This window comes from Camellia sinensis, chromosome 4 (assembly GCF_055761805.1).
Source record: "Camellia sinensis isolate YWXY chromosome 4, ASM5576180v1, whole genome shotgun sequence".
NCBI classification, from domain to species: Eukaryota; Viridiplantae; Streptophyta; class Magnoliopsida; order Ericales; family Theaceae; genus Camellia; species Camellia sinensis.
In genome coordinates this window covers 10978564-11266921 of record NC_138964.1, presented here as the reverse complement: position 1 = coordinate 11266921, position 288358 = coordinate 10978564, and the positions used below count along the sequence as shown (strand labels likewise).

The 288358-nt window shown below is 37.7% G+C and overlaps 6 protein-coding genes, 2 long non-coding RNA genes and 2 pseudogenes across 10 annotated transcripts; 5 read left to right on the top strand and 5 right to left on the bottom strand.

Moving 5' to 3' along the window:
* Positions 1 to 263: 263 nt before the first annotated feature.
* On the bottom strand, positions 264 to 998 carry LOC114259042 (uncharacterized). Its single transcript, XM_028199029.2, has one exon. The coding sequence runs from the start codon at positions 996 to 998 to the stop codon at positions 264 to 266; it is 735 nt and encodes a 244-aa protein (XP_028054830.2).
* A 5865-nt stretch (positions 999 to 6863) lies between these two features.
* On the top strand, positions 6864 to 15879 carry LOC114305955 (calcium uptake protein, mitochondrial). Its single transcript, XM_082924234.1, has 7 exons — positions 6864 to 7549; positions 8618 to 8685; positions 9881 to 10104; positions 11287 to 11370; positions 12205 to 12418; positions 13088 to 13384; positions 13475 to 15879. Exons 1-7 carry the CDS (start codon positions 7147 to 7149, stop codon positions 13688 to 13690), a joined length of 1506 nt encoding a protein of 501 aa, XP_082780360.1. The 5' UTR covers positions 6864 to 7146; the 3' UTR covers positions 13691 to 15879.
* Positions 15880 to 52197: 36318 nt separating this feature from the next.
* LOC114263346 (uncharacterized) lies at positions 52198 to 53794 on the bottom strand. Its single transcript, XM_082924236.1, has 2 exons — positions 53386 to 53794; positions 52198 to 53060 (listed from the first exon to the last, which is right to left on the bottom strand). The coding sequence occupies exons 1-2, from the start codon at positions 53530 to 53532 to the stop codon at positions 52446 to 52448; spliced, it is 762 nt and encodes a 253-aa protein (XP_082780362.1). The 5' UTR covers positions 53533 to 53794; the 3' UTR covers positions 52198 to 52445.
* Positions 53795 to 64464: 10670 nt separating this feature from the next.
* Positions 64465 to 224697, bottom strand: LOC114314678 (uncharacterized). 2 transcript variants are annotated; one of them, XM_082924235.1, is made up of 3 exons: positions 224158 to 224697; positions 211419 to 211565; positions 64494 to 65055 (listed from the first exon to the last, which is right to left on the bottom strand). In XM_082924235.1, exons 1-3 carry the CDS (start codon positions 224693 to 224695, stop codon positions 64907 to 64909), a joined length of 834 nt encoding a protein of 277 aa, XP_082780361.1. In that variant the 5' UTR covers positions 224696 to 224697; the 3' UTR covers positions 64494 to 64906. The 2 variants fall into 2 exon arrangements, 1 of the variants encoding a protein (XP_082780361.1); XR_014366017.1 differs by lacking the exons at positions 211419 to 211565; positions 224158 to 224697 and adding an exon at positions 110293 to 110535 and having other exon boundaries at positions 64465 to 65055.
* On the top strand, positions 97548 to 98176 carry LOC145788666 (uncharacterized). Its single transcript, XM_082924237.1, has 3 exons — positions 97548 to 97683; positions 97785 to 97892; positions 97975 to 98176. Exons 1-3 carry the CDS (start codon positions 97672 to 97674, stop codon positions 98155 to 98157), a joined length of 303 nt encoding a protein of 100 aa, XP_082780363.1. The 5' UTR covers positions 97548 to 97671; the 3' UTR covers positions 98158 to 98176.
* Positions 123926 to 125818, bottom strand: LOC145824487 (uncharacterized). The gene is made up of 2 exons (XR_014366019.1): positions 125137 to 125818; positions 123926 to 124315 (listed from the first exon to the last, which is right to left on the bottom strand). It is a non-coding gene; the product is annotated as an uncharacterized LOC145824487 (long non-coding RNA).
* LOC114275078 (calcium uptake protein, mitochondrial-like) lies at positions 149440 to 151731 on the top strand (annotated as a pseudogene). The gene is made up of 3 exons (XR_014366018.1): positions 149440 to 150047; positions 150710 to 151006; positions 151097 to 151731. The product of XR_014366018.1 is annotated as a calcium uptake protein, mitochondrial-like (transcript).
* On the top strand, positions 197615 to 198303 carry LOC145823259 (uncharacterized). The gene is made up of 3 exons (XR_014365529.1): positions 197615 to 197700; positions 197927 to 198066; positions 198256 to 198303. It is a non-coding gene; the product is annotated as an uncharacterized LOC145823259 (long non-coding RNA).
* A 34124-nt stretch (positions 224698 to 258821) lies between the features above and the next one.
* Positions 258822 to 259811, bottom strand: LOC114263361 (ras-related protein RABA5e pseudogene; annotated as a pseudogene).
* A 9195-nt stretch (positions 259812 to 269006) lies between these two features.
* LOC114263360 (putative pentatricopeptide repeat-containing protein At3g11460, mitochondrial) lies at positions 269007 to 281824 on the top strand. Its single transcript, XM_082923061.1, has 4 exons — positions 269007 to 269261; positions 272613 to 272660; positions 280274 to 281027; positions 281799 to 281824. Exons 1-4 carry the CDS (start codon positions 269007 to 269009, stop codon positions 281822 to 281824), a joined length of 1083 nt encoding a protein of 360 aa, XP_082779187.1.
* The last annotated feature ends 6534 nt before the right edge of the window (positions 281825 to 288358 follow it).

Genomic DNA, 288358 nt, shown 5'->3' with positions numbered 1-288358 from the left:
CCTGACTTTTGTAGATCAAAAATAAAATTAAAAAAAAATGAAAACTTATAAATTCAACACACTCAACCCCTTCCTTTAGTGAATTTATTATTGCATAGATAATTTCTACAAAGATGAAAAATCATGCAATATGGACCTAATGTAACTGATTGGATCAACATCTTTAGAGAAGTTTAAAAAAAACCAAAAAAACACAAAAGTGATTGTTTTTTCTTGCAAAAATGATAATCACTCACAATAAAACATTAAAAAACACACATTTTTCAAGTGGGTTTTATATCTTGAAACAAAAGAGACCATAGTGGCTGAACTCCATCATCATCACCAACCATTTTTTCTTTGCCATAGTGATTATTGACCCTTGGGCTCAAATCACCTACTTCCAAAGGCCATGACATATCTGGGCTTTTGTTGACAAAAAACAATCTCTCTTGAACTCTACTGTCCAATGGGCCCGATACGACCGGGCTTCGGTTTATGGATCTCTCTTGCATTTTCCCATCTAGAGGCCCAGAAACACTTAGGCTCCTACTTGTCACCATCATTCTCTCATGGGTCCTCCTATCCAAAGGTCCGGACCTCATTATGCTCCTGTTTGTGACCATAACCTTCTCTTGGCTGAACTCCTTTGAACTATGGTGCTTCCTTAGGGCTCCAGTCCAATGAGCCTGGAAAGGGGTTAACTCAGGCACAGTGGAGCTATCCGAATCCCTAAAAAGAGCCCACTTGCCAATGCTTTTTTTGAAGCTCTTCCTGGCCTTGTTGATGGCTAAAAAGAGCCTCAAAACGCTTCGCGGGCCATCTCCAACCTCCTTTCGGGCAAGTTTGAGAATCTCTAGCCTGTGTTTGGCTACGGAGATCCCCATGCTTTGGAGAAATTCGTGGTTGAAGGATTTCAAATCCTCCTCTTCGAGCTCATTGCGAGTGAATATGAGACCATACTCGTATGTGAGCGAGCGGTGGAGGCCGCTTTTTGACAGCCAGGAGAACCAGTCCATGGCTAATTGGTGATCATGTTTGATGCTTTTGATATATACAAGAAGTTGTTGAGAAGGTGAAGAAGATATGTAAATGAATGGGCTTAAAGGGGAGTCATTTCTTACTTTCCTCTGTATATATGCAATTTAAAACAATGCATCATTAGTGTGATGAAATTGTTAGGTGTTACTCATCATTTTTTTGGCTATGCTACCAGTTTTGTTTTAAATCTCCCAACCAATTCCATAACTTGCTTTCAGAACTCCCAACTGGTGTTCTGTCCAGAAAACTTGTCTCTAGAATTCATTACAAGAAGTTGTTGAGAAGTAGCTATGATTTTAAATATTGGCTGATACGTACAAATCATATCAATCATATATATTTTTGTTTTGACTTTTTGACGTTGATACACCCCAGGATATATGCAATTAGAATGAAAATTGCATGCATATTGGTTGATTTACAACCCGATTCACCGTCAATCAAGTCAATTTGACTGTTAAAATTTCATCTTCTTGTTGATAATTTTAAAAATTGGATAAATTATATTTGTACTCTCTATAGTTTGTCTTTTTACGTTAATTTGACCTTTATAATTTTAATTGCATTAATTTTATTTTTCTATTGCGTTAGTTTGATCTAATTAATAACAATATTTTAGAAATTATACTGAAATCAATACGTAAAATAGTCAATTCATTATTCTCAAAGTGATTGAGGGATTAACGTTCAAATTGAAATAGTATATTCTCCTTTAAATGGCAGGATTAACATCTAATTTGAAAAGATCTAATTCCTTTTTAATGAATAATTTTTCTTTTGATTATTGTCTAATTTACTAATTGAACTAAATTGTCATAATGATAAAAATTTAAAAAGTAAAATTGATATAATTAAAAATCAAATTAACAAAAAAGAAAAATGACAAGGACCACAAATATTAGTTGCTCTTAAAATTTTATGAGTGCCACTCGATTCTTGATAAGTATTAAATAATTTATCTACCTTATGTTTTCTAATTCCCAATTTGTCCCCATTATAAGTTGTAGTTGAAAAATAATAATGTTATTTAAATGGTTACTAATTCCCAACTTGTACTCGTTATAAGAAGTAGATGAGACGGTGAAGATATAAATGAATGGGCTTAAAAGAGGGTCATTTCTCACTTCCCTCCGGTGGTCACACATCAGGTTAGGTCAGGTGATATTTTATCTATTATTTATTCAAAATTTAGTAGATTAAAAAAAATAAATTAGCATTGGCCCACCAATTTGGTGAATGTGGATTGAGTGGATCATACGGGTTGACGGATAGATGCGATCGGTTTGGCGGAATAGACTTCACAAATTTTGGATTTTTTTTGAGTTATAATTCATAACTTTTACAATCTTCAATAACTAGTAATATGAAAAAATCTATATTATTTGTGTATAATTTGTCAGAGCACCACACATGCATATTTTTAAGGTATTATTTTTTATTTTCATAAAAAAAAATTATTATTTCTACTCTGTTGTTACTTGTTAGTAATTGTTTTTTGAACTTTATCTAGGGACAAATCGAGTTTATGCGGGTGTGAGATGGTTGATCCGTCATCCGAATAGTATCCGTGAAATTTGAAATATTTCAATCGCATCCATCTGTCGAAAGACATGCATCAGCTCAATATCAATTGGGTTGGATTGGTTCAATCGGATTGAGCGGATTGGACGGATTCATGATCACCCTCTCTTTATGGAATGGAATTAAACAGTAGTTAAAAGTGAGGGAAATTATGATTTGTTTGATACAATTTATTATAATTTAAAATATAATTGTTTATAATTTATTTAAATTATTTTTACTTAATAAATTGTAAGCAAAGGTTACCTAAGCAATCTATTACAAATTTCAAAAAAAAAAAAAAAAAGCTGCATCAAACGCCCAATGTATTCAAACTTACAAGTCTCACAGTGAATTATTAGTGTCATCAAACTGCTGTATTGTCATTTTAGTTAGACTATCACCATTGTTTTCAAAAGCCTCAACTAATTCCATTACCCAACTCTGCCTTAAAATTAATAAGTAATAGAAAGGGTTTTACTTATATCTTTTATAACATTTGACGTTGTGTTTGTGTCTCGTGGACCTATTTTTAAAACCAGTGGTGCTAGGGACCCCCAGCACCCTCAGTAGGCAAAAATAATATATATATATATATATTTTTTTTCCTTCCAATCACCCAGTGCCACATGGCACTGGGAGGGTCACTGGGGATCGGTTTTATTGGAGGTCTGCCGCATTTTTCCTTTAAAACAATCACATGGAGGGACATTGTATATCAATAATTCCTCCGTCACAATAATGTTCTCGTGATTCAAACCCATGACACTTGGTTCTAATACCATTTGTCGGACCGTGTTTCACATCTTTCCAAAAATCAATTGATAATAGAAAAGACTTTACTTATGTCTTTTATGACATCCGATATTGCATCTCAGGAGCCTATTTTCAGAACAGTTGCAGGGAATGACATTGTGTACCAACATACAAAATTTCACATAAAATTTAAGTTCATAATAATGTGATAGTGACACTTGTGAAAATATAAATCACTTTGATGAGTCTTTTGACCCTTACAATAAAATAAATCATGAGTTTTTTCATTTTGTCAATTTAAATTGTAATTTTTTTTTAAATTTATTTTCAATCTAAACCATATTCCATTTCTGTTAAGTAAAATGGAGATTGACTAATAAGTCCTATATTTTGAACTTGTAATTTATATAGTCTCATATTTTTTCTTGTGATTCATTTAGTCATTTTAGATGTGTAATAATTTATTTGCCTACCGTATTGAAGTGTTATATTCGGATAAAGTACATTAAGAAGTTTTTTAGTGTCACATTATACCTGCTATGTTGGAGTATCACATGTCACGTTTGGGAAAAGTACACTAAAGAGTTTTTAATTTTTTTGTAAAGTGTCACATCATACCCGCTATGTTATTACGTTTGAAAAAAGTACACTAAAAAGTTTTTTTTTTTAATGTTACATTATACCCGCTACGTTATTACATTTGAAAAAGTACACTAAATTTTTTTTTAGTTTTCTTGGAGTAAAAATTTTGGAGTGCAACATCATACCAACTACGTTGTCAGATTTGAAAAGAGTACACTAAGGAATTTTTAATTTTTTGGAGTGTCATATTAATACTTGCCACATTGAAATATCACATCATACTTGTCACGTTAATAAAAGAGTATAGCTGTCTACTAAAATACTACCAAAATAAAAAATAAGACCACACAGAAAGAAACTCTCCACTAATAAGATTTAACAAATCAATAGAAAAAACTTAGGACTGATTTAAGTACTTGTTTGTAACAAATCAATAGAAAAAACTTGGGACTGATTTAAGTACTTGTTTGTGAGACGAGTCTTATTGGTAAATATCCCTAAGTTAAATTGGTGAAAAAAATAGTATTTTAATTATTAAACTCAATGAAAGTATACAAAAAAATGTTTAAAATATCATTTTTTGTTGATTTTAAAATATCATTTTTTTGTTGATTTTTACTTAACGAAAAGGATTGATGATTTAAATTGAAAACAAATAAAAAGATTAAAATTTAAATTGACAAAATTAAAAAAAAAAAACAATGCTAGTGACCTCAAATAAATTACCACATATTTATGAGATCTACACCCATATGAGTATTTAGTAATACATGTGGGATCTCTAATAGAGTTTATTTTGTTGTAAAAGTCAAACTCTCAAGATTTTTTCTATCTAAAAAAAAAAAAAACCTCTCAAGATTTTTTTTAATAATAATTTTCGCAATTTTTTTAGTGTTTGTAGAACACTATTTATTCCATTACTTTCTTTAAGAACTCCCAACTGGTGGTCTAGAAAACTTGTTCCATAAATTTAAAATTTTTTAAAAAAGATTGAGGATATTTTAGGAAAGAAATTCAATCGCATTTAGTCAATTCTTTCTGATATTGTTTAAAAAGATTGATTAAAATGTTGGTGGAAATCGAAAATTTATTGCTCGTTTATGGGGCAAATTGAGGTGGTGCTTCAATTTGGTTGTTATTGATTGAATCAGTAAAACCTATTACATTTTTGCCCTTTTTTGAGAGACAATGTGCCTGTTTGGTAGAAATTATAATCAGCTTATTTCAGCTTTCAACTTAATTTAAGTTATTTTGATGTGTTTGATTTAGCTTATAGCTTATAACTTATAGCTTTTTGGAAGTCAGAAATCAGCTTATTCTTTGAGTGGGGCAAGAGATGCTTTAAGAATAAGTCAGAAATCAGCTTATGTTCATAGTTATAAGATATAAGCTGTTTAGGCATAAATTATAAGCACTTTTCCACAACTCTACCAAACAGGACTAATGAGACACTTGTCCCTTAATAAAATAGTGTGGAACAATACTTCAAAACTAGCCAATAACTTTCGTGAAAATTGCCCCTTCATGTTTGATGTGTGCTTTTTTTTTTTTGGGAACAAATTTGGTGCGTACTTAAAACAGTTGATTTTTAAGTTGTCTTTTGTCAACTTAATTTTTTGATTAAAAAATTATTTAAAAAAAATTAAAATATCACTAAAAATGTAAATCATTTACACCAATCATTATTTTTTTTTCCCATATAACTAAAAAAAAGTCATTTCTAAATGTATTAATTTTTTTTTTAATTTAAAAAAAAATCATTAAAAAAGTCAAACTCTAAATGAGGTCTAATTAAACCCCCTTTTTTTTATTATTATTTTTATTTCAGGTCATTGCCAATCTTAGGAGATGGTGGTAGTTGGTGACAACATTTAGAACTTGTTTGGGGTGTATTAAAATACTACACTTTTTATAATTTAGTTTTGGGTCCTATTAATTTTTTATTTTTTTATATATCTTTTAGTAAAAAATCAAAATGTCCGCTTATTTAATTTATCCTAAATAATCCCGTAAATGTGTTTGTTAGTAGCTGGAGGTGGTGTTGCCTACAAGAGATGATGGTCGGAGGGAATTTCTAGTTGATGAGATTGTCGACAAAAGAGGTGAAAGGAGATTGCCCAGGATGGTAACCGAAGTAAAGAATGGCTAGTGGTGGGTTATTTTGGGAGGTGACTTATAAATTGACTTTTTAACTTATTATATGAAAAAATGTATAAAAAATAGAGGTTTTATATGATCCGAATAAACTAATAAGCCAATAAATTGATCAAGTAAACTCTAGAGAACAATCTCAGGTTCATTGCCCTGTTTGGTAGCTGTTTATAATTTTCGTTATTTTAAAAATGAATAAATTATAAATATATTTTTTGAGATTTATTTAAAATACGAATTGTCTCATTTAATTTAGAAAATTACAAATATCTTATTATTAAAAAAAAAATTTATTTAACAAAATTAACTAAAAAAATAAAATTTCTAACTATTCTCCTATACAATGATAAAATTACCTAAATTATTAATTAAAATAAAATTTTGACATTATTAAAAATTATTAATTGACATGATAATTTATTAATAAAATGGACTATTTATTATGAAATTAAAAACTTTAATAAACGAGATGTAATTTTCAAAACTATATGAGGTAAATATTATTTTACGCAAACTTGGGAAAATAACAATGCAAGGTAGAAAATAAAAAAAGAAAATTTACAAATAACTCTGAGTTGCATCCTTCCAATAATTTCCTTTTGTCTATTTAACATATAAAACAGTAAAATTTTAGCAATATTACCAACCTACATTTAACTATTCAGAAATTATCCTAGAGTCTTATCTTATAATTCAGATTTATTATATTTATAGACTTTATATTACACAAATTTAATTTTTACTACACAAAATCCAAAAAATAGCAGATTTTTTTCTTAAAAATACAAAGTTTAGGGAGACAGTTGGGTCCAAAAGTAACGAATCAGCATCAACTAACTAACTTGTAAGTTACAGGTGAGAGGCCGTTGAGAACAAATCTCCAGTCAACCCAAAAACCTTCCATCCCCACATTTCTCGTTCAAATAAATCCGTTCCACCCCTACCAATCTCTCTCTCTCTCTCTCTCTCTCTCTCTTCTCTAAATTACATTACATATATCTTCTCTACCATGGTGCTGTTTTTCAGTCCATTTGTTGCTGGAGACCCAATCCAAATTTCCAACTCACTACACATACTATGCATTCTTGGGCATTCCTCAGAACATCCTCATTCTCATCCTCATCCTCATCCTCACCCTCCATCCCTCGATTCCTTTCATCTCAACGCAACGCTAGTCGTCCGATCTTCACCCAATCAAACGGCTCATCCTCATCCTCTTGTGGATCCAGCAATAGCAATGGTGGTGGTAGTGGAGGGAACAAGAAGAGGGGTCGCTCGAATTCAGATTTAGAGTCGATTCTGAGATCGATCTCTTCGGGGATCTTCTTCGTGGTTGGGTCGAGCCTAGGGCTTTCTTACTGGTCTTCTCTTTCTGATTCTAATTCTTTTTTGTCTTTCGCTGATTCACGAGGCCAGAATGCGAATGCGAATGCGAATGTGAATGCAGAGCCTAAGCACAAATCCAACTTCTTATTTGGAGGTATAATTAATTAAATTAATTAATGGTTGATATGAATAATGGGGTTAATTACATTTTTGTTCATGAGATTTGTGTCATTTTGGTCAATTTAGTCGGCATTGTATAAAAAATGTTTTAATTTAATCTCTCAATCAAATTTCCTCAAAAAACCGAATGCCATTAAATTAGGAATAAATGTGTAATGTTTTAAGTGAGTATTCACATTAATGATACATATTACATGTTGTAGGGATTAAAAAGTCCAATTTTTTAAGTGAATTTTCATATTTATCCCTAACTTTAACCTGTCTACTGACAGAGTTAGATTGGCTGTGTTCGTGTTTATATAATATTTCACATTCTTAGATGCAATAAATGGTTTTTAGGATATTTATTTGAAATCAGTAAAATCTAATTTGAACTTAAATTTAATTGTTTTGTATGACTCTAAGGTGTCCTTCAACCTGAGGTTCTTGAAGTTATTCACCATAGTTTAGTTTATGCTTGAAGAGTCATATATCAATTGGATTAGGATGAAAAGTTAGTTATTAAACTTTTCGACTTCAAATTTCATAGTAGGTTGAGAGTGGTTAAGTTCGAGGCTGCATTTCACCATCTTTGGTCTTGGCCAAACACAAAACAATATCTGAACATTGATCACTTTTTTTAGTGTTAGGGGTTGGGATAGACTTAAATTGACATTGGCTAGCGTAGTTAATAGAGATATGAATCTACTTAATTTGACTAATAAAATGACATTTGATAGAGCCAAGTATAGAAGAATGATTTATGTAGCCGATCTCATTTGATGGAACCTAAGGCTTGGTTCTATTTGTGCAATTATTTCTATCTAGTTATGTAAGGCCAACCTTCATGGAACAACTGGTCTTGTTTGTACTTTGTAATTCACATATGAAAATGTTTTCTTTATTTGTTTGGAAAAACACATAAGAAAAATGCAAAGTAAAGCACAACATATTTCTGAACATGGTTTCACTTTGTTTAGCTAGTATATGTGTTCAATTGTGATGCTCTCTTTATTTGCACTTGGATATCACTTTCTAGTACTGGTTTTGTTTGTATTTTCAGAGGCATATAGGAGAAAGGTTTTCTTTAAGTATGAAAAACGCATAAGAACACGAAGTCCTCCTGAAAAGGTATGTTTCTTCACTAAAGATATACTCTAACTCCATTGTTATAGCTATGGACCAAAGCAGTATATACGAATATGATTTAGGTCTAAGTGCTTTTGACAGTATAGTACAAATATTTTCATTTACTTCTAAAAATGTCTGATCCTTTAAACTGCCAATGAAAAAACTGAAAGTTTTGATTTATTTATTATTGCTGTTATTCTACAGTCAATAGACTAGATTTACAATGCATATTGGAGCATACAAAAAATTTTATGCATGTCTTAGCCTTCCCATTAATATATTTACACGTATTTGAAGAAGTGCTTTGAGGATATCAAAGAATGTGTCACTTGCGGTGTGTACCATCTTGGTGAGGGGATACTTATTCGTTTGGGAAGTGGGTTGACTTTTTGACTTTTTGGTTATTTTAGCATGGGGCTAAAAAACTTCGTTTGGAAAGGACTTTTTGGCTTTTTTTGATTTTTTGTGAGAGAAAGAATGCAATGATTATGGGTTAGATGTGATATTTTATTTTATTGGGCTAAAAAGCCTATTTTGTCTTTTTGTGACTAAAATAGCCCCAAACGCAACTCAACCCTTCTTCCCAAACGAAACCACCTCACGGCTCTTTTGGATTTATGGATTTGAAATTAGTAGGTTTGACATCAAAAATTTGAGGAGTGTAAACTTTAGTTCAATGTCATATTTTTAGAATTAGATATTTAGAATGGATTTGTGAGCTTTATAATGATAGGTTTCAAATAACTGGTGAAAATACTTATTTGAAATCCTTCCATAAAGATTCTACTTGTACAAGGATCTTAACAAAAAAACATGTCTCATAGCTCCATTCAATCCCCCACTTTGAAGTTTTTAATCTACCTTCAATAATTTTATAAATTCAACCTCAAATTCATTCATCCAAAGGGAGCCTAAATGTGCCTTAATAACGCCAATATAGTCTTCTCTAGTTGCTAGCTGTGGTTGGTAACTACATTCTTTAATTATTCCCAAGTAATTAGATTTAAAAAAAAAAGAAAAAAAAGAAGACTCTTGAGCACTGAAATTGAAACCCATCATCATAAACCTAGAGATTCAAATTATACATGAAGTATGTGTGAGTTCATTGTAGTTACTGGTTAGAAACCACTTTTTTGCTTCTATGACAATTATTAAATTTAATGTTTGCTATATTTTGTGGTTTTTGTTGTTTCAGGTTTTTGAGTACTTTGCCTCAATCCGAACCCCAAGTGGGGAGGTGCTTATGACGCCTGCAGACTTGATGCGTGCAGTTGTCCCTGTATTTCCTCCCTCTGAATCAAATCGTATTAGAGAGGGATATCTCAAAGGGGAATGGATTCCTAGCGAGTTACATTGTGCTCCTTCAATATTTTTTATGCTTTTTGATACCGACAACGATGGACTTATATCATTTGCAGAGTGAGTTACAATTCTGTTATCGATATTGCTTGTAAAATATTTGAAAAATCTAAAAACTTTCGAGATATCAATCCCAATCAAACAATCAATAACAAATTGACACAATGATTTAACATGGAAAAAACCATAATTGGAGCACCTCTAACTGTAATAAAAAATCACGGCCCAAAGTCACAAAACAATCTACTAAGAAGACAAAAAAAAAAGGAATTTCCATACGAGTACTCTTAATTACCTAGCGAATCCATGCCCGAATTGAACCAATCCCAATGTGTTTCTTCCATCACCGTCTTCACTTCGGAATTGTCTTGCCCAACGTTGAACCCACAACGTTGATGTTGAATTCACGACAATAAGCCACTCTAGAACCCACTAAAGTTTCAAGCTCAAGTTTCCTAGAATCCACCGAAGAACACTGCTCTATTTTGTGAATGAAATAATAAGAACAACCCTTGATGTTTGACAATCTGTAATTCATTAATCAATCGATCATCTTCTATAATAAGAACACTGCTCTATTTTGTGAATTAAATAATAAGAACAATCTTTGATGTTTGACAATCTGTAATTCGTTGATCAGTCGATCACCTTCTACACACCAAGGAAACTCATACAAAACACCCTCAAATATAAAATACTTTGTTTTCTCTTCCTCTCTAAGAATCTGGATAGGTTAAATCCTAAAAACAATAAATGGCGCATTTTATAGAAAACAGAATTGCGAAGACCGCTCGAGTACACACTTCACCGCTCGAGTGGTGTGACTAAAAGTCTGTGCAAACATATAGGCCAACTGCTCGAGCACACACTTCACCGCTCATGAGAAGAAAAATATTTTCCAGAAGTTCAGTTTGCAGGAAAAGATACTGGATGGTTCACATCACCGCTTGAGCGCACAAATGACTGCTTGAGCGGTCAAACAACTTTGACTCCATTTGTGCTTGGCAAACAAGGATTGCTCAAGATACAGAATGTTAGTACAAACTCTCTAGACAGGCACAATTCGGGTTGGTTTCACATATAAATATTCACAGCCTTACTGAAACAAAAGTGCGAATAAAATTACAACCGAAAGGAATTTTGTCAAACGGGATTGCCAATTATAAAAACCTAACAATATCTACATAAAGGGTTCATTAAAGTTTTATTTATTTTATTTTAATTTTTTTTTTTCTGTAACAGGTATATTTTTCTTGTTACACTACTCAGCATCCCAGAGTCAAGCTTTTCTGTGGCATTTAAAATGTTTGACCTCGACAATAACGGGTAGGTCTAAACTCTAAATCTAATGTATGTTCATCAACCACTAAGGAATCTAGTGGTTTTTCGAACAATCAATATCACTACTTGGTGTTGTTTTACCTTGAAATATGTTCATTTGTTCTTCTCTTTTTCTACTTTCATCTAATTTCTTTTCTTATCTCTGTGGTTTTGGTATTGATTAAATAATTCAAGCAGTGTAGTTTCCTCATTTTTTTTTTCATGTAAATTTAATCATAAAAAACAAAACTATTCTGAGTAGAGTTCATTTGTAGAGTGTTTGTTATGTTCCTGAGAAGAACAAAATCCAAACTGACCCAAAAGCTTCTGATATGGATTAATTATTTTGAGTATTTGTTTAAGAAATTATAACAGTCTACAAACTACTAAAAGAGAATCACTAGGCTACGAAGTGGTATGACCTTGTATTGATTAAGAACTTGATTTAAATGCTAGCATAACATAATTTGTAATTTTATATAAATATAACAATGTTTTTTTGTTTTGTTAAAATTTTTATTTTTAGTGACATTTGATATTTCTAATTGTGTCATATGCTAGAACCAGAAAAGCATCACAAGTGACTGTCAAATATCTTCTGTATGAGTATTTTGCATTTCCTAACTTTAAGCGTCATAGTGCATCATAAGTCTAAGTTCATTGGTTTATTTATTTTTTATTTATAACGAAGCAAGCAAATGATTGTTCAATTTGTTTATACTTTCTTCTATATCTAGCAAAATAGTTTGTATTTTTTTGTTGAAACTCATAGAATGATATCTTCTGCTAATATTTTTTTATTGATTTTCAAGTTCTCATCTTGTTTACCTGAATAAACAGAGAGATAGACAAGGATGAATTTAAGAAGGTGATGACCTTGATGCGAACACATAACAGACAAGGGGCTCGCCACAGAGATGGACTTCGTATCGGACTAAAAGTTTCAGGTTCTGTAGAAGATGGGGGTCTTCTAGAGTACTTCTTTGGCAAAGATGGCAACCAATGCCTAGAACATGGGAAATTTGTCCAGTTTTTGAGAGACTTGCATGATGAAGTAAGTCAAGCAATTCTCTCTCTCTCTCTCTCTCTCTCTCTCTCTCTCTCTCTCATGTTTTTCGGGGATTCCAGTTAATATGTGTGGTATGGTAAAAATAAGTCATTTACTTCTTTATCTCACTCGGTAGTGTTCATATAACTTTTTTTTGATACTTCATGTTAATAATCTATACTATTATGTAAAGTTTACGCCTAAGTTAGTATAAACTGTTACACTTTTTAGACCTTAATAACTACTCTAAACTGCTTTAATTCTCTTAGATCCATCTGCTTCAATTAATAACATTTATCAAAACCAATACCTTAAGGATTAATAGTGAAAGGATTAATAATCCTATAAATTAGTGTAGGATTAGTTATCTAATTAAATTAGTGAGATAACTATTTACTATGTATTCATTTTATTTTTATTTTTCTTTCATAGTTGAAATTATGATTCCCAATCCCTCTCAATATTAAAAATTCGCCATTTTCGTCAGATTGAATATCCGCCGTACATGTAATCTGGTTAAAAAATTTACAATCAAACATAGGATTGTGAGTCCATGGATTAACAATTCCAATCCTATGCTATAATCCTACTAATCAAACATACCCTTAAATAACTGTTATTTTATATTTCACACACCTCTAGTAATTATAATCTATATCTTTTACACTTTTGTAGATATTGCGGTTGGAGTTTGCCCATTATGACTACAAGTCACAAGGAACCATATCTGCTAAAGATTTTGCGTTGTCAATGGTTGCATCTGCTGACATGCGACACGTAAACAAGTTTCTTAACCGTGTTGAAGAATTAAACGATGAACCAAATCTCAAAGACATACGCATTACATTCGAAGAATTCAAGAATTTGGCAGAGCTTCGTAAAAGGTTACGCCCCTTGTCACTCGCAATCTTCAGTCATGGGAAAGTGAATGGGCTCTTGACAAAGCCTGATTTCCAAAGAGCTGCATATCATGTAATAAACTTACTATGCACTTATTTTTTTCCAGTCAATTGAGCATATTTCATAACTGATATTAACAGAGTTAGTATGTCTGGTTGCAAGGTTTGTGGTATCTCTCTCACGAAGAAGGTGGTGGATATGATATTTTATGTGTTCGACACTAATCATGATGGCAGTTTGAGCTCTGATGAGTTTTTAAGAGTATTACAAAGACGGGAAAGGGACGTCACACTACCGAGGGAGGCGGGATTCATGGGATTGTTTTCTTGCTGGTTGGAGTGTACAAATAATTGCTCTTATTCAAAGATGCTACTTTAAGTTTTTCTTTCTACTGATGAATGATGATATTATGTGAAAATGATAAATAAATAAAAAAAAGGGTTTTATTTTATGTGGCTTTCCACAAAAAAAAAGAAAAAAGAAAAAAAAAAAGACAACTGTACAACAGGACACACAGGTTTTTTTTTTTTAACAGAAATAAACAGGATGTTCTGTGGTGTCATCATGGCATTCGTGGGCTTAGGTTCCAGGATAACTGGTTGCCGGCTTGATTTAACCCAATCCATAGTAAGGAACCTGTTGGGCATACCTCCTTACTGGAGTATGAGACCTAATTAGTTTATCAAAATATTTATTTTGATTTGGTGTTGGTTATAATATATTTTTATATATTATATTTTACTTTTGGAGGCCAATGAGTATTTAAAATTTTATTTGGTGGCAGCTAGGGTTTGGATAAAAAGTTGAAGAGTCAACAATATTGTTTTGGGATGGTCTTTGCTTTTCTGAAAAGGGCGCCGTCGAATTGATTTCCTAAGTGCCGCTTTGTATTTTTGGGTGCTATTGGTACAATGCTTTGTGCTTTGTTTGGTGCTATTTTGCTTCGAAGCATTGTTTGGTTTGTTATTTTGGATCATCTTTAACTTTATTTCGAAAATTTTTGTTCATTTATTTGGCGAGATCTTTCTTCTTGATTATTTGTGATTATTTAGAATTCACCTAAGGGTGGTTTGTGAGACTATTCGTATCTCGTTTGTAATTGTTTAAAAACTATTGGTTGATAGTGAAATCGGATTTTGGTCTCGTGGACGTACTTCATATTGAGAGAACCACGTAAAAATTTATGTATCATTGATTTAATTTTTTCCGCATTAGTTTTTATTTGCATTGATTGATTTACTTGTGGACATCTATTTTCCCTAATAACTGGTATTAGAGCTTAAGGTTTATTTGAGTTTATTTATTTGTATAAATCAATGGATGAGAATGTGGGTCGTATGTTTAGTTTCGATAGAAGCAATTGGGTAACTTGGAAAACTAAAATGGAAGACTTATTATTTTGTAAAGATTTGTATGGGCCTATTAAGGGAGCTAGTGGCGAACCCGGGGGTATGAAAGATGATGAATGGAAGAGACTTAATCGAAAAGTCATTAGTTTTATCCGTCAATAGATTGATGATAGTGTGTTTCATAATGTTGCTACTGAAATTTCGACACATGATTTATGAAAAAATTAAAACGGTCTTTATGATAGAAAATCAGTCACAAATAAAGTTTTTCTGTTTTGAAAGTTAGTTAATTTAAAAAAAAAGACAACCCCATTCCGGAATATTTGAATGAAATAAAGAGTATTATTAACCAACTCTTTTCTATGAAAATTGTTTTTGATGATGAGTTGCAGGCTTTGACGCTACTTAGTTCATTGCCTGAAAGTTGGGAGACTTTGGTTGTGATAGTTAGTAATTCGGCACCCGATGGAGTTGTCACAATGAGCCAAGTCAGTAGTAGCTTGTTGAATGAAGAGATGAAGAAAATTAACGGGTTCTTTTCATTCGGAGGCATTTGTTGTGAGAGGCCGAAACAAAACAAGGGGAGGAGTAAGATTTCTCATGGTCGTGATCAAAGCCGTGACAAATCAAGAGATGGTTCCTTTCAAAGAAAGACATTGAGTGTCATTATTGCTATGAGAAAGGGCATATGAAGCGGGAATGCCGAAAGCTCAAGAACAAGGAGAAAATGTGTGACAAAAGTGTGGATAAGAAGTAAGAAGACACAACGACAGTTACTATCGATGGTGATCTCAACGACAGTTGTTTGTGAAGATGATTGTGTCAATTTTGTGGGCCAAGAGAGTAATTGGGTGATTGATTTCAGTGCTTCTTCTTATGTGACTTCTCGAGTTGATTTCTTTACTTCCTATACCAAAGGAGATTATGGTTGTGTTCGAATGGGTAATGAAGGTTTGTCCAAGATTGTTGGCGTGAGTGATATTTGCTTAGAAACAAATTTGGGCTACAAGTTGTTGCTTAAAAATGTGAGGCATGTTCTCAACATTTGCCACAATTTGATTTCTATCGGAAAACTAGATGATGAAGGCTACAACAACAAATTTGGTGATGGAAAATGGAAACTCACAAAGGGTGTTCTTTGGTGGTGGCTAAGTGTAAGAAGACTCGCACACTTTGTTCAATGAAAGAAAAAATTTGTAAAGGTATTATCAATACACTTGAGGATGATACTTTTACCGAATTGTGGCACAAGCGGTGTAATGACCTAAAATATTTTTTTTAAATAGTTAGTGCATAAATTAATTGAGTAATATTTGAATTTGAGTGTTGTGTAAAGTTATGTGCAAAAATGGTTCAATTTTGTAATAATTTTTTTAAAAAAATATAATTTTTGATCTAAAAAATTATGAAATTTTTATTATGTTGTTCTTACAAGAGTCTAGCATGTTGGATAAAAATTTCAGAATTTAATAATGAACATTTATTTTATGAAAATTCGCAGACTAATCCAGTTAATTTATGGCATAATTTTAAATTGAGTTTTGGGTGCTTGAACCATGATTTGAGATAAATTTGTTGGGTCTATTTTGATATATAATTGGGTGATGTTTGGTTTATGAGTGAGAATTTAATTCAAGATCCATGATTTAGATTTAATTTAATTTGAACTTGTTTATGACTCATGTTTAACTGTTTGGTCCTTTTTAATTATGTGATTGGTAGTAACCACCTTGGGAGTTGTTATTATTTATTATATAGAATTATAATAAATATTTGATAATTGATTTTATGGAGTGTACCATATGGTGAAAAATTATATATTTTTATAGTGAATATAATGTGTGTATATTTTATAGTGAGCAAAAGATTATATTTTATGGGGGTACAAAAATGTTATATTTTGTGGTGAGAAAAATTATATTATTTTATAATTTATATTATAAAATTTTGAGATATTATTACAAAAATTATTTTTCGTTTGAGGAAACCAATTATAGGGAAACGAACCCATGTGGGGTTGTTCCCCCCACGCCCTTCTCCCTTCTTTTCTTCTTCAATTGCTCTTCTTCTTTTCCTTGAGCAAAGAGCTCAGCTCTCTCTCTCTCTCCCCTTGTTCTCCATTATTGCTCAATCTTTGAGCTTGAAATGAGAGTCTTTAGAGTGAGATTTTACAAAAGTTTTGTAAATGAAAGTCGGAGAGCTTGTCGTGATCTTTGCAATGGTAGTCTCGGATTTATGATTGGGCAAAGTTTTTTTTTTCTCCCAATTTGCTCATTTTCATTATTTGAGGTAGAGACTTTCTTCATATTATTACTTTAAAGCTATATTAGGGTTATTTTGAGAAAAATATGTCATTATAGGAGGTATTGCATATATATATATATATATATATATATTTTCAGAATTTTGTTTGGTAATGTTTGGAAGAAAAATTATGTTGAAATGTTAAGAATATTCGTATTTTGAGATTGATTTGGGAAAATCACCTTCTGTTGAATTTTTTTTGCTATAAATCTGAAAATTAAACTTTAATAGTTGTATGGATTGTATTGACATCATATTATGATTGGATGATTTATTTTGAGAAATATAAAATTGAAATATTTTTTTCATCTTTGATTTTGGAATTTATTTTTGAGAAAAATAAATTGGTATTGAGAAATATTGTGTAAATTATTGAGTTGAGATTATAGAGTTATTTTAGGATTAAAAACTCTAAAAGTGTTATATTCATGATATTTTATGAAAGTTGATATGTTGATAATTAAGTTGTGTTTATTTTTGTAAAAAAATGAAAATGTGAAATGTGGACTTTTGAACTCACAACCTTGAAAATGTTACTCTTGGGCATATTTCATATTTTTGATGTAAATATTGTGTTGATTTATTAGTTTTAGAAAAGTTATGAAATTGTTATTTGTAGAGATTTGGAAAAATTGGCTAGGCATGAAATTGTGGGTGTATTTGAGAGATGAGGCATGTGAAGTTATATTTGGTGTTATCAATTTGGAAGATGGTGAATATAATGAACTTACAAATTTGATGAATTAAATCAGTTTGGTTAATATCTTAAATCCTTCTTAATTAAAAATGTGTTATTGGGTTTATTTTTTAACATTTAATATATGAGATTAAAAGTGATGAAGTTGTATGAGATTGGGAGAAATAAGCGAGATTAAGTTGATATGGTATGGTATTTGGTCCCTAGTTTTACTAGTTGAGTTATGTTATCTTAATATTACCTCAAATTCATAAATGAGATATTTAATGATTTTGGCGGTCTTTGACAAGAAAAGAAAATAATGTGATTTTAGCTCGTTTGGAGCAAATGAATGAATTGCATTAAAACAATAATGAATTACCAAAACTTTTAGTTTTGTGAAATTGTTTTAAAAGAGAAATTGTTTTGTGAAACAAGATTTATTGTTTTGTTTTGGGTAATACATTGGTAAGTCCGAATATGGGGTGTAGTTGGTATTGGTTAAGTTGGCCTGAGTGTCCATGGTGAAAGACCAAAAACACACGCGGGGGAGGTGCCACATGCCTTTCGGTGAGAGACTGGTAAAGTGGTGAGGAGGTACCACGTACCTTCCGGTGAGAAACTGGTAAAGTGGCGATTTGGTAGTGCTTGATATGCCTACTTGCAGACACCAGCTTAGGGATTACTTGAGTCGTATTTACCATCTTGAAATTATATTGAAATTGTTGGGTTAACGTGTTTTCAAATTGGCATTGTGCGCAAGATTTTCAAAAGATGAGAAATATATTTTGAGTATGATATGGCCTATGCATTTATCTCATAAGACTGTAATAAATGTATATGATGCTTTGTTAGATGTCCTGATGAATTGTTTAATTAGTTGATTCAATTGAAAATGGAATAATTGAATAAATTGAAAAGGATGTCCTGTTGCTATTGAAGCATGTTTATTTATTTAAGTTAACTTGTTGTGGTTAATTAAATAAATTGGATTTAAGAGATTATATAATAAAATCATATGATTTTTTTTTGACATGATATGATTTCATGTATATGTGTGAGCATCTTTGTACTTGCATATCTTCTGATGTTATAATATGAGATTGTTTGGTGAGTTAGTGGTTGCTCACCCCCTACCTGTACATGTGTATAGGGAATGTTTTCGGATATAAGGATCAAACAACGTGGCATGGTTATAAAGTGGTGATGAGCCGTAGTACTTTTTAATTGTTTCTTTGGTTGAGTTCTATGCTTTGTAAAGGGCAACACTCTCTTATTTATTGTAAGCCTTAGGGCATTTTTTTTATTTGTGTGTAAATGTCATTGTTGTATAACGAGAGGGAACATGTTTATTTAATTATTCATAATTTCATCAAAGGATGAATTGTCATTTGTAAATGGACTTAATTAATGAATATTGGTAATGTTATCCGAGTAATAAAATACGGGGCGTGACAAGCGCCTTGGGCACATGAGTGAAAAAGAGCTGCAAGTTTTGTTTAAGAAAGAGTTTTTACCCGGCTTGAAAGGTACGCATCTTAAAACTTGTGTTCACTGCTTAGTGGGTAAATAACATAGAGTTTCTTTACAATTTTCTAGAAAAGAAAATGTTTTGGAGTTGATTCATTTGAATGTTTGTGGTCCTTTAAAAGTTACAACACATAGTGGTGCATTTTATTTTGTTACTTTCATTGATGATTATTCAAGGAAAGTTGGGCTTTTGCACTAAAAACTAAAGATCAAGTTCTAGATGTGTTTAAGCATTTTCAGGCCATGGTTGAAAGAGAAACATGGTAGAAATTGATATCCAAATAGACAATGGTGGTGAAGACATTGGGCCATTTGGTGAATATTGTCACAGCTAAGGTATTCGACACCAAATGACAGTTAAGAAAATTTCTTAACAAACTAGCATTGCTGAGAGGATGATCCGCACCATCGTGGAAAGAACAAGGTGTCTACTTTCACATGCTAAATTGCCAAGATGCATTTGGGGTGAGGCAATGAGAATAGCGGTTGACATGATCAATTTGTCTCATTCCTATTCTTTGAATAGTGATGTTCTCGAAAGAGTTTGAACCGGCAAAGATGTGTCTTATGAGCACTTAAGAGTGTTTGGTTATCGAGCCTCTGTTCACATTCCAAAAGATAAGAGGTCCAAGTTTGATAGTAAGTTAAGACAATGCATTTTTCTTAGCTATGAGCGTGATGAATTTGGTTATAGATTGTGGGATCTGATTGACAAGAAAGTTATTCGAAACCATGATGTTGTGTTTCTTCAAGACCAAACAATTGAAGACTTTGGCAAAGGTGATCAACCGAAGCCAAAAACTAGTGGTCTTATTGACATGGACCTATCTCCATCATCTTCAGTGAATGATAAAAATGGGGAAGATGTGCAGCCACCTCTTGAAGATGTAGATGACGATGCTACTTCAAATAAAGTTGAGCCTGAATTTGAGGAAGAGCATCTAACTCAAGAATTGTCACCACAACTTGAGTTGAGAAAATCTACAAGGGATCGACAACCTTCGAAAAAGTATCCTCCCAATGAATTTGTGTTGATATCCGATCAAGGGGAAGCTATCAAGAAGTAATTGAGCATGCAAAAAAAGATGATTAGAAAAAGACCATGTAAGAGAAAATGAATTCTTTACTTGAAAATCACACTTATGATTTGGTGAAGTTGCCTAAGGAAAAGAAAATTCAGAAAAAAAAAAATGGGTCTTCAAATTGAAGAATGATGGCAAGAATCTAAGGTACAATGCATGTCTTGTTGTTAAATGCGGTAACACTGCCCGGGGGGTACCCGTGGGCGTTAAACAATTCGGACCCTCAATTTCTTTGATCTAAGTTCATGAGTGCAATGTAAAACATAGATGAGAGTCCAGATCAGACTACTTTTGTAGAAATTTAGTTTATTGCAAAAATCTTTGCCAGAAATGGACTGCATCATCAGATCTCAGTCACCACCTAATATTTTGGAAAAATTAGAAAGCCCGTGACTCGTACCAAGGCCACTGTTCGTCGTAACAGGAGATGTCTTGATTTGGAACCTTAGGTATGAGCGGGGAAGGTCATTAATTAAGCACCCTCACTCACTTGATTAAAAGATTGGCCTCTATTAAATTATGATATGAATTTTATTGAGTTTGTTCATATTAATAATGCTAAAATTTACTATGTGAAAGCAAAGAAGTATAGACTGTGTCATTTATTTTGGAACAACTTGATTTCATGTATTTTGAAAGAGCCAAATTGAACAACACAACCTCCATCCACTGCCATTCATAGAGATATATCACATAAGCAAGTAGCCTCATGGTAGAATGCTAAACATAGTAAGAAAAAGCACACACAAGCAGAATGCTAAAGCATAAAAACTCATATATTTATTGACATTCCGCGAATAGTTACAAAACAAAGTTAGAAAATATGCATGATCTTATATATAAAACCCAAATGCAATACATACACAAGAATGCAACTAAAGATTTGGCTTCTAATACATGGCATGTGAATCATCTCAAGAATATAAGGTAGCGACATAATAACATAATAATTGATTAACCCACAAATGCAAAATTAGCTGAATCTTAATGCTTGAAATATGGATGCAAAGCATGAGTATGATAAAAAAACAAAATATGATACTATTTACAGATAAGGAAAGCAAGTAAAAGAACAGGATAGAGAGAAACAGGGGTGGAAAATTATTACAACAAAATAAAATCTCGCAAATCTCAAATTAAAAGAGAATAAAAGATTCCTTGGGGATCGACCGCCGGAAATGGTTCTGTTCGCTACTAGGAGATTGCTCTGTTTCGCCTGGGAAAACTCATTTTTGTTGGAGCACTATTCATTACCATCAATGCTATTCATCGCGGCAGTTACTATTCACCCTCCTTGGTCATTATTCATTTCACCAGGCATTTTCCATCCAAGGTACTATTCATCGCCAAAGGTACTATTCATCTTCGAGGTTACTATTCATCGTTGAGATTTACTATTCACCACCGACAGTTACTATTCACCGTTGATCACTATTCACTCGGTGGGGTCACATTTCTAACAAATTAGGTGGTTTTGACCAACCATTTAAAGTAGTAAATTATGACATTTTATATAAAGCGGTAAACTACAACAGTTTATGTGGGTGGTGAAACACTGACCATTTAAAGCGGTAAACTACAAACAGTTTATGTAGATGGTGAAACACCGACCATTTAAAGCAATAAATAAAGCGATAAATAAAGTCATAAAAGAATTTAAACAAATTATATTACATTTTCAAATTTAAATGAAAGTTTGCGAAAATTTACCTTTTGGAAAAATGACGAATTTTATGATTTGCAAACTTTCTTTTGATCACCCTTAAGATTGTGGAACGTGTTCTCAATTCTCAGTTTTCTCAATTCCCAGTTTAAAATTCAGAATTTAAGCCTTAATGGTATGTTGATGTATTGGTGAAGAGACAAGGAAGAGAATGGAAAGAAAAATTTGATTCAAAATATTTTATTTTTCCCAAAAATAAAATAGTTAAGACTTTTGTTTTTTTCTCTCTTGAAAATATTTTTCCTCTCTTTCTTCTTTCTAGTCTATTCTCTCTGATCCTTTTCTCTCAATTTTTCCTCCCTGGAAACAAATTTTTTTTCTCTTTAATCCTCTCCCTCCCTCATCTGACACTTCCTTTGCTCCTTTTATAGAAAATAAAAATCACAAACAAACAAAAGAACAAACGATGGAAAACGATAGAATGGGTGAGTTTTTCAAATGGTGCATAGTAAAATTACTGTACACTTTATAATATAATAATAGATAAAAATGTATTATTTGAATAAATATATGTACAAATACCCAAAAAAAAAAATATAAAACATACAAAAACATGTAAAATTATAAAATAATAAAAATAAATAAACTAATAAAATATATTTTAATGGGCCAAATGTGTAACATAATTTGACCGAAACGAGTATAAAACAATTTGGCCAAAACAGGCAAAGGTTGTGATTAAAACTTAAATTTGATCTTTCCATTGAGAATTTTGTGAGATATCATATTCTTATTTTCATCATCTGGTAATCAAAAAAAAGCGCTAGGGCCGGTCAAAATGGGGTGTTCACAAAGGCTTTGGGCAAAAGAAAGGTGTTAACTTTGATGAGATTTTCTCGCCAGTTGTGAAGATGTCTTCAATTCGGGTTATACTTGGCATGGGCGCAAGTATGAACCTTGAAGTTGAGCAACTTGATGTGAAGGCTGCATTTCTTCATAGTGACCTTGAAGAAGAAATTTACATGGAGCAACCAGAAGGTTTTGTGAAAAAAGGAAAAGAGAAATTTGTTTGCAAATTAAAAAAAAGTTTGTATGATCTCAAGTAAGCTCCGTGGCATGTCTTCAATTCGGGTTGTACTTGGCATAGCCACAAGTATGAACCTTGAAGTTGAGTAACTTGATGTGAATACTGCATTTCTTCATGGTGACCTTGAAGAAGAAATTTACACGGAGCAACCGGAAGGTTTTGTGAAAAAAGAAAAAGAGAAATTTGTTTGCAAATTACAGAAAAGTTTTTATGGTCTCAAGCAAGTGTCGTTGAAATGGTACAGAAAAATTTGACTCTTTCATAATGAATAATGATTTTTCTAAAATCACTTCAGATCATTGTGTGTTTGTGAAAAATTTTCCATATGGCAAATTTATTATTCTTTTACTTTATGTTGATGACATGTTAATTGTTAATTGTGGGTCAAGATTCTATTGTGGGTCAAGATTCTATCATGATTAACAAGCTGAAATTAGAGTTGAGCAAGTCTTTTGCTATGAAAGATTTGGGGTCGGCAAAACAAATACTTGGTATGAAAATTGTTCGTGATCACAAAAAAAGGTTGATTTGGTTGTCTTAAGAAAGTTATATTGAAAAAGTTCTTGAGAGGTTCAACATGGATAAAGAAAAGCAGGTTGGTTGTCCACTTGCGGGTCACTTCAAGCATAGTTCAAATCAACATCCTACAAGTGAGAAAGTTAAGAAAGAGATGCTAAAAATTCCTTGTGCTTTAGCGGTTGATTTTTTGATGTACACCATGGTTTGTACAAGGCCTGATATTGCATACGGCGTTGGTGTGGTGAGTCGTTTTCTCTCTAATCTGGGTAAAGAACATTGGGCTGTGGTGAAATGGATTCTATGGTATCTTCGAGGGATTTTGAAAGTGTGTTTAGTCGATGCTTGATGGGTTCATGGATTCCTACATGGCCAGTGATGTTGATTCTAGGAAATCTACTTTGGGGTATTTGATGACTTTTGTAGGGGGAGCTGTAGACACCCCATTTTTGACCGACCTTAAGACTCAGACGTCACCGATTGAGCGCTCGGTGACGTTGCATATCATGCTCGTTCAGAAGTCTCACAGTCGCGACCGTGAGCCCTGCCTCCGGATTTCCGAACCCTCTTCTGTGCCTTGTCTCGGTTTGCGAACCAGACTCGGTTTTCTCTGTTTCTTTTCCTGAGGGGAGGGAGAGGTCCCGTAGACCATCTCTCAGTGACCGTGGGTTACATTTTGTGGTTATAGGCCATTTTGCCCATTTCGGAGCCCGGTTTCTGGTTTTTCGGGACCGTTGGCCGTGTGCCTCGGTTCGGAACCGCTTAACCATCTCCGTTTGCTCTAAATTTTGGCATACATCTTATTTACTCCCTTTCAAGGGACACTGGGGTCTGAGAAACCCACTTCGTGGCCGAACGCCACTTTCGGTGCTTAACAGGCAATTTTCGGGCCCCCGAACTATGTGTTTCGGCCCCCGAGCATTCGTTTTGCATCGGTTTTCGTTCATTTTTGGCAGGTGCCTCTGTTTCATCACCAGGAAGGTCACTGGAGGGTGGGAGGCCAGCAATTATCTTAGCAACCAGTTATATTCTATTTTCGCCCTCCGGCGCCCGTTTTTCTCACTTCCGAGCCAATGTTGAACACCTTGGGGCCACTTTCTTCAACCCCAAACTACATATTTGTGTTGTACACACATGGGAGGACCCTAAAAGTTTATGGCCGGCCAGAAATTCCATTTGACCCTTTTGAACCCCTCTTAAAAATGGCTTGTTCTCTCTCATGTTTTAGAGTTTCCAAATTCGAACCACAGGGTTGTGAAGAGGAGACCTGGGAGGCCACCTTTTTGTGGTGGCCGGCCACTAAAGCAAGTTGACCTTTTTGACCCCTAGCCGGCCGGCTAGGGGAGGTGGCCGGCCGGCCACCTGCAAGTCCAAAAGGTGGCCGGCCATGATCCTCTCAATACACACTTTACAGCTATATAGCTGTATCCCCTAGAAAATATCTCAATCTGGGGGATATTTTTTGGGGGAAAACTTGCCTCCTTTTCCCCCACCTTTTCCCCACCTTTACTCCCTCTCTTTGGTCCTTATAACCAGCTGCAAGCATTGGTATTAGAGGTTAGAAAAATTGGTCTTCAAGCCTTGATACACAAATCTCCCCTCATCTCTCTTATTTCCTTGAAAAACCTCCAAGTCCTCCACCACCATTTCTTCTACACCACCAACCCCCACCCTTCCATCCTCCATTCCAGAAGTTTGAAGGTGTTCTCCAAGGCCTAAGGAGCCACAAACTCAAGTCAAGAGGCAACCAAAGTCAAGCCTTCAAGGGTAAGTAGTATTTTTCCTTTTTTGAGCTTATTTTGGTATCTTTTCTTAGCCATACGTGCTTACTGATTTGAGCTCCGACCAAAACTGAAAAGGTCATTTTTTTGAGCTCATTTTCTTGTTTCATTAAGGGCTCAACCCTGTTTGAGCCCCCCATATTGCACTTGCTTCAAAATCTTCCTTGAATGCTATTTTCTTGCATGCTTTGGCAGCCCATTATGCTTCCATTTTTGGGCGTTTTATAGAACTAAAAACAGGCTTATTTTGAGCCCCTCTTCAACGTTGAAGAAGGGCTCAACACTGTTTGGGACCTCCATGCTATACTTGCCTTTATATTCTCTTTTGGGTCCCATTTTTGCATGTTTTGGAAGCCTATTATGCTTCGGTTTTTGGCCTTTTTATAGTACTAAAAACAGTCTTATTTTGGGCCATTATTCATGTTTCATTAAGGGTCCTTGGCTGTTTGATGAATATTTTGTATACTTTGTGTTATAGCCACTTTTGAGCCTCATTTTGCATTGCATTTCTAGTATGTTTGTATACTGATTTTGGGGCTTCCATAAACTGTAAATGTGCATATTTTTGGTCCCTCTTCAATGTTGTAGAATGGAATTTTTCAGTTTGGGCTGTGCATATACCACTTGCCTCTTTGGCCACTTTTTGGCCCCTTTTCTTGCATAAGAGCTTAGCCATATCTATGTGTGTTTTTAGGGTTTTTACAGTTCTGTAAATGTGCTTATTTTGGGCCCCTCTTCAATGTTGTTGAAGGGCCCTAACCTGTTTGAGGTTAGCAGCTGTGAGTTGCTTCTTTACCTCATGTTTAGGGCCATTCTTGCATGCCATTGTTGCCCTATCTGTGTTTGCTGATTGGCCATGATTTGTACTGGTAAAATGCTAATTTTGGGGCTGCCTTGCTTCTGTATTTTCATTCCATGTACCAATTATGCATGCTTTGTATAGCTGTAGTTCATTCTATGTGCCTAATTTGCATTTCAGGAGAGATTCCATGCATCGGGTGTACTTTCGCCTCATTTCGGGGCTGTTTTCCCCCACATTTTAGTGCTGAAATTCCATTAGCATGTTTGCATATCATTTTCCATGCCATTGCATTGCGTATGCCATTGCCTCGGTTTGCGTGCCCGTGTGCACGCATTTCGAGGCACTTCATTTTCATCCATCGGCATCCTATGTGAGTGTGGCTGAGGCTCTCTCATGTTGGTATAAGGCCATATCATATTTTCACGTCATTTGCATTGCGTATGCCATTGCCTCGGTTTGCGTGCCCGTGTGCACGCATTTCGAGGCACTTCATTTTCATCCATCGGCCTCTTATGTGAGTGTGGCTGAGGCTCCCTCATGTTAGTGTAAGCCCATATCATATTTCCATGTCATTTGCATTGCGTATGTCATTTCCTCGGTTTGCGTGCCCGTGTGCACGCATTTCGAGGCATCTCATTTTCACAGCATAGTGCATACTAGGTTGTATCTTAGATCGCATTTATGCATTTCCTCAGTTTGCGTGCCTGTGTGCACGCATTTCGAGACATCTCATTTTCATAGCATTGTGCATGCTAGGCTGTATCTTAGTTGCATTCATGCATATCATGCATATTGCATCGTGTTCGGGATAGGAGTTAGCCCGGGCACGGGAAACGAGGTGCGTTTCATACTCCGAGTGACGGAACGCATCTCCATCCCCAGTCACCGACACTTCGGATTATCCACGATGGAGTTAGGTTCTTGTTGTGTTTACACGTGCATTCATTCTATATTAAGTTGCACATTTCGACTCCTCTGCCATCATGCATCGATATGCGTGATTGGTGGCACGAGGATCGAGGCATGCATATATCTGTGAAAATACATTGCCATGCCCCTTTCCTGCTCTCTGTTGCAGCAAAATGAAGAATCAGCAACTTTTTGGAGTTTGGCGCGCATTTCAAGAAAAGGTTTAAACAGAGGCTAATTGGAGCATCCCAGTGGATTTCTGCGCAAGGCAGCCTAAACATACATCATCCAACAGAAGCAAGGCAGTCCCTGGCTTACACGCCAGTTTTTTACAGTTTTCTTATTTAATTTGATAATTAATTAGGAATTTGTATATTATTCGGACTGTAATATTTGGACTGTAATATTCTTTTATTCGGGACTGTATATTTATTCGGACCCTCTGCGCGAGGGCAATACTGTAATAAGTGTGCGTGTGTGTGTTGTATGTCTTCCAACCCCACGTCTTTCTCCCTTTTATTTATCCGGTTATGATGGTTAGATTAGGGCATATTTCAATTAGCATACGGTATGATAGCATGTTTGCATTCATTCATCTGTTTTGCATGCACCGGGCTCGGCGCACCATACTAACTGCATCGTACTTTCAATTCCAAATTGAATACATGTTAGTTGTAGCATTTCATATGCCATGTTTAGAATAGCCGAGCATGCTATAGTTTGCATTTTTGCATGTGTTGCATTAGGCATTTTTGTATAATTAGGATCATGCATAGATTTCTAATAAACTTTTTTTTAGCTTGGAGTACTCGGTGAGTTTTATGCTTTAGCATCCTTGCATGCGTGTGAGTGACTGCTATGAATAGCATGCTTACCATGAGGCTAATTGCTTATGTGATATAACTGCCTGAATGCCTGTGGGTGAAGGTTGGGTTACTTGGATTGGAATAAATCATCGATTGTTTGTTTTAAGCCCACTAGATAGTGGCAAAATCATATTTTCTAAGCCCACCTGAGGGTGGCAAATCCACGTCTTAGCCTACTTGCGGGTAGCACCATCAAACCATTTTCAAACAAACAAACATGAAATGTTTTGTTCCAATTTGGGCGATCCAGTCTATACTTGTATGCTGTGCGCATCACATAGTAACCTAGGCTAATAAACCGGAATAAGAACATACAATGTTTTCAAAATTAGATATCATGGTTAGTAGAGGCCGATCTTTGATCGGGCGAGCGGGGGTGCTCACGAAGTGACCTTCCCCAATCGTACCCAAGTTCCCGAGCCGAGGCAACTTTGGTGATGACGGACACGTGGCCTTTGGCACCGAGTCAGGGTTTCCTAAATTTCCCATTAAAAAACATTTAGGTGGCGACTCTGTATCTGGCAAAGCAGTCCATGTTTGGCACTTCTTTCAAAATCTGTTTTCTCAAAACGATTTGCCGAATTTGGACTCTTTGGTTCAGACTTTGAACCGTGACAAATTTGAGAGTCCTGAGCTGTAAATGAACGGAACGGGAGCTCGTTCCTCTCCCGGGGCGTTCGGGGACGTCTATAGTTTCTGGCGACTCTGCTGGGGACTTAGAGAACTTGACTCGAACTCATGATATCTGTTTTTGACTACACTTGTGTGTTTCTTTGCATTGCATTTGCATTGGTGCGCCTAGGACACCGTGTTTGCCATCTGCTATTCCTGAACGGTTTGCCGGAGGCTTGTCTTGTCAAGGCATGACCATAAGGCTGACCGGTTGTGGGCTCTGCCAGTATGGAAACACAAACCCCGGTTTTACCGGGGCACCCTTTTTGACCATTCGACCTAGTGCATATTCGGATCAGTAGTGACCATTCCAAACTAGGACAGGTTGCTTACCCGTTTATAGGTTGCTTGAAACCGCTGTGTGCATAGTGAAACCCTAGCTCCTGACAAAATAGGACAGGGAAACCCTACCCCAACATAGGGGTGTTTTGGCTCTCACTTATCTGTTATGTGCTTTAGAGTGCGTCTCTACAGGAATGCATGTATCAATGTATGAGTTTGGGCATCAGGCCTGCGGGCATTACTATCAATATTTGGGAGTCAGCTTTACCTGTGGGTATCAAACTCGGATTTGGGGCAGATTTTTGAGACAGAATTCAGTAGAGGGCACATTCATTCAACTACGCTCGTATCTGTTCAGATGGAATCAGGCTGAGATGCTGTCTGTTTTCTCTTTTGCTAGGGTAGTCTGGGAACCATAGCTTCAGAAGGCTCCGATATCCCCCGAGGTTCATCGAACTTGTGCTGATAAAATTTGTCAGGTTAGAGATTCAGTTCAAAGGCAATCAGTGTTCCTTCGCCAGAGGCAAGGTAAAAAGGGCTAGTCGGGCACAAATCACCGGTTCAGCAGTTACCGGATCAGCGGCCCTTATCCACCCCACCAGTGAACAGTGAGGCTGAGGTCTCAGTTTTTACTGCAGGGATAGATACCAACCAGTCAGATGGATCAGCAGAACACGTCAGGGATGGAGGCAATGATGCGCCAGATGCAAGAAAGTATGAAGCTCATGCAGCAGGATGCTGCTCGTCAGGAGGAATTTGCCAAACAGCAGGCTGCGATCATGGCTCAGCAGGCTGAGCTCATCACCAAGCTGCAACAGCAAAGCGGGGCGTCCGCTTCACAACAAGTTCCTCCCCCAGCAGGAGCTCCAACGCCTGGGAAGACGCCAAACGTCCAGGATGATACGGACATTCCAGGCGGGCCGGCTCCGCCCCCAATTTTACCTCAACTATCCAAAACACCTACCAATCTACCGGACTTTCCCTTCGAGTTCGAGGTTGACCCCACAGCTCTGAAATTGAGCAAGCTTGAGAAGCTCTTCAAGAAATCCCAGGGGGTCAAGGCTATCCCGGACATTGAGGACGGGTACACCGACGTGGCCGTAACATTGCCCGATAGGTTCAAAATGCCTCAAATTGACCGCTTTGACGGGTCCGGGGACCCCATGGTCCATCTCCGACTGTTCTCAAACATCTTGCGGCCAATGGGCCTAACGCGACCACAGAAGCTTTCATTATTCGGCCGAACCCTGTCGGGTGTGGCCGCCCACTGGTACGCAAAGTTAGAGGATGAAGTGAAGAAGAATTGGGATGAAATGGCTGAGGCCTTTGTCGCGCAATATTCGTACAACACTCAGATCGAGATTACAACTCGTGATCTCGAAACGACAAGGCAAGAGCCCAAGGAAACTTTCTCGGACTTTGTAATCCGATGGAGGGCAAAGGCGTCAATGATGACTTTAAGGCCCACGGATAAGGACCAAATCCGGATGATTGTGCGCAATCTCCACCCAAAGTTGATGCAGAGAATGATTGTAATCCCCTTTCCTACTTTCTTAGATTTACACGAGATGGGAGTGCAGATCGAGGATACTATGAAGTAGGGCCTTTTTGACCAGGAGAAAGAGCAGCCCAGGAGGGCGTTTTCCTGCAGTTCGAATGCGACCACCAGTGGTGATGCAGCTGCAAGATCTTCTGATGTGGGCATGGTTACTACCACCGTATCAAAAACAGCTACCCCATTCACCGGTGCATCCGGAAGTAGCCCACAAGGAACCAAATATCCACCCCGAGTCAAGAGGATTTTCACCCCGCTTTATATGCCTTTGTCAAAAGCTCTAGAGGCCTTAATCAGAAAAGGGCATCTGAAGCCATTGGAACAACGGCCTTTACCTGATCCTATCCCTGCAAAGCATGATCAGACTAAATACTGCGCCTACCATCAACAAACCGGTCATGACACTGACAGTTGCTTTCGTCTGCGCCATGATGTACAAGATCTGTTTGACAACAGGGTTATCCCCGTGCCAGTCCAGCAAAGTCTATCGACACTCGATCAGTGAATTTGTGGGGGGATAATGTGATCTGATCAGAGATTGAATCGGCTGCGGGTGGCACTCGATTTACTCCAGATGGGGGAAGGACAGGCACTGTTTTGAGCATTCGCGAATGCCAGTTTCTGACTTGGGTATTAAGTCAGTCTTGTTGTTTTATTTTGAGTCTGTCTTTTTGCTTTGAGTCGGTCTCTTTTTGTTTTGGGTCTATCTTGTTGTATCGAGTCAGTCCTGTTGTATAGGAGTCGGGTGATTCCGGGGGGTGTTACCTCGGGCATCACCATTTTGTTTTGTGTCTGTCTTTATCGTTTTGTTTTGAGTCTGTTTTTGCCAAGGAGCCGGTAACACCAAAAGATTTGAATGAAACAACAGTAATTTTTGCACTTCTGTGTTCGCTTCTGCCATGTGCCAATTGTGCCAGAAAGTTTGAATGAAATGGCAGTGCATTCCTCCTGCTCTCTTGTGCCCCAGAATCATTGCATCGACCTAAGTTTTCCAAAACTTTTTGAACACTGCAATGAAAACGAAGAGGAAGGAATTCCTCGGGATTTGCAAAACTTTGATCATTTGACAGAAAGAGAGGCGTGCTAAGTCCTTAATGAATGGAATCATGCTTGATAGCGTGAGTACTGAGAAGGACCCTGGCTTGATCCAAACTGGCTTCACACTATTTTCAGCGCGAGCGATTTGTCGCTTTCTTAAAAAGAAAAACAACAAAATGTTTTGCGCGACCTTGCGAAGACCTGTGTGGAATCACTCCTGAGATTGTGCAGCCTAGGATCGCTCTCAGCCTCGAGACTCAACCCCTTCGCTTCCAAGCCTTGAAACTTGAATTCAGAAGGTTCAACGGTCAACTATGATGTGAGGCCTGTGTGGCCGGATTTGGAGCAGCCCTCGAACAAGGGGCCAGGAAAGTCAGGTTAAGAAGATCAGATCTCATCAGAAGAAGCTTACAAAGCAAAACAGCAGCCATTCTCCTAGATTCAGATGACTTCAGGATCTCAAAACCATTTGACATGGACAAAGCTACACTTTTACCCTTGAGAGGCTCGCTGGGCCGAAAACCCAGAAGGGCGACCCAGGCAAAAGTTAGAGCAAGAGAAAAATACAAAAAAAAAGGAGCAAAAAAAAAAAATGCAAAAGAAAAAAAAGAAGAAAAAAAAAAGAAGCAAAAAAGAAAGATGCAAAGAAAAGAACAAAAAAGAAAATCAAAAAAAAAAAGGGGAAAAGAAATGAAAAGAATTGAAAAGAAAAGAAGAACAAAGCTCGTAAGGTCGAAAACCCGCAACGGGGGCCTTGGCAAAAGTTAGAGCCTAAAAAGGAGAGGTTAATACCCGAGTGTACCTTAACCCCGAACTACGTAAGGCTTGATTCCCATCTTTGGGATACGTAGGCAACTTCATTCTGAAGTCCAGCCGTAAAATACTTCAAATTCGATTGTGTCCATGCGATGGTTTTGGTCATCTTTGTCTTCTCTGTATCTGAGAGTTTGGTTGCGTTCGTCATTCTGAAGATTGCCTACAATGCGCTGCGGTGCCATCCAAACAAGGGGCAACTTTCCGTTGCCATTCAATGCGCTGCGGTGCCATCCAAACAAGGGGCAACTTTCCGTTGCCATTCAATGCGCCGCGATGCCGTTCAAACAAGGGGCAACTTTCCGTTGCCATGCAGTTCCCCTCAAGCAAGGGGCAATCTTCCTTCGAATCCGAGGTTGTGCATCTCGAGAGTAGGTTCCGTGCTCGTTGAGCAGTGGTCGTTTGCAAAAATAATTTTTGAGAATTTTTACTGAGGTTGACTAACCTTTTCGAAAAGTATTCCATTTTCAAAACTGGACCATTTCTTGGACCCAAAAGAGGAAAATTTTCAGTGCTCACAGCCTAACTTGCATGATTTTAAATTAGAAAATTGAACAAGCATACTAATCTAACTCTCATTTTGGTCAAATTTTTTTTAGGAGAAAACTAAAACAAAAAATGGTCAAAATGATGAACTAGGGGCACAGTTGAGTCAGGCTTCCTGTCTTTCCCATTGTTAACATACTTGCCAAAAAGGGCATTCTACCTGCCAGAAGAGGGCATAACTGAAGTTAACAACAAAGGGCTGAAAGCTCTCTCATCCTCCAAGCAACGGGGTATCAAGCTAAGTGCGAAGCACGAACTGGAATGGGACAAGACATTCCACTCCCTTATCTGGACAGATCTGGTCATAACCCCTCTGTGGGAGAAACTCACTGTTGTGAACAAGAAGAAGAATCTGGCGGAATGCTAGGGGCACGAGCCCACAATTTGCCATTCATCCATCAACCACCCAGGGGAGGGATGAAAAATGAGAGATTGAAGAATAGAGAGATGTGCGATGAGAGAAAAAGTGAGAAAAGGGCTTTTTCAGAAAAATAGAGCTTGAGGGCCGAGTGATGTGAGGATCACAAATGAGAGAGGGTGGGGAACAATACCCGGTGAAACAGGCTCCCTGTGCACGTCTGAGTGTCATGTCTTTTTGTTTTATCTCGATTCTTGTTTTGAGTCGTTTCGAGTGTTACTCGATGTGTCTAGGTTGCGTGCCTTTTATTTCCTTGTTGAGTTGCCTTGCTGTGTTCAGTCGTAGGCTCGATACCCGGTCAAAAGCTCATTTATTAATTCAAAAATAAAATCGTTTTGCGCTCTGAGTGCCGTGCCGTTCTCCACATCTGTGCAAAACAAGATTCGTTCTTTCATAAAACCGCAGGGTTCAACCCAGGTCATGCGAGAACAGTAGAACTAGGACCTATTTGAAGCTATATGGGTTCCAGACTACAAAGCAAAAGCAAAAGAGGAAATGTCGAGCATCTGAGTTTGTTTCAACTTCAGTAAGTTCCAAGACTACATTCCGTGTGTATCCCTTCAAGTCTTGCCAAAGCTCCGAAGTATAAGTGTGCCTCTACCTCAAGCTCAAGATCAAGTCTGCTTCAAGCCAAAATGGCGATCAAAAGTGCTCTCCCTGAGTACCATTCCCTGCTAGAGGCATCTTGGTTGTGTTCGCAATGAGTTCCTAGGAGACCAACTGCGACGGTGGAAACTAGAGTTCGAATGGCTGATGCCTAGAACGTAAAGGTTCGGGATTTCCGGGACTAAAGTCTGGTTTAAATACCCAGAGGCGTGTCCTCGGCTTGAAATCTGTATGGAAGCCCCATAGGTTGAGATAGCGTGTATGCACCTCAAATCTGGATACTGAACCAACCTAGTCTGTCACCCCGTTGGAGAATAGGGAAAGTTGTGAATATGATCAGGAAGAAAGGCAACGTCCAAAGTGTTCTACATGAAGAACCCTTGTCAGTATTTCAGAGCCTTTGTATTGTAAGTTGGAGGTAAGTGTTCGAAGAGCACAGGGGAAGATCCCTATCGGAGCAGAGCAGTTCACCGCCACTCACCTCATGAGGTGCTTTCTAAAACGCTGTTTTGTCTATTTATTGCTTTTCTTAAGCATCATGTATTGTATTGCATTGTACCTATCAAGTTTCTTTCTCATTCATACACGATATTGTATGTACGGTTCATTCAAAGAAGTTCTGTTTAAGATCATTCATTTAGTGTATCAATCACACTTCACACTTCACTTCATTTCTTTAGTGTATCAATCACACCTTATTCACCCTTAGTGTATCAATCACACTTCATTCGTTCAGTATATCAATCATACTCTGTTCACATAGTGCATCTATCACACTTTGTGTTAATTTTCAGTATATCAATCATACTCTATTCACATAGTGCATCTATCACACTTTGTGTTAATTTTCAGTATATCAATCATACTCTGTTCACATAGTGCATCTATCACACTTTGTGTTAATTTTCAGTATATCAATCATACTTTGCTCACATTGTGCATCTATCACACTTTGTGTTCCCTTTTAGTATATCAATCATACTTTGTTCACATTGTGCATCTATCACACTTCGTGTTCACTTTCAGTATATCAATCATACTTTGTTCACTAAGTGCATCTATCACACTTCGTGTTCACATTTAGTGTATCAATCACACTTCATTCGTTTAGTATATCAATCATACTCTGTTCACCAAGTGCATCTATCACACTTTGTGTTAATTTTCAGTATATCAATCATACTCTGTTCACTAAGTGCATCTATCACACTTCGTGTTCACTTTCAGTATATCAATCATACTTTGTTCACTAAGTGCATCTATCACACTTCGTGTTCACATTCAGTATATCAATCATACTTTGCTCACATTGTGCATCTATCACACTTTGTGTTCACATTTAGTATATCAATCATACTTTGCTCACATAGTGCATCTATCACACTTTGTGTTCCCTTTTAGTATATCAATCATACTTTGTTCACTAAGTGCATCTATCACACTTCGTGTTCACATTTAGTATATCAATCATACTTTGTTCACTAAGTGCATCTGTCACACTTTGTGTTCACCTTTAGTGTATCCATCACACCTTGCTCGCTTCACCCTTTGTATATCAATTACACTTTGCTCAAATAGTGTATCTATCACACACTCGCTTTGCTCACTTAGTGCATCTATCACACTTTGTGCTCACCTTTTTGTGTATCAATCACATGTTCGCTCTGTGTATCTATCACACATGCACACTGTATTTGCAGTGAGAATTCCATAATTTTCTTACATCCTTTCTGCACGAGGTGTAGTTTGGCTCGAGTATACTTGCTTGCCTAGCACTCGCTTAAAATGTTGCATTTATTTCGCATAATTGCTTCATTACAGCTCTCTTTGCATGATCATGAGTGATACCCGGCTTCGCGTAGCGTATAAGTCCAATCTTCAAAATCTCCTTGCATATCATTTTGCATTTTGCCCCCTTTGCCTGCGGGCACGCCTGCGGGCACATCTCTGTTTATCTTGTACGTTTGTCTAAGTCTTCGGCCTTGTCAAAAATGGGTCGTCTCTAGGCTTTGACATTCACTCCCGTCACTTGTGACTTCCGAGTTCTGTCAAAGAGGGGCAACTGTAGACACCCCATTTTTGACCGACCTTAAGACTCAGACATCACCGATTGAGCGCTCGGTGACGTTGCATATCGTGCTCGTTCAGAAGTCTCAGAGTCGCGGCCGTGAGCCCTGCCTCCGGATTTTCGAACCCTCTTCTGTGCCTTGTCTCGGTTTGCGAACCAGACTCGGTTTTCTCTGTTTCTTTTCCTGAGGGGAGGGAGAGGTCCCGTAGACCATCTCTCAGTGGCCGTGGGCTACATTTTGTGGTTATAGGCCATTTTGCCCATTTCGGAGCTCGGTTTCTGGTTTTTCGGGACCGTTGGCCGTGTGCCTCGGTTCGGGACCGCTTAACCATCTCCGTTTGCTCTAAATTTTGGCATACATCTTATTTACTCCCTTTCAAGGGACACTGGGGTCTGAGAAACCCACTTCGTGGCCGAACGCCACTTTCGGTGCTTAACAGGCAATTTTCGGGCCCTCGAATTGCGTGTTTCGGCCCCCGAGCATTCGTTTTGCATTGGTTTTCGTTCATTTTTGGCAGGTGCCTCTGTTTCATCACCAGGAAGGTCACTGGAGGGTGGGAGGCCAGCAATTATCTTAGCAACTAGTTATATTCCATTTTCGCCCTCCGGCGCCCGTTTTTCTCACTTCCGAGCCAATGTTGAACACCTTGGGGCCACTTTCTTCAACCCCAAACTACATATTTGTGTTGTACACACATGGGAGGATCCTAAAAGTTTATGGCCGGCCAGAAATTCCATTTGACCCATTTGAACCCCTCTTAAAAATGGCTTGTTCTCTCTCCTGTTTTAGAGTTTCCAAATTCGAACCACAGGGTTGTGAAGAGGAGACCTGGGAGGCCACCTTTTTGTGGTGGCCGGCCACTAAAGCAAGTTGACCTTTTTGACCCCTAGCCGGCCAGCTAGGGGAGGTGGCCGGCCGGCCACCTGCAAGTCAAAAAGGTGGCCGGCCATGATCCTCTCAATACACACTTTACAGCTGTATAGCTGTATCCCCCAGAAAATATCTCAATCCGGGGGATATTTTTTGGGGGAAAACGTGCCTCCTTTTCCCCCACCTTTTTCCCACCTTTACTCCCTCTCTTTGGTCCTTATAACCAGCTGCAAGCATTGGTATTAGAGGTTAAAAAAATTGGTCTTCAAGCCTTGATACACAAATCTCCTCCCATCTCTCTTATTTCCTTGAAAAACCTCCAAGTCCTACACCACCATTTCTTCTACACCACCAACCCCCACCCTTCCATCCTCCATTCCAGAAGTTTGAAGGTGTTCTCCAAGGCCTAAGGAGCCACAAACTCAAGCCAAGAGGCAGCCAAAGTCAAGCCTTCAAGGGTAAGTAGTATTTTTCCTTTTTTGAGCTTATTTTGGTATCTTTTCTTAGCCATACGTGCTTACTGATTAGAGCTCCGATCAAAACTGAAAAGGTCATTTTTTTGAGCTCATTTTCTTGTTTCATTAAGGGCTCAACCCTGTTTGAGCCCCCCATATTGCACTTGCTTCAAAATCTTCCTTGAATGCTATTTTCTTGCATGCTTTGGCAGCCCATTATGCTTCCATTTTTGGGAGTTTTATAGAACTAAAAACAGGCTTATTTTGAGCCCCTCTTCAACGTTGAAGAAGGGCTCAACACTGTTTGGGACCTCCATGCTATACTTGCCTTTATATTCTCTTTTGGGTCCCATTTTTGCATGTTTTGGCAGCCTATTATGCTTCGGTTTTTGGCCTTTTTACAGTACTAAAAATAGTCTTATTTTGGGCCATTCTTCATGTTTCATTAAGGGTCCTTGGCTGTTTGATGAATATTTTGTATACTTTGTGTTATAGCCACTTTTGAGCCTCATTTTGCATTGCATTTCTAGCATGTTTGTATACTGATTTTGGGGCTTCCATAAACTGTAAATGTGTATATTTTTGGTCCCTCTTCAATGTTGTAGAAGGGAATTTTTCAGTTTGGGCTGTGCATATACCACTTGCCTCTTTGGCCACCTTTTGGCCCCTTTTCTTGCATAAGAGCTTAGACATATCTATGTGTGTTTTTAGGGTTTTTACAGTTCTATAAATGTGCTTATTTTGGGCCCCTCTTCAATGTTGTTGAAGGGCCCTAACCTGTTTGAGGTTAGCAGCTGTGAGTTGCTTCTTTACCTCATGTTTAGGGCCATTCTTGCATGCCATTGTTGCCCTATCTGTGTTTGCTGATTGGCCATGATTTGTACTGGTAAAATGCTAATTTTGGGGCTGCCTTGCTTCTGTATTTTCATTCCATGTACCAATTATGCATGCTTTGTATAGCTGTAGTTCATTCTATGCGCCTAATTTGCATTTCGGGAGAGATTCCATGCATCGGGTGTACTTTCGCCTCATTTCGGGGCTGTTTTCCCCCACATTTTAGTGCTGAAATTACATTAGCATGTTTGCATATCATTTTCCATGCCATTGCATTGCGTATGCCATTGCCTCGGTTTGCGTGCCCGTGTGCACGCATTTCGAGGCACTTCATTTTCATCCATCGGCATCCTATGTGAGTGTGGCTGAGGCTCTCTCATGTTGGTATAAGCCCATATCATATTTTCACGTCATTTGCATTGCGTATGCCATTGCCTCGGTTTGCGTGCCCGTGTGCACGCATTTCGAGGCACTTCATTTTCATCCATCGCCCTCTTATGTGAGTGTGGTTGAGGCTCCCTCATGTTAGTGTAAGCCCATATCATATTTCCATGTCATTTGCATTGCGTATGTCATTTCCTCGGTTTGCGTGCCCGTGTGCACGCATTTCGAGGCATCTCATTTTCACAGCATAGTGCATACTAGGTTGTATCTTAGATCGCATTTATGCATTTCCTCGGTTTGCGTGCCTGTGTGCACGCATTTCGAGACATCTCATTTTCATAGCATTGTGCATGCTAGGCTGTATCTTAGTTGCATTCATGCATATCATGCATATTGCATCGTGTTCGGGATAGGAGTTAGCCCGGGCACGGGAAACGAGGTGCGTTTCGTACTCTGAGTGACGGAACGCGTCTCCATCCCCAGTCACCGACACTCCGGATTATCCATGATGGAGTTAGGTTCTTGTTGTGTTTACACGTGCATTCATTCTATATTAAGTTGCACATTTCGACTCCTCTGCCATCATGCATCGATATGCGTGATTGGTGGCACGAGGATCGAGGCATGCATATATCTGTGAAAATACATTGCCATGCCCCTTTCCTGCTCTCTGTTGCAGCAAAATGAAGAATCAGCAACTTTTTGGAGTTTGGTGCGCATTTCAAGAAAAGGTTTAAACAGAGGCTAATTGGAGCATCCCAGTGGATTTCTGCGCATGGCAGCCCAAACGTACATCATCCATCAGAAGCAAGGCAGTCCCTGGCTTGCATGCCAGTTTTTTACAGTTTTCTTATTTAATTTGATAATTAATTAGGAATTTGTATATTATTCGGACTGTAATATTTGGACTGTAATATTCTTTTATTCGGGACTGTATATTTATTCGGACCCTCTGCGCGAGGGCAATACTGTAATAAGTGTGCGTGTGTGTGTTGTATGTCTTCCAACCCCACGTCTTTCTCCCTTTTATTTATCCGGTTATGATGGTTAGATTAGGGCATATTTCAATTAGCATACGGTATGATAGCATGTTTGCATTCATTCATCTGTTTTGCATGCACCGGGCTCGGCGCACCATACTAACTTCATCGTACTTTCAATTCCAAATTGAATACATGTTAGTTGTAGCATTTCATATGCCATGTTTAGAATAGCCGAGCCTACTATAGTTTGCATTTTTGCATGTGTTGCATTAGGCATTTTTGTATAATTAGGATCATGCATAGATTTCTAATAAACTTTTTTTTAGCTTGGAGTACTCGGTGAGTTTTATGCTTTAGCATCCTTGCATACGTGTGAGTGACTGCCATGAATAGCATGCTACCATGAGGCTAATTGCTTATGTGATATAACTGCCTGAATGCCTGTGGGTGAAGGTTGGGTTACTTGGATTGAAATAAATCATCAATTGTTTGTTTTAAGCCCACTAGATAGTGGCAAAATCATGTTTTCTAAGCCCACCTGAGGGTGGCAAATCCATGTCTTAGCCTACTTGTGGGTAGCACCATCAAACCATTTTCAAACAAACAAACATGAAATGTTTTGTTCCAATTCGGGCGATCCAGTCTATACTTGTATGCTGTGCGCATCACATAGTAACCTAGGCTAATAAACCGGAATAAGAACATACAATGTTTTCAAAAATAGATATCATGGTTAGTAGAGGCAGATCTTTGATCGGGCGAGCGGGGGTGCTCACGAAGTGACCTTCCCCAATCGTACCCAAGTTCTCGAGCCGAGGCAACTTTGGTGATGACGGACACGTGGCCTTTGGCACCGAGTCAGGGTTTCCTAAATTTCCCATTAAAAAACATTTAGGTGGCGACTCTGTATCTGGCAAAGCAGTCCATGTTTGGCACTTCTTTCAAAATCTGTTTTCTCAAAACGATTTGCCGGATTTGGACTCTTTGGTTCAGACTTAGAACCGTGACAAATTTGAGAGTCCTGAGCTGTAGTGACCCCAAAATGAACGGAACGGGAGCTCGTTCCTCTCCCGGGGCGTTCGGGGACGTCTACAGGAGCTGTGACATGGCAATCTAAATTGTAAAAATGTGTTGCTCTCTTAACTACCGAAGCTGAATTTATCGCTATTACGGAAGCTTCCAAGGAAGAGTTATGGTTGAAGAAATGTTTTGCAAGAATTGGGTTTGAAGAAAGAAAGTTATGTGCTTTATTTTGATAATCAAAGTGTTATTCATTTGAGTAAAAATTCCACTTTTCATTTTAGATTGAAACAAATTGATGTGAGATACCATTGGATTCGTGATGTGTTAGATTCAAAATTGTTACAACTCGAAAAGATTCACACCGATAATAATATTTCAGATATGTTGACTAAGACTTTGTTGAGGGACAAACATTTGAAGTGTCGAACTTTGATGAATATGGTTGATGTCTCCACCTAAGTCAGTAGGGGGAGAATTGTTAGGTATACCTCCTTAGTGGAGTAAGTGACCCAATTGGTTTATTAAAATATTTAATTTGGTTTGGTGTTGGTTATAATATATTTTTATATATTATATCTAACTTTTGGAGGCCCAATGAGTATTTAAAAATCTGTTTGGTGGCAGTTAGGGTTTTGATAAAAAGCCCAAGTGTCAACAATATTGTTTTGGGATTGTCTTTGCTTTTTTGAAGAGGGTGCCGTCGAATTGATTTTCGAAGTGCTGCTGTGTATTTTTCAGTGCTATTGGTACAAAGCTTTGTGCTTTGTTTGGTGCTATTTTGCTTCGAAGCATTGTTTGGTTCGTTATTTTGGGTCCTCTTCAACTCTGTTTTGAAGATTTTTGTTCATATATTTGGCGAGGTCTTTTCTCTATATTATTTGTGATTATTTGGAATTCATATATGGGTGGTTTGTGAGACCATTCGTGTCTCGTTTGTATTCATTTGAAAACTATTAGTTGATAGTGGAATCGGATTTTGGTCCTGCTGACGTACCTCACATTGAGAGAACCACGTAAAAATTCTTTTTTTTGTTATTGATTTAATTTTTTCCGCATTAGTTTTTATTTCTATTGATTGATTTACTTGTGGGAAATTATCTATTTTCCTCAACAGGACCCATCACTGAGGCACCAGTGGTGCTCATTAACCATCCCTAACAAGGCTAAGGTTTAATCGGAGTACAACGCGAAATCTCTTAAAAGAACCACTGGAAAATACTGAGGGTTTCGCGCCGCCCCCCTTCCCCCTGGAATTTTCTTGCAATTGAAAGGGCACTTGGAGGACCTTTCTTCAAATCTGACTAATTTGTGATGAAAGTATTGAATTCTTAATAATTTTTGTAATTTTCCAATTATTTGCAGCATTATTTAGCTTTCTTGTTATGATTTGAAACTCAATTGTGTTGGATTTTTTTTTGGGGGGGGGGGTAGATTGGTGGCAGGTGATGATGGTGACACCAACGATCATTTATTTAATGAAATTGTACATGTAAGTATTTTTTTTATTACTAAATTATTTTGTAAAATATTGTTTGAACATTAATTTTTACTTATCTATGTGTCAATTTGTTGGGAAAATCCTTATATTTTTTCCTCTTTGTGTAATTAGAAAATGGGCAACAACCTACAAACAATAGACAATAATATGGCTGAAAAATGAAAGGCAACAAAACAATCACAAAACACTAAATTTATGTGGTTCAACAAAAATGCTCATGTTTACGGGTCCAACTCCGAATCAACTTCTACTATAAAATAATGAGGTTATAAGATATCATCTCTAGTCATAACTAGAGGCATACAATCATTAAGATAATATTCTTAGGTCACTAATCAACAATTATATCATCACCACTAAGATGAGTATCAACAAAATCAACAAGAAATGAAGTTTATGTATTACCAAAGTGGACATCCCAAACTACCAAACCAATAGAGCTTTGACAAGATCCACTCCAATCAAAATGTAGAGCTCGTCTTCATGAACAACCCACTAAAATTTCATCAAGATCGAGTAAGAAATGACCAACCTATCTTGGCTTGAACTATGAAAGAAAACCTAAAGCTTTCTTCACTTCTCTCTCTCTCTCTCTCTCTCTCTCTCTCTCTCTCATAGCTCTTTTCTATTTTGTTGCTATATGTGTTGTTTGAAATTAGAGACCAAAAGTCTCTTTTCCATCCTTTAGTCATTGGAAGTCACAAAGCTTCCAAGAGAGCTTTACATATAATAATAAAATAAAGAATTTGTTGACTCATTTGAGTCTTGTATAGGACCCACTCTAATTAGAAGGGATATCACCCAACAAATCTCCCCCTCTCGATTTAGGTGGGCGGCACCACCAACCTAGCTTTACTTCTATAAAAATCATGTTTCTACTGGGACAAAGATTTAGTCATCATATCCGACCCATTCTCATTGGTGTGAATCTTCTCAAGTTGAAGCAATTTTTCATCCAATAAATCATGTATCCAATGATACCTCATATCAATGTGCTTTGACCTTGAGTGGAATGTTAGATTCTTGCTCAAATGGATATCACTTTGGTTATTACATAAAAGAACATACTTCTCTTGCTTTAACCCCAATTCATGTACAGGTCTTTTGGTCCATAGCATCTCCTTGCATCCTTCGGCCACTGTAATGTACTCGGCCTGCGTGGTAGATAAAGTAACGTATTTTTGCAACTTGGATTGCTAAGAAATAACTCCCCTTGAAAAAGTCATCAAGTACCCTGATGTGGACTTTCTAGAATCAATGTCTCTAGCCATGTCTGTATTTGTGGAGCTTTCTAGCTGAGATTTTCCATCTACAAAGCATATACTCATCTTGGAAGTGTCTCTAAGATATCTGAGAATCCGTTTCACTGCAATCCAAATGATCTTTTCCAGGATTGGAAAAAAATTCACTCGCAACGCCAAATGCATAAGCTATATCCAGTCTAGTGCACACCATAACATATATTAAACTGCCAACGACGGATATATAGGGAACTCTTTTCATTTCGTCATTTTCTTTCTCACTTGCTGGACACTGCTTCAAACTAAGTTTGAAGTGATTTGCAAGTGGAGTACTCACCGATTTCTTCTTATCCATGTGAAATCTTTTAAGCACTTTCTCAATGTACCTCTTATGTGATAGCCAAATCTTGCAATTCTTCATGTTATGAGTAATCTTCATGCCAAGTATTTGCTTCGCAGAACCTAAATCCTTCATAGCAAAGGACTTGCTAAGCTCTTCCTTTAACTTGTCAATTTTGCTTGCATCATGCCCAACCATCAACATATCGTCCACGTAAAGTAGCAAAATGATGGAGTCACAATCTAAGAATCTCTTTACAAACATGCAATGATCTGAAGTGTTCCTCTTGTACTCATGATCCACCATGAAGGAATCAAACTTCTTATACCATTGCCATGGTGCTTGCTTCAACCCATACAAGTTCTTTTTTAGTTTACAAACTAAATTCCCCTTACCTTTCACTTTGAACCCCTCGGGCTGCTCCTTGTAGATCTCTTCTTCCAAGTCACCATAAAGAAAAGCTGTTTTCACATCAAGCTGCTCAACCTCTAAGTTCAAGTTTCCGGCTAAACTACGAACAACTTGTATAAATGACATCTTCATTATGGGAAAGAAGATTTCTTCAAAACCAATTCCCTTTTTCTGGCTAAAACCCTTCACAACCAATCTTGCCTTGTACTTAGGTTGTGAGTTTCCTTCTTTTATCTTCAATTTGTAGACCCATTTGTTCTTGAGTGCCCTTTCCCCTAAGGCAATTTCACCAAGTCATAAGTATGGTTCTCAAGTAAGGATTTCATCTCTTCTTGCATGGCTTTCAACCACACCACTTTAAGCTTGTGAGTTGTAGCTTCTTGATAACACTTTGGTTCTTCTCCATCTGTAAGCATCACATACTTATTAGGAGAGTACCTTATTGAAGTTGGACGATCTCTAGTAAATCTTCTCAATTGTGGTTCTGTTGGTGGTTCAGGAGGTGCTTGCTCCTCGTGCTCTTCTTCTTGCTCTTCTAAATCTATAGCGTCATCACTAACTATATCACCACCATTTTCTTGTACATCTCCCTCATTATCTTTATGCACCATCGGTGGAGGGATTGGATCCAAATTTATTGGATACTCATTTGTGGAAGTTGGCTTCTCAACTCTATCAAAGTCTTCAATGGTTTGATCCTTAGAGAATATTACATCTTTGCTCTGGACTACCTTTTTGTCAACTGGATCCCATAATCTATACCCAAACTCTTCATGGCCATATCCAAGGAAAATGTAGTGCTTTGCCTTTCCATCAAGCTTTGATCTCTCATCTTTAAGAATGTGCACAAATACTTTACACCCAAACATCTTCAAATCCTGAAGAAAATATCCTACCCTGTCCAAACTTTTTCTGGTGTACCACTATTAAGTGAAGTTGAAGAAGAAAGGTTGATTAGATCAACTATAGTCCTCATTGCCTCACTCCAAAAGGATTTAGGTAGTTTTGCATAAGAGAGCATACATTTAAATCTTTCAACAATTGTTTTGTTCATTCTCTTTGTTACACCATTTTGTTGAGGTGTCTTGGGAATAGTTCTTTCATGCTTGATGCCAATCTTCTTGTAGTAATCTTCAAATGAACCCTTGTATTCACCATCATTATCTAACTGGATACATTTAAATGACCTTTATCAAAAGGAAAGTTATGTTGTTTTCCAGCTAAATAATGAATACAAGTTTTGGGTTGTGTACCTTTCATTTTAGGAAGGAGATCTTTCCTAGCTAGAACTTGCATGCCTTTCTCACTCATATGACCAAGCCTTTCGTGCCATAGCTCTATAGAGATCTCTTAGCTTTGCTTACATCATATAGAGAGTGAAACATTTCTTTCCTCTTGCCACTATCAAGGAATCTTTGGTGAGCTTTCATTTTCTATCACCAAACTGATTTTTGTAGCCTTTATCATCAAGCTTCCCGGTGAAAATCAAATTGAGACGAATATCTGGAATATGTTTCACATTTTTAAGAACTAGTTTGCAACCAGTGTTGGTCTTCAAGCATCTGCATCAATCATCCAACTGGAATGATCATGCCAAGTGAGCCCAACAAAGTCATCATCACTAACAATGATAATATCACCATTCTTAGAAGCAACTATAGCTATTTCTTTCTCATCTTTGTTCTCATCACCTCTTTTTTTCTTTTACTATTTTTTAAGCTTTCGACATTCTTTTTTCATATGCCCTTTTATGCTATAGTGATAGTATTCAAGGTCTTTCTTGGATTGGGATTTTTCCTCTAGACTTGTCTCTTGACTTGTCATGGTTGTAGATTTTTTTGTTTCTACTTCTTTCCCTATTATCAGTAACGAGGGCCTGTAACTCTTGAAAGTACCCTGCTTGTTTCTTTTAAGTTATTCATTGAACATGCTATCTTTCACCATATCTATAGTGACCATACCATTTGGAGCCGAATTGCTTATGGTCACAACCAAAGTTTCCCAATTGTCAGGCAAAGAGTTCAACATCAATAATGCTTGCAACTCATTATGTAGCACCATCTTCATCGTTGTCAACTGATTAATCAAGCTTGGATGTCACTCATGTGCTTTGTAACATTGCACCCATTTTTGTATTTCAAGTTTACAAGCCTTCTAATTAAAGATAGTTTTCCTCTTATACATAGCTTCCAATTTCTTCCACAAAGTGTAAGCATTGGTTTCTGGAGCCACATGGTGAAGCACACTTTGATTAACCCAATGGCGAATTTGAACAACGGTTTTTCTATTCATTATCATCCAATCTTCAACATCTACGTTGTCTAGCGTTTAACTTTCACCACTAATCGGTCTATACAAGTCCTCAGTGTAATGGACATTCTCAATTCACGGTTTTCAAATTGCATAATTCGAAGAGGTCAATTTTATCATAGCCCTCGAAGTATCTTCCATTTTAAAACTCACACAAGAATTTTATCAAATACTTGCAAGGCATAAACTGTGTGCTCTAATACCACTTGTTGGGAAAACCCCAATATTTTTCCTTCCATGTGCAATTAGAAAATGGGCAACAAACTACAAATAACAAAAAATAATATGGCTGAAAAATTAAAAGCAACAAAACAATCACAAAACACCAAATTTATGTGATTCACCAAAAATGCCTACGTCCACGGGTCCAACTCCGAATCAACTTCCACTATAAAATAATAAGGTTACAAGATATCATCTTTAATCACAACTAGAGGCATACAATCATCAAGATAATATTCTTGGGTCACGAATCAACAATTATATTATCACCACTAAGGTAAGTGTCACGACCCAAACCCGCCCCTAAGCGTTTAGCATCGTAATCGGCCAGTAATCCATGATTACCAAAGATTTGCTTAACAGTAATAACAATTATACAATAATAGGGGCCGATAGAAGGCTATAAATATTAAGATACAATGTCCAAAGAGCTGTGAGGACTTACATGAACAAACAAAACAACTTATATATAAACCGATGATCACATAAGTTCATGTCCAAACATATATATACATGACATAACTAGGGAATCAAATCCCAATAACATAATAGTCAACATAACAGTCAAAACAAAAGTTTGGATCAAAACTGTTTAACATAAAGGCTAAGCTACAAGAGGGCAAGGTAAAAACACCCAAAAGCCCTGACACGTGTTGGCTTGGAATCTCGCGGTGAGGCACGGTAGTTGGCTTGACAAAACGGGGGTTCAGGTTGATACCGCTAAGTCCGCTCAGGTGCCTGATCACCTACATACATATATATAAACAGTGAGCTAAAGCTCAGTGAATAACAAATGTGTAAAGGGTTTATGAATGATGTCCTTTATCAATTCCAAACAGTTGATTTCAGTAAGCAATCAGTTCAATAAGCAGTATTCATACATTTCAGTGTTGTAGGAAATCATTACAGTCATACGTGATACATCTCATAGAAGAACAGTACAGTAGGTCTTAAAGACCGAACAGTCAGTTGATAGCCATCAAACAGTAAACAGTAGTTTCAAAAATTGGAACTGACAGAGATCTTTGTAACAGTAGCAGTAATAGTTATAGTAGCAGTAGCAGTAGCAGTAATAGTCAGTTGCTATAAATGCCACGAGTACAGTTCATAAAATAGAACAAACATTCATTCAGGAAACACTATCATTTTAGAAAGCAGTACAGTTAAATCATTTAAAAAATAATTGTAACGCCCTCAAAATAGTAACGTTAAACCCATTAAATAAGACATGCATTTATATACAAAAGTTCCACATTCTTTCCTTTCATGAGAGTTTCATTTCATAAGTATTACATGTTAACAACAAAAGCAAAATGCCCTACGGGCTTACAGCTTTCCAAGTTATCGCTTGGTTACAACAAAAAGAGTACTAACTCTTACACCTTAAGCCCTTGGCTTGAATTTACATGTAATACATCAAAAGTAAAAACGACAACAGTGTGTCCGCTTCTAGCCTCCCAAGCTATGTCCTTGGAGGTGGCATGCTCCCTGTACCTGAAAATGATATTCCCATATAGGGTGAGCCACAGCCCAGTAGAAATATACTAAACCAACCTTGAACAATGACTAAAATATTAGCAATTGATAGATGGCCAACACTGATACATTCACATAAATCACACATTTATGTCATACGACTTATGAGTCCAAATTACTTTTCATTTTCCCTGTTTCAACAGATAGGAATATGAGCACTACCCACATTCTCAACAGATATGTATAACAACAATATCCACAGATAAGCATATAAGCTATATCCACATTCTACAAAGATAAGCATATAAGCTCTATCTTCACTTCTCTAGACAAGCATATGAGCTGTATCTACGGAGTTCATCCCCTATCTTCTCCCAACACTATCCGGTTTAGAGGTACATCCCCTATCTTCCCCTAAACCGCGGAGTACATCCCCCATCTCCTCCTCTACACATAACGTATACAAACACATTGGTTCTATATACAATCACTCAATACATATAGTTAATGTATTCTATCAACCGTCAAATTCCATGACACATTCCATTGATTAGTTTCAGTTTGCCTAATCATCATGCATTGTCTACAACAATCACGACTATCCTCCACCGATAGCCCAAAGCAGTTATTTCTAAACAGGAAATAAATGCACAATGGATATTCAATCAACATTACATTACCTCATTCCTCACAATTAATTATCCCAATTAATCAAACATTGTAATTAGGTCAATTCCATAATTACCATTTCAACCCTTAGGTTCCATTTTCATCAATGACTCAACATTTATTCCATTTCTCTATGCTAAACATGCATCTAGGTTTATTATAAATAAAACCCCAACTTTTGTAAAATTACTCAAAAGCCCCTAACTTTCACAAAATTACCAAACCAACCCCAACATCTCAAAATACCAAAATTTAAAGACAAAATCCATAGAAAGGAGTAGGATATCCCTACCTCGAAGTTTGAGCCAAAAAGGAGATGAAGACTCGAAGATCAACGTGCTCCAAATCCAAACTTTTTCAGATTAGAACAAAGCTCTCAACGCCCTCTATCTTTTTAACAAAGGCCCTAGGCTAGATTCACACTCTAGGGAGATCAATTCTTAGAGAGAATATAAGTGTAGAGAGAGAGAGTCTCGGATCTAGGTTTGATCAAGAAAAAGAAGTGAAAAAGTGAAGTTCAAAATCGCTACTGTCCGCTGATATAAAACACGCTCGCTCGAGCGAAGCCTTTGTCGCTCGAGCGACCAGACATAGAAACTCTCGCTCGAGCCAAGGAACTCTCGCTCGAGCCAACAACTCAAAAGTGCGCTCGAGCCAAAGAATGCTCGCTCGAGCCAACAACTCGAATCCTCAGGTCTACAACCAGACGTACGCTCGAGCGACCAACTTCTCGCTCGAGCGAAGAACCAACCAGACCGCTCGAGCCAAGAAAATCTCGTTCGAGCCAAGAAACACAACTCTCAGGTCCAGAACCAGGTGCAAGCGCTCGCTCGAGCGAAGCCTCTCTGGCTCGACCCACCAGACACAAACTCAACTCTCGCTCGAGCGACAAACTCCTGGCTCGAGCGAAGGTCTAGAAATCTGGGCAGCAACACTAAGTTTCCTAACACAACCAACCTGTAACAAACCTGCCCAACACATCCTATAACTCAAATACAAAGTAAAAAGGATGTAAACAAGATAATAAACAACTACCAACATCCATAGACACATGTCCGGATCACTGTTCAACAAGGGTAAACCCGGGATCGCTATAATAATTATAATTGAACATAGCGTTACAACATTGTTACTCACAGTGGGTTTCATGAAACACGTGCTAAAATGCTTTAAGGATACGACGTCCAACCTAAACAAACAAATTCAAGCACAACAATTCAATACACTATTCATTCATTCAATCGGTTTTATTCGTTCTTCACTTATTCGGTTCCTATTCGATGTTCACTTTTTCGGTTTCTACTCGTTGCCTATCCGTTTGGTTAAACTTTGTTCTTTAATTCATTCGTGTTCATAAGATACAAATGCACATGATAAACACTTTAAAACCATGCGGTGGCCACAGTTGCTCGAGTGTGCAGAATGCGTGTTGCAAGGGAGGCTTGGCCGCTCATGTGGCAGCCCAAGTCGCTCGAGTGTGCAGTGTACATGCCACAAAGACGAGCTGGCTGCTCGAGCGGTGGCCCAGGCCGCTTGAGCAGTCTGGGTTGACTCCTGGCCAAAATCTACTATGTTTTTGGGTCCTTTTCTTTCAAAGTCTAACTTCATTTTTTGCACAATTCAAGACCCAAAACCTTTCATAAACATGGTAAATAAACAATCTCTTACATCATTTGAAATCAAAAATTCAATTTAAAACCCAAAGTCCATGCAATGAATTCAAGCTCTTGAATTTACATATCATGTTCACAAAACATACAAGTTGAGCTCTAATCCTCAATTCTTATGGAATTCCCCTTTGTTTTGGAAAAACATGTAAAATAACAACTAAATGATCAGGAATTTTATAAAAACTATGCCATGCATGGTAAGTTTTAAACATTAATTCATCTAATTTCTTATTTCTATGATCATATATTCTCACCTCTAATTTTACTTCAAGAATTGAAATGTATAATCATAAACCTTGCCATATTAAGCTTCAAATTCTCAATTCCCATGGAGTTTTCTCATCTATTAGGAGGTTTATGCAAGAACATGAATGTATTATCATGAATATTTAAGAATCTTTCCATGCATGTATCAATTTCCATCTACATCAACAAATCTTACAAATAAACTTATGAGTTCCTTAAACACTCTTGAATTTCTTAAGTTGTGAGTACATTACTTCAATTTCATAAGATTAAAGAGAGGAGTTCTTACCTAGAGTGAACAATTTGAGTTGTCTTCAATGGTTTCCTTAACCCTCTCTTTAATTTCTTCTTCTTCTTCTTCTTCTTCTTCTTCTTCTTCTTCTTCTTCTTCTTCTTCTATTCTTTGTTGAACTCTCAAATGCTTACTCTCCATTTCTCTCAACGTGTGTGTATGCAAAAGACTCAACCAAACCCACTATCTTCCATTATTCCAATTAAATGGATGAATAGATGAGTAGGATTTTAAGTTTCTATTAGTATTTTAATTACTTCAACTAAGGTTAATAAATCATTTCTAATTAAATTAAATTAATCCTTATCACAATATAATCTCAATTACACTAAATTTCATTATATTAGTGTGAATCAGGCTCTAATTCCTATCCAATTTCTTAATTCTAGCTTGTTAAAATTAACAAATTAGACATGTGTAATTTTCACGCTAACCTATCTGTCCACAATAACACAATTCAAATAATCATATGGCAAATCAATAACACTTCATAACACATAATCACATAATTAACGATAAACATATAATCAATATAATTAATTTGCTTAATTAAGGAGGTGGTTGTCACAGTAAGTTTCAACAAAATCAACTAGAGATAAAGTTTAGATACCAAAGTGGATATCTCAAACTACCAATCCAAGAGAGTTTTGACAAGATCTGCCCCAATCAAAACGTAGAGCTCGTCTTCATGAACAACCCACTGGAATTTCATCAAGATCGGGTAAGAAATGACAAATCTATCTTGACTTGAACTATGGAAGAATACCTAGCTCTTTCTTCACTTTTATTTCTCTCTCGGCTCTTTTCTATTTTGTTGCTGTGTGTGTTGTTTGAAATTAGAGACCAAAAGTCTCTTTTCCATCCTTTAGTCTTTGGAAGCCACAAAGCTTCCAAGAGAAGGTTTACAAACAACAATAAAATAAAAAACTTGTTGACTCATTTGAGTCTTGTATGGACCCAACCCCAACTAGGAGGGATACCACCTAACACAATTTATGTGTTTAGTTTATTAAAAAAGGTTCATCTTGTGATGAAATTATTGTATTCCAATATATTCTTTAGAGCATTTTCAATTGTCGCTCCATGAAGAAAAATCTTTGAATTCTATCTAAATAAATAAATAAATAAATAAATAAATAAATAAACGGCATTGTTATTCTAATATAAAAGTTAGATTTATTTTTCAAACTCATTGATGTGACAATCAATCTAAGGTAACTCTCTCTCTCTATCTCTCTCATAAATTCTCTAATCATTAGTCAATTATCATTTTATACATTACTAGGTAAATGTGAATGAAATACAAGTTTTTTTTTTTTTTTTTTCTATTTTTCTTTTTCTTTTTAAATTTCTATCAAAATTAATGATCCAAACACGACGTAAGGAAATATAGAATTGACAAATAGTTTCGTGGATTCAATTCTAGTAATCTAAAAATTTAGGACATTCTCAAGATAAAAAAAAAAAAGTAACAATGGATATCAAGTCCCACTTATACCTTCCTCCTCCCCCCCTCCCAAGAGTGATTTTTATAGAGTAAACAATATACAGACATAATATCGAATTTTCATACATCTATAAATTTTGATTAACGAAACCAAAAATGATACATGCTTGGAATTCTTCACCTTGTTGCTGATGGTAACTAATAAAAAAGCCGATCACTTTTCTTGCCGAAAATGCCATGGCCATATGTTGAAGAGATGAGATCCACAAGGAGGGGAAACTGCAAGAACACGAAAGAAGTGACTGGTAGACATGCCAATGCAGCCACTGGAAAAAGTGTCCGTTCCTTATTGTTGCCAAACACGAGGTAGAGGGTGGAACTGAAGGCTAGAATCATAGTTGTTATGGACATGAACAAGGTAACAAGACCGATTATCAACCTCTTAGGCAAAACATAAAGAAAATCACCCTCTGCATAGCGCGAAGTGAGGATGGACAAGAACATTAATAGAGACACAGTGGATGTGAACAGAGAGATTGCATCTGAAATGATAAAGACAATAAATGCGTTTGCTTTTGAGAAAACTGGGACGCCATTTGTGCCATTGGTGCCACCTGGAACAGTGATTACAGCTGCAAATGCTATAGTGGCAATGAGTGCTGCCGCTATTGTGCAAGAGTTCGCAGTGTCTTTCATCCATTTTTCTCCTTCTTCTACTAATTTTTTGTGTTCTTTGGTAAATACCATTGAAGGAAATTCATTTTCATTGTTTCGAATCTGTTTGTAACGGGGTATTACAAACTTCACCACTTCCTGTATGATAGCCATAGATTTGAAATAATGAAATATATTTAACTTGTTTCTTAGATAAGGTCAGAAACTAAATTTTGAATTTATATTTGAACCAAATTTTGTACTATGCTTTACCAATGAAAAACATGCACATGCTCACAAATAAATGTAATAGACTTCAATGGCATGATAATAAATTTGGGTATCAAATTTTGAATGACATTTGTTCCATACCAATGCATTGTTGACGTATCAGATATCCAAAATTGATTACCCAAGTTTGATTACCATAACATCATTGTTAATAAATAAGTAATGGAATATTAGAATGGAATATATTTATTACCTTAAACCATTGTAACTCACGTTGCATTTGCAAAGCCGCACCCGGAACAAGATTGAGCTTGTCAAAAGGTGCTACTCGTCCAGCCAAGTGCAACATGTTCCCATTTTTGTCCCCTATGAACATCATAGCTTGTTTATGCCCACTCATTTGATAGATGAGGTTGAAAACATTTTCACAAAGTTATATAACTGCCAGTCCAAATATGTTATAATTATCTTTGTCCACATACCAGATTGCTTGAGGATGTAATACCCAAGTTTTAAATATGATTATTTTATTTGATAGATTAGTAATTAAATTAATTTATATGGGTCATTTATTAATATCAAAGAATTAGTTATGAGATGGCATTATATTTCCTATTACTTAGATGGGTAATTTTGTAACTTTGCGAAATTAGGTTAATAAGCCCACCTATTGTGGCTTTAAGTCTTGGAGAACAAACAAAACAGAGGCTGTGAATTGCTCCATAGGCGGCTAGGGTTTGAGAAGGTAAAAGAAAAAAGAAAAGAAAAAGAGAAGAGAGGCTTGTGCTGCAGAAAGGGTTTGGAAGAGTTGAAGGTGAAGGCAGCAAGCAAGGGTTTGGAAAAGTTTAAAATTAAAGAAAAGAAACCCAAACCAAGGAAGTGGGAGGATTCATAAGAGTGGTGGTTTTGCTTTATTCATCACTTAGGTAAGATTTATTTTATTGTATTCCTATCTATGATTTTAGTGTTAATATATCGATAGATGATTTTATGGGCATATATGATTAAATAGATATATTGATATAGTCTATGTTGGGAGTCTCAATTTTGCTCAATTTTAGAGTGTATTTTGCATCCCATTTGGGTGGTTCATATTTTGAGATTGATATGTGATGGGTTAAGTTTAATGGTGGTGTATTTGTGGGATACACGATTGACTACAAGCAATTACAAATTGTTACGTGTATATAAACAACAATAGAATAATATGGGTTGAGAATTTCCGAAACCGTAATGGCTTTGTTTTGATGCTAAATTGTGGGAGTTCCTAATAGACTATTGGGTTAATTTATTCTATTGTTGTTACAAGAAGAGATGGATGGATGCACATAATAATTGTTTATGCGGTGTAATATTTTATTAGGTTTGTGAGATTGAGGTGGATCTTGGTAAATTGAGATTAGCTTGGAAAATATTATTTTAGTTGTTTGAAGGTAAGTAACCCTCTATCACTGTTGGTTCATTTTTATTCCTATCGAATCGTTTAAAATTATAAATATTTATTTATAGCCTTCTTGTTCTCTTAAAATAAAATATGGGTCAAGTATAAAACAACATCGAATATTATTATGAAAATTATTTGAATATTTGGTGAAACTATTCTGAAAATTGTACTAAACGTTTATTCTAAAAATATCGAATGTTTTATTTAAAAGTTGTGTATTGTTTGAATTTTGAACATCACTCTAGTCTGACTATGATTTGGACCCTAGCCAATGGGGGTTATTTATTGGCACAGAAACTAGTTTCTTTTGGGGCTTTACCACCGGCCTATGTGTGGTTCTGGGCCTTGTCACGGGCTATGTGACCGTAGTCAATAAGACTTGGGTTTTGTGAATCAAATCATCGACCCATCTGAATATCGAACCATCGATTTGAACAACGAATTACTTTGAATTATCTTGTTGGCTTTTCATTTAAAATGTATTGTACATTGTTTATTTTTAGCTATAAAACCACCTTACAAATAATTGTTCATTTATTGAACTGAATAAAAAATTATATTTATTGGTTATCGATTTATTTATTTATTTTTGTATACTTGATCCAGCTAGCAGTGATGGTTGGTTATTTACTGGGCTATCTAGCTTACCCTTATTTTTTTTTCAGATTCTGAAGAGTAGAGCTGCGCGGGATCTTCTTTTTTACATGTGGGAGTGCCGAGAGTAGGACCATGATTTAAGTACTTGGATTATTGTTTTGTTAGTGGATTAAATTAGTGGAATTGGTGGGCATTTTCATATGAGAACTATTTATTTTTATAGATTCTGGCATTATGACAATTAAAGATTTAATTTGAGTATTTTATTTTATGGGTTATGTGATTGGATTCTTAGCCTTGCATGCTCACTTATATGAGTGTGCGGCGTTGTCACAGAGCTTGGGGCGTGACAATTTTATGGTATCAGAGCCAAGTTGTAATTTTAAAAGTTGGTATAAAATAGTGGTGAGATTGGGTAGATGTAGTATTGGGAACGCTTATAATTTGATATAATATTAATTTTATTTACATGTTATAGGGACTTGAGAATAGAATAAGATGAGGTTTTATTATTGATGCATATAAGTTGCAATGAAACATGAGGAGACATTGGCAAATATGGCTAGGAATACACACCAGGGTTAAACGAATCGACGGACTGGTAATAATAATCGGTGAAGGAATGTGACTAATATTGGTAGTGGTTCTCAAGCAGTCGAAGAAAATCAGGGGCAAGAGTTGAAGGAACAATTACAAGAGTTACTAGATAAGGGCTTTATTAGGTCTAGTGTTTCTCCTTGTGGTATGCCCGTTTTATTTGTGAAAAAGAAGGATGGTAGTTTTCACCTTTGCATTGATTATCAAGAGTTAAACAAGGTGACAATTCGAAATAAATATCCTTTGCCTAGGATAAATGACCTATTTGATCAATTGCAAGGAGCACAAGTCTTTTCTAAGATTGACCTTCGTTCTAGATATCATTAGTTGAAGGTTAAGGTGGAAGATATACCTAAGACAGCCTTTCGAACTAGGTATGGGCATTATGAATTTTTAGTGATGTCGTTAGGGTTGACCAATACGCCTGCAACTTTTATGGATTTAATGAACAAAGTATTTAAACCCTTCTTAGATCAGTTTGTGGTAGTTTTTATTGATGACATTCTTGTGTACTCAAAGAGTAAAGAGCAGCACGAAGAACATCTGAGAATAGTGTTGTAGTTATTAAGGGAGAATAAATTATTTGCTAAATTAAGGAAGTGTGAATTTTGGCTGGAGAGTGTATCATTTTTGAGTCATGTGATATCTAAAGACGGGGTGTCTCTTGACCCCAAGAAAGTGAGGCGGTGGTAGAGTGGAATAGGCCTACTAGTGTCACTGAAATTCGTAGTTTCTTGGGTTTAGCAGGATATTATAGAAGGTTTATTGAGGGATTTTCCCGAATTTCTATGCCTTTGACTCGTTTAACACAAAAAAGGGTTAAATTTGAATGGTCTGATGATTATGAGAAGAGTTTTCAGGATCTAAAGAGTCGATTAGTGTGTGCTCTAGTACTTATAGTTCCGTCCAGAGATGAAGGTTTTACCATCTATAGTGATACATCGAAGATGGGCTTGGGTTGTGTCCTGATGCAGAACGATAAGGTAGTGGAATATGTATCTAGGCAGTTGAAGCCATATGAGCAGATTATCCTACGCATGATTCGGAGTTGGCTACAGTGGTGTTTGCATTGAAAATCTGGAGGCACTAACTGTATGGGGCGAAATGTGAGATATTCACTGATCATAAAAGTCTGAAGTATATTTTCACTCAAAAAGAATTGAATATGAGGCAAAGGCGATGGTTGGAGCTATTAAAGGACTATGATTTGACTATCAATTATCACCCAGGAAAAGCCAATGCAGTGGCCAATGCCTTGAGTAGAAAGACGCCAAGTAATTTAGCTACCTTGATCACTAACCAAAAGAATATCTTGGAGGACTTGCGAAGGTTAAATATCGAGATTAAATGGCATAACCATGGAGTGCAGTTGGCAAACCTTTGAGTTCAACCCACATTGATTGATAGAATTAAAGATGCTCAGGGAAAAGATCCTCAGTTGCAAAAACTTAAGGCTGAAATGGAAATAGGGCTACAGATGGAATTTTGTATGCATAAAGATAGAACCTTGAGATTTGGAGAGAGGTTATGTGTGCCTAATGATTTAGAGCTCAAGAGAGAAATCCCGAGAAAAGCTCACAGTTCAGGGTATACTGTACATCCAGGGAGCACTAAAATGTATAAAGACTTGAAGAGGAACTTTTGGTAGAATAATATGAAGAGGGAAATTGCTCAGTATGTTGCTCAATGTTTGGTATGTCAACAAGTGAAAGTTGAACATCAGAGACCTGCAGGTAAGTTACAACCCCTTCCTATTTCCCGAGTAGGAGTGGGAACATATTACCATGGATTTTGTGACAGGGTTGCCTAGGACCCAAGGTGGTAACAATGCTATTTGGGTTATCGTCGATCGATTGACCAAATCCGCTCACTTTCTAGCTTTTAAGGTAGGGTTCTCCTTAGAGAAGTTTGCAAAATTGTATATCAAGGAGATTGTGAAGTTGCATGGTATTCCGGTGACCATAGTGTCTGATAGAAATAGCAGATTTGTATCTATGTTTTGGAGGAGTTTGCATATAGCTTTGGGCACTAGTTTGAATTTTAGCACTGCCTTTCATCCTCAAACTGATGGACAGTTAGAGAGAACTATTCAAACCTTGGAAGACATGTTGAGGGCCTGTATTAATGATCTTGGAGGTTCTTGGGATGAGCATTTGGCCTTAGTGGAATTCTCTTATAATAATAGTTATCATGCGAGCATTCAGATGGCACCATATGAGGCTTTATATGGACGAAAGTGTAGATCACCTATTTATTGGGATGATGTGGGCGAAAGGAAGTTGTTAGGGCCTGAGATTGTGCAACAAATAGTGGACAAGATCAATCTTATTAGAGAGCGACTTCGCATTGCACAGAGTAGACAGAAAAGTTATGCAGATAACAGGAGACGCGATTTGGTGTTTGGGGTTGGAGACCATATGTTCCTTAAGGTGTCTCCTATGAAAAGAGTAATGAGGTTTGGTGTTCGTGGTAAATTGAGTCCTAGATTTATTGGACCACTTGAGGTTTTAGATCAAATGGGAGAGGTAGCTTCCAGACTTGCCCTACCACCTTCACTAGTTAGAGTTCATAATGTCTTCCATGTTTCGATGTTGAGGAAGTATATACCGAATCCCAATCATGTGATTGATTATGCACCGTTGCAGAGGATTTGACCTATGAAGAACACCCTATAAGAATTGTTGATAAGAAGGAGCAGGTTTTGAGGCGTCGAGTCATCCACTACGTTACGGTTTAAATCACTCGGAAAGAGAAGCAACTTGGGAACTTGAGGATGAAATGAGACAAAAGTATCCACAACTTTTTGAGACTACAGGCATGTCAAATTTCGAGGACGAAATTTCTTTTAAGGAGGGAAGGATGTAATACCCAAGTTTTAAATATGATTATTTTATTTGATAGATTAGTAATTAAATTAATTTATATGGGTCATTTATTAATATCAAAGAATTAGTTATGAGATGGCATTATATTTCCTATTACTTAGATGGGTAATTTTGTAACTTTGCGAAATTAGGTTAATAAGCCCACCTATTGTGGCTTTAAGTCTTGGAGAACAAACAAAACAGAGGCTGTGAATTGCTCCATAGGCGGCTAGGGTTTGAGAAGGTAAAAGAAAAAAGAAAAGAAAAAGAGAAGAGAGGCTTGTGCTGCAGAAAGGGTTTGGAAGAGTTGAAGGTGAAGGCAGCAAGCAAGGGTTTGGAAAAGTTTAAAATTAAAGAAAAGAAACCCAAACCAAGGAAGTGGGAGGATTCATAAGAGTGGTGGTTTTGCTTTATTCATCACTTAGGTAAGATTTATTTTATTGTATTCCTATCTATGATTTTAGTGTTAATATATCGATAGATGATTTTATGGGCATATATGATTAAATAGATATATTGATATAGTCTATGTTGGGAGTCTCAATTTTGCTCAATTTTAGAGTGTATTTTGCATCCCATTTGGGTGGTTCATATTTTGAGATTGATATGTGATGGGTTAAGTTTAATGGTGGTGTATTTGTGGGATACACGATTGACTACAAGCAATTACAAATTGTTACGTGTATATAAACAACAATAGAATAATATGGGTTGAGAATTTCCGAAACCGTAATGGCTTTGTTTTGATGCTAAATTGTGGGAGTTCCTAATAGACTATTGGGTTAATTTATTCTATTGTTGTTACAAGAAGAGATGGATGGATGCACATAATAATTGTTTATGCGGTGTAATATTTTATTAGGTTTGTGAGATTGAGGTGGATCTTGGTAAATTGAGATTAGCTTGGAAAATATTATTTTAGTTGTTTGAAGGTAAGTAACCCTCTATCACTGTTGGTTCATTTTTATTCCTATCGAATCGTTTAAAATTATAAATATTTATTTATAGCCTTCGTGTTCTCTTAAAATAAAATATGGGTCAAGTATAAAACAACATCGAATATTATTATGAAAATTATTTGAATATTTGGTGAAACTATTCTGAAAATTGTACTAAACGTTTATTCTAAAAATATCGAATGTTTTATTTAAAAGTTGTGTATTGTTTGAATTTTGAACATCACTCTAGTCTGACTATGATTTGGACCCTAGCCAATGGGGGTTATTTATTGGCACAGAAACTAGTTTCTTTTGGGGCTTTACCACCGGCCTATGTGTGGTTCTGGGCCTTGTCACGGGCTATGTGACCGTAGTCAATAAGACTTGGGTTTTGTGAATCAAATCATCGACCCATCTGAATATCGAACCATCGATTTGAACAACGAATTACTTTGAATTATCTTGTTGGCTTTTCATTTAAAATGTATTGTACATTGTTTATTTTTAGCTATAAAACCACCTTACAAATAATTGTTCATTTATTGAACTGAATAAAAAATTATATTTATTGGTTATCGATTTATTTATTTATTTTTGTATACTTGATCCAGCTAGCAGTGATGGTTGGTTATTTACTGGGCTATCTAGCTTACCCTTATTTTTTTTTTCAGATTCTGAAGAGTAGAGCTGCGCGGGATCTTCTTTTTTACATGTGGGAGTGCCGAGAGTAGGACTGTAACGACCCGACCCTTTACACGTCATCGATATTGTCCGCTTTGGGTCATGCCCGCACGGATTTGTTCTTCCCAGTGGGTTACCCATCCTAAAACTACTCCAGCCTAAGCACGCTTAACTGGGGAGTTCTAATAGGGATTTCACCACTTGGGAAAAGGCCTCGATGCTATATAAGGGTCCAGGTTTTTACTTTTATAGCCCAAGAACTCCCCCTCCATTCCCGATGTGGGACACCGGGGCCTTACAATCCACCCCCCATAAGGCTGCACGTCCCCGTACAGTAGCCTGCCAGCTCGCAAGCCGGCCCACATGCACCGAGAGACGCCAGGGGCCCACACTCGGTACTCCGGAGAGTCGGCTCTGATACCAAGTTGTAACGACCCGACCCTTTACACGTCATCGATATTGTCCGCTTTGGGTCATGCCCGCACGGATTTGTTCTTCCCAGTGGGTTACCCATCCCTATTAGAACTCCCCAGTTAAGCGTGCTTAGGCTGGAGTAGTTTTAGGATGGGTAACCCACTGGGAAGAACAAATCCGTGCGGGCATGACCCAAAGCGGACAATATCGATGACGTGTAAAGGGTCGGGTCGTTACAAGGACCATGATTTAAGTACTTGGATTATTGTTTTGTTAGTGGATTAAATTAGTGGAATTGGTGGGCATTTTCATATGAGAACTATTTATTTTTATAGATTCTGGCATTATGACAATTAAAGATTTAATTTGAGTATTTTATTTTATGGGTTATGTGATTGGATTCTTAGCCTTGCATGCTCACTTATATGAGTGTGCGGCGTTGTCACAGAGCTTGGGGCGTGACAATACCAGTAAAATATGTTAGTTGATTTAAGTGTCAACTAACATTGGGGAATTTTTTATATTGCGATTATTAACCTTTATGAGGGGATGTAATTTCCAAAGCTCTAAAGGTATTATTGTGTTGAAAAATGTTACACATAATTTTATTTTTTTTATCTTCTTTCCTCATTTTTAGACATAAGTCAATGGGCTCATGTGCATTTATGCATGTGAACCCCATTACTTTGTATCTCTTGAAGTGAAAAAATGAGATAAAAAATGAAATTATGTATAATATCACTCTAATATATTAGCTTGAAAATGTAATTAAAAATAAATAAATCTATATGCTAATTGTTTACCTCCCAAATTTTGTCTTGCACCTATGTGCCACTTTATATAACTTTATATTTTTAATGTGTCACGTCTAAAGGTATCAAAATTATTCCACTATTTTAAATTATTTATTATCCAATTAAAATTCTTATTCATATAAAATTCTAATACAGTCTTTCATCAATTAATTTAGCTGTATCTTTCCTAATCCAACCATCTATGAAATTAAATTATTTGTTTTTATTTTGAAAATTTAATATTTTAATTTGAATTTATTAATATATTACTACCCTCAAATCTACAGTTGCAACATAACTTTTATTCAAAATGAATAAAAGTAAATAAAAAATTAAAATCGTTCTTTAATTTTAAGATTGTTATTCTTTCTAATTTAGGGGAAGTACCAATAAATCTCATTTTCATATTTTAGTAACCAATAAGTCCTCCAAATAATCTAATAAACCCAACAGTCTTTTTTGTGTGGAAATGAAAATATAACCCTATAGTTTACACTTGTGGATGCTAGTTAATACCCATAAATGACCGAAATCCTCACGGTTTGAAATTAGACATTTGCCAAAAATTTACTAAGGCGTTTTTGTACTCATTTTGGAATGTTTGAAGAATCTCACATTTTAAGCCATTCCAAATCAAAGCCCTACAATTTGAAATTATACATTTGCCCAAAACTTACTAAAGGGTTTTTGTATTCATTTTTAAATGTTTGAAAAATCCCACCAGTTTGAAATTATACATTTGCTCAAACCTTACTAAGAAGATTTTTTACTCAATTTAGAATGTCTAAAGCATTCCACATTCTTTTGGAATAGTTTGAAAAATCTCACATCTTTTTTAGGAAGTGTTATATTGGAGTGTTACTTTGAAAAAAGTACACTAAGAAGTTTTTTTTTGTGGACTGTTATAGTTTGAAATTATACATTTGCCTAAAACTTACTAAGAAATTTTTGTACTTATTTTGAAATGTTTGAAGAATCCCACATCCTTTTGGAAAGACTACTAGGAAGTTTTCTTAGGCATGTGTACATGTCGATAATAAAGCCACTAGCAACCCTTTTCTTCTCTAGCTTGCATGTCCTCCACTTTTGTTTCGCATCATCGCTAATCTCTGACCACCATTTGCAACCTCAAATCAACAACCCTTGATGATAGTCAATATGAAACTTATTGATCAATAGATCACCCTCAAATCATCGAGAAAACTCATATATAAACACCCTCCAATATAGCACACTTTGTTTTTTACTCCTCTCTGAGAATCTAGACGGGTTAAACCCTAAAAACAACAAACGATGCACTTTATACTAAATAGATCCACGAAGACCATTAGAGTGCACACTTTACTGCTCGAGTGGTGTAAGTAAAGGCGGTGCTCACATATAGGCAAACCACTTGAGCGCAACATCCACCGCTTGAGCAGTAAAACATATTTTTCCAGAAGTTCAGTTTGCAAACGAAGATACTAGTTGAACCACATCACCGCTTGAGCTCGATCCCCGTACATAGTCAACGCAGTGGCAAACAGGGAATGCTCAAGATATGGAATGTCAACACAAACTCCTCTACACAGGCACAACTTGGGTTGGATTCATATCTAAACACTCATAGCCTTACTAAAACAAAAGAGCGAATAAAATTACAGTTGAAAATGAGTTTTGTCAAATGAGATTGCCAATTATAAAAACTTAAAATGTAAATTTATAATTATTTTTAATTTAAAAAAAATCATTGCACTCACCATTAGATAATATAATGGAACCTCTCCATTACAAATATGCAATGGAGAGGATCACAATCCATTTACAATATTATAATCTAGGGTAATGCTATGGTACCATATGCAAGTTATGTCATTTGTGGGTTTGATTATCACAAATGGCATAACTTGGTATTATGGGAGTTATAACTAAAAAAAAAAGAAAAGAAAAGAATTATAACTAAACACTACATAAAGTATAATAAATAACTCTCGCATCATAACCAAAATAACGTCAACTAATATCACAATGAGTTATAACTAACAACACAATATATCATAACCAAAGACACAAAAATCGTAACTAGGGGTGCATTGCATATTTATAAAACAATATGACTAAAAATATTTGTTTGCATTGCATAGTTCACAACATACCTTTTAAAACAATTTTATTTAGGGTAAATTATACTGATCTCACCTGAGGTTTGAAAAAAATTTCAATTAACCCCTACACTTTTAACATAATTACACTAACTTCCTTTTTAATACGACTAAAGCGACCAAAAAATAATATAGACTGTGGATAAATATACACTTTAATAAAAAGAGATAATAACATTTTTTTCTATACAACTAATAAATTATTGATAAAAAATGGTCTAAGTGTTATTTAGTGTAATTATGTTAAAAGTTTAGAGCTAACTGTATTATTTCTAAACCTTACATAGGTGGGTGTAATTTACCCTTTTATTTATGTGTACAAACAAACATAAATAATGAGACTAAAATGATCATATGTATATTTATTTAAAGGGTAAATTACATTGACCTCAGTTGAGGTTTGAATAAAATACAGTTAGTTCCATACTTTTGACTTAATTATACGGGTCTCTCTTGAGATTTTAATTCTAATAACTCTTAGGCTAGTTTTGGTCAATAATTTGTTAGTCGTATGGATCAAAAGATGATATTGTCATCTTTTTTCTACTAAAATATATATTTATTTTTGTTTACTTTAGTGTCTGTCTAATATTTGCATTACTTTGATCATTACTACAAAGGAGATTTGTGTAATTATGTCAAATTTATAAGGTTAACTGTATTTTTCCCAAACTTTAGTTTGCAAGGGAGATCAGTGTAATTTACATTAATTTACCCATATTTAGATGACATTTTATATCACAATAGAGCTAATATTATTAATTTGCATTGCATACATCACAATATTTAAAAAAAAAAATAATTGGTAGATTATACTAATTGCCCTTGAGGTAAACTTTTTATTTTTTATTTTTTAGTAAGGCTAAAACGACCAAACTAATACGGATAGTTGGTAGACACTGAAATAAGCAAATATAATTATACATTTTAGTATAAAAAAATGGTAATATTATTTTTTTCATTTATATGTCTAATGAATTATTGATAAAAAATGGCCTAATTATTATGTGAATTAAAATCTCAAGGGAAATCAATATAATTATGACAAAAGTGTGAGGCAATTTTTTCACAACCTCATGGAAAGTGATTGTAATTTACCCAAAATATTATATATGTACATATAAACATATATATAAATAATTAATTAAATTTTATAAAAAAAATATTATTTTATCCCATACATCAAACAAGTAAACTACTAAGTATGTTTGTATAGCACAAATAATATTGAATTGTTGCGAATTCCTATATTCGCCAAACTTCATCCATAGCATGCCTTTATTCAAGTTGAGTTAATAAGGAATTCATAACAAACCAGAATTGCGGAAGTTTGCCCCCAAAATTCGAGCCCAGCTGTGTTTCTGTGTAATAACTTGAGAGCTGTTAACTGGATTTTCAATGTCACTTTTATTGTGGCCTTGATTAGCATAGTTTTCCAACTTCACAGGAACATCTTCAAAACAAAATATATATATACATATATTAAGGTTATGTGTGATAATGTTTGTATTTTATGTTTTTTTATTGAAAGGAAAACGCATTTGACAACTATTTGGGAAAATTGGTCTAACATCTCTCTCTAACTTTGGGTAATAAGAGAAGTCCATAATATTTTTTACGGCTAAGGTCCTTTACCTGTTTTTCATATAGTAAAATACCTAATTTTCCCTCCCATATAAATACGTTGATTTTGATTTGGTAATTGAAGATTAGATTTTTTTGATGTTTTGGTGGAGATTGGGTTTTGATTTCCTATTTTTAGGTGGAGATTGGATTTTGATCTCCGATTTCTGATTTCGAATTAGGTTTCAAGGTTATTTTGAATTCTTTGTTCGTTGTTGCAATGGAATTTGTTAGGTCCCTTAGTCTTGTCAATCCCACAAAAAAACTTGTTTAATTGAGTTGTAATTTTCCTAGTTATTTTGCCTTGCCCACTCGAGTGAATGAGTCTTGGCTCGAGCGAAGATGTTCTGCTCCCAGAAGTTGCTTTGGTTTGCAAAAGTTCTGGGAAGGAGGATTGTTTGCTCGAGCGATGGAAGCTTGGCTCGAGCGACACCACTTAAGGAAAACACGCGTATTTGGTTCCTCGCTCGAGCGAGCTTCGCAGTCCCTGTTTTCTATAAATACTTGATTAAGTCAATTTTAGGGTTACATTTTTTCAGATCTTCTTTAAGGATTTTAGGGTTTTCTTTTGGGTCTGTTTGCTAGTTTTCCTTGATGTTTTGATTGAGTATTAAACTCATGTTTTGATAAACACACATCAAGGAGTTTGATTGTTCATATTTAAAAGTGTTCATCTTCGGTGGAATCCGAAGAATCAAGCACAGAGGAGTCGAAGGAGTTTGATGCTATGCGCAGTCATTGATTCGACAATGGATGTTGTGGATTCAACATCAATCTAATCAATTCTGAGACGAAGGTTGCGGTGTATTCAGAAGATTTGAAGACAAATTGACAACGTGTGGGTAATTTGTTTGGTATTTTTGTAATCTTTCTTTCTTCAATAGTGGATTGATTTGTGACGTTTCGCCTGTGATTTTTTGATCACAATTGTCGGTGCTCCAATTGTGGTTTTTCCACGTAAAAATCGTTTGTGTCGATTTATTGTTTTTTTAAAAAACAATCTAAATCACGGTCGTACGTGCTTGATGATTTAGATTGTCAGTTTTAATTATTTGGGAACTGGTACAATTAAATCTTGATCTAATCACGAATCCCTTAGGTTTTTCAATTGGTATCAAAGCAGGTCACTCTTTGTTTTTCATCAAAACTATAGGAGTGTGATTTTGTGTGATCGGTGATATGGATTCAATTCGCGAAGGTAACTCGACCCATAGACCTCCGTTACTTGATGGTATAAACTATTCTTATTGGAAAGCTCGTATGAGAGCATTTTTAAAATCTATCGATGAGAAAGTTTGGTACTGTGTAATCTATTGGTGGAGTGAACCTATTGTCACCATTGATGGTGTTGATATTCCCAAACCCCTTGATAAATGGGACGCATTCGATTATCAAAACTCGAGTTGGAACTGCAAGGCTCTCAATTCCCTTTTTTGCTCCGTCACACTTGAAGAGTTTCGTCATATTTGCACGTGTGAGGTAGCAAAAGAGGCTTGGGACATTCTTGAAACAATTCACAAGGGTACTACGTCTGTTAAAAGGTCAAAACTTCAACGTCTCACCTTTGCCTTTGAAACTCTTCTTATGCATGATGATAAGACGTTTGATGATTTTTATGCTAAACTTAGTGACATTGTGAGTTCCTATTTCACACTCAGTGAAAAAATCCCTGAAGCTATGGTTGTTGGAAAAATTTTGAGGTCTTTACCGGAGAGGTTCTAATCAAAAGTGACAGCTATTGAGAAGGCTCAGAATGTTGATACCCTCAAGCTTGATCAATGGATTGGAAACTTACAGACTTATGAAGCCCACCAGATTTCTAAGAAAAAACAAAAAGATAGTGTGGCTTTCACTAGTACTCATGAGACTGCAAAAACTCCTGAGATTGAGTTTGATCTAGAGTCTAAGATGACAGTAATGTTCACTAAACAGTTCAAATTTTTTTTTTTTTAAAAAAAGCCTAGTTTTAATGATCCTATTTCAAAAGATAAGAGTAATGAAAAACCCAAAACTTTTCCACCAAAACTTGCTCCAAAAATTAAAAGGAAGATTGTGAAGGGGCAAGGGGTCAAGTGTTATAAATGTCAAGAGTTTGGACATATTGCTCTTGAATGTCCATCGAAAAAGAATCGGAAGAAAGTTTATACAGTGGCTTGAGATGATGAAAGCAGGTCAGAGTAAGAACCCGAAGAAACCGAAGCCAGTGAAGACGGAGATAGTACTTACATGGCATTTTGGTCCACTCTCATTCAACCTCCTCCAAAGCCAGTGGAATTTGCTTGTGGTCATAATATGCACCGTGCTCCTACCTTTGATAGGAGTAATTACTTGTTCTGGAAGATCATAATGAGGATGTTTCTAAAAGCTAACGACCCTATGGGCTGGCAAGCCATTGAAGAGGATGTTGAGAGCATTGCCAATCCGAGCAATCAAAGAGTTCTGACTACCATTCGTGAAGCAATTTCTGACGAAGAACAACAACGAGTTACTCATTACACAAAGGCCAAAGATGCATGGGACATTCTGAGTCAATTTCATGAAAGAGGCAAGTCATCTTCACCACCATCTATCACCTTTCCTGCCTTAGTTGCTCGACTAGATGAGGTCCAGGAGAAAGAGGAGCAAAAAGAAGATGATGAAACATCAGAAGACAATGAAGAGATTGATGGTGATGATTTACAACAAGCTTATGAAAAGCTTTATGTTGAATCTCTGAATTTGTCCAAAATCAATGACAAACTCACTCTTAAGCTCAAAGCATGTGAAAACGAGAATGTCAAGCTAAAAGGAGAGAAATTGCAACAGCAAAGTAGAATGTCATCAAGATCTCTAATGACAGGCAAGACCTATGTGGGAAACTTTTATCTTGTGAGACCGAAAGGAATGAACTTCTGAAAATATATGCCATATATGAGGAGAAGATTGAAAACCTTGAGATGTCACAAGCTACATTGGAAGAGATGGTTGGTCAAAAAGATGAAGAACTTAGAGATGCTAGAGCCACAATTGCCATGTGGAACAAAGGTTCCAAGACATTAGAAGACATCGTCAGGTCTCAACAAATGGGGTGTGATAAAAGTGGACTAGGCTATGGTAATATGACAGCACACAAGGGACATGCCTTTATATCACATGACCTAAAGACTCAAGCAAAAGGAAAATTGAAGGTGCAACTGGGTGATCTCTCTTTTGTCATCTGCCTAACGGGGGTAAGATCAACAAAAGGGAGGTAAAACCTTTTTTTTTTGTCATCATTGTGGTAGGTATGGCCACATTCGTCCTTATTGCTTTGAGTTGTTTGATAAGGTGTCTCAAAATGGTAGAAATTATAATACTTTTTGGGTTAGGAGACAACCTTACATGTCTAGGCAGAACACCAAGATTCATGAGGGTGTTCACAACGCTAAGACATTTACCCAGACCGCCAGTCTTGATTTTATTAACACCAAAAAGATATGGATGAGAAAGGATAATTTGACTCGTTTTGTTGTTCGCGCTGCTCTAAAAGCACGTGATTCACACATGTGGTACCTTGATAGTGGGTGCTCTCATCATATGTTAGGTGACAAATCCTACTTCACCTCCCTTGAAAAATATGAAGGATGAATTGTTACCTTTGAAGATGGTGGCACTTCTAGAGTCATTGGTAAGGGCTCTATAAGTGTGGCTGGTCTTCCCAAGCTCGAAAATACACTACTTGTTGATAGCCTTAAAGCAAATCTTTTGAGCATCAGTTAAATGTGTGATTCCTACCATGAAGTATTATTTTCAAAAAATAAACGTGAAATTTTAGATAAAAAGGGAAATATTGTCATGCATGGGGTTCGCACATTTGATAACTGCTATGGGATTGTTACCACTAATGATCTCACTTGCCACTCAGCCATCATAAATAATATTGATCTGTGGCACCAAAGATTAGGTCACATGAATTTCAAAGACCTAACTAGGATAGCCAACAAAGAGCTTGTGAGAGGAGTACCTAAACTGGGTAAGAATATGAACCATGTGTGTAGACCATGTCAACTTGGGAAGCAAACCTGTGCCCCTCATAAAAAGGTGAATAGCTTTACAACCAAACGTCCTCTGGAATTGATTCATATGGATCTTGTGGGACCCACTCGCACTGAAAGTACTGGAGGTAAAAGATACATTTTTTTAACCGTTGATGATTTTACTCGTTTTTCATGGGTAAATTTTTTAAAAGAAAAATCTGATACGTTTGATGCTTTCCAAGCCTTAGTGCTTAAAATCCAAAATGAACAGGGTGTTTCTATTGGACATATCATAAGAATCCGAACTGATCATGGTTGTGAGTTTGAAAATAGTTCGTTTTCGGATTTTCGTTATATGCATGGAATTAAGCATGAATTTTCTACATCGATTATTCCACAACAAAATGTAGTTGTTGAGAGGCATAACAGAGTTGTTCAAGAGATGGCTAGGGTCATGCTCCTTAGTAAGAAAGTTCCTTCAAAGTTTTGGGTTGAAGCCCTAAATAGTGTTGTTTATGTCATAAATTGTGTGTATTTAAGGCCCGACACTTTACAAACTCCATATGAATTATGGAAGGGATTGAAACCTAATGTAAAATACTTTAAAACTTTTGAGTGTAAATGTTACATTTTCAAAGATAGAGAGCCTTTGAGCAAATTTGACTCCCAAAGTGATGAAGGTATTTTTCTAGGGTATTTAACCACTAGTAGAGCTTTTCGTGTTTATAACCTGCGAACTTCATCTTTAATGGAATCGATCAATGTGGTTATAGATGACACAAGTTCTCTTCAAATCCTGGATACTGAACCACAAAGTCAAAGAGAAGTTGAGGTCCAAGCATAAGAAGGTGAGACAGCACCAACTTCTCAGGTAAGTTAGAGTCCAAAGAGTGCACAAAGAGACACCATTCCTGATGCCTCTGTCACCACATGTCTAGAGTTCAAACCATCAGCAAGGGTGAAACTGAATCATCCGGCTCAACAGGTGATTGGAAGTGTCTTTGATCGAATGAAAATCCAAAGACAAATTCGGGAGAAGGTATCTCATATGTGTTATGTTTCATTAATTGAACCTAAGAATATAAAGGAGGCCTTACTAGATGATAGTTGGGTGAATGCTATGTATAAAGAGTTAGGTCAATTTGAACGTAACAAAATTTGGACTCTTGTTCCCAAACCTAGAGACTTGAATGTGATAGGTACCAAGTGGATCTTTAAGAATAAATCTGATGAGAATGGTACTGTAGTTAGAAATAAAGCTAGGTTGGTTGCTCAAGGCTATACACAAGTAAAGGGTGTGACTATGATGAGACGTTTTCCCCAGTTGCACGTCTCGAATCTATTCGTATTTTACTTGGTGTTGCATGCTTTTTTGGGTTCAAATTGTTTCAAATGGATGTGAAAAGTGCTTTTCTGAATGGGTACTTGAAAGAAGAGGCTTATGTTGAGCAACCAAAAGGGTTTGAGGACCCTAAATGTCCAAACCATGTCTACAAGTTACACAAGGCCTTGTATGGGTTGAAACAAGCCCCTCGAGCTTGGTATGATAGACTTACTACCTTTCTACTTGATAATGATTTTCAAAGGGTTAGTGTGAACAACACTTTATTTGTGAAACATACTAAGTCTCATATTCTTGTTGCTCAAATTTATGGAATAGACCAGAACATTCTCACTCTTTCTGTGATAACACAAGTGCCATTAACATTTCTAAAAATCCTGTCCAACACTCTCGCACCAAACACATTGACATTCGTCATCATTTTATTCGAGAGTTAGTGGAAGAATGCCTTGTTGTTCTTGAACATGTACCTATTGAGCATCGAAAAGCTGATATTTTTGTAAAACCCCTTGATCTTCTTAGGTTTGAATTCCTTAGAAAGACCTTGGGTGTCGTGCTCAGTCACTAGGGTGTTATTGGTTACTTGAGTGAGTGAGTGTGCTTGGCTTTATGTGTGGTTGGATGCTATAATCTCCTTATCATTGATTCCTTCCATTTCTGCGTTTAGATTTATATAAACACTTCTCATGCTGCTTGCAAGATTTCATTCTTCCTTGTTCATAGCTCATTCTGAATGCCCATGCTCATTGACTTCATGATCTCATTTTGTGCACATCCTTGAGTTAAACTATTGCAGGGGTTTCCGCACAAGTGATCAAAGTTCTTTATGGACCACTAACAGTGTTTCTTATTCATTTTCAGAGAAATTGACCTATACTGGCATATCATGGGTGATGTTGAGTCTCCTAACCATCTACCATCGTTTTTCACTTTCACGATTCCTCCTTCAGTTCATTATAGTCCGGGCATTAGGAAAAGGCTACCTCAGAGGCACCAACCAGGCCATCCTTACTGATTTCATGCTTCTTTGGTTTGGTCTCCATACTCTTGAGCGTGCATGCCACCAGTGAGTGCCCACAAGAAAGAAAAGTAAATATATATATATATATATGTATAATAAAAATTATATAAGGGACTCAATGATTGACGAGGAGCCTCCGCATTTACTCAACAAATACATCTTGATTTCCTAGTGGTTTGACTTTTCTTTGTGATGTTTAGTTACTCTTGCCAGAGGTCCAGCCATCCGATCACTACAAGGATTAACTCTAGCTCTGTGGTCTCTCAAGGATTGCACACACACACATTCATTTTGTGAGCTCTCATGATTGTATTTGAGTTGTGCATTCTTATGTAGCCTATGCTCATTGATCGATTTTTATCTGATGTGCTCATGATATTATGTTTCATAGCGCCAATACTGCAAGTTTACAGGCTTCATGGTTTGTAGATTATCTCATCTTTGTGTCACATTCATGCTATTGTGCTCACTCTTTGTGTTTCAGGTTCCACTTAATAGTGTGAGTATTTTGTTTTTGCTCAGAAAGGTGTTTATTAAGTGTTTTGTTTTTTATTCTTCGCTCGAGCTAGGGAGTTTGTGCTCGAGTGAGCTTTCTCTCAACCTAGTATTTTTGCAGATGGAACAGATTCTGGGAGCTTGTCTTTCTAGCTCGAGCGAAGAGTTCTTGGCTCGAGTGACCTCGTGCGTGTAAGTGACTTTGCTCGAGCAAGAGAGTCTTCGCTCGAGTGACCTGTCATGGTTTAAATACTGATACTGCGTATCTTCAATTCATTTTTTCCCCTTTTTATTCGTTTCTTTTCTCTCTTAGGGCTTTTTGTTCCTCTTTCCTACTGTTCTTCCCTCAATTTTCACTCGGTTTTAGAGGCATCCTTCATCCTTCTTGCATCTTCCTTTGATTGGTAAGTTTCTTTTTATTTCTAGTTTTTTTTTTTTTTTTTTTTTTTTTTTTTTTTTTTTTCCGTCCTTTTTCTCTGTGTGTTTGCTTTGTTGTGTTTGTGGTTTTACTAGGGCTCATTGTGAGGGTTTTATTCTTAGGCTTTACTTTCCATTCTTTGGGATCGGGTTTTTTTTTTTTTTTCCAGTTGTCTTTCTATTGCATTTTGATTTCATAGTTTGTTGAATTTTTGCTAGGGTTTTGCTATCTCACTATTGAATTAGGGCTTTAATTTTTTCTACCTTGGTTATGCCTTATGTTTCAATTACTGCTTTATGCTGGCCTTAGTGAATTGTGTGAATGTTGGTTTCTATAATCTACTGTCTCTATATCTCTCATACTACTGCAATTGGTTGATTTTGGAACTTTACCCTAGCATTGCTCTTACTATCATTGATATAATGCTATGGCTTTGTGCATTTTGATGTTGTTTAACCTTGTTGGACTAATGGTTGTTTACTGTGATCTTATGTTTGTTTTTGGAGCTTCTAATTGGTTTTTGGGTACCTTGTGTTGTGGCTTGGTGGGTGGTTTCTGTGGTTGTCTTGTCTCTTTTTTAGTTAGTCATGGCTGAGCCTTCGAAACGTTGTAAATCCACCGTGTCCCGCCCTAATTTCAACATTGAAAATTTTGAATCCAAGGAAAAATCTAACCTGTTTAGGGATGCCTATACGTCTAGGAAAGTTCACTTAGAATGCAATGCCCATCCTAGTGCTTTTGAGTCGATTCCCATCCGTTCGTTATTTGATTCTTTAGGACGTGATCAAGCATTTCTTTTCTCTAGGCCTCAAAATCTCAGTTTGGCCCGCGAATTTTACTATAATATGCACTTCATTAGCAAGGAACTAGCTCTCTCTTTTCACACTTGGGTAAGGAACAAAGCTTTGGTCATCAATGACGAAGTTTTTCGGCTGTTTCCTGGTCTTCCGGAAGTCCAGAATTGTCATTATCCTTTCATTACCCGCAGTGGTGTTGATTTTGATCGAGTGGTCACTGAACTTTGTGGCACTCCCTGGACTTGAATTGCCGGGGCGCTCATTCAGCAAAATGAGCTTCTTCCTCGTTTCCGTCTTCTTAACATCATTGTTTGTGCCAACATCCATGTTACTACTCATTCTTCTCACATTACCGAAGATCAGGGTTATGTGTTATATTGTATTGATCATCGCCTTCCCATTGACTTGCTCGAGATGATTGTCTCCAAAATGATCACTGTTTTTGAGGGTCATAAATCTGGGTCTTCCTTATGGGTGTTTCCTCACTCGATTCTTTATGTCTCTTGGTGTCCCTATCTTTGAGGATGACGAGTTTGCCTCTCCCATTAAACCCATCACCAAGTTAACCGTGTCTCAGAGTCAAGCTCATGTTCAAGGGGGTCCGTTGGGAGTCAGGTTTCTGATGCAGGTGATGATCCCCTAGCCAAGGAGGCTGAGTTTGATGCAGCCACTGCCGGTGCACCTGAGATGCGTCCTCGTTCATTTCGTGGCCAGCAACAACAGTTCGAGCAGTCTGTCACTCGACGCCTTGATTAGCTCGATGCCAGGCTTGATACTCTTGATGGCGGCCTCGATCAGCAAATTGCAGTGTTGACTCAGATTCTATCTTTGTTACAGATGTCGTCACCGCCTCCACCAGGCTCATAGTTCTGTTTACTCTTGGAAAGTTTTTTTTATTCTGTTTCTTTTGTCTCTCCCGGACAAAAAAGGGGAGTATTGTTTATTGTTTTTTAGGTTGGGGTATATATTTTGTTTGCATGATGGTTGGGGCATATGGGATATATAGTTGTTGACTTTGCAAACTGGACATACTATTTTTGTATGATGATATAGTTTTGATTTGTCATGTCTTGATATGGTTTGTTTTTGATTTTGAATAACTATTCTCTCTATTCCCATGGTGTTGTTTTTCTGGCTTTGCAGATATTCGGTCAAGGTTGTTTACTCAGTTGAGTTGGTTGTCAAGAGTTGGTTGGTTATTTTTTGTTAGTGCGTGTGTTTTCTAGGAAACTGTGTTAGAAAGTTTTGTTCGGGAATTGACAAAAGGGGAGATTGTTAGGTCCCTCAGCCTTGTCAATCCCACGAACAAACTTATTTAATCGAGCTGTAATTTTCGTAGTTATTTTTCCTTGCTCGCTCAAGCGAAGGAATCCTGGCTCGAGTGAAGATGTTCTACTCCCAGAAGTTGCCTTGGTCTGTAAAAGTTCTAGGAAGGAGGATTGTTTGCTCGAGCGAAGGAATCTTGGCTCGAGCGACATCACTTAAGGAAAACACGCGTATTTGGTTCCTCGCTCGAGTGAGCTTCGCAGTCCCTGTTTTCTGTAAATACTTGATTAAGTCTGTTTTAGGGTTACGCTTTTTGAGATCTTTTTTAAGGGTTTTAGGGTTTTCTTTTGGGGCTGTTTGCTACTTTTCCTTGATGTTTTGATTGAGTATTAAACTCATGTTTTGATAAGCACACATCAAGGAGTTTGATTGTTCATATTTAAAAGTGTTCATCTTTGGTGGAATTCGAAGAATCAAGCGCAGAGGAGTCGAAGGAGTTTGATGTTGTGCACAGTCATTGATTCGACAATGGATGTTATGGATTCAACATCAATCTAATCAATTCTGAGATGAATGTTGCGGTGTATACAGAAGACTTGAAGACAAATTGATAGCGTATGGGTAATTTGTTTGGTATCTTTGTAATCTTTCTTTCTTCAATAGCGGACTGATTTGTGGCGTTTCGCCCACGGTTTTTTGATCACAGTTGGAGGTGCTCCAATTGTGGTTTTTCCATGTAAAAATCGTTTGTGTCGATTTGTTTTTTTTTTTTAAACAACAATCTAAATCACGTTCATACGTGCTTGATGATTTAGATTGTCAGTTTTAATTGTTTGGGAACTGGTACAATTAACTCTTGATCTAATCACGAATCACTTAGGTTTTTCAGAATTGATTTCGAGTTGTTTATGTTGTTGCTATTCGTTGTTCTAATCATATTCTTTGTTTGTTATGTTCGTTGATTTCTAGATCATGTTCGTTGTTTGAGTTATTAGTTGATTTCTACAATGGAGTTGACCTAGTATGTTTTTTGATTTCTACAAGTTATTTCGAGTTGTTTGTTGTTCGATTTATAGTGGAGTTCGATCTCAATTTTTTATGCTTTTTTGATTTGCAGAGGAGTTCGAGTTGTTTGTTGTCCAATGCTTTTCTCCATGGCATTCATAAAATTAAAATTATTTTTTAAAAGATTATGAGTTAAGAAAATTATAAAATATTATTATATTGATGCATGACTCAATAATGAATTCTCTCTCTTTTTTTTTTTTGAAATTTTGAAAAGCTAAAATACTTGACTTAACTGCTATATATGTTGTAAACGGTTAAAATATTGGCCCAAATCCATACACAACTAAGCAAAGCGACCCAAAGGAAAAGAGAAAAAGCCCAGAAAACTAAGAGGCCTATCAAAAGGCAACTTAGGAACAATGGAACGTGGCTAAGCATGAGTAAGATCTTCTTTTAGAAGCAGATCAATAGAACACAGGAGGACCCTTGGATTCATCTTCATCCAATGGTAGAAATATCAATCAGCAAGGATAGGAACATAGGCCAAGCCTATTAGACGATATAACTGTCCAATCAGCTTAATCGAACGAACGAAGCATGTGGCAAGTTGACCACTAACACCTGACACGATCTAGGCCTTACGCAGAGAGATGATCCAACAGTGAAAGATAAAGATAACTTGGCCACTAGCTTGACCAAAACTTAGAAGCAGTAGAGCCCTCAGATCAAATGTTAATCCAACAGATGAAACTTAAAGCCAATAACACTACAAAAGGAGAAGCAGGTGAAGCAAAGAGGAGAGACTGGAGGTAAATGGGAAACCCTATTTGAATTGCACAATACATATGGTCGATGAATATTCTAACTTGATTGTCGGACGGTCCTCCTGACCAATCTTGGTCGGGGGGTAATCACTGACGATTTGGTTTCTCTTTGCAGAGTAAAGGAAATGACACGTCATCTCACTTTTCCTGTGGAGAAGAATTCTACCATCCACATATGTATAATGTTTTAAAAGAGTTAAGATAAAATATCAATTATAATACTACCATATTGATCAAATTAACAATGTTTTAAAGTAGGTAAGACAAAATGTCCAATATATTAGCATATTGATTAAATGTCCAATAATTTCATGACATGTGTATTTTTGAATTTTAAAATTGAAAAAAAAAAATTGTATTAACACTTTAAAACTCAAATACTTAACAACATTTTTGCTTATATAATAGTATAGATTTTAAATTAAATGAGGTAGATAAATCAATAATTGAAATTTATAATTAGTATTTTGGATTTTACTTAATTTTTCTTTTTGGATTTTATGAGAGAGAATAAATTTGGGTAAATTAGGAAAGAGATGGTTTTATCTTTCTTTCTAAAAACATAAATTTGGAATCATTACTATTTTTATAATTATTGGTTTAATGGGTTAGTCAATAGTGTTTTTTAAATTATTTTTTAATTAAAAAAAATTCACAAATTTAATTAGAAGTGTTATAGTTTTCACAACTTCGCCGGAGTTGTTAACAACTCCACCGGTCCCAAGCCCGGATTAAAGAGGAGGGTTGTGTGTTAGGTAGCCGACAGCCAACACGTAAAAAAATCCGCTCGGATCCCTTACGACAATGAATCCTACTTTGAATCGTTTAAATGCTAGGTCGTTTCCCTCAAGTTACGTGTTGCGCCTGCCTCCGGGTGTTTTGAAAAGTGAGCAAGGGGCGTTGCATCGACGCTTGGGTGCAGTGAAAAATGGGCAAAGGTTCCCGCGTTTTGTTGGACGAGCGCGGGTAAAGAAGTTAGTCCAAGACTATAGGTTTAGGATAGCCATTTGGAATATAGGAACCTTAACTGGTAAGACGATGGAGTTGGTAGATGTTATGATTAGGAGGAGAGTTAGTATAGCTTGCGTACAAGAAACTAAGTGGACAAGTGAAAAAGCTAGGGAAATTGAGGATACCGGTTTTAAACTGTATTATAGTGGTAAGGATAGACGCAAGAATGGGGTAGGAATCTTAATTGCCAAGGGTCTTGTGGAGAATGTAGTGGCAGTCATTAGAGAAAGGGATAGGATTATGTTAATTAAACTAGTTATTGGAGGGAATATAGTGAACGTTATTAGTGCATACGCCCCTCAAGTAGGATTAGATGATCAGGCTAAGAGGGATTTTTTGGAGCAAATGGATGAGATCTTACAGGAGATACTCGTAGGAGAGAACTTGGTTTTAGGTGGTGATTTTAATGGTCATGCAGGCATAGATAAACTAGGCTTTGAAAGGGTGCATGGTAGATACGGTTTTGGTAACAAAAATGAGGCTGGAGAGAGTATCTTAGATTTTGAGTTAGCTTCTGACCTGGTGGTGGCCAATACTATGTATAAGAAGAGGGAGGAGCATTTGATAACCTTTAAGAGTAGGTCAGTTAAGAGCTAAATTGATTACTTCTTAGTGAGAAAAGTGGATTGCCTAAAATGTAATGATTGTAAAGTGATTCCTGGAGAGAGCCTGACCTCTCAACATAGGATCTTGGTACTAGATTTATGTTTAAAGGGCAACACCAAGCTAGGAAGAATGGTGGGCGTCATAGGATGAGATGGTGGGACCTAAAAGGGGATAAATTAGAAATATTTAAGAATAGAATGAAGAAGGAAGGTACGTGGGACTTGGAAGATGATGCTAACACTATATGGAACTCGATGGCCAATTGTATGAGGAGAATCTCAAGGGAAGTGCTTGGAGAGTCGAAAGGAACGAGATCCAGCTCTAGGGAAACTTGGTGGTGGAGTGAAGAGGTCCAAGCAGTAGTTAAGGCAAAAAAAAAAGTGCTTTAAAAAGTGGCAAAAAGATAGAACTGAGGAAAACCTTAAGAACTATAGATTGGCTAATAAGGAGGTCAAGAAAGTAGTGAGAGAGGCTAAGTTGAAAGCTTATGATGACCTATACACTAGACTAGATAGTAAGGAGGGAGAGAAGGGGGTATACAAACTTGCTAAGATACTGGAGAGAAAAACAAGAGATTTTAATCAAGTCAAGAGCATCAAGAGTGAGGATTCTAAGGTATTGGTGAGGGATGAAGAGATTAAGGAAAGATGAAAGAATTATTTTGAGAAACAATTAAATAAGAAACATGGAGGTACGATAATAGGGGAAGAAATAGCCAGTAATACGATAAACCAAGACTATAGGTTCTATCGCAGGATTAGGAACTTTGAAGTGGAGATTGCACTTAAGAAGATGAAATCAAATAAGGCTTTAGGACCAGATGATATTCCTATTGAAGCTTGGAAGTGTTTGGGTAAAAAGGGGGTTGCTTGGTTGACTAGGTTGTTTAGCAAAATTTTGTTGACTAGGAACATGCCAGATGAGTGGAGGAAGAGTATTTTAGTGCCAATCTATAAGAATAAAGGAGATGTCCGGAATTGCAACAACTATAGAGGAATCAAGCCAATGTGTCATATAATGAAAGTGTGGGAGAGGGTGATAGAACCTCGATTGCGAGATATAACAGAGGTGTCAGAGAATCAATTTGGGTTTATGCCTAGCAAGTCAACAATGGAAGCGATCTATCTTTTGAGGTGAGTAATATAAAAGTATAGAGAAAAGAAAAGAGACATTCATATGGTGTTTATCGACCTTGAGAAAGCTTATGATAGAGTGTCTTGGGATATAATATGGTGGGTGTTGGCGAAGAAAGGGGTGACACAGGTTACATTGATGTGATTAGAGACATGTATAAAGGGGTGGTAACCACTATTAGATCGCCTGTTGGAGAGACAAATGAATTTCTTATCACTGTAGGGTTACACCAAGGATCTACCTTAAGTCCTTATCTTTTTGCTTTAATTATGGATGAGTTAACGAGAAATATCCAGGATGACGTGCCATGGTGTATGCTTTTTGCAGACGATATAGTGCTAGTGGATGAGACTAGAGACGGAGTTAATACAAAGTTGGAGATTTGGAGAAAAGCTCTTGAATCTAAAGGATTTCGGATAAGCAGAACTAAGACAGAGTACATGGAGTTTAAATTTAGTAACAGTAACAATGAAAACAGAGGAGAAGTGAAGATTGAGAACCAAGAACTTCCTAAGAGTAAACATTTTCGTTATTTAGAGTCGATTATCACAACAACAGGGGAGATTGATGTAGATGTGACCCATGGGATTAAAGTGGGATGGTGTAAGTGGAGAATTGTGTCTGGGGTACTGTGCAATAAACGAATACCCACTAGACTTAAAAGTAAGTTCTATAGAACGGCTATTTGACCAGCGATGTTGTATGAGACGAAGTGTTGGGCAACAAAAAAACTACATGTAGATAAGATGAGTGTGACTGAGATGAGAATGCTGAGGTGGATGTGTGGCAAGACTAGACAAGATAGAATTAGGAATGAGTGTATTTGGGAATAGATAGGAGTAACACCGATAGAAGATAAGTTGAGAGAGAATTAATTGAGATGGTTTGATCATATTCAACGGAGACCAACAGAGGCAGTAGTGAAGAGATGTGATGCTATAACGGTAGATGAAAATGTTAGGGGATGGGCTAGGCCTAGATTAACGTTGGTTAACATTGTAAATAGAGATATGCATCTACTTAATTTGACTAATGAAATGACCTTTGATAGGGTCGCGTAGAGAAGAAGGATTCATGTAGCCGACCCCATTTGATGAGACTTAAAACTTGGTTTGGTTTTGGTTTTGGTTTTTTTTTTTTTTGGTTTTGTTGTAGTTTTCACAAGGTTCTTCGCGAAAAGTCTCTTTTTTTTAATATATAGTACAAATATATAGATGGATAGATACATATAGATATAGTTTGGAAGAAAATTTTAAAAATTTACTATACTTGTTGGATAAAGATTAATTTATGAAATTTGGAATATTTGTTAATTTTGTAATAAATATATTTTAGATTTTACGATAAATATATATTTAAGAAATAATAATAATAATAATAATAACAATAATAACTACTCTACTCGATGTGCATAGATTACAGTTTTTTAATAGTAAGATTAGTGTTTGATGTATGAAATATTTATTAATTTTTTAATACATAGATTTTTGATTTTACAACGTAAATGTATTATCTATTTTTTTTTATTTATAACTCTAGATTATGTTTGGAAATTTTAAAATATTTTTGTATTAGTGAAATGACGATATACTAATACTAAAGACATTAAATATGTCATTTACCAAATCTTAAAAAATAGATCTCATTTACGTTTCTTTCATAAATTTGAGCTAATTAAAATCGGTGGTACTACATACACCAATTAATCTATTAATTAGTGTACTAACACTAGTTATGATATTATTATTGACCTTACTCATTACAAATACCAAAAACCTCTGAAATTATGTCACATCATCAATAAGTACACTAGTTAGTATATGTAGACGCGCTCCCGGGAACTCCCCGACATCCGCGCGTGCGCCTGCGAGGGCTGCGCGAATCTCGCTTTGTTCTGAGCTACTACAGTTCGGATTCAAAGTTACCGTTCTGAATCTAATTTTACAATGTGCGATGTAAGACCGATAAATCACCAAAGAGTCCAAATCCGGCAAATCGTTTTGAAAAACTGATTTTTAATAAAGAAGTGCCAAACATGGACTGCTTTGCCAGATACGGAGTTGCTACCTAAATATTTTATTTTGGGAGAATTTAGGAAACACTGACTCGTGCCTAAGGCCACGTGTCCGTCATCATCAAAGTTGCCTCGGCTCGGGAACTTGGGTACGAGAGGGGAAGGTCATGCAATGAGCACCCCCGCTCGCCCGATCAAAGATCGGCCTGTACTAAGCATGATATTTCGTTTTTGAAAACACATGTGCTCTTATTCCGCTTAATTAGATAATCTTACTACGTGATGCACACAGCATACAAGTATAGACTAGATCGCCTAATTTGGAACGAAACATTGCATCTTTGTTTGAAAATGGTTTGAAGTTTGCTACTCGCAAGTACGCTAAATTCAGGATTCAATGAATTGTTCCAATTCAAGTAATCCAACCTTCACCCACAGGCATTCAGGCAGTTATATCCAATAAGCAGTTAGCTTCATGGCAAGCATGCTTTCATGGCAGCATTAACACACATGTAGTATGCTAAAGCGTGAACACTCATAGTGTACTCAGAGCCAAAACAAAGAACTAGTTAGAAATCATGCATGACCCTAGTTCATGTTAAGATGGCTAATGCAACACATGCGAGAATGCGACTAAAATAGGCTCAGCTATTTTAGGATGTCATGTGAAATGCAAATTGATACATGTATTCAAATTGGAATTGAAATACAATGCAATTAGTATGATGTGCCGAGCCCGGTGCATGCAATACAGATGAATGATGCACGCATGCGAAGCATAAGGTATGCTAATCGAAATATGCCCTAAAACTAACCATCGTAAGCGGTTAAGTAAAAGAGAGAAAGAAATGGAGGTTGGAAGACATGCATCACATACACGCACGCTTATTATAATAATGCGCCCTCTCGAAGGAGGGACCGAATAAGAAGCTAACTAGCTAATCTAAGCTAATTAAACTAATTATTACACAACAAATTAATTAACTAATCCTAGTTAACTAATTATTACAAAACAAATTGAAATAGCTAAACGCATTTACTATTAAGTACAAACCAAAACGTAAGCCAGCTATCTAAGTATGGCAGCTAAGGAAAATAGTAAAACAGGAGGTTCTCGGAGGGAGAAGACTGGATGCATGCTTGGTCGCCTTGTTCGGATATCCAATGCGATGCCCCGATTTGCCTCTGTTTTCATTTGTTCTCAGAACTTTGCACCAAGCTCCAGAAAGCTTCTAACACATCTTGAGGACCTGTGGGAGGGTGGTCGACCAGTTGTTGAGGAAGGAGACCACCTGCCGACCACTTTCCGTGCTGAAAAACCAGAAAAGTGGTCGGCCAGCTAGTAATACTGGTCAGCCGACTAGTTTTTGCTGCTAAATTCCAGTTTGCTGCAATAGAGAGCAAGAAAGGGCATGGCAATGTATTTGCAAGGTATGTGTGCACAACCACCCTCCCTATCATGTCATGAGCTCAAAGGAGTGTGGTTCTCGACTCTCGGGCCGCCAATCGCGCATTTCAATGCATGATGGCCGAGAGGCGAAGTTGCACAATTCAATATGAAAATGAATGCACAAGTAAACACATAAGGCTTAAAACTCTATCATGCTTGATCAAAAGCGTCGGCGACAAGGAATTAAGGCACGTTTCATCACTTTAAGTATGAAACGCCCCTTGTTTCCCGCGTTTGGACTAACACCTATTCCAAACACAATGCAACAAAAGTATGGCATACACAATGCGACTCTAGCATGCAAAACATGTAATGCAGCTTAAGTATGCAAACATGCAATATGAACAACCTAACAAGGCTGATGGCATGCACGATGCACAATGCTAAGGCATGCATATTCAATGTAAGACAACAAGGGCAACTTAGCAATGTTAGGGACATGCATGCTCAATGCAAGGCAAAATAAGCATGCAAACAACATGATACAATACAACTAGCATATACAATGCGAATGGACATGGCATACACAAATGCAATGAACCAATATGGCATACTCAATGCAATGACTATCATGGCATATTCAATGCAATATGATCATGACATGCACAATGCAAACAATAACATAACATGCACGATGCGATGTAACATGGCATACACAAGGCTCAATGGACTTAAACCAAGATGGACAGACCTCAACCATCCCAAATTAGTGGCCATTGGTGATAAAATAAAGGCACAAAACATAAATCATGCATGCACAATGCATTGGCCAACCAAGGAGGCCTAAGTGCATAACTCTCAAGAGTGCTCAAAGAGTGACAAACATGTAAGTGTAACAACACCAAGTGCACTGAAATGAGGTAAAGAATGATGCCAAATCATTCAAATAAAGCAAGTAAGGCATGCAAGAGTCCTTAAGGCATGAAGCTAGTAAAGAGGACCATAAAGGAGGCATGCAATACATGGCAAATATGCATGAACCAATCATGGACAGAGCTAAAATAGGTCAAGACAATGACCAAAACATGCTAAGATTAGGGCCCAAATACCTAGGCATGTAAGCATACACTCTAAGCCATAAGCAAGGCAACAATGCACAACACTTAGAAGCATTCAAAGCATGAAAGAAGTGGGAACATAAGCATGTTATAAGCTCTGAAATGAAGTATTAAATGGTGCCAAATCATCTAAATAGCTCAAAGATAGCATGCATGAATCATCAAAACACAAAGCTAGCAAGGCCAATTGCACTACAGCTATACAAAGTATGAAGTATATGGCAAGGGCAACCCAAAATAGTCCTAGAATATGTTAAAATGATACTAAAACATGTATGGAAGGGAGCCAAAATAAACTAACATGAAGGGCATAAGGCATGATGCCTACAAGGCAAATAAGGTGGATTACACTATACCTATTAAGACCAAGCATGGGATGACTTAACTAACAAAAATCAAAGTTATATCATGGCAAAATAACCCCCAAAACACATTGAAATGATGTCTCGCAAGCTAAGGCATGAAGGCATACACAATGACCCATGTTAAAGCATAAAACACAAACTTTTCAAAGCATGGAATAAGTGAAAGATGCAAGTGTATGACCATGAAACATGGACTGAAATAGCATAACAAATGATGCAAAATCATCCAAAAAGTCCAAGTAAAGTATGCTAGTGGACTTGGTGCACAAAGCTAACAAGCTAGATTGAACCATGGCTATACAAAGCAAATCATGCATGGTCAAAACAATACAAATCAGAGCTAAAGCATGTTAAAACATGGACAAAAGCTTCTTGAAGTTAAGCCAAAAGCATGCTAGAATGACATGTTAAAGCATGATGCATGTTAGGCTAATTCATGGAAATGCACTACAAGTGCATGGAGCATGCAAGAGGTGACCAAACCAAACCCTAACAGAGGTATGACATGGTAAAACATCACCAAAAACATGCTGAAATGGACTCAACATAAGCTAGAAAGACATGTTATTTCATGAAGCATACAAGACTAGTTTATAAAATTTACACTACAAGTGTATAAGGCATGAAAGAGCCAACTAAACCAACTCAAAACAGATCTAAGGCATGTTAAAATAACACAAAAAATCTACTGAGATGGCCCCAAAACAAGCTAGAAAGACATGCTCAAACATGAGACACACAAAGCTAGTTTGTAAGATTTACACTACAAGTGTATAAGGCATGCATGGAATAACCAAACCAAGTCAAAACAGATCTGAGGCATGCTGAAATAACCCCAAATACATGCTAAGAACAAGCTAACACAAGCTTAACAAACATGCTCACACATGAGGCATTCAAGGCAAGTATTGAAGACACAAGGAGAGGGGACCCTCTCCTATTTGGGACCTCAAAACACCCTTCCCACCACTGAAAATCCTTTGGAGATTTTCAGTGGTGAGATGGCCAAAACAAGGTGATCCCAAAGCTCACAAAGAAGGCACAAAAGCAAGGCCAAACAAGGCCTAAGAGGGGGTAAACAATCCCAAACACAAAAGTGACCTTAAACAAACTTTTAAAACACACAAAAAAAGAACTTTTACAGTAGGAAGCTAAGCTCAAAATAGCATGCAAAAGGGTCCAAAAGCTTAAGCAAGAATGGGGGATTTAAGGGTTAAAGACTCACCCTTGAAGACCACCTTTACTACTGTAACTCCAGTACACTTTTTGAGCCAAAACTAGTCCAAGAACTTCAGGAACAACCTCAAGAAGCCTCAGCAACACAAGCAAGGTGTTTGAGTGTGTGTTTGTGTACAAAAGTGAGACAAAACTACACTTTTAAGGCACAAAACAAGAGTAAAAGGAAGAAGTATAGATATAGATTATATGTATCACTCCAAGAACTTTTTTCTAAACCTAGAGGAGGGAGGGGGTGGTTCTCTCTTATAGAGAACCAAAAGCAAAGCTTCTCAAGGAAGCTAAGCTTCAAGGCTATCCCTTCATACACCTGTATGGAGGATGGTTCTGCTGACTTCCAGCTGTGCCAGCTGGAAGGAAATATCTTCAGAAAGGTGTTGGAAAGTGGCTGACCAGTTGAAGTGGTCGGCCAGCTACTTTTTCTGGTTTTTAAGGACAAAAAGTGTTCTCTCGGAAAGAAAAGTGGTCGGCCAATGGCTGGAAAGGCCAAAAGTGGTCGACCAGGTGTCCAAATTGAAGCCCCAGAAGTTAGCTTTCCAATGGCACCAGCCTTGTATCAAAATTCCCACTGTGCAAAAAGTTATGACTGTTTTGGTGAAGCCGCGCAGTTTCGATCCAATCGGATTAATGCCGAACTTCTCCCAAACTAGTTTTCTTTTCTCCTTTCCTCTTTTCTTCAACTCTGAACCCCTAAACAAAGTGTTTTGAAAGATTTTTCAAAGATTTCATCTCTCTTTCATTCATTTCCACTTTGTCCTTGCTCGGTTTACTGAAAAGCGTAACATTTCACGAAATGCGAGCGTCGGAACATCGTAGGAATTTTAATTCCAAAACATTTTGAAAGAGAGGGTTTCGAGGTCTAAAATCTTTTGATCAAGATTGTTTTGGTCCAAAAGGGGTATGAAGTTGGGATTTGACTCTCTCATTGCCGAAGAAATTGAACCTTTGCCCTGCACACCTTTCAGCACCAAGTAAACCATCAATAACGCCTACGTCTTAAGGGAGGTCAAAAATGGAGTGTCTACAGTATATTAATTAGTGCATATAGCATTATTTAATTAAAATATATTGTCTTGAAAATCCAACAACCATTAACATTACAACACGTATATTTTTATATTTAAAAACTTTAAATTATGAGAAATAAGAATTGAAGTTTTGAATTTCAAATACTCCCATAGCCTTTTTGTTTCTATTAACTACCCGTGCTATGCACAGGTTAAAATAAATAATTAAAACTTATTTTAAAAATTAAAATATAACAAAAACTTTATTTTTAATATAAAATAAAATTTATTTAACATTAATTAGTTCCCATATAATAATTATATTTACGATAAAATATAAATATATTTCGTCTCGATGAATTTCGTAATTTTAGTTTTTCAATTTACCAATTATCTCATATCTATTACAGTATGTAAAATCAATTACCTTATCAATAAATCAAAATTGAAGAATAAATAATAATAATAATAATAAAATAAAATAAAGTAGCAGTGATCCCAATCTTCAATCCACTCCTCAAATAAGATTTCGATGATTTTGCTCCTGCTAGGCTGCTAGGTATAACCTCTAAAACAGTCTCATTAAATATTAGTTAATTATATTTACTAATATTTTAGAGGTTTGACCAATTGAACATTTTGCAAGCCCTGTAGCCATTTTCTTAATTTGAACTTCATATAGATCATTTTTAATTTTTTATATTTTTTGACTGTTTATATTTAAAAAAAATTAGAACTAATATACTAAACAAATAAATTAAACTAAATATGTATATAAAACAATTTAACTCTAGCGCATAGGCCTAAGTTTTTTTTATTGTGTATTTGATTGAAAATGTGTTAGACCATTTTAATGGCTAGTACCTAAATTTGAATATTTATTAAGTAAGTAACTTCAGCCATAATGACTAATTGGCTTATAGTTAACATGGTTCAAATAAAAGGTAATGCATGTACTATATGTGAATTTATAATTTTTTTTCTCATTTATTAATAAATTTATGCATAATCCACATTTCAAATAAGAATTTTATCAATTTTCAAGAGTTAATCACAAACTTTAAAAAAAAATTAGACATGATACATTATAAATATGTATGAAATAACTTTATTAATAAACCATTTTATTAAAAAAATTCTATACTTAATCAAATAGTTCTTCTAGCATTTGAAAATTTAACATTTATTAATAAATTTAATATTTTCAAATACTCCAAGCATTTTTCACATTTAAAATTTATGAATAAATTTATGTAATTTAAAAATTTTATACTTTAATAAAACTTTTAGCATTGCAAAATCAATAACTAAGTTTTATCAAATATGCTTTAAATTTAATCATCAACCTATTTTTTAAATAAAATTTTCTCATTCAAACACTACAAGAAAATACACAATTGGTGACCATTTTTGCCGACTAAAAATATTTTGGTTGCCAAAAGTTGTGGAATTGGCGACCAAAAATTATGTTAGTCGGTAAAAGTACAATATTTAGCTACTAAATTTTTTTAGTTGGGGTATATTAATTTTTGGTGACTACAAAAAAAATTTGTCGCTAAAAATCTCACAATTGGCGACTAAAAAAATTTTTGTCGCTGTATATATAGTTTTGGCAACTAAAATAATTTAGTCGCTGAAAGAAAAATAAACATTTGCTTTTTATCTTTGGCGACCAAAAGTTTGGTCGGCAAAAATTTAATTTCAGCGACTAAAAAATATTTTAGTCGCGGTATAGATAGTTTTGGCAACTAAAATAATTTAGTCGCTAAAAGAAATTAAAAATTTAGTTTTTATCTTTCGCGACCAACAGTTTGGTCAGCAAAAATTTAATTTCAGTGACTCAAAAATATTTTGGTTGCTATATATATAGTTTTGGCAACTAAAATAATTTATTCGCTGAAAGAAAAATAAAAATTTACTTTTTATCTTACGCGACCAAAAGTTTGGTCGGCAAAAATTGAATTTCAGCGACTAAAAAATATTTTAGTCGCGGTATAAATAGTTTTGGCAACTAAAATAATTTAGTCGCTTTTATCTTGGACGACCAAAAGTTTGGTCGGCAAAAATTGAATTTTCCGCGACTAAAAAATATTTTGGTCGCTGTATATATAATTTTAGCAACTAAAATAATTTAGTCGCTGAAAGAAAAATAAAAATTCACTTTTTATCTTTGGCGACCAAAAGTTTGGTCGGCAAAAATTGAATTTCCGCGACTAAAAAATATTTTGGTTGCTATATATATAGATTTGACAACTAAAATAATTTAGTCGCTGAAAGAAAAATAAAAATTTATTTTTTATCTTTGGCGACAAAAACTGTGGTCGGCAAAAATTGAATTCAGCGACTAAAAAATATTTTAGTCGTTGTATGGATAGTTTTGGCAACTAAAATAAGTTAGTCGCTAAATGGAAAACAAAATTTTACTTTTATTTTTGGCGACAAAAAAATATTTTAGTCACTGTATAAATGGTTTTGGCAACCAAAATAATTTAGTCACTGAATGAAAAATAAAAATTTACTTTTAATCTTTGGCGACCAAAATTTTGGTCGGCAAAACTTTAATTTCAGCGACTAAAATATATTTTAGTCGCTGTATTGATAGTTTTGGCAACTAAAATAATTTAGTCGCTGAATGAAAAATAAAAATTTACTTTTTATCTTTGGCAACCAAAGTTTTGGTCGGAAAACTTTAATTTCAGCGACTAAAAAATATTTTAGTCGCTGTATAGATAGTTTTGACCACTAAAATAATTTAGTCGCTGAATGAAAAATAAAAATTCACTTTTTACCTTTGGCGACCAAAATTTTGGTTGGCAAAACTTTAATTTCAGTGACTAAAATATATTTTAGTCGTTGTATAGATAGTTTTGGAAACTAAAATAATTTAGTCGCTGAATGAAAAAGAAAAATTTACTTTTTATCTTTGGCGACCAAAAGTTTGGTCGGCAAATATTGAATTTCCGTGACTAAAAAATATTTTGGTCGCTGTATATATAGATTTGGCAACTAAAATAATTTAGTCGCTGAAAGAAAAATAAAAATTTATTTTTTATCTTTGGCGACAAAAAGTGTGGTCGGCAAAAATTGAATTCAGCGACTAAAAAATATTTTAGTCGTTGTATGGATAGTTTTGGCAACTAAAATAAGTTAGTCGCTAAATAGAAAACAAAATTTTACTTTTATTTTTGGCGACTAAAAAATATTTTAATCGCTGTATAGATGGTTTTGGCAACCAAAACAATTTAGTCGCTGAATGAAAAATAAAAATTTACCTTTTATCTTTGGCGACCAAAATTTTGGTAAGCAAAACTTTAATTTCAGCGACTAAAATATATTTTAGTCGCTGTATAGATAGTTTTGGCAACTAAAATAATTTAGTCGCTGAATGAAAAATAAAAATTTACTTTTTGTCTTTGGCGACCAAAGTTTTGGTCGGCAAAACATTAATTTCAGTGACTGAAAAATATTTTAGTCGCTGAATGAAAAATAAAAATTCACTTTTTATCTTTGGCGACCAAAAGTTTGGTCGGCAAAAATTTCATTTCAGGGACTGAAAAATATTTTGGTCACTGTATATATAGTTTTGGCAACTAAAATAATTTAGTCGCTGAAAGAAAAATAAAAATTTACTTTTTATATTTGGCGACCAAAATTTTGGTCAGCAAAAAATTTATTTTGGCGACTAAAAAATATTTTAGTCACTGTATTGATAGTTTTGGCTACTAAAATAATTTAGTCACTGAATGAAAAAGAAAATTTTACTTTTTATCTTTAGCGACCAAAAGTTTTGTCGGCAAAACTTTAATTTCAGCGACTAAAAAATATTTTAGTCGCTGTATAGATAGTTTTGCCAACTAAAATAATTTAGTCGCTGAATGAAAAATAAAAATTTACTTTTTACCTTTGGCGACCAAAAGTTTGGTCGGCAAAACTTTAATTTCAGCAACTAAAATATTTTAGTCGCTGTATAGATAGTTTTGGCAACTAAAATAATTTAGTCGCTGAATGAAAAAGAAAAATTTACTTTTTATTTTTGGCGACCAAAGTTTTAGGCGGCAAAACTTTAATTTCAATGACTAAAAAATATTTTAGTCGCTGTATAGATAGTTTTGGCTACTAAAATAATTTAGTCGCTGAATGAAAAATAAAAATTTACTTTTTATCTTTGTTGACCAAATGTTTGGTTGCAAAATTATTATTTTTAGCGACTAAAACATAATGTATAAAAATTGAATTTGCTTGTCTGAAGGAGCTCTCTCTTCCCCATTTGTGGGTCATCGATCTCAATCCCTCAAGTCGCTCTGTATGTCTTTGCCACCATTGCCAACACCACCGGCGGTCTTGGCCTAACAGCTAGGCTAGTAAGAAGGAAAGAGGCATTTATCTATCACTTGAGAATCGATTAAGGCATGAAGATCTTTCTCCACTGATAAAAATCGTATCGATCTTGATTGAGAAATCAACCTCGGCGTTGAAAGGGTTGGTGTGGCGAGAAGTGAGAACTCCTTCAAGCCATTTATCCATCACCCTGCATTGTCGAAGCCATCCTTCTATATCTCCTACAGATCCAACCCATTGAAGAAAATAGGGCTACTTACGTGTAGATCCTAATAGGTGGACTTATTGTCTAATAAGTCTTATGAGAAAATTTTGTCATAAAAAAGTCACTAATTGTAAGTTTTGGCGACAATTTATAAAAATCATGACCAAAAAAAGTCACTAAAAATCATGACAATTTAGCGACATATATTAAAAATTGTCACGAGAAAATTATCACTGGCAACAATTTTACAAAGACTTATTTTCAATAGGACTTGATGGGAACTAAGTCCAACTATTAGGACCTATTGGTAGTTTACCCAAAAAAATATTCATACCTAGATCTTGATTAGCACATACGACTGTAAGCCTTGTGGTGGTGATACCACAGAGCAACTCATCAATAGCCATAGGCTAGGGCTAGGGCTCCACATTGATTAAGCTGCCACCAGTTTGACTAATTTGATGGTGGGTCCACTGTCGTTCTATGGAAACAAGCCGACCACGCTTGATCTTATTCTTAGGCTGGGGATTAGAGCTGGTGGAGCCTCCACTGCTGGCTTTTCAGCTTTGTTTACTTCCATTGGAGATGGGCTTCATGTTGCGGTGGCCAGTGGCGGAGCCAGGAAATTAAGTTAGAGGGGACAGTTATTAATTATAATTTGTTATTTTTTAAAAAATCATGATCAATATAAAGATAAGAATAATTTTATAATAGTGTGTAATACATTGGTGCGGGATGGTAATATTAGTTTCTAATTTTGGCACAAAAATTTACCAGGTTTCAAAATTCTTAATTTTAGAAATAAAAACACATCATTTATAGCACAAAATATTATAAAATCTATTTAATTTTTATTTGACAAAAAATATTAAACAGATCTTATTGGTTATAAATGATGTGTTTTGAACGTAAATTATTACATAGTCTTCGAGTACCATATGGTGTTGCCTATGTGATGCTCAAAATATGAGAAATCACAAATTACACTAAATAGTTTGTCAACTACTTTAAAATAATGACTTAATTATATTCAATCCATAAGATGTCGTACTACACTATTGGTTTAAACTACTACGTAAATACATTTTGTATATACCCACACAACAAAAACAAAAAAATTTCAAAATTGGAAACATTTGAAAAAAAATAAAATTAGTTGATAATATTGGAAACATCTGTAAAATTGTAATTGGAAACATTTGTAAAATTTTTAGCGACCAAGATTTGGTTGCAGATCTTGAAACGACCCCGTTTTGAATGTTATTTAAGTAAATGTTGATTCAATACCGACCAAACAGTTTTGTAGGGAAAAAATTGCCCTATCACCCGAGTGAATTTTTCAAACTCTTTATACAGTCACTCCCGTGCACCACTCCTCATACGCATCTCATAGTCGATTCTCCTGCTCGATTGTGTTCAACAAAGTCGCTCCTCATCCGTCATCCCAGTCGCCTGTGTCGATTTTTTGACCAAGCATCAGCGGCGCTTCGAGAAGTACTTGGGCCTTCATTGTTAGGTATGTATTTTTATCTTTGTTTCTCTCTCTCTCTCTCACACAATCTTTGTAGTTGTGTTCCATTGCTCCTCTTACTCACATGGTTGCTCTTTCTTTTCGCACCTAACAGCACCACCATCACCATTTTTCTGCTACAACCAGTTCGCCTATCTTCAAACAACCCCGACATCAGGTATGGGTCCTCTCTCTCTCTGTCGCTCAATTTCTCTATTTTCCTTTGTTTTTCCTAATTGTCAAAACCAATTTTTTTGAAAATCCCTAATTTTAAAACCCTATTGAGTGAATGTTTGAAGGGATGGACTAAAATCATACTCACCAGATAATGCAAAAAATGAAAACTGATATATATATATATATATATGTATATATATATATATATATGTATATTCTTGTTTGTTCTGTAAAAAAATAGTTGCCATTGTGTCTAGGGTTCAAGTAATTTGTGGATTCTGTTGTTATTGTGTTTTTTTGGCTCCAACTGGGAATGCTTTGTTGAAGTGTTGATCACCATTATTTTGAGGTTTCATTCAACAGTGTAACAAGACTTGTATGTGCAAGTTCTAGAACTCAATTCTTCCTGTGAGGTTTCACCTATCTCTTAAAGACTTCTCAAAAACAATGTTTCCCTTATGTGTTCTTGATTGGTATTCAAAGGTCAATCTATCTCAGCAATTTGATAAACATGGCTAGACCTCTCGCTTTCGAAGTGACTAGTGTCATTGCAACACCATCTTGCGATCTTATAGGTGAGAGATAAGAATGGCAAAAGCTCCTTACTTCCCCCTTTTCAGTTCATAAGCACCGCGAAAGTATCAGGTGGACTCCAATTTCAGCTTGAATCGCCAGAGTTTCTAGCAAACCAGCCAAAATAAACACGTTATACATGGTGGGATGCGTGAGGAGGTTACTGCATAAGCAGCTCTGTTCATGGCTTAACACTAAGCCAGCTTCAAGAGCCAAAAACAACTTGGTGAAATACTTCATCAATGGCATAATACATTTCCAAACTCAGGTTTATAGGTACGAACATATCTACAGCCAGAAGTACTTCTACACAACTCAGAGCAATTTCAGGCTTGCTCAAAACCATGTTTAGTCATTAAAATGAAGAGGAATAGTTCTCAATTATGTAAGAGTGGAAAGATCAACAACATAAATGATACAGCAGCACAAACATTTAATGTTATGTTGTTCAATGCACACAGATGACCAAAGCTATAGCTATTTTTTGTAGTAGGTTCTTAGGTGCTACACTACTCGCTGGCCTTGTAGGCCAAATGGTATTTGGTTGGTCTCTCAACTTTGATGTGAGGGGCTCAATTCTTGTTGTCTTGCCTAGTCAACAAATGAAACAATTCCTACATATTACCTTACTTTTGTGACCTAATTATACATCTGAAAATAAGAGGAATTATTTAAATCTGACTAGGTCATGAAATAATCAACAGTTTGCAATGAGGCTATATGGCATAGGTGGTCATTTGGTTTGAAATGTTCAGTTCTTCCAGAGAAAACCTTTCGAATCATAGTGGTCATTTGGTTTGAATGCTTTGTTGAAGTGTTGATCACCATTTCGAATCATAGTGATCAACCTTTCGAATTATTATGTCTTCAACATGTGTCATTTTCTTCAGATCAAGCAGCATAGACCAAAGCATTCAATGAAATGAAGCAGACAGTCCCCTGAAATGAGTTCCCAAAAACTTGAATTATCACTATTTCTAGTACCAGAAAACTTGACTTATCAATTCTTGTTTTAATTGCAAGTTAATCCAAACATATGTCCACATACACCGAAAAGAAATTTTTTCATACTTAAATGCACGCATGCGTATTTTGTTCACTTATTCTTCTTACTTATGAATTGATGTTTATGAATGATGTTTACGAATGAAGTTTCTTGTGGGTGTTATTTTTGGAGTCATAAGGTGCATTGATGTTTATGAATGAAGTTTCTTCATTTGTTTAGAACCATACACATTCATAGGTCACTAAAATCATAGATTTCACCTAAACTACTTTATGAATTATAGCGTTTACAAAAACAATTAATTGTGAAAGTCAATACTTTATTATAGTTTTTGTTATCTATGTCGTCAATATCACTGGCAAATTTACATAGATGGATATATATGAAATTAAGATGCTTCATGGATGTTCATTTCTTACGTAAATGTTTGTTAATTATCAATCTTGATGTATATGTCTATACGCATTTTAAAATTTGTGCTTATCCATGTGCTCATTGTGCTCTTTGCCTTTGATTATGTTAAAATGTAACATAATGGCTCCTGCGAAAAAGATGTGCCGTATTCCTTTACCAAAGAGGGCATTGATTGAACCATACTCATCCCCGACCAATATACCTACACCTGCTCTTGAAGGTGTTGCAGCAGATGGATCTCAGACTATTGCACCATCTCCGTCTGAAAGTAATGCATTGTCAAGATCTAAGACTGTTGCACCATCTCCATCTGAAACTAATGCACGAGCTGATCCATATATGCAATATCGATGGACTGTTGCTAATCCAGCGACAAAAGGGGCTGTTGTACAAGCTGTCTGGGTATGATTCAATTACTTTCATAGTGTGGATGATGGAAACAGTCCTGTTTTAATTTGCATATAGGAGCTCATTTGTTTTCTTTGTTTACTTTGTTGGTTATGAAAGCTTGAAAAAGTCTAATTACCTTTATTGTTGGATTAACTCTCCCATGTAAAAAGATTTATTGTTGAGATACAAAAATATACATAAAACTAATTAGGATACAAGTATGTAAAAATGTATTCACTATTAAATTGCCTTTAAAATCCAAATAACAGAGCTTACTGCTAATACGTTAGAGAAGCTGTTCTTTAACTCCCATGAAGAAGGTTTTGATTGGATGAATGTTTTCCAATAAAATAAGACAAACTCATCTCTTTGTTGTCTTTTTTCTTTTTCCCTTTTGTAGCTTGAAGGTAAACTCATAGTCAGTAGCACACTTGGCTGAAATTGAATAACAGTTTGGTGCATTGTTAAAGAACATTCTGGGGTTAATTTCCCTCTTAACAGTCATATTAATTGTTCCTCAATATGTGTTTTTTTTTTTTCATTCTGGATTAGTTAATTTAATTTTTGTTTTTAATAGTCATATTAACTGTCCCTCTGTTTTTTTTTTTCATTATGGTTCTAGCTGATGAGTTGATTAAGGTTATGGTAGTCCTTAAATGATAAAGGCAGCAAGGCTGGGGTTCATTTTTGGATTGCCAATTATTTGATCAGTTATACACGGTCGGATTGCAAAAGCTTTTCAATTTTTTTCATATTGCCATTTAGAAACTAAAACAGTGAAGTTTTCACTCTTTAAGGAAATTACAAATCCATCACAAGTTCGCTTCCTCTTTTCAGGTTTTAATTATGTGTGCTTAGATTTTTTAATTTTTTTTCCTGAATTGTTTGTTTTGTATATTTAAGGGGGAAAATGTCCATCTATAGAGATCACTACTGATTTATTTGAAAACATTATTAGTTAATAAAAGTCATTATGTGATTATTGCAAACTCCATTATGCAGATATGATATTTTGGTATATTCGGCTAGTTTAATTTTCTTTACATGCCTTCTTACTTTCCCCATTGCCTAATAAATCTATTCAATTCTTTTATTTTTTTTTCCTTTTTCGTTCTCTTTTTTGATTGTTTAGACTGAAAAAAAAAACTAAGAATTGTTATTGTTTCCTAGTAACAATACTACTAAGAAGTATTCTTCTCGTAGATATCTGTTTGTGAAGTTACAGACTATCATCTGCCTCTCATCTGGCCAGCTGACAGAACCCCAGCCAGCTGACAGAACCCCAGCCAGCTAACAGAACCAAGTAATTGTCATGCCCAGCTCTATCCACACCAGTTTGGCAGAAAAAAATTAGGATCTTTAACAGTTACAACTTTCTGTCATATCAACAAAATATGCACAGTGGCCTTCACTTCAAATAGCAGATGATACTCAGAGGCTATTTTCTTCCTTCTAATCTATCAATCAAGCAACGTCTCACTTCCCGGTTAAAATTGGCTCTAATGTGCTATGCAGTTTCCTAGGACCCAAATTTTAACTTATCTCATAAAAGGCAGTTCATTCATGAATTTCACAACTCTCTCTCTCTCTCTCTCTCTCCCACACACACACACACACACACACACACACACACACATAGACACACAAAATAAAGGTCTTTCCATGCATCAATAACTTCTTGTAACCTGTTATTCTGCAAAGTGGTGACAGGGAAAATCATTGCCATTTTACTATGTGATTCTATGAAGAGATATTATTAGAAAAAGTAACTCAACATCTTACCTATTATGGATTATTTTCAATTGCATCAGAAAATTCACTATTAGAAAAACTGTGAAACAAAACCAAGGCATAAAATGGCATACAAATGAACATATTTAACAGAAGGGACAGACCTGAAGTTCATGCCCAATGCTGAACATATCGAGTAAAAAAACAGAGATAGAAAATAGTATAAAAAAAACCAAGTAATGGAAAAACAAACACAAATCTTTTCCATATGTAATGGGTAAAAAACAATATGCATCTTGTTCAAATGCAAAGCGACGCTCATGAAAAGCTTGCTTCCTTCTCTCCAAGGTAGCTTGTAAAATAGCATTTCCTCTAGCCTAACACAGATGGTAGCCAAATTTTGTTTTTGCAATCCTGTGTCACAAGTCATTCTTTGTAATTTCAAGCCTTTGGATAGCCAGTCTACAAACAAGTCATCAAATCTATTTGTCAGTAGATAGGTTTCTATATCTATATATACATATATATACACACACACAAAAGGTATTACACCATATAGCAAAGCCATGACAATTAACTTGCGTTTAACATTAAAATGATATGGTCAACAAATTCTTTCTTTACATATTGAACTATGAAAGTGGTGGATCATATATCTTGGCAAGACTATAGGGAGTCTTCTCCCTCATTTAAACTAGTATAATGACACCATTTTAAGGTTTTCTCACTCTTGACAAATTTTCAGCTTTTGACATTACATCAGTTAAGTTACTTATTTGGTTTGTATTGATTGTAGGATAAATTTGAGATTGGAGAGAATTACAAGGAGAATTCACTATCCCATCAAGTTGTGGAAAGGAAGTGTTATGTGTTATATAAAGACTGTAAGGTATGTTATCATTTAGTTATTAGTTAGTACTGTTATCATTGTTTAACTATATATGTAACAAACCCTTACAATATGGATTATGTAGCGTCGCTACAACACCGGGAAACTTAATAGGAGCAAGCTACCCTACAATCACAGTAGTGGGTCGCGATCTTTTCCGGCGGCGATGAGCATTGAGGTGAGATGTGTGTCATTGATTTTATTAACTTTATCCACACTTATTTCATATGTTATCATATTAATGAAGGAGTGTTGATCTCAGTGTTTGGCATATCACAGGTGAAGGAAAATGGTAGCTTCTTGCCAGATATTTGCGATTTCTACAAGGACACTCATCAGCACAAGAAGACAAAAGAATGGATTGATCCTATATGCGGTGCTCTACATGCAAGTATTCCAATCATTTGGACACTTATACTAACTACTGTGTTTGATTTATATTAACAATATTCCAGTGTCACAATTACAGGAGCAAATGACGATGGTGCGGGATGAGTCTATCGAGTCTGGAACGCTCATGACACAAGAGGATATATCAAGAGTGGTTCTTGGGAAGAAGAAGGGATACTTGAGAGGTTTTGGGGTCGGACCAAAGCCCTCGTCCTGTGATTCTGGGTTGAATGCGGCATCACAAGCACGTGAGGAGCACTAAAAGGCTTACATCCGAGTTGGAGATACTACGTGCGGAGCAGCAGAGTGACCGTGAGGAGCATCAAAAAAAGGAAGAGGACCAACAAATAAAAGCTGCAAAGAATGCAAGACAACATCAAGAGATGCAGGGGCAGATTTTTTGACTTCAAGGCATGGTGGCGCAAGTTTTGGAAATGCTCAATCCATCGAAGTCCCCACCATAGCTACTCATGGTAATGGGTAAGTGTGTTAACCAAATTGCATTATATTTGTGTTCAAAGTCAAGGCAAGCAAACGTGTTATGAGAATATTAGAGAACCAATTGTGAGGCAAAAAAGGGGAAAACAGCCCATTTGGGGCCAAACATTGGAAACAGCACCGAAACAGCCTTGATATCATAATAGGCACCTCGGCCTACATTAAAAAAATGTGTGAGAGGAAGTGGCGCATTGATCGGATGCCTGGTTAAAGAGTTAGACAAAAAAATGTGAGGAAAAAGGCAAAAACGGGCCTTTGGGGGGCAATATAAACTAAAAAACCCCAAACATCCCGAAAATCATCACGGTTACCTCTGACTAGATTAAAGAAACTTGTGGGACCAAGCGGTGTGTCGATAGGACTAGGGTTGAAGCAGGCGAGAGAGGTGAAGAGTCTGTTGATGCAAGTGAAGAGTCTTTGTTAGATAAAACGTGATATTTATATTGGTTTGCCTTAGATTTTTTAGCCCTGTCAAGTTTTTTCCTTGTTGGGTGTTCTTGGTTTCCTAGTGGTATGGCGTTTATGAAACCTTCTATTTGTGGCTTTGATGAATGGAACATTAAGTTGACTCATATAATTTTAGGATGATGTTATGGAAAGAAAGAAACCCACAATCTACTGAATTACTAGTAAAGACTAGTATCCCTAATTTTCATGATTATATTTTTAGAGTTGCTTATAATTTAGCTAGTTAATTGAAATCTTTTAGCTTTAGAAATTACATGGACCGAATTTCATCAGATTTGCATCAGATCTTAAAAATATTGAAGGCAAACTAGTCGGTGTCTATAGCGTTAGGTTCTTGGGACTTCTGTTACAACTAGAAGCTTGTTTACTGTAAAGCTTTATTCAATATTTTTGCTGTAGTATCTAAACATTGAAATGGCTTCTCATTCCCTACCACTTTGGAAAATTCTATCGAACTTTCTTTTGTAGGAGACCCTTACAGGCACCTCCTTCAAGGTTGCATTTAATAATATGTTTTCAATAGATTTGAGATATGGTAAGGGTTTGTTTTTATTTTTACGTCATAGATAAACAAGCTTCTTCTCTACTATCTCATAGAAATGTAGACTATAGCACTTGGTAAATCAGCTATCAAACATGATTTTAATTTAAGGGAAAATCCTCTTTATCCCTTAAGGGTTTGGCCTTGGAGCACTTGACTACCTGTCAATTAAAAATACCATAGACTCCTCATGTGCTTTTAGACTAAATTGCAACACTAACTCCGTAATCTTAATACCTATCTACTTTCTTCTCATTCTCTCTCTTCTGTTATATATAATATATATTTTTTTATTCTAATTACATGTTAACCAAATAAATTATTAGCCTATACACCCTAACATTATAATTTATTTTGTAAGTTATATCTTAATTTATAATTTAATCATATTATACACATATAACATTGTATATATAAATGACCAAGTTTTAGGAAACAATACACTGGAGTTATTCAAATTGGAAGACGTATTTTCGGTACTGGAATTGATTTTTAGGACTAGAATGTGTGATGGTAGTGGGTGCTATTGGGTTTGTATAGAATGGTGGGTGAGTGGTGAGGGAATGGCAAGGCTAGTGGGTGAGGGGAGACGGGGTGGGCTAAGTTGGGGAGAGGGGTTGACAGGAGATGGTTGTGGAAGTGAAAAAGGATTACAGGGGTGGTGGGTGAGCAAAGTGAGTATTGTAACGGGTCTAGGTGAGATGAAAGGAGATGGCAGGATAAAGGGGAGCAAGGTTTTAAAAATGGGCTGAAACTGTTATGTAACACCATTACATAATATTGCTACCCATTACAGCTGCTTTGGCAATGTGATTCAATTGCACAATTGTAACGGCCGTCATTGTTATGAACACCTGTAACAGGTTAGAAGATGATGTTAATGATGTTTAACTATTGTAAAGTTGAACAATAGTTAGAATTGATATATACATATGAATGATGTTTTATTTACAAAATGGTATTGCTAGTCATTTAATTTGTTAATGTTTCATTTACTTTCCACTGAAATTTTTTCATTTTTTGTCCAACTTTACAATAAAGTGATGTGCAAATATTTTCAACAAAAATTTGCCTGACATTATTTCTCATTTTCTTTGGTACAGATGGATGATCTCGTGCACAAAGCTAAATTGTACAGGACTAATTGGTAGTATAAGCACTTTTGGAAGGAATATATATTTTTGGATAGATGTATGTATGGAAAAGATTTGGGTGGACTAGTAGTTATATTTTTAGATAGACTAGTAGTTATATTTTTGGATGGATGTGTATGGAAAATATTTGGGTAGATTACTAGTGTGTATATTTTTTGATAGATGCGCATGGATAACAATTTAAAACATAATAACAAGTAATTGTTATGTTTTAAATTGTTATGTTAGATGGATGTGACTTGGATGATTATATAGATTACAAGTGGATTTTTAATTGGAGGAATATGTAGTTTGAAATTACTTGTGGATGAAAACTTATAATAGTTGATGACTTGCATTAAACAGGTTCAAGATTGGATGATTTATGTATTTTGTCGAATGTTTATAATTCAGTTGATTTGAATGATTCTTGCAAATTACATATTATATTGAATGGATTGGATGAATTATTATGAATTACAGGTTTATTTTGTTGGATGTTGGCGACCAAATTTTGAATTTGTTTTTTTGGTTTTGGTGACCAATTGATTAGTCGGGAAAGATAACTAATATTTTTCCCAACTAAATAAGGTAGGCGAGAGGGTACATTTGGCGACTAAATAATTAGTCCTTAAAATCATTAATTTTGGCAACCAAAGGATTTTGTCGTTAATAGGTCAATTGCCGACTAAAGTTTTAGTTGCGTAAACATTCTTTTTTGCGACTAACATGTTTGGTGGTGGAGGAATGTGACAATTGGCGACCAAACTTTTTGGTCGCAGAATGTGACAATTGACAACCAAAATTTTTGGTCGCCAAAACGGGCCACAATTGCCAACCAAACTTTTTGGTCGTGGAATGTGTTATTTGCAGACCAAATTTGTTGGTCGCGGAATGTATTGCTGACCAAAGTTCTTGGTCGTGGAATGTGACAATTGGCGACCACATTTTTTGGCCGCCAAAATGAGTCACAATTGTCGACCAAAGTTTTTTGTCGTGGAAAATGAATTACAATTGCCGACCAAACTTTTTGGTTGTTGAATGTGCGAATTAGCGACTAACATGTTTGGTCGGGAAAATATAATTTTTCTCGTCTAAAGTGTTATAACTACTAAATGGATTAGTCGCAGTAATTATATATTTAGCGACTACAAACTTAGTCGGCAAATATAACTTTTTACAGACTAAAAATTTTTTTAGTCGCTAATTACTTTCCATGACCCTCAATTGGCGACCAAAGTGACGACCAAAAAAATTATTCGCGGATAACTTTTGTTGACTAAAAATGGACTTTTGTCGACCAAAAATTTAGTCGGCAAAAGTGCTAATTCTTGTAGTGAAAATTTTGGCAAATATTTATTTAGGAAAACTATCCACATGTTAGTGCACCATGTTCATAGTCATTATTAAGCTTATGTAACTTAGGCCTTAAACTAAATGCACTTTGTTTTTTTAAAATTTTGTTTAATATTTGGCATGACCCATAAAATGGTTATAAATTATAAGTAAAATTTTAAATTATTAATTTAAAATATGTTGTAAATTTGTTTGGTGCAATGTAACTTTTGATAATCTATATAACATTTTTATTCTGTAAATATACATAATGCCTCAAAAGTTATTACTAAGACGAAAGATATGAGACTGTTTTTTTTTCTTTTTTTTTATCAACAAAGAAAATTTTCATTAAAAATATGAAATTAAAGGTACAGGAAGACGACATGCATCGAGAGAGATTCAGAAAGTATAAAATACCCCTACTACTGCTACTCGCATCCATACAACCAACCCCTTGGCCTCACGATTTTTTTATTTTTTTTTAAACAAAAAAGATTTAAGAAGGACTTAACTAGAAAATAAAATACATGAATCTCCACAAAATCAACCCACACAACCCAAAACCAAAAACCAAAACACCCAAGCTGCTTCTGCATTCCTCTTTTCAACAAACTAAAATTTTCTGTTCAACACCCAAGCAGCTGCACTCCTCTTTTTAACAAACCACACTACTATTCAACCAAAAAATTTTATTCACCTATGTTGCTGCACTCCCAATGCCCACACCACCCAAACTAAGTCTTTTCAACAGCCCACACCACCAATTCCAAGACCCACGCTTGACAGCTCCACACCTCTGCCACTTTAGTAGCATGCTCAACCACACCATCGTTGCAATTTCCCATACCTGCCACATCTCACTGCTACGGTCAAGAACCCTGCTATATCTCACTGCTATAGTCTACCTTATCACCTTTCTTCTCCCCCACACTCTCCACGCTCCATGGTAAGCATTCTGAGCAACCTCTATGTATGCCGGTCCAACACCAACCTGCTGGTAGTTGTGCTTGAAATAACTCAATCCGAAAACAACCATGGCCGAAGCTACCTTGGCCAAAGCCAGACATACTGATGGAAGCAAGACCCACTACCATAGCTGAACAAAACCAACTGTCACCTCCACTCCTATGGTCGAAACGGCTTCTTTTTCATCCCAAACACCGAAAACACACCCACAGCTGAAACTAATCCACCGCTCCTATATTGTCAACCCAACGCCAACCTCCTCTTAATCAAAACAACTTCTGAGCCACCACCACACATCTGGACGGAGTTCACCCCTCAAACTCCCATACGCATAGCAGCATTCGAATGAAATCCTGCACAAATCTGGATCATCTTCGACACTAATGCGTCCCCCTGACCAAAGCACCGAAACACCTCCATAGATCTGAACGGAGAACACCCCTCAAACTTCCATCGGCAAAGAAGCGCTCGAATGAACATCCTAGCCAGATCTGAATCATCCTCTTTGCCGACCCAGTTAACATCCATAACGTTCACCGAAACACCCCTGGGAACATCCTTTGGCTATGGCGGCGGCTGACCGGCCCAAAATGAGGCCTGGGAAGGAGGTCTTTAGAGAGAGAAAAAAGGTCTCCTGACTGGAGAAGTCTAAAACATATATCCCCTGATGAAACAAAACAAACAACCCCAAGCACCCCCTAAAGAAACAAAAAAGGACAACAAAGTGGAAAGACATTGTGGGAATCAAGTTTATTAAAAGAAAAAACCAGCACACAAACACAAAAGAGAGCTGGGCCAGCCGACCACCATAGCCAAAGGCGGCGGTCGGCCGGCCAAAAATGAGGCCCGGGGGTGGAGGTTTTTAGAGAGAGAGAGAGAGGGAGGGAGGTAGATAGAAAGTGATTTTGCTTATCATAGATATGAGACTGTTATATTCATATGTATTTAAGGATTTCAAATAAGTTTTAAAAAAAAAAGTTATAAATTGTAATTTAAAAAACCTCTATTTTTTAGCCAAATAAGCTATAAAAATATCAAATAAATTATAATTTAAAATTATAACCAAATAAACTTAGTCACACAATATAATATAATATAATATAATATAAAAATAGAATAAGTATAACATTATTTAAGAAAAAGTACACCAACTATAAAATTTGAAAATTAAAAGCAAACCTTCTAAAAATTTTGAAATATGAAATCATGAAAATTACAAAACATAAATGCATAAGTAATATTATAACCATATGCATCATCCAAAAGAAGAAGAAACTTACATTGAAAATTTGTTAGTAAATATGCACATTTTCTCAATAGCCTAAGTCATCCATATTTATGTACTTAATAAATAAATATTTTAAACCGTTGAATCTCAACCGAAGAGATTGGAGATTTATTTTATAAAATACACTTAGATTAAATAAGCATGCAATAAATTTTTAGAAATTAACATAATTATTAGATGCATAACAGAATTAAGGATGTGAGAGGCTAAAGATTTGATCTTTATAAAAAAGTATAAACTTACAATGAAAAAAATTTATCAATTGAATTTTTCACAATTGCTCCATCACTAATAGTTACAACACTTGATGAACACCGACTCTAATTTAACTCAAATCCAATAAGTGCAAGAGAGAAGATTTATGGGAGATGTGAATTACTTCTCATAATTTGTGATACACAATTTTAAATTTTTAAAATTGATTTAGTCTTCTTTCTTTTTAAAAATCATAAATTATCAGAAAATTAGATTTTTTTTTTTAATAGTTATATGGCACACTTTTGAAATTTGAAATGGGTTAGCATACTTTCTTTTTACATTTCATAAATCGTTAGATAGTTATATTTTTATTGTTCAGAAAGTGTTACCCAATAGATTTTTTTAATTTTTTTTAATAATAAATAAAAATTAATCAAGAAACTTAGTATGTGAGTTTGGAAATAAATAAAAAAAAATATAATTTTAAAGGCTTACTATATTAAATTTTGAAGGAGCATTATTATAAATTTTAAAAGAGATTTTTATATTAGTTATAACATAGATAACGTGACCATTTAAAACGTTTTTATAAATTTTAGATTTTGTTAAATTGTTTATCATATTTAATGACAAATAATTTTAAATCTTGAAATATATATATATATATATATATTTAAAAATCATAAATTATGAAATAATTATAGTTTTTTTATGATTATAATTAGATTTTAGTGAATTGTTTCCATATTAGTGGCACAAAAATTTAAATTTTAAAATAATTGAGCATACTTTTTTTTAGAAGTCGTAATTTATGGAATCATTAGAGTTTAATTGTTATGGTTAAATTAGAATTAACCAGTAGACTTTTTTTAAAAATAAAAAATAAATAGATTTTAGTGAATTGCTTCCATATAGTGGCATATAAATTTAAATTTTGAAATAGTTGAATATACTTTCCTTTTAAAAATTGTAATTTATGGAATAATTAGAGTTTTATTATTATGATTAAATAAGAATTTAACCAATAGGATGTTTTTTATTATTTAAAAAATTAAAAAATCATAAAATTCAGTTTGAGGGTTCAGACCTCCAACAAGCCTTGTAATTAAAAAGGCCATTTTCTCTCTCTCTCTCTCTCTCTCTCTCTATATATATATATATATATAGGTAGGGTAGGAAGGAGACATAAGTGAAAATAGTAATAAAATAAATCTGAAGGATTCAATATAAATATGGGGTTTTTATTTTAGGACATGGCTCCTCTCCAGTTACTGGAGAGAGTGTTAGGTGTTAGTGGGCCTTAATATGTTGATAATTTAAATTGTTTAATGTGTATAAAAAATGACATTGATTAGATATCGATAATCACTTGATCTGATTGCATTTCTATCGCAATTTACTTACTTCGAAAATTTTATTTGAATTTTTTTTTTTGAAAATGTGATCTGATCAAGTAGTTATCGATATCCAATCAATGTGATTTTTTGTAAGAATAATGTACTCGATGGGTTCTATATATTGAACAGTTTGAATTATCAATATGGACCCGAATCAAGACCCACCAATGCCCAACACTCCTCTCCAGTGGAGAGGAGCCCTATCCTTTATTTTAAGATCCTTAATAATATTTTTAGAAGGATAAGGGTAACACAATTTTTTTTTATTAGTCTAGGTGTAACGAGTTGAATTAAATTCAATTTTGCCCTTATTATTATTGTTGTAGTATCATGGATCATTCTATTTAAATTGGTGAAAACAAATTATATTATTTCTTGATTTTGATTTCGTAAGGCTCGCTTGGCAATTTTTTGTTTTTTTTGAGTCTTAATTATTCTTGGATCTTGAGTATTAAATAAGATATAAATTTAAGTTTTGAGACTTATTTGATCAGCCCATATTATATTATTTTAGTTCATATTTAATTTGTTAATGGTGTGGATCACCTTGAGTTAAATTATTTTATTCTCCAATCTTAGTTGAAAATTTATTCTAAATTATTAAATTTCATTTATTTTGGACCCAATTGATTAAATCACGACCCATTTGTAATCATGTATTGTTATTATTGTTGTTATTATTATTGAATAATGTTATATGCACCAATTGGTATTCTAATTAGTGTACTAACAAATAATGTGGTATAATTTTAGAGATTTTATATATTTATAATTTGTATAATGGGTGGGGTCGGTGATAATGTCATAATATATGTTAATACACTAGTTGGTTTACTGATTGGTGCATATAGCACTACCGATTACTATTATTAGTTTTATAATCTTGAGAGAGTTACGAATATTTATAATATGAACCATCAAACGAAATATATTTTACATTGAAAAAAATATTATATCATTTTTGTTATTTAAGTTATAAAATATAATAATAATGTTAAAACATACTTTTAATTGATATATATAAATGTATATGTATAGATAGAACAGACTTTTAATTTATGTATATAAATGTATAAGTATAGATAGATATTTATATTAATTTGAAAATAAATAAATAAATAAATATATGGACAAACCCACGTCGGGTTGTCCATCCCCATTGCCCTTCTTTTCTTTCCGGTTCCTAGAGCTGCCATTAGGCTCTCTCTCTCTCTCCCTTCCCCCGAAAATTATGCAATACTTATGGAACCCCACACGATTATATTTTAATCTAATTATCAATTAGTTAGTTCTTATGTTATTTTTTCATTCCTAACATAAATTGAAGGCTCCTATTATTCTCTACCAATCAAAACCTTATAGAGTACTACGTGACAATATTCCGAAAATACTGAATAATCATTCCTCTCACTCTAGATTCATTCTCTCTCTCTCTCAACACTCATTTTCTCTCATTTCTCCCTAAACATCACTGCAAACCCTCATTTTCTTTTCTTGGTGTAGCAAAATCAATAGACTTTTTGTCTACAGTTCTTAAGGCTAAATTGATAAGCATCTCGAGAGGAGCGTTTTGTCCGGTGGAGATCGAAATCTGACAATGTCGAATTTTAAGATTTTCATTCATTTTCTTGTCTAAGCTGAGGTAGGAATTTTCTAAATATTATGTATGTGTTTTAGCCTGATTATGTATTATTTTGATAGTGTGATGTTTAAAATTTATTAATGGTATATTAAATGCATAAAAGAGGAAAGTTCTCAACTCTTTTTTTTTTTTTTTTTTTTTTTTAATTCTCTTATTAGTTAAGTGTGATTTGAACGACTCATAGATTTTGATAAATGTATTTTTTAAAATGAGAAATTTCCCAATTTTAGTAAAATCCTAGAAATTTAAACCGTTAAGATTTTGTTTTTTGGCTAAATTTGTGAAAAACTTATTAGTGTTAAAAACATATGTTTATTTAAACAAAAGAGAACTTGAATGTGAATGTTCAAAGTGATGAGATTGCGGAGAATGATGCTGGGAATATTGGAAACCATTGAGGTTCCCTTTGGAAATTGTTTAATTTGAAAATATTGAACTCTTAAGATGAAAAATATTTATCATGTTGAGGTATTGAGAATTGTTGAAAGAAACATATGTTATTTTTTGGATTATAAAAATTCTTAGTGAATTCTTGAGTATGAACAAAAATGGAAGATTGATGAAATTTTTGGAAGAATATGATGATTATTGATTTAGTTGGGAAAGACAAGACTGAACATGTAATTGTTACTTCTATGTTGAAATTAATGAAAATATGAGATTACGAGTTATATTTGTCTCTTGAAATTTTATATTTTGCATAGAGATAATTTTTTTGGCAATTGGTAAATAGTTGTATTGATTGTTGTAGAAATTGCATATGAATTAAGTAAAATTGAAATATTTGCAAATTCATGCGTGGCATTGAATATTGCATAATTTCCTGATTTAATCATTGCATTGGATTTGAGAAATTGATTTTCAAATTGATTCATTGAGAATACTTGAAATGTGTTGAGTTATGAGATAAATACGTTTGGTAAGTCCAGATAGGAGGTATAGATTTGTATTGTTTAAGTTGGCCTGAGTGTCCAGGGTGAAAGACCGAAAACATGCTCGGAGTAGGTACCACATGCCTTCCGATTAGGAGCCGACAAAGTAGAGAATGGTAGTGCTAGTTATGCCTACTTGTATATACCAGCTTAGGGATTACTAGTATCGTATTTACCACCCTTTGTTCTGTCAAATGGATGATTGAATTGGTTGTTTTTGAACAAATGCATGGCATGAGAATTTCAAAATGAGAAGACCTATGATTTTGGCATTGGCATCTCATATGCATATCTCATATGCAGAGCACCTCATGATATTATTAAACTGTATGCACTTTATTTAGATTACCTATGCTAGGCTTTATGCTCGTTTCTCAGTGGAAACTATTTTTCAAGTGATTGTGGTGTACTTCCGCCGAAGTGAAGGCGTGAATGATCTTTTTGGAGCACAAGGCTCAATTGTTTATTTGCTTTATTTTTATTTTTTTTTGTTTTGCAAGCCAATGGCTATTTATGTATGTGTTTGAAAATCACTTTGTTGTAACCGAGAAAAACCTTGGAACTTGTAGCCATTAAGGCATTAATTTGTATTTAGATTGTTTTAACTTATTATTATCACATGCTATAAATTCATATCTTAGGGATGATGAAAATATTAATACGTGTGGTCACTCTTTTGTTAAATCTCATGTTGAATATTACTAAGAGAAAGATGGGAATTTAGTATGAATGTATAATACTCAATGTTCATTACAATATATAAGGGTTTTAGATACCAAATGTTTTGGTTTCTAAAAGTGAAAATTTTGTTACAAAAGACATTTAAGGATTAATTTCCATTGTTATGAGGATAGTCGCTAAATAGTTGTTCCAGAAAGTCAAAAACATGGCTTTTAGCAACAAAATTTTGAAAATACCACTAATAAATAGACTTTTAAGGACAAAATAATTTGATCTCAAAATGGTTTACTTTTTGAGAAAAAAAATTTGATCCCAAAAGGATAATAATTTATCACTAATGTCTAATTTTTATTGCTAAAAATATAATGACAACGCTTTTTGTAACAAAATTATTTGGTCTCTAAAAAATAATTTTATTCCTAAATTTTAGTCTCTAATACCGTAATTTTTTGTAGTGGTTTATGTATGTAAATAATTGGAAATAATGAGGTTTAGATTACGTATACGAGTTAATCTAGATCTATCGGATGTCAATTTTTTTGGGGTACTACACTAGGTCATCCAAAACACATGGTGACAAAATTATATTACTTTTTAAACCCATTTGAAAATTTCAAAATTTCTATAACTTTTGATATAGATTTCTGTTTTTTATAAAATTTATATTTTTTGAATCGTTTCATCAAGATCCATGATTAATACAAAATTCTAAAAAAAAGTTGTCAAAATTTTACTGATCTAAGACAAATCAATGAAATTTCAATTCGTCAGTAAAGTATATAATTATAAAATTGAAGAACTTTTACAAAACCAACGGTAATAATTTAATAAATTCATATACAGCCATGATTGTATTCATTTGGTTCAAAACATATAATATAAATAAAATTAATTTAGAACATTGAAAACAAAATTAATATATAATATTTGGAAAGAATTTTAACTTGTTTCATGAAATTTAAAATATTTAAATATTCTAAGACTATGCACATGATTAGCTTCCATGTACGTACCAGCCCAATTAAAAGATATGTTTAGTTTGCCATGATGCAGTTTGTTTAGTCACTCAGCCTTTTGTTTTCTTCTTTTTGATTTATCCAATCTAAGTTTCTTTAATAAAGTTTTTTTTTTTTTTTTGGTCTATGGCTCCCCCACCCCCCTAAAAACACTAAAATAACAAATAACTTGTATCATGACATACCATCTTTAAAGGGTATATACAATAATATTATTACATAGCCAGTACTATTTTATCCTCTAATGGTAACCCATGCAAAAGTGGAAAGAATAAGAGGGGTGCAAGAAAAAAACTCACAAGAATAGATTAATCGTTGCCAACGATTCAGGCGAATACCACTTGGGAATGATGACGCCTTTCTAGCCATAGCTTTCAAGGCGTATGTATCATCGTGTACTATTGACGTAGCTAATTCGGGATAGCGACCAACCAAATTCAAAGCTATATCTGTTTGTCAAAAAAAGAAAAAGAAAAAAGAAAAAATTCTAAATATCATCGAATTAGTTGACAAAGCACTTCATCTCTTATGTGTTTTGTTTCCCCATGTTGCATCACCAAGGATCCTTGTATGCTAAGTCTCAAGTTGTTTTAAATATAGTGGGTCTTATATATAGACATACTTTTATTGTATTAATATACATAAAAAAGAAATAAATAGATGAAATAAATCTGATAATTAAAAAATTTCTCAAGAAGAAGAATTAAATTAGAAAAGAGTCAACTTTTTTTAGGTCAGAGAGTCAACTGTATTACCTTATAAATTAGGTACTCATTTTAGAGGATCTGAATCCCTCCAGGATTACTGGATAATTTTTGACTTGTTGATTGTTTAGCTTTTTGATTTTTTTAATAGATTTTCAACTAATTTAACCTTATTGCCAAAACAACCTCTAGGTTTGAGCATTGTATGGATTTGTTTGTGATGGCTAAATTATATTTAGATGATGTTTGATTATAATATTTGAACATTGTCATTCTCGTGACTACTTTTTGATTAGGCAATTTTGTATTAATTGGGCAATAAGCAAAGTAATTAGATGTGACTCACCATAAAATTCGGAATATACTACGTATAAGAGAAGCAGAGCACCAGAAGGATATGCTAATGGCTTGGACACTGGATCATCCTCCTTTGTTTTGGACACTGGATCATCCTCCTTTGTGACACTCAATAAATACAAAAGGGAGTCCTTATGTCCATTATTAGCTGCATAGTGGAGCGGTAACCAATTCTGATTGTCACGAATATATAAGGAGGTAGGGTGTTTCTCCACCAGGATAACCGCAGCCTTGGTGTTTCCATATAGTGCAGCACAGTTAAGGGCAGTGTAACCACGATAGTTACGCAGTGCCAGCGCCTCTGGCGGCATCAAATCCACCAACTTCTCCACAAATTCGATTGACCTTCCACTCACAATTGCTATGTGGAGTGCGGTCTCCTTGTAATGATTGATCTTGGCAGTGAGTGCAGATTCATCTTCGTCGAAGCATCGTTTGGCGGAATCCCAGTCTCCGCCGAGTGCAGCAGTAATGAGTGGTATGTGTGTGAGTGAATTTCTGACTACACTGCCAACTTAGTATTCAACTGGAGAGCACTGGCAGAATAGATGGCGCCTGAATGACCTGCAACAGAAAGAAGAGATTCCGGCGGTGGTTCGTCTACCCGGGGGCACTCCGATGATCAAGTTAGTTATCTCTTAAAGATAGAAAAAGTGCTTAATTCACTTATTTAGAATACAAAAAGCGTACCTTAGACCCATGGGGACGCCTCCCTTTTATAGCCAATACAATCATAGTCCCAATAGAAGCCTAATTTTAGTGGACTTAGGATTACTGCTAATCTTGGACTCCCAGTAGAATTAGGATAAACTCTCTAAGAGTCTTATCTTTACCCAAACTGAAATCATCTCCCATTCTAGGACTCTCGTCCTTTATCCGCTTATCCCGGATTCCGGTTTCTTCGCAGATAACCTCGGCCTAGCCGAGATCATCTCGGTGTCATGACCAAGACACATGGCACCTCGGCTGGCACTTCGGTGACACTTCGGCTACGTGTTGTCATTCAAAAATTATGTCCCCACAACTGCCCCCAAGGTTCTATTACCTCGGCATCCTGAGGTGATGGAACCTATATCATTCTTTCCATTTAGTATGCCGGCTAATCTCGCTTTATCATTCATTGCCGAAGTCATAACTTTATCGTTTTAATACGATCAAGACCTACAGTCTGCTTTCATCAATGCTCTGGAACCAACAACCAAGTTCATTTAAGCCGAGATCATCCAATTAGTCGAGGTTTCTGCTTCATTATATTGAGAACTCCAAGAGTTTCAACACGTGTATTAGCTATCACGCATTGTAATCCAACCGTTTTTGCTATGCATCCCTTCCCCACTAGACCGTGTCCGATACGCGCCATTAAGTCGCCTTGCGCCTGCGTGCGCCGTCTGATAAACACATTGTTTGAGGCACATCAATCGCGTTTTTCCGCCTCTTTGCGTTTTTGACAAAACTTCCTCCCTCTCTCCTCGTCTTCTCACCTCTTCATCATTACTTTTGCGAGAAAACCCTCTCTCTCTCTTACTTTCTCAAATCCGCCATTGTCTCAAGCTCGCAAGCTTTGTGATCGCTTCCAGTCTTCCCCTCCGGCGAAGTTTTCACTGCTCTGTTGTTTTGCTGTTGTCATCTGACTTCGGCAAACTCAACGTCGGCTTCATTTTTCTTCGGTGAGTTACTTATTCCTCATTTATCAGTCTGTGTTTCTCTTCAAAAAGCTTTCATTACTCGTCGCCATTGCTATTTTGTTTAAGTTCTTGATTGTGAATCATGTATCTGAGCATGTTTCTTTTATGATTTCGCTTTTGCCCAGTTCGTTTCTTGAATACACACTGTTCACCCATTTGTTCACTTATGCCACTGTTCTTGGTAGTTTATCACTGTTCTTGACTCTAAATCATTGCCCTTGTTTCTCTTTTCTGTGTTTTCTCCAGATTCTTGCCTCCAATCTTCACTTTCCTAGACCCGGGATTGGGATTTGTCTATAGAACTTACGAACCTTAGGAAAAACTAACACGAATTCCCTTTAGATCCATACAAACTCTTACCATAGTGCATTTTTAGGTTTTAGTCGAGGTCCCTAAAACCCTTCCAAAACACTTTCTTCTGAAATCCAACTCCTCCAATTAAGCCAACGTCATGGGTATGTGGAAGCATAGAGTAGACACCCCAACTAAGTTAGAGTACTTTAGGCAGGAGTTTTCTATTCCTGCCAATGTCCACCTCAGGTTGGCAGGGGAGGAAGATTCCATTATGCCCGACGAGGACCTCATGCCTTTCCCAGTAGTGGCCTTTATCGAGTGTAGACTTAGGTTTCCACTTGATACCCTTTTTGGAGAAGTCCTCCACTATTACAAATTAAACCCGATGCAGCTTGCCATCAACTCTTACCGAGTTATAAATGGTATAATTGCCTTAGCACGCCGAGAAAAAGCTAGGGTAACCTTAGCCGATATTCAATACTGCTATACCATGTACGGCCTTAAGTTAGAAAAAGGCTATGTCTATTACCTCAAACCAAGGTCCATCGAGTACAAGCTTATTACCGACCTCCCAGACTCAAACAAGGGTACTGGAGATGATTAGTTCATCGTCTCGGGCAACTGGGAATTTCAACCAAACGATGACCTCCACATTTATCCCCTAAGCCGAACAGCTTTCAGGGAAGGAAATGGTAAGAGCCAAGTGTCACATTTCCTTGCCTTTTTTTTTCAAAGTTTTCAATACTTAGTTCTAATGTCTGTGCTCTTCTTTTTGCAGTTCTTCCACAACTACCAAATGGCTTTTGCAAGTCCTTCTTCCCCAGCAAGGACTTGAAGAAGCTACTGGATCTGCCAGTTCACAAGCGGAGAGCTCCCTTGCTTCTGAACTTTGTCCCGACCTACAAGTCGGTGCTTCTCGACGTCTCAAAGAGGAAAAAAAGCAATTCTCCCCCTTCCGCCACAACTCTGCCAACATCCTGATCATCTCGGCCAGATCAAGGATCGACCTCTGATCCAGCAGAGCAACCGTCAACCTCGGCTCCATATCTGATCCCACCATCTCAATGCCAACGCTGCTGTAGGACTGCAATTGTCACCGAGATAGGTCGCAAGAAACCTGTCGCTGAAGATCTTCTAGCCGACATCCCTGACTCAGTTAACGCTCAACCAGCACAAACCCAGCCCCAACCAAAGCAAAAGCCAAAAAGACTCAAGAAGGCTCAGCCTAAGGCAACGGTGACTCAGATTGATACTGAGGACACCTTGCCAATTTCAAAATTGGCTGAGAGTGAGAAGACCCCTTCAGCTGCAGAGAAGAGGCCCGCCGGGGCCCGACCATCCGAATCTACTAAATCAAAGAGGCCGAGGTCATCCTCTGCGACTACCTCGGGGCCATTAAAACATGATTTCCCCTGGGCCCCGCCAATCACAATCGATGACAAGCTAGTTAAGGCCGGTGATAGCACCAACGACATTGAGGTCGGCGTTGCCCTCTCCACCGCCTTGCTTCTGTCCGAAGATCTTAATCGTAATGCTAAGATGAATGAATACGAAAATTTTGCTCTGATGTTGCAGCATTCCGTTCAAGTAAGTCTTTCACACTTGATATTTTTCTTTCTCTATTCCTTCATACTCAAAGAATTTTACTAACTTTTGTTCTGTTCATTTTCTTTCAGGCGATTCAGCATGCCCACTCCTTCTCAATGCAAGCTTTTGAGATGAGGAAAGAGTTGGCCGACAAGATGAGGGAGGTAGCTAGTTTGCAAAAGACCCTCAAAAAGGCTGAGGCAAAAATGAAAACTATGGTAGACCAGGCCGAGGCTGCTGTTAAGGCGAAAGATGAGGCCGAAGAAAAAGCGGACGTTGCCGAGGCTATCGCCAAGGTCCTCACGGCTGAAAAGAAAGAGGCCGAGACAAAGATGGCTAAGGCCCAAAAAGAACTACAAGATGCCTTGGCCACAAAAGCTACCGAGATCAAGGCCGCAGATGAAAAGGCATACAATGAAGGGGTGGCCGATGTCACGGCGAACTACAAGAGTTAGGTGAAGCAGGCATACAACAAGGGCTTTACCCTTGGTTGGATGGCTGCTCTAAAAAAACGTGACGTCCCCGAGGACTCCCCCCTTAAGAATGCCGACGTCTTCCCCCTGCCATTCCCCCCTACTCCAAGCCAATCCGAAGACGATTCTGAGTCTGAGGAGGAAGCTTTGGTGAGGAAATCGAAGGAGGCTGCTGAGGCCAAGTCCCCTACTTCAAATGAGCAAGTCCTAGACTTGACTCAGGACGAGGAGGGTGAGGTCTCCAAAAATGACACTCTTGAGAAAACAACATCGGACATGCACATTGCCGACAAGAGCATTGACCAGACTCTCAAAGAGATCGATGTCGAGCTCTCTGCTGAAAAGGATGCCGAGAATAATTCTCAAATGTCTTCGGAGCCCCATCCTACTACTGATGCCCAATAGTCCTGGCTTTTTGCTTTGTACTTAATACTTTGTCTTACTTTTTGAATCAATGTAAGCTTGGATCTGGCCGAAGTGCCACTTTTGTAATTTCTAAACAACTGCTCTTGTTGGTAGGCCGAAGTGCCCTCTTCTTTTTGAATTGATTCTTCTGAATGCAAGTACAATTTCCTTTGTATGACTCTTGTATGTTTCTGTGCTTAGAATAATTTTTGCATGCTTTCAACCATACATCTTATCTGTGCGATTTCCTCAAGGTGATATACCTCGGTTATAGAAACCAATGGTTTATCTCGGCAAGTACATAAGTACTTCTTTTAATACAACCTTGGTCTTAACTTGTAAATTTTTTAAAAAAATTTCAACAAGTGTTTAGATCAATTTTCTTTTAATCATAGCCTCAGTTTAATCTTCAACTTGTAACTTCAACTTGTAAATTTTTCACAAATTTCAAGTGTTAAACATAACCTTAGTTTAACTTCAACTTGTAAATTTCTCACAAATTTCAACAAGTGTTAAACATAACCTCAGTTTAACTTCAACTTGTAAACTTAAGTTTCAACAAGCGCTAAACATGACCTCAGTTTAACTTCAACTTGTAAATTTAAGTTTCAACAAGCGTTAAACATGACCTCGGTTTAACTTCAACTTGTAAACTTAAATTTTAACAAGTGTTAAACCAATCTTCCAAGCATCAATTTCCAGCCCTAGCCCTCTGCCCCCTAATGTGAACCTAAGTTCCACTTGGGTTCTCATTTAAGACTGGGGCTTTGACCTTGTTGCAGAGGTCAGATTCAGATAAAGACTGGCCGATCTGAGTTTAATTCTGCCAATTTTGACCAGCCCAGGTTATCCCAACTTAGTTCAACTCTATTATATGCAAGTAAAAGTTTTACTCTGCCATATAATAAGTCTAAGTTATTTGTTATGTTCCGTTTAGAAACATTGTCAACTTAGTTCAACTCTATTATATGCAAGTAAAAGTTCTACTCTGCCATATAATAAGTCTAAGTTATTCATCATGTTTCGTCTAGAAACATCATCAACTCAGTTCAACTCTATTATATGCAAGTAAAAGTTCTACTCTGCCATATAATAAGTCTAAGTTATTCGTCATGTTTCGTTTAGAAACATCGTCAAGTATCTGGTCAATCACATTACACAAGTTCAAAGATCAAGCTAAAACTTTATTACTTCTGCTAATAACAAGATAAAAAGAAATCTTAGAAAATGAGAAAATCTAGTGGTAGAAAAATTTTAGATTGCAAGTATTCTAGGATCTTGGCAATTCTTTGCCTTCACAGTCCTCAAGCCGATATGCCCCATTGCCCAAGACCGAGATGATTCTATAGGGTCCCTATCAATTCGAGCCAAGCTTGCCCTCTCTGGGATCCTTCTTGTTTCCAATGACCTTTCTCAGAACGAGGTCACCAACTTGGAACTCTCGCGGGTTCACCTTCTTATTATAAGCCCTGGCAAGCTGCTGCTGGTATGTCCCCAGCTGAATTACTGCTTTCTCCCTTTTCTCTTCTAGCAGATCCAGATCTTGGGCTATAAATACATCATTAGTTCCATTCTCTACTCCCTGGGTTCTGATCCCTGGGATGTCGACCTTCAAAAAATGACTGGTTCTGTGCTATAAGCCATGACAAATGGGGATTCCCCCAGTTAATCTTCTCGGCATAGTCCGATATGCCCAGAGTACACTTGGCAGTTCATCCACCCACTTTCCCTTTGCTGCTTGCAGCCTTTTCTTAATCCCATCCAAGATGACTTTGTTGGATACTTCTGCTTGTTCATTGCTTTGAGAAAAACTTGAGGTGAAAAAATAATTCTTGATTTTGAACTTTGCACAGAAGCTCTTGATTAGCTTACTGTCAAACTGTGTGCCATTATCAGTTATTATTGCTCTTGGGATTCCAAATCTGGTAATGATGTTCTTCCATATGAAGTTCTTCACATCAAGATCCCAAATCTTGGCAAGGGGTTCAACCTCTACCCACTTAGTGAAGTAATCTGTTGCTACCAGCAGGTGCTTCCTTTGTCCAGTTGCTTGGGACCGTTTTCTAACAAGATCCATGCCCCATTGGGCAAATGGCCAAGGGCTAGACGCTGGGTTCAAGTCTGTTGCTAGTTGGTGTATCATGAGTGCAAACCTTTGGCACTTCTCATACTTCTTGACATAGGTTTCAGCATCTTTCTGCATGTAGGGCCACCAATACCCCTGTGTAATGGCCCTATGAGCAAGTGACCTGCCCACGGCGTGGCTTCCACATACTCCTTCATGTATTTCGTACAGAAAGTCTTCAACCTGGGCAAGATGCACACACCTCAGAAGGGGTCCAGTAAAAGATCTTCTGTAGAGATGGCCTTCTACTGTCAAACTAAATCTTGCCGACTTCAGTCTGATCTTGTGCGCTTCTTTACGGTCGTCTGGCAATTTTCTTTCTTTAAGGAATGCTACTATTGTATCCATCCAACTTGGTTCCATCTCCACACACATTGCTTCCCACTTTGTGCTCAGTGGTTTTATGCTTGGACTTGACAAGTAGTCAACCATTATTATTCTTGCCTCACCAGGCTTCATTGCACTAGCCAGGTTGGCTAGAGCATCGGCATGGCTGTTGTCATCTCGGCTTACCTGATGTAGTCTGCAATTTTGAAATAAGGCTACCAGTCTGCCTACTTCCTTTGCGTAGGCCGACATACGTTCATCTCGGGTTGCAAATCCCCATGTTGCCTGATTGACTATAAGCTAGGAGTCACAAAAGACTATTACCTCGTCGGCTTCCATGGCTGCTACCAGCTTTAGTCCTGCGATCAGCGCTTCATACTCTGCATCATTGTTTGAGGCCTTAAACCCCAAACGAATGGATTGTTCTAGTATTTGCCCATCTGGTGATACTAGTACTACTTCTGCCCCCGCTCCTTGTCGGTTTGAACTCCCATCCACAAATAACCGGAAAAAGTTGCCGATATAAATACTGCAGGGCCTGAGTTTCTCTGTGTTCCTTTGCTCTGTTGTCCCATGTTGGGTTTTTTCTTGCTCACCTGGACAGCGCACACCTTGGCTCAATGGAATCTGATGTGTGATGGAACTTGGTGTGAACTCGGCCACGAAGTTGGCCAAAACTTGGCCTTTGTTTACTGTTCTGGGTCTGAATTCCAAGTTATATTGACCCAAGGCCACTGCCTATCTGGATATTCTGCTTGTCAGATCTCCTTGCTGCAAGAGGGACTTCAAGGGGTGTTCAGTTAACACTACAATTTTGTGGTCTTGAAAGTAATGATTCAGTTTCTTGGAAGCCATTACTAAAGCCAGTGTTAACTTCTCCAAGGGTAGATATATGGTCTCTGCATCTGCAAGGGTTTTACTTACGTAGTAAACAGCCATTTGTTCTCTCTTTTCTTCTCGGATTACCACTGCACTTACTGCATGTTCTGAAACTTCCAAGTATAAGAACAGCTCATCTCCAGGTACTGGATTTGAGAGAACTAGAGCTGTGGTCAAATACTTCCTTAAGTTGGTCAAGGCGGCTTCGCATTCGTCAGTCTATAAGAAGTTTATGACTTTCTTTACTAAGCTGAAGAAAGGCTTACATTTGTCAGAACTTCTGTTTATGAATCTGTTCAATGTTGCAGCCCTTCCAGTCAACATCTGTACTTGTTTTGCCGATGTTGGCTCTTCAGTTCTAAGATAGCCTCGATCTGATCTGGGCTTGCCTCAATACCCCTTCTGCTTACCAAATATCCTAAGAACTTACCAGACCCAACTCCAAATGCACACTTCGATGAATTGAGTCGGAGCCCATATGTTTTAAAGATGTCAAAAACTGCCTTTAGGTCGGCCAGATAACCTTCAGGTTCCTTGGTTTTCATGACCATGTCATCGATGTAAACTTCCACTGTTCTGCCAATTAGATGTCTGAACATCTTAGTTACCAATCTCTGGTAAGTTGCTCTTGCATTTTTTAATCCAAAAGACATCACTCTGTAGCAGTATAGCCCTTTTGAGGTTGATGAATGCAATCTTTTCCTCATCTAGCGGGTACATAGCTATCTGACGGTACCCCCTGTAAGCATCCAGGAAGCTCATCCTTCCATGCCCTGAAGTGGCATCCACCAGTTGGCCAATCTTAGGTAATGGGAAGCTGTCTTTGGGACAAGCCTTGTTTAGGCTAGTAAAGTCCACACAGACCCTCCACTTTTCATTCTTTTTCTTCACAACAACTGTATTTGATAGCCATGTCGGGTAACTTACCTCTCGAATGACTCTGGCCTCCAGAAGTCTGTCCACTTCTTCTTCTATTGCCTCAACGTGCGTCAACATCGGCCTTCTGGCTCGTTGGATTATAGGTTTGGCTGACCTGTCCACATTCAGTTTGTGGCAAGTGACCTCGGGGTCAATGCCAGGCATCTCATAAGGCGTCCAGGCAAACACCTCAATGTTTGTTCTCAAGAACGCCTTTAGTTCTTTTTCTTCTTCCTCAACCAAGCCCGAGCCAAGAAGGAAAAAGCGCTATTCGTCCCCTTGCTAGACAAGGACTTTCTTCAGGGTTTCCTCACTCTTCTCGGTTGGTTTTTTGCCGACGTCCTTCAGGACTTCCCTGTCTTCATCCTCAACCTCTGCTGGTTTTGCTTCCCGAATATTGCAGGTAGATTTCATTGCTACCATGGAACAATTCTTTGCCTGCACTTGATCCCCTCTAACCTCCTCTATCCCATGCTCTGTTGGGAATCGCAGCAACTGGTGCAATGTTGAGGAAACAACCCCCATTGCATGCCGCCATGGTCTTCCCAGAATTGCATTGTAAGGGGAGGAGGTGTCAATTATGGTGTAGAGTACATCATCCATGTAAAAAATCACGTCAATTGGATAACAAATATTATGTATTCGAATAAACTTTCATTTGAAAAAAAAGAAGAATGAATGGTAAGAAAATTAACGGCTCCTAAAAAAGTCCAATCAACGTAATTTTTTACAGGGATGATGTACTTAAGAAATTCTAGAATGTGAACGATTCGGACTATCGAAAAGGGGTCCAAAAGTGGACCCAATGGACAGAACTATCCCAGACTATCCCAAATATAGGCTGAAGACGGTTCAGAGCCTAAAAATATATATGTTTAATTCAAAATATTATTAAACAAGGTAATTTTATGGCAATAAATTTTGAGAGCCATTATTCTCACTTTACTTTGTTCCAAATATACTCTATTTTAAATACATATATAGTAAGAACAAAAAAAAAAAAAATGAGTGTATTTAAAATAAAGTGGAGTGAGAATAATGCTTTCCTAAATTTTTATGATTTAGTTTGTTATATATATTTGTTTATTTTAAAATATTATTAAATAACAAAGTGGGTTAAAAATTTAAAATTAGATTAAAATAATTATATGATTTAAACAAAAGAATAAAACTAAAAAAGAAAAAAGAAAAAAATACAGTTATCTGGCACAATAAAATAGAACAAAAATTAAACAAATTAAAAAAATAAAATAAATAAATAAGAGATACAACTAGCACAATAGAGTAGAAAGAAAATTAAACAAATGAAAAAAGTAAAATTAAAGAGAGGGAGAGAGAGAGAGAGAGAGAGAGAGGGGCTGTAGGATGTTTTTCCGAGCAAGGATCCTCTAAAGTGATTTTTTTCTAAAGTTTCCTAAAGTGTTACATTGTGTGGTTGAGATTTACTGGCAAGTCACATCAGAAAAATTGATGTGACTTGCCAGTAAATCTCAATCACACAATGTAGCACTCTAGGAAACTTTAGAAAAATTTCACTCTAGAGGATCCTTGGTGTGTTTTTCCACTTCACTAAGACACTTTTGGTGAGTAACAAGAAGTCATTTGATATCATTTTCTTATATAGTGAAGGATGAGGTCATTTTGGTTTTTTGGACAAATTATTTTTTTAGGAAAAATTATCAATCGGAGCCATACATGCATGCTCATTGGGCGCATGTACCACACCTCTCTTTTATTTAGATTAAAAAGATAACAGTTGCAATCCAAATTCATTGGAGATATCTGCATATATTCAAATATGCACTAGTCTAAAACCACAAGATAAAGTGCTTTCTACCCAATAAAATAAGTGAACCCACCAAGGAAAGTAACGAGATTGAGAAAGGAAATAAACGAGAAACAACGATGAAGAGGAAAATTATATGGCAATTGATGATAACGACATGTAACCTTACCTCCTCCTCTTCCTTGTTTTCCTTCTCCTCCTGTTTCTTCTCCTTCTCCTCCTCCTCCTCCTTCTTCTTCTTCTTCTTCTCTTGCTGCTGCTGCTGCCGTTTCTTGTAGTATTTCCACAAATTTGGTTGCATGACTTTCATTATCACAAGACGCCATGAGCACTCAAGAGTGTATGTACTTTTCTTTTAAGATCCTTGTATGCAACTAGACGTCCTCAAAACTCAATTCACTAACCTTAATCTATGCACGAAAAAACTCACTTCTCGTTGGGAACAATGGTTAAGTTTGATGTAACCTTAATCTATATAGCGATAGGAAAACTGCTACATTTTATTTATTTATTTTTTTTTTTCAGCAAAAAAAAGCTACTTTATTAATGAAACATGAAACATGACACATTAATCAAGGCTAATTCTATTTTTCCACATCATTTATTGTGTCCACACAGTGAATGGATTAAATTTTTATTACAATCTTATCATTATTAATACAAACATCAAATCTTACAAATAAATTTTTTGTGTATACGCCTTTAGGAAACAAAAAATCTAGGTGCACACCTTACAAAAAATAATAAATAAATAAATAAATAAAACCTAGAACACATCAAACTAAAATCTACATTATTCCTCACTATAGGAAATTACACTTTTGTCGATCAATTTGCCAATTAAAAAAATTTTAGTTGTAAAAAAATCACTTTTCTGTGACTAATTTGAAATTGGTAGCTAAAAGTTCTAACTTTTACTGACTAAAGTGATTTAGTTGGACAAAAGTGATTTTCTACGACTAATTTGACATATTAGTCGCCAAAAATATATGCGGGAAGGTGAAAAATTGAGCAAGAGACTAAAATCTTTTAGCGACTGATGGAATTTGGTCGCAGATGTCAAAACGACGTCGTTTTGCTCTGCAGTGTAATTTTGGCCGACCAACACTATTGTAGGGAAAACAAATTAAAACATATTCAAACCCTATATTTCACAAATATCGCACCTAATTGAATTCGCCTTCTGAATCGCACCATTCACCTTGCCTTTTCACCGTCAACATCACCGCTCATTGTCCTCTCCTCTCTACCGTCAACACCGGCGTTCGTCTTTACCTCGCCATCGTCTATTTCTGCATTGCCATCGTCATCTAGGTAAGGGATTTGTATATCTGTTTCTCTATTTATTTTCATATGTCTCTTTCTTTGTATCTGTTTCTCTATCTGTCTCTGTCTCGCTATATCTGTCTTGCTCTTTCCTACACACATCTTTCCAGATCGGTTCTCATTGACATCTCTCTTCACCGATTGTTTGGATCTTCACCTCTACAACTCTCTCTCTTGACCACCAATTTGGTTCTACGATTTGTTTTGTAAGTTTACTATTTTGGCCTCTACTTTGCCTTTAGCAGATGGGTCTTTGTGGGGTTTTAAATCTATGGGTGTTGATTTCCGATCTCACAACCAATCAGATCTTCCTGTCGAGATCTAAGGAACTCAGTTGTAGAGCACACAGAAGAATAGATTAAACCCAACACCTGCATACAAGAAGACAATAAATACTACGGTGACTCGTCCACCCAGAGACACTCCGATGATCAAGTCAATCATGTATCTCTCAAAGATAATAACTCAAACACTACAATTTTAGTCGCCAAATGCCTTATTTTAGTTGCCAATTATTTTTGGCGACTAATATATTTGGTCGCCAATTTAGTTGCCAATAGTTCATCGGGGAAGACAATCGGCGACTAAAATATTTTTGATAGCCAAAAGTGACCTATCGGCGACTAAAACTTTAGTCGCCATATATTTTTTTAAAATAATTAAATATATATATTTTCTACTTTTAGCGAGTAAATTATTTAGTAGCCAATTAAGATGCATGTTTGGCGACTAACTATTTGGTGACCAAAGATTTCACTTTTGAGAATGGGCGACTAAAAATTTAGTAGTCAAAAGTTTCTTTTTTACAATTGGTGACTAAAAGTTTAGTAGCCAAAAGTTTCACTTTTTGAGAAATGACAACTAAAAATTTAGTAGCAAAAAGTCTCTTTTTTACAATCGGTGACTAAAATTTTAGTAGCCAAAAGCTAACCTGTGATATTTGTTTAGTTGCCAAAAGATTTCATTTAGTTTTTATAATATGTTCTGTAATATTTTTTGCACCACCTGTAACCTGTGCATATACAAAATTATTCATCAATTTATTCATTCATTCAATTCTTAACCATTCAACAAAAATATTTCTCCACAACCTGTAGCATTCAATTTCCAACCATATACAAAACTTAACTATTAACTGTACATATAAAAGAAAATAAGAATTCATAAACATAGTATAATCCAACAAATACATATACTATCCAAACCAACAATTAAAATCTAAATTAAATAAAATCTTAATTAACAAAACAAATTAGGGTGTCCATCTCTTTATCACGTGCTATTGATGCAACTTCGGATATGGTATAAGGGGGTCTCCATCTCATCCTATTGTTAAATTCTTACATGTAGGTCACTGCATCAGGGATCAATCCAGTCATTCGTCTTCTTCAACTTGTGAGACTTCTCAGTCAGGCCTTGACCAGGTTGCACAACATATTATTTCCTTCACAATTAGCTACAGAGAACAAATAAGATAATGAATATAAGAGTCTAACAATATCTATTTACAAAAAGTTTAATAGTAACTATTACCAAACACATAGAAAAGCCACGACGAGAACGTCTTCAGTGTTGACCAGCTATTAAATAAATCAAATCAACCACAATTTCAATAAAAACATTTCAAAAACTCAAGAGTTTAAAACTTAAACAGTACCAAGGTTTTTGCAATGTGTGATTTAGTAGAAAACAGCCATACCATATAGTCTAAGAAGTAACTGCCATCAACTATTTGTCAAATCTTAATTAAAGATTATATTATGAGCTTAAGAAACTAGCCAATTAGATGAATATTGCAATGCACTGCACCCTATATTGGTTGATAGAGTTAAAGGGTTTTAGGATAGAATCTTGTCAAATACTCAAGGATCTAAGTTAATCTTACCCTAAAGAGTGCTGCTAATCATCTCCCAGACCTCTTTCAATTATTGTTGTTGCTCCAAGATCAGAAATTCTTTTATCAAGCTTGCGTCAATCACATTTTCTATTTAAACACAATGTGGGAAAATTTGACAAAATTATTTTGTATTTCCTTGAATTTTTTGTGTGTGTGTGTGAGAGAGAGAGACAGAGAAAAGTGCATTGTTATTTTGTATTTCTTTCCTTTCAGTTCACTTCACTATTTTTTTTTAATATATAAATATTTTCTTTCACTTTCACTTTCACTTCTCTACGTTTATTTATTTCTAATCAAATAGACCCTTGGGAGGATTTAACTAAGCATATAGCCCCTTAACAGATCCAAAAAAAAAAAAAAAATGCATTGAATACACCAACCTCAACACATTTTGAACCTCTCCTGCTAGAATCAATTCACTTTGGCCCACAAACATCTTTAAAACCTGTACAGCTTCCTCAAATCAAACCTTCACATAATACAAATGCCTTAACTCCTCCGTGTTCGGTCCACAAAAAATGATCGTGTCATAAACAAAAGACAAGTGAGATATTTTCTCCACTGAACCCCCATTGCTCCCAACAACTCTTGCTGTTTAACTAGTAAATAGAATCTTAAAATAATAACAATAATTATAAAATGAGTAGTAAATGCAGTTATTTTTCTCCACTAATCTCTGCGAAAGGTGGATCATGAATGCACAAGGCTTTATATCCCTTACCCTCAACAAACAACTACTAATTAGTAGAAGTGGAAGCACACATGAGGTGTGCCAACCAACTAATAGGAAAAGATTCAAATTTCCTACATACGCACACATTCATTGAAGATAAAAATAATTGTGTCATCATCTAAAATTCTGTGTAGTTATCCACATTTCTCTATAACTACCTGTTCACGGTTTCTTCTCAAATCACGCCTTCCTCTCCCTTTGCACTTATATTATTGTCTTTTCTATAACTGCCTATTCACAGTTTCTTCTCAAACCACATCTTCCTTTCCTGCTTAAATTTAAATTGTTTATGAAGTGCAAAATTTCTAATATACATTGTATGATTTAAAGGTCTTTGTTAGGTTTTATTCTTGGCAACCCCGTTTGACAAAACTCCTTTCAGTTGTATTTATTTTCGCATTTTTATTTCAGTGAGGCTATGAGTGTTTAGATGCGAATCCAACCCGAATTGTGTATTTCAGAGAAGTTTGTGATGCTAATGCTTTTAAGATTGCCACTTCGCTGATTATAACGGGGATCGAGCTGCCCGGTTAGCTCGCGGGGGTCCAGAGGGCAGCACCCCTTGGCGGGTCTGGGGTAGCGCCACGGCGGGGTCGAGGGGCAGCGCCCCCGAAGCAAAATGTAAAAATGCATTCCAAGTTGCTTGTTCGCTCGAGCGGACATTACCCCGCTTGAGTGGAGAATCCCTGGTTCCAGAAGTTTTGGTCGCCTGTAAAAGTACTGAGCTGTGTGATTTCACGCTTGAGCGGGTTCTCTAGCGCTCGAGCGGACCTCTGTTATATCACGCGCATATTTTGCTGAAGCTGCTTGAGCGGGATGTTGGGCGCTCGAGCGGAGATCGCAGGACAGATTCTATAAATTCGCATGTTGGGTCAAATTTTAGGATTACTACTCCAGATCTTCTTTTTGGGCTCTAGGGTTTATATCTGGGGATACTTTGTGAGTTTTCTTTGATGTTTTGATTGGGTATTCAACTCATGTTTTAAAGAGTATACATCAAAGGTTTTGTTTGTTCCACAAAAGAGATAGTTGTTCTTCGGTGGATTCTGAAGAATTCGAGCCTGAAGCTTCGGTGGATTCCGGGGTGGCTCATCGTAAAGACAATTCCGAGGTGAAGACGGGTTGGAAGAGGCACATAGAGGTTGGTTCAATTAGGCGTGGATTAGCTAGATAATTGAGAGTATACCTATGTAATTCCTTTAAATCTTCTTAGTGGATTGTTTTGTGGCTGTTGCCCGTGATTTTTTAATCACAGTTGGAGGTGTCCAATTGTGGTTTTTTCCACGTTAAAATCATTGTGTTGATGTGTCTTCATTGTGTTGATTGGGGATTGTTATATACTGCTTAAAATTGTTACATAATCACAAATCAATATCTGGGGGATTTCTAGATTTTTCAATTGGTATCAGAGCAGGTCGTTCTATTTTTTTTTAAAAAAAATTCTTTTAGAACGGGATCTTGTTTGATTTGTGATAATGGATACAATTCGTGAAGAAAATTCTATGGTTCGACCACCCCTGCTTGACGGATCCAATTATTCTTTTTAGAAAGCTTGGATGAGATCATTTTTAAAATCTATTGATGAAAAAGGTTGGCAATCTGTCATGTATGGATGGACCGAACCAACAATTACCGTTGATGGAGTTACAATCCCCAAACCAATTGATAAGTGGGACACAATTGATTACCATAATAGTAGCTGGAATAGTAAAGCCATCAATTCTCTCTTTTGCGTTGTCACAACTGAAGAATTTAGTCGTATTTGTAATTGTGAAGTCGCAAAAGAGGCTTGAGATATCTTACAAACTATTTATGAGGGCACTCCTTCTGTTAAACGCTCAAAACTTTAAAGGCTCACGTCTAGTTTTGAAAACTTTTCAATGAAAGATAGTGAGACCTTTGATGAATTTTATGTGAAGTTGAGTGACATTGTAAATTCTAGCTTCAATTTAGGTGGAAAAAATTCCAAAATCCAAAGTTATGGGAAAAATTTTGAGATCCTTGCCCGATCGGTTCCAACCAAGAGTTACGGCTATTGAGGAGGCTCAAGATGTTGATAACCTCAAGCTGGATCAGTTGGTTGGAAATCTCTAAACTTATGAGGCACACAGGAATTTCAAAAAGAAATAAAAAGATATTGCTTTTAGTAGTGCTCATAGAGTGGGAGAGGATTCTGATGAGGATTGTGAGATAGATTCCAAGATTACAGCTGCTTTTGTTAAACAATTTAAAAAATCTTTTTTGAAAAAGAATCCTAATCTTTTGGAATCTACACATACTCATAAATCTAAAGGCAAAGATAAACTCAAAATTAATTCTATAGCCAAGAAAGAGAAAGGAAAGATACAAGGAAACTCTGAAAGAGTCTAATACTATGAATGCCAAGGATATGGCCACTTTGCTTCAGAATGCCCCACTCGTTTGAAAAAGAAGAAAGCCCTCGCTATCACTTGGGATGATGAATCAGAATCTGATGAAAGTGACAACGAAGACCAAGGCGAAGAGGGACATAAACAATTCCTTGCTTTCACGGCGGCTTTCGAAGCTGAAGGACAAACAGATTCTCCGAAGAGGTCAGTTGAGAATATCACTGATGATGAATCCTCGGAGAGTGATTATGAAGAGCTTGAGCAAGCTTATGAAAAGTTGTATAAGGAGTCTCTTAACTTATTCAAATTGAATGACAAACTCACAAAGAAACTCAAAGCATGTTAAAGTGAGAATGTCAAACTGAAGGAGGAGATTTCCGAGGCCAGGATTAATGCCATCAAGGTAGCTGATGACCGACAAGTTCTTTGTGCAAAACTGTTGACTTGTGAGACAGAGAGGAATGAGCTACTGCAAACCCATGCCATGTATGAAGAAAAGATTGAATCTCTCGAGATGTCACAAGTTGCTTTGGAAGAACTAATGATCAAGAAAGAGGAAGAGCTCAAGTGTACCATGGTTACCATTGGTCTTTGGAACAAAGGATCAAAGACTTTGGACAATATCATTGGGTCTCAACAAATCTGTTCTGACAAGAATGGCATTGGCTTTGGTGGTAAGAAAGGGCAAAAACAGAGTGCTTCAACATCTCATGATACAAGAACTCAAGGAAAGGGAGAACAAAAAATTCAACGTAAGGATGGACTTCTCAAACTTCCTAGAGTTGGTAAGGTAAAAGAAAAGAAGGTACACCATGTTTTTATTTGTCATCATTGTGGTATATATGGTCATATTCGCCCTTATTGTTATAAATTTCATGGGAGAGTGTATTTTCCTAGACCTAGGAATAGGAAGTTGGAAACCATGTCGAGACGGGTTCCTATTGCATGGGAAAGGAACCACAACGTCAAGACACCACCCAAGAACCGCAATTCTCACAACTCTGTTCGTACTAAAGCAGTTTGGGTGAGAAAACTTGACTTGTGTTAATTTGTTTATTTGTTTTAGCTTTTGGGTTTTTGTGTGTTGTTTTTAATGAAAAAAAAAATGTGTGCTTGCTCATTTTTTTTTTTCTTGCTTTATTTTTGAAAAAAAAAAAAGAAAAAAATTCCAAAAAGATTTTCTTAGTATGGTTTTGCAAGCTTGAAATTTTTGAGTGGTCCTTGGTGCATATTGGATTTGATGAGAATATCCATTACATGTTAATATATGTGTGCTTTATGTGGTCATTATTCGTTTTGGAGTGTGTGTTTTTGATTAGTATGTCTCATTCTGTACACACTCTTGGATTAGCAAATTTTGGAGTCTTCCGCCTTAGTGATTATTTTTTTTCTCTATGGACTTCTGTCATTGATCTTTTGCGTTTCTAGAGGAATTGACCTATACTAGCATATCATGGGTGATGTTGAGTCTCTTAACCACCTTCCATCTTTTTGCATCTCCATGGCTTTCCCCTTAATTCTTTGCAGTCTAGCCATGAGGAAAAGGCTACCTCAGAGTCACCAACCAGGCCATCCTTATTATATCCATGCTTCTCTGGTTTGGTTTCCATACTCTTGAGTGTTTCAGCCGCCAATGATTGTGCAAAAGAAAAAGAAATAGAAAAATAAAAAGAAAAAGAAAAAGAAAAAATATGCAAAAGAAAGAAAAAAAAGAAAAAGAAAAGATTCATTGATTGAGGGGGGCCTCTGCCTTTACTCACCAAATACCTCTTGATTCCTAGTGGTTTGACTTTCCTTTGTTGTGCTTAGATTCTCTTACCAAAGGTCCAGCTTTCATATCACTACTAGGATTGAATCTAGTGTTTGTCGAACTTCAAGAGTCACACACACACTTTTCTCATGGGATCTATGCTTTTCACATAATGCATCACTTTCTTGCATGAGGAATTTTCTACAGACTGTGCACATTGTGTTTACAAGTAATTGTACTTCTTGGATAATCTTATGTGTTTTAAGGTATTAATCTGAAATTCCTTGTTTGCTCCACCATATTATTTTTATCGTTTTCTTCTTGTTCACTGTTTTCAGTGTTTGTGGTTGCTTTTAGTGAGGGGGAGTTTGGTTCATCTTGATTTGGGTTGGTAAGGGAGTTTGGTTTTTCATTGCAAGAGTTATTTAGCATGAACACTTTGATATGTTCGGTAAGGGGGATTGGCTTTAATTGATTTGCAAATTGCTATGCACTGTTTGCTAATTATTTCCTTCTTGTATGTTCTTGGTATTTACATCGTCATATCATTGCTTGTGTGGTTTATGATCTTGCTTTTGTTGTTTGAGAGTTGTTTTTCATGAGTCTTAGTTTATCTCATGTTTCAAGAAAATCGTGTCATATGTCTATTGTTTTTTTATATACTCTTGTGGGACTAATAGTTGTTTTGGAGATTGTGGCACTAATAACTGTTTTGCAGATCATGACCTTGAGAAAGAAGTTGGCTTCTGTTGGCTGTAATGGGTTGGGGTGTTTAGGATTTTATTTGTTAGGTGTGTTTTGTCACGGCATTCCCAAAGGGGGAGATTGTTAGGTTTTATTCTTGGCAACCCCGTTTGACAAAACTCCTTTCAGTTGTATTTATTTTCGCATTTTTATTTCAGTGAGGCTATGAGTGTTTAGATGCGAATCCAACCCGAATTGTGCCTTTCAGAGAAGTTTGTGATGCTAATGCTTTCAAGATTGCCACTTCGCTGATTATGACGGGGATCAAGCTGCCCGGTCTGCTCGCGGGGGTCCAGGGGGCAGCACCCCTTGGCGGGTCTGGGGCAGCACCACGGCGGGGTCGAGGGGCAGCGCCCCTGAAGCAAAATGTAAAAATGCATTCCAAGTTGCCTGTCCGCTCGAGCGGAGAATCCCTAGTTCCAGAAGTTTTGGTCGCCTGTGAAAGTACTGAGCTGTGTGATTTCGCGCTCGAGCGGGTTCTCTAGCGCTCGAGCGGACCTCTGTTATATCACTCGCATATTTTGCTGAAGTCGCTCGAGCGGGATGTTAGGCGCTCGAGCGGAGATCGCAGGACAGATTCTATAAATTCGCGGGACAGATTCAAGAAGAAGAAGAAGAATAAAAGAAAGAAAGAAAAGAAAGGCCCTCTGTTACATCAATAGTACATGGATAAAATCATAAAATCAAGTAAAATATGATGATACAAAACCAAAAACCATAATGTAGTTATGTATATGTATAAGGTCACTCTTCAGGCCAAGAGTAACAGAATTCCAGGGGTCATGGGGCATTAGTTTAGGCCTTGAAGAAGTCTTAATAGATCAAATACACGTAGTATGCTAATCAATCATGATTGCCAATCAAAAGATTATCTTTGCTGGAAAAGTAAAGGACTAGACTTCACAAAACATCCTCAACTAGACAAATGAAAAATCATATACGTAATAGTTCCCAAGCGGGATCACAGTAGAATCTCCGGATACTAAAGTCGGCTCACACAACTTTATCGCTCTATGCAGATCTTTCAAATGACCCCATTTGGGTTGCCTTAATAGTCCTAGACCAAAAGAGGAAATAACCCTTAAGTTTATTGAAGAACATATAATCTTTAAAATTTTATGTTTTCTTAAACCATCTACATCTCCTTATCAGGAAAAGGAATGACATTTTCTCACGAGTCATGACAAAAATGATTGTAGAGGAGCTATTAACATGACTGTCGCAATCATTTTATTGTTGAACTTTCACTTTCATGTTGAGTTCCCCATCAACTGATTATATTCAACTTCTCTAATAAATTTGATCACCATCATAACCACTAACAACGTCACAATTATGGAGGGATATAACTATTACTTAAAAATAAATAAATAAATGTCAACAGGAGCAACTTTACTCTATGATAAACCCAATTCAATCAATCACATGTTGACATCAATTTTACTCTATAATTATATTGGGTGTACATTTATCTATAGGAAGATACATAAACTAAAAATATGAAAGGCTCTTCTAGGGGTGTGAGAGTCATGTACCAATTATATTAAGGACACTCTAGTGTGCTACAAGTAAAGTCACAAGAAAAATTAATAATATAGAAATATATTCTGATTGAATTCTAAGTTCATATTGAACGAACTCCTAATTCACAAAGTTGAGAACAAAGGTGAGTCAATGTTACTTTCCTAATCGACAAAATTCTTTTGAAAGGGATTATAGGAGTGTGAGATTAATCTATCTACAAACTTCTATGTTAATCTTATATAAAGGACACTCTACTGTGCTAATTGAATTCATTTATTTTAATTGAATTAAGAAAAGAAAAGATCTATTTGTACATAACATAGAAATATATTCTAATTGAATTCATTTATTTTAGATCTGCCTTGTTAGTTATTCCATAATTGTAGTTCTTTTTTTTCCCCCATAATTGTATTTCTAGCTTTAAATTAAAGGGAATGCTAATTAATTTTGTAGAATAACATTAATAGCCATCCTATGTTAGTTTTTTCATTTGAAGTAAATTTGTGTAAAACCATTAATCATTTGTCAGTAAAAATGACTTGAATTTCATTAACAGATGTAGGCTACTATGTTTCGGCCAAGTCTTTCGCATAGGATTGATGTAGTCTTTATACCAGCAATTGTAGAAATACTTTATTCTGCAAACTGAAAGTTTTTCTAGAAAATAAATGTACTAGCTACAAAAAGATCTATTTGTAAATTTGGTATTAACTTTTCAATATTCTTGAATTCATTTTATCCATTAAGCTGTCAAAGAAGGATCTAACTTCCAATCAATGTGATCTAATTTCCAATCAATGGATTCCAACATAAATATACTCAATTTTCAACTAACTTTTAACCATAAATCAGAAGAAATCTAAACTTTTAACCAACTATTCATAATCCCACGGTTCTTGATTGTTCAAGAAATAAAACAGAGCCCATATTCACTTTCTTCTAGTTTTCGTTTTGTATATTCTATAAATTAGATATGAACTTTTCAACCAAAAAATATTTTCTCTATATCTACCCAGTGTCATTCAAGAAGGGAAAAAAACAGAACCTGAGCATCAACAACTAAAATTTCCTCTTATCAACTTTACAACTCTGAAGCAATAGAAGGGGACAAAACAGAGCATGAGCATATATAATCTATATCAATCTATACTTCTTAGAGGAAGAACTATAAGCATATATAATCTATATCAGTATATTCCTAAAATTTTCTATTAACTTACCTACTAATAATATTCTTAAATTGTTCAGTACCTTAAATCAATTGCTATCTGCCTAATAATACTATATTTGATATGCACATATAACTTTACTCAGCAATTTAAGCAGTTCTTCACGATTGCTTAAATAGAGCAACAAAAGTTTTGGAATTAAACACAACTTGGAGCTCATATGTGCTTCAAATGTAGAAAAAGAGTACAACCCTAAAATGATTTTATCAAAATCCTACAAGATCAAAAATAAAATAAAACCCTGGATCCACGATGGTGAAATTGGGAAATAAAGGAAGGGATAAAAAGAGAGAGAGAGAGAGAGAGAGAGAGAGAGAGAGAGAGATAAAGAAAAGCCTGAATGTGGCTGGGAGGGGGGCCACGATGGTGAGCGACTATGGCGAGAGCTGCGATGGTTAGCAGCGGTAGCGAAAGCCGCCATGGTCGGTGGTAGAAGTTCGATGGTAACTGTTAGCAGGGATGGTGAGTCGGTGAAAAGATACTTCATTCATCTATGAATATTATATACTTCATTCATCAGTGTTTAGATTACAGCAGGCGTTACATGCATTATATATTTATAAATATTCATTTTGAATTTACAACATATGAAAAAATATTCATTCTGAATTTACATCATTCATCAGTGTCTAACTTATGAGGTTGTCATACATTCAACTTTCCTTGAGGATGAGTTAAATTAGGCTCCGTTTAGGAAGATAGTTTGTTGGTTTTTTTAGCTATTTTAGTCATAAAAGGCAAAATAAATTATTTTAGCTACAACAAACAAAACATCACATCCAATCCATAATCATTACACTCTTCTCTCACAAAAAAAATTAAAAAGTCAAAAAACCCTTCCCAAACCAAGCTTTTTAGCCCAGACTAAAATAATCAAAAAAGTCAAAAAACCAACCCACTTCCCAAACCAACCCTTAAAAGATAATCACTTGATGCTTTACCAGGGTGGGGAGTCTTGACTTTTGCCAATCAAAAATAGAATTTTAAAAAATATATATATAAACTTATAAATTTAGCAGACCCGCTGCATACCCCCAGTGACGTGGCACGCCCCCAGTGACGTGGCGCGCCCCCACTGGCCGAAAACTCAAAAAAAAAAAAAAAAAAAAAAGTTTGTTTTTTGGGCCAATCCCCCAGTGACACCTCACTGGGGGTCGACCCCCAGTGGGGGTAGGAAGCATTAATCTAAATTTAGCACACTCAACCCCTTCTTTTAGTGAATTTATTACTGCATAGATAATTTCCACAAAGATGAAAAACCTTGCAATATGGCCCTAAATGTAGCTTATTGGATCAACATCTTTAGAGAGGGTTTTTTTTTTTTTTTTTTTTTTTAAAAAAAGTGATTGTTTTTTCTTGCGAAAATGATAATCATTCACAATAAAACATTGAAAAACACACATTTTTCAAGTGGGTTTTATATCTTGAAACAAAAGAGACCATAGTGGCTGAACTCCATCATCATCACCAACCATTTTTTCTTTGTCATAGTGATTATTGACCCTTGGGCTCAAATCACCTACTTCCAAAGGCCATGACATATCTGGACTTTTGTTGACAAAAAACAATCTCTCTTGAACTCTACTGTCCAACGGGCTCGATATGACCGGGCTTCTGTTTATGGACCTCTCTTGCATTTTCCTAGGGCTGAGCAAGTGATTCGTGAAATCCGTAATTCGATCCAGTCCAGTCCAATCCGATAGGTTTGGATTGATTTTTTGAATCCGCGGTTCGGTTCCGGATTGAAGAATTAAAAATCCGTAATCTACGGATTGGTTCCGGATTGAACCCTACGGTTCCGGATTGGAACCGATCCGAACCGTATACAAATAGTCTATATTTTTATTATACATCCTCCCCCATAGTATCTTCTCTTAATTCTATATAAAATCTAAACTCAAACCTAAAACTGTATAATATTTTCTTTTATGACTCTTGTTTGTTGGTTTTTAGTTTTAATTTGTAATGGTTTAAATACTTATAGTGAAACCAAATTTTCTTATGGTTGTTTAAATTTTAGAACAGTATGTCGCTATTATAGAAAAATATGTTGCTATTGTGGAACTAATATGTCGCTATGTTTATATTTTTATAAAATTAAAGTGTTATAAATATATTTTTGTTATTTAATTATGTGAATCCGTGGTCCTAAACCGATCCAATCCGTATTTAAATGGATTGGTTCGGATTGGTTCCATGATTTAAACGGATTGGATTGGTTCCAATTTTTTAGGAACTGTAAATAACAGATTGGTCCTAGTTTTATCCCAATCCGGTCCAATCCAAACTATGTTCACCCCTACATTTTCCCATCTAGAGGCCCAGAAACACTTAGGCTCCTACTTGTCACCATCATTCTCTCATGGGTCCTCCTATCCAAAGGTCCAGACCATATTATGCTCCTATTTGTGATCATAACCTTCTCTTGGCTGAACTCCTTTGAACTATGGTGCTTCCTTAGGGCTCCAGTCCAATGGGCCTGGAAAGGGGTTAGCTCAGGCACAGTGGAGCTATCTGAATCCCTAAAAAGAGCCCACTTGCCAATGCTCTTTGTGAAGCACTTCTTGGCCTTGTTGATGGCTAAAAAGAGCCTCAAAATGCATCGCGGGCCATCTCCAACCTCCTTTCGGGCTAGTTTGAGAATCTTTAGCCTGTGTTTGGCTATGGAAATCCTCATGCTTCGGAGGAATTCGTGGTTGAAGGATTTCAAATCCTCCTCTTCGAGTTCATTGCGAGTGAATATGAGACCATACTCGTATGTGAGCGAGCGGTCGAGGCCGCTTTTGGACAGCCAGGAGAACCAGTCCATGGCTAATGGGTGATCATGTTTGATGCTTTTGATATATAAAAGAAGTTGAGAAGGTGAAGAAGATATGTAAATGAATGGGCTTAAAAGGGAGTCATTTCTTACTTTCCTCTGTATATATGCAATTTAAAACAATGCATCATTAGTGTGATGAAATTGTTAGGTGTTACTCATCATTTTTTTGGCTATGCTACCAGTTTTGTTTTAAATCTCCCAACCAATTCCATAACTTGCTTTCATAACTCCCAACTGGTGTTCTGGCCAGAAAACTTGTCTCTAGAATTCATTACAAGAAGTTGTTGAGAAGTAGCTATGATTTTAAATATTGGCTGATACGTACATATCAATCATATATATTTTTGTTTTGACCTTTTGACATTGATACACCCCAGTATATATGCAAACGAGAATGAAAATTGCATGCATATTGGTTGATTTACAACCCGATTCACCGTCAATCCAATCAATTTGATTGTTAAAATTTTATCTTCTTGTTCATAATTTTAAAAATTGGATAAATTATATTTGTACTCTCTATAGTTTTTCTTTTTATGTTAATTTGATCCATATAGTTTTAATTGCGTTAATTTTATTTTTCTATTATGTCAGTTTGGTTCAATTAATAACAATATTTTAGAAATTATACTGAAATCAATAAGTAAAATAGTCAATTCACTATTCTCAAAGTAATTGAGGGATTAACATAAAAATTGAAATAGTCTATTCTCCTTTAAATGGAAGGATTAGCATCTAATTTGAAAAGATCTAATTCCTTTTTAATAAATAATTTTTCTTTTGATTATTGTCTAATTTATTAATTGAACTAAATTGTCATAATGATAAGAAATTTAAAAGGTAAAATTGATATAATTAAAAATCAAATTAACAAAAAAGAAAATGACAAGGACCACAAATATTATTTACCCTTAAAATTTTATGAGTGTCACTCGATTCTTGGCAAGTATTAAATAATTTATCTTCCGCTGCCATTATTTTTGAGCTTGGAAGCAGCCAGGGACTGCCTCATGTTTTCTAATTCCCAACTTCTCCCCATCATAAGAAGTAGTTCAGAAATAATAATGTTATCTAAATGGTTGGTAATTCCCAATTTGTTCTCGTTATAAGAAGTAGATGAGACGGTGAAGATATAAATGAATGGGCTTAAAAGAGGGTAATTTCTCACTTTCCTCCAGAGTGGTCGTAGATCGAATTAGGTCGGGTGGTATTTTATCTATCATTCATTCAAAATTTAGCAGATTAAAAAAATTAATTCGCATTCGTTCACCGATTTGATGGATGTGAATTGAGCGGATCATACGAGTTGGCGGATAGATACGATCGGTTTAGTGGTTTGGTAGTTTGGACTTTACAAATTTTGGACATTATTTTGAGTTATAATTTATAACTTTTACAATCTCTAATAACTAGTAATTTAAAAAAATATATATTATTTGTCTATAATAGGCCATGGCACCACACATGCATATTTTTAAAGTATTGTTTTTTATTTTCACAAATATATATATTTTATTATTTTTACTCTATTTTGTTACTTGTTAGTATTTTTCTTTTTTTCAACTTTATCTACGAACAGATTGGATTCATATGAGTGTGGGATGGTTGATCTGCCATGTAACGCCCCAAAAATTATGCAAAAAGATAGAACATTAACCATGGTTCCTTACGATAAACCAGAATAAATCCCCAACACTTTGCACTACATGATCATGGGGTGTTATACAAAATAATTCCACATGCAAATATACATTCAATGGTTTCTAGTACATGAATCTATAGTATGTAGAACATTCAATCTAAAAATAAATAAATACCCTCAAAAGCTTACAAATTCCAGGGTTTATACACAAAAATAGTTTTTCGGACCCATACAATTATAGCCCTTGGCTAACAAAATATACCACAACAAAACAAGAGCCTTATGCTCTCAACATATACATCCACGTCCTAATTTGACGGAATCACCACATCTTTTCCTGTACCAAAATCCCATAGGGTGAGTATAAAGCCCAGTAAGAAATTCTTAACAAAGTATATATATTTTATACAAGTCTTAAGAAATGAAATGCACATGCAATGCAATGCTATGCCTTTTTTTTAAAAAAAAAAAATCACATTCCTCATCTTTTGAAAACCATCATACTCAATGGTACCTTGAAATCTCAACATCTCAAAAATGTTCAATTTAGTTCAAGGGGGCGGTAAATAAGACTCAGGTAATCCCTAGGTTAGTGTCTGCAAGTAGGCATAACTAGCACTACCAAAACCCCACTTTATCGATTGCTAACCGAAAGGGAAGTGGTACCTCCACCACACGTGTTTTCGGTCTTTCACCCCAGACTCTCATGCCAACTTAATCAATTTCATCTACACCTCTTATCCAGACTTACCAATGTATTTATCCCAAAACAATTCCATTAAAAAAAATTAATTCACAAACCTTCTTTTCTCAAAACAAAAGTTTCCAAACTCAATTCAAAATTTGTAACAACAAATTGAATGGATATGTAAATGCCACAATTATCAATGCCACATTTGAATTTGGGGCTTTTATCTCTTTTCTTCTCCAAAACTTGAGGTAGGAATTTTCTTAGAGTTATATATATATATATATATATATTTTTGTAAGATATAGTTGATTTTGAAACCCCTTTGATAGTATTGAAAATTTGATTTATTTTTTATTTTTTATTCAAGAATATGAGTAATTTTGAAAGTGGGTTTACTCCTTGTTTCTTTGAAATAATCTCTTGAGGGTTTTGAACTACATTGATTGAAGAAAAAATGTTTTGGAGAGATCCTTTCAAATGATTTGGGCATGTATAGTTGTGGTGAGAAAACCTAGAAATTAGGAGTTTTAAAAGATGTTGAGAATCCATGGATGGCATTGTTACTATTATATTTCTTTTGTGCCAAAATGAATGAATGATTGAAAATTTTCTTATTTTTATATACAAATGATGACTTTCATGGAATATGAGAATTTTGACCTTGGAAGTTGTTGTCCAAGTGTTGATATAGTCTTGTGATGACTAAATTGTTGGGAATGCACAAAGTATGGGAATGTTGCTACTCATTGATGGATTTAAATGAATATGTGGCTATTTTGTGAAATGACATTGAAAGGAGAAATGGAAATTTTGATTATTGTGGAATTATTGTATGAGATAATTGAAAATGGAGAAACTCAATCTTCACTGCACACAATAAAGCCCTCGAGAAGTTATCCAACTTTAATGAAGGATGTTTGGTAAAAAATCTAATGGATTTAAAGAAATCAAGGTTTTGATCTAATTTGGTGTAGGAAATGTAAAGAGAATGGAGAGAAAAAGGTTTTTAGAGAGAGTGATATTATGAAAAAATGATATACATTCAGCCCCAAAGAGAGAAAAGACAAAAAATTTCGGACTCAGCGGAGTCCTGCACGTGCAGCACCCATTTCCACACTTGCGGAGTGTGCCTCTCGCATATGCGGCACTCACTCCCGTGTGCGGCGCTTTCACCTCGCACCTCCAGCCGCACCTGCATATATTACAGTGTTGCATCTTGGACCTCCCCTGATCTCCGCACGTGCGGCCTCACCTCCCGCACGTGCGGCCCTCCTTCCGTATGTGTGGCCCAAGCCCCCGCATGTACGGCTCTGTCCTCCAGCCAGGAAAAGTTTCGGTTCAACTCAAGACATTTCGGATCCAACCTCGCACCTTTCGAAACAAGTGAAACTCGGGATAACAATAAGGAAGAATGAAAATTTTTGAGAAAAAAGTTTTCAAAACAACGAACCTAACTGTTAACAAGATCACGTATTAAAACCCGACATTTTAACGAAAGTAAATCCAACATAACTTAAGAGGGCGAGGTGGACAACGTACCTAGTCATCACACGCCATCCGAACAGTATTCGTGAATTTTGAAATATTTCAACTGCATCCACCTGTCGAAAGACATGCATCCGCTTAACATCAATCGGGTTGAATCAGTTCGATCAGATTAAGCGGGTTAGACAGATCCATGATCACCCTCTTTTCATGGAATGGAATTAAACAATAGCTAAAAGTGAGGGAAGTTATGATTTGTTGGATACAATTTATTATAATTTAAAATTTATTGTGATTTATTTAAGTTATTTCTACTTAATAAATTATAAGCAGAGGTTAACTAAGCAATCTATTACAAATCCTATATAAAATAATAATAATAATAATAATAATAATAATAATAATAATAATAATAATAATAATAATAATAATTAAAACAACCAAGTAAACTGTATCAAACGGCCAATGTATTCAAACTTACAAGTCTCACAATGGATTATTATCATCGAACTGCTAGGTGTATTGTCATTTTAGTTAGACTATCACCATTATTTTTAAAAACCTCAACTAATTCCATTACCCAAAATGATATTTTTATAATGTCGGATTGAGTTTCACCATCTTCCTTAAAATTAATTAGTAATAGAAAGGGTTTTACTTATATCTTTTATAGCATTTGGCATCGCACCTCGTGAACCTATTTTTAGAACAGTCACATAGAGCGACATTTTATACCAACAATTCCTTCGTCATGATGATGCTTTCATGATTCAAACCCATGACACTTGGTTTTGATACCATTTGTTGGACCGCGTTCCACATCTTTCCAAAAATCAATTGGTAATAGGAAAGACTTTACTTATGTCTTTTATGATATTTGATATTGCGCCTCAGGAGCCTATTTTCAGAGCAGTTGCAGGGAATGACATTGTGTACCAACATACAAAATTTCACATAAAATTTTAGTTCATAATAATGTGGTAATGACACTTGTGAAAATATAAATCACTTTGATGAGTCTTTTGACCCTTACAATAAAATAAATCATGAGTTTTTAATTTTGTTAATTCAAACTGTAATTTTTTTTATTTGTTTTCAATTTAAACCATTTTCTATTTCTGTTAAGTAAAACTGGTGAAAAAAAGTTAGTATTTAGTTATTATATTCAATGAAAGTATACAAAAAAATGTTTAAAATATCATTTTTTTATTGATTTTAATTACTAAAATATCATTTTTAAGTTGATTTTTACTTAACGAAAATAGACTGATGATTTAAATTGAAAACAAATAAAAAAATTTAAATTTAAATTGACAAGATTAAAATTTAAAAAGAACAACGCTAGTGACCTCAAATAAATTACCAAATATTTATGGGACTCACATTCTCATGTGGGTATTTAGTAATACATGTGCAATCTCTAATATTTTTGAATAACTTAGGGTTTATTTTGTTTTAAAAGTCAAACTCTTAAGATTTTTTCTATCTAAAAAAAAAAAAAAAAACCTCCCAAGATTTTTTTAATAATAGTTTTCCCAATTTTTTTAATGTTTGTAGAACACTATTTATTCCATTACTTTCTTCAAGAACTCCCAACTGGTGGTCTAGAAAACTTGTTCCATAAATTAAAAATTAAAAAAAAAATTTGATTGAGGATATTTTAGGAAAGAAATTCAATAGCATTTAGTCAATTCTTTCTGATATTGTTTAAAAAGATTGATTAAAATGTTGGTGGAAATCGAAAATTTATTGTTTGTTCTTGGGATAAGTTGAGGTGGTGCCCTAATTGGATTGTTATTGGTTGAATCAGTGAAACTCATAACATTTTTATCTCTTTTTGGGAGACAATGAGACACATATCTAGGGTGTGCGCGGTGCGGTTTGGACTGTATTAGAGTACTGGATTGACAAATTACGGTTTGGGTGGTTTTTGACGGATTGATAGATTAAAAAATATTCTAATTAATTATTGTATATTTACATAATATATAACACTAATTTATATAATATTATATATATATATATATATAATACAAAGTAATTTCACATAATATAATTTGTAATAAATTTCATATTTTAAATCTCTCTCACACTCATTTTTACATTGATATTTCATTGAAGGTAAAAATATATATGTATTAACTGTAGCGGAGCAGTTTGAAAGGCATATTATAAATTTTAAAGTTTAAACTGCGGTTAGCGATTAGAGCATTGCAAATTGATTCGAATCGGTATAATTTTGACAGATTAAACAGTATTTTGCATAGCCCTACACTTAACTCTCAATAAATAATGTGAAACAATACTGGAAGACTAACCAATAACTTCTCATGAAAATCACCCCTTCATGTTTGATGTGTACCTTTTTTTTTTTTTAGAACAAATTTGATGTGTACTTAAAAGAGTTGATTTTTTAAGCGGTCGTTTGTTAACTTAATTTTTTGATTAACAAATTATAAAATTATTAAAAAAATTAAAAAATCACTAAAAATGTAAATCATTTACACCAATCATTAAGTTTTTTTTGTATAACTAAAAAAAGTCATTTCTAATTCTTTTTTTTTTTTGTTTAAACCATTAAAAAAGTCAAACTCTAAATGAGGTCTAGTTGAATTTTTTTTTATTTTGTAATTTCAGGTCATTGCCAATCTTAGGAGGTTGTGGTAGTTAGTGACAACATTTGGAGCTTGTTTAGGGTGTATTAAGATAGTACACCTTTTATCATTTTATATTTTTTGAGTTACATTATTTTTTTTTAATCTTTTCTTTATATATTTTTTAGTAAAAAATTAAAATGTGTATTTATAATTTATCTCAAATAACTCCTTAAATGTGATTGTTAGTAGTGGCGGTGGTGTTGCCTACAAGAGATGATGGTCGGAAGAAATTTTTGGTCGATCATCGACAAAAGAGGTGAAAGGAGATTGCCCATGATGATAACCAAAGTCAAGAATGGCTAGTGATGGGTTGTTTTTGGAGGCGATTTATAAATTTATTTTTTAATTTATTACGAAAAATGTGTAGAAAGTAGAAACATGATATGATCTAAATAAATTAATAAGTTAATAAATTAATTTTTTTTTTCCTTTCCAAAAGTGGCCGGTTGGTGGTCATCAAAGAGGCACAAAAACAAAAAATAATGAAAACTTGTATTTTTCTTTTCTTTTTTTTTTTTTTTTTGGTAAACAAGTGACAATCTTAAATATTTGTTCAGTCGAAGGCTAGTAAACTCTAAACAACAATCTCAGGTTTACTGCCCTGTTTGGTAGCTGTTTATAAATTTTGTTATTTTAAATATGAATAAATTATAATTACACATTTTGAGATTTATTTGAAATACAGATTGGCTTTTTTAATTTAGAAAATTAGAAATATCTTATTATCAAAAAAAATTTATTTAACAAAATTAACTAAAAAAAAATGAAATTCCTAACTGTTCTCTCATACAATGATAAAACTACCTAAATTATTAATTAAAATAAAATTTTGATATCATTAAAAACTGTTAATTGACATAATGATTTATTAATGAAATGGACTATTTATTATAAAATTAAAAACTTTAGTGAACAAGATATAATTTTCAAAACCATATGATGTAAATATTATTTTAAGCAAATTTGGAAAAATAACAATACAACGTAGAAAATTAAAAAAAAATTACAAATAACTCTTTTTTTTTGAACGAAAATTACAAATAACTCTGAGTTGTAGCCTTTCAATAATTTCTTTTCGTCTATTTCAGATGGAGTAATGATATATAACTTTAATTTGAGAGCTCTAAATGGAGCTCTAGTGAGGTAAAAGAGAGAGAAAGTAGAGAGTAATAGAGAGAGGAGTGTGGGGGGCCATCTTCATATGAGTACTCTTCACATCATTAGAATTGCATTAGAACTTTCAAACATTATTGTTTAACATGTAAATCATTAAAATTTCAGCAATACACCGAAGCTACACTTAACTATTCAAAAACAACAATGCTACGGACCCCAGTACGGACGACCGCCAGTGCCACTCCCAGTGACGTGACAGCGTGTGATTGGCCGAAATAAAAAAAAAAAAGAAGCAATTTTTGCATCAATCAGGACGACCCCAGCACCCCCAGTTGGGGGTCTAAGTCATTTTTCATTCAAAAATTATCATTCTATAATTAAAATTTATTCTATTTATAAATTTTATATTACACAAATTTAATTTTCACCGTACAATCAGCCATTCAAAAAAATCTACGTGATTAGCTGACTTTTTCTTAAAAATACAAAGTTTTGGGGAGACAGTTGGGTCCAAAGTAACGAATCAGCATCAGCTAACTTGTAAGTTACAGGTGAGAGACCGTTGAGAACAAATCCCCAGTGAACCCAAAAACCCTCCATCCCCACATTTCTCGTTCAAATAAATCCGTTCCACCCCTACCATTCTCTCTCCCTCTCTCTCTCTCTCTCTCTTCTCTAAATTATATTACATATATCTTCTCTACCATGGTGCTGTTTTTCAGTCCATTTGTTGTTGGAGACCCAATCCAAATATCCAACTCACTACTCATACTATGCATTCTTGGGCATTCCTCAGAACATCGTCATTCTCATCCTCACCATCCATCCCTCGATTCCTTTCAGCTCAACGCAACGCTAGTCGTCCGATGTTCACCCAATCAAACGGCTCATCCTCGTCCTCGTCCTCATCCTCTTGTGGATCCAGCAATAGAAATGGCGGTGGTGGTGGTGGTGGAAGGAACAAGAAGAGGGGTCGCTCGAATTCAGATTTAGAGTCGATTCTGAGATCGATCTCTTCGGGGATCTTCGTAGTGGTAGGGTCGAGCCTAGGGCTTTCTTACTGGTCTTCGCTTTCTGATTCTAATTCTTTTTTGTCTTTCGCGGATTCGCGAGGCCAGAATGCGAATGCGAATGCAGAGCCTGAGCACAAATCCAACTTCTTATTTGAGGTACAATTAATTAAATTAATTAATGGTTGATATGAATAATAGGGTTCATTACATTTTTGCTCATGAAATTTGTGTCATTTTGGTCTTCAACATTTAAATTGTGTCAATTTAATTGTCATTGTATAAAAAATGTTTTAATTTAGTTTCTCAATCAAATTTCGTCAAAAAACCGAGCGCCATTAAATTAGGGATAAATGTGTAATTTTTTAAGTGAGTATTCACCTTAATGATACATATCACATGTTGTAGGATTAAAAAGTGCAATTTTTTAAGTGAATTTTCATATTTATCCTTAACTTTAACCTGTCTACTGACAGAGTTAGATTGGCTGTGTTCGTGTTTATGCAATATTTCACGTTCTTAGATGCAATAAATGGTTTTTAGGAGATTTATTTGAAATCACTAAAATCTAATTTGAACTTAAATTTAATTGTTTTGTACGACTCTAAGGTGTCCTTCACCCCGAGGTTCTTATAGTTATTCACCATAGTTTAGTTTATGCTTGAAGAGTCATATATCAATTGGATTAGGATGAAAAGTTAGTTTTTAAACTTTTTGACTTAAAATTTCATAGTAGGTTGCGAGTGGTTAAGTTCGAGGCTGCACTTCAGCATCTTTGGTCTTGGCCAAACACAAAACAAATGTTTGAACATGCATCACTTTTTTTAGTGTTAGGGGTCGGGATAGATCTAGATTGACGTTGGCTAGGGTAGTAAATAGAGATACAAATCTACTTAATTTGACTAATAAAATGGCATTTGATAGAACCGAGTAGAGAAGAAGGATTCATGTAGCCGAACCCATTTGATGGGACTTGAGGCTTGGTTTGGTTTGATTTGGTTTGTTTAATTATTTATGTCTAGTTGTATAAGGCCAACCCTTCATAGAACAACTGGTCTTGTTTGTACTTTGTAATGCACATCTGAAAATGTTTTCTTTATTTGTTTGAAAAAACACATAAGAAAAATGCAAAGTCAAGCACAACATATTTCTGAACATGGATTCACTTTGTTTAGCTAGTATATGTGTTCAATTGTGATGCTCTCTTTATTTGCACTTGGATAACACTTTCTAGTACTGGTTTTGTTTGTATTTTCAGATGCATATAGGAGAAAGGTTTTCTTTAAGTATGAAAAACGCATAAGAACACAAAGTCCTCCTGAAAAGGTTTGTTTCTTCACTAAAGATATACTCCGTTGTTATAGCTATGGACCAGAGCAGTATTTATGAATATGATTTAGGTCTGAGTGCTTTTGACAGTATGGTATACATATTTTCATTTACTTCTAAAAATATCTGATACTTAAACTGCCAATGAAAAAGCTGAAAGTTTTTATTTATTTATTATTACTGTTATTCTACAGTCAATAGACTAAATTTACAATGCATATTGGAACATACAAAAAATTTTATGCATGTCTTAGCTTTCCCATTAATATATTTACACATTTGAAGAAGTGCTTTTAGGATATCAAAGAATGTGTCACTTGTGGTGCGTACCATCTTGGTGAGGGGACACTTAAGCACCTTACGGATCTTTTGGATTTATGGATTTGAAATTAATAGGTTTGACATCAATAATTTGAGGAGTGTAAACTTTAGTTCAACGTCATATTTTTAGAATTAGATATCAAGAATGGATTTGTGAGCTTTATAATGATAGGTTTCAAATAACTGGTGAAAATACTTATTTGAAATCCTTCCATAAAGATTCTACTCGTACAAGGATCTTAACAAAAAAACATGTCTCATAGCTCTATTCAATCCCCCACTTTGAAGTTTTTAATCTACCTTCAATAATTTTATAAATTCAACCTCAAATTCATTCATCCAAACGGAGCCTATATGTGCCTTAATAACGCCAATATAGTCTTCTCTAGTTTTTTTTTTTATCAACACAAGAACTTTATTGATGGGAGAAAACCTTACAAGGAAGAAAGACATCAATAAAGAGAGAAGGAGGGGGGGTTGATGCAAAGGCCATCATAGTGAAACCGCCCAATCCCAACTAGGTTGGCACTAAGCAGCCCACACAATCATATAACAGCACCAACCAAGAATCTATTGATGAGGTACCAACAGATACACAGACAACACAAAAACATATACAAAAACAACAGAGCTAGCAGCCCAGATACATAGTCAGCAGAGTCAGCAGAACTAAACCAACTGAAGCACGTGCTGGTAAATCAGCAAAACAGCAACACCAGCAACTCCAAATTGCCACCCAAAACACCAAAACAACATCCACAGCAGACACCAGCTGATAACATACCATATCACAGCAGAAAACAGACCACATAACAGCAGACCAACCTCACCAAGTGGTGGCAAACAAAGGTACCAAACCAACTAAAATCCCTCCACTGCAGTCCTTAATCTGATCCAAACTGTTGATTAATCCAAGAGAGTGCATGAACCTCTTTACAGTAGCTTTAATCAAACAGCCAAAAAACTGAAAAAACAAAGAACCAGGAAAAAAACAGAATACAAAACAGAACACAACCAGGGCATATCAGCTCTGTGGCACCCAGGGCATAACAGCTTCAATCTATCAGCAACTTACTATCAGCAGCAATCTATCAGCAACTTACTAACAGCTTCTACATCTAGCAGCAACTCTGAAGCTGCAACTGACAAGTAATACACCTCAATTCTGCAACAGCAACTAGATTGACTCCCAACTATACACAAAAGCACACCTCAATTCTTCTCTAGTTGTTAGCTGTGGTTGTTAAAAAAAAAAAAAAAAAAGAAGGCTCCTGAGCACTGAAATTGAAACTCATAATCATAAACCTAGAGATTCAAGTTATACATGAAGTTTGTGTGAGTTCATTGTAGTTGCTGGTTAGAAACCAATTTTTTGCTTCTATGACCATTATTAAGTTTAATGTTTGCTATATTTTGTGGTTTTTATTGTTTCAGGTTTTTGAGTACTTTGCCTCAATCCGAACCCCAAGTGGTGAGGTACTTATGACGCCGGCAGACTTGATGCGTGCAGTTGTCCCTGTATTTCCACCCTCTGAATCAAATCGTATTAGAGAGGGATATCTCAAAGGGGAATGGATTCCTAGCAAGTTACATTGTGTTCCTTCAATATTTTTTATGCTTTTCGATACCGACAACGATGGACTTATATCATTTGCAGAGTGAGTTACAATTCTGTTATTGATATTGCTAGTAAAATATTTGAAAAATCTAAAAACTTTCGAGATATCAATCCCAATCAAACAATCAATAACAAATCGACACAATGATTTAACATGGAAAAAACCACAATTGAAGCACCTCCAATTGTGATAAAAAATCACAGTCGAAAGCCAGAAAACAATCTACTAAGAAGACAGAAAAAGAAAAGACAAGAAAATGAATTTATATACGAGTATTCTCAATTACCTAGTAAATCCATGCCCGAATTAAACCTACCATGATGTGTCTCTTCCACTACCGTCTTCACTTCGGAATTGTCTTGCCCAACGTTGAATTCACAATGCCGATGTTGAATTCATGACGATGAGCCACTCTAGAACCCACCAAAGCTTCAGGCTAAGTTCCCTAGAATCTATCGAAGAACACTGCTCTATTTTGTGAATAAAATAATAAGAACAACCTTGATGTTTGACAATCTGTAGTTCATTGATCAATCGATCATCTTCTATACACCAAGAAAACTCATATAAAACACCCTCCAATAAGAAACATTTTGTTTTCTCTTCCTCTCTAAGAATTTGGATAGGTTAAACCTTAAAAACAACAAACGACACACTTTATAGAAAACAGAGTCGCGAAGACCGCTTGAGCACACACTTCACCGCTCGAGTGGTTTGAATAAAAGGCGGTGTAAACACATAGGCCAATTGCTCGAGTGCACACTTCACCGCTCATGTGAAGAAAAATATTTCCTAGAAGTTCAGTTTGTAGGCAGAGATACTAGATGGTTCACATCACCACTCGAGCGCACAAATGATTGCTTGAGCAGTCAAACAACTTTGACTCCATTTGTGCTTGGCAAACAAGGATTGCTCAAGATACAGAATTGCAGTACAAACTCCTCTACACAGGCACAATTCGGGTTGGATTTGTATCTAAACACTCATAGCCTTATTGAAACGAAAGTGTGAATAAAATTACAACTGAAAGGAGTTTTGTCAAACGAGATTACCAATTACAAAAACCTAACAATATCTACATAAAGGGTTCATTAAAGTTTATTTATTTATTTTTTATTTTTGCAACAGGTATATTTTTCTTGTTACACTACTCAGCATCCCAGAATCAAGCTTTTCTGTGGCATTTAAAATGTTTGACCTCGACAATAATGGGTAGGTCTAAACTCTAAATCTAATGTGTGTTCATCAACCACTAAGGAACCTAGTAGTTTTTTGAACAATCAATATCACTACTCGGTGTTGTTTTACCTTGAAATATGTCCATTTGTTCTTCTCTCTTTTTGCTTTCATCTAATTTCTTTTCTTATCTCTGTGGTTCTGGTATTGATTAAATAATTCAAGAAGTGTAGTTTCCTCATTTTTTTTCATGTAAATTTAATCATCAAAAACAAAAGTATTCCAAGTAGAGTTCATGTGTAGAGTGTTTGTTATGTTCCTGAGAAGAACGAAATCCAAACTGACCCAAAAGCTTCTGATATGGATTAATTGTTTTGGGTATTTGTTTAAGAAATTATAACAGGCATCGGATGACTACAAACTACTGAAAGAGAATCACTGGGCTACGAAGCGGTATGACCTTGTATTGATTAAGAACTTGATTTAAATGCTAGCATAACATAATTTGTAATTTTATATAAATATAACAATGTTTTTTTTTTTTTAGTGACTTTTGATATTTCTAATTGTATTATATGCTAGAACCAGAAAAGCATCACAAGTGACTGTCAAATATCTTCTGTATGAGTATTTTCATTTCCTAACTTTAAGCATCATAGTGCATCATAAGTCTAAGTTCATTGGTTTATTTATTTTTTATTTATAACGATGCGAGCAAATGATTGTTCAATTTGTTTATACCTTCTTCTATATCTAGTAAAATAGTTTGTATTTTTTTTTTGTTGAAACTCATAGAATGATATCTTCTGCTAATATTTTGTATGGATTTTCAAGTTTTCATCTTGTTTACATGAATAAACAGAGAGATAGACAAGGACGAATTTAAGAAGGTGATGACCTAGATGCGAACACATAACAGACAAGGGGCTTGCACAGAGATGGACTTCGTATCGGACTAAAAGTTTCAGGTTCTGTAGAAGATGGGGGACTTCTAGAGTACTTCTTTGGAAAAGATGGCAAGCAATGCCTAGAACATGGGAAATTTGTTTAGTTTTTGAGAGACTTGCATGATGAAGTAAGTCAAGAAACTCTCTCTCTCTCTCTCTCTCATATTTTCTCTCTCACATTTTTCGGGGATTCAGTTAATATATATGGTATGGTAAAAATAAGTCATTTACTTCTTTATCTCACTTATAGTAGTGTTCATCTAACGTTTTTTTGATACTTCATGTTAATAATCTATTCTATTATATAAAGTTTACACTTGAGTTAGTATGAACTGTTACACTTTTTAGACCTTAATAACTGCTCTAAACTGCTTTAATTCTCTTGGATCCAACTGCTTCAATTAAGTACAATAGTTATCAAAACCAATTCCTTGAGGATTAATTGTGAAATGATTAATAATCCCATACATTAGTGTAGGATTAGCCATTTAATTAAATTAGTGAGATAACCATTTATTATGCATTCATTTTTTTTTTTGTTTCATAGTTGAAATTATGATTTCCAATCCCTCTCAATATTAAAAATTCGCCAATTTCTTCGAATTGAATGTCTGCCGTACATGTAATCCGGTTAAAAAATTTACAATCAAACATAGGATTGTGAGTCTATAGACTGACAATCCCAATCCTATCTTATAATCCTACTAATCAAACATGTCCTCACATAACTGTTATTTTATATTTCGCACACCTCTAGTAATTATAATCTATATCTTTTACACTTTTGTAGATATTGCGGTTGGAGTTTGCCCATTATGACTACAAGTCACAAGGAACCATAACTGCTAAGGATTTTGCATTGTCAATGGTTGCATCTGCTGACATGCGACAGGTAAACAAGTTTCTTGACTGTGTTGAAGAATTAAACGATGAACCAAATCTCAAAGACATACGCATTACATTCGAAAAATTCAAGAATTTGGCAGAGCTTCGTAAAAGGTTACGCCCCTTGTCGCTCGCAATCTTCAGTCATGGGAAAGTGAATGGGCTCTTGACAAAGCCTGATTTCCAAAGAGCTGCATATCATGTAATAAACTTACTATGCACTTATTTTTTTCCAATCAATTGAGCATATTTCATAACTGGTATTAACAGAGTTAGTATGTTTGGTTGCAAGGTTTGTGGTATCTCTCTCATAGAGAATGTGGTGGATATGATATTTTATGTGTTCGACACTAATCATGATGGGAGTTTGAGCTCAGATGAATTTTTAAGAGTATTACAAAGACGGGAAAGGGACGTCACACTACCGAGAGAGGGGGGATTCATGGGATTGTTTTCTTGCTGGTTGGAGTGTACAAATAATTGCTCTTATTCAAAGATGCTACTTTAAGTTTTTCTTTCTACTGATGAATGATGATACCGAGGCGCTAGTGGAGCTCATCAACCACCCTCAGCATGGCCAAAGTTGAATCGAAGTACAGTGCAAAATCTCCAAAAAGAACTACTGGAAAATACCCAACGTTTCGCACCCTCAGGAGTTTGCTTGCAATTGAGAGGGCACTTGGAGGACCTTTCTTCAAATCTGAGTAATTTGTGATGAAGTTATTGAATTCTTAATAATTTTTGTGATTTTCCAATTATTTGCAGCATTATTTAGCTTTCTTGTTATGATTTGAAACTCAATTGTACTGGATTTTTTTTTTGGTAGATTGGTGGCAAGTGATGATGGTGACACCAGCAACCATTTATTTAATGAAACTGTAAATATTTTTTTATTACTAAATTGTTTTGTAAAATATTGTTTGAACATTAATTTGTGTTTATCTATATGTCAATTTGCTGGGAAAATCCTTATATTTTTTTCCTTTTTGTATAATTAAAAAATGGGCAACAACCCACAAACAATAGACAATAATATGGCTGAAAAATTAAAGGTAACAAAACAATCACAAAACACAAAATTTATTTGCCAATCAAAAAAAAAAAAAATGTGGTTCGGCAAAAATGTGCACGTTTACGGGTCCAACTCCGAATTAACTTCTACTATATAATAATGGGGTTATAAAATATCATCTCTAGTCAAAACTAGAGGCATACGATCATTAAGATAATATTCTTGGGTCACTAATCAACAATTATATCATCATCACTATGGTAGGTTTCAACAAAATCAACAGGAGATGAAATTTATGTATCACCAAAATGGACATCCCAAACTACCAATCCAATAGAGCTTTGACAAGTTCTGCTCCAATCAAAACGTAGAGCTCGTTTTCATGAACAACCCTCTGAAATTTCATTAGGATCGAGTAAGAAACGACCAACCAATCTTAACTTGAACTATGAAAAAAAACCAGCTCTTTCTTCACTTCTCTCTCTCTCTCTCTCTCTCTTTTCTGTTTTGCTACTATGTTTGTTGTTTGAAATCAGAGACCAAAAGTCTCGAACTATGAAAAAAAAACCAAGTCTTTCTTCACTTCTCTCTCTCTCTCTCTCTCTCTCTCTCTCTCTCTCTCTCTCTCTCTCTCTCTCTCTCTCTCTCTCTGTTTTGCTACTATGTTTGTTGTTTGAAATTAGAGACCAAAAGTCTCTTTTCCATCCTTTAGTCATTGAAAGTCACAAAGTTTCCAAGAGAAACTTTACAGCTAATAATAAAATAAAAAATTTATTGATTCATTTGAATCTTGTGTGGGACCCACTATAATTAGGAGGGATATCACCCAACAAATCTCCCCCTTCCAACTTAGGTCCACCAACCCAGCTTTGCTTGTACAAAAATCACGCTTCTCCTTAGACAAAGATTTAGTCATCATATCTGACCTATTCTCATCGTTGTGAATCTTCTCAAGTTGAAGCAATTTTTCATCCAATGTATCACTTATTCAATGATACCTCACATCAATGTGCTTCGACCTTGAGTGGAATGTCAGATTCTTGCTCAAGTGGATAGTACTTTGGTTGTCACATAAGAGAGCATACTTCCTTGCTTTAATCCCAATTCATGTACAAATCTTTTGATCCATAGCATCTCCTTGCATTCCTCTGCCATTGTAATGTACTCGGCTTGCGTGGTAGATAAAGAAACATATTTTTGCAACTTGGATTTCTAAGAAATAGCTCCTCCTGAAAAAGTCATCAAGTATCCCGATGTGGACTTTCTAGAATCAATTTCTTTAGCCATGTCTGCATTTGTGGAGCCTTCTATCTGAGATTTTCCATCTCCAAAGCATACACTCATCTTGGAAGTGCCTCTAAGATATCTGAGAATTCGTTTCACCGTAGCCCAATGATCTTTTCTAGGATTAGAAAGAAATTTACTCACAACGTCAACTGCATAAGCTATATCTAGCCTAGTGTACACCATAACATACATCAAACTACCAACGACAAATGTATAGGGAACTCTCTTTATTTTATCATTTTCTTTCTCACTTCCTGGACACTGCTTTGAACTAAGTTTGAAGTGATTTGCAAGTGGAGTACTCTTCGATTTCTCCTTATCCATGTGTAATCTTTCAAGCACTTTCTTAATGTACCTCTCATGTGATAGCCAAATCTTGCAATTCTTCATGTCACGAGTGATCTTTATGCCAAGTACTTGCTTGGCAGGACCCAAATCCTTCATAGCAAAGGATTTGCTAAGCTCTTCCTACAAATTGTCAATTTTAGATGTGGTTTGTTTTGTTTTCATACCTTTTCTAGGCAAGATGTGGTTCGGTCTGTGCTCCTTATTCACTTCATCCATTGCCTTGTACTTTGTCTTGTTGCATTTAGCATTTACGATCATTATCTTTTCCTAATAGATCATTCCTCACTTATATCATACCACCCAATTACTTGTACTCTTTCTATGAAACACATAGTTTTGCATGTGTCTGCACCCATTTCACTTTGAAGCATGGTTCTGTTATGTGTAAGAATCTATGTTGCGTTGAGGCCAGTATTGAGGATATAGGCACTTAGCCTGTGTTAGGTGTCGTTTGGCTGTGCCCACTTCTTTTCTGTGTTAAATGTAGTTTGTTTTGCATCCCCATCCCTTTATGGTATTTGTGTGGTAAGCTCTGCTTGTGATTTGATTATTTTGTTACATTGTATATCATTTGCATTGTTTCATTTTTGCATTCTGCCCCTGAACTACGCTGGTTTGATTCCATGCAAAGGGATACGTAGGCAACCCTCGGATTCAACCAACTGCATCTGCATTTTGTTTGTTTGCCCAAGTCTTATGGCCTTGTCAAAATGGGTTGTCTTTAGACTTTGGCATTCACTCACGTCATTTCATGATTTTGAGTTCTATCAAATAGGGGCAACTATAGACGCCCTATTTTTAACTGCCCTTAAGACTTGGGCACCTTAGGTTGATCACTTGATGATGAAAAGTGACGCTGTACAAACGTTCGATTTCTTCAGCAAGAAGAGTTTCTAATCCCAACCTTACACCCCATTTTAGACCAAAACTATTTAGACCTTAAAACCCTCTTTTCCAAAATATTTTTCCAAATGTTTCTACGATGTTCCGAGGCTCGCGATTCGTTTAAAATATTACACTTTTTGATAAACCGAGTAATGACAAAGTGGAGATAAATGGAAGAGAGGTGAACTCTTTGGAAAAATCTTTGAAACTTGTTATGTATAGGTTTGGAGTTGAAGAAAATAAGAGGGGAGGGAAGAAAACCAGTCAGGGGAAAGGTTAGGCACCAATCCGTTAGAATAAAAATGAGCAACCTTCACTAAAATAGGAATATCTCTTTGTACACTTAGAAATTATATGTGAGGCTACTTCTATTGGAAAGTAGACTTCCGGGGCTTCAATTTAGACTCAAGAATGACCTAAAATCGAGTCCGGATGAGGGAGATATGCCCGTTTGAAATCGAGCCTAAAAACATATTTTTGCCTGCCGGCCACTTGTTCCTAGAAGCCAGATTCTTGCAGATATTTTGTGCCAGCTGTTTTCACATTGCTCCACCTGTCTCTATATAGATATTTTCGGCTGAGGCTCATGTTTTCTATATATATGGGACCTTCCCTCTTGATTTCAAGGTTAGAAAAATTTGGAGAAAGAAATTAGGGTTAGGGTTACAAAAATTCCCAAAGGTCCCAATACTTGCATAGCACTCTCTCATTCTATCTTACAACCTACACACTCTCTCTCTACACTTCTTAAACCAAAAATTTAACTCTTCTTGCTAAAGTTCTTGAGCCCAAATTTCAGCCCTTGAGAGTGAGAATTTGTAGGTTTGTTAACAAAAAAAGTACCTTGCTTCAAGAGGTATAGCTTGTGCAACCTTTACATTACTTCTTTCCTGTCTTTTCTTACTATTTTTGGACTGTTTTTCCACTATTTTTATGGGCTGAAGCTTGTGTTAAAGCCATTAAAGATAGAGGGGTTGACTACCCTTCTTTGAACCTTGTCTTCTAGGCTTTTACCCTTATGTTTCCCATCTTTTCATCAACTTTTTTTTTTAACTTTTTACCACTGATTTTCAAAGGTTTTGAGAGGCTAAAAATGTGGTTTTGAAGTCCTAAAAATGGAGGGGTTAGCCATCCCTCCTTATGCTTGTTTACTAGCTTAAATTCCTCAATATTTTAGCTTATTGTTTTAACTATTTTTGTCTTCATTCCAGCAGTTTTTTGGACTATTTTAGGACTGTTTTTAGTTGTTCATTGCATTTGAGCTTTGTATAACATACTTGTAGTGTAGTAGTCCTCATAGGTTTGGAGGTTTAAGCCTTAGTCACCAACCTATTTGAGTTAATAGTGTTTATTTCTTGCTTTTCATACTTGTACTCACCTCTAATCATCTCTGCAACCTCCCTCATTTCTCGATTTTTTATTTGTTTTGAGAGTTGTTTCAAACCGATTGTTCGTTTAAGCTTGAGATAGAGGTTGTTGTGCTTAATGGTTTAATCCCTTTTAGGGGTTCATTATCAACGACATGGCATCTCTCTCATGCCTTAAACCAACCCTTGGTTTTACAATTTCCTCCTTTAGAGGACTTAAAACTCACCATTGGACTCAATGAACTAAAGAACGGTTGGTCATTAAAATGAAGTAATAAAAAAAAGGACTAAAATGATGCAAGATAATAACTTGGTTATGGTTCAACCGGACGTTAATTAAACCCTTGAGTCTTGAGTCGTTTCATACTTGTTAGTGATGAAAACGGTTCAAGAGTCATGGTCAACCATTATTGTATTTCAAGTTCACAAGCCTTCTAATTGAAGATAGTTTTCCTCTCATATATAGCTTCCAATTTCTTCCAAAAAGTGTGAGCATTGGTTTCTGGAGCCACACGGTGAAACACACTTTGATCAACCCAATAGTGAATTTGAATAACGGTTTTCCTATTCATTATCATCCAATCTTCAACATTTACGTCATTCGGCCTTTTACTTTCACCATGAATCGGTCAATACAAGTCCTTGGTGTAAAGGACATTCTCCATTTGTGGTTTCCAAATTGCATAATTTGAAGAGGTCAATTTTATCATAGCCCCCGAATTATCTTCCATTCTAAAATTCTTCTAAAATTCACACAAGAATTTTATCACACTTGCAAGGTACAAACTGTGTGCTCTGATACAACTTATTGGCAAAACCCCTATATTTTTCCCTCCTTGTACAATTAGAAAATGGGCAACAAACCAAAAATAACAGACAATAATATGGCTAAAAAATTAAAAGTAACAAAACAATCACAAAATACCAAATTTATGCGATTCGACAAAAATGCCTACGTCCACAGGTCCAACTCTGAATCAATTGCCACTATAAAATAATGAAGTTACAAAATAACATCTCTAATTACAACTAGAGGCATAAAATCATCAAGATAATATTCTTGGGTCGCTAATCAATAATTATATTATCACCACTAAGATGAATTTTAATAAAATTAACAAGAGATAAAGTTTAGGTACCAAAGTGAATATCCTAAACTACCAATCCAAGAGAGTTTTGACAACATTCGCTCCGATCTAAACATATAGCTCATCTTCATGAACAATCCACTGGAATTTCATCAAGATTGGGTCCGAAATGAAAAACCAATCTTCACTTGAACTATAGAAAAAAAAACCTATCTCTTTCTTCACTTTTATCTCTCTCTGCGCTCTTTTCTGTTTTGTCATTGTGTGTTGTTTGAATTTAGACCAAAAGTCTATTTCACATCCTTTAGTCTTTGGAAGTCACAAAGCTTCCCAGAGAAGCTTTACAAACAATAATAAAATAAAAAACTTGTTGGCTCATTTGAATCTTGTATGGACCCAACCCCAACTATGAGGGATGCCACCTGACACAATTTATGTGTTTAGTTTATAAAAAAAAGGATCATCTCTGATGAAAATATTGTATTCCAATATATTCTTTAGAGCATTTTCAATTGTCTCTCTATGAAGAAAAATTCTTTGAATTCTATCTAAATAAATAAATAAATAAATGAACGGCATTGTTATTCTAACTTAAAAGTTAGACTCATTTTTCAAACTCATTTATGTGACAATCAATCTAAGGTAATTCTCTCTCTCTCTCTCTCTCTCATATTTTTTTAATTATTAGCCAATCATCTTTTTTTTTTTTTTATACATCACTAGGTAAATGTGAATGAAATATAAATTAATTTTTTAAATTTTTTTTTTCTTGTTAAATTTCTATCAAAATAAATGATCCAAACATGACTTAAGGAAATATAGAATTGACAAATAGTTTCATGGATTCAATTTTAGTAATCTAAAAATTTGGGACATTCTCAAGATAAAAAAAAAAGTAACAACGGATATCAAGTCCCACTTATACCTTGCCCCCATAGAGAGTGATTTTTATAGAGTAATGATATACGGACATAACATCGAATTTTCATACATATATCTTTTGATTGAAGAAACCAAAAATGATGCATGTTTTGAATTCTTCACCTTGTTGCTGATGGTAACTAAAAAAAAAGCCGATCACTTTGCTTGCCGAAAATGCCACGGCCATATGTAAAAGAGATGAGATCCACAAGGAGGGGAAACTGCAAGGACACAAAAGAAGTGATTGGTAGACATGCCAATGCAGCCACTGGAATAAGTATCCATTCCTTCTTGTTGCCAAACACAAGATAGAGTGCGGAACTGAAGGCTAGAATCATGGCTGTTATGGACATGAACAAGGTAACAAGACCGATTATCAACCTGTTAGGCAAAACATAAAGAAAATCACCCTCTGCATAGCGGGAAGTGAGGATGGACAAGAACATTAATAGAGACACGGTGGATGTGAACAGAGAGATTGCATCTGAAATGATAAAGACAATAAATGTGTTTGCTTTTGAGAAAACTGGGACGCCATTTGTGCCATTGGTGCCACCTGGAACAGTGATTACAGCTGCAAATGCTATAGTGGCAATGAGTGCTGCCGCTATTGTGAAAGAGTTCGCAGTGTCTTTCATCCATTTTTCTCCTTCTTTTACTAATTCTGTGTTCTCTGGTAAATACCTTTGAAGGAATTTCTTTTGTATCGTTTTCATACTGTTTGTAACGGGATAATACAAACTTCTCCACTTCCTGCATGATAGCCATTGATTTGAAAAAATGAAATATATTTGACTGGTTTCTAGATAAGGTCAGAAACTAAATTTTGAATTTATATTTGAACCAAATTTTGTACTATGCTTTACCAATGAAAAACATGCACATGCTCACAAAAAAATGTAATAGACTTCAATGGCATGATAATAAATTTGGGTATCAAATTTTGAATGACATTTGTTCCATACCAATGCATTGTCGGCATATCAGATATCCAAAATTGATTACCCAAGTTTGATTACCATAACATCATTGTTAATAAATAAGTAATGGAATATTAGAATGGAATATATTTATTACCTTTGTTAACATATAATATACATATAATATATCCCCCACTATGTATAGCTGTAACCTTGCATCTGTAAAGGCTCCATGTGTAGCTGTAAAGAAGAGAACTTCACTTTAGCTTTAGTAAATTCCAGGCTTATGATGGTTAGATTAGGGCATGTTTCAATTAGCATACAGTATGATAGCATGTTTGCATTCATTCATCTGTCTTGCATGCACCGGGCTCGGCGCATCATACTAACTGCATTCGTATTTCAATTCCAAGTTGAGTACTTGTTAGCTGTTGCATCTCATATGCCATGTTTAGAATAGTCGAGCCTGCTATAGTTGCATGTGTTGCATTAGGCATTTCTGTATAATTAGGATCATGCATGGATTTCTAATTAGCTTTTGTTTTGGCTTGGAGTATTCGGTGAGTTTTATGCTTTAGCATCCTTGCATGTGTGTGAGTGACTGCCATGATAGCATGCTTACCATGAGGCTAATTGCTTATGTGATATAACTGCCTTGAGTGCCTGTGGATGAAGGTTGGGTTGTTTAAATTGGAATAAATCATCAACTGTTTGTTTTAAGCCCACTAGATAGTGGCAAAACCATGTTTTTCTAAGCCCACCCGAGGGTGGCAAATCCACGTCTTAGCCTACTTGCGGGTAGCACCATCAAACCATTTTCAAACAAACAAACATGAAATGTTTTGTTCCAATTCAGGCGATCCAGTCTATACTTGTATGCTGAGCGCATCACATAGTAATCTAGGCTAATAACCGGAATAAGAACACATAATGTTTTCAAAAATAGATATCATGGTTAGTAGAGGCCGATCTTTGATCGGGCGAGCGGGGGTGCTCACGAAGTGACCTTCCCCAATCGTACCCAAGTTCCCGAGCCGAGGCAACTTTGGTGATGACGGACACGTGGCCTTAGGCAACGAGTCAGGGTTTCCTAAATTTCCCAAAATAAAATATTTAGGTGGCGACTCTGTATCTGGCAAAGCAGTCCATGTTTGGCACTTCTTTCAAAAATCTGTTTTTCTCAAAATGATTTGCCGGATTTGGACTCTTTGGTTCAGACTTAGAACCGTGACAATTTGAGAGTCCCGAGCTGTAGTGACCCCAAATGAACAGAACGGGAGCTCACCCTCCCGGGGCGTTCGGGGGACGTCTACAACTGCTTTCTGAACTGATACTGTGAATTGAATGAATGTATGTCCTATATTTTGAACTGTACTGTGGCATTCTTAGCAACTACTGTTACTGACTGTTACTATTACAGAGATCTCTGTCGGTTCCCTTATTGGAACCACTACTGTTTATTGACTGATGGCCATCATTTACTGTTTGGTCTTTTAAGACCTACTGTTTACTGTACTGTTATGCTAATGGATGTACCACATATGACTGTACTGACTGAACGACTAAAATACTGATTTAATGAACTATTTTCATTACTGTAAGGATATTCATTCTTAACCCCTTTACGCATTGTGTTATTCACTGGGCTTTAGCTCACTGCTCATATATATATGTAGGTGTACAGGCACCAGACCGCGGCTAGAAGCGTCGGGGTTATGCTCCAGTTTTGTCAAGCCAAACACCGTGCCTCACTGCGAGGTTTTGAGCCCGTCAAGTTTTGGCATAGGGGTGTCTTAGTTCCCCCTTCTGTCTCTGTAACCGTTTTGTTTACTGTACTGTACTATTTAATAGGGATTAGGTCCCTGAACTGAATGATTGTATCTATGTATATACTTTTTTGTCTGACTGTGCACATATTTGAATGAAATGTCTTTTTGCATACAGACTGTCACAGCTTATTGGACATTGTTTATTTACTGTATTGGCTTCCGCCAGCCCCTGTACTCTGTATTACTGTATTACTGTTAAGCAGGCCTTCGGTAATCTTGGATTACTGGCCGGTTACGGTGCTAAACCCATAGGGGCGGGTTTGGGTCATGACAGAGTGGTATCAGAGCGATACTTACCACGAGTCATACCGCACACACGTGTTCAAATGAGCTATAGGGTGTCCTAGAAAGCGAATAGGGCATCACATGAGCCTGATAAGTGTGTGGCCATGACATGACTAAATATATGCTAATGTGTTAATCTGTTTAAATGAATGACTGCCTATGTTAATAACTGCTATAACTGCCTATAGTGAAATGGATAATGCAAGAACTGCAAATGAATCTGAATCCTCATCCTCTGAGGCAAGAATGACAAGACTGGAAACAATGATAGAATTAATAACTGAAAGACTAGACCAACAACAGAATCAACAGCCCCCACCTCCTCCTCCGGTACAGCCGGAACAGAATGTGAATGTTAATGATGGGGACATAATTGCTCTCGCCCATAAGTTTAGCAAACTAAAACCATCGTCCTTTCAAGGAGGCCTTGAACCGTTAAAAGCTGAAGCATGGGTTCTCGAGACTGAAAAATTGTTTGAGGTTTTTCCGTGCTCTGAAGCACATAAAGTACTGTTGGCCACCTTTACCTTGCAAGAAGAGGCTAGAAGGTGGTGGATGCTTATCCGTGATAACAACACTGTAATGACTTGGGCTCAATTCAAACGAGCCTTCTTTGAAAAGTATTTCCCGCTGTGTGTCAGGGACAGAAAATTGACTGAATTTGAACAGTTGAGACAGGGCATAATGTCTGTTGCGGAATATGAAACAAAATTTACTGAACTTGCCCGTTATGCACCACATATGGTTGACACTGACTACAAGAAGGCCAGAAAGTTTGAAGGCGGCCTTAATGTTACAATACTCGACAGAATAAATGTTCTGAAATTACCGAACTATGTAAATGTCCTTGACCGAGTCTTGATGGCTGAATCAAACATCGAAGCACTGAAAACTGAAACACCGGCACCTGAATGGCGTGGTAAAAGGCAGAGTTTTAAATTCAAGAAAGGCAAGCATAACCCATTGAACAAGAAACAGAATACGGGGTCAACAACTAGCCCCAACCAAGGGAGTGGTTTCATACCACCTTGTTCTGAGTGTGGCAAGAAGCACAAAGGGGTTTGTTACAAAATATCTGGAGCCTGTTACAGGTGTGGCAAGGTGGGCCACATGGTTAAAGACTGCCCCTCTGCTCCACAAGCTAATAGTAAAGCTGCACCAAGCGTAGCAGCATCAGTTGTTGTACCAAAACCGAACCACAAAGCTACCGGAAAAGAGCCTATGAGGCAGGGCCGAGTGTTCGCCCTAGTACCGGGAGATGTACAAAATACTGAGACCGTTGTGTCAGGTATCCTGTCTATTTGTACTCAAAATGCTTATGTACTGATTGATTCGGGGTCTACACATTCATATGTGTCGCATGCTTTTTCGCGAAAACTGAATAGACCATTAGAACCCATGAATTATCTGCTAGTCGTATCATCACCCATTGGGGAATCTATGACCTGTGCATATATGTACCCTGCTTGTGAAATTATTGTTGGAGATGCACATTTGTTTATTGACTTACTGCCTCTGAACATTGATCACTTTGATGTAATATTAGGAATGGACTGGTTAACGAAATACCATACCACCATAGACTGTGTAACGAAACAAGTAGTTTTCCGTCCACCGAGTTTACCCGAATTTGTGTTTAATGGGGTTGGAGTAGTACCTCCTCCATATTTGATTTCATCTGTGAAAGTTGTTAAACTGATTAGAAAGGGGTGTAAGGGATATATGTGTTATGTATTGACTGTATCAACTGATGATAATGCTAACGTGAACAGTATTCCTATAGTCAGAGAATTCCCAGATGTATCTCCAGCTAATCTGCCAGGGGATTTGATTGACAGGGAGATTGAATTTACCGTTGATGTGATTCCGGGAACGCAACCAGTATCTAAAGCTCCTTACCGAATGGCTCCAACATAACTAAAAGAATTGAAAGTGCAACTGCAAGAACTGCTAGATAAGAAGTTCATCAGGCCTAGCACTTCGCCATGGGGTGCTCCTGTTTTATTTGTAAAGAATAAAGACGGCTCACTGAGACTGTGTATTGACTACCGTGAACTGAACAAGGTAACTGTAAAAAATAAATACCCATTGCCTCGTATTGATGACTTATTTGATCAGCTACAGGGTACTCAAGTGTTCTCTAAGATCGACCTCAGATTAGGGTACTATCAGTTGAAAGTTAAACCAGAAGACATTGACAAAACTGCTTTTTGCACGAGGTATGGACATTATGAATTTTTAGTTATGCCTTTCGGAGTTACCAATGCACCTGCTGCATTTATGGACCTCATGAACAGAATCTTTAAACCATGCCTTGATGACTTTATTGTAGTATTCATTGATGACATACTGATTTACTCCAAAAGTATAGAAGAACATGAACATCATCTGAGACTTGCCCTACAGACTCTAAGAGAATAGAAACTTTATGCTAAACTGTCTAAATGTGAATTTTGGCTTGATCATGTTATGTTTTTGGGGCATGTTGTTAGCAAAGATGGAATTTCCATTGATCCACAGAAAATTGAAGCTGTAGTAAACTGGCCTAGACCAACAAATGTGACAAAAGTCCGAAGCTTTTTGGGACTAGCCGGATATTATAGAAGATTTGTCAAAGATTTCTTCAAAATTGCCTTACCGTTGACTCAGTTAACTCAGAAGGGGATATCGTTTGACTGGACTGACCAAAGGGAATCCGCTTTCCAAGAGTTGAAAACTTGACTTGTAACTGCACCGGTTCTTACCCTACCTTTAGGTACGGATGGTTATACTGTATTTAGTGATGCTTCTCATAAGGGTTTAGGGTGTGTTTTAATGCAGAATGAGAGAGTTATTGCTTATGCTTCCCGACAACTGAGACCGCAGGAAAAGAATTACCCAACCCATGATCTGGAACTTGTTGTAGTAGTATTTGCACTGAAAATTTGGCGTCACTATCTGTATAGGGCGACATGTGAAATATATACTGACCACAAGAGTTTAAAATATTTCTTCACACAGAAAGAACTGAACATAAGACAACAGAGATGGCTAGAACTGATTACAGACTATGACTTACAGATTTCGTACCATCCGGGAAAAGCCAATACCATTGCCGATGCACTGAGCCAAAAATCGATTGGAAATTTAGCCTGTTTGCTTACTACACAAAAGGAATTGCTTTGTGACCTTGAAAAATCTGAAATTGAAATTGTTTTACGAGAACAAGGTGGAACCTTAGCTGTTATTTCTGCTCAACCAGCACTGATTGAAGAGATTAAAGAAAAACAGCAACTGGATGACTTCTTGCAGAAGATCATCGAAGAAAGCGAAACTAAACCCAGACCGAGTTTCAAATTTGAAAGTAATGTACTGAAATTCCAAGAAAGACTGTGTGTACCAAATGATTCTGAATTGAAAAGAAGAGTTCTGCAAGAGGGCTACAATTCAAAATTTTCTATCCATCCAGGGAATACGAAAATGTACCAAGACCTAAAACTGAATTTCTGGTGGTCGGGAATGAAGAAAGAAATTGCCGATTTTGTATCGAAATGTCTTCATTGCCAACAAGTTACAGCCGAACATCAACGACCCGCAGGCTTATTGCAGCCCTTACCCATACCGGAGTGGAAATGGGAACATATCACCATGGATTTTATTGTGGGATTGCCTCGCTCCAGTAAAGGTATAGACTCAATTTGGGTTATCATTGATAGACTGACTAAATCTGCTCACTTCTTACCTGTTAAGACAATTTATAATGCGGACAAATTGGCTATACTCTATATTGACGAAATTGGTAGACTGCATGGAGTGCCTGTGTCCATTGTTTCTGACGGGGATTCGAAGTTCACATCAAGATTTTGGCAAAGCTTACAGACTGCATTGGGTACTGAATTGAGACTGAGTAGTGCTTATCATCCCCAGACCGATGGCCAGTCAGAAAGGACCATCTAGACTCTGGAGGATTTACTGAGAATGTGTGTCCTTGATTTTCAGGGAAACTGGGAAAGCCATTTGCCATTAGCTGAATTTTCCTACAACAACAGCTATCATTGAAGTATTGGTATGGCGCCTTTCGAGGCATTGTATGGCAGAAAATGTAGATCTCCGATTTGCTGGGCAGAAGTTGGAGATGGGCCTTTGCTTGGGCTCGAGATTGTATACGAAACGACTGAGAAAGTGAAACTGATACAACAGAGACTGAAAACTGCACAGAGCTGACAGAAAAGTTATGCTGATGTCAAAAGACGGGATAGAGAATATGAAGTGGGTGATCACGTGTTTGTGAAAGTGACACCGATGAAGGGCTAGACTCGTTTTGGAGTCAAAGGCAAGTTAGCGCCGAGATATGTCGGACTATATGAGATTTTTGAGAAAATCAATCCGGTGGCGTATCAAGTTGCATTTCCTCCTGAAATGGAGCATATGCACAACGTCTTCCACATTTCTATGTTGAGGGACTACCTCAGGGATCCTTTCCATGTGATAGAGCCTACTTGTATAGTGTTGAGTGATAACTACACTTATGAGGAATGGCCTATTCAGGTTATAAACAGACGGACTAAGAAGTTGAGAAACAAAGAGATCCCGTTAGTGAAAGTTGACTGGCAAAACCATGGTGGCGTGTATGCCACTTGGGAAAGGGAAGATGACATGGCTAAAAGATATCCTGAACTGTTTCCACTGAACCCTGTTTTCTTCCAGAATGAAGGTAATTCGAGTTTAGAGGACTAAACTCTTTTTAAGGAAGGGAGACTGTAACTACCCTCGTCACTGTTTACCAAATAACCACTGATTACCGTTAAACTGAAATTAATTATGACTGATAAGTGAACCGAATAAACTACTGAACTGACTGACTAAAATCTGAAATTGATTGATTGATTGAATATATCTGTTTGAATTGCATTTCTATCTGTTGCTTGTTTGATTATCTGTTCATGTTTTTATGTTTAAATTGCGAATTAAAGGCCTTATCGGTGGCTGAACCGGAAATTGATTAGTGTTCCATGATCAGTAGAATTTATGTGATTTTATGGTGTATTTATCTGAAATTTGATTTGGTATGATTAAATCAGATTAAAATAAGCTTAATGTCAAAAGTTGGCATAATTACCAATTTGCCATCCTAAAGGGCCACTTGCTAGGCACTTGTGAGACTTGGTCATATGTATTGCATATCATTTCCTCAACCCCTTTGTCCTTGCTAGCCGATTAGAGAGAAAGAGTGAGAGGGATAGAGTGATTTCAACACATTTAGCTTGGTGACTTGAAGAACTTGTAGGAGATTTGCATAATCGAGCCTCCATACCTCTAATTCGAGACCTAAGGTAGTGTAATTACCCTCTTGTTTGTGAATTGAACTTGTTCTTACATGATTCATGTCAAATTTAGTGGATTAAGTCAAGAATTGGTTCATTAGTGTTGAATTGGAGCTCATTCCATGCACCCATGTTTGAATTGTTGAATTTTGAGTTGATTCCATAGAGAATTGTCACATGCATGCTCATGGTTATGTTAAGTCCATGTTTTCATCTTGTTTTTGGAACAATTGGCTCCTTAGAGCATCAAATCTGAGCTTTGAAATGGTTTTAATCCATGCATGTTTGCATGTTCTCCATATTCATGAAAATTGGTTTCAAATTGAGTTTGTTTGAAACACCCTTGGGCTTTGATTTTGCAAATTGAGCTTTGAATTATGTTAAAGAAGGAGTTTTGATGTGTTTTCTGGAAAATTGGCCCAAGAGGATCGAAATTTATGGTTTAAAACTTGGTTTTGACCTTGAGGTTCAAATCTGGAATTTTCAGAATTTGGACTCACGCTCGAGCGGGGTGACTGGCACTCGAGCGTGGAAATCGTGCTCCCAACATTTTGTTCTGTTTTGAAGTCCGCTCGAGCGGAAGAATTGACGCTCGAGCGGGACATTGTACCTCAAGCTCGAGCGGGTGTCGAGCGCCCAATCAAGCGTGATTTTCACCTTTCCAGCACTTTTGACTGTTTTGCAGAACGCTCGAGCAGGTAAGTCGACGCTCGAGCAGAAACCTTTGTCTGCATGTCCGCTCGAGCGGAGTAACCTACGCTCGAGCGTGACCCCTGTTTTCTGAAAATTCTGAAAATGATTTTAAAGTGCATCTTTGCATCCTCATCTCATCCAAGGCATTATTAGGCCTAGTTTAAAGCATCTTAATGAGGATAAGATGTAGAACCACACTGAGGCAAATTAGGGATTAGGTTTATATCTTTCCTAACTGTGTAGCTTAGTGTGTTTTCAATCTGTAACTGTGTAGGGTTGGCAACTGGGGACGCACTCTAGCTTTACTGTAGCCCAGAACTCTGTGAGTAACAACTGTATAAAGATATATTCAAAAGGATTATCTTCTGAACAATTGAACTGTACTGCTTTCCGAACTGATACTGTTAATTGAATGAATGCATGTCCTATATTTTGAACTGTACTGTGGCATCCTTAGCAACTACTGTTACTGACTGTTACTGTTACAGAGATCTCTGTCGGTTCCCTTATTGGAACCACTACTGTTTACTGACTGATGGCCATCATTTACTGTTCGGTCTTTTAAGACCTACTGGTTACTGTACTGTTATGCTAATGGATGTACCACATATGACTGTACTGACTGAATGACTGAAATACTAATTTAATGAACTGTTTTCATTACTGTGAGGACATTCATTCTTAACCCCTTTACGCATTGTGTTATTCACCGGGCTTTAGCTCACTGCTCATATATATATGTAGGTGTACAGGCACCAGACCGCGGCTAGAAGCGTCAGGGTTAAGCTCTAGTTTTGTCAAGCCAACCATCGTGCCTCACTGCGAGGTTCCGAGCCCGTCAAGTTTTGGCTTAGGGATGTCTTAGTTCCCCCTTCTGTCTCTGTAACCATTTTGTTTACTGTACTGTACTGTTTAATAGGGATTAGGTCCCTGAACTGAATGATTGTATCTATGTATATACTATTTTGTCCGACTGTGCACATATTTGAATGAAAAGTCTTTTTGCATACAGACTGTCACAGCTCATTGGACACTGTTTATTTACTGTATTGGCTTCCGCCAGCCCCTGTACTCTGTATTACTGTATTACTGTTAAGCAGGCCTTCGGTAATCTTGGATTACTGGCCAGTTACGGTGCTAAACCCATAGAGGCGGGTTTGGGTCGTGATAGAGACCCATTAACAAGGACTGAAATTCTGGATGAGGCCAGGCACTCCTTAATCTATTTCCTCCATTTATGCCCAAAATCAAACCCATGCATCATGGAAAGCAAACACTTCCAACTAACAGCATCGTAGGCCTTTTCAAAGTCCAGTTTTAGGATCAATCCCTTTTTTCCACTTCGCTTCCACCAGTCAACCACTTCATTTGCTATAAGTAACCCATCCAAAATATTTCTTCCCCCAAGGAAAGCTGATTATGGCTCACCAATTACTCTATGAACTACTTGCTTCAATCTATTGGTAAGAACTTTAGCGAGAATTTTATACAATGACCCAATTAGGCTGATTGGTCTATAATCAGAGATGTTGACTGGTCTATCAACCTTGGGGTTGAGAGTAATAAAAGAGCTGTTTACACCACCAATTATCTTTCCATTTTCATGAAACTCATTAAAAAATTAAAGGACATCAGCCTTGAGAACCTTCCAACACTTTTGGAAGCACATCAAATTAAACCCATCAAGTCCTGGAGCTTTATTACCATCACAGCTCTTAACAGCAGCTCAAACTTCCTCTTTAGTAAAGCTGGCTTCAAGCTTTTCAGCAAGCCAATCACTACCAATAGAATTGAAATGCTCGTTGAGCTTGGGCTTATACCTCAAATCTTCTGAGAACACTTTTTTGAAATTTTTGAAAACCTCATGCTTCACTCCCTGTGGTTTTTCAAACAGCACCCCACCCACTGATATCGAGCTTAGCAAATTCCTATTCTGCCTACTGGAAGCCATAACATGAAGAGAAAGAAAAAAAAAAACCTCGTATTTTTATCTCCCTTCAAACTCCAATCCATTTTGGATTTTTGGAGCCACATCCACTCATGTTTTTTGTTCAGTGACCATACTTCTTTTCTGATCTCCCTTCTTCTTGCTACTTCAACTTCAGACAACTCCCGACATTCAGCCAACAAGTCAAGCTTATGTAGTTCCTCTTCTGCAACTTTCATAAAGTGAGTAACATTCCTAAATACCTCAGTGTTCCATTGCTTTAACTTCAATCTAAGCTTCCTAAGCATTGTTTGAATGACATACCCAGCCCAACCTATAACATCTGATTCCAACCAAGACTTCTTCATAACTGATATAAACTGAGGGTGCAATATCCATGCATTAATGAATCGAAATGGTTTTGGCCCCAATCCCTAGCATCCTCCATTAATAAAAGAGAAGTATGATCAGATACCCCTCTTGGAATGCCCCAAAGCCTAAAATTAAAGCATTCCAACCACTCTGCTGAGAGTAAAATTCTGTCAATTCTACTCCACCTTTCTCTATCATTGGAATTACTCCATGTAAATTGCCTACCTTGTATTGGTAAATCAAATAATTCTAGTCTTTCAATGAAGTCATTAAAAGCCCTCATTCCGCTGCCCCCCTCGTACAACCTTTTCTTTCACTCAACTTCCTTATCTCATTGAAATCCCCCCTCGCTATACACCATGGCTTCCTAAACTTTCCAACTTCATTTGGGGCATAAATATTAATCAAAACACAGTTAAAATCAGGTTGAAGCGTACCTGACAAAGGATGAAGTTCCTATTGCTGCATCATTGTGAAAGTGAAAATATACTAGGTTTCCATATACACAAGAGGTCCCCAGACAATCCTTCAGCATCAACTGACATGTACTCCATATCATTACCCGGCCATATTGATTTCACTATTTCAAGTGACATCCCTGATCTCTTTGTTTCTTGCAAAAACACAAAATCAATCGTTCTTTCTTTGAGCAGGATTTTAATCATCCTCATTTTTTCAGGTTGCCCATTTTTTCAGGTTGCCCAAGACCCCTAACATTCCAAGATAAGAGCTTCATTAAAATATTAGAAAACACCAATACCTCCTGATAATGTTGTTCAATGACGAACACCATCATTTCCCTATGCAACCTTCGCCGCATCATCCTCTTTGAGCTCAATAATTCTTCTCAAGGCTTCTTCATCATTTCCGTTAAAATCAATTCCCAACTCTTTGCCTACTTTTACAATTTCTCCGGCCTCCTCTATTATACGCATAACTTAGATGAGCTTTGCCCAATCGAGCTTGAACGAGAAAGGACTGATGCTGCCACTCTGAACACAGGTCCTTTCTGCTAATTTTTCTTAGTTAACAACCTACCACCCCTTACTCCCTTACCTCTTTTCGAACATACCTTCCTCCCCTGCTTCCTTTTTCTGGAACAACAATTTTCTTAGACCTAATGACATTGCTATTTTAGGGTTGGGCCTGGCTAGACTCCCTCATAATTATCCCTAAAGTAGCTGGGGCTTGAGATTGAGAATATAATAAAGACGTTCCCACTTGGGCCTAAATACCCTTACTAAGTTTATGAGTATGGTCCATTACTGGTAATGTAGAATTCGGATTAGGCTCTCCATTACTGTTCCACTTATATTTAATGAGAATTAATTCAAGTAGTGTTCATTCTCAAAAAAAATTACAATCAAACTTGTTAAGATTAAAATTCTAAGTGGAACTATTGGGAAGCACTTATGGATCAAATTGTAAAATTCTACTTTTTAGTGCAAATTAAAATAATAAAAAAATTATCAATAATGACAATGTATGTCAATAATTTTGAAATTGTAACATCCTACAATCCATATTGAAATTTTGATAACCATAATTACAATCAATACACACTACAAGAAAAATTGGTTGTCACGGCACTTAAAAAATGACGTTTTTTTTGAAAACGTCTTTATTTCTCATTTCTCAAGAAACGTCACTTCGCTGTTACTTAACTCTACCAATTAATAATGAGTTAAAAAAAAAAAAAAAAAAACCTCTACATCTCAAACCTCGTAGAATATCGCTTTTTTTCAAACATCACAGACTTACCACTCTCTCCTTCTCCAACATTATTCTCAATCTAAAATGGCACGAAGGAAGCTCTCTCTAGAGACGTTGACGAAGCAATTGATGATGAGGATTTCAAGTAAGTCTATTGTAGATCAAAACCATAGGTCTTCTATCTCAATCGTTTCTAATTATTATTATTATTATTTTTTGAAATCTTATTTTGTGCACTCGATTTGACTATTTTTTTTTTTTTTGAGATTGTTCAATCTCTCTTCGATATTGTTCGATTTCCCTTGATTTGACTAATTTTCTTCGAGATTGTTCAATTTCCCTTGATTTGCATTTATCTAGGGTTTCGTTCTTCATTGAGTTAGGGTTCTAGATCTCTTTGAAAGGGCTTTTCAATCTATACCTGCTAAGTTTACTCGAGATTCAGAGATTTTCATGACTGCATACTAGCAATCTGGATCTATTTTGATTTACATTCTATTAGTTTGATTTCACTCGATTGACTGAAATGCTTGCTTAGCGTTTCGATTTCCATTGTTGATCTAGGTGCTTGTCTCTTTTATTGGTCTGACTCAAGCTTGTTTTGGATGATTTTGATTTCAACCTATGTTTTTGTTCTTCTCAAGTATGGGATCTATAGCTCTTTTATTTGTTTTAGTTCTCTCGGGTAATCGGCTTCAATGGCTTTGATCTGTAACTGTATTTTATTTACATAGTTTTGGTTGTTTGTTCTACAAATAGGTAGCTAAGAAGATTTATGTGTTTTTCTTTCACTCTTTATGTTTCCTCTTTTTTAGGTTTTTATTTGCTAAAAGATGATTCATGAAAATTGCTTATTGCTCCATTTATTAATTAATTAATACTTACTGCTATTTGTTGTTATTATCATCACTATTAGTTTTGCTATGCAGACATCTTTGATTGGCCCTCATGGTGTTCATGCTGTTTTAAAAGGTATAATTTTTTATGAAGCAAGATATAACAATTTCATTGAAGAATTTTGTTATAATCGGGATTGCTATAACCGAGAAAAAGCCAACTAATTTTGAATCTTCTCCATCTCTTTTCTCTCCCTATACATACACATATACGTTAACTTATATGTGTTGTGTATCTGTGTTCTAAATTCTTCTGATTCTCATGTGTTTTCTGATTGCTTTGGAGTCAAATTTAAGCCTAAAGATGATTGAGCCATTGAAATCTTATTTCTGTTAGGCATTTCTTTTAATTTTTTTGTTCTTTTTCCCCACTATTGTTTGATGCAATGAAGTGAACAAATCTATAATTTCTTGATGAGGCAGTTAATTGAGTAAACGGGTCTGCTTGTCCTACTTTCTACTTGACTTCTTTTTTGACTTCATTGATTTCCTTAAATATAAGCTTGTGGATTTGCTTGTCTGCAGACACCCCATTTTTGACCGACCTTAAGACTCAGACGTCACCGATTGAGCGCTTGATGATGTTGCATATTGTGCTCGTTCTGAGGTTTCAAAATTTCGGCTACGAGCCTTGCCTCCGGACTTCGAGGCTCTTGCGTGCCTTGCCTCGGTTCGCGAACCAGGCTCGATTTTCTCTGTTTCTCTTCCAGAAGGGAGAGAGAGGTCTCGTAGATCATCTCTCAGTGGCCGTAGGCTACGTTTCGTGGTCGTAGGCCATTTTGCCCATTTGGAGTCCGGTTTCCGACTTTTCAGAGTCGCTGGCCGTGTGCCTCGGTTCGGGACCGCTTAACCACCTCCGTTTGCTTCGATTTTTGGCATGCATCTTACTTACTCCCTTTTGACGGACACTGCGGTCCGAAAATCAACTTCGTGGTCGAACACCATTTTCGGTGCTTAACAGTCAGTTTTCGGGGCCTCGGGCTGCGCGTTTCGGCCCCCGAACCTCCATTTTGCATCGGTTTGAGTTCATTTTTGGCAGGGACCTCTGCTTCATTGTTTGGAAGGTTGTGGAAGGGTGGGAGGCCAGCAATTGTTCTGATGACCATGTTTTATTCCTCCACCGTCCTCCGTCGCCCATTTTTCCCACTTGAAAGCCAATGTTGACCACCCTAAGGCCACTTTTTCTTGCCCCAAACCACATATTTGTGTTGTACACACCTGGGAGGCCACCAATATCATATGGCTGGCCAGTAATTGTGTGTGACCCTTTTGAACCCCTCCTAAAAGTGACCTTTTCTCTCTCCTAGTTCATTCTCTCCAGTTTTTGACCATATGGTTGTGTTGTGCACACATGAGAGGCCCTCTTTTTGGCATGGCCGGCCATTAACCTTCATTGAACCTTTTGACCCTTGGCCGACCGGCCATGGGGAAGGCCGACCGGCCACCTAAACCCTAGGAAACCGGTCGGCCATGATCCTCTCTCCAGGTACTTTACAAAAATGCCCTCTGTTTCCCCCCAGATTTTGTATCCGGGGGGGGCCAACTTTTGGGGGGAAATTTGAATTCCATTCCGCCATTTTTTTCCCCCCTCTTTTGTCTATATAGGCCCTCCACCTCCCATTTGAGGGGTTAGAAAATCTGGTCTAAGCCTCCTACACTGTATCTCTCTCTCTCTACACTCCAACCCTCAAAACCCCTCAAATCCCACACCCCTATCTACATCACCACATAGCACCACACCACCACCATCCTTTCCAACACTTGGAGCTGGTTTTTCAGAGCTTAGGAGCACCTTTTCTCAAGCCAAGAGCTGCTGAAGCTTGGTCTACAAGGGTGAGTCTTCATTCTTCCTCTTTTGTGCTTTATTTTGTTCTATATCTAAGCCATACTTGCTTAACTTTTTGGGCTCCGACCCTAACTAAAAATAGTCATGTTTTGATGTCTTTTTCATGATTGATTAAGGGTCCTTCCATGTTTAAGGTCTCTAGCTACCACTTGCTTCTTTACCTCTCTTGTATGCCTCTTTCTTGCATAGTATTTTAGGCTCATTTGTAAACTGTTTTGAGCTTGATCATGAACTGAAAAGTGGCTTATTTTGAGCCCTTCTTCAATATTGTTGAAGGGATATTCACTGTTTGAGGCTTTCTTTTGTCACTTGCCTCTTCATCCCTCTTTTGGCCTTACTTTTGCATGTTTTGTTATCCCCTTGTGCTTGTGTTTTTGGGCTCTGGTCCGAACTGTAAATAGCCTTATTTTGACCCCCTCTTCATGTTTGATCAAGGGACTTTTGATTTTTGAAGCTCCCTTTTTGCTCTTTGTGTTTAAACCTCTCTTTAGGCCTTATTTCGCATAGTATTTTAAGCTTGCATGTGCACTGTTTTGGGTTTGGTCACTAATTGTAAAATACCATGTTTTGAGCCCCTCTTTAACTTTTTTGAAGGGCTCTTGGCCATTTAGGTCCAGCAGCTGCTACTTGCTTCATTATCTCTCTTCTGGGGCCATTTTTGCATATTAACTTAGCCCTATTTGTGTTCACTTTTTGGTCTTTCTTAAAACTGTAAATATGCTTGTTTTGCGACTGTCTTGATCCTATCTTCACACTTCATGTTCGAATAATGCATGCTTTGCATAGCCATAGGTCATTCCATGTACCTAATTTCTTGTTTCGGGTCTCATTCCATGTATCGGGTGCCATATTTCCATGTTCTGGGGCCGTTTTGCATCATATTTTGCTATTGAAATTTGCATGCTAGTATTCCATTTTCCATGCCTTGCCATATCTTGTTAGAGTGGCATTTGGTGCCTTAGGGTCGATCCTCGGTTCGCGTGCACGTGGGCACGCATTTCGAGTTGTCTCATTTTCATTGTATTGTCTCCTATGTGAGTGCGGCTGAGGTCCACTCACGTTGGTGTAAGCCCATATTGCATTGTGTATGCTAGGCCGTATGTTAGCGCATTGTGTATGCCATGTTATCTCGTGCATCGTGTATGCCATTTCTTAGCATTGTGCATGATAAGTTGTATCTTAGTTGCATTTCATGAATGTCATGCATATTGCATCGTGTTGGGGATAAGAGTTAGCCCGAGCACGGGAAATGAGGGGCGTTTCGTACTCCGAGTGACGAAACGTGTCTCAATTCCTCGGTCGCCGACACTCCGGATTATCCATGATGGAGTCTAGGCCTTGTTGTGTCCATATGTGCATTCATTTCATATTGAGTCATGCAATTCGACTCCTCGGCCATCATGCATCGAGATGCGTGATTGGTGGCACGACGATCGAGGACAACACTCCCTGAAGGGTAGTCATGCATACATATGTGAAAATACTTTGTCATGCCCCCTTTCTTGCTCTCTGTTACAGCAAATCAAGAATCAGCAGCCTTCCGAAGCTTGGCACGCATCCCGAGAATAATTGCAAACAGAGGCTAATTGGGGCATCGCAGTGGATTTCTGCACAAGGCAACTCAAGCATGCATCATTCATCATCCGGAGCAGAGTTGAGGCAGTCCCTGGCTTGCATGCCAATTTATTGCTTTCCTAATTTAATTTGTTAATTAATTAGGGTTTAGTACATATTTGGACTGTAATTATTTATTTGGGACTGTATTATTTATTCGGACCCTCTGCGCGAGGGCAATGTTGTAATAAGTGTGCGTGTGTGTGATCTATGTCTTCCAACCCCACGTCTTTCTCCCTTTTATTTACCCGCTTATGATGGTTAGATTATGGCATGTTTCAATTAGCATACAGTATGATAGCATGTTTGCATTCATTCATCTGTTTTGCATGCACCGGGCTCGGCGCATCATACTAACTGCATTGTATTTTCAATTCCAAGTTGAATACATGTTAGCTGTAGCATTTCATATGCCATGTTTAGAATAGCCGAGCCTGCTATAGTTGCATTTTTGCATGTGTTGCATTAGGCATTTCCGTATAATTAAGATCATGCATGGATTTCTAATTAGCTTCTGTTTTGGCTTGGAGTACTCGGTAAGTTTTATGCTTTAGCATCCTTGCATGCGTGTGAGTGACTGCCATGAATAGCATGCTTACCATGAGGCTATATGCTTATGTGATATAACTGCCTGAATGCCTGTGAGTGAAGGTTGGGTTATTTGAATTGGAACAATTCGTCATATGTGTGTTTTGAGCCCACTAGATAGTGGCAAAATCATGTTTTTCTAAGCCCACCCGAGGGTGGCAAATCCACGTCTTAGCCTACTTGCGGGTAGCACCATCAAACCACTTTAAAAAATAAATATGAAATGTTTTGATCCAATTCAGACGATCCAGTCTATACTTGTATGTTGTGCGCATCACATTGTAAATCTTGGCTAATAACTGGAATAAGAACGCATAATGTTTTCAAAAATAGATATCATGGTTAGTAGAGGCCGATCTTTGATCGGGCGAGCGGGGGTGCTCACGAAGTGACCTTCCCCAATCGTACCCAAGTTCCCGAGCTGAGGCAACTTTGGTGATGACGGACATGTGGCCTTAGGCAAACGAGTCAGGGTTTCCTAAATTTCTCCAAAATAAAACATTTAGGTGGCAACTCTGTATCTGGCAAAGCAGTCCATGTTTGGGACTTCTTTCAAAATCTGTTTTCTCGAAACGATTTGCCGGATTTGGACTCTTTGGTTCAGATTTAGAACTGTGACAAATTGAGAGTCCGAACTGTAGTGAACCCCAATACGACTAGAACGGGACTCACCCTCCCGGGGCGTTTGGGGATGTCTACAGTTTCTGGTGACTCTGCTAGGGATTTAGAGAACTTGACTCGAACTGAGGATATCTTGTTTTGACTACACTTGTGTGTTTCTTTGCATTGCATTTGCATTGGTGCGCTTAGAACACCGTGTTTGCCATCTGCTATTCCTGAACAGTTTGCCGGAGGCTTTGTCTTGTCAAGACATGACCATAAGGCTGACCAGTTGTGGGCTCTGCCAGTACGGGAACACAAACCCGGGTTTTACCGGAGCACCCTTTTGACCATTCGACCTAGTGCATATTCGGAATCCATAGTGACCATTCCAAGCTAGGACAGGTTGCTTACCCGATAGGTTGTTTGAAACCGCTGCGTGCGTAGTGAAACCCTAGCTACTGACAAAATAAGACAGGGAAAACCCCTACAGGGAAAATGCATGTATTAGTTTATGAGTTTAGGCACCAGGCCTGCAGGCATCAGTCAGTGTTTGAGAATCAGTTATCTGCGAGTATCAGAGATTCAGTTTTGGGGACAGTGATTCAGGGATAATGATCAGTGTTGGAGGACAATGTGTATTCAGCTTATCGACCGTGTGTTGTTATGCCCAACCGTGTGTTGTGTATTTACTTTAAGCTGTTATGTTGTCCGTTTATCTGTTTATTTATTTTCTTATTGCTTTATTTACCTTTTTACTAGGGCAGTTTTAGCACAATTGCTTCCGACCCAGTAGATATTCCCCAAGCACTTTGGACAAGAGGTCGTCGGCTCAATCAATCTAAGGATCTGATTGACGGACAACCAGTGTTCCATTATCTACCCCCCGTTGTCAGGAGAAGGCTGAGAAGGCGTAGTGCGTCTGAACAAAGGCTACCAGAGCAGTGGTCTACCCTAGCAGTGAATACTCGGGTTGAGGTGTCAATTTCTGCCATAGAGATACACATACCAGTCAGTCAGCAAGATCAGCAGAATACTGCCAGGATGGAAGAAATGATGCGCCAGTTCCAAGAGAGCATGAAACAAATGCAAGAGGACGTTGCCCGCCAAGCATAGTTCTCTAAACAGCAAGCCACAGTCATGGCTCAGCAGGCTGAGCTAATCACTAGACTGCAACAACAAAATGCAGCATCTGCCTCACATCAAGTTCCTCCTCCACCAGGGGTCCCGTTACCCGAGCAGGCACCTACTGTCCAGAATGCCCTGCCAAACACCCAGAACACCTTACCCAATGTCCAGAACATCCAAGAGGACACAGACCTTCCAACGGGGCCAGCTCCGCCCCCGCTTCTGCCTCAACTGTCCAAGACCCATACACCCAACCACCCGGACTCTCCCTTCGAGTTCGAAATAGACCATACAGCTCTGAAACTGAGCAAGCTCGAGAAGCTTTTCAAGAAATCACAAGGAGTAAAGGCTATTTTGGATATCGAGGACGGATATACTGATGTGGCCGTAACATTTCCAGATAGATTCAAGATGCCGCAGATTGATCGTTTCGACGGATCCGGGGCTCCCATGGTCCACCTCCGGTTATTCTCAGATACACTGCAGCCATTGGGCCTAACCCGACCACAAAAGCTTTTGCTGTTCAGCCGAACCCTGTCGGGTGTGGCCGCTATCTGGTACGCGAAGTTGGAAGATGAGGTAAAAAGAAGTTGGAATGAAATGGCCGAGGCCTTTGTCGCACAGTACTCGTATAATACCCAGATCGAGATTACAACTCGTGATCTCGAAACAACGAGGCAGGAGCCTAAAGAGACTTTCTCAAATTTCGTAACTCGGTGGAGGGCGAAGGCATCGATGATGACTTTGAGGCCCACTGATAAGGACCAAATCAGGATGATTGTGCGCAACCTCTAACCAAAATTGATGTAGAAGATGATTGTACTCCCCTTCCCCACCTTTTTGGATCTACATGAGATGGGGGTACAAATCGAGGATGCGATGAAGCAAGGTCTGATTGACCAGGACAGGGAGCAACCCCGGAGAACATTTAACTGCAACAATAACGCAGGCCCGAGTGGCGCTGCAACCGCAAGAGCTTCGAAGGTCAACATGGTCGCCACCATTCCCCTCCCCTTTCAAGGCCCATGGCAGCCACACCCTTCTCCGGTGCATCCGGAAGTAATACCCAAACCACTAAACACCAGCCCAGAGGCCAAAGAACCTTCACCCCGCTGTACATGCCTTTGTCTAAGGCTCTGGGGGTCTTAATCAGAAAGGGGCATCTAAAACCCCTGGAGCCGAGGCCATTATCAAATCCACTTCCACCTTCTCACAACCCAGCCAAGTACGGTGCATATCACCAGCAGTACGGTCATGATTCTGACCAATGTTTCAGGCTGCGTCACGAGATTCAAGACCTTGTTGACAAAAATGTGATTCTACCTCCAGAGAAACCTAACGTCACAACCAATCCACTCCCTACACACAACCAAGCTCCAACTCCCAAAAGAGTCAATCTTATCCAGACTGGGGTCGTGTCTTACAATCCTAGCATCTATATTACTCCTACCCATCTACCTAAGCCGGAGGTGCTCCTTCCTGACTGCACTGACTTCTTGTGCATATTGGACATCTCTACAACCCAACCTGAGCCAGTGGTGGTGACTGTGGAAGACAGCGCAACAGAGGTTGCAGAGGAGGATGGAATGGTTGAGACAGGGTTTGAGTAGTCTGGAAACTTTGCTGGGGAAACCTACGACCCAAGTGAGTACATCCTGTCAGTGGGCCAATCTGAGCTAAGTGTAGGGCTGCCAGAAAAAACAGAACTATGTGTGATTCAGGGGGACAGATTTGAACAAGGAACGGACAATCTGACGGCTGTAGAAGAGGGCCTTGCCAATCTCCAGTTCTTCAGTGACCAAGAATCAGGGGATGCGGCAGTCAACTGGTTTGAATATGAGGAGTCGGCAGAAGTTACCGGATGGTTAGATGATTAACCAGACATTGTAGAATTTCAACCAGAACAAGGCCAAGCAGGGGTGAGAGTACCAGTGATGGCCGGAAGGGCCGAAAGTCAGAGTGCATTGCCGGAGAGCGCCGGTACAAAGAATTTTGCTCAGGACAGAAGCATTGTGAATGTAGGGAAAGTTGAACAACAAACTGCACTGACGTAGATAGAACAACAGGGTTCTGAGAGAACCGGGAAAGCCAAAATCCATAAGGGGATCGAAAGTGCTGTGGGTACAAGAACAAAGGATGCTATGGGCATGCAGGTTGAAAGTGCTGTGAGTACAAACATGCCCGAGCCAGACAGGTGCCTTTTGAATGCCAACGGAATGTGGTGGGAAGACGATGACTTATGTCTTGCCCACACAGACGAAGACTGGGGAAGCAATCAACCAGACGACACCTGGTACCTCGATGAGGTTGATCACATGACAAGAAGCGGGCGGTACTTCAAGCCCCGGCACATAGACCAACCCGAGGCATCTGGGAAGGACAAAGAAGTCGAGAGATAGAAAGAGAAGCAGATCGAAGAGGAAGTTGTACTGAAACAGCTGAAGAAGATACAAGCAAACATCTCCATCTGGGGACTGCTTATGGCGTCGCGAGTACACAGACAGGCTGTCTTATCTGCCATGGACAAGGCCAAACTCTCTATAGATACTACACCAGAACAAAGTTGGGCTGGTTTTTCTGGGAGGAGGTCCCCCAGCATTAACCTTTTCAGACAAAGAACTACCACCTGAGGGCACAAATCATAACAAACCCCTCTATGTTTTCGTGGAATGTAGAGACAAGTGGATACCGGTGGTACTTGTTGATACCGGGTCCGCCATCAGTGTCTACCCAGTCAGAACAGTGTATGCAATCGGGTTGAAGCCCGCAGACTTCGTGCCGACTGCTCAGGTGATCAGAGCATATGATAATACTAGCAAGGAAGTGATGGGGACTGTCAAAATTCAGACCCAGGTTGGTCTCGGACAACACAACATTGAATTCCATGTCTTGGACGTTCCCGCAACCTTCAATCTACTCTTGGGGCGGCCGTGGTTGCACCAAGTAAAGGCAGTCTCTTCCACTTTACATCAGATATTGAAGTACCTTCATGGAAAGGGGGTGGCTATTGTCTTCGAGAATTCATCAATCCATCCGCCGCCGAAAGTGTCCACACCAGTCTTAGAAATCGAGCATGGCACTGAGGATGTGTTCTTATCAGGGTTCACTTTGGCTGAGGCTCGAGTGGTGCAGAATATTATGGCTGTGAATGAGGGGGTGTACGTCAGTGCTCAATCCGTCTACCCCATGAGCAAGTTACAACACATCCCCGGGATGGGATTAGGAAGGAGCGGCCGGAAGGGCGTCACAGCATTGGCCGAAGTGCCACACAACCCTCATACCTTTGGCTTGGGTTATATGCCCACCAAAGAGGACTGGGTAAGGAAGGGTAAGGAAATGGCCAGAAGAGCCAGAGCAAAGCAGGCTGGGAAGCCTTTCGAATTAATGCATAGGCCCATTCGGGGTACCCTGAATGGACGCTTCGTTAGGGAGGGGGAGGACTTTCCGTTTTGCGGCTTCCTAGAGCCGTGGCTAAACGCGGAGAAGAAGCGCGTGCCAGGTTTCGAGATCTTCTTCGACCTGCAACTACCCAGGGATGATATTGCCGAAGAGTTGACAGACCCATCAGCTAAGATTGGGCAGTGTAAGGCAGTGGATTCTGAAGGCGCTGAAATTGAAATGGGGGTAGCACTGGCAAGTCTACTCTCAGATCCTCTGATTGACCATAAGTGCTTGGGGGATAACTTCTCGGTTTCCGTGATTAGGGATGAAACGGCTGCGGGCCTACTAGCAACTATTTTGGATGCATCTATCGCACCCTTTCTCACTTGGCAGTACGAGGAGGGGTTTTTGTCTAGCAACGCCGGGTCAGGTACTGAGCCGGAATCTGATTCCACCGAATCTTGTGAGTCGGAATCAGGTTCCAGTTCGACTGAGTCTGAGTCTGGTAATCCTCGGGATGATAACCCGGATGCCACAGTTATGTCCAGGTCGTCTTTTTCTTTCTCGTTTGAGTTTGTTGTAACCGAGAACTCGGACGATTTGGATGTGCTTAATGAGAATCAAGTAACTATGGTTTCTAAGTACTTTTCTGTGCCCTTAATTTATTGCATAAACTCAGACTTTCAAAATTTTGATGAAAACGACGAGGAAGAAATTCCTCCGGTTTTGCAACGTTTAATTGAGCAAGAGCAGGAGAGATTTGTCAAACCCTTAACGGATGAAATCATTACCGTGAATATTGGTACTGAGGAGGACCCGAGGCTGGTCCAGATCGGGTCCACGTTGTCTTCGGAGGAACGCGAGCGCTTAGTCACCTTATTAAAAGATTTCAAAGATGTTTTCGCGTGGTCCTACGAAGACATGCCTGGGATCGATCCTGAGATTGTACAGCACCGTATCCCCCTTGACCCCGAGGCCCGACCTGTCAAACAGAAACTCAGAAGGATCCGCCCGGACTGGGCTCTCAAGATTAAAGAAGAGGTCACCAAGCAAATCGATGCAGGCTTCCTGCTGGTGTCCGAATACCCGACTTGGTTGGCCAACATCATTCTAGTGCCGAAGAAGGATGGCAGGATCCGGGTGTGCGTGGATTTCAGGGATTTAAACAGAGTTTGTCTGAAGGACGACTTTCCCTTGCCGCATATTGATGAGTTGGTGGATTTCACAGCAGGCCATGCTTTGTTCTCATTCATGGATGGCTTCTCAGGGTACAATCAGATAGTAATGGCACCTGAAGATCGGGAAAAGACTGCATTCACCACCCCGTGGGGGACATACTGCTACAGAGTAATGCCGTTTGGGTTGAAGAATGCTGGAGCTACATATCAACGGGCCGCGACTACAATATTGCATGATATGATCCACAAAGAGGTTGAGGTGTACGTGGATGACATGATTGTCAAGTCCAAAGAAAGAGAGGGCCACTACACTACCTTGCAAAAGTTCTTTCAAAGGATCAGAGAATTTCGGTTGCGGCTAAATCCTCAAAAGTGTACGTTCGGTGTTACAACGGGAAAAATGCTGGGATTTCTGATTACACAAAGGGGCATCGAGGTCGACCCTTCAAAAATCAAGGCCATCTTAGAAATGCCACCACCAAGGACTAAAAAGGAGGTGCGAGGCTTTCTGGGTAAAGTGCAATTCATAAGACGGTTTATCTCGAAATTAACCTTGACTTGTGAACCACTTTTTGGTCTCCTGAAGAATGGCAAGAAATTCTAATGGAACGGCCGATGCCAAGCTTCTTTTGAACAGATCAAGGAATATTTACAGAACCCGCCCGTGTTGTCACCGCCAAAGCCGGGGAAACCGTTGATATTATACCTTTCAGTGACTGAGACCACAATGGGTTGTATGCTTGCGCAAGAATCCGAGGACAAGGTGGAGAGGGCTATCTACTATCTGAGCAAGAAGATGCTAGAGTATGAGACTCGCTACACACCATTAGAGAAGGCTTGCTTAGCTTTGGTATGGGCTACTAGGAAGCTGCGGCACTACCTGTTAGCTCACTCCGTAATGTTGGTTTCATGACTCGATCCCATCAAATATCTTTTCGAGAAACCAGCACTTACGGGTAGGCTAGCTCGTTGGCTGCTGTTGCTCTCCGAATTCGATCTGAAATATGTAACACGCAAGTCAGTCAAGGGAAGAGCAGTGGCAGAGTTCTTAGCCGATCATCCAGTCGAAGGAGGTGAAGCAGTTGAGTACTTATTCCCAGATGAAGCCATTTTGCACATCAACGATGAATATTGAACGATGTACTTTGACGGAGCGTCAAATCAATACGGGTATGGGATAGGAGTGTTGCTGATAGCACCTGACAAGTCCCGTATCCCTCTAGCCTTCAAACTCCGGTTCAAAGTCTCGAACAACGAAGCAGAATATGAAGCATGCATTGCTGGTCTAGAAGCAGCCCTGGAACTAGGGGCAAGACGGTTAGACGTCATCGGGGACTCGAACCTTGTTGTGTCTCAAGTAAAAGGAGATTGGAAAGTCAAAGAAGAGAAGATGATGATGTACCACCAAACCTTGGACTTGCTAATTCCTCGGTTTGAGAGGCTAAGCTTTACTCATCTACTAAGAGAGAATAACAGGTTCGTAGATTCTTTAGCAACTCTATCTTCCATGATAGACCTCCCATTCGGAGTCCGGATGCGTCCAGTTATCATTGACCAGAAATTTGCACCTGCCTACGAGTCGATTGCTGCTATAGATGAGGTTCAGGACGAAAACCCCTGGTATTACGACATTTGGAATTTCTTGGAGAAGGAAACATACCCGCCAGGGGTGAACGCCAAAGACAAAAGGGCAATCAGAAGAATGGTCGTTCAGTCCATCATCTGTGGGGGCAAGCTGTATAAGAGAGGTCATCTGGGAATGCATAAGCTATGTGTTGATGCCGAAGAGTCGAAGCATCTAATGGAATCCATCCATGGAGGGGAATGCAGTGCACACATGAACGGAGTAATGTTAGCACGGAAAATCCTCAGACAGGGTTACTATTGGTCCACCATAGAGGAGGATTGTGTTAGTTTTGTTCGGCGATGCCACAAATGTCAGATCCATACAAATCGCATGAATATCCCACCGTCGAAACTGTACAACATGACTTCGCCATGGCCGTTTTCAGTTTGGGGAATTGACGTGATCGGGGCTGTCACTCCAAAGGGGTCGAATGGGCATGAGTTCATCCTGGTCGCGATAGATTATTTCACAAAGTGGGTTGAGGCCCAATCTTATGCAGTGTTGAAGGCGTCGCACATTGCGAAGTTTATCAGAAATAACATCATCTGTCGCTATGGGGTCCCGAACGAGGTCATTTCAAATAATGGTTCCCACTTCAAGAAGGAAGTGATTAGCTTGTTGGAAAAATACAACGTGGCTTTTCATAAGTCATCCACATACCGGCCGCAAACCAACGGAGCGATCGAGGCCGCCAACAAGAATATCAAACACATACTGCAAAAGATGGTAGAAACCTACCGGGATTGGCTAGATCAGCTGCCCTTTGCTCTGTGGGGCTACCAGACATCAATCAGAACTTCTACCGGAGCGACTCCGTATTCATTGGTTTATGGGATGGAGGCCGTTCTACCTATCGAGATTGAGGTTCCGTCATTGTGAGTATTGGCTGAGTGTCAAATAGCCGAAGCAGATTGGCAGCAGAGCAGGTTTGAGGAACTCATGCTTTTTTGATGAGAGGAGACTGAAAGCACTGTATCATGTTCAAGGTTATCAGCGCAGAATTGCCCGGGCTTTTAGCAAGAAAGTTAAGTCCAGGAATCTAAACGAAGGAGATTTGGTGCTCAAGGACAACCGAGCTCCCATCCACGACCCAAGGGGCAAGTTCAAACCTAATTGGACTGGTCCCTATATCATCAAAGCTATCTGGTCAGGTGGAGCTGTGGTTCTAATGGACCTAGATGGCCTGGAATTTTCCCAACCCAATCAACATGGACAAGTTGAAGAAATATTACCCCCGAGAAGCTCGCTAGGCCGAAAACCCGAAAGGGCGACCTAGGCAAAAGTTAGAGCACAAAAAAATTAGAAAATATAAAAACTGAGCTCGCAAGGTTGAAAACCCGCAAAGGGCGACCTTGGCAAAAGTTAGAGCGTAAAAGGAGAGTGAAAATACTCAAACGAACCTAAGCCTGAACTATGTAAAGCTTGATTCCCATCTTTGGGATACGCAGGCAACTTCATCCTGAAGTTCAGCCATAAACTTTTCCTCGATCAACTTTGTCCATTTTGACCATCTCAGTCATCTTTATCCATCAGCATTTATCGCAATCTCTGGTGCAGTGCAATTCAGACTAGGGGCAACTTTTCATTGCCACACGGTGTCGCGGTACTATTCAGACTAGGGGCAACTTTCCAGTTGCTAGGATCCAGGGTTGTGCATCTCAGTGACAGATCTTAGGCGTGTCCAGTTCTGATCCATATCGAAAATGGTTTTGAAAAGTTTTAATAAAAGTTGACTTTGTTCAAATTAATCTCTTTACAACTAAGACCATTTTTGGACCAAAGCGGAAAATTTTCAGTACCACAACCTTCAATTTCACTGATTTCAAAACAGAGTTCTCCTACTCTTGCATACAATCGAAGTTGCTTTTTCTTACATTCATAAAGAAAACTTGAAAGTACTAATAAAGTAATAAATCCAGGGCATAGTCAAGTCAAGTATCCCTGCGCCCCCTCCTAGAGCTGGTCAAAGCCTCTGATGCCAAGCTGGGCCCGACCTGTGCCTCCTCATTAAGCCAGTCCTAACAGTCAGACAAAGTGCTACTAAAAGTGGGAGCAGGAGCCAGGAGCTCTCTAGTCCTCCATGCTGTGGCATATCGGGCAAGCTGTGCACCTCGGACCGGGAAAGCAACCGGGTACTCAATCCCCTCTGGCGGGCAAATCTGATCATGACCAAACTTGCGCAGGAACCGGAACGGAAAGTAGAACACACAATGGGTCAGACCAATCAACTGGATCCCGATCAGCCGGGACATGCTATAGCTCATTGCTGGGAGATTGAGCCAAGGACAACACCAAGCAATGCGACCTGCAGACAAATTGCACATCCAGTCAAACCACCACCTTTCATCAGGGGCATCGACTAGGCACTGTCGAAAGAAATAGCCTCGAGCTGAGTAAGCTGGGCAAGAGTCCACAACCTGCAATTTGTCCATCAACCATACCTGGGGAGGGATGAAAAATGAGAGAATAAAGAATAAAGAGATGTACGGTGAGAGAAAAGTGAGAAAAGGGTTTTTGTGTGAAAAATCGAGCCTGAGGGCTGAGTGATGTGAGCAAATACATATGTAAGATTGGGTGGGAAACATTACCTACAGCAGCAGTGGACTCCCGACAAATCTAGTCGTCTCCCGACAATAGATAACATCCAAGCCCATCAGTGTCTCGGCCAAGGTCATGGCGATGCAACTCTTTCCTTCTTTCAAACCTTGAGCAACTTCAATCAGACGAATGCTAAATCCGCCAAAGCCCGGGGAAAGCAGAAAGTGAGACAGTAGGCACAAGCAAAGGGCGTGTTGCCAGAAACCTTGCCAATAATGGTTGTTCCGGTCACCAGCGTCAGAAAAGCGATGAATCAAACCGAGGATATCCAGTTCCCCATTACAGATCAGAGACCGAGCGTCATGCGCGGTGAGTCCACACATCTGCCCTAAAGCTTGGGCGTGGCCAAAGCGGAACTGGGGCAAGATCTCTTTATGACATTCAGATTCCATCAAAACTTGAAAATGTTCAAAAGTTGGACATACCTCTTGGCCGCCAAAGTTAAAGGCATACGTCACCGGGTTCTAAAACCTCGCCGCGGCATGGAGGAAAGGAAGGTGCAGCGGAGTGCGACTCAATGCGAACAGTGCATTCAAGCTGAAACCCCGGAAGTTCAACTTTTCCGAACCATCTAGAGAAGCGATCCAAGCTGTGAGATTTTCAACGAGAAACGCCTCCATTTTTGTGCAAAACTAAGATGAATTGAATGAACCACGGAGCTAAGGCTTTTAAAGAGGAAAAGACACTATTCGGGGGACAAGTGTCAAAAATTTGACGGTTGCTGAGCTGAGCGGCCGGCCGGCCGGCCACCTTTTCTGGCAGGCCGGCCATTTCTTTTTTTAAAACCTGGCCGGTGGCGTCCCCTTTGCAATAAATCTGGCTGGCCGGCTTCCAAAAGTAGCCGGCCATGCTCCCATGTGTGTCTTTAGCCCTGTTTTACCCTCCAAGAGAAAGTTTCAAGCATTTCCATGCAACGAGTGTGTCGAAGGCCTCTATTTCCCTCTGTTTCGGATGCGTTCCGTTGCCCAGATCGTCCGAAGTACACTTTGTTTTGTTAAGTTTTGTTTATCGAGTTGTTGTTTTGTTTATCGAGTTGTCGTTTTGCTTATCGAGTTGTTTGTCGAGCTGTCGTGATTCGTGTTTTTCAGTTGTTACTCTTTGTTTAAGCAATTTTTTGTTTGAGTCTTGTTTATTGAGTTGTCAACACTATTGTGTTTTGCTTATCGAGTTGTAAACTTGATAAGGTTTTGTTATATCTTAGAAAGTTAAGTTATTGCGTCGGTTCACTACCTGACTTGCCAAAATGCACAATGCACATTTCCATTCAATCTCATTATGGTGCAAAATGATGCGATATGATGCTAAGAGTTTAAAATACAACACTTTTTTCAAAGGCTGTTTCATTCCATCATGCCTCGCTTGTTACAACATTTTACAGACTAAGGCACAAGTTTTACAAAGAATAAAACTGGCTAATAATGTACAATGTGCTACAACTACTAGCAAAAAGATAAATAAAACAGGAAACAGCCGCATCTGTTCTCTCAAGAGTAGGAATAAGAGGCCCTCATCGCCCTCTTCTGCGGAATAGACTCTCCGCCACCATCGCAATCATCATCATCTGAATCGGAGTCGTCATCCTCGGGATCCCCCTCATCCTTGCCTCCACTCCCGGAACCAAGACCAGAGTCGTCCTCTCTGTCAGCAGATGTCTCCGACTGACGATCTGCAGCTTACTCCTCCTCATCCTCGCCGGGCTCCTCCTCTACAATGTGTGCTCTGCGTCTACGAGACGACCCCCCCTCCAGCTCCTCGAAAAGGCCTGGATGGCCCAGCTCCTCGAAAAGGCCCAGATGGCCCAGCTCCTCGAAAAGGCCCGGATGGTCCACCTCCCCGAGAAGGCCCAGGTGGCCCGGCCTGCGACTGAGCATATACCGGGGGCATCTGAATAAAGAGTTCAATTTAAATACATCAGTCCAAATTTGTACATCAGATGCAGATACAAGAAAACTACATGAAGTGGCTACATGTAAACACAGTGTATAAGTGAGGTGTGTGTCAGATGTGCTCTACACAAGTAGCCTATCAATGCAGTAGAAATCAGCATATCATCAGAAGTATGATAAACGCCACAAAACTAAAGGGTACCTGGAAGCCCATGATGGACAACTGCGCCTCCCTCTGCAAGACCATCCCCTCAAGTGAGGCTACCATCTCGAGCACCTGATCCATGTACTCAATAGGGGGCTACAGATACAAAGGCAAGGGTATCAGTAAATGAATGAACGTCCAAGTATCTGAGTAATGAATCAAGGCCGTAAAACATAACGGTGGTGAGTCGGGGTCTCTGACATATCGATGGCCGGGCATCGGAGGCTCTATCAGGATCGGAATCGGAGAGGTAGCCCCATATTGCCACCCCATCAACTCGGTCGGCATGTCCGGCCATCCAGGATGAGGATAAGTCGGAGGAATCGGGGGAACCAATCCACCCCCACCTCTAGATATACTAGCCCTGCTGGTAGAAGGGGCGTCTGCAGCCCGAGCCCGGGCCTGGCTCGAAGATGGCATGCCAGCAGGCCTCATCGTCGGAGTACGAACTCCCGTCAATGAAGGCATCAGGTATATGTGACGGTAAGTAGCATAATCCCCCTCCTCAAGATGTAGCAAAGCATCAGTACCTAGCATAGCACTAACAACATCCCAGGAAGAGAGCCTATCAGCAATCCGCATATCGACTGGGGGTGCTGAGAGAGGGTCCTGAGAAGTGTACCCCCAAACCTGACGCAAGAAGCGGTCCCCCAAAAACCAGGCCCTACCAACTGGCCCTTCGAACAGGATCCTGTACCGGGAGACACCACACCCTCCGGCAAACTGGAATCGGAGACCTTCATCTAAAGGCGCCCAGGGCTGCCATGTAATCTACGGATAACAGACACATAAACCAAGCAGAAATCGAAAATGTACAGGACAAATCAAAGATGAAAACAGAAAGAACTGAGAGTTTTGAAATACCTCCGTCGACCGCACCGTGTCGAAGTACTGCCGCAGATAAAGGAGAGACTCCCGAGGTCTTGGCCGGTGCTGGCCTTCAAATACAAGTGAGTACGGGGTCACGAGAGGTCCCTCTACCACCAACACCGGGGCCAATGTCGGGAAATACACATAGACCCATAACTGTGGAAAACAAAGTAGAATACGAAGTGCTGAAGGCAAAGTGCACGATACAGAGTATAAAGTGCGCCGTGTGTGCAATGTGTAGGTAATGAGGAGCAGAAATGTAAATCAAGAGGGTAGAAAAGTACCTCCCAGGCTCTCCAATAGCCACCAAGTAAGTCCCCCTGTCCGCGGGAGGTCACGCTCATGTAGCAATAAAGGGTAGCCAAGCCGGCGCCACCCCAGTCATACCGTCTGACCTGTGACAGGTCCACCAAAGCACTCAACAGATAAAGCCCAGCAGTGTTCCCCCTGTCGGCAAACAAAGTGGTCCCGAAGAGGAACATCAGAAGGCCGCGGGCATACTGCGCTGCCTCCTCAGGAGTCCCGGGCTCCATCTCCACCCGCCGGAAATGGGAAGAGAACTAGGTGTATCGGACTCTCCCCCAAGGTCTATCAACAGGCGGGTGAACCCCCAGCAAATATATCCAAGCAGCCTCCCACTGGCCCATGTCCTCGTCGTAAGGGATGGGCCAACCTCCCACGTCAAGGCCAGTCAGTATGGCAAAGTCAAACGGGGTCATAGTCAAGTACCCCGTGGCAGAAAAATAGAAGGAGTTGGTGATGTCCCACCATCTCTCCACCAAGGCGGCCATCAACGTCCTCCTGGCAGGACAACGAGATAGGCCAGTACAGAAGGGCCCAAACCCCGCCAAGTCAACCAAATCCCGAATAGCCTCTGGGAGCTCGGCGTACCAATCTCTCGCCGTGGTAGAGCCATATCCCCGCACAGTGCGAGAAGTCACCTGCATTCAGAATGAATCCATGTTTCAGCATAAAATGAATAAGCTGCGTGCAAATAAAATGAATAGGCTACGTGCAAAGTAAAGTAAGTGAGCCGCGTGTTCAGAATCGGTGTGTACTACGTGTTCACCTTCAATTTGGGTAGTGTGTTCAGAAAATCAGTGTTTTGGGCTACGTGTTCAACTCTCAATCAGTGTGCGCTGCGTGTTCGCCTTCAATTTGGGTTGTGTGTTCAGAAAATCAGTGTTTTGGGCTGCGTGTTCAACTCTCAATCAGTGTGTGCTGCGTGTTCACCTTCAATTTGGGCTGTGTGTTCAGAAAATCAGTGTTTTGGGCTGCGTGTTCAACTCTCAATCAGTGTGTGCTGCATGTTCACCTTCAATTTGGGCTGTGTGTTCAGAAAATCAGTGTTTTGGGCTGTGTGTTCAACTCTCAATCAATGTGTGCTGCGTGTTCACCTTCAATTCGGACTGTGTGTTTAGAAAATCAGTGTTTAGGCTGCGTGTTCAACTCACAATTAGTGTTTTGGCTGCGTGTTCAACCCTCAATCAGTGTGTGCTGCGTGTTCACCTTCAATTCGGACTATGTATTCAGAAAGTCAGTGTGTAGGCTGCGTGTTCAACCCTCAACCGATGTGTGCCGTGTGTTCACAATCAATTTATGGGCTGAGTGTTCAGGAATTCAAGTGATTGAACCGTGTGTTCAGAGTGCAAACAGAATGCATGAAAAATTCATAATATGTTACAGAAAAGGTAAGAACGAAGTAAATACCTCTCATGCCTCATGGGAGAGGTGATGCTCTGGCTCCTGCAGAAGGAGATCCCCAGGTGCTCGCTCGTCAAAATCGGTGAAGTGATAGAAAATAGCCCGCGGAAGAATATGTGCCGGTGGGTCGTACCTCTCGGGTATGAAAGGTCGAACCCTTGGAGGCAGAGCCATGATATCGGGATCACCTCCGGCGTTCGGAGGACCTCCACCGTGGGGGAAATGACCAGCCATTTCAGAAAATCTGCAAAAAGGGGCGAAAATGAGCAAAAGTAAGCCAAAATTGGAAAAAGTCAACAAAAGTCAACTCTCAGAAAATGAAAAGTCAACAAAAGTCAACCCCGAGAAAATCTTCCAAATATTGAGACAAACTCACCTCAAGTGGCGAAAATGAGAAAAGAAGCCCCGAAATCAAAATTTAATCGGTTCAAAGTGCTTAAAACTAAAAGATTTCGCGAAAACAACTTGCGTGGAGCGTTAGAAAACGCATGTAGAGCACAGATCTGAGAGAGAAGATGGTTTGGGAAGGTAGAGGAGATGTTTTCGGAGCTGCACTTGTGAACACAAAGTGTTTGGATGAGTGTATTTAAAGAAAAGAGGCTGAAAAGACAAAATTGCCCCGAATCTGGGCTAGGTGGCCGACCGGCCACCTTTTCTGGCAGGCCGGCCACCCCTCTCCCTCAAAGCTGGCCGCTGGCCTCCCCCTTGCCATAAAACTGGCCGGTGGTGTTCCCAAGATGCCCACCAAACTCTCTGCAAATTTTGGGGAGGATTGGAGTCCCCGGGACCTGAAAAAGTACAAGAGAAGTGCACTTTCTGTGGCGAAATCGGTCCGCCTGAACCTCTGCTTCAACCCCCGATGTGTGTCTGATCATTACTCATCGAAAGCGAGATATATCCTTTTGAACATGTTGTAACCTCTCCGGGAGGTGAACCGGAGGCCGCGATTGAGGCGCCCTCGCCGAAACGCGTATTTCCTTGCTCATTGTTTTGGGACAAATATACATCCTGGTTTACGCTTGTTCTGCGTTATCATGCACGTGACTTGCATTCTCATGCACATACTTGCATTGTTATGCACGTCTCTTTGATATCACCGAGCCTCCATGCTTAAACTCGCGTCGTCACGCGCGTTCCTTCCCGCATTGCGATGCACTTTTCCATCGGCACTGCGATTGTCTGCATTCGATATCACATTGAACCTATGTTGTTAGATCTGTTGTGCTTGTTGAGTTTCTTTCTTTTGCAGGCATGATATTGTATGTACGGTTCATTTGAGGCTGGTGCAACCAGACGAATCGCGCAGGTATCGTATCTTCTCCGTGTGAGACGTGACGAGAATTGAATAAATTCTCTGCATTCCTAACTACATGAAATGTAGTTGTTGCTTTGCATTCTTGCTTAAAACTGTTGCATCTATTTGCGAATACTTGCCTCATTACAGCTTGCTACATTTGCATGATCATGAGCTACATTCGGCTTTGTGCATATCATTTTGCATTTTGCCCCTGCCTATGGGCACATCTTTGTTATTTTGTATGTTTGTCTAAGTCTTCGGCCTTGTCAAAAATGGGTCGTATCTGGGGTTTGATATTCACTCCCGTCACTTATGACTTCCGAGTTCTGTCAAAGAGGGGCAACTGTAGACACCCCATTTTTGACCGACCTTAAGACTCAGACGTCACCGATTGAGCGCTTGGTGATGTTGCATATTGTGCTCGTTCTGAGGTTTTAAAGTTTCGGCCGCGAGCCTTGCCTCCGAACTTCGGGGCTCTTGCGTGCCTTGCCTCGGTTCGCGAACCAGGCTCGATTTTTTCTGTTTCTCTTCCAGAAGGGAGGGAGAGGTCTCGTAGTTCATCTCTCAGTGGTCGTAGGCCATTTTGCCCATTTGGAGTCCGGTTTTCGGTTTTTCGGAGCCGCTGGCCGTGTGCCTCGGTTCGGGACCGCTTAACCACCTCCGTTTGCTTCAGTTTTTGGCATGCATCTTATTTACTCCCTTTTGAAGGACACTGCAGTCCGAAAAACCAACTTCGTGGTCGAACACCACTTCCGGTGCCTAACAGTCAGTTTTCGGGGCCTCGGGTTGCGCGTTTCGGCCCCCAAACCTCCATTTTGCATCGGTTTGAGTTCATTTTTGGCAGGGACCTCTGCTTCAAAGCCAATGTTGACCACCCTAAGGCCACTTTTTCTTGTCCCAAACCACATATTTGTGTTGTACACACCTGGGAGGCCACCAATATCATATGGCCGGCCAGTAATTGTGTGTGACCCTTTTGAACCCCTCCTAAAAGTGACCTTCTCTCTCTCCCGGTTCATTCTCTCCAGTTTTAGACCACATGGTTGTGTTGTGCACACATGAGAGGCCCTCTTTTTGGCATGGTCGGCCATTAACCTTCATTGACCCTTTTGACCCTTGGCCGACCGGCCATGGGGAAGGCCGACCGGCCACCTAAACCCTAGGAAACCGGCCGGCCATGATCCTCTCTCCAGGTACTTTACAAAAATGCCCTCTGTTTCCCCCCAGATTTGTATCCGGAGGGGCCAACTTTTGGGGGGAAATTTGAATTCCATTCCCCCCTTTTTTCCCCCCCTCTTTTGCCTATATATCCAGGCCCTCCAGCTCCCATTTGAGGGGTTAGAAAATCTGGTCTAAGCCTCCTCCATTGTATCTCTCTCTCTCTACACTCCAACCCTCAAAACCCCTCAAATCCCACACCCCTTTCTACACCACCACATAGCACCACACCACCACCATCCTTTCCAACACTTGGAGCTGGTTTTCCAGAGCTTAGGAGCACCTTTTCTCAAGCCAAGAGCTGCTGAAGCTTGGTCTACAAGGGTGAGTCTTCATTCTCCCTCTTTTGTGCTTTATTTTGTTCTATATCTAAGCCATACTTACCTACATTTTTGGGCTCCGACCCTAACTGAAAATAGTTATGTTTTGATGTCTTTTTCATGATTGATTAAGGGTCTTTCCATGTTTAAGGTCTCTAGCTACCACTTGCTTCTTTACCTCTCTTGTATGCCTCTTTCTTGCATAGTATTTTAGGCTCATTTGTAAACTGTTTTGAGCTTGGTCATAAACTGAAAAGTGGCTCATTTTGAGCCCTTCTTCAACATTGTTGAAGGGATCTTCACTATTTGAGACTTCCTTTTGTCACTTGCCTCTTCATCCCTCTTTTGGCCTTACTTTTGCATGCTTTGTTAGCCCCTTGTGCTTGTGTTTTTGGGCTCTGGTCCGAACTGTAAATAGCCTTATTTTGACCCCCTCTTCATGTTTGATCAAGGGACTTTTGATTTTTGAAGCTCCCTTTTTGCTCTTTGTGTTTAAACCTCTCTTTAGGCCTTATTTCGCATAGTATTTTAAGCTTGCATGTGCACTGTTTTGGGTTTGGTCACTAATTGTAAAATACCATGTTTTGAGCCCCTCTTCAACTTTGTTGAAGGGCTCTTGGCCATTTAGGGCCAGCAGCTGCTACTTGCTTCATTATCTCCCTTTTGCGGCCATTTTTGCATACTAACTTAGCCCTATTTGTGTTCACTTTTTGGCCTTGATTAAAACTTTAAATATGCTTGTTTTGGGACTTTCTTGATTCTGTCTTCACACTTCATGTTCGAATAATGCATGCTTTGCATAGCCATAGGTCATTCCATGTACCTAATTTCATGTTTCGGGTCTCATTCCATGTATCGGGTGCCATGTTTCCATGTTCTGGGGCCGTTTTGCATCATATTTTGCTACTGAAATTTACATGCTAGTATACCATATTCCATGCCTTGCCATGTCTTGTTAGAGTGGCATTTGGTGCCTTAGGGTCGATCCTCGGTTCGCGTGCACGTGGGTACGCATTTCGAGTTGTCTTATTTTCATTGTATGGCCTCCTATGTGAGTGCGGCTGAGGTCCACTCTCGTTGGTGTAAGCCCATATTGCATTGTGTATGCTAGGCCGTATGTTAGCACATTGTGTATGCCATGTTATCTCGTGCATCGTGTATGCCATTTCCTAGCATTGTGCATGATAGGTTGTATCCTAGTTGCATTTCCTGCATGTCATGCATATTGCATCATGTTGGGGATTGGAGTTAGCCCGAGCACGGGAAACGAGGGGCATTTCGTACTCCGAGTGACAGAACGTGTCTCAATTCCTCGGTCGCCGACACTCCGGATTATCCATGATGGAGTCTAGGCCTTGTTGTGTCCATATGTGCATTCATTTCATATTGAGTCGTGCAATTCGACTCCTCGGCCATCATGCATCAAGATGCGTGATTGGTGGCACGAGGATCGAGGACTATACTCCCTGAAGGGTAGTCATGCATACATATGTGAAAATACTTTGCCATGCCCCCTTTCTTGCTCTCTGTTACAGCAAATCAAGAATCAGCAGCCTTCCGAAGCTTGGCACGCATCCCGAGAATAATTGCAAATAGAGGCTAATTGGGGCATCGCAGTGGATTTCTGCACAAGGCAACTCAAGCAAGCATCATCCATCATCCGGAGCAGAGTTGAGGCAGTCCCTAGCTTGCATGCCAATTTATTGCTTTCCTAATTTAATTTATTAATTAATTAGGGTTTTGTACATATTTGGACTGTAATTATTTATTCGGGACTGTATTATTTATTCGGACCCTCTGCGCGAGGGCAATGTTGTAATAAGTGTGCGTGTGTGTGATGTATGTCTTCCAACCCCACGTCTTTCTCCCTTTTATTTACCCGCTTATGATGGTTAGATTAGGACATGTTTCAATTAGCATACAGTATGATAGCATGTTTGCATTTATTCATCTGTTTTGCATGCACCAGGCTCGGCGCATCATACTAACTGCATTGTGTTTTCAATTCCAAGTTGAATACATGTTAGCTGTAGCATTTCATATGTCATGTTTAGAATAGCCGAGCCTGCTATAGTTGCATTTTTGCATGTGTTGCATTAGGCATTTCCGTATAATTAAGATCATGCATGGATTTCTAATTAGCTTTTGTTTTGGCTTGTAGTACTCGGTAAGTTTTATGCTTTAGCATCCTTGCATGCATGTGAGTGACTGCCATGAATAGCATGCTTACCATGAGGCTATATGCTTATGTGATATAATTGCCTGAATGCCTGTGGGTGAAGGTTGGGTTATTTGAATTGGAACAATTCGTCAAATGTATGTTTTAAGCCCACTAGATAGTGGCAAAATCATATTTTTCTAAGCCCACCCGAGGGTGGCAAATCCACGTCTTAGCCTACTTGCAGGTAGCACCATCAAACCACTTTAAAAAATAAACATGAAATGTTTTGTTCCAATTCAGACGATCCAGTCTATACTTGTATGTTGTGCGCATCACATAGTAAATCTAGGCTAATAACCGGAATAAGAACGCATAATGTTTTCAAAAATAGATACCATGGTTAGTAGAGGCCGATCTTTGATCGGTCGAGCGGGGGTGCTCACGAAGTGACCTTCCCCAATCGTACCCAAGTTCTCGAGCCGAGGCAACTTTGGTAATGACGGACACGTGGCCTTAGGAAAACGAGTAAGGGTTTCCTAAATTTCCCCAAAATAAAACATTTAGGTGGCGACTCTGTATCTGGCAAAGCAGTCCATGTTTGGCACTTCTTTCAAAATCTGTTTTCTCAAAATGATTTGCCGGATTTGGACTCTTTGGTTCAGATTTAGAACCGTGACAAATTGAGAGTCCGAACTGTAGTGAACCCCAATACGAACAGAACGGGACTCACCCTCCCGGGGCGTTCGGGGACGTCTACATTGTCCTGTTTTAGATTGCTTATTATGATAAAGATTGATTAAAGTGAAAACAGGCCCTCCACCAAAAATATATGAAATTTAGGAATTTAAATGCAAATCCTCAATCTCATTCATAGAAATTACAATTCATCCATCATTTATGATTGAATAATATTATATCTATGGAGTTTGAGAGATAAAAGATCTATTGTTGAGCAGGGAGAAGGGAGAATATATAAGGGGGGGAAAAATAGGGGAGAGAGAAAGGTCTTGATGAAGCATATATTTAGTTTCAAAAAGGCCAAATATGGACTTAATAAGAAAGAAAGTCCATATATGAATGTCCAAATGATTTGTGAATTGGAATTGGTTAAAACCATCATTGTGGGATGGGATTCTTCATGCTAATGTTCGAAGTATATGCATGAGTACGATTATTTATGGTTGCATTGTAGGAACCATGCAAATGGCAGTTGGAGTTACATTTGGTATGTGTCTGAACTTATTTTATTTTATTTTTTTTCTACAATAAATACATATTGGATTTATCTCTTACTCTCAATTATCTTAGTGCATTTTGAATTTTATTTTATCTTATTTATGGTTTCTTCATGATGGTTTCTAGTGCTCTTTCTGTCAATATCATGTTTGTTCCATAACATTACCCTCATTAGTTTGTCACGGTTAATTACTTATAATTACTTTTGAGTAATTTTTTAGTGTGTACTGTTACCATATTCACTATGAGGAAAAATACCTGAGATTTCTTTTAGATTTATTTCTTTTCTTTTCCAGATTCTTTCCAATTAGTCTTCTATATTATCCCATTGGTGATTGGCTTGATGCAGGCACTTGCTGTGTTATAAGTGCTTTAATTTTGCTGTTTCCTCAATCTGGTATTTTTCACAAAATTGAATTTATTTGAGGGGACCTTTATGGAGTTTTACTACTAACTAACAGACCCAGCGTTCAATGTTTTGTTTGTCTTATAACTGTGTCGTTATCTTGATTTTGATCCAGAGATTTAAGCTGCAACATCCTGAGTGGACCTATCCCTCATATTCTAGGAAATTTGACCTACACGGAGAAATTGTGAGTATTTGCTTTGTAATTCTTTCAATTTCCTTCATTTTCTTGATCGATTTACATTTCAAAGATGCATACGTCATTTTGAAAATAGCTGATAGTCTTTTGCTACATATGACAAACTGTTGAATTGCCGTTAAACTTCCATTCATCAATTTATATTTGTATTAATTTAATGTGAATAACAAACAAGATCATTACATTACATGATACTTAAAATGTATATTCTCAGGTGCTATTGTGACCTCGTTTCTTGCTCAAAATTTAAGACCAATTGACCATCCCTCTTGGATGATGCAGTTTTAGAGAGGATCTTTTGATCATGCAGAAAATTTTGTCGAACGAGTCCTTTTCTTTTAATAGGACTGATTGGTAAGTGCCCCCTCAAATCATTTGTTATGGTGGATCTATTATTAATGTAGTTTATTTATGGATTCTTACCCCCCTCCCCCGCCCAAAAAAAAGAAGGAAAAAAAAAGATAGCAGTTTATGTACGAATGTATGTTTATCATGTTTTGTCTAAGAGTAGTTATGTTGTGTTTCTTTCGGATCATTGCACAGCTTCTTTCAGAACGGCTTATTCCGTTTGTTGCTCTTGATGTGAGAAGGTATGCTTCCATCACAGTGAATTGATTTTCCTGGAATAAAGTCAACTTTGGGGGCTTAGAGAAAGAATAGCTTGTTGATTGAATATTCTGCTGAAAATCTTAGTCATATGAGTCTGGGCTGTGAGTTTTCTAGCTAGTTCCTTTTGGGTAATCTATGACATTTTGAAGACCAATTTCACGTAATTCTGTCTTAGGGGTATGCCTTCTTTGTTTTTTTATGATGTCCATTTTTTATGATAAGATCTAATTTCTTGCTAAGAAAAACAAGAAAAAAAAAAAAACAATGGACAAATTTTCTGATTGATTTCAACTCAAGTCTCTGAAGTGAATATCCATCCTTTGGTTCCATGTTTTTCTATATTTACTTCATATTCCCTGAACCATCTATGTGAACATTTTAACATAAATGCAAATTGGAAAAGGGAAAAATTAAATGTAAAAATCCATATTCTCTGCCTTGTCCATGACTTATTAAAAATCCATATGCTTGTGAGAATATTTTACAGCAGCACCCAGATAACTGATTTTAGATTTTCCATATAATATATATATGTATGGTTTGATTTGTGTTCTCATTCTCATATTGCATCTTATAAAGAGGGGTTCGGTTTGATCTTGTTTTTTTCCTTGCAATTTCAATCCGGGTCAAGAAAAATTGGCTATGGTAAAAACCTTATTGTTCTGATTGATGGAACTTGATTTAGATTTAATTTATTACTGTGGATTTGGGTTTTTCATTATTTGATTTAACTTGCTGGCTCTATTATGTTATTTGTTTATTTTTCACTTTTGTTTCACAAGTTTGGTCATAAAAGAGAGATCTTCATTTTACAATTTCGACAAGTGTTTTTGGTGTCTTGTATCAAATAAAATGAACTTGAGATTTCGATGACATTGTTTGGTATTGTTTGGTTTTGCTACTTTGGAATCTGATTTTCATAATTTTGCTTATGTTTGGTGTGTTTCATGGAATAAAATGGGCTATAATTGCTATAATTGCTTTAATTTTGCTTATGTTTGGTGTTTCATAATTTGTGTTTTAGGCATATATAAGGAAACTTTGTTCATAAGGCTTGATAGAATTAGAGTTTGTCATAGTTTTATGTATATCATTTCACACCTGGATTCAATTAGCAAAGATTTTGAAGAAGCAAAAAAATAGCAAGGGGAGCTTAATGTGTATTTTGCTGGGAAATAATTTGAGAGAAGTGAGTGGATCTATAAGTGACACTGAAAAAACTTGAATGGTGTAGACTGTATTGTTTTAGACTAGCACAATACATTGATCTATAAGTGAGTGAATGTATACATATTACCCCTACTCTCTTTGTTGTGTCGTGCCTAGTATCTAATCTTTTATTAAATGTCTTGTTTCTCAAATAATATTGTCATTTTCTACAAGTGCACATCTTGAGTTTTAGATCACTTTTTTGTTTTATTATTAAATTATTCTAGCTTAAGAAAGTTTGAAATCATTCATGCCTTGATGATTTATTTTGGCTTCTACAAGGGTATTAATATCTTTTGTAGCTTTATACTATTTTTGCATAAGAGTATCCTTATTGTATGATTTTTAACCCTATGGATAAAAGATGCAAATGCTGAAACACTCTATCCTAGATCATCCTTTGCCATCAATTGTACTAGTAAAGGTTTATTTACATACATTTCTTTTGAGTGCACTATTTTTGTTCACTTCAAGGTGGTTTTGAATTTGTCAAGGCAGCATAGGAACTCAAAACATGTGAATTTGGATACTATTTTATCACCATCAGTTCTTACTAAGTCCTGGGATTTTTTTTTTTTTTTGTCAACAGGAAAAGAAGTTGGAAGAAGAGGATGAAGCCTTCAACTTTCTTCCCAGTGCTGTAAATTGCTTCCCAGTGCTGAAAAGAGTACATGATTGGTCTTGCAATTGTGTTGTATAGCATACAGTTGATTCTCCCCCCCCCCCTTCTTTTTATGCTAGACATTCATCCATACAATTTAAATATCTTGATTTTTTTTGTGCCGAGCTGTAAAGGGTACATGATTGATCTTCCCCCCCCCCCTTTTTTTTTGTTGATTTGTTTTGTAATAACTTTCAACTTATCACTAGGTACTAGTTTAACTTTATTTCATCTTGGAATTGAAATATTTTTGTTTATTGAGAAGCATGAATTGATCTAGTATTATGTTTACCTAAATTTAGTTAATATATTGAATATTTTTCATTTTTAGTACAGGTAATTTGTTTTAGTTAAATTTCACAGAATTAACACAATTTAAAAAAAAAAATTGAAGCTATGACGGCATTTTCAAACGTCACTATAGATGATGTCAACGATTATATTTTTAAAATAAAAAAGATCTACTACGACGTTTTCAAAACGTCGCTAAATATTGCGTGACGCCATTGTACCGTTATGCAACATATTTATACTAAATTTAGCGACGCTTTTAAAGCGTTATAAAGTTATAGCGACGGCCGCATCTTCGAACGTTTGGTAATAAACGTCACAAAAACAATTAGCGGCGTTTTTAATAACTATAGCGGCGTTTTTTAAACACCACTAAAAACCTAATTTTCAGCAGTGACATTGACAGCAAAGCTAAAGTTCTTATTATTGTGTTGTACAATCTGAAGTATGAAGGTCAAAAAAGATGAAAATAATGGAATCCTTATCTCATTAAGGCTTGAAAATTTTGAGGGCAAAAAAGGTTCTGGGCTGAAAATTTAAGAAATCTGGATGATCTTCCATTATGCATTGCAACTTTTGGCAAAAAAACAAACGAAAAATAGAGATGAAGGCTCTCGGCTCCATTAGAGTGAGTATTTGACTCCAAAAGGAATATTTTAAGCATAATAAATGAATTTGCTATTTTGTCAAGATTTGGACCGTTGAATGCGTTAAGAGTCCATGTGTCACTTTGTCTTGAAAGATTGGAAGATCCTCCAATTCCCTTAGAATTGGAGAGGAGCCGAACTCCAAATTTAAGGTTTTATATGGAATAATCAGATCATAATAATTAGTTCCATAGAATTATTATGGAAGAAGGGCGCATAATTTAAAGTAACATTTCAATTTTATTACTATGATTTAAGAAGTATCCAAATTTACAATATTATTCTAAAAAATAAAAAATTAATTTATAGGACAATCAGATTGCGACACATATTAACATAAATTAATAAAAATTTTAAAATAAAAAATGAGAACAAAGGGATGACACTTCAAACCTCAAATACCTAACAACGTATTTGTTTATATTATATAATATAATTATTTAAGTTGTATAAAATTGATTTTTAAAATTTGTTCCTTTATCACATGTATCGAACAGGTCAATTGCTAGTTATGTTTCCGTAGCACTACTAATATTGAATTTCTCTGAATTCCTATATTCACCAAACTTATCATGCCCTTTATTCAAGTTGAATAATAAGGAATTCATAACAAACCAGAATTGGAGAAGTTTGCCCCTAAAAGCCGAGCCCAACTGTACGTCTGTGTAATAACTTGGGAGTTGTTTTGATCAGCAAAGAAAGATCAACTTTATTGATGAAGATTCAACAAATACAGATGAAACCATCAACAAAGAAGGATGAAGCACACCAAAGGATGGTGAGGTACCATCCAGAATACAACCAAGCAAAAGCAACAAAAACAACAAAACTACTCTCCACCTAGAAAAACAAAACAGCCACACGCCAAACAAAGAAACACTAACAGAACCACCACTATGATCCTAATACCCCCCACTTCCACCAACTACAGTAGAATAGAAGCACCCAACACCACCGATGATATTAAGAGAAAGAGACATACCTGATTTGTTGCAACCTCCGAATGATGTCCTGGACTGAATAAGAACACCCTTTTGAATGAGCTTTGACCCAGAAAGCCACTCTAGCCAAAATCAACTCACAGAATTCTGCAAGGCAAAGTTGCTTCCCAGAGAAAACTACTTCATTTCTGAGTTTCCAAGTAGACCACATGACAGCCAAATGAATAACTTTCCAAATTCTATCTTCAAACTTTCTCCACTTAAATCCCATCCACCAATGGAATAACCCTTCAACATTGCCAGGCACAGCCCACTGAGTCCCCCACCAGTTTAGCACTGTAGACCAAACTTGCCAAACAAAAGGGCACCAAAGAAGAACATGATTAACTGTTTCAGCACCATTCCTGCAAAGAACACAATCAATGGAAGCACTTTGGTTGAGAACGCCAATCTTTTGTAGAAACATGGTTGTTTTCTATCTACCTCTCCATGCTAACCAACCAAGGAACTGAACTTTCGGAGGGGCCAAATTATACCATAACAGACCAGTGCACAGAATTGAAGGACTATCTGCACAAACCTTTGAAATGGAGGATATAGAGAATTGTTCTGATGAACAAGCCAGCCACTTCAAACAATCTTCATTGTCCCCAGCCCCCAACTCTGCTTGATTGACTAAGGTAACTAACCTTTCCAACTCCTCGGCCTCCCACGCAAACAACATTCTGCGAAACTTAAAATTCCAGACCCCTGATAATCTTTTCCTCTCCAACAATGCACTTAAAGTTATATCTTTTTCTGTTGATAGTCGAAACAGCCTAGGGAATAATTCCATGAAACACTGATTCCCACACCAGTGATCCACCCAAACCTGAATCCTGCCCCCATTTCCCACAACCAGCTTAACGTTATCAAGAAAGGTACTCTTCAATTGAGGGTTTGATTGGGCAACCCTTAATATCCCGCCCCATACCTTAGAGAGATATTCATCAGAGCTAAGAAAAGGCAACCATTTCCCACCATTATACGGGTATCTACTACACAAAACCCTTTTCCATAAGGATTTATCTTCAACACCAAATCTCCACCACCATTTCGCTAGCAGATAGTCATTCACATCCTGGAGCCTTCTAATTCCCAGTCCACCTTGGTCCCTTTTTTTAGTAATCTCCTCCCATTTAACCAAATGAATCTTCCGTCTTAATTCAGACCCTCCCCACAAGAAAGCTGCCCTCAAACTCTCAATTGTCTTAATCACGGAATGGGGCATCTTAAAGATGGATAAGTAGTACACCGGTAAGCTGGAAAGAACAGACTTGATGAGACTCAGACGACCCCCAAAAGAAAGAAGTTTCCTTTTCCAAGATGCTAATTTGGCCCTGATTTTATCGATTACTGGTTTCCAAGTTTTCTTTAATCGAGGGCTAGCACCAAGAGGCAAACCAAGATAAGCTAGAGGAAGACTTTGATTTTGGCAGTTAAGCACACCAGCACAGTCCTTGACCAACTGCACATTCACACCAATTCCACAAACATAGCTTTTATGGAAATTTATTTTCTGCCCTGACACTAATTGGAAACATCTCAAAATTCGTTTTAATGCTACAACCTCCCCCACATCAGCCTTGCAAAAAATTATAGTGTCGTCAGCGAACTGTAAATGTGAAACAGTTGTGCTTGCCCCCTCCTGACCAATAACAGCACCTGTGATAAGACCAGATTCACCTGCCCTTTTAATCAACATATTTAAACCCTCTGCAACCAGGTTAAAAAGGAAAGGTGACAAGGGATCTCCCTGCCTGAGGCCTTTTTCAGGGCTAAATTTCGTCGTAGGAGACCCATTAACTAGTACAGAAACTTTAGGAGTACAAACACACTCCTGAATCCATTTTCTCCATCTGGCTCCAAATCCAAACCTACACATCATAGACAGAAGGCAATCCCAATTCACAGAGTCATATGCTTTTTCGAAATCTAATTTCAAAATCAAACCAGACTGACCACTTCTTTTCCACCAATCAACTACTTCAATTGCGATCAAGACCCCATCCAAAATATTCCTCCCCCCCAGGAAAGCGGATTGAGCCTCCCCAATAACCCTAGAAATCACTTGCCTCAACCTATTAGAAAGGACTTTAGCAAGAATTTTATACATAGAACCAATTAGACTAATTGGCCTATACTCCGATATGCTAACTGGATCCTCAACTTTTGGAATAAGAGTGACAAAAGAGCTGTTAATACCACCAGCCAATTTTCCATTCTCATGAAATTGATTGAAAAACCTCAACACATCAGGCTTAAGGACCTTTCAGCACTTTTGAAAACACAGAAGGTTAAAACCATCAGGACCGGGAGCTTTATTCCCATCACAGTTCTTAACAGCAGCCCACACCTCCTCCTCTGTGAATCTTGCTTCAAGACCTTCAGCATCACCATCACTACCAATAGATTTAAACTGACCAACCAGCTTAGGCCTAAACCTCCATTGTTCAGAGAACACGTGCTTGAAATGAGTAAAGACTTCAGACTTCACTCTATGCGGGTCCTCATACAACACCCCACCCACAGATACAGAATTTAGCAAGTTCCTGCATTTTCTCCTAGACGCCACAATATGAAAAAATCTCGTATTCCTGTCCCCCAACAGACTCCAGTTCATCCTTGACTTTTGAAGCCACAGCCATTCTTGTTTCTTATTCAACGACCAAACTTCTTTTCTGAGCTGCCTTCTCCGATCTACTTCCACATTAGATAACTCCCTAGATTCAGCCAATAAATCCAGATTATGTAACTCAGATTCAGCAGCCTTCACTAAGTGTGCCACATTCCCAAACACTTCAAGATTCCAACTCTTTAGCACCCGATGAAGATTTTTAAGCTTCTCCTGAATAACAAAACCAGCCCATCCACTAATTTCTGGATCTACCCAAGAAGACTTAATTACTGACAAGAACTGAGGATGCAAAATCCACGCATTAACAAACCGAAACGGTCTAGGACCCCAATCCCTGCTATCTTCCATGAGGAGAAGAGGACAATGATCAGAAAGCCCTCTAGGAAGACCCCATAATGTAAAGTTAAACTTTTCCAGCCACTCTGAAGAAAGTAAAATTCTATCAATCCTACTCCAGCTGCCCCTCACACTTGAGTTACTCCAAGTAAATTGTCTACCCTGCATGGGCACATCATATAGTTCAACACCTTCAATAAATTCATTAAACTCCCTCATCCCTTTGTCTCTCCTCAAACACCCCTTCCTTTCCCTCATACTTCTAACCTCATTAAAATCCCCCCCTACACACCAAGGATCTACATACTGAGCCTTTAAGTTCCGCAGTGTATTCCAGACAGCACCCCTTCGAGTTACATCATTTGGAGCATAAACATTGACGAACACACAATTGAAACAAGGAAGGATCGTACCTGAAAGAATTAAGAAATTTCTTGAGCTGCAACACATAGCAAGTGAAAACACACTGGCCTTCCAAACACATAACACACCACCAGAGAAACCATCAGCGTCAACAGACATATATTCCAAATCATCATATGGCCAAATAGACTTGACCAATTCTTCGGACATTCCGACCTTTTTTGTTTCTTGCAAAAACAGGACATCAACCATCCTCTCCTGAACTATATTTCTAATTTTCCTTCGCTTCTCAGATCGCCCAATACCCCTTATATTCCAAGACAATAACTTCATTATAAACATTCAAACACCTAACCATCACCTAGTGGGTGCTTGTGATCAATCACCAACAGCCACCTGAGCTGCTTTTCTTGCGTCTTCCTCTTCAAGCTCAACAATTTTCCGAACCACCTCTTCTTCCTTGCCCAAAAAATCAATCCCCAAAGCTTTACCCATTCTGACTGTTTCCAACGCCTCAGCTATGAGGACATTGCTCATAGCCGAAACCTGTCCAGGTGGTTTCTGCCGTGACAGAACAGCTGCTGCAACTCGGAAAGCCGGGCCCTTGTGCCAATTCGCCTTAGAAGAAGATCCACCACCTCTTGACACACCCTGCTGCTTTTGACGAGCACTCCCTCCCCTTTTTTCTTTCCCCGAACCAGCATCACCAAGAGCCCTAATTTGGGATTGAATTCTGTTAGATTTTGATCCCTTCTTTAACAACAGCTCACCAGATTTAGCCCCAGCTACCTTTGAATAAATTCTGTCATGGGCCTGATCCACTGAACAACTAACAAGGGATTGACCCAACCCCACAGAAATATTATTGGGCTTACTTAAGCCCATATTCACTTGGTTGTTAATGGACTTACTTAAAACCAAACTTAACGGGGCTTTATTCAACACAACCTCTAAATTTATTCCAGACCTATTAACAGCATCCCCACTCAGACTGTTCATATACCCAGGTGTAAGAACCTTTTCTACCTCGTCATCCACACTGCTGCCCTTTACACTCTGCATCGCCAGCATTCCATCTTCATCTGCATGTTTTTCATGAATCTCAGCCACCTTTGTGTTTCCCCCACATTTACTAGCCGATTCCACCACAATGGATGGAAACGAATCGACTTTCTGACCTCCACTAACATTGGCCCCACTAAATGACACCTCATTCCGTTGATCATCTGCCACCTCATCTTCAACAACCCCTTCATGAGACTCATCACCAGCCACCTCAGCATCATCTTCCTCATCACAGGTTCCATGTTCACCATCCATCTGCTCGAGCTTGTTTGAGCTATGACAATCATGAATGGCACACTTACAATCCTCCTGCACTACTTTGGTCACCATGACTTGTTCCTCACACACCCTTACAGGGTATCTCCTATCTCCACTTAAAACCAAAATACTTGAATTGATAGACTCCATGAATTTAGTGGCTATTTTAACTCTACCACATGAAAATGAGGATAATGGCACTGTTTCATCATCTACCTTAAGAACCTCCCCCCAGATTCTACCAATCTTCATAAAATTGTCCGCACTCCACAGGTTAAAAGGTACACCATAACAACATATCCATACTTCTCTTTCCTGCTCAATATAATCCCCTTTCTTCCACTCTGCTACTGATTCACACCATTCCTTCCAACAATCCTGAAGTAGTAATTGATTTTCCTCCAAATGAGCTCTAGAAGAAAAAGAAACAATGGCTTGTCTTCCCCCACCCCCTTTCCGTACTATTACCTCACCAGACCCCTTAGCCAACACTGCCATCCTAAACTCTGAAAAGACATGATAACTTCTCAACTTTACAATAAGACTGTCATAAAGCCAACCATTCCCTGCTTCTGTGACAATAATCTCATGCTTTACCACCTCACGACACTGCCCACCTTGGACTGCATCAGCATAAGACTTTACACCAATATCTACCAACTCCGAGCGCCTTGTATGCTTGGTTGCAGTTGTTCGGTCAAGTAAATTCTTTAACCGTCTTGCTCCTTCTGTTCCTCTACCCACTGCTGGGGCCTTTCTTTCAAACTCTGCTGTCTTCACCTTAAGGGCTTTGTCATCGCACCACAAGCCATTGGCCTTTTGAATGGCCACTGAGGCAGCAACACTACAACCATACCTGACAAAACCAAACCTTGATTTAGTTGCTTTCCTAGTCTTATTCAGAATAAACACATCTCTAGCAACTCCAAATTTCCCAAATAGGGAATGCAGATCCTTTGGGCTCATAGACCATGGAATATTATCAACGAACACAGTATAGATCTCATCTCCCCTGGTATTGGTCAACTTTCCTTTACCCGCAGACATTCCTCGTCCATAGACCACCGGTTGCCATCCACCTTTGCCCGCAGACATTGTTCCTTGATTATTGACTGCATTCTCAATGTCACTTCTATTGTGGTCTTTTTTTTGAACTCATCCATTGTATTTTATGTTTTTTTATTTAAAGGAAAACACATTTGACAATTATTTTTGTTTTTAAAAATATGGTAGCAACTTTTAAAATTTCTAATTAGTATAGAACAAAAAATTGTTCGACTCTTGTTTGGAGAACTACATCTGCCACTGCCAGCCTCCACCTCTGGTCATTCCCCCTAAAAACAATTCATAAAATATGTAATAGACGGCTGAGCGCTCAGGTATTTTTATTTTATTTTTTATAAAAAAAAAAATCCATTTATCCTTGAATCTTTATTGGATGCAACTGTTGAAAATGACAACTAACTGTAGAATAACATTTCCCCACTGAGGAAGTAATGTTTGGATGGTTGACTCAGTGAGAGTTTCTCCGCTTCTACATTGTTACTCAAACTAGGAGTGTTTTTTTTTTTTTTTTTAAATATATTTTACATTGGCAAAGCAAAGAAAAAAAAAATTATAAAAAAAAAGAAGAAAAATACAGGGGAAGAGCTTCTTATTACTAGAAATAGCAGTTTTGAATGACCCGTGCAGTTGCAGAGTCAGGATTTTAACTCAAAAAGGACACAATTGAATTGGAATCTTAACAAAATTCAAAATCCAACTTAACCTAATGTTTATTTGAAGGTAGGACTAAAAATTAGTGTGATGAAAATGTTATACTTAGATATAAGCTCAAGTTAAATAACACAAAAAGAGATGTAGAGAGGGATAGAGAAAGAAATAAGGGAAAGGTGAATAAATCATATGTAGAAGCAACCATATATCACTTGTTTATTTTACTGTTTTGAATCACTGAATTACATGATAATATATTATTGTAAACAAATTAACCAATTATAAGTATTCATGTGTAATTTCTTACTAGTTGAGAGGGGCAGGTACCCTGAGCCTCACGTGCCTCGGTCCTTGGACTCATGTGAGGCCATTTGTATGCTTGTTGAAGACTGTCTTAAAACACCTAATCACTCACTACTTCATTGTGATTTCTTTTAGAAAGTGTGGTGTAATTGTCTAAATTTGTGGCACATGAAGTGGGTAATACCACCAAATTTGAAACATCTATTGTGTTGTGTTGGTTTGGTGGTTTGGTTTTCAGATTTAAAAATATTAAGAAGCTATTTTGGGAGGTAACTCTGATAGCAATTATTGTTAGCTGGATCCAATGGAAAGCCAGGAATGACCGAGTGTTAAATTGTGAATTTTATTCTTGCAGCAAGGTGTTGAGCTGGTCAAGGTTCGCATTACTTAATGGGTCAAGAAATATTCTAATATTTCTTTGGGCAAATTACACAAGTGATCTCTACATTTTGTCTCTTGTGTCATTTTGGTTCTTATATTTTCAATTTGCTTAATTTTGATTCTTAATTTTAGATTTTGTGTCAATTTGGTCTAATTAATAATATTGTTAGTGTTTTTGATGAAAAATGATCACTGAATTTGTTGAGTGTAACGTATTGAGTTGAGTAAGTTTATAATTTTGCTCTCAAAACTGTGACACATGCCACCTTTTCTTTTCTTTTTTATCGGCAAAGAAAACTTTATTGATGAAGCACGTACAAAGTACAATAGAAAACATCAATAAACAGGAGCTTGGAGCTAGAACGAGCTCCAACCTCCTAGTTGGTGAGGAACCAACAAACAGAGAGAACAAGAAAGCAAGATAAAACCATCAAAACAAGCAGCAAAGCAAACTGCAGATCAAAGTAAAAAAAAAACAAAACATTGCACTGCACTGCACTGCACAGAAACCATAAAACACCCAGCAAACACCAGAAAGAAGGCAGCAGCCGACAGATCAGAGATGGAACAAACAGACTTCAATACAAGACTTCAACAGAACCAGAGATGACACATGCCACTTATATGCTTATATTTCATAAAAAAATACTGAGAGTTATAATCAATTAGACCAAATTGAAATAAAATCATAAATTTAGGGTCAAAATCGAATTAATTAAAATTATAAAGACCAAAATAATACAAAGAACAAAATACAGGGACTACCGTTATAATTTTTCCCTATCCCTTTTAGTTTAGCGAATCCTTTCATTCATTCATTGGAAGGGGGTATGCAAATTGAAAATGAAATTAGCTTAGCAAAGTTTGAGGAGGCTTGATTGTTTATCTTTGATCTCTTTTTGTATAGTGGTGATCAAGGTTCTGAAAAAGCGGTTGCGGTCGTCGTAATGGTAGCGGTGATGCGGTTGCGGTTGCGGGGTGTAAAGCCCGTAGTGTAACAGTTGCGGCAACCGGAATCGTGAATTTTTTTATTTTTTGCACAATTTGAAAAAAATTTACCGATACACATATTTTTTTTCCATGATCATATTTATTCGATTAAAAATAAATATTGATCAATTTTTGTAAATTTTTAAGTATGATCCAATATATTTCATATTTTTAAATCACTATAAACTGAGTTTTTTACATTTTATTTTAATAATTAATGACTTTATATTATACAAAAATTCAATCACTAACTATTATATATATGATAAACAATGACAAAAGTATGAGAATAAATAAGAGCCTAAATATATATATATATATATATATACATATTTTAAAGCCAAATAAATAATGACTACACTTATTATTATTATTATTATTATTATTATTATTATTATTATTATTATTATTATTATTATTATTATTATTGTTATTATTATTATTATTATTATTATTATCAAACAATATATAGATAGACACACACAAACAAAATGGTTTAGTGATAGCAGCTGAATAGAATAGCATAGGTCATACAGCTTTAACAAATCAATACATGTTCTTCATCTTTCCTTTTCTCTCTCTCTATCTCTTACTCCTCCATTTTCTCTTTTTATCTTCCCTCATTTTCAGTTTTTTTTTTTTTTTTGTGTTTTTTCGAAAGAAACAGTTTGAACCGTTACGTAACGGTGCATAACAAGACATTATGGCTGTTACGACACTGTTACGATCGCTACGGCAGCCGTTGCAGTTGACACACCTGTGAATCTCAATCACATTGCAAAAACGGCCATAACGGGTGGCAGTAACCGCCAAAACCGTTACGTACGTAACGACGTTACATAACAGTTGCGGCCGCTTTTTAAAACCTTGGTGGTGATATTGTTTTTTCTTTAATAAAGTTTTCTTTCTGCCAATCCCCATCCCCCCACCCTCAAAATAAAAAAAAAAACCCACGCGGCAATGACACATAACTTGCATCATGGTACACAACCATTGTATGTACCATAATATTATTATGAGTAATGATTGAGACTCTAAGATTTCATAAATTTGAATCATTCATAATGTGGACCTTATATATATATGAGTGGATCCTACACATATATGGAGGGTCAAGATTACTTTAAGAGTGTGGAGGTCATTCCCAAAAGGGATCCTAAACATTTCTCTATTATTAAATAGCCAGTTCTGTTTTATGCTCTAATGGTAACCCATGCAAAAGTAGAAAGAATGAGAGGGGTGCTTGAAAGAAAACTCACAAGAATAGATTAATCGTTGCCAACGATTCAGGCAACTACCACTTGGGAATGTTGACGCCGTAAAAGCCATATCTTCCAAGGCGTAATGACCGTAGAGTTTTGACGTTGCTAATTCCGGATAGCGACCAATCAAATTCAAAGCTATATCTGATTGTCAACAAAAATGAATTTGCTAAACATCATCGAATTATTTGGCTAAGCAGTTCATCTCTTATGTCTTTTCCCATGTTGCATGCTAAGCCTCAATTTGTTTTAAATATAATGGGTCTTATATATAGACATACTTTCATTGTATTAATATACATAAAAAAATAAAAAAATAGATGAAATAATTCTAATAATTAAAAACAGTTTTCAAGAAGAAGAAAAAATATTATGCGTCAACTTATGTCTTACAATCAGGTACTCATACTTCTAAACAAGTATTTCTAATTCATATCTTGGATATCTATCTAAGCTCGTAAGATTCATGACTTCTAATAACGATTTGTTTGTTTCAATGAAAAGCAAATGTCTTTTGGTATTTGGTGTGATAAAAATAAAAATTTAGTAAAAGCTTTATTTATTTATTTATTTTTTTGGTCAATACAAAAAATAATTGACTATTTGAATAGAAAATATTTTTTACGTTTTTAAAGGTGAAAGACATCTTCCCGGTTCTACCACTAGCACATTGTTTTTAGAATTGCAACAGATAAAGAAAATGTTTTGTATGGATGTCATTTTTCTGAAACTACTTTCTGCAAAAAGTATACATGTATATTTTTTGAAATAAACAAATGAATAGTGTACGGGGAGCAAATATTCAGGCAAGCCCGCACTCCTTTCTTCCAAGCTCCTGACTGTCTGATCGACCTGCAAGCACAACGGCGGTGAGCTACCCAGCGGTGTGTGGCCGGAATACCCCTCCGACGATCAAGTTAGACACACATAGGGATAGAGAGAGAGAGAGGACTGAGTTATGTTTAGTGTATGTCTCACCAAATGTGCATCTGTCAAACATGGGGGGCGCAGACATGCTTATATACCTTCTGCACCCCAAACCTACCCTCAGTGCTCTCTCGACACGTGGTACTGCTATCCCATCCGTCAGCACAAATCTTGCTGTACATCACCCAACCCAACTGCCAGCCCACTCTGCTGGGAGCTCGGCAGCCGGGGTTCAGCGTCACGGCTGCAGACATCCAGGCTGCACTTCATGCCCAAGTGTAGCAATAGTCAAGCTTCGTTCTTATCATACTCGACTGCATTCCAGCGAAGTCAAGCTCTAGAAAGGTCACGCCGATCAACCAAAGGCTTTCCTGCCAAGCCAAAGGTGCGTGCCTTCTGGCCGAGCAACGCAAGTTGCACGGTCACCACAGGTGCAAGTAGTTCGGCCACGGGCTGAGCAGCCCAACTCCGGGCAGATCCTAAGCTATCTTGGCCCAACACGCCCTTGGGTCTTCAACTTGCTCGGCTTTTATCTCGGCTCACTTCCAGCTCATAAATCTCCCTCTCAATTGCCCCTTAATTCCATCCGCGCAAACGTGACTGGGATTATTACTCCTGACCGGGGGTAACCCTTCCTCGGTCTTCGATTTTGCAAGAGGTCAACCAAGCTAGTTTTCTTGCTCGGCTCCTTGATTTACTCGGTCGACAACTCGTCTGGCCTTCCTGTCTCTTCAACTCTGACGCTGCCATTAATGGGGGCACGTGTCTATCTCTTATTGGCCCTCGAGCAGCCAACCCCGCTGTCCCCTCAAATTTGAATTTGGGCGGCTTCTTCCCCTCTATAAACATGCCCCTTCTCGCTTCCTTTTATTCCGACTGCCTCTCTTCAAGCCTTCGACGTTTCAGAGCTCCAGCATCCCCAGCAAAACTTTGTCGCTGCCATTCCTTGCATTTGTGCTCGAAGAAGTAGGCCCTTCACTCATCTGGTAAGTTCCTTGAGCCTCGTTTTTGCTGTTTCAGTTGGCATTTCACATATTAGGGCATTAAACCCATAGGTTTTAGGGCATTAGGCACCCAAAACCGTCCCTAACCCTTCACTCTATCTATTGTTCTTCATTTTCCCTAATGAACATTGAAGATCTGGAGCGGACCGAGCTCCAGGTCTTCTTTTGATCCAAAAAATCATTCCGACGGAGCAAATAGTTTGTTTGCCTTAACCTTCGTAGAAACCGGGATAGCAAAAGGACTTGGCCGCTCGACCGGGCTATTCGCTGGTCTGCTTGAGCGACCGTGCTCCTTAGCTAGCTTTTACGACAGAGGTGGTTTGGCATAATCCATGACCGAGCTCAAATCCAGCTCATTTTGCGCGACTGCGCTCCCACTTACAATTACCCTCCGTTTTCCTCCAGAGTCCAAGGGGACCAAAGACCAATTCCAAGGCTCTCAAGGACCAAGCAGCCATTAATTCCCAGCCTGTGCCAAACCGCCCCAGCCGAGCTAATTATTTGGCTACACATGGGGAAATTCCGCTTCCTTGTGGACACACCTGCTGCTTTGGCGGCCTTCAGGGAAGAGTACGTTATCCCGGCAGACGTCCATTTAGAGCTTGCCGAGACGGAAACAACCCCCTGGGGCCGACTTGACCAATGCCCCTTCACCATGCTGTCAGTAGTTGAAGGGGGCCTCCGCTTCCCGGTCAACCCTTTGATGACCGAATTCCTGCGCCGCACCGGGCTAGCACCCACCCAAGTTTCGACCAATACTTACCGAATAATCAACGGCGTGCACGAACTAAATAACCGGCTAGGAACAAACTTAGGTTTAGCCGAGATACTACGACAATACACACTTGGGCACACCGGCGATGGCCTGGCCTACTATTTAAAAATAAGACCGGGCAAAGAGAAAATAGTGACCGGCACCCTAGACAAGGACTTACATGATGACGACTTCTTCTGGGTGTCTGGCAATTATGAAACAGCCGACGTACCGGGCTGGTTCATCAGCAAGAACTTCGGTTCCACATGTAAGCCACGCTAATTTGCTCGGTTAATACCATGCCTTCAATATCCTGTACTTACAATTTTTCCTGTTTCTTTTGCAGCAATTTAGGCCTTGCAATCCAACTACCAATATCCCAACGTTGAAGCCATCCGAACCGTGCTCCGTTACAGCTGCCGGGATTGTAACGAGTTGCTCGGCTACACTCCAACCTACAGATACTTAGCTCCACGCCAGAGCAAAGTTACAGACTTTCTCTGTGCTCCAACGCCTCCTCCAGACCCAACTCTACCGGACGTGCCGCTAATCTGGCTGACCGAAGAACAAGAGATGGCAAAACGAAGCCGCATCAAGAACCTCCTCACAGCAACCTCAGCCGAGATACCGAGCATCACTACCCATTCTCAAGCCGCCGGGCAATCCAGCGGCCCCGTGGTCGCTTTGGCAACCCGCCGGGCTGGCAAAAGACCTCGGGGAGATCCAACTGCTGAACTGGTTGCCGAGCTAACCACCGAGCAACCCACCGATATTGTCAACCCAACACCTCTGTGGCGCCCGCAGCTGAAGCACAGGGGTAAAGACATCCCGGCTAGTGCCTCCGTCAAGGGCGACAAGGAGCACTTGCTCGCCTTCGACCTTTCAAAAGCCCTCCTGCTGCCGAGCGACGTGGTGGGTAGCGACCACGTCCTTGACACCCGGTTGGTGAAATCAACCGTGAAGTCCATGACCATGGTACGTATCTCAATCTTCTACTGAAATTTTACAAGTGTTTGCGCGGTTTCTTCTCTGATTGAACTTTCTTCTTGCAGGCCATCCAGAAGGAACACTTGGTCATGGAGCGAATCCATCGACTGCGGCAGAAGGCGAATGACATTGCCGGCCAAGTGCAGAGCCTTTAAACCGAGCTGGTCCTAGCAAAATCCACTCTTCAAATTGCCAATGCAGACAACAATTGGTTGCTCGGCCAGCTTGATGAAGGCGAGAAGAAGAGGGATGAGCTCCAAGCCGAGCTGGATGCACTCAAGAAGTCCAGGGAGAAGGAGTGCGAGGACGCCAACAACGCCGGCTTCAAGGAAGCCGAGGACAACTATAAGAAGCAGGTCTTCGCTACTCAAGATATTTATTTCAAAGCGGGCTGGAAGTCAGCCTGCAAACATCTCGGTTAAGGCCCTGACACTGATGTGTTTGCCACTCCCTCGGTTGCCTTCCTACCAGTTTACCTCGTGCCTTATGCCAACGACGTCTTCAGCTCGTTGGAAGCCGAGGCCGAGGAAGAGCTTGCTAAAGAAACCGAGGTCAATGCCGAGAAGGGAAGCGGCCAGGAGCAGCCTGGAGAAACAGAGGCCGGTGTCCAAGAGTGAACTACGGTCGACCTGGAAGCAGCTGATGACGAGTTCTCCAATCTCTCCCCCCTAGTGTAGTTCTCTTTTTCTTTCATTTTTTGCTTTGCATATATAACTGGGCTCTCTGCCCCTCCTTTTGTACTACTTTTACATCAATGAAAAAGCTTTAATTTCATCAAGTGTTTGTGCGGTTTTTAAGCCTCATAACTTCAGCCGAACAAGGTATCTCGGCGGGGCAAACCACTTTAACTAATTAATCTAACCGGAGTAGACATCTCGGTTGAGAAGAACTGAGTTGAACAAACCATCAACTCTTTCACCCGGAAAAAACATCTCGGTTGAGAATAACGGAGTTGAGCAAACCATCAACTCTTTCAACCGGAGTAAATCATCTCGGTTGAGAATAACTGAGTTGACCTAACCATCAACTCTTTCACCCGGAAAAAACATCTCGATTGAGAATAACGGAGTTGAGCAAACCATCAACTCTTTCAACCGGAGTAAATCATCTCGGTTAAGAATAACTGAGTTGACCTAACCATCAACTCTTTCAACCGGAGTAAATCATCTCGGTTGAGAAGAACTGAGTTGACCTAACCATCAACTCTTTCAACCGGAGTAAATCATCTCGGTTGAGAAAAACTAAGTTGACCAAACCATCAACTCTTTCAACCGGAGTAAATCATCTCGGTTGAGAAGAACTAAGTTGACCAAACCATCAACGCTTTCAACCGGGGTAAATCATCTCAGTTGAGAATCTCAAAACTTAAAGCAACATTAAAAAATGTCAAAGCAAAGATGAGTTCTATATATTTGACACAAATGAATATTACATGTAAGGCAAAAAATTCTTTTTCACAAAAAAGAAAGCTAAAGCTTTACAAAAAGAGAGCTAAAGCTAGAAATAATACAGCTTGAGGTTGGCTGCATTCCATGGCTAGGGTATTCTTCTAGTATCCAAGTCCTCCAGGTGATATGCCCCCTTGCCCGCCAGACCGGTTATCTTGTAGGGTCCTTCCCAATTTGCCCCTAGTTTGCCTTCACCTGGCACCAGGGTATTGCCCATGACCTTCCTCAAGACCCAATCGCCTACTTTAAACGGTCTGGGGTGCACCGTTTTGTTGTATTTCCTTGAGAGCTCTTGTTAGTAGGCGACCACATGGATGAGAGCCTTTTCCCGACGCTCTTCCACTAGATCTAGTTCAAGAGCAATGGCTTCGGCATTCAGCTCGGGTTCAAAACCTTCACGTTTGAGGGTGGGCATGCCGACTTCCAAAGGTATGACTGCCTCCATGCCATAAGCCAAAGCAAATGGAGTTTTCCCGGTAGATCGCCGCGGGGTTGTCCGGCATGCCCAAAGGACGCTGGGGAGCTCCTCAGCCCACTTTCCCTTGGTTTTTTCCAGCCGTTTCTTCAACCCATCAAGTATGATCTTGTTCGATGCCTCGGCTTGGCCATTGGACTGTGGGTAAGCCGGAGTAGAGTTGTAGAATTCAATCTTTAGATCTTCACAGAACCCCCTAAATAGGTGGCCGTCAAATTGAGTGCCGTTATCAGAGATCAAAATTTTGGGGACGCCAAACCGCGTGACCACATTCTGCCAGACAAACTGCTTCACGCCTTTCTCCTTGATTGTTGCCAAGGGCTCCGCTTCAACCCATTTGGTGAAGTAGTCCGTGGCCGCGATGAAGAACTTCCGGTTGCCTGGTGCGGTTGGTAGCGGCCCCACTATATCTAGCCCCCACATCGCGAAGGGCCAAGGGCTAGTGAGGGGAAGAGGTTCCCAGGCCGGTTGGTGTATCTGGTGGGCAAACTTCTGGCATTTCTCACACTTGCAAACATATTTCTGGGCGTCGGCTTGCATGCACGGCCACCAATAACCCTGCGAAATAGCTCGGTAGGCCAAGGACCTGCCCCCTATATGACTGCCATAGATGCCTTCGTGAATTTCGTGAAGGAAGGCTTCCACACTGCTCGGGTGCATACACTTCAGGTAGGGATCGGAGAAAGACTTCTTGTATAAAGCGCCTGATGGAGAGAGCCAAAACCGCTCAGACTTCACCCGCACTTTATGTGTTTCCTTCTTGTCAGCTGGAAGGGTCCGTTCTTTAAGAAAGAGGATTATGGGATCTATCTAAGAAGGACCTAGCTCAGCGCAGAGTACTTATGTCTGCCCGATTTCCTCAATGCTGGGCCTCGGAAGGAATTCAATCAAAAGAGGGTTGGGAGAGGCACTGTCGACCATAGAAGCAAGGCCAGCCAACTCATCTGCTCGGCCGTTTTCTTCTCGGCCAATCTGTTAGACCCTGATCGCCTGAAATCGCTTGATGTGGTCTCTGACCAGAGCTTGGTACTTCATCATTCTGTCATCCTTTGGCTCGTAAACCCTGGAAACTTGGTTAACCACAAGCTGGGAATCACTGTAAACCATGAGTTCGGATGCTTGCATCTGAAGCGCGCTCTTGAGACCGGCCAACAGAGCCTCGTACTCGGCCTCATTGTTGGATGCTGGGAAGCCAAGGGTGATAGAATGTTCTATAGTCAGTCCGTCTGGCGAAATTAGAACTATACACAGCCCGGCGCCGTGACGGTTCGAGGCGCCATCAACAAAAAGTTTCCACATTTCGCTGACAAAGAGCTTCCAACACTCTGAGGGTTCCTGAGAAGCTTGAAGGTTGATGGGATCACGGTTGCTCGGCTGTTCGGCTTCCGGTTCCGTGACGAGCGGTTCCACTTCAGCCTCCCTTGGTGATTCGGCGTCGGACTCAGCAAGTTGATTCACAATGCTTAAGTCCGTGGGCGAATCGCCAGGTTGCAATATTATGTCGGCCGCAGGCTCTGTGCTGAGCGGTTCCATTTCTTCCCTCCTCAATGACGTGGTATCGGACAAAGCGGGTTGGTCAGTGGTAGCCAACTCCGCCATCGCATCACTGGGTTGTAGTATCGTACAAACTGAAGGAGCTTCGGTGGGGCGCGCAAGTTCCGCGTTGCCAATGCCACCAAGCTGCGGCATTTTGGTGGAGCTTGCATTCACCTCTTCATCTGCCTCGGTAATATCGACCGGGCATACCGGATGAGTTCCGGGTGAGAATTCAGCAACGAAGTCGGCCAGAGTCTGGGCTTTTATGGCTGTGCGCGGCTGGAACTTCACATCAAATTGTCCCAATTTGACCGCCCACTTAAGAATCCGACCGGAAAAGACTTCCCGTTCGAACAAAACTTTGAGAGGGAACTCGGTCAAGACGATGATGGTACGGGCATGGAAATAGTGCGCCAACTTCCTTGAAGCCATCATCAACGCTAACGCAAGTTTTTCCAGCGGCAAGTACCTCGACTCTGCCGGTAGCAAGGTTTTGCTGACGTAGAAGATGGGTAGATGTTTGATTCCTTCCGACCGGACAAGCACTGCACTGACCGCATGCTACGATACGGCCAGATAAAGGTAAAGTTCTTCTCCGGGCTCCGGTGTGACCAACAGCGGCGCTGAAGACAAATATTCCTTGAGCTCGGCCAAAGCCCGATCACACTCTTCATCCCATGAGAACTTTGATTTTAAGGCTTGAAAGAAAGGGTGGCAGCGATCTGATGACCGGCTTATAAATCGATTAAGCGCAGCGGCCATTCCGGCTAGATGTTGCACATCTTTAGCCGAGCAAGGCTGCTTCAACTCTTGCACTGCTCGGATTTGTGTAGGGTCTGCTTCGATACCTCGGTTCGTGACTAGGAAACCCAAAAGTTTTTCGGATCCCACGCCGAAGGCGCACTTAGACGCATTCAAGCGTAGTTTGTGCTTTTTGAGAATGGCGAACATCTCGGCCAAATCGGACAAATGGTCTGCTTGATGCGGGCTCTTAACCACCATATCATCAATATAGGCCTCCATTGTCCGGCCTAGCAGAGGAGCGAACATCTTGGTCACCATCCTTTGAAAGGTTGCCCCGGCGTTCTTCAAACCAAAAGGCATGACTCGGTAGCAGAAGAGCCCCCTTGGTGTAGTAAACGAGGTGACCTCTCGGTCGGGCCCATGCATGGCAATTTGATGGTAGCCGCGGTAGGCGTACAAGAAACTGAGCCTGTTATGTCCAGCCGTTAAATCCACAAGTTGGTCTATTCTAGGCAGAGGGAAGCTGTCTTTCGGACAAGCTCAGTTGACGGTCTTGTAGTCAACGCAAACTCGCCACTTCCCATTCTTCTTGGGCACCACGATTGTGTTGGAAATCCACCGTGGGTAGTGCACTTCCTGAATTGCTCGCGCCTCAAGCAAGTTCTTCACTTCCTCCGCAACTACCTCGACGTGATGCAACGCCGATCTCCTTGTTCGTTGAATGACCGGCTTTGCCCCGGGGAAGACATTGAGATGATGGCATATAAAGCTCGGATCGATACTGGGCATGTCGTAAGGTGTCCATGCGAAGACTTCGATGTTGGCCATCAAGAACTCAACCATGTCAGTTCTTTCTTGGGCTGTAAGGCTTGAGCCGAGCAAGAAGAACTTGTCCAGATACTCGGTATCAATGCGCACTTCCACCAATTCCTCGACAGCTTTGTCCTTGGCCTTGGTGCCCACATCGTTGAGGACTCCCCGGTCTTCCGGTCTCTCAATTATTTGAATGAAGCCTTTGGCAGCTCGGCTCACGTTGACCGCCATGAAGCATTGCTTCGACATGACTTGATCGCCCCAAATTTCTTCGATTGCCCCCATAACCGAGGGGAATCTCATCACCTGATGATAGGTCGACGCTACGGCTTGCATAGCGTGAAGCCATCCCCTTCCTAGGATCAAATTATAAGTGGATGGCACCTGCAAAACCCATAACTTCACTTGTTTGACCACGGATCCCGCTTTGACCGGCAGGATAATCTTTTCCAAAGGCCACTCCGGTTGTGAGTTGAAACCAACCAGTGGCGAAGTTGCTGGGGCCAAATCTGTATCCTGGAGCTTGAGTTGTTTGAAAGTGTGGTAGTACATGATCTCGACCGAGCTTCCCTGATCGATCAAGATCCGTTTGACATCAAATTCTTTGACGCAGAGTGTAACCACCAGGGCATCGTTGTGCGGCGTCTGGATGCGCTCTGAGTCTCTTGAAAAGAAACTGATCACTTCTTTCTCTTCGGTCTTCCCCCTCTTGATTGCAGGCTGAACTGACAAAACTTTCCTCATATGTTCTGCCTTCTTGATCATACCTCGGAGCTCGCATATACGCGCAGGTTCCACTATGCCGTGGATGACATTAACCACCCCTTGTGGAGGCGCATCTCGGTCATCCGGTCCCCGCGGGTCAACCGGAGCTTGATTGGCTTTCAAGCCCCCCATCAATGTATAGATCCAAGTGCCCGGCTGCGACTAGCTCTTCCAAGTGTTGCCTCAAAGGCAAACAGTCCTCTGTCTGGTGGCCTCGCTCCCGGTGAAACGTGCAACGGTACCTTGGGTTGAAGCCCTTCTGCCCATCGCCTAACTTAGCAAGAAACCGGACGTACTCCTCGTCACGGATTTCACTAAGTATGCGATAGATTGGAATCTTAAAGACCGTGGTTATGCCTGTCCTAGCTCTCAACCTTCTGTTTGCATCGGCTACGTCATCCCGGGGGTAGTCATCCCGGTCATTCCGATATCCCCTACCCCAGTTTTTGCGATTATTGCCATGGTCCGATTCTTTAGCGTGGTCGCTGGATTGGCCGGACTCCTGTCCGACGGCGTGCACTTTGCCAGCTGATCGCTTGTCTGTGGCTACCGGGGTTGCCTTCACGTTAGATGCTGACGCATCATCTTCCACTCGGATGTGCTCATTGATGCGCTGCATTAGCTGGCCCATGGATGTCGGCTGGTGCATGGTAAGCGAGTCCCGCAGTCTATGTCCGACCGGAAGACCACGCTTGTATTGTGTGATTGCAAGGTTGACCGGGCAATCTAGGATCTCATTGAAGGTCTCCCAATATCTGCAGTTGTATGCCTTCAATGTGTCGCTTGTTTCCATCTTGACACTGAGGAGGTGATCAACTTCCTTTGGTGTTTTGGTGTTGGTTTTGAAGCGCGTCACAAAGGCTTCGGCCAACTGCTGCCACCTTTGATTGCTCTCCTCCGGCAACCTCTCGAACCATTTCAAACCCAGCTCGCCCAAACTTGACGGGAAGATCAAGTACATAAGAGCATCATTCCGCCTATGTCCAGTCATGACCTGTCGGCAATGACTTACATGCATATACGGGTCGGTTTTTCCGTCATAGAGCGTGAACTTTGGCTGGTGGAAGCCCGCCAGAAGCGGCGCGGTCTTTATATCCACGGAGAATGGGGTGGCACTCAGCCTCGCCAAGTTTGTATCTACAAGGAGAGGCGCTGCTGGGCGGGGTAGAGGCATTCTAACCTCCTCGCTAGCATGAACCCCATAGGATAGCCGCTGGAACGCCGGCACCCTTGGAGCCTCCCGTCGGTGAGCCTGTTCCTTCAAAACTGCCCGCAAATCCTCAGAGTGAGCAGAATAAGAATACCTTGACGTCGTCGCCGGACGTGAGGGTAGATAGGTGTTGTCTTGTGCGCTGGACTTCTCTTCATGCACATCGAAATCTGCAACCTTGTAACTTCTGGTGATAGAAATGGAAGGAGTGTGCCGCTGACTCTGACTATCTGAACGGCGGGGTTGGGTGCGCTCACTGTGGTCTCCCTCTCCAGCTGCACTCTTCCCTTTGACATGTCGCTTCAGCTCCTCCATCTCCGCCACCATACGCCGGATGACGGCGTCCTGGTCCCTTAACTTGTGTTCCAGACGTCTGGCATGTGAGTCTCTCCGCCGCCGATGACCGTCTGGACTCCGTGAATGACCATAACTTCTTCCGCGATTATCTCGTGCGTCTCTGGAATGTTCTCCTGGAGAAATCTCCAGGGCCGCCATCGGAGGAACGATGGTGGGATGCCCCTCTCTTCGTCTGCCTGACTTCTGGGTAATTTCGTCGACAGCGGACAGCGGAATCTCCTCGTTGTTCGCCATGGACGGCGATCAGACGAGCCTGGAAGACAAGGTTTTGTCTGTCAACTTCCCACAAACGGCGCCAATTGTACAGGGAGCAAATATTCAGGCAAGCCCGCACTCCTTTCTTCCAAGCTCCTGACTGTCCGATCGACCTGCGAGCACAACGGCGGTGAGCTACCCGGCGGTGTGTGGCCGGAATACCCCTCCGACGATCAAGTTAGACACACACAGGGATAGAGAGAGAGAGAGGACTGAGTTGTGTTTAGTGTATGTCTCACCAAATGTGCATCTGTCAAACATGGGGGGCGCAGACTTGCTTATATACCTTCTGCGTCCCAAACCTACCCTCAGCGCTCTCTCGACACGTGGTACTGCTATCCCATCCGTCAGCACAAATCTTGCTGTACGTCACCCAACCCAACTGCCAGCCCACTCTGCTGGGAGCTCGGCAGCCGGGGTTCAGTGTCACGGCTGCCGACATCCAGGCTGCACTTCATGCCCAAGTGTAGCAATAGCCGAGCTCCGTTTCTATCATACTCGACTGCATTCTGGTGAAGTCAAGCTCCAGAAAGGTCACGCCGATCAACCAAAGGCTTTCCTGCCGAGCTCCGGGCGCAAGCTTCCCTGCCGAGCCAAAGGTGCGTGCCTTCTGGCCGAGCAACACAAGTTGCACGGTCACCACAGGTGCAAGTAGTTCGGCCACGAGCTGAGCAGCCCAACTCCGGGCAGATCCTAAGCTATCTCGGCCCAACACGCCCTTGGGTCTTCAACTTGCTCAGATTTTATCTCGGCCCACTTCCAGCTCATAAATCTCCCTCTCAAATAGTAAATAAGCTATAAATTAAAACTTATAACATAGTAATTTGTTTGGAAAATGTTTTTTTAATAATTTTTTGGCTTTTTAACTAAAATATAAGGTGAAAAAAAATTGAAAGATCTGTTTGGTTTGATTTTCAAAATCTTTTTTTCAAATTGTTTTCTCTAAAATTTTAAAACATAAAATGATAAAAAAAAATTAAAAATTAAAAAATATTGATCATTTTCATATAGTTTTATTTTTTGATAGATATAAATAATTTAAAAATTTTAAATTATTATTTTAATAATTATTTTTATCAAACTAGTTCTATGTTTTGAAAAATATTTTGAAATGCAAACCAACCAAGTGGAAGTGTTTGAGAATGGTTTTTTGGATTTTTTACACACACCAAAAAAAAAAAAAGTGTAAAAAGTAAAGAAAATTAAAATTTTGAGTACTTGAATTTTTTGTATGATTTTTTGAATGTTTGACTTTTTAATTTTTTTTATGATGATTTTTTTAACTAATTTAAGCTTATTGCCAAACGACCTCCAAGTTTGAGCATTTTATGGATCTGGGATGGCTAAATTATATTTACATGATGTTTGTTTATAATATTTGAACATTGTCATTCTCGTGACTACTTTTTGATTAATCAGATTTGTATTAATTCGCAAGCAAAGTAATTAGATGTTGCTCACCGTAAAATTGTTGACTTACTACTAGTGAGAGAAGCTCAACACCAGAGGGGCATGCGAATGGCCTGGACACTGGATCATCCTCCTTTGTGACACACAATAAATACAAAAGGGTGTCCTTATGTCCAAAACGAGCAGCCCAGTGGAGCGGTAACGAAGTACCATTGTCGCGCATATATAAGGAGGCAGGGTGTTTGTCCACCAGGATAACCGCAGCCTTGGTGTTTCCGAGCCATGCAGCATATTGATGGGCAGTGCCACCGGCCGTGGTACGCAATTCCAGCGCCTCTGCCGGCATCATATCCACCAACTCCTTCACAAATTCGATTGACCTTCCACTCTTAACTGCTATGTGGAGTGCCGTCTCCTTGGAAAGAGTGATATTGGCAGTGAGTGCATCTGGATCTTGGTCTAAGAATATTTTGGCGGAATCCCAGTCTCCCTTGAGTGCAGCTTTGAGGAGTGGTGTGTATCTCCAGTCCTCATCATTGTTCTCTGCATCCATCCATGCAACCATGACCAAACAAACATTAAAATACATAATAATAACCAGAAATTAAGGGTCAATCATGCGCAATGTTTTTTAATTATCACGTAAGCAGTGAGATTCGAACACAAGATCTTACTTAATTTGATACCATGTTATAATTGACCACCGACTCAGTTAATGCTTTATTTGTCTAGGCAAAAAATATTATCAAATGTAAAATATTTTTCTATGTTTGGTGGTGGTGGTGGTGGTGGTGAAATGAAGGTGGAGGCGGTGGCATGGTGGTAGGGCAGCGGTGGTAGTAGCAATGGTGGTGGTGGCAATGGCCGTGATGATAGTGGTGTGGTGGTGGACGTGAGAGTGACGGTGGTAGTGTGGTGATATTGATAAAATTTTAATTGGGAAAACATTTTCTGCCTTGTAAAGGGAGAAAACATTTTATGTCCATACAAATTTGTTTTCTGTTGACCATGAAAGATATTTTCCATTTCTGTCCCTGGCGTAGAGGATAATACAAACACATAGCAAAATATTCCTCTCCATCTTTGGAGAGGGAAAGCGGTTCAATATGTTGTTGTTTTTTTTATTTTTTATTTTATTTTATTTTATTTTTAACTAAGATCCCTCGATAAAAATTTTCTGCAATCATACCAGAGAAATTTCTTTATGAAAATTGAAATTTCTCTGTGTCAGGCCAAAATTTCCCTATATGAAATTTTCTCCATGAAAATGATGAGGGCCCTTAACCACTTCGAAAATATTATATGTTCTTTCTCTTATAAAATTTTAATATCAGAGAACTTAAAAAAAAATTCTCATTAAATTTCTTACTCCTTTTTTATTACTAAACCCAAAAATATATATATATATATATATATATATATATATTTATTCATGTAGATCTCATATTGCCTTATATCAAGAAGTAAAATTGTTAAATGAAGCTGAATTATTTGTACGAAATTTTTACAATTAATGACACTAAACAACTAGTGGCTTTACATTTATTAAAAGTGTTTGGTTTTTCTCAAATTGTGGTTGGACTTGTAGATTCATTTTGAGAACGATTTTAACAATATGAATCGCTTAAATTTCAGGACTCGTTGAGTCGAATATTTACACAAAAAATTAAAATTGAAAATTCTAAGTGATTCGTGATTAGATCAAGATTAAAATATTCCAAATCCCAATTATTCAAAACAAGCAATCTAAATCATCAAGCACTTACGAAAGTGATTTAAATTGTTATTTTTCTGAATAAACAATAAATCGACACAAACGATTTTTACGTGGAAAAAACCACAATTGAAGAACCTTCAATTGTAATAAAAAAATCACGGGCAAAACGCCACTAATCAATCCACTACTGAAGAAAGAAAGATTACAAAGATAACACACAAATTACCCAACTCAGTCAATTTGTCTTCGAATCTTCTATAACTCTTTCACAACGCCTTCGTCTCGGAACTGATCAATCCTGAAGTTAAATCCACAACTTCACTTGTCGAATTAACGACTACGTACAGAATCAAACGCCTTTTGAAACTCTACGCTTGAATCTTCGGAATCCACCGAAGAATAACACTCTTGTATGTATACGAACAATCTCCTCGATATGTGTTTCTCTAATCATGAGTTGAATACTCATTCAATTTTATCAAGGAAAACTCACAAAAATCTCTAGAAGAAAACCTCAAACAAAACCCTAAAAAACCTTAAACAAGATCTAGGAGAAGTAATCCTAAAACAGACCTAACATGCGAATTTATAGAACCTGAGATCGCGTGGTCCGCTCGAGCGTGGGAATTAATTCCCGCTTGGGCAGAGACTGCATATTCCGCGATTCATACAAGGTCCACACTCGAGCGGAAGTTTCCACGTTCGAGCGTGGAATCCCACTATCTAGTATTTTTGCAGGCATGAGAGAGATACTGGGAGGGTGAAAACCCTGCTCGAGCGCCACGTTCCCCGCTTGAACGGGAAGACCAAAACAAGAAAATCTAAAAAATAAGAAATTGTTACAACCTTGGTTTTGTTCCATGGTTTGACAACAAAGGGTCCTAACAAAAATGGTTGAATATTAGTAATTATTTATTTAAATTATATTTGTTTTAAAAAAATAAATGATAAATAGATGATAATATATTTAAATTATAAGGTTTGTTGAGTTGGCAACAAACATGACACAGACGCATCTGGCCCCTCTCTCTCTGTCTTCTCTCTCTTTCTCTCATACACACAACCGCAGCTCCCTCACCACCGGCTCCTTCTCTCGTTCTCACAGGCAACTCCCTCACCGCCGGCTTCTTGTCTCGTTCTCACCGCCGACTCATCTCCCTCTCACGGTATCTCCGTCTCTCTCTCTAGTTTTTTGCTTTTGTTCTTCAGATCTGGAAAATGGTGGAGATGAAGATGAAGATCTGTAGGTGATGAAAATGATGAAAATATTTTTTGATCTGTTAGATCTGTTAGGGCTCAGATGTTTGATTTGTTAGATGTTTTTTGAGTTTAGATCTGTTGATGTTGTTGTTGTTGATGAATTCATTTTCTAGAGCTATTTTTTTTTTTTTTTTTTTTTTGGGCCAGGGATTTTCGGGGTCGGGAAACCCGATCCCCGTTAGGGGGCGGTAGTGGGTTACCCATTAGGGATCGAGGCCAGGGACGGGGACGGGAAATTTGCACCATTGGGGATCGGGGAGGGTGATCCCTGGCCCCGTCTCACCCCGTTGCCATTCCTAAATATAACAAACATGGGGAGAGACAAAAATTTAAACGTAAAATTATTTTTTTGAGACCAATTAATTTGTTACCTAAATTGTCATTATTATATTTTTAGCAATGAAATTTAGACATTACTAATAAATTATTATTTTTTTGAGACCAAATTATTTTTTCTAAAAATACATTTTAAAATTTTATCACTGAAAGTCCCATTTTCAAAATAAGTGAACCCCATTAAACAATGTAGAAAGAGTTTGATTCTTATAATTTTCAACCATTTATCATACTGATGCATACAATGCAAAGTAATAAAGGACAGTGTGATGAGAAAGGGTATAAACGGGAAACAATAATGAAGAGTAAAAGGATATGGCAATGGATGATAATGTCATGTAACTTACCCGTTGTCCCTGCGTACTGGAAGAAGCAGCCATGAGCACTTTACCCTCCTTTTGAAATCTTTATTATATACAAATATAAAATAAAATTAAACTTCTTCAAAAGTTAGTTGGCTGGTGTTGATCTCTCACAAAACTCTCACTTCTCTTTGGGGATTATGGAAGAGTTTTCATGTATATATATATATATATATATATATATAGAGAGAGAGAGAGAGAGAGAGAGAGAAGGAAGGAATATATATATATATATGGAAGAGTTTTCATGTCTATATATATATTATGAAAGTGAAGGAAGGAATAAAAATATTAAAAATAAAAAAATACCTTACTAATGCAAGCAAGTAAAATGTTCAAAGTTCAAAATAAACCAAAGGGTCTCTCTCTCATCTCTCTCTCTCTCACATTTTTTTTTACACATTTTTATGGATTTTTTTGACAAATATTACATAATCTTTCTAATAGAATTACAACAATTTGTGATTCATAAATAAAATTCAACATTACACATTTTTTCATTGAAACATTTTTGAATTACAAATTGTCATACTTTTATTTAAAAAAAATTACGAAACATTTGTCACAAAAACATTTGACATGTACTAGAAAATAGATAATAAGGTGCATGTAAGTGTAACGAAGGGTTCCCCTCAATCTAACACAACATTTCAAAATGTATAATTCACAGCCATATTCATCTATCTATATGACAATATGTCACCATTTCATACTTAAAATAAAAAATACTTTCCATTATTAATTAGGTGCTATTTTTATTTACAACTTTTTTTTGTAATAGCGGTGATTAAAGAATATGAGAAAAAGAATTATTTTAAATATTTTAATAGATTATCAAATTATTAAATTTAAATAATGAGTTTAAATTTTAAATTAGAGTAGCATAATTCTTTTCGTAATCGTTAAAAGTGAAGTGTTGGTTAATTTAGGAAAAAGAGGTTACTAGGAGGAGCCTCCTCCTAGGAAAAATAGGTATATGAAAAAGTAAGAGGAAGAATAGAGGGCAGAAAGGAAAAAACAAAATACCTTACTCCAATCATACCCAACGAACAGCATGCAATAAGAAAAGTTAGAATAAATTCAAGGTTCAAAAACTGAACCAAACAGTTTAGATGATTGGAAAAAAAGTGACAACTTGGCCATGAGGAAAATAATGCATAATTGTTTGTAATTTTTTCCAATAACCAATTACATAGACTAGCATTAGCGTGTGGAGGTGACAAGGATGAAAAGTGAAAATAGCATTTGACAGACTTATTAAAAATTATTCAAAATTCAACTTTGATATGATGTTAAAATAATTAATTTAAAATTAATTGACAAATAATAAAAGGGTCTTTTAAGTATATATTAACCAAGTTTGAATGGCTTATAATGCTTTTATTTTATTATGTGGTTGGTTGATTTCTCCTCAACCAATTTGTGTGGTTGGTGCTGCAAATGATTGGGTATGTCTTTTTGTGCCAACTTAATTGGGATAATTGGGTCATGCTATGATACTTATAGCACTGTCTTTTTGTTATTTGTTATTTCTTTATTGATGTATGATGTAAGACTTTGCTCTTGACTCTTATCAATAAAATTTATTTTGTTGAAAAGAAAATATAAGGCAAATATATTAATGGATGTCATTTTTGCCTCTCATTTCTCTGTCACCGCCACATGCTATCTGAGAGGCCAGCCCTGGCCCAAGGAGAGCTAGGCAGTCTCCTTGTTCCTACAAATTTTGTCAAATAATAAAACCCATCATCCTTCGCAATTTTTTTAGTCAAACCCATCCGACATTATCTGTCTCCCAGGTTTACACTCGTTTTCTATTCAAACAAAACAATTTGTTTTTTCAACTCAATCACATGGACTTCTCCTACCATTATATATATATATATATATATATCCTTTCCTCTCTTTTGTGTTTTTTTTTTTTCATACACCCATGTGGTTTTCTCTCCTTTTGTTTCTACAGAATTTATCTTCTTTTTCTCCCCACTTACATGCTTTTTATCTGATTACATGAGTTGTTCTCAATCTTCAGTCACTCTCCATTTAAATACAAATTACTTTTTACAATATTTTTCTACGGAAGTGTAAAGCGTAAGATTGCTCTGATTGAGTGTATGGGTGATGGGGATAGTGGTACTAAAAATGAAGAAAGGAAGAAGAAAATGAAAGAAGGGAAAGAAGGGAATAGAAACAAAACAAAAAAGTATGTAGTATTGATCTTGGTTCCAGGGGCAACCATGGAGAAAATGAATGGAAGGTTTAAGTGTTGAATTTTGACTTCATAATTAAATCGGATCTCTTCGCTGAGATCTTGGAACTAAGTTGTAGAACACATGCAAAAATAAAAAAGCCCCACAACTACACACAAAGAGACAATAAGACCGAGGGCATTTTGATGATCAAGTCAGTTAACAATCTCACAATTATCTTGGCTTAAGTAAAGAAACAGTTCTCAAGTAAAGCGTAAAATAAAGTGTACCTTAGACTCACGGGAGTGTCCTCTTTATATAGTCAACAATGGTCATCTTCCGTAGAAGTCTTACTGTTAGAAATTGGACGCTCATGTGGCATGACCCTTTGAACCTTTTGAACCTTATCCATGTAAGTTTGAATCTGAATTCAAAACTTACTTGGATAACCACTCAAAATATCCATATCTATCATATCAACTGATATGGATAAATGAGATATTATCCTATATATCTGATATGATATGGGATATGGGTGATTAAGAGAAAAACAACGTATGTCGTATGCTTTTCCTATATACTGACTCTCTCCCAAAATACAACGATCAAGAGCCATTTTGCACTGTGACTTGTGTGGGTGATATTCATTCTGTAATATCACTCAATTGCTGAGTTGATTGATCAGATTGAGGAAGCACGTGATTTACCCACAAGATCCTTCAATTCAGACTCTGCTGAAAAAGGTATGACCACAATTTTTCATCCGCCGCGTTATAATGCTTTATGTTTTACATTGGTATCAGAGCATGAATGGGTATTTTCGTGTTTTCTCTAATCATGTGTATATTTTATATATATATATATATGTACACATTATATACATGAATGTTTATAGAGGAAAATTTCAACTCCCATTAGATTGAGAGTGTGGTACACCTCATTTTTATGTTCATTAAATGTGATTTTTGATGCCATAAATGTTTTTGTTGTGAAAAATGGAGTTCGGGAGTACCGAAATCGGACCGAAAAACACCCCGGAAGGCGTCGGGTGTGCCTCACGCTCCAGATGACGCTGTCAGCGGCAGACACGCGCTCTCACGAGCCTCTACGTGCTGAGACGCGCTTCCACGCGCGCGCTGTTCCGCGCTGCCCACGTGCACGCCGGGCGCTGAGACACGCGCTGAGCCGCTCTCTGAGCCGAGCCGCGTCGTTTTTGGCGCCGGTTTGGCTGGTTTGACGGCTGTGGTTAAGTGTCTGTTTGTTTTCTTTAAAATTCAAAATTACATTAAATGGTCATAAGTAATTCGTTATAGCTTTGTTTGAAGCATGGTTAGTACCGTTAGACTCAGAATTAAATTTTCTATCTTCTAGATATTTTTCAAAATTTTATGAAAATAAAAAATATTTTTCTTGATATAATAATTCATTATTTCTGCTTTAAAATGCATCTGGTGTTGCATGATTAAGTTTTTGGGGCTGAATTTTTTATTTTAGACCACTGTAATGGTTTAATATTTATTGGTATGGTTTTTTGTATTTTACCAGATTCTGAAATGTTTATTTCTAATTTTATATGTGTTTATTAGTTATTTAAAATTTCAGAAAATACCAAAAATTTCCAAAAAATTTCAGAAGTGATATAGTTTCTGTTATGACATAATTTGAATATTAAATACAACATATTTTTTGGGTTTGTAATATGTTGCAATTAAAGGAGCATGATTATTTATTTATTTATTTATTTATTTGAATTCCATTATTAAATGAATAGCATGAGTTATTTGTAAATTTACATTAAGATGCTATTGTATGGAATTTATCACGCTTTGACATGCCATAGTCAATGGGAGGTTGTTCGGTTGAGAGAAATCTTTGTAGATTTACTCCCGAAAACCAATATTTTGCGCATAAATTAAATTAAATATTGGATAATTGTCACCTGTGGCGCAAGAGATGATTACGAGCATAGCGGATTTTTGATCTTGCGACTTGTATAATATTGTCACTATTTAATTTAGATTTTTGCGGCAAAATTATATTATGCTAATCAAAATTAATCCCAATACGAATTTCTCTATAAATTGACTTAGCTTATGGAAGTTATTTGGTTGACCTAAACTTAGTAGAGACGTTCAAATGTGAACAATGTAATCTCATTCTTTAGATGAGCAAAAGTCTTGGAGACTTTAGGTCAAACCTTAATTGAGCCAAAGTAAGGAAACATGACTCAAAGCCGCTGTGGTTTTGTTGCCTTGTTTGGCACAATAAAAACTAATGTGTGCGCTATGGTTAGCGGCAGGCTACGTAATTTTGGTTAGCGAGTTTTGGAGTTATGAAATTAGTAAGCCCTCAATAGATCTGTATATGATCTTGATTATTGAGCTGTGCGGATTGACTTTGTAATTTGACTTGTAAATAATATTACATCATTGGATGAAGTAACATTCAAGAGTCACGTCATCCAAGAAATGCGAGCTTAAATAAATTAGTCATTAAGTGTAAGACGAGTAGCCAGTATGAGCAGTGTTTTGCTCTCTACCCAATTATTGGGAGTGGATGGAGCAAAATTTCATGCACTATAATAGTATACGTTGAAATATCACGTGAAGTTAAAAGATTAGCGCTTAGAAGCTGCAAAATCTATTAACACTAAGTGGAAAGATTAGCGCTTAGAAGTTGCAAAATCTATTAATACTATGTGAAAAGATTAGTGCTTAGAAGCTGCAAAATCTATTAACACTAAGTGAAAAGATTAGCGCTTAGTGGCTGCAAAATCTATTAGCATTGTGGACTTGCCTAAGTCTGGACACTTACTGTTTCCACACTTGAGTGTGAGACATGAGGAAGGGCTTCTTTGTATGATTCCTTAGCTAGGCTAACATTTTTGAATAATGTTTACCACTAAGCGCAAACGTTGCAGCATAGTAATAAAAAGGTCAAGGCCGACAAGGTTGTTATGACTCTAAGAATTTGACGCATGGCTCGTGAGAGTATTGTGTTGAATTAGACTCTTTTGCCTAATTCACGCTTAAGTTACTTCAGGAGCTGTCATAGTTGATAGCTTATTCTCTCCTTCTTGTAGATAGTAGAATTAATTGCAAGTAACTATGAAGCGAGAAATAAATATGGCAGGAGGAGTATCATCATCTTTCAACTAGATGCATTAAAGTGTATGGAGAATAAAATTGACTTGAAGGTGCAGGGGATTAGCACTTACTAGTTAAATTTGCGACTTAGCCACACTTAATATCTTCATGACATCCTTTTATGATCTAGTGAATATGAATTAGTCGCGAGTCATTACCTAGTTGGGCCTAAACCTTTAAAACTTGTCTTCAAAAACTCACACATTAGGATGATTAGAATTAGTTTATGACATTGGTTATGAACCGGTGGCTTATTATACTTAATCACATTAATGAGAAAATGTATGGATGTTTGGAGTAGGCCCTCTTGGGCCCACTTGCTTGTGACATCCTGCTCTCATATGAATGTATAACTTTGTTTGCAATGGTTGCGCACAAGTAAGTAGGAAAGCCGTAGAAGGTCATTTGTATTAGCGCATTTAGTCCACTATGATATTTGTGACTAGATATGTGTAAGAGTATGATAGCTAAGCCTCAATCGCGACACATTTATAGATTACGATACGCATCTGAGTCAAGACTATTTGATCTCCCATAAGTCAAAAGTTTTGAAATGATTTTTGACATTGCACATATGAGGTTGAGATCAATTAGATAATAGCTTTTGTGTTTTTAGTTTTGACCAAGGTGGCGAGTATCTATTTGAGTTATTTTGGAAAACTCTGTGAAGAGAAATGGATGCTTAGAAAATTGATTATTCCTAATACTCAACAGCACAATGGTGTAGTAGAGATAAGGAATTAAATATTGTTAATGTTAGGTGGATAATGGTGCAAAATGTTTTCCAATTGGGAATTGCACTAGTTTGTTGCCTATATCCCTAACTAAGTGCCCTCTATATTAGATTTTACACTCCATTTGAGTAATGGGTTAGTGGAGAGTCATCTATGGGCGATCTGTAATCGTTAAGCAGCTTATCTTTATTTTACTTCTCATAAGGTTGTGAAGTTAAGACCTAGGGTTCTATAATGCATTATTGTATGCTGTCTTGTAAACACATAGGGTCATGTGGCGCATTATTGTATGAGGTCATGTAAACCCTCAGGGTCATGTGCATATAGGTAAGCAGCTTCGTGGTAGTGTAACTAAGTCACATAAAGTTTTCTTAGTAAATGTGACGTGAATAGAGTTTTTTAGAACTCTATAAGATAGAGAATTCTAAGCATAGCGCTCTATGTAGCCTAATTGAGAATGAAAAGAAATTTCCAATATCTTAGGGACAGTGGGAGCGATGTGCCTACTAATGGATTACTCCATTAGAGAAGAATACTCTACATTCTTAGGTGTGTGGTAGCGAATGTGAAAGTTTTTGACGTCATCACTGGGTGATTGAAAATGAAACATTCATGGTTGCTCCGCAAGATGATAAAGAGCCTAGGATAATGCCAAAGGCTCTAGTCCCCTGTTTTTAGAAAGTGGATCAATGTTGCGCAGTTTAAGACAAAGTCTTTGAGGATTAACCTTTTCTATAATTTGGTTGACTTTCCATTATGAAGCGAAACTGTTCTAGAGTTATGCGTAATTTGGATAGTCATTGTTGAGGCATAAGGCTCGCTAGATACCGAAAAGTTGCACCATTGAGGAAAGTGTAGACTATGAGAAGACTTCCTCCTAGGGAGTGAGGTTATTTTGACTTGGGCTATGATTGACATAGGTTCGGAACATTGATTTGTGGACATTGTGACCCAACTTTCTTGTTAGAGAATTGGATAAGTAGATCCATAGGGATTTACCTTCTGCTTTTATGGTAAAAAGTTAGGAGCACAAAAAGGTTGCTAGTTCCAATAAATCTTTTACAGCCTAAAACAGCTATCCAAATAGTGGTTCTTAGATTTCGTCAAGCCATAATAGGCCAACGATGATCGATGAAGACCACTGAGGCATGATCAATGGTCCAAAAGAAGTTTTTCCTTACTTAGTCATTATGAGCCAAGAATTTATAAGATTGTCGCCACCTAGGGTGGGCAGTCCTCTATTTTAGATATGATGGACATGGGTGATGCAGTTTATATGCTCGGATGTACGATCCTTAGGGATTGTTTTGGGAGAATTCATGCTTTGTCTTCGATGACTTACATAAGGAATATCCTAGAACGATTCTAGATGCAAAATTGCAAACCCATTGACTTACCTATCGGTAAAAGCCAGAGCCTTAGCTATTGAGTGAATCCTCGGATTGTCTTTGGGAGAAACAGATGACCTATATTCCTTGATCTTTTCTTTGTTGTGGAAGCCTAAAGTACGCTATGTGGGCGTATTCGGCATGATAAGTGTTATCTTTGGTAAATGATCAACTAAGTTGTTTAGACATTGACCTTGCTCATTAGACTGTGGATAAAATGCTTTACTAGTAGTATATTAATTTGCTCCTTGTAAGATTCAATGCGCTAGTTGGGCGCATCCAGAATGAACGTAAATTGGCCACCAAAATATCTTTAGAGAGGTTATTGCGCAAGAGGTAGTGATCTTGAATCACTTCATGTGAGGCGCACATGGTGGATTTCGTTGTATATACTTATCGCAAGAGGTGCTGATAAAGCTTATGTTTCGAATCTAGAATTGTGATATTGAATCACTTCATGTGAGGCGCACATGGTGGATTCCATTGTATATACTTATCGCAAGAGGTGCTGATAAGGCTTATGTTTGGAATCTAGAATTGCGCAAGCTGTGGTCAATTTTTTTTTTTAAAATCGTTCACTTATTTTGAGATGATGGGATGTTGACACTATTATGGTTTGTGTCATAATGATTAGCAGATGATGATGTCAGCAGGCAAGATTGACTCACTCACACGAGCAATCGCCCTTGGCGCTTGGGAGCGAGCAAAGATGAGACTAGTGGTTTATTTTTATTTAGAGCCAAGAGAGGCTTAAATAATCCACTATGCATGTCGCCTTGGTTACAACCAAGATGAGGTTGTGTTAAGGACCAAACATGGATGTTAGTACCCACTTTCCATGTTGTGCCTGTTATGATTAGCCAGATACGAGATCTCATTTGGCGCCTAGAGGACGAGCAAATAGAGAATTTGGGTTAGGTGCTAGAAAGCGACTAGACTAATATCTGTACGGTGTATCGAGTATGACGTCACTTTTTTAGAAGAGTTACTCCACCGTAGCATGTATTCAAACTATATATGCTTGGCGACCGAGTAATGAGGTGAGAGAATGGATCCCTGTTTCCGTACCGTGTGAGTCTTACGTGTCATTATTGATATGACTTTCATTTATGTACCATTTTGTGACTTTTGACTATGTCATAAGGTAAGGGGTTGATGTTTTGCTACTTTGGTATGTTGCCTGCGGTCATGTATGATTCGACCTTAAGGGACATCACTGGGAAAGCGGTCAATCCTAAACTAAATGGCATTAGGGCAAAGGGAAAATCATCTAATATTACACCACTGTTGTATATTCATTGCCGGCAACTCACATCGCTCTGTATGAGAGGCGGATTGAGTGTGAATATATTGCAAGAATTGAGAGAGTCAAACATGCTCTTTTGAGGGATTAGAGATGTTTTTTAGACCGGTGTAATTAGATGGGTCTGGGGTATATGAGACACTATTTCTGTTCTTTTTGGGTTGATGTCTCTATGCTGGCTCATTTTGAGTTTCTAGTATAGAGCTCCCACATGCAGGTGTTCTCAGCAATCGCACGGTACATTGGCTAGTATGTGATTGTTTCATTTTTGAGGAGATTGAGATAGAGATGTGGCAGTGTCATGCCAACTCATGTGCGAGTGAGAGATGTTAGAAATTGGGCGCCCATGTGGCATGACCCTTTGAACCTTTTGAACCTTATCCATGTAAGTTTGAATTTGAATTCAAAACTTACTTGGATAACCACTCAGGATATCCATATCTATCATATCAACTGATATGGATAGATGAGATATTATCCTATATATCTGATATGATATGGGATATGGGTGATTAAGAGGAAAACAACGTATGTCGTATGTTTTTCATATATACTGACTCTCTCCCAAAATACAACGATCAAGAGCCATTTTGCACTGTGACTTGTGTGGGTGATATTCATTCTATAATATCACTCCATTGCAGGTTGATTGATCAGATTGAGGAAGCACGTGATTTACCCACGAGATCCTTCAATTTAGACTCTGCTGAAAAAGGTATGACTATAATTTTTCATCCGCTGCGTTATAATGCTTTATGTTTTACACTTACTTCATAAGATTCTATCCTTTTCAGGAATAATACTTATCAAAAACTCCTCCAATTTAGAATAAGATTAACTCTCTCATGAGTCTAACATATCCAAACAGAGAGTTTCTCATCATCTAAGACTCTAATCTCTTATCCGAACATCTCAAATTCAGATGTAGTCTAACCATACCTTGGTCAATCAGAATCACTCACGTGCACCTCGGTTAACACCTAAGCCATGTAAGCAACTCAAAATTATGTCTCCACAAAAGATAAATAATAAGAATAATAATAATAATAAAAGAAAAGTAAAAAGAGGAGGTCGTGAACATTGGTTTAAGAGAAAGAGAAATTGTGAAGACTAGTTTTTTTAGAAAGAGAAAATGGGTCTTGCAGGAAGAAAGAGAAGAAAATAAAGAAAATGACTGAGAAGAAAACAGGAGAAAATAGAGGAAAATGAGTAAGAAACAGTAAAGAGATGGTAGAGGAAAAAAACAGAGAACCACGAATTTTTACATAGGAATAATAGATAGGTTAGATCAATGTAATTTAATATTTAATCTTTACATTGCTATAAAGGAAAAATTATACAATAGTCTCAAAATATTATATGGTTATACTCTCTCACCAATCATCATTCATTTTATTTATATTTCTCAATCACCTAGTACAAAGAATCAATATTTCAGATTTTTCACTAATCATATTATTATAAAGTATCACATGATCATATTTCGGAATTATTGAATAATTACCTGCTAGAATATAAAGGGTAAGAAATGCCAATATAATTATTGAAATTATAAGAGAAATTTTTGTAATTATACAAAATTTCCAGAGCGTTAGTGTACTCTTTATGCATAAAGTCGCACAGTGATGGAGTGGTCAGAATTAATTTTTTTTTTCGTATCTTTTAAATATTATGTAATTTAATATCTTAGGTAAAATTAGTCACGTTATATGATTGAGTACAAATTTAGTTTTGAACGCCATTTTATAAAAAGGAGAGTAATGGAGTGGTCAGAATTATTTTTTTTTTTTTCCGTATCTTTTAAATATCATATAATTGAACGCCATTTTATAAAAGGGAGAGTAATGGAGTGGTCAGAATTAATTTTTTTTCCGTATCTTTTAAATATTATATAATGTAATGTCTTATATGATTGAGTACAAACTTAGTTTTGAACGCCATTTTATAAAAAGGAGAATTACACATAAGTTGGGATTAAAAAAATATTTGTAAAAAAATGATAAATATTATAAATTAAAATTATAAATTTTTTACTACCATATAATAATTTAAAAAAAATTCTCCTGAATAGCAATTTTCTCTGTATTAAATTAGGTAATATGCATGCTCTAAATCCCTTCTGAATTAATTATTAAACAAAGACTGAAACATCTTATTAAACACTAAATAAAGACTTCCTGTTGAATTAATTATTAAAGAAAGACTGGACCATTTTAATAAACGGCTAATAAGACTTCAACCAATACACATGGCAAAAAACTATTAGTTGATTCAAAAGTGCCATGTGACAATATTCCTCACCAATCACAAATTCCTATATCCTCTCATATTCTTTTCTCACTCAATATAAAACTATGAATTTTATCTCCTCCACTAATTACAACCCCATTAAGACACTATGAACAGTGCCCTAACTTATCTGCACAGGCTGCGTAGACAGTGGTATCAATTCACTTCTTTTTTTTTTTTTTTTTTTTTTTTGTTTTTTGGAGCAGGTGTCAATTCGCTCGTCAATTTTTTTAAAATTAATAATTTTTTAATATTTATCTTGAATAAACTATACTTATCTTCATAAAATTTGAAAAAATATATATATATATAATTAGTTTTACATTTTAAAATAATTATACTAATATTTCTTTTAGTAAGGTTAGTCAATAAACATTGAAATAAATAAAGATAAAAATATATTTTAGTTGAATGAAGATAACAACTTTTTTTATTCATATGCCTAATGAATTATATATAAAAGGGATCTAACTGTAATTAAAACTTCAAAAGATGTCAATATAATTATATCAAAAATATAAATTTAAATATTATTATTTTTTATTATTTTAGAGCAGGCTAGTGTAATTTATGCGTTAACACATACAAAATTTGCACCCATTATTTAATACGTTAACATAAGTGGTTCTCGAAGAATAAGGAAAAAAATAAAATTCCACGTACTAAAAAATGATAAGATAATGGAGCTTTCTACTCTCTTGAATTGTCATCGCAATTGCATCACTTAAATAATTTTGTATTTGCATTTTTTTTTTTTTTGCTTTAAATTTGACTGGAAGTTAAATTTGTGATACATATTGTACACGTAGAATTTGTTAGAATTTTAATGCATTAGAACATGCGCTTAATACTGCTTTAATTTATTTTTTGTGACAGTAGTATATGTCCATTTGATTTTTGTTGGCCTCTTGTTTTAGTATGAATAAATTTTTTTTATAAGTTTAAATATATATATATATATATATATATGTATATTGTTTTTTTGTTGGTTCAACCAAAAATGTATTTGATAATATCCATTATATAAAACTTTGTCAAGGACGACTAAAATAACATATATTGTGTGTGTGGCTTTTTTTTTTTTCTTTTTTTTTTTCTGTATTAAGATGTCATTTTATTTATAAATTGAGAATTAAAATTTAAAATTTTACATGACTCCATCAAAAAAAAAAAAAAAAAAATAATTCTAAAACCACCAAACATGACGTGAAGTTGAGACTAAAATATGTAAATGAGAGCATTCTACTGCCTACAAGACAAAACTATGAGTAGTATGTGAGTTTGTAGTTTGATGCAGAAATCTTCCATGTGCTCCAGCTCCTTTTCTGAAATAAAGAATGACCATACCATTTTATTAAGGGGTCAATTAGATCAGAATTTAGTGGTTGATTAGTAGGTAGAATATACCCAAACATTGGTTTGTTTGTAGTCAACATGGTTCTTCAAAAATAATTTTTTTGGTCAATTTTGAACAAAAATTAAAGTGGTTTTCACACTTCTGTTGCATATAGAATTCTGAAATAAAGAAAGACTATACCATTTTATTAAGGGGTCAATTAGATCAGACTTTAGTGGTTGATTAGTAGGTAGAATATACCCAAACATCAATCCGTTTGTAGTCAACAAAACTGTTAAAATATGGTTCTACAAAAAAAAAAAAAAAATTTGGTCAATTTTGAACAAAAAATTAAAGTGGCTTTCACACATCTATTGCTTATCAAACTTTAATTTGCTCAAAATCATTAAGGAACGAATAAGAAATTAATTCCAAAATCACTGTTTGAATATTGATTGAAAAATGCTGGCTTTTGTCCTCTATATATATATATATATATTTTTTTTTTTTTAAGAAAGTTTGTTAACTTTATTTAATCTAACCTTCGACTTGGGGTTAGGCCCCAGGACATCTAAATTTTGTGGATGATAAGTTTGTTGGCTTTATTTAGTCTAACTTTCAACTTGGAGTTAGGCCCTTAAGGGCACTCAAATTTTGTGGATGGGGGAGAATCTAACCAAATGTCACTACAACAAATTACACTTTGGCGATTAAATTTTTTGTTGCTAAAGATTTTTACCAATTAAAATTTTTGGTCACCCGTTTGGTCATTGTCTAATTGTCGGCAAAAGAATTGGCGACTATTTTTTTTTAGTCGCCGAAAGTCGCCAATTAATGACTAAAAATTTAGTCGCCCAAAACAACATATTTAGCAGCCAAAAAGAAAAAAAATTTTGTCTTCAATTTTTTAACTACCAATTTTTTAGTCGCCAAAATTGTGGTGCTCCTTTTTAGCTACTAATTTTTTAGTCGCCAAAAACTTTCATTTTTTTTGCTACTAACTGTTTAGTTGCCAACAATTTCTCCTTTTTATTTTTTGGTTACTAAATGTTTAGTCGCCAAAAGCTCTATTTATTAATTTTTTTAAAATGCACAAATTGAATTTTTTTTATTAATTTCTACATTATATACATTCCATCATCAATGTAACCTGTAACCTGTATATATACATAATAGTACATCTATCAGGGGATTTTTATTGATAAATCCATTTAGAAGTGTTTTAATCCAAGAAGTCCATGAAGGAATTTTTTAACTCATTTAGTCCCATGTATGTATAGTTTTATTCCATAAATTCCTTTTTCTTGATTTACACTATTTTCTTGGACACTTATGCCCTTATATTTAATTTTGATACCCTTATAAATATTTTTTGAACGGTTAGCAATATTTTAATGTGAACATTCATATTTTAAAATTCACATTGGTAGGAATGTAAAATTGGCCCGTGGGTGGCTCGAAACCCGCCCGTGAGTAGTGGCGGGCCCAGCCCGGCCCATTGACACTATCAATATTCACATTGACACTATCAATATTCACATTGACATGTTAACATTCACATTAATAGGAGTGTAAAATTGGCCTGCGTCCCGTGGCGACGCGAAACCCTCTCACGGCCCATGGGTGGCCCGGGGCGGGCCCGGTCCGGCCCGTTGACAATGTAAATATTCACATTGACATGTTAACATTCATATTGATAAAAGTATAAAATTGGCCTGCGGCCCATGGGTGGCCAAAAGCCCGCCCGCTCGCCCTCGGGGCCCGTTCGGCCCGGCCCGTTGACAATGTGAATATTCACATTGACATGTTAACATTCACATTGATAGGAATGTAAAATTAGCCCGTGCCCCGTGGCTGCCCGAAACCCACCCACGGCCCATGGGCGGCCCGGGACGGGCCCAGCCTGGCCTGTTGACAATGTGAATATTCACATTGACATGTTAACATTCACATTGATAAGAGTATAAAATTGGCCAGCGGCCTAGGGTGGGCCCGACCCGGCCCGTTGACAATGTGAATATTCACATTGACATGTTAACATTCACATTGATAAGAGTGTAAAATTGGTCCGCAGCCCGTGGGCGGCCCGAAGCCCGACCGCAGCCCAAGGCGGGCTTGGCCCGACCCGTGACAATGTGAATATTCACGTTGATATGTTAACATTAACATTGATAGGAGTGTAAAATTTGTCCGCTGCCCGAAGCTTGCCCGCGGCCCGGGGTAGGCCCAGCCCGGCCCGTTGACAATGTGAATATTCACATTGACATGTTAAAATGCACATTGATAGGAATGTAGAATTGGCCCGCGGCCCGTGGGCTGCCCGAAGCCCGCCCACGGCTCAGGGCAGGCTCGTTTCGGTCCAAGCCCGAGCATGTCCGAGACCCTAGGTTAGGGCCTAGGTCATCACTTTGAAGCCCGGCCCGGCCCATCGGCCTGTTTAAGGCCCATTCAAGGCTCGGTCCGAGGCCCAGCCTGCCCGAGGCGCAATGTATTTTTTTGTGGAAAATAATAAAATTTTGGTAGAAAAATTAAAAAGAATTAAAAAAAAATGGCCAGGCCCTCCCAAATCCGACCTAAGCTTGAGGCTAGGCCCAGGCCCACCGGCCTGACCCGAGGCTCGATCCATCGGCCCGTTCAAAGCCTGAATACCCTTGTGCCAGGGCTAGGGCCTGCGCCTAACTTTTTGGCCCGTGGGCCGGCCCGACCCAGCCCGAGAAAGGCTCATTTAGGCCCAGGCTCGAGCCTAGTCCGAGACCCTAGGCTAGGGCCTGGGCCATCACTTTGAAGCCCAGCTTGGCCCGGTTAAGGCCCATTCAAGGCTCGGTCCGAGGCCCGGCCCGCGTCGAGGCCTAGTGTCTTTTTTTGTGAAAAATAATAAAATTTTGGTAGAAAAAATTAAAAAGAATTAAAAAAAAATGGCCAGGCCCGCCCTGAGCCGCCTGCAGGTCGTGGGCGGGTTTCGGGCAGCCATGAGGCACGGGCTAATTTTACACTCCTATCAATGTGAATGTTAACATGTCAATGTGAATATTCACATTGTCAACGGGCTGGGCCGGGCCCGCCCTGGGCCGCTGGCCAATTTTAATCTCTTATCAATGTGAATGTTAACATGTCAATGTGAATATTCACATTGTCAACAGGCCAGGCCGGGCCCGCCCCGGGCCGCCCACGGGCCGTGGGCAGGTTTCGGGCAGCTACGAGGCGCGGACTAATTTTACACTCCTATCAATGTGAATGTTAACATGTCTGTAAACACCCCATTTTTGACCGACCTTAAGACTCAGACGTCACCGATTGAGCGCTCAGTGATGATGCATATTGTGCTCGTTCTGAGGTTTCGGAGTCTCGGCTGAGAGCCTTGCCTCCAGACTTCGGGGCTCTTTTGTGCTTTGTCTCGGTTTGCGAACCAGGTCCTGTTTTCTCTGTTTTCTTTTTCCAAAGAGAGGGAGAGGTCTTGAAGACTATCTCTCAGCAGCCATAGGCTACGTTTCGTGGTCGTAGGCCACTATTCCCGTTTGGAGACCAGTTCCTAGTTTTCGGAACCGTTGGCCGCGTGCCTCAGTTCGGGACCGCTTAACTACCTCCGTTTGCTCTGATTTTTGGCACAAACCTTGTTTCCTCTCCCTAGAGGGACACTGTGGTCCGGGAGACCACCTTCGTGGTCGCACGCCACTTCCGCTGCTTAACAGCCTATTTTCGAGGCCCCAGGCTGCGCGTTTTGGCCCCCGAACCCTCGTTTTGCATCGGTTAGGGTCATTCTTGGCATGGACCCTATTTTCATTGTTTGGAAGGTGGTAGGAGGGTGGGAGACCAACAATTCTTTTGGAGACCATTTCTCTCTCCTCCAGTTGGTTTTCTTGACAGGTAGGTGGTCTCCCTCACTTTTGAACCTTAATTTCTGGTCTCCCATACCACCATTGTGTTGTACTCATCTGGGAGGCCACCAATATGGGTAGGCCGACCAACTTTTCTTCCAGACCCTTTTGAACCTTGCTAGAAAGCTGGTTTTCCTCTCTCTTGGGTCACATTTTCTAGTCTCCCATACCACAATTATATTGCATTCACCTGGGAGGCCACCTTTCTAGGTAGGCCGACTAGCTTTTCTTCTTGACCCTTTTGAACCCTAGTCGGCCGACCAGGGCAAGTGGTCGGCCAGCCATCTGCTTTTTGCCCTTCCTGAGTTGCATACAGCTGTGCCAGTTGGGAGGCATTTGCTCCGGGTTTGACCCTTTTGTTTGGCTTCTTAAGGAAGTTTGGCCCTTTTTGCTTAGCTGCTAGGAGAAGCTTGACCTTTTGTCAAGCTTCTTGAGGAAGCTTGACCCCTTTGGTCCAGCTTCCTCAAGAAGCTTGACCCTTTTGGTTTAGCTTCTTTTAGAAGCTTGGTTCTTTTACTTGAGGCTTCTCCAAGAAGCCTTGGACCTCCCCTTCTATAAAACCAACCCTCCTCTCCACTTGCAAGGGTTGAACATTTTAATCTCAAGATAGATACACTCTCCCTCTATATCTCTACATCCAAGCTCCATAACTCCATGGTTCTTGGCCATTTACACTACACCTCCAAGCACAACACCTCCACTACCATCCTAAGTACCTTGGAGCTATTTTTCAGAGGTTAAAGGCTCACTTTCTTGGTCCAGAGCTTGCTGCATTGCTGTGCTACAAGGGTAAGTCTTGATTTCCCCCATTTTGATATTGTTTTGCCTCATAGTTTATCCCTATTTGCAAGCATTTTCGAGCTTTGACATGAACTAAAAAGTGTCTTATTTTGAGCTCCTCTTGAAGATTGTTTCGGGACATTTTTCTATTAGAGGTCATTTACCCCCTTGTATGTTCCATCCCTATTTTAAGGCTTATTTTGCTTCATATCTTAGCCTTACTTGAAAGCATTTTCGTGCTTTGTCATAAACTGAAAAAAGTCTTATTTTGAGCTCCTCTTGAAGTTTGTTTAAGGACATTTTTCTGTTAGAGGTCATTTACCCCCTTGTATGCTTGTTTGTATCTTATTTTGAGCCTTGCATCTAGGCCTTTGTATCATGCTTTGTTTGGCATACTATTTTGAGAGCCAAAATCAGGGGGGGTGACCCCTTCTCTCATTGTCTTGTTTGTTGGCCCTTTTGGCCTTCCAAAGGGGCCCCTATTTGCATGTTTCAATGCCATATTTCAGGCCCTATTTGGTGAGTTTTAAGGTCTGCATTATCTCTGTCTTGAGCCCATTTTTCCATATAAAGTGTCTATGTTGCATGCGTAGAGTAATCCTCTTCAAGGCCTTTCAAAGGGGCTTTCACTTGCATGCTTCCTAAACCAATTTCAGGGCCTTTTTGGTGGGTTTTAGGACCCTCATAACCTCTGTCCATAGGTGGTTTTACCATTGTGTGTGTCCGTCGTATACGTGTGGAACAACCCCTTGCATGGCCCTCCAAAGGAGCCTATCATTCTTACATGTGTTGACTGAGTTTCCATGGGTTTTTGGGCATATTTTAGCATGGCATACTTCTATTTTTGGCTGGTTCGGTGAGCCCTCATGTGCTTCACATACTTGTAGTGTAAATCATGGTTCACTAGCCTATTTCGCATGCTTTGTTGACCCTTGATTTTAGCACTTTTTGGCCTTGCCTCAAACTGATTTTGTGCATATTTTGGACTGCCCTAGCTCTGTTTTTGGGTCTCATGGTCGAATGACGTTTGTTTTGCATGCTTGTAGTTCAATACCCATGCTTAACTTTGAGTTTTGAGGCTCATTCCATGCATATACTGAGGTGTGTTCATGTTTTGGGTCCATTATACATCATATTTCAGAGCTTTTTTGAATGCCATATTGCCATGTTTTGTACTCTTTAAATGCGTTTGAGAGTCGGGCTTGTATGCCTCATTTACTGACCATTGAATGAGTTCCATTTCTTTGCATTCCGAGCCATCATTTTAGGCCATTTCCCCACTGTTTCAGACCTGCTTAGGGTCTGTTTGGGGTTGGTTTTGCCATTGGTGCATTGCTTTGGGTACCTCTAGTGTAACGCATTTCACTAGTTTCGGTACCCGGGCCATCTAGCATGCATTGGGTGACATATTTGCATGTTTCGGGACCATCTTTTATGCCATTTCAGAGCTGTATCATGTGCCATTCTATGCCATATTTCATCCTTTGCCATGCTCAATTAGAGTTGCATGTTGTGCCTTAGGATCGGTCCTTCGCATTCGTACATATTTGCATGTATCTCGGTTGTCTCATTTTCATCACATGGCCACTGATTTGAGTGTGGCTGAGGTCCACTCATATTGGTGTAAGTCCATCGTGCATTGTGTATGCCATTTTAGTCCATAACATTGCGTATGCTAGGTTGCATGTTAGTGCATTGTGCATGCCATGTTGTTTTAGGCATGGTGTATGCCATCTCATTTCCTCGTATTGCGTGGGCTAGGTTGTTAGTCGCATTGTGTATGCCATATGGTTCATAGCATTGTGTATGCTAGTAGCATGTTTGCATCTCATCCTTGCATGTTTGCATGATTAGGTCGCATTGCGTTAGGATTGCATGCTAGTTGCATTTGTGCATGACATGTCATCCTTATTTGTTGCATTGTGTTTGGAGTAGGGTTTAATCCAAACACGGGAAACGAGGGATGTTTCATACTCCAAGTGACGAAACGTGCCTCGATTCTCGGTCGCCGACACTCTTGACTGTCCATGATAGAGTCGTTGATTTTACTTGCTTATATGTGCATTCATTTCATATTGAGTTGTGAAAATTTGACTCATCGGTCATCATGCATCGAGGTACGTGATTAGTGGCACGAGGATCGAGGTCTACACTCCTTTGAGCTTGTGCAAGGACGGGGAGAGTGGTCTTGCACACATATGTTGAAAATACCTTGCTTTCTCTTCCTCTTGCCTTTGCTTCAGAAAAACCAGAATCCAGGGGCAGAAAGTGGTCAGCCGACCATGTTTTCTGGCAGGCCGACCACCTTTTTTTGGTTTCCACCACAAAGGGTGGTCGGCAGGTCTCCCAAGCCAATACCTGGTTGGCAGCCTTCTCAGGGTGGAGTTTCTGCCTCTTGGAGCCTTGTGCAAATTTCTAAAATCAGTTGCAAACAAAGGCGAGGCGAGGCATCATGATGGAATTTCCCGGCGAGGCGACTCGAGCATGCATGCATCTATCATCACCCAAAAACAGAGTCGAGGCAGTCACATTCATGTAGTTTACATGCTTACTTAGCTAGTTTGTTAATTAGTTAATGTTGTGTAATAATTAGCTGTAGCAATTATTTATTCGGACTGTATTATTTATTCGGACCCTCCGAGCGAGGGCACAATTGTAATAAGTGTGCGTGTGTGTGATGTATGTCTTCCAACCCCACGTCTTTCTGCCTTTTATTTACCAGCTTATGATGGTTAGATTAGGGCATGTTTCAATTAGCATACTTATGCTTGCATGTTTGCATCATTCATTTGTATTGCATGCACCGGGCTCGGCGCATCATACTAACTGCATTGTATTCCAATTCCAAGTTGAATACGTGTTAGCTGTAGCATCTCATATGCCATTCTTAGGATAGCCGAGCCTATTTCTAGTTGCATTTTGCATGTGTTGCACTAGCCATCTTAACATGAACTAGGATCATGCATTGATTACTAACTAGTTTTTGTTTTGGCTCGGAGTACTCGGTAAGTGTTTATGGTTTAGTATCCTTACATGCGTGTGAGTGACTGCCATGATAGCATGTTTACCATGAGGCTAACTGCTTATGTGATATACCTGCCTGAATGCCTATGGGTGAAGGTTGGATTATCTGAATTGGAATAATGCATCGATTGTGAGTTTTAAGCCCACTTGAGAGTGGCAAATCACCTTGTCTTCTAAGCCCACCTGAGGGTGGCAAATTCGCATTTTAGCCTACTTGCGAGTAGCAAACCGTTTCAAAAGCAAACATGAGGTGTTTTGCTCCAATTCAGGCGATCCAATCTATACTTGTATGCTGTGTGCATCACGCAGTAAATCTAGGCTAATAACCGGAATAAGAGCACATAATATTTTTAAAACTCGATATCATGGTTAGTAGAGGCCGATCTTTGATCGGGAGAGTGGGGTGCTCACGACGTGACCTTCCCCAATCGTACCCAAGTTCCTGAGCCGAGGCAACTTTGGTGATGACGGACACGTGGCCTTAGGTAAATGAGTCAGGGTTTCCTAAATTTCCCAAAATAAAATATTTAGGTGGCAACTCTGTATCTGACAAAGCAGTCCATGTTTGGCACTTCTTTCAAAAAAATATGTTTTCAAAAATGATTTGCTGAATTTGGAGTCTTTGATGATTCATCGGTCTTGCATTGCACTCTGCGAGATTAGATATAGGACTGTGACACATGAGTCCTGAACTGTAGTGAGCCCATATGAACAAAACGGGATTTCCCTCCCGGGACGTTCGGGGACGTCTACAATGTCAATGTGAATATTCACATTGTCAACGGGCCGGGCCGGGCCGGGCTCGCCCTGGGCCGTGGGCGGGCTTTTGGCCGCCCATGGGCCGCGGGCCAATTTTATACTCTTATCAATGTGAATGTTAACATGTCAATGTGAATATTCACATTGTCAACGGGCCGGACCGGGCCCGCCACGAGCCTCCCATGGGCTGCGGGCAGGTTTCGTGCTGCCACGGGACGCGGGCCAATTTTACACTCCTATTAATGTGAATGTTAACATGTCAATGTGAATATTCACATTGTCAATGGGCCGGGCCCGCCCGGGCCTGACTCGAATTTTTCCGGGCACCCACGAGGATCGACATGGGCTAGGTGTAATAACCCTCACCATTGTTTACCGAATAACCACTGATTACCGTTAAACTGAACTGATTATGACTAATAAGTGAACTGATTGAAATACTGAACTGACTGACTGAAATCTAGAACTGAATTGACTGAGCATATCTATTTAATTATGCATTTATCTGTTTGACTGTTTGAGTATCTGTTCATGTTTTTATGGTGAAATTGCAAATTGAAGGCCTTATCGGCGGCCGAACCAGAAATTGATTGATGTTTCATGATCAGTAGAATTTTGTGATTTTATGGTGTAACTACCTGAAAACTGATTAGGTATGATTAAATTAGATTAAACTGAGTTAAATTGCATAGTTTGACTAAATTACATTAGTGCCACTTAGTGGCCACTACCTCAACATATTGAGCCTTGTATACACTTAGATCAAAACATTTTCCTCAGCCTTGTTTGAGCACACCACCGAACTAGAGAGAGAGGAAGTGAGAGAGTTGAATTGTTCTAGAGAATTGGCTTGAAAGGCTTGAAGAGATCTTAGGAGATTTGCCTAATTGGACTTCTACACTTGTAATTGAAGCTCTAGGTAAGGAATTCAACCTCTCATCGTTATGTTTAAGCTTATTCATGAAAGATTCTTGAGCCTCTAGTGATTTAAGTCTAGAATTGGTTCATTATTGTGGAATTGAAGCTTAATTGTTGCATGCATGGCATACTCTTGCATTTTTGAGGTTGTTCTTCATGGATTTTGGCATGCATGTCCATGTTAATGCTTAGGACCATGTTTTCATCTTGTTTTTGGAGCAATTGGCTCCCTAGAGCATGAAATCGAAGCTTTGAATTGGTTTGAATTCATGCATGTTTGCATGTTCTTCTTATTCATGAAATTGGTTTGAAATTAAGTTTGAATTAAACACCCTTGGGCTTTGATTTCTCAAATTGAGTTTTGAATCGTGTTTAACTATGAGTTTATAAGAGTTTTCCAGAAAATGGTCCCAAGAGGATCGGTTTTGATGCATTTAAACTTGGTTTTTGGCTTGAAGGTGCAATCTGGGTTTTCCAGATTTTGCACTCTCGCTCGAGCGGGGAATCCGAGCATCCAGTATCTTGGCACTGTTTTACAGTCCGCTCGAGCGTAGGATTGGACGCTCGAGCGGAGGCATGTGTATCACGCTCGAGCGGGCGTCGAGCGTCCGTCGGGCGGAGATTTCACCCACCCAGTACTTTTACAGTACGCTCGAGCGGGGGATTTGACGCTCAAGCGTGTACCTTTGTTGCATGTTCGCTCGAGCGGGACTCTGTTTTTCTGAAAATCCTGAAATTGTTTTCTGATCACATCTTTGCAACCTCATCCCATCCTAGGCATTCTTAGGCCTAGTTTAAGACATCTTGTTGAGGATATAAATGTAGAACAAACCGAGGCAATTAGGGATTAAGTTCTTATCTTTTCCAACTGTGTAGCTTAGTGTGTGTTCATTCTGTAAACTGTGTAGGGTTGGCGACAGGGGATGCGCTCTAGCTTACTGTAGCCCAGAACTCTGTGAGTAACAACTGTGTAAAGATATATTCAAAAATGATTATCTTCTGAACAATTGAACTGTACTGCTTTTTGAACTGATTACTGTTAACTGATTGAATGTATGCCCTATATTCTGAACTGTATTGTGGCATCCTTATCACCTACTGTTATTGACTGTTACTGTTATAGAGATCTCTGTCGGTTCCCTCGTTGGAACCACTACTGTTTACTGACTGATGGCCATCATTTACTGTTCGGTCTTTTAAGACCTACTGTTTACTGTACTGCTATGCTAAGGGATGTACCACATATGACTGAATGATTGATATACTGAATCAATGAACTGTTTTCATTACTGTAAGGACATTCATTCTTAACCCTTTTACGCACTGTGTTATTCACTGGGCTTTAGCTCACTGCTCATATATATATGTAGGTGTACAGGCACCAGAACACGGCTAAAAGCGTCGAGGTAAACTCCAGTTTTGTCAAGCCAACTACTGTGCCTCACTGCGAGGTTTCGAGCCTGCCATGCTATGGCTTAGGGGTCTTTTATTCCCCCTTCTGTCTCTGTACCTGTTTTGTAAACTGTATAGACTGATAGCACTGTACTGTACTGTTATATAAGGGATTGAGTCCCTATTCTGAATGATTGTATATATTGTGTATACTTTCCTGTACTGAATGTATATATATGTATGAAAAGTCTTTTTGCATACAGTCTCTCACAGCTCATTGCACATTGTTTATTTACTGTTGTGACTTCCGCCAGGCCCTGTACTCTGTTTTACTGTATTACTATTAAGCAGGCCTTCGGTAATCTCGGATTACTGGCCGGTTACGGTGCTAAACCCATAGGGCCGGGTTTGGGTTGTGACAGAGTGGTATCAGAGCGATACTTACCACGAGTTATACCGCACACACCTGTCCAAATGAGCTATAGGATGTCCTAGAAAAGTGATTAGGGCGTTTCAGGAGCATGATAAGTGTGTGCCTATGACATGATTGAATATATACTAATATGTTAATCTGTTTAAACAAATGACTGCCTATATTGATAACTGTCATAACTGCTTATAGTGAAATGGATAATGCAAGAACGGCAAATGAAACTGAATCCTCATCCTCTGAGGCCAGAATGGCCAGACTGGAACGGATGATGGAACTGATAACTGAAAGATTGGACCAGCAACAGAATCAACAACCTCCACCTCCTCCTCCGGTTGTACCGGAACAGAATGTGAATGTAAATGATGGGGATATAATTGCTCTGACCCAAAAGTTCAGCAAAATGAAACCGCCATCCTTTCAGGGAGGCCTTGAACCGTTAAAAGCTGAAGCGTGGGTTCTCGAGATCGAAAAATTGTTTGAGGTTTTTCCGTGCTCTGAGGCACACAAGGTACTGTTGGCCACCTTTACTCTACAGGAAGAGGCCAGAAGGTGGCAGATGTTAATCCGTGATGACAACATTATTATGACTTGGGCTTAGTTCAAAGGAGCCTTCTTTGAAAAGTACTTCCCTCAGTGTGTTAGGGATAGAAAAGTAACTGAATTTGAACAGCTGAAACAGGGCACAATGTCCGTTGCTGAATATGAAACAAAGTTCACCGAGCTTGCGAGATATGCACCGCATATGGTGGACACTGATTACAAGAAGGCCAGAAAGTTCGAAGGCGGCCTTAATGTTGCAATTCTTGACAGAATAAATGTTTTGAAATTACCGAATTATGTGAATGTCCTTGACCGAGCTTTGATGGCTGAGTCGAACATAGAAGCACTGAAAACTGAAACACCAGCATCTGAATGGCGCGGTAAGAGACAGGGTTTCAAGTTTAAGAAAGGCAAGAGCAACCCGTTGAACAAGAAACAGAATACGGGGTCAACAATTAGCCCCAGTCAGGGGAGTGGTTCTATACCACGCTGTTCTGAGTGTGGCAAGAAGCACAAAGGGGTCTGTTACAAAATATCTGGAGCTTGTTACAGGTGTGGCAAGGTGGGCCACATGGTTAAAGATTGCCCCTCTGCTCCACAGGAAAATAGTAAAGCTGCAGCCAGCGGCGCAGCATCAAATGCTCCACCAAAACCGAACCCCAAAGCTACCGGGAAAGAGCCTATAAGGCAGGGCCGAGTGTTCGCCCTAGTATCGGGAGATGTACAAAATACGGAGACGGTTGTGTCAGGTATCCTCTCTATTTGTACTCAAAATACATATGTACTGATTGATTCGGGGTCTACGCATTCATATGTGTCGCATGCTTTTTCGCAAAAATTGAATAGACCCTTAGAACCTATGAACTATCTGTTAGCTGTATCTTCACCTGTTGGGGGATCTATGACTTGTGCGTATATGTATCCTGCTTGTGAAATTATTGTTGGAGATGCACATATATTTATTGATTTACTGCCACTGAACATTGATCATTTTGACGTAATATTGGGGATGGACTGGTTAACGAAATATCATGCCACCATAGATTGTGTAACGAAACAAGTAGTTTTCCGTCCACCTGGTTTGCCTGAATTTGTGTTTAATGGAGTTAGAGTAGTACCTCCTTCGTATTTGATTTCATCTGTGAAAGCTATTAAATTGATTAGAAAGGGATGTAAAGGATATCTGTGTTCTGCATTGACTGTATCTACTGATGATAGTGCTAATGTGAACTGTATTCCTGTAGTCAGAGAATTCCCAGATGTTTTTCCAGACAATTGCCAGGGGATTTGATTGATAGAGAGATTGAATTTACTGTTGATGTGATTCCCGGAACACAGCCAGTTTCTAAAGCTCCTTACCGAATGGCTCCAACTGAACTGAAAGAACTGAAAGTGCAACTGCAAGAACTGTTAGACAAAAAGTTCATCAGACCTAGTACTTCACTGTGGGGCGCACCTGTTTTGTTCGTAAAGAAGAAAGACGGCTCACTGAGACTGTGTATTGACTACCGTGAACTAAATAAGGTAACCGTGAAAAATAAATACCCATTACCACGTATTGGTGACCTGTTTGATCAGTTACAGGGTGCACAAGTGTTTTCTAAGATCGATCTCAGATCCGGATACCATCAGTTGAAAGTTAGACCTGAAGACATTGACAAAACTACTTTTCGAACGAGGTATGGACATTACAAATTTTTAGTTATGCCTTTCGGAGTTACCAATGCACCTGCTGCATTTATGGACCTCATGAACAGAATCTTTAAATCGTACCTTGATGACTTTATTGTTATATTTATTGATGACATACTGATTTACTCCAAAAGTGTAGAAGAACATGAACATCATCTGAGACTTGCCCTACAAACCCTAAGAGAACAGAAACTTTATGCTAAACTGTCTAAATGTGAATTTTGGCTTGATCATGTTATGTTTTTGGGGCATGTTGTTAGCAAAGATGGAATTTCCGTTGATCCGTAGAAAATTGAAGCTGTAGTGAACTGGCCTAGACTAACAAATGTGACAGAAGTCCGAAGCTTTTTGGGATTAGCTGGGTATTACAGAAGATTTGTCAAAGATTTCTCCAAAATTGCCTTACCATTGACTCAACTGACTCAGAAGGGGATATCATTTGACTGGACTGACCAAAGGGAATCTCCTTTCCAGGAGTTGAAAACTCGATTAGTGACTGCACCTGTTCTGACCTTACCTTCAGGTATAGATGGTTATACTGTATTTAGTGATGCTTCTCATAAGGGTTTGGGATGTGTTTTAATGCAGAATGGGAGAGTTATTGCTTATGCTTCCCAATAACTGAGACCGCATGAAAAGAACTACCCGACCCATGATCTAGAACTTGCTGCAGTAGTATTTGCACTAAAAATCTGGCGTCACTATCTGTATGGGGCGACATGTGAAGTACATACTGACCACAAGAGTTTAAAGTATTTCTTCACACAGAAAGAACTGAACATGAGACAGCGGAGATGGCTAGAATTGATTAAATACTATGACCTACAGATATTATACCATCCGGGAAAAGCCAATACCGTTGCCGATGAATTGAGCCAGAAATCAATTGGAAACTTAGCATGTTTGCTTACCGGACAGAAAGAGTTGCTTTGTGACCTTGAAAAATCTGAAATTGAAATTGTTTTGCGAGAACAAGGTGGAACCTTAGCTGCTATTTCTGCTCAACCGGCACTGATTGAAGAAATTAAAGAGAAACAGCAAAAGGATGACTTCTTGAAGAAGATCATCGAAGAAAGGGAAACTAAACCGAGACCAGGTTTCAAGTTTGAAAACAATGTACTGAAATTTCAAGAAAGACTGTGTGTACCGAATGATACCGAACTGAAAAGAAGAGTTCTGCAGGAAGGCCACAATTCAAAATTTTCTATCCATCCGGGGAATACGAAAATGTACCAAGATCTAAAACTGAATTTCTGGTGGCCGGGAATGAAGAAAGAAATTGCCAATTTTGTATCAAAATGTCTTCATTGCCAACAAGTTAAAGCCGAACATCAACGACCCTCAGGCTTGTTGCAGTCCTTACCTATACCGGAGTGGAAATGGGAACATATCACCATGGATTTTATTGTGGGATTGCCTCGCTCCAGTAAAGGTATGGACTCGAATTGGGTTATTGTTGATAGACTGACTAAATCTGCTCACTTCTTACCTGTTAGGACAATTTATAATGCGGACAAATTGGCTATACTCTATATTGATGAAATTGTTAGACTACATGGAGTGCCTGTGTCCATTGTTTCTGACAGGGATTCGAAGTTTACATTGAGATTTTGGCAAAGCTTACAGACTGCATTGGGTACTGAACTGAGACTGAGTAGTGCCTACATCCTCAGACAGATGGCCAGTCAGAAAGGACCATCCAGACTCTAGAGGATTTATTGAGAATGTGTGTCCTTGATTTTCAGGGAAACTGGGAAAGTCATTTGCCCTTAGCTGAATTCGCCTACAACAACAGCTATCATTCAAGTATTGGTATGTCGCCTTTTGAGGCATTATATGGCAGAAAATGTAGATCTCCGATTTGCTGGTCAGAAGTTGGAGACGGGCCTTTGCTTGGGTCCGAGATTGTTTATAAAACAACTGAGAAAGTGATACTGATACAACAGAGACTGAAAACTGCACAGAGCCGACAGAAAAGTTATGCAGATGTCCGAAGGCGGGACAGAGAGTATGAAGTGGGTGATCACGTTTTTGTGAAAGTGACACCAATGAAAGGCCAGACTCGTTTCGGAGTCAAAGGCAAGTTAGGGCCAAGATATGTCGGACCGTACGAGGTTATTGAGAAAATCAATCCGGTGGCGTATCAAGTTGCGCTTCCTCCTGAAATGGAGCATATGCATAACGTCTTCCACATTTCTATGTTAAGGGACTACCTCCGGGATCCTTTCCATGTCATAGAGCCTACTCGTGTAGTGCTGAGTGATGACTACACTTACGAGGAACGACCCATACAGATTGTGAACAGACGGATCAAGAAGTAGAGAAACAAAGAGATCCCGCTAGTGAAAGTCGACTGGCAAAACCATGGTGGCGTGTATGCCACTTGGGAAAGGGAAGATAACATGGCTAAAAGATATCCTGAACTGTTTCCACTAAACCCTGTTTTCTTCTAGAATGAAGGTAACTCGAGTTTAGAGGACTAAACTCTTTATAAGGAGGGGAGATTGTAATAACCCTCACCATTGTTTACCGAATAACCACTGATTACCGTTAAACTGAACTGATTATGACTAATAAGTGAACTGATTGAAATACTGAACTGACTGACTGAAATCTAGAACTGAATTGACTGAGCATATCTGTTTAATTATGCATTTATCTGTTTGACTGTTTGAGTATCTGTTCATGTTTTTATGGTGAAATTGCAAATTGAAGGCCTTATCGGCGGCCGAACCAGAAATTGATTGATGTTTCATGATCAGTAGAATTATGTGATTTTATGGTGTAACTACATGAAAACTGATTAGGTATGATTAAATTAGATTAAACTGAGTTAAATTGCATAGTTTGACTAAATTACATTAGTGCCACTTAGTGGCCACTACCTCAACATATTGAGCCTTGTATACACTTAGATCAAAACATTTTCCTCAGCCTTGTTTGAGCACACCACCGAACTAGAGAGAGAGGAAGTGAGAGAGTTGAATTGTTCTAGAGAATTGGCTTGAAAGGCTTGAAGAGATCTTAGGAGATTTGCCTAATTGGACTTCTACACTTGTAATTGAAGCTCTAGGTAAGGAATTTAACCTCTCATTGTTGTATTTAAGCTTATTCATGCAAGATTCTTGAGCCTCTAGTGATTTAAGTCTAGAATTGGTTCATTATTGTGGAATTGAAGCTTAATTGTTGCATGCATGGCATACTCTTGCATTTTTGAGGTTGTCCTTCATGGATTTTTGCATGCATGTCCATGTTAATGCTTAGGACCATGTTTTCATCTTGTTTTTGGAGCAATTGGCTCCCTAGAGCATGAAATCGAAGCTTTGAATTGGTTTGAATTCATGCATGTTTGCCTGTTCTTCTTATTCATGAAATTGGTTTGAAATTGAGTTTGAATTAAACACCCTTGGGCTTTGATTTCTCAAATTTAGTTTTGAATCGTGTTTAACTATGAGTTTATAAGAGTTTTCCAGAAAATGGGCCCAAGAGGATAGGTTTTGATGCATTTAAGCTTGGTTTTTGGCTTGAAGGTGCAATCTGGGTTTTCCAGATTTTGCACTCTCGCTCGAGCGGGGAATCCGAGCAACCAGCATCTTGGCACTGTTTTACAGTCCGCTCGAGCGTAGGATTGGACGCTCGAGCGGAGGCATGTGTATCACGCTCGAGCAGGCATCGAGCGCCGTCGGGCAGAGATTTCACCCATCCAGTACTTTTACAGTACGCTCAAGCGGGGGATTTGACGCTCGAGCGTGTACCTTTGTTGCATGTCCGCTCGAGCGGGGAAACCTGAGCTCGAGCGGGACTCTGTTTTTTTGAAAATCCTGAAATTGTTTTCTGATCACATCTTTGCAACCTCATCCCATCCTAGGCATTCTTAGGCCTAGTTTAAGACATCTTGTTAGGCCTAGTTTAAGACATCTTGTTGAGGATATAGATGCAGAACACACCGAGGCAATTAGGGATTAAGTTCTTATCTTTCCCAACTGTGTAGCTTAGTGTGTGTTCATTCTGTAAACTGTGTAGGGTTGGCGACTGGGGACGCGCTCTAGCTTACTGTAGCCCAGAACTCTGTGAGTAACAACTGTGTAAAGATATGTTCAAAAATGATTATCTTCTGAACAATTGAACTGTACTGCTTTCTGAACTGATTATTGTTAACTGATTGAATGTATGTCCTATATTCTGAACTGTATTATGGCATCCTTAGCACCTACTGTTATTGATTGTTACTATTATAGAGATCTCTGTTGGTTCCCTCGTTGGAACCACTACTATTTACTGACTGATGGCCATCATTTACTGTTCGGTCTTTTAAGACCTACTATTTACTGTACTGCTATGCTAAGAGATGTACCACATATGACTGAATGATTGATATACTGAATCAATGAACTGTTTTCATTACTGTAAGGACATTCATTCTTAACCCCTTTACGCACTATGTTATTCACTGGGCTTTAGCTCACTGCTCATATATATATGTAGGTGTACAGGCACCAGAACGCAGCTAGAAGCGTCGGGGTAAACTCCAGTTTTGTCAAGCCAACTACTGTGCCTCACTGCGAGGTTCCAAGCCTGCCATGCTATGGCTTAGGGGTCTTTTATTCCCCATTCTGTCTCTGTACCTGCTTTGTAAACTGTATAGACTGATAGCACTGTATTGTACTGTTATATAAGGGATTGAGTCCCTATTCTGAATGATTGTATATATTGTGTATACTTTCCTGTACTGAATGTATATATATATATATGTATGAAAAGTCTTTTTGCATACAGTCTGTCACAGCTCATTGGACATTGTTTATTTATTGTTTTGGCTTCCGCTAGGCCCTGTACTCTGTTTTACTGTATTACTGTTAAGCAGGCCTTCGGTAATCTCAGATTACTGGCCGGTTACGGTGCTAAACCCATAGGGCCAGGTTTGGGTCGTGACACCAGGCCCCTACACATTGACGATATGAACATTCACATTGACGGTGTGAACATTCACATTAGGGGTATTTTGGTAATTATGTCACCCATAGGACTTATTGAAACATAAGAAAATAATGTGAATTAAATGGAACATAAGTAGATGAAAAGGGTATTTTGGTCTTCTTATCTCAAATAGGACCTAATGGAATAGTCAAAAAGAATATGGGTTGGATGGAATAAAGCTCTTAGAAAGTGGATTTATCAAAAAAGCTCCCATCTATCAATTATAATCTAAATCCATTATCAATAATACCCATTTCATTATCAACTATCCAAAAACTTTAACTTGTGACATCATATTCCAAATATCATACAAATCCATACCAACCAAGTATAATCCATCTAAATTAAATATTACATACAAAAACACTGAATTTCCAAAATAGAGGATTGTACAAAAATAAATGTCTTCCATATACAAAACAAATGCTCTTCGTACACCAAAATAAATAACCTGTTGCATAATAAAGCTTTTCCAAGGATTTGAAATTATTTTGTTGTAAGTATGCCCAGGCCAAGTTGCTACCTACAGCCAATAAACCACCTACAAGCAAAATAAATAATAAGCCATTATCAACAAAACCATCCACAATGTTGTTGAGGTACACGAGTGGTGTGTTACCTATCAACTGTCAAGTCAAAAACAAGAAGACGAATATGATAAACAATATCCCTTAATTATAAGTTCAAGAAGAAGGTAGGGGACTATTATGAGTGTATGCCTACTTTTATTTAATACTAGAAAAATGTTGTTCAAGCAAAGAATTGAATATAATCGACTAATTTCTAATTCAGAGCATCCAATCATGGCCTAAAAAATTCTAGCACAAAACAAAGTAAAGCAAAATCAAGCAACACCCACGTTACTACTCTTTAGAATTGACCAAAATCCAGAAAAATCCACTACTTGGGCTTTCAATTTCAAAATCATTAAAACACCCAAAATGGTTATTCGAACACAAATTCAAATTCACAGCAACAACTTCAATAACAAGCAATCAAACCCACAAAACAAAGCAACTAATAAATAGATCAATTAAAATATCATCAACTTACTCTTGAGTTCATCGAGCCACCGCTTGATGCAATCGAAAGTACTCCAGCGAGTGATATCATAGACGACGAGAGCTCCAACAGTGCCTCTGTAGTAGGTAGAGGTGACGACGCAGAAGCGCTCTTGGCCGGCGATGTCCCAGACCTGGGCTTTGATCTCCTTACCATCAAGCTCCATCACCTGGGTCTGAAACCCTACTCCCATTGTGGCTTTTGAGTGCAAATTGAACTCGTTCCTTGCAAATCGCGAGAGCAAGTTCTATTTTCCCACCGCTAAGTCTCCAATCACCACTATCTTGAACAAGTACTCTTCTCTTTCTAATTTCTCCATTTTTGTTTGGTTTGTTTGGGTTAGGGAAAGAGAGAGAGTGAGACAAACAGACAATCTGTTTTGTCTAAAATTTTCACACCTTTTATAATGCCCCACTACTTGCTAGCCCAAGTAACTTGTAGGTTGACCAACAATACCCAAAAGTTTAAGCCCAAGTTACTTAGTAGCAAGGTAGTGGTACTTTATATGCCTAAGATTACCTATGCAAACTTCCGATGTGGGACAGGGTGTAACAAACTCCTCCACCTATAAATCATCGTGTTCGTGCCAGAATAAGTGGCCCTACATGGTTGTGTGCATGGGTTAGTGGGGTGTTACACCGTTGGCGACCAAATTGGTTTTTTTGTCGGCAAAGGTTAATTAATTTCATAAGCCCCTCCAAAATTTGAAATATTTTCCTCTAAATATTTTAGATCTTTGGCAACTAAAATAATTTTAGTCGCTGAAAAGAAAGTTTTGGCGACCAAATTTTTAATCGCCAAAGATAAAAAGTAATTTTTTATTTTTCATTCGGCGACTAAATAATTTAAGTAGCCAAAACTAACTATTTGGCGAAAAAAAAATTTAGTCACTGAAAATGTATTTTTGGCAACCAAATTTTTGGTCGCTAAAGATAAAAAATAATTTTTTATTTTATATTCGGCGACTAAATAGTTTTAGTAGCAAAAACTCAATATATGGCGACTAAAATAATTTTTTTGTCGCCAATTCTGGTATTTTTAGCGACTAATTTTTTTTTAGCCGCCAATAACCAATATACCCGACTAAAAAAAATTAGTAGCTAAATATTGTACTTTTGCCGACTAAAAAAATTTTGGTCACCAATTCCACAACTTTTGGCGACTAAATTTGTTTTAGTCACCAAAGGTGTATTTTGTTGTAATGTGGGCTAGAATGCATGCTTGTGCTACTCCTATCCAAGCTGGGTCAGGTTAAATGTGAGTAGTCTGTGTATATATATATTGGATAAAATTATTAATTAATTACTTTCAAAAAATCAAAACTCGTGTGTTTTTTCGCATGATTTTAGCTTCATGATTGCTTCGAATAGGTGTGAGAAAGTCTATAAAATCATCCCTTTTCTAGCATATTCATTCATTCAATTGTCTTTCTCTTAGTATCATTTATTCTGAGTGTCTAATAGTACAGTCATTTGTTTGGTTCACCAGGCAAACATTCGAAATGTTTCCACTGATCTTTACAATGTGACAAATTTTGTATTAAAAAGCTAGCGTCCAACACTAATTTTGACCAGATTTTGTATCTACGATTTACGTTATGTAAGTTTACTTTCTTTTCTTCTTTTCTTTTTATTTATTTATTTATTTTATTTTATTTTATTTTTTTTGTGATCTGAAAATTTGATCCCAACATGAGTTTGAAATGTCCACCTCTCAAGATAACACACGGCCTTACATAGTTTAGCATATTAATTACACACAATTTTGAACAAAAATTAAAGTGGCTTTCACACACCTGTTGCATATCAAACTTTAATTTGCTCAAAATCATTAAGGAATGAACCAGAAATTAATTCCAAAATCATTGTTTACATATTGATTGAAAAATGCTAGCTATATTTTTTATTAAAAGTTTGTTAACTTTATTCAGCCTTTGACTTGGGGTTAGGCCCTTGGGAATCCAAATTTTGTGGATGAAAAGTTTGCTGGCTTAGTCTAACTTTCAACTTGGAGTTAGGCCCCTAAGGGCACTTAAATTTTGTGGATGGGGGAGAATCTAATAAAATGGGCTAGAATAATTACAACAAATTGCACATTTGGCGACTAAAATTGGCGACCAAATCAATTTTAGTCGCCAAAAACAGTGTATTGGGCGACCAAAAATCAATTTTAGTCAGCATTCATTTCATATTTTTAGCTACTAAATTCTTTTAGTGTATAGTGTTATTGGTGACCAAAGTTGTTTGTAGTCGCTGTTTTCAACCATTTTACGCTACTAAAATTTAATTTAGCCATTGTATGATAACATTTTGCAACAAAAACTTTTTGTCGCCAAAAATTGGGAGTATTTTTGACGACCAATTTTAGTCGCTGTTAACCATATTTGGCGACAAATAATGATTTAGTCGCTAAAGCTTCCAATTTTTTTTAGAGGGAAACTCATTAATATTGGCGCCTATATTTAACAAAGAATTATTTTTCTTCTGTTTCACACACACCATACAGAGCACTCGATACCAAAGCTCAGCGCCGCTGACCACCGTCGATCATCACCATCGTTGGCCACCGGCGCTACCACCACGACCACTGCAAATCGGCCCCACCACTGATTATAGGTATTTCTCTCTCATCTCTCTCCCTCTCTGTCGATCTGTGTCTATCTGTTTGTATCTTTTTCTCGCTGTCTCTCCCATCCCCGTGGCTCACGATTTCTGTAGGGTTTTTAAATGTTTGTTTTCTTTCATTTTCTGTCGATTTCGTAATCAACATTTTTAGGGTTTTTTCTGATTTCGTGAATGGGTGGTTGAAATTTCGATTTGTGGATTTCTGATTCTCGATTTTGGATTGTTGAGCTATATGACCAAATGTGCCTCGGTTTATTGTTAGGAAATTGAATGCTGTGATGATTCTCGATTTTGGATTTCTGATTCTCGATTTCTGATTTCCTCAGATTAGTTGGTCCAATCAATGCTAACTTCTCTTTTTACTTAAAAACCAGATAAAGCTATATATGCACATTCTGCAATTCTCGGCATTATAAGTATGTCCAAAGAGTCAAAAGTGTAGCATATACAATATTTTTCCAACACTTCTAACCCCAAATAAGACTTCATTGGGTTCCACCAAAATATTGTCACATCCCCCATTTCCTAATATCTTCTTCAAGTATTATGACTAGATTTAGATTTGCATTGAATAGTGTGTAGGTTGTAGTATGTTGGTAATATCTTGGTAGTACTAAGACATTGCTCTTTGTGTATATGCTTTTTATTTGTTTGGCCCTGCACTTAATTTTGGTTCCCTAATTCTAATAAGGTATAAAGACTTGTCATCAATGCTCAGGAGATTGTGTCATATGGGAAGAGTCAATTGATGAACAACCATGGGAGAAAGCCCGTTCTATGTAATTATTTTCTTACTGATTCTCACTTTTATTTAAATTTTCCAACACTATGTATTGTTCCTGTCAGAGCCTATATTATACCTTCTTGAATATTGTATTTCTTATCGTTTTTAAGTTGAATCATTGCTACAATGAATCAATCAAACAACAAGGGGGAGAGAAAAAAAAAGGCAACTAAGCAACTAGGTATTCTATCTTCTTACGTAGGCTTTTTGCTCAATATATATGCAGGTTTTATATATCCTTTTTGCTCGATATATATCTACTTTTAATGTCTGTCTATTGAAAGCTCATTTATATGTGTATGCTTTTTTAGTTCTCCATTTAATGTAAAGGAAGATGATGAAGTAGACAATTTAGACATAAAGTTGAAAGTGAGGCGGAAAACAAAGCGTGTATACTCGTCTCTACCTCCTGAAGTTGGTTTAAAGATTAGCAGATCATTAAAAGTTAGTTTTTTGCTTCATTTTTAGTTGCATTTAACACATGAAACTGTGCTATTGGACAGTTTATTGTTTACTTTGTCTCATTTACCAGCTTTACTGATGATTTCTGATTTACTTTTTCCCCACTTTTGGTTTTACTTTGAGAAAAAAAATTCTTCATTTCTTTCATGATACAGTCAAATGATGGAGTACAATTATTATTCTATAGTGTCCAGCGTCCAGTGTCCAGCCCAAGCCTCTATTAATGGCACTTGTGCAAGAGATAGAGGAATTACTTGAACTATGAAGGATCCTTGAGCCCAGAAAAGAAAATGAGGAGAGAGAGAAAGAGAGGACCCTTAAGTATCTGAAATCAAACAAAACCAAGGAATCAAATTCTCTGAAACAACCTTCTTCATCATGAAATACCAAAATTTTTTGACAAGGAGAACACTTTTTTTTTTTTTTTTTTTTTTTTTTCAGGTTTGGCCTCACATAAAAGTGGGATTCTCAAAAGTTTGAAGGGGCTAAGACACCTCTGACCCCCCCTTCTCTCCACCCCTGCTATGTTTTACACCATGTAGTAAAACATGTATGGACCCTATCTATGTTTTACACCATGTAGTAAATGTCTAGTAATTTCAAACAAGCATGTGATAGAATAATATAGGATTGTACTATCCCCTCCTAATCCAAAACCATTTCAAACATGGGATATGATACAAAATCCTAAAGAATTGGTATCTTCAATTCAAGCAATGTATATAGACCTCATCATGTAAATTCCACAATTATGTGAAATGTTTTTATTTTTATTTTTATTTTAATTTTTGGTTCAATGAAGAAAGCTGTTTTTATGGAATTTGGATAATTGAGAAATTTTGTAATCAATGGAACAATATTTCCTAGCTCGGAGCTCTCTGTTTATGTGATTAGTAATCTATAATACTAGAAATCTAATTAATGTTTTAGCTTGTTTTGTGTGTTAGTGAGAGGAGAAAGCCTTCTGCTGTTCTTAGGTGAGTTAAATGAATTGATGCACCCTTTGGGAAACTAATATCTTGGTCGCCAATATGAATCATCAGCGACTAAAGCACTGTTAGTCGCTAATAGCTGCTTCTTGTGCCAATTAAAAATTAGTCGCCATTCTGTTGGATTTTTAGCAACTAAAGCATTGTTAGTCGCTAATAGCTGCCTCTTTTGCCTACTAAAAGATTAGTCGCCATTCTGTTGGATTTTTAGCGACTACCTTCGTCGACAATGTATCCGCGACAAAGCCAGCGACCAAAATTTTTGGTCGGCAAATCATTTCGGCGACTAAAATCAATGCTTTTGGCGACTAAAACATTAGTTGCCAAAAGTGTATTTTTTTGTAGTGAATGCGTGCTTGTGCTATCCCTATCCAAGTTGGGTCAGGTTAAGTGAGAGTAGTTTGTATATATATTGGATAAAATTATTAATTAATTACTTTCAAAAAATCGAAACTCGTGTGTTTTTTCGCTATGACCATGTATGATTTTAGCTTCGTGATTGCTCCAAATAGGTATAAGAAAGTCTATAAAATCATCCTTTTCCGACATATTCATTCATTCAATTTTCTTTTTCTTGGTATCATTCAGTCTGCAAGTCTAAGAGTACAGTGTTTGGTTCACCAGGCCAACACTCAAAATGTTTCCATTGAGCGTTGTAGTGAGAGAAGAATTTTGTATTAAAAAGATAGCGTCCAACACTAATTTTGAGCAGATTTTGTATCTGGAATTTACTTTATGTAAGTTTACTTTCTTTTCTTCTTCCCTTTTTTTATTTTTTTATTTTGATCTGAAAATCTGATCCCCACATGAGTTTGAAATGTCCACCTCTCAAGATACCACACGACCAAATTAAGTTAAGTAGTTTTGCATATTTATTACACTCAAACAAATCTAATCTCTCTTATTGTTTACACGGATCTAATTATTAGTTTGCATCATAATTTACTTAAATTTAAATCAAGGATAATCTCTAGTACAAAAATTTGCAAATAATTCCAAATCTAATTATACTAAGGTTAAATTAAACACAGGGTTATGGGCTTACTTTCAATGGAGTGATTGGTAAGTGAAATAAATTGCATGGTAAAAAAGTAAAATCCTCTCTTTCTTTCTATCTTTTTTTTTCTCTTTTTTTTTCCACAATTGATAAGAGAAAATAATGGAAGTAAAAATTGCATTATGAAATGATAAGACTTGAACTCCTTCGGCTCTTTTTTGATCAGCAAAGAAAATAAACTTTATTGATGAAGAGGAAAATCTAATACATCAATGAAGGAGAAAAAGGAAAAAAGAGGATGAGTGCAAAAAGTATCATAGCGAGCCAAATCAATTCCAACTAGGTTGGCACCAATAAGACCGCCCCAATCATGTGCAAACACACCATCAAGGGTTGGTGAGGGACCAACCACAAACACCCAAAACAACCTCACCAGACAAACCAAAACTAGCAAACAACACTACAACAGGACAATTCAAATCAAAAACATCAGCAACAGGTAATAGCACAGATCAACCACCATAAAGTATATATTCTTTTCACCAAGTAGACCCAGCATCAAAATAAAAAACAACATCAGTAGCCCCTCTTCACCATATCATCTTCACTTTTGTATTGTACAGCACCAAAACATACCTTGCAGCTTCACCACTAGCACCCAAGCCTCACATCAACTAAGCATATCAGTCTAGCATCTATTAGTAAGATTTGCAGCCTAAACATAACTGAGCATCCAAGAAGCAAAACACCCACATAGCAAATTCACCAACAGCACAGCACAACACAGTAAAGTCCATCACAGCAGTAGCGCTTAACAAACTCAATATCAATTCAGTCCCGCAGCATCAACATCTCCATCTCTTCATCCAATATTGCAAACTGCACCAGCTCTCCTGCAGCTGAAAACTACCAACAGCAAGACAACCAGCAGCTACACAGCATTCAGTAGACCCGAGCTCCATTCAGCAGACCTCAAAGACAACCAGCAGCCACTCAACCATACAACTCCCCTGCTTAGCATACAACAAACAACAAACCATACAGCTCCACTGCATCCCAAAAATACCAACAGCAAGTCAACCAGCAGCCACACAACATCATACATTCGCAGCATAATCCATACAACTCCCCTGCAGCCCAAAACTACCAACAACAAGTCAACCAGTAGCCACACAGCATCATACATTAGCAGCATACAGCATCAGACCTGCACTTATATGATGTGTACCCTTTCCCTTGCACCACACAGCACCATTCAGTTGACCTCAAAGCAACAACATGTAGCAACCTGTCATACAACAACATACAACAGCATACCTCCTATACCAGACAACCTCTCACCTGCTTCAAGTTTGCCACAATATCATGCACTGAGTAATTGATACCCTTAACATTTGACTTGACCCATAAGGCAATTCTGACTTTTAAAAGCTCCACCATCTCTGCAAAATCAGCCTTACCATTATTAAATAAACAATCATTTCTTAGTTTCCACAAGGACCAAAACATGGCCAAAGGGATAACCTTCCAAATTTCTAATTCCTTTCCAAATTTCATACCAGACCACCATTGCAGCAAAACTTTCACAGAACTTGGAGTTGCCCACTTTACCTCCCACCAATTTACCAAGTCAGACCATATTCTCCACACTAATGGACATAACAACATCACATGATTAATTGTTTCCACCTCTGCCTTGCAAAACACACATAGACAACTATCATTGGTAGACAGAACTCCAATCCTATGCATGAAGTCTTTAGTCTTCAATCTCCCCTTCCCAACTAACCAACTGAAAAACTGAGCCTTTGGAGGTGCTGAATTTCTCCACAGGAACTTTGAAATGCTAACCATGGGCCCACCAAGAGACTGCAGTTTTTTCCAAACTGAATCCACAGAAAAAACACTTGAAGTATTAGCCAACCACAACATGAATCCTTCGGCTCTTTTTGGGTTTCTTTCTTTCAATTCTATGTAATTAGTACCTCTTTGATCCAAAAAAAAAAAAATGATAAGACATGAACTCAAGCTTGAGATTGACTAAGACAACTATAAAATTAAGAAGCAAAGTAGTATTAGAGGACCTAAATATTAGATAACACATTAGTTCAATTCGAGGAGCCTCTGGATAATCATCACATGATACGGATTATTCATTTATAGGTCCCTCCGTGTGTATGATTCATAAATAAAAAAAATTTGGTCAATCCAATAATCTTAGTCTTTTCATTTTATCGTATTTATTATCAAAAAATGAATGTTCAATTTTCAAAAACATACTTGTTATCTATGTTTTAGAAACAAACGCCATAAAATGAAAATGCTAGGATTATCGAATTGACTTAATTTTTTTTAAAATTTTTATGGATAATATACATATTAAGAATCTTACAAAATGAACATTCAAATAATCTAAATAGGATTCATGGTGAACCCCACAGACCTTAAAAATTCTCTCAAATTCAAATTTAAGCTTAGAAAAAAAGACAACTTAAAATTTAGGGTGAATTACATTAACTTTCAAAAAAAAAAAAAAAAAAGAGCTCCACAATTTTGATATAATTACGCTAATCTTCTTTTTAATAAGATTAAATGGAATGAAACTAATGCAGATAGTGTGAAAACACAAAATTATACAACTTAAAATAAATATTTTCGTGTAAAAAATATGACAATATCATTTTTTTTATTCATATAACCGACAAATTATTGATGAAAATAAAACTAGGTGTTATATTAATTAAAACTGCAAAGGAACTTAATATAATTATGTCAAAACTATGAAATTTACTTTATTTTCTCTAAATCCAAAGAAAGTTGAATCTAATTTACCCTAATAGTTATTGTAGAGGAGAGAGTGATGATTATGAAACTTGGCACTATTACTATTATTATTATTATTATTATTATTATTATTATTATTATTATTATTATTATTATTATTATTATTATTATTATTATTATTATTAAAATATTTGAGACTTCAAAAAAACTTTCACAATTCTATGTGTTAGGATAAGTGTTAACTTTTAATTTGTTACATATCCAATAATTGAGAATCCAATTTTTTTACCACATTATAAATAAATTATTGGTCAAATTTGTGACTCTCAGCATTACTCTTAATTTTTTTTTTTGGTGTGGTTCTTTTGATTGTAGATAAAGCCCCAACTAGAGTGGATCTTTTTTGAACTAATTTTAATGACTCAAAGCCATATTGCCAATAGGGAAAAGAACATTTAGGCACCCTACGTGATATCCCAAAAACACAGTTGCTCTGTTATCAAAGGGATGTGAAATTGATGTTAGACACCTCATTTCTCACAGTTCTTAAAAAACTTGAACCCATTTTGTATGCCCATCTCACTTTTATACTAACTACCACTCCCTCCCTTTTAACTACCTTTTGAATTCTTGTTCCTCTCTTTCAGACCTCAAACGAATCCATGCTCTCATCCTCACAAATGGGTCCCACAAAAACCTCCTTTTATCTACGAAACTCATCACCTTAGTTCGCTCCGTGGCCCCAACAATGGACTATGCTCGCAAACTGTTTGATTTAATACCTGAAAGGGATTTATTTCTCTGGAACACCATGATTCGAGGTTATGCCGATCTGGGTCCTTGTCAAGAAGCCATAGTTCTTTATAGAGACATGCATCGAATTGGATTATTACCTGACAGCTATACTTTTCCTTCCGTGGTTCGATCTTGTGCTATCCTCTCAGCTTTGATGGAAGGGAGAGAAGCGCATTGTAACATAATTAAGAATGGATTTGATTTGGATGTATTTGTACATTCATTAATTACAATGTACTCGCAGAGTGGGGGGGGGGGTTTCAATTCGAAACTAGTTTTTGGTGAGATAGTTGTGAGTGTTAGAATAGTAGAGAGAGAGTAAATAATATGTATTGCATTCAGTGTATTGTATTGAATGAATTAATCATATACAATAGAATGCCGGTATATATATAGGTTGGGTAATAGTATCCTATTAAAAATCTTACTATCAGAAATAGTATCCTATAAGAAACTTAACTATGGCTATTCTCAAATATATCTAGAAAATCAATATCTAATATATCTAGGAATACCGCATATATATTAACATCCTCCCTCAAACTCAAGGAGGATAAATATCTTGAGTTTGGAGAGAGAAACGAAAACATGAAACTAAACTAAATAAAAATGAAAGGCAAATAGATTGCAAAATCCGAACGAGAACGCAAGGGCGATAGAAATATATTAGAGGCCAGAACTAATGCCGGGAGACAGTTTATGGCCATGTTGGACCGTTGTAGGAATTGGCTGAAACTAATGCCAAGACAGTTTTAGGTCGTGCCGGACCATTGTAGAAACTGGCTGGAACTAATGCTGGGGCAGTTTAAGGTCATGTCGGACCATTGTAGCAACTGACTGAAATCAATGTCAAGACAGTTTAAGGGGGTCATACCGAACCGTTGTGGAGATTGGCTAACCAAAATCAATGTTGGGACAGTTTAAAGGGGTCATATAAAACCAATGTAGAGAATTGGATGTTGAACCAACAAGCATGGCATACACATAACTTATGACATGGTGCTAAACGATGATGACAACAAATAACTGAGTGCACCAAGAGGCGGCTTATAAGAGAGTGCACCAAGGAGCATCTTAGATGATGCGCCAATGGGGCGACTTAGAGAGTGCGCCAAATGAGACGGCTTTATAGGGAGTGTGCTAAAGAGGCCGCTTAGGGAGTTCTCCAAAAGGAAGTAGCTTAGGAAGTGTGCCAAAGCAGCGGCTGAGATGGTGCGCCACGGGATGACTTAGGTAGTGTGCCACAGTAGGCAGCTTGAGTTGTGCACCACAGGAAATGGCTTAGGTGGTTTGCATGGTGTATTACCATGTTCACCACGATATAGGTATAGTACTCCCTCTCAAACTCAAATAAGTTTGAATATAGAAACTTATTTGAGGCTGAAGCAGAGAGAAAGACAGAGTGAAGCAGAAGTACCAAAACAAAAAAAAACAAAAAAAAAAAAATCACTACAACAAAAAAGGTCTTTGGTGACAAAAAGGCATGACGAAAAAAAATTTCGTCTCCAAATATACATGTTTTAGAGATAAAAGTAAGATTTCGTCTCCAATTGTAGTATTTTTAGAGAGAAAAACTAAATTTCATCACCAAATGCTTAAAATCAATAAAACAATAGGTGACGAAAATTTTATTCGTCTCTATATTTTATTTTTCGTCACAAAAAAAATTCCCGCCGTTGGAAAATTTGGCAGAATATTTGAGCGTCATTTTAGAGACGAAAATTTTTGTCACCATTTTACAAAATTTCCGCGAGGAAATAATTTCGTCTCCTATAATTTTATTAGGCAAAACGACGTAGTTTCAGGCATAAGTAAGAACCCACTTTGTTTGCCCAAATTAGGTCCTATTTTGCAAAGCCCTCTCTCTCTCTCTCTCTCTCTCTCTCTCTCTCTCTCTCTCTCTCTCTTCGTTTCATTCCCTCTCTCTCTTTCCCCGTCTCCGTTGCTCCTCTCCCCTCCCTCTCTCCTGCCGGTCATCCTCGCGTTCGCCGGCAATCGGAGCTCCTTCTCCTCCTCTGGCATCGCCACTATTTGATCTCACTCCTGTCAAATTGCCCATCGCTCTCCATCGGTACACTGTATCATCGCCACCGTCACTCACCGTTGCTTACTGTCTCAAACCCATTGATTTTGATTTAGGTATTTCTCTCTCTCTCTCTCTCTCTCTCTCTCTCTCTCTCTCTCTCTCTCTCTCTCTCTGTGTGTCTCCGTTTCTATCCCTTCCTCTATTTCCCCATTTTGATTTAGGTATTTCTTCCTGTTACATCTTTCGCCTTCCAACTGTTTAATGCAATGCAAGAATCAAAAAATTATCTCTGTCTCTACTCATCTTCTTCTTCTACTTCTTCTGTTGTATTCTGAAGTCACAATAATGAAAATGCAATGTACTGGCCAAATTGTGCAATTGCTCAATATCTGACTATTTTTTTTTTTTGTCAATATCTGACTATTTTTTGTTCTCGTGTTTGGACTTGTCAAAAATGATTTTGCCTTGTACATGATTCTGTGGCAATGTGAAATCATACATCTTAATGGGATCTTAGATAGACCATGTATATTTTTTGTTCATCTTCTTCACCTTCATGAATTATCAAAATTATTAAGGGGCCATTAAAAATCCATCTATTAATGACAATCTTTCCTATGTAAAGCAACTCATCAGTGAATCCAAACAACCTATAATCACTGCAAGATAAGTTTGTCACCTCCTTTTCTAATTAAACATCCAATACTAACATCACAACCCCCCAATCATGATCCATGATATGGGAACTAAAATTATAGTAATGAAAACAACTAGTTCACTCATTGGTAAATCTAGAAAAATAAATTTGATTGGTATAGCAGTGTGGAAGATAGGGTGACGTTTTGTTTAGATTGAACCTGCAAAAGAAGCATTATTTTAGACAATTGAAGAGGCACCCAGAAATATGCCATCAATTATGCAATGCTTTATTAAGAAATACCCAAAGCAACAAACAACACCTAAAATGTGTCTTGGTAGTGTATTTGTTGCTATATCAATATTAGGAGCAATAATCCCAATGATATAGTTTGTGTTATCTTTAGATCTTTTAGAAACCGTCATGCATGTGTGACACTTCAAACCTTAATCTACGTTGCCTTGCTAGTTCTAAGAGGTAAAGGGAATCATCATTGAAGCTTGTAAGCTCAAATACATAAGGAAAACTCTTGTTGAGGTATACATATTTTTTTTTTTTTTTGAGGAAACAAATGTTGAAACCTTATCTGCAGTGGTATGATCAATGTTTTTTTTAACATATGTCCATTCAGCTTAATTAATTTGTTTGAAGTTAGTGGAATTGCTGCTGTAATGCTGAACTGAAACCTCTCAAGAAGAATTGGTACGAATGTAAATTGTAAGAGAAAAGGAAGATCCCTATTTCACCATGCAATCTTTATAATTTCTAACTCATTAGAAATTGTACTTTCATGCCCAACATATGAAACCATTTACATTTACTAAAATGCTCACAGGTTATAAGTTTTTTCTTTTTCAAGCTACTTGCTTGGTCTATCCTCTTTTTCACCTTTTCAGATTCTTGCTATTGGTGCTGAGGTTGAGCAAGTTGAGGCTGGGAAGAAGGTAAGATTTGTTAAGGTTTGACTAGCTAATTTTCTTCAAGGGTCAATAATTTATTGCAATGCCAATCAATTTTGTTGCGGTACAGATTATCTTTTTGGTGCGGTACAAATTTCCTTTTGGATATGAAATTTGCTTAATTCTCTATTGTGTATGGAACTAAAATTTTGAGGTTTTTCCTTCTACGGCTTGCTTATGATCTGTTACAACTCTTAACTTTTGTGTTATCTTCATGTTAAATATAAATAAGTTTAGGTGAATGTTTTTCTTTGAACACTTATTAGTGATGCTGTGTTTTTCTTTAAATGTTTTGGCCTCAGATTTTGTGGATCTTGTAATCGAGTTTGATCTTAAAGTGACTTTTCTCCAAGGCCTTAGACAAGAATTGACGAGCAGGTATCTTCTACACATCGATATATATATATACACACGCATGTACACAATCACACACGTGGACGAGGTTAAGGGTGAGCCTACTGAAAACCCATAATGGTCTTAAGAGGTTGAGAGTGAACCTACTGAAAACCCGAATATGTTATATTTGTTGTATGGATTGTTAATAGAGGTTTCAGGTGAACCTACAGAAAACCCATGTATATTGTTTTATTTATTGTAGCATTATTGAAAATCCATATATGTTAAATGGAAATGCAACATCAAAAAAAGAAAAAGAAAAAAAGAAACATAACCAATTAAATATCTAATACATCTTCATAAGTCATGATAATATATGCATGGATATAGGATGGGACTCCCAGTTTGAAAACTATGTAGAAAAATACACTTTTTCAAACTAAGTCCAAAAATGTGCTTTTCCAATACTTAGGTTTGAAAATAGGCCATCAGGGACTAAAATCGTGAAAAAGCCATGAGAAGGCCTGAGAACACCCTTAACACCTCGGTAGACATGGGACTCCCGATTTGAAAACTAAGTAAAAAAATGTACTTTTTCAACACTTAGGCTTGAAAATAGGCTATCGGGGGGCCAAAATCATGTAACAGCCACAAGAAGGCCTGCGAAACACCTCAAACACCTCGGGGGGGGGGGGACCAATATAAGTTGTGAAAACTTACGGAACTAGCACGGGACTCGGGATTTGAAAACTAAGTCGAAAAATGTATTTTTCCTACACCTAAGCTTGAAAATAAGCCATCAGAGGCCAAAATCGTGTAAAATCCATGAGAAGGCCAAGGAAAGACCTCAAACACCTCGGGAGGGACCAATGTGAGTTGTGAAAACTTACAGAACTATCACGGGACTCCCGGTTTGAAAACTAAGTCTAAAAATGTACTTTTTCATACTTAAGCTTGAAAATAGGCCATCGGAGGCCAAAATTGTGCAATAGCCACGAGACGGCCCGGGTAACACCTCAAACACCTCGGGAGGGACCAATGTGAGTAGTGGAAACTTACGGAACTAGCACAGGACTCCCAGTTTGTAAACTAAGTCCAAAAATGCACTTTTTCACACTTAAGCTTGAAAATAGACCATCGAAGGCCAAAATCGTGCAATAACCATGAGACAGCCCAGGTAACACCTCAAACACCTCGGGAGGGACCAATATAAGCAGTGGAAACTTACGGAAATAACACGGGACTCCCGGTTTGTAAACTAAGTCCAAAAATGCACTTTTTCACACTTAAGCTTGAAAATAGGCCATCGGAGGCCAAAATCGTGCAACAGCCATAAGACAGCCCAGGGAACACCTCAAACACCTCAGGAGGGACCAATGTGAGTTGTGAAAACGTACGGAACTAGCACAGGACTCCCAGTTTGAAAACTAAGTCGAAAAATGTACTTTTTCACACTTAAGCATAAAAATAGACCACCGGCGAGCAAAATCGTGTAACAACCACGAGACAGCCCGAGTAATACCTCAAACACCTCGGTAGGGACCAAAGTAAGTTGTGGAAACTTACGGAACTAGCACGGGACTCCCGATTCGAAAACTAAGTCCAAAAATGTACTTTTTCACACTTAAGCTTGAAAATAGGCCATCGGGGGCAAAATCGTGCAACAGCCACAAGACGACCCGAGGAACACGTCAAACACCTTGGGAGGGACCAATGTGAGTTGTGGAAACTTACAGAACTAGCACGGGACTCCCGATTTGAAAACTAAGTCCAAAAATACACTTTTTCACACTTAAGCTTGAAAAGTAGGCCATCGGAGGCCAAAATCGTGCAACAATCAGGAGACGGCCTGGGGAATACATCACACACCTCAGGAGGGACTAATGTGAGTTGTGGAAACTTACGGAACAAGCACGGGATTCCCAGTTTGAAAACTAAGTCCAAAAATGCACTTTTTCACACTAAAGCTTAAAAATAGGCCATCGGAGGCCAAAATACTGTGCAACAGCCACGAGACGGCCCAGGGAACACCTCAAATACTTCGGGAGGGACTAATGTGAGTTGTGGAAACTTACAGAACTAGCACGAGACTCCCGATTTGAAAACTAAGTCAAAAAATACACTTTTTCACACTTAAGCTTGAAAAGTAGGCCATCGGAGGCCAAAATCATGCAACAAGACGACCCGAGGAATACGTCAAACACCTCAGGAGGGACTAATGTGAGTTGTGGAAACTTACGGATCAAGCACGGGATTCCCGGTTTGAAAACTAAGTCCAAAAATGCACTTTTTCACACTAAAGCTTGAAAATAGGCCATCGGAGGCCAAAATCCCGTGCAACAGCCACGAGACGGCACAGGGAACACTTCAAACACTTCGGGAGGGACCAATGTGAGTTATGGAAACTTACGGAACTAGCACGGAACTCCCGGTTTGAAAACTAAGTCCAAAAATGCACTTTTTCACACCTAAACTTGAAAAGTAGGGCATCAGAGGCCAAAATCGTGCAACAACCACGAGACGGCCCAGGGAACACGTGAAACACGTCAGGAGGGACCAATACGAGTTTTGGAAATTTACGGAACTACCACGGGACTCCCAGTTTGAAAACTAATTGAAAAAATGCACTTTTTTACACTTAAGATTGAAAATAGGCCATTAGTGGCCAAAATCGTGCAACAACCACAGACGGCCTGGGGAACATGTCAAACACCTCAGGAGGGACCAATGCGAGTTGTGGAAACTTACGGAACTAGCACGGGACTCCCGATTCGAAAACTATGTCCAAAAATGCACTTTTTCACACTTAAGCTTGAAAATAGGCCATCAGAGGGCAAAATCGTGGAACAGCCACAAGACGGCCTGGGGAACACGTCAAACACCTCAGGAGGGACCAATGTGAGTTGTGGAAACTTACGGAACTAGCACGGGACTCCCGATTTGAAAACTAAGTCCAAAAATGTACTTTTTCACACTTAAGCTTGAAAAGTAGGCCATCGGAGGCCAAAATCGTGCAACAACCATGAGACGGCCTGGGGAATACATCAAACACCTCGGGAGGGACTAATGTGAGTTGTGGAAACTTACAGAACAAGCATGGGATTCCCGGTTTGAAAACTATGTCCAAAAATGTACTTTTTCACACTAAAGCTTGAAAATAGGCCATCGGAGGCCAAAATCCCGTGCAACAGCCACAAGACGGCCTAGGGAACACCTCAAACACTTCGGGAGGGACCAATATGAGTTGTGGAAACTTATGGACCTAGCAGGGAACTCCCGGTTTGAAAACTAAGTCTAAAAATGCACTTTTTCACACCTAAACTTGAAAAGTAGGGCATCGGAGGCCAAAATCGTGCAACAACCACGAGAGGGCCCAAGGAACACGTGAAACACATTAGGAGGGACCAATGCGAGTTGTGGAAATTTACGGAACTACCATGGGACTCCCAGTTTGAAAACTAATTCGAAAAATGCACTTTTTCACACTTACGCTTGAAAATAGGCCATCGGAGGCCAAAATCGTGCAACAACCACCAGACGGCCCGGGGAACATGTCAAACACCTCGGGAGGGACCAATGCGAGTTGTGAAAACTTACGGAACTAGCACGGGACTCCCGGTTTGAAAACTAAGTCCAAAAATACACTTTTTCACCCTTAAGCTTGAAAATAGGCCATCGGAGGCCAAAATCGTGCAAGAGCCACGATACGGCCCGGGGAACATCTCAAACACCTCGAGAAGGACCAATGCGAGTTGTGGAAACTTACGAAACTAGCACGGGACTCCCAGTTTGAAAACTATGTCCCAAATTGCACTTTTTTCACACTTAAGCTTCAAAATAGGCCACCGGAGGCCAAAATCATGCAATAGCCATGAGACAGCACGGGGAACACGTCAAGCACGTCGGGACGGACCAATGTGAGCTATGGAAACTTACGGAATTAGCACGGAACTCTCGGTTTGAAAACTAAGTCCAAAAATGTACTTTTTTGAAAAGTAGTCCATCGGAGGCCAAAATCGTGCAACAACCACGAGACGGCCCGGGGAACACGTCAAAGACGTCGGGAGGGACCAATACGAGTTGTGAAAACTTACGGAACAAGCACGGGACTCCCAATTTGAAAACTAAGTCGAAAAATGTACTTTTTCACACTTAAGCTTGAAAAGAGGCCATCGGAGGCCAAAATCGTGCAACAACCACGAGACGGCCCAGGGAACACATCAAACACCTCGGGAGGGATCAATGCGAGTTGTGGAAACTTACGGAACTAGCACGGGACTCCCGATTTGAAAACTAAGTCGAAAAATAAACTTTTTCACCCTTAAGCTTGAAAATAGGCCATCGGAGGCCAAAATTGTGCAAGAGCCATGATACGGCCCGGGGAACATCTCAAACACCTCGGGAGGGACCAATGCGAGTTGCGAAAACTTACGGAACAAGCACGAGACTCCCGGTTTGAAAAATATGTCCAAAATTGTACTTTTTCACACTTAAGCTTCAAAATAGGCCACCGGAGGCCAAAATTATGCAACAGGCACTAGACGGCCTGGGGAACACATCAAACACGTCGGGACGGACCAATGTGAGTTGTGGAAACTTACGGAACTAGCACGGGACTCTCGGTTTGAAAACTAAGCCAAAAAATGCACGTTTTTGAAAAGTAGGCCATCAGAGGCCAAAATCATGCAACAACCACGAGACAGCTGCGGAACATGTCAAACACCTTGGGAGGGACCAATATGAGTTATAGAAACTTACGAAACTAGCACGGGACTCCCGGTTTGAAAACTAAGTCCAAAATTACACTTTTTCATACTTAAGCTTGAAAATAGGTCACCGGAGGCCGAAATCGTGCAACAGCCACAAGACGGCCCGGGGAAAACGTCAAACTCCTCAGGAGGGACCAATGTGAGTTGTGGGAACTTACAGAACTAGCACGGGACTCCCGGTTTGAAAACTAAGTCGAAAAGTGCAGTTTTTCACACTTAAGCTTCAAAATAGGCCACCGGAGGCCAAAATCGTGCAACAGCCCCGAGACAGCCTGGGAAACACTTCAAACACATCAGGAGGGACCCATTTGAGTTGTGGAAACTTACGGAACTAGCAAGGGACTCCTGGTTTGAAAACTAAGTCCAAAATTGCACTTTTTCACACTTAAGCTTCAAAATAGGCCACCGGAGGCCAAAATCGTCCAACAGCCACGAGACGGCCTAGGGAACATTTCAAACACCTCGGGAGGGACTAATGTGAGTTGTGGAAACTTACAGAACTAGCACGGTACTCCCGGTTTGAAAACTAAGTCAAAAATTGTATTTTTTCACACTTAAGCTTGAAAATAGGCCATCGGAGAGGCCGAAATCGTGCAACAACCACGAGACAGCCCAGGGAACACATCAAACACCTCGGGAGGGACCAATGTGAGTTGTGGAAACTTACGAAACTAGCACGGGACTCTCGGTTTGAAAACTAAGTCCAAAATTTCACTTTTTCACACTTAAGCTTGAAAATAGACCTTCGGGGGCCAAAATCGTGTAACAGCCACGGGACGGCCTGGGGGAACACCTTAAACACGTCGGGAGGAACCAATGTAAGTTGTGAAAACTAACGGAACTTGCACCGAACTCCCGATTTGAAAACTAATTTGAAAAATGCATGTTAAATTGTATATTTTATGGATAAGATAATAATTGTTTAACTATCATTTTTTTTTTTTTGTGTTTCATTTTTTTGCAGATTCGAGATTTGATATGGACATGTTTGGTAATTTGGAGGACAGATAGTAGCTCATTTTGTGTTTTTGTTCATATTACCTTATATGTATTTTGGTTGCGTTATAAATTTTATATTTTTGTTGGTATTACAGGGCATGTTTGGTAATCCGCCCTTGATATTTTATTTTTGTTGATATTAGTAGACATGTTTTTTGTTGGATATTAGGAGATGTGTTTGGTAATCCACATGCGGTTGATATTATATTTTTGTGGATATTAGTAGATGTTTTTTGTGGATATTAGGAGACATGTTTATAATCCGCATGCAGTTCATATTGTATTTTTGTGGATAGTGCTGAAATTCGATTGTGATGTTCATGAAAATAAACAGATTTTTGTATTGATTTGTAATAGATATTTTATTGAACAAGGTATTGAAATGCGCAGGAAATTGTTACTGAAAAGAAAAAATTTCGGAAGAAAATAGTACCCCCATTTTCAAATTTTTTAATTTTTATTGGTGACGAAATAAAATATGTCACTATTAGTTTTCAAAAAACATGATGAATAATTTTGTCACTAATGATATAGTACAAAACAAATAATTTCGTCACATTTGCTGAATATTTCGTCACTAAATTGAAATATTTGGTGACAAAATGTTTTTTGTTATTGAATAATTTTCTTTTTTGCTCATTTTAGTGACAAATTTTTTTGTCACCTTAATCCATATCATTGGTGAGGAAAACTTTCGTTACTAAAATATATTTGGTGACGAAATATTTCGTCGCCAAAAACAATTAAAATAAAATATTATTTAGTTTTGATGACGAAATTGATGTTTTAGAGGACGAAAAATTCAACATTTGGAGACGAAACATTTCGTCGCCAAAAATGAAAAATAGGCGACGAAACTGTTTTTCATCACCAGGTACTTTCAGCGACGACGTATAGGCCACGAACGGGGTGACAAATTTTTTTCGTCGTAGATCACTTTAGTGACAAAAATTTGATGTTTGGAGACAAAATCAGTCTGTCACCAAAGGCCTTTTTTGTTGTAGTGAATGGATTACGAGTTAAAAAAAAATCTATACATATATAATAGAGCTATTTGAGGTAGAAATAAACCAGTGAATAAAGGAAAAGATCACCACGAAGCGATACTGACAGGAAAATATGACAGCAAAATAGGTTGAGGTCCGGCGGGCGGCCAAGGCAAGGTTGTCACCTGCCGGTGAAGTGAAATTACTCGGTACTTAACCTGACTCTGATACCATGTTAGAATAGTAGAGAGAGAGAGTAAATAATATGTATTGTATTTAATGTATTGTGTTGAATGAATTAATCCTATACAATAGAAAACCTGTATATATAGGCTGGGAAATAGTATCCTATTAGAAATCTAACTATGGCTATTTTCAAATATATCTAAGAAATCAATACCTAATATATCTAGGAATACCGCATATACATTAACAGTGAGGAACTACATTGATTGCAGGATATGTGCAAAATGGATTTTTTGAAAAAGGGTTGGGCATTTTTTGTTAGATGATAGCTTTCGGGACTCAACTGAATGCAATTACACTCGTGAGCATTCTTCCCGCCTGTGCTGGTTTGGAGTTTTTGAACTTGGGGAAATTGGTTCATGGTTGTGCTGTTAAATTGGGGGTGGACTCTGATATTTTTCTGATTAACACTTTAATCGCTCTTTATGGTGAGTGTGGAATTGTTGATACTGCCAGATCTTTGTTTGATCAGATGCCAGTCGAACGCCTGGTCTCGTGGAATGCCATGATTGCTGCTTATGAACAGACTAATGCTGATCGGTATGCCATTAAGCTCTTTCGTAGAATGCTAATTGAAAAGGTAGAATTTGATTACATCACAATGGTTAGTGTTATATCAGCTTGTGCTAATTTAGGAGCACTCAATACTGGGAAATGGATACATAAGCTTGTGAGGAACAAAGGTCTTGAAACTAATGTTTCAATTACTAACGCTTTAATTGACATGTATGCAAAATGTGGAAACATAGCTTTGGCAAGGGACGCTTTCGACAAGTTGCCTCATAAAAGTGTTGTGTCCTGGACTTCAATTATAGGGGCCTGTGCATCTCATGGGCATGGGGACAATGCTCTGATGCTCTTCACAAAGATGAAAGAGGAAGAAATTTGGCCAAATAGCTTCACCTTCATTTCTGTTTCAACAGCTTGTAGGCATTCAGGTTTAGTAGAAGAAGGGAAGAAGCATTTTGAGAGCATGACAAAAGATTACTCAATCAGGACTGCTGTAGAGCAAATTGGTAAAAAATTATACATACTAAGCATTTTACCAATTAATTATATTATACTTTTTTCACTTTTTTTTTAATAAAATATTAAAATTATTTCTTATTTTTATGTCTATCTTATTTATAATATTAATTATATTGAATTTCTTAAATAATTAAAATCCCTTTTAATTCTATAATAATTATTTCTAATATTAAGTTATAATTTAATATCATATGAATTTATTATATATATTTTTGAGAAAATTGGTAAAAAAAAAATCCACTTTAACAATTGTCTAAGGCATTAGGTCTAGTGTTTTTTTTTTTTTTTTTTTTTTTTTTTTTTTTTTTTTTTTGTGTGTGTGTGTGTGTGTGATTGGTCCACACTCTATGAAATATGGTGAGAAGTTCTGGAGGACATTTTGTTTCTAATTTTACCCTTTAACTTTTTTTTATCTGCTTGACTTTTTGTTGACTATCTGTTCAAATTTTTTTTTGTCTATTTGTTCAATTTTTTTCTGTGTAAATTTTCTATCAGTTCAAATTTTTTTGTGTAAATTTTTTTTCTATCCAAATTTTATTTGTGCAAATTTCCTATTTGTCCAAATTTTACTTATCTAGTTTTTTATGTGCTCAATATTTTTATCTATACAAATTTTCTATCCAAATTTTATCTGTCTAATTTTTTATTTGTACAAATTTTTTTATCTATTAAAATAGCAATTGAATTTTTTTATCTATTCAACGCAGACCTGATCTATTGAAACAATTTCACTCTTTTGTTTTATTGTTAAAAAATAGATTTAAGAGACAAGAATTTCCAATGAACAACCTGAATGATTTTCACAAATTCTAACTCACTGTATATATACAGACACATATCCCTATGTGCATATATATATATATATACATGCACATGTGAAGTTGCAGAGATTTCTAGACATAGAAAATGCTTCGAAATCATTTCAAAAGCAGATTTCAGAGTCAAAATACAAATATTTTTATAATTAGAAATGATATCGACCCCAAAAAATATAATCCCCACTTATCTGTGATTGGTCCACATCAATTCCCCCCTCAAACAAAAAAAAAAAAAAAAATGATTGCTCCATACATCATTGAGGGTCTCATTTTGGGTGTCATGTCCCAAAATTTAGACAATTAAATATTAAATTAGAACTAAACCCCAATCAATATTCCATTATCCAAATCTTAGGGTTAAACAAAATCTAAACGTTCACGTCTCCAAAGGGTTTAAGTAAATTTCCATCCTCAAAAGATTACAAGGGATAAAAAAAACTAACAAAACGCCAACCAAACCATCCACTATAATTTCATAACTAACCAATACCTAACCAATACCTCCAACATTAAAGTAACAATAAATAGTCAAAATAACTTAAATAATGTAAAGTTACAAACTATGCCAAATTATTAAAATACTAAGGTCATAAAAAAATAATAATAAATACATAAACTAATATCAACTCTAAACTCAAGAAAACAAAAGAAGCCTAAACGACATGTTCAACAACTATAGTTATTTCTCTTTACCATCGTAGTCCCAACTAATCCTGCAAAAGAAGGCCGGCTGCACTCAAACAAAATGCACCCGAGATGCCAAGAGACAAAATGGGTCAGCATACAAGTTTACTGGTACCAGTACAAATATTTGACACCCACGTGTCCACCTAACACAAACAAAAATACATTTAATTCTTGTTACGGAACAAGATAGGCAGTTCCATCCGTATCAAGACGAATAGGCAGTTTCCCGAGATATGGTGACATTTAGTTTCTTGCTCGTACACAATGAAATATAAATTGAATATAAAATAAACAAAATAAAAATAAAAATACAAATATGGTGGGTCAGCCATGCATAAATAGTTAGTAAGACCCACCATTCTGCAAAAAATAAAGTTAGTATAATTTAATCATAAGTAACATATTGAAGAAGTATAAAAATGTACCGTTTCATGCTTAAATAATTCGAAATGACCAAAACTCAAAGAACAAAAGTTGTACAAAATCAAATTTTTTAAAAGACAATGCAAAGGAATTTAGTAAAAACTGAACAAGTTGAGAGAAAAACTTGATAGAAAAACCTAGACGGAATTCAATCGAAAAATTTAGAATTGAAAATGAAAAGAAACTGCCCTAAGATGATTTTTTTCGGAAAAGTTCAAAACATGAAAAGTGTTCAGAATAATGTTTTACTTAAATTGATGGAAAACCAATAAAAATAAGCTCGTTTCGTGGGTTAAAACAGCATCTAAAATCTGCATTGCTAAAACGAATAAAAACTATTGTAATCAAGATCATCCGATTACAAGTTCTAATCGATCTTTTTAATAAAAAGTTAAAATACAAAAGTTGTCTAGAATTACGTACACATGCCTCTGCCCAAATTTCGTAATTTATTGAGGTCGATTATTATTTGTTTCAAGATGTACAAATCAATATAATTCACACTATAACAATAAAACTCATATTTAATTCTTTGTACCTTAACTCCACCACTTCGGCCCTTCACTTCCGGCCTACACATATATCCCATGTGCCTTCTGTATACCTAACACCGCTCCGAAGCCAAACTTGCAGGGGAATATCGTCCCAAGTTTGACCCACACTCCCTGGATGGTTAGCATATACGTACGCGCGTAAATCAAAGCACTCGTCTACTCCTGAGAACAAAGCAACAATATACATATACAAAACATCTTACTCATGAGAACAAACATAACAATGCCAAGTCTAAGGCATTCAAATAAATCTCATAATCCTCACTTTTTTTATACATTCTTTCTCACCAACACTCAAATAAAACAACAATCAATGGAGTCATGGTGGAGTATAAGAAATTTATCTATGAGTTCCTAATTTATTTTAATTTCATATATCCATGAGTGTGATTACAATCATAAAATAAATACATATAAAAATCCCAAACTTGGCACACACAACTAATCAAGATAATTAAAATCAATCCATCATCTACATGCAAATACAAAATCAAACAAATATCAAATAAATAAAAATAAATAAATAAAAATAACGAATTAAACATAAATCAAGGGAAATGGATTTTGCACTCACAATATTTTTTTTGAAGATTAAAGAAATATTTGATTAACTAATAGAGCCACCAAAATAAAACCCTAATCCCCTTTTTATTTTCTTCCTTTTTCCTCCACCTGTCGTCTCTCTTTTTTCTTTTTCTTTTTTTCTCTCTCTTCTTAACAACAACCCCTGATCATAGTCTCTCTTTCCCTCTCACTCCTGCCACCTCAGTTTTTTTTTTTTGGGGCAAATTACATTAATAGTCCCTATAGTTTGGGGCTTGTGTCACTTTAGTCTCGACTTTTCAATTGTGACATATTTGACTATGAATTTTGAATCTTATTCTAAATAAGGACAATTAACCTACTATTGCTTAATTTCAAGGGAAAATTGTTAATTTGATAAAATATAAACTAATTTGACAAAAATAAATTTCAAAACAATATTTCAAAAATTTTAAAAATTATTTCTATCCACCAAAAATAAAATTATGTAAAATTGATAAAAACTAATAAAAATTACATGATTAATTTTTAAAAATTAATTTTACATGATCATCATCCAAATACATAATAAAAATTAATTTGGTAAAAAAAAGAAATAAATGTCTAAAAGGCTTATCAATTTTATAAAATTTTATCTTTAGTAGGTAGAAATAATTTTTAAAAATTCAAAAATAATTTTTTAACATTTATTTTTGTCAAATTAATTATATTTTATCAAATTGACGATTTTGCCCTTGAAAAATCCAATAATATCTTCAATTGTCCTTATTTGGAACAAGATTCAAAATTCATGGTCAAATGTGTCACAATCGAAAAGTCAAGGACCAAAATGACACAAGTCCCAAACTATAGGGATCGTTACTGTAATTCACCCTTGTTTTTTTTTTCTTTTCTTTTTTTCAACACCTCTCTAAGTACTTATAACCTAATTAACATTTAGTATTATATTATATTTTATAAATACCACATAAATAAATATGATATATATGTTTTATCAATATATAAAATACTTTTTTTTATTACAAAATAATAAATATATCAATATTCGGATTAATTACATAAAATTAACTATCACATTAAATTAATTAAATACCACATTAAATTCTCATGTAACCACACAATTAATAAAATCAAAAATAAAATAAGATGACGATGATGATGATGATGATGATGATGATGATGGTAATAATAATAATAATAATGATTTACGAAAAATCAAGATCGCTACATCGGGGTCCCAAGTATTTCCATTTTACAATAGCACGAGACTATCTACTGATCCAAAAATGAGAAAGAAAAAATATATATGAAAACAGTATTTCCAAAACACCAAAAACAAAAGGGTTAATTAGTATAGCTTGTCACCAATGATCTCTGCACGAGTATTAATTGACCGTTCAAGAAACAATGAAAACCCGAACCATCTCTAACACATATCTCTCTCTTGCTTGTAATCAAAACATACTTCAAGACCGAAAAAATCCATACATTCTTGATGGAGGGGAAGAGAGAGAGGAAGAAAAGAGACAAAAGAGAAGGGACGAAGAGGTTTCCGCTGTGGTGATGGAGGATAAGAGAGAGGAAGTATAGCGACCCCGGTTTTCCCTCCATTCATTATTGTATCCCGGGCTTAGGTTCCGTGGTGTGGGATGTTGTATATATCTTGTTTCCGTCCTTTAATACTTTGTATTTGAGTTATAGGATGTTTTGGGCAGGATTGTTACAGGTTGGATGTGACTGGGAGCAAATGGTTGCTGCCCAGAATTTTGGTTCTTCGCTCGAGCGAGGCTTTTGTCGCTCGAGCGAGCTCCTTGTTTTAGATCCTTCGCTCGAGCCAAGATTCCTTCGCTCGAGCGAGTGTTGGGTGTTGTGTTTGGTGGCTCGAGCCAAGGTTCCTTCGCTCGAGCCTGCGTCTGCGTCTGGTTTTGGACTTGAGATTTGCATTTCTTGGCTCGAGCAAGCTTTCCTTCGCTCGAGCGAGCGAGGTCTATGTTTTGGGTTTCTTCGCTCGACCGAGCTTTTCTTCGCTCGACCGAGCTTTTCTTCGCTCGAGCGTGCTTTTGGGTTGCAGACCTGAAGCTTCGAATTGTTGGCTCGAGCGAGGCTTTCTACGCTCGAGCGAGGTATCTTTGTGTCTGGTCGCTCGAGCGACCACTCCTTCGCTCGAGTGAGCCTCTGTTATATCAGTACACAACAACCGTCCCCTTCATCACTTTTGATACACTTTTCATCTTAAAACCCTAGATTCAGCTCTCTTTCTCTCTACACTTACCTTCTCTCTAGGGTTTCATCTATTTCTAGTGTGTTCCTACCCTAATCCCTTTGTAAGAAAGGTAGAGGGTCGTGTGGGCTACATTTTAATCTGAAAATTTGTGGATTTGGAACACCTTAGATTTTCATCATCTTCTGCTTTGGTCTCTTCATTTCGAGGTAGGGATACCCTACTCCATCTTATGAGTTTTGTCATAAATTTTGGGCATTTTGATTAGTTGGTGTTGTTGGGTAATTTTTTGAAAAGTTAGGGTTTGATTTGTAATTTATAGAGAGGGGGTTTTCAAAATGTTAAATGCCATGTGTATAAGAGACCTTGAAAAATGGAATTGGTGTTGTTATATTGATGAAATTGAACCTTAGGGTTGATATTGAGAATTAGGGAAAAATGCCCTAGTTATGTGATAAATTAATTTGAATAATTAATTTGTGGGAATATGAAATTAAGTTGGAAATTATGCAATTGGAGAATTATAAAGTTGAATGGTGGAGTTGGATAAATTAATCACTCACCTATGAAAATGTTGATATTATATCTGTTTCATGCATTTATTTTCTATTTAGAAATAACTACTTTGGACTATCGGTGGATGATAGTCTTGATTGTTGTAGACACTGTATGTTGATTAGGGAAAACTAAAACTAATCACATTGAATATGTCATTGAATATGACGGTTGGAATAATACATAAAATATATGTATTGATGGATACTTGTATTTGATGAGTGTTTATGTACTGGGAATATGTGTATTGTGTGGGAGGAGATAGGGGATGTGCTCCATGGTTTGAGAGAAGATAGGGGATGGACTCTCAAACCTGTTTGGGAGGAGATAGGTGATGGACTCCATTAATACAGCAAATATGTGTATTAAATTGAAGTATTGATACAACAAATATGTGTATCTTTTAAAGTTTGGAAGTTTTTTTAATATAAGATGTAATCTCATGTAAATTGTGAAGTATGGAAGTGTCTTTGTATGAGTTATAGTCTCATTGAATTGTTTGGCCAGGTTCTGAGCCATGTTTATGAAATGAATTGGATAAGTAAAAGAAAGTGGAATGTAACATGGACATGATTGTCATGGAACTGTATTGTGATATAAATTGGTTTATAAGTGTTAACCACCTATCAAATGCTATTGTTTTAGTCATTGCTCATATTTGGTTTAGTATATCTCTACTGGGCTGTGGTTCACCCTATATGGGACATCATTTTCAGGTTCAGGTGACATGCCACCTCCAAGGACGTAGCTTGGATGGTCTTTGGGAGTTAAAGACTCTTGAATTATTTTTGTTATTTTGGTATTACATGTAAATTCAAGCCAAGGGCTTAATGTGCTTTGAATTAGTACTCTCTTTTTGTGTAACCAAGTGTTGGCTTAGAAAGTTGTAAACCCGTTGCGCATTTACTTTTGTTGTCAACATGTAATACATTTGTAAGGAATGCTCTGATGAATGGAATTAAGTTTTGTTTACTTATGTCTATGCATGTCAATAATGTGGGTTTCCATGTATTATTTTGAGGGCGTGATAACTTGGTATCAGAGCGTATCGGGTTTGAATACTTTGGGTACGTGGGAAGTGGTTAGTACCACAATGGGTTTGTCTCGCTTGTTAGAGACTTAGATGTAATGATATGCACATATGTGATAACATGTTTATGTGACTATATGAGTATGGAATGTAATTTCTAGGATGTTGATTGGATCCTTGGGTTTCAAGGAGTCTTGTTGGAAAAGCACTTGATCAATGCTGTTTCTAACTGGAACTCTAGTAACGCCTCGGGACTGTCATTATCCGGAAATGAAATTTGTAGGGGCTTATGTGATTATGTGCTTACGTGGAATGAATTACAGTTGTCCATTGCATTAGGACGTAAGTGTTATAGCTTCGGCACATTTGTGAATATGCTAATGTTCCTGTTACCTTTATGAGGATGTCAGGACGAGGACGCGAAGGTAGGTGAGGTAGGCCTAGGAGGTAGGAGGTGCCTATACCGGATGAGATTCCGGCGCAACAG

What these genes read in the sequence shown, in the direction of transcription:
- LOC114263360 (XM_082923061.1), top strand. Translation starts at nt 269,007, where the DNA reads ATGGACTATGCTCGCAAACTGTTTGATTTAATACCTGAAAGGGATTTA. An exon ending in AAGTTGAGGCTGGGAAGAAG is followed by an intron (nt 272,661 to 280,273) that starts GTAAGATTTGTT and finishes ATTTTTTGTTAG; the next exon opens with ATGATAGCTTTCGGGACTCA. An exon ending in GACTGCTGTAGAGCAAATTG is followed by an intron (nt 281,028 to 281,798) that starts GTAAAAAATTAT and finishes GTTAAAAAATAG; the next exon opens with ATTTAAGAGACAAGAATTTC.
- LOC114305955 (XM_082924234.1), top strand. Translation starts at nt 7,147, where the DNA reads ATGCATTCTTGGGCATTCCTCAGAACATCCTCATTCTCATCCTCATCC. An exon ending in GGACTTATATCATTTGCAGA is followed by an intron (nt 10,105 to 11,286) that starts GTGAGTTACAAT and finishes TTTCTGTAACAG; the next exon opens with GTATATTTTTCTTGTTACAC. An exon ending in TCCAAAGAGCTGCATATCAT is followed by an intron (nt 13,385 to 13,474) that starts GTAATAAACTTA and finishes TCTGGTTGCAAG; the next exon opens with GTTTGTGGTATCTCTCTCAC.
- LOC114259042 (XM_028199029.2), bottom strand. Translation starts at nt 998, where the DNA reads ATGGACTGGTTCTCCTGGCTGTCAAAAAGCGGCCTCCACCGCTCGCTC.
- LOC114314678 (XM_082924235.1), bottom strand. Translation starts at nt 224,695, where the DNA reads ATGTATTTTAATGTTTGTTTGGTCATGGTTGCATGGATGGATGCAGAG. An exon ending in AGTAAGTCAACAATTTTACG is followed by an intron (nt 211,566 to 224,157) that starts GTGAGCAACATC and finishes GTTGACAATCAG; the next exon opens with ATATAGCTTTGAATTTGATT. An exon ending in GCAACGATTAATCTATTCTT is followed by an intron (nt 65,056 to 211,418) that starts GTGAGTTTTCTT and finishes TTTGTTTTGAAG; the next exon opens with ATGTTCCTGTGAAGTTGGAA.
- LOC145788666 (XM_082924237.1), top strand. An exon ending in CTATATGCGGTGCTCTACAT is followed by an intron (nt 97,893 to 97,974) that starts GCAAGTATTCCA and finishes TCACAATTACAG; the next exon opens with GAGCAAATGACGATGGTGCG.
- LOC114263346 (XM_082924236.1), bottom strand. Translation starts at nt 53,532, where the DNA reads ATGAGTGGGCATAAACAAGCTATGATGTTCATAGGGGACAAAAATGGG. An exon ending in GTGAGTTACAATGGTTTAAG is followed by an intron (nt 53,061 to 53,385) that starts GTAATAAATATA and finishes GCTATCATACAG; the next exon opens with GAAGTGGTGAAGTTTGTAAT.